At 36.5% G+C, this 288,358-nt stretch overlaps 12 protein-coding genes across 16 annotated transcripts; 8 read left to right on the forward strand and 4 right to left on the reverse strand.

Annotated features, from left to right (window-relative positions):
* Nucleotides 1-18,236: 18,236 nt before the first annotated feature.
* LOC122401125 (protein RUFY3-like) lies at nt 18,237-56,477 on the reverse strand. Of its 2 annotated transcripts, none has more exons than XM_043403074.1 (12): nt 55,409-56,477; nt 51,969-52,147; nt 51,785-51,894; nt 50,050-50,257; nt 49,823-49,986; nt 49,588-49,750; nt 49,389-49,505; nt 49,175-49,315; nt 46,932-47,029; nt 41,952-42,168; nt 37,960-38,205; nt 18,237-18,959 (listed from the first exon to the last, which is right to left on the reverse strand). In XM_043403074.1, exons 1-12 carry the CDS (start codon nt 55,764-55,766, stop codon nt 18,831-18,833), a joined length of 2,130 nt encoding a protein of 709 aa, XP_043259009.1. In that variant the 5' UTR covers nt 55,767-56,477; the 3' UTR covers nt 18,237-18,830. The 2 variants fall into 2 exon arrangements, with proteins under 2 accessions (XP_043259009.1, XP_043259010.1); XM_043403075.1 differs by having other exon boundaries at nt 55,529-56,475.
* A 7,387-nt stretch (nt 56,478-63,864) lies between these two features.
* On the forward strand, nt 63,865-103,087 carry LOC122401154. Its single transcript, XM_043403113.1, has 24 exons — nt 63,865-63,906; nt 68,714-68,913; nt 74,735-74,928; nt 75,253-75,386; nt 75,491-75,727; nt 76,201-76,403; nt 76,480-76,587; nt 76,661-76,829; nt 77,256-77,399; nt 77,512-77,665; nt 77,845-77,954; nt 79,692-79,781; nt 90,192-90,360; nt 90,636-90,795; nt 90,923-91,128; nt 91,516-91,721; nt 91,891-91,948; nt 92,027-92,137; nt 92,475-92,479; nt 96,007-96,118; nt 98,969-99,131; nt 99,455-99,663; nt 102,612-102,863; nt 102,966-103,087. The coding sequence occupies exons 1-24, from the start codon at nt 63,865-63,867 to the stop codon at nt 103,085-103,087; spliced, it is 3,558 nt and encodes a 1,185-aa protein (XP_043259048.1).
* LOC122401195 (trypsin-1-like) lies at nt 81,885-84,221 on the reverse strand. Its single transcript, XM_043403176.1, has 7 exons — nt 84,156-84,221; nt 83,849-84,032; nt 83,547-83,709; nt 83,042-83,250; nt 82,290-82,492; nt 82,080-82,134; nt 81,885-82,000 (listed from the first exon to the last, which is right to left on the reverse strand). Exons 1-7 carry the CDS (start codon nt 84,219-84,221, stop codon nt 81,885-81,887), a joined length of 996 nt encoding a protein of 331 aa, XP_043259111.1.
* A 2,117-nt stretch (nt 103,088-105,204) lies between the features above and the next one.
* Nucleotides 105,205-115,578, forward strand: LOC122401196 (trypsin-1-like). The gene is made up of 6 exons (XM_043403177.1): nt 105,205-105,267; nt 105,709-105,802; nt 106,138-106,300; nt 109,321-109,535; nt 110,806-111,008; nt 115,382-115,578. Exons 1-6 carry the CDS (start codon nt 105,205-105,207, stop codon nt 115,562-115,564), a joined length of 921 nt encoding a protein of 306 aa, XP_043259112.1. The 3' UTR covers nt 115,565-115,578.
* A 1,170-nt stretch (nt 115,579-116,748) lies between these two features.
* Nucleotides 116,749-126,945, forward strand: LOC122401198 (vitamin K-dependent protein C-like). Its single transcript, XM_043403178.1, has 7 exons — nt 116,749-116,835; nt 117,177-117,258; nt 118,258-118,426; nt 120,140-120,345; nt 125,832-126,043; nt 126,304-126,361; nt 126,824-126,945. The coding sequence occupies exons 1-7, from the start codon at nt 116,749-116,751 to the stop codon at nt 126,943-126,945; spliced, it is 936 nt and encodes a 311-aa protein (XP_043259113.1).
* On the reverse strand, nt 126,120-131,263 carry LOC122401194. 4 transcript variants are annotated; one of them, XM_043403173.1, is made up of 6 exons: nt 129,736-131,263; nt 129,619-129,654; nt 129,370-129,527; nt 129,165-129,280; nt 126,527-126,597; nt 126,120-126,371 (listed from the first exon to the last, which is right to left on the reverse strand). In XM_043403173.1, exons 1-5 carry the CDS (start codon nt 130,907-130,909, stop codon nt 126,576-126,578), a joined length of 1,506 nt encoding a protein of 501 aa, XP_043259108.1. In that variant the 5' UTR covers nt 130,910-131,263; the 3' UTR covers nt 126,120-126,371; nt 126,527-126,575. The 4 variants fall into 4 exon arrangements, with proteins under 4 accessions (XP_043259108.1, XP_043259110.1, XP_043259107.1 ...); XM_043403175.1 differs by lacking the exon at nt 129,165-129,280; XM_043403172.1 differs by lacking the exons at nt 126,120-126,371; nt 126,527-126,597 and having other exon boundaries at nt 127,831-129,280; nt 129,736-131,261.
* A 436-nt stretch (nt 131,264-131,699) lies between these two features.
* LOC122401131 (Y+L amino acid transporter 2) lies at nt 131,700-136,941 on the forward strand. Its single transcript, XM_043403083.1, has 12 exons — nt 131,700-131,796; nt 131,868-132,027; nt 132,387-132,560; nt 133,894-134,116; nt 134,209-134,324; nt 134,490-134,615; nt 135,393-135,537; nt 135,611-135,734; nt 135,833-136,033; nt 136,120-136,269; nt 136,331-136,508; nt 136,628-136,941. Exons 3-12 carry the CDS (start codon nt 132,392-132,394, stop codon nt 136,687-136,689), a joined length of 1,494 nt encoding a protein of 497 aa, XP_043259018.1. The 5' UTR covers nt 131,700-131,796; nt 131,868-132,027; nt 132,387-132,391; the 3' UTR covers nt 136,690-136,941.
* Nucleotides 136,942-139,578: 2,637 nt separating this feature from the next.
* LOC122401168 (V-type proton ATPase subunit F) lies at nt 139,579-141,750 on the reverse strand. Its single transcript, XM_043403131.1, has 5 exons — nt 141,604-141,750; nt 141,459-141,540; nt 141,213-141,295; nt 139,931-140,053; nt 139,579-139,740 (listed from the first exon to the last, which is right to left on the reverse strand). Exons 1-5 carry the CDS (start codon nt 141,655-141,657, stop codon nt 139,711-139,713), a joined length of 372 nt encoding a protein of 123 aa, XP_043259066.1. The 5' UTR covers nt 141,658-141,750; the 3' UTR covers nt 139,579-139,710.
* A 14,762-nt stretch (nt 141,751-156,512) lies between these two features.
* LOC122401176 lies at nt 156,513-160,129 on the forward strand. The gene is made up of 7 exons (XM_043403139.1): nt 156,513-156,618; nt 156,871-157,072; nt 157,178-157,396; nt 157,609-157,820; nt 157,893-158,227; nt 158,417-159,727; nt 159,836-160,129. Exons 2-7 carry the CDS (start codon nt 156,938-156,940, stop codon nt 160,030-160,032), a joined length of 2,409 nt encoding a protein of 802 aa, XP_043259074.1. The 5' UTR covers nt 156,513-156,618; nt 156,871-156,937; the 3' UTR covers nt 160,033-160,129.
* A 35,712-nt stretch (nt 160,130-195,841) lies between these two features.
* Nucleotides 195,842-197,293, forward strand: LOC122401155. The gene has a single exon (XM_043403115.1). The coding sequence runs from the start codon at nt 195,842-195,844 to the stop codon at nt 197,291-197,293; it is 1,452 nt and encodes a 483-aa protein (XP_043259050.1).
* Nucleotides 197,294-197,368: 75 nt separating this feature from the next.
* On the forward strand, nt 197,369-199,783 carry LOC122401156. The gene has a single exon (XM_043403116.1). The coding sequence runs from the start codon at nt 197,369-197,371 to the stop codon at nt 199,781-199,783; it is 2,415 nt and encodes an 804-aa protein (XP_043259051.1).
* A 363-nt stretch (nt 199,784-200,146) lies between these two features.
* On the forward strand, nt 200,147-201,115 carry LOC122401157. The gene has a single exon (XM_043403117.1). The coding sequence runs from the start codon at nt 200,147-200,149 to the stop codon at nt 201,113-201,115; it is 969 nt and encodes a 322-aa protein (XP_043259052.1).
* The last annotated feature ends 87,243 nt before the right edge of the window (nt 201,116-288,358 follow it).

Genomic DNA, 288,358 nt, shown 5'->3' on the forward strand with positions numbered 1-288,358 from the left:
TCCATTAAAATGTTTCTGTCGCTTTACAATGTTTGTGCTGCCTTACAATGTTTGGCGGCTGCTAATACTAGTTACTGTAAGATTAAGATTTCCTTCAGTAACTATTTACTACTCGTATGCGATCGTTTGCTGTCCCAGTGTTTTGAAATTATGGCATTTACGAATAGTGAAGCAGTTGATATGTTCATTTTGTTTAGCAAGTGCAATCAAAATGGTATGGAGGCCGCAAGGCTGTATCGAGAAATGTATCCCAATCGACAACAGCCCTCGCGTTCATATTTTTACAAACTGGAGTCCAATTTACTTCAATGCGGGTCATTCCACAAACCAAAACGCGACGTGCCCAAACCAGTTGTTAAAAATGAAGATAGTGTGACAGTAGTGCTGGCAAACGTCGAATTAAATCCACATGCGTCTGTGAGAGATCTGGCTAGAGAATGTGGAATTTCAAAATTCACGGTTCAACGCATTCTAAGAACACAGAACTTTTATCCCTATCTGTTTTCCGTTGGACAAACATTGCGGACTGGAGACGAAATCCGAAGAATGAACTGTTGTCGATATTTCTTACGACGTGTTGGGAATTCCAACACTAATTAGCGGACCCCTTATTTAGTTAATATTAGTTTTAAATTACTTGATTAGTAATTTGGCAAGTACCTTAGGGTACAAAGGAAATTGCCGTACTATTAAGCCGTTAAGCACCGTACTTTGGGACCATACCTACCCCTTGGGACCGCGGACACCCATCCCTGTACCACCCTCAGTGAGTGGGATTTCGAATATCTAAGGACTGGCCCACGAGGGATGGGCAAGGGTTTGATTGAAGATACAAGGTCTCCACCTATTTTGGAATATGTATAAAATCACGGGGCATAGGACTTTACAAGTTAGAATAACACAAGAACTCCATAAGAACATTAAAAATTAAACTGTTAACACATTTACATATTTGTAAATAAATTTAAGTGTTGTAAATAGTATTGAACCTTCTATTTACTAAATAAATCAGCTCCACGAACATAATGGGAGCCTACACGGCGTATTCAGGAAAATAAAAATTTTGTATTTCAAATTCTGTGGACAGACGAGGCGACATTTACAAACAGTGGGATGTTCAATCGACATAATGAACATACATGGTCCGTTGAAAATCCACGCCCCAGGTGGAACACTAAAAATCAAATACGGTACAGTGTAAATGTTTGGTGTGGAATTTTTGACAAATGGATTATCGGTCCACATTTCTTTAACGAAACATTGACTGGTCAAAGGTACTTAAAATTTCTGGAATCCGACCTACCAATTCTCTTCCACGATACACAGATTCCTCTAAGTGTACGGCAAAACATGAGGTACTTTCAACGAGAAATATCCAAAATTACGAAAAGGGGCATCAGGGACCGTTAAGAAACGGATGGAAAGATGCTTGAACTGCAATGGAGAACGCTTGCTGAGAGATCGAAATAATTCAGAGAACTCTTATTTTCGATAACTTCCTAATGAATAAGTTTAGGGCATAAGTATAGTACTTTTATGTAGAGCATAAGAAACTACATCGACTGGTGCAGTAAAAAATGTAGGTTTCCACTTAAAACAAAGGTGCAGTTGCATTTTTTTGATGAACCAATGCACGAAAGTGCATAAAATTAGTTGCATATTACGCATCGTCTGATATCATTTAACTTTGACTTATAACATATTTTTCTATTCCCAACCGTTTAGGAGGTATAGCCTGTTCCAGCTGCGTAGGACACCCTATATTTTCAAGTTATGATATAACGAACAGTTCTAGATAACAATTGTTGGCAGGCGATATGAAAATGTGGATAAAGAATTTCTGGGGCATACGGAGTTAGACAACACTTTAATCGAATAATAGATAACTAATAAAACGGACGTACAGCAATGTATTCATGACGTTCGTTCGATCAAACAGTTAAATTTTAATCTGCGTTATGAAATATTTTACTTTACGATTGGAATTTTTATTTGTATTGCAGAACTGACGTATTGACAATTTATCTCTTATTCGTTATTAAAAATTTTTATTTGTATAAGACATTGTTTTTTTTTTCGTTGATAAATCGAACACTGTTTATCATTTAACATAACTTGGAAAAGTCTTCTATTCCTTACACGTATAACTAGAGTTTTTTACCTTATTTCAACAGTTTCGCAAGTGTTCAGTCTTGGATGACTCGACGACATAATATGCCCCGAAAATCCTAAAAGTCTCCTACGTTTCAGAGATTGTCGTCGCTGTAAAAATGCACGAAACGTGAGGGCAATGGCAAATTACCAACAAAGCACGTCCACTAAAAACAAGCAATGCAACGGTAATTTTATTTTTACGTTTTTACGATTACTAAGAAACATTGCAAATAACATTTTACCTATTTTTACCTTTTCTTTTAGCATACCTTCAAAATTCAAACCACGTAAACTGTTCACGCGTTACGTTTGAAAAATCGAAATTGAACAAACTCTAACGAATCTAGCCCAGAACAATCGAGTCCTAGATATCCCTCTTTGGCCAACTTTCCACTTGGATTTCGTCCAGTCGCCATTTTTCAGTTTTCCAAATATTGGAAGGTATAAAATACCGAAGTTCCACGATTTTACGTCCACCGAATACGAATACGAATACGTAACGAGTTTTTTTACCTTAATTTCTCGCGGAGCCCGCGCATTGTTTCCTACGACGGTCGTTAGTTATCAATTTTGCAACAACGAGAAGTTCCGCGTCGAGCAATTTTTATTCCCCGGGAAACTTTAGTATTCTTTACGCATTAACGAATGCAAATTGCCCCCGTACATGTAAAAGTTTAAACCCGACTTGCGAAATACTTCTGGCGGGGCCATTCGCCCCGAGCTTAATCGGTCGTAAAGACTTCAAGTCATCGAACAGCGCCGAGCGTAAGAAACTGTTTCGTTTACGAGAATGGTATTCGCGAGTGGTCGGAAGTATACTGGCGGACCCGTTCTACGTATCGTCTCGAGCTTCGAAAAATTTCAACGCGTCCGCGAAGCTTTTACGGCGTTGTTTATACCAAACGTGCCGTGTCGTTTTGTTGTTTCGCCTCGCTGGAATCGCGACATTAGCAGCACGAGGCTCTACAGCGTCGTATAAAGGGGCCCCGGTATTAGCCCGGGCTGTGTTTGATTACGTTTATACGTGTATTGTGTTAGAAATTGCTGCGACGCTAGAAAAACATGCGAAATATCCAGTACTCCCGCTCGACGCGGAAAGAAGATAGAGGATCGGGGAAAATCCGCGAAACTGGTCGTTTGTAACCTTTTCTGACAACGCGTACGCGTACATGGCGTGCTTAAATTGTTGATGGAAGCTTTAAAAGTGGGTCCAACAGGCTAACCGTTTCTGAATTGTAAAAAAGTTTCTTTTTTTTTTCCTCGTTGCCGCGAGGACAGATAAAAGGACGGTAAATCATTCCGTATCTAGGATAATTTGAAAGAAAAATCGAGGGCTTAATGCAGTTCCAAGAGAGAAGACTCGTTAAATTATGCATCGAAATGGAGGCAAGACGTATGCCGTTTGGGACGCGTGGAATTACGGTGGAGCCTCGTTTATCCGGATACGACTCGGCCGAGTTGATTATCCGACCGAGGTTTCCTTGGTGAATTTATTTTTAAAACTTATAGTACAGAAAAGAATAAGGTCGTCGAAGTGGCGCGAATAACTGAGACGTAAGTGGTTTATATTCGTGCGGATTGAACAGATTTCTAAGAAGGATTTTTAAGTATTTCTTATTGACTCGTGTCATGGCAGAGCTTCGAATCTCGATTAAAATAACTGCTCTCTTTCGTCACCGATAAAATTGATTTACAGTCTTATATAGATTGTATATTTTTATCTGTTTCTGAATTCTTTCTCTCTGTTCGAGAGTGGGCGATGTTAAATTATGCATCGAAACGAAGGACGCAAGACATATGGCATTTTGAGCACGTGAAATTACAGTAGAACCTGACCCGTGGCTGCACTTGATTATCCGATCGAAATTTTCTCTCTGAATTTATTTCTGATATTAATAACGCCGAGGGAACTGCAGTAATACTGTCTGAGAATTCTGTCATATTTGGACCAACGTGTCCATATCTTATTTTATTCACTCGTCGTGCAACGAATTACTTAATGAATCAGAACAGCAATTATCCGAATGTCAATGTTGAGGTCTGTTACGATAGAATATACGATTCAACTGTCCTAGTTTAGTTTTTCCTAAGCATTAAACGGAAGCACATACATTTTTCTGTCTCATTCGAAACAGAAGTTCATATGCATGAACTCGCACTATTAAATTGTTTAATAATTCTTTTCTGATTTTGAATTTCAGTTTTCAATCAACAAATCAGATTGAAAATCATTCATTGAAACATATTGAATTTTCTCGAAAATCTCGTTTCGATACATTTCTCTGACAGGTGGAGGTACAAAAATGAGTGGATAAAATGTTTTGCTACGTTTTTTCTTAATTTAGTTACGTTTTATAGAATTTTATACAGGGTGTTCAGCCACCCCTGGGAAAAATTTTAATGGGAGATTCTGGAGGCTAAAATAAGACGATAATCAAGGATACTAATTTGTTGATTGAGACATCGTTAGAAAGTTATAGAAATATTTCCGGCCATACAGTATATTTTCGGTAAAGAATTTTTTTGTGTGCATTCACCAAAAATGATTGTTATTGCCCCCCGCAACCGAAAATAATTTTTCCAGAACGTTTTGAAATTTGTTTTTTTCGCTGAAAGGCGCTACCCAATCGATTTTTATTACAAATTCGTTTATGATTCTTATTAATTTTGCATGATGCCCTATAGAAAAGTTATCTAATACTTTTTTGTAGGTACCCATAAGCTCTACTTCAGAAAAAAGTTTCATTGAAATATATTCACTATTGTAGGAGTTATGATTGTTTAAAAATTGGACCATTTTTATGGGGTTTTTCTCATTTTTCGGGGTCAAGGATCAACTTTTCGTATATTTTTGGAATTTTTACATATTCTTCACTAAAATACGCGTCATTTGCATTTTGAAACATTAAGATCGTCCAATCCGTTCAGGAGTTATGATGTTTTAAAGATTTGCATGCGGGCAAACATTTTTCGCCAGAAATTATATTTTCGCTGAGGAATTTTTTTCTCGAAAGTGCGTAGAAATTCGGGAGTATGTCTAATAACCAAAAGAGATTATAATTGACCCCTGCAAATTAAAATAATTTTTTAACATCGATTTGAAGATGTTTTTTCGCTGTAAAGTTTCACACCTACTCGAATTTTTTTCTCGAATGTGGGTAGGATTTCGGGGGTACGTTTATTCACCAAAAATGGTTGTAATTGACCCCCGCAAACGAAAATAATTTTTCCGTGAATGATTTGAAATTTTTTAATTTAATTTTTTAATAATTTTTTAACGAAGCCTCAATCAACAAATTGATATTCTTGATTTTAGTCTTATTTTGGCCTCTAGGATACCCTGTATATTCCATCGAAAAAATACTTGATCCAGGAAAGAAATGAATTTTCTTTTTTTTCTTATTCTCCGCATATAAAAATAGATTTTACATATCTTATTTTATTCACTCGGCTTGCAACGAATTACTTAATGAATCAGAACAGCAATTATCCGAATGTCAATATTCAAGTGTCTGTTATGATAGAATATGCATACGATTCAACTGTCAACATTTGTCTTTCTTATTCGAAACAGAAGTTCATATGCATGAACTCGCACTATTAAATCGTTTAATAATTCTTTTCTGATTTTTAATTTCAGTTTTCAATCAACAAATCAGTTAGAAAATCTTTCATTGAAATATATTGTATTTTCTTAAAAATCTCGTTTCGATACATTTTTCTGAAAGGTGAAGCTACAAAAATCAGTGGGTAAAATGTTTTACTACGTTTTTTCCTTAACTTAGTTACGTTTTATAGAATAATCAAATGTTATATATTCCATCAAAAACATAAATGCACGATCCAGGAAAGAAAAAAATTTTCTTTTTTTTCTTATTCTCCACATATAAAAATAGATTTTACATATCTTATTTTATTCACTCGGCTTGCAACGAATTACTTAATGAATCAGAACAGCAATTATCCGAATGTCAATATTGAAGTGTCTGTTATGATAGAATATGCATACGATTCAACTGTCAACATTTGTCTTTCTTATTCGAAACAGAAGTTCATATGCATGAACTCGCACTATTAAATCGTTTAATAATTCTTTTCTGATTTTTAATTTCAGTTTTCAATCAACAAATCAGTTAGAAAATCTTTCATTGAAATATATTGTATTTTCTTAAAAATCTCGTTTCGATACATTTTTCTGAAAGGTGAAGCTACAAAAATCAGTGGGTAAAATGTTTTACTACGTTTTTTCCTTAACTTAGTTACGTTTTATAGAATAATCAAATGTTATATATTCCATCAAAAACATAAATGCACGATCCAGGAAAGAAAAAAATTTTCTTTTTTTTCTTATTCTCCACATATAAAAATAGATTTTACATATCTTATTTTATTCACTCGGCTTGCAACGAATTACTTAATGAATCAGAACAGCAATTATCCGAATGTCAATGTTGAGGTCTGCTACGATAGAATATGCATACGATTCAACTGTCCTAGTTTAGTTTTTCGCAAGCATTAAACGGAAGCACATAATTAAAAATACACGTTTCATTTACCCTATGGGTAACGAAAGAAAAAGAGTAATGCTGAAATTGGAAGATAAGGTAAATATCATTTAACGTTTTAAAAAAGAGGAAAAGGTCTCTAATTCAGCTATGAAATATGTATAAAGCAGCAAAGTCCACGATTACCGAAACGAAAAATAACGAAAGAGTTTGAAATGATTAAAAATCGAGCGATTGGTCCAGGCAATGCACGTTATACGTTACACGTACGAATTAATTAATTTATAATTATAAAATTCAATTATGAGATCGAAAGAACGAGCTTCACAATTCCTCGTCGTCCGATCCAACGTCCTGTAAACTTTCTGTCTAATACTATTCTTGCGCGTCTCGAATAATGTGCAGCTGTCATGTTGGTACCACACACATTGTATAAAATTCAATAGAGTATCTGATAAAAGTTACGGTAGAATGTCACGGGGATGTGTCGAGTATTTTTGTCCCATAAGTGTACCTTCTTGTCTCTGTTTATCGACGTCTCCTAACAATCGTGGGTTTTCAAAAGACTAATAATACACGTATGAATTTTCAGACACGGAAATATCTCAAGATTAACACTTTGTCTGCCAAGTCACCCATATATGGGTGACAGAACTTTTAACAGTCAAACTAAAACAATTAATTCTCAAATTGAAATGTTAAAGAAAATAAATTTTAATAGACAACTTTTAAGTTGTGTAGTTTACAATTGCCTAAAATCAAAGTTTTGATCTCGTAAACAATTTTAGGATTTTAGACTGGCAGTCAACGTGTTAAACGATCAATACGGCTATAAATCTTGAATTTATATTTTTGAATGCACTGTAACTCGGCATAATCAATACACGATTCGGTTTGAAACCTTTTTAAATAATCTAAATAGATCGATATTCTGTTGTACACGAATATAGAACAGTATAACGAAACTTGGCGCGAAATTAGAAAATATTCGAATCGCTCTCGATCGTAAATACGCTTAACTCCTGTTTCGCGGACGTGCAGGACGAAGGAAAAGGACGCGAATGAATTTTTTATCAGTCTTTGAAAATATCGCCGCTGTCATAAATTCCCTTGATTCGATAAATCCGAATTGCCAGAGTAAATACGGAACAGTGAAACACGAAGCAGCTTGCAAGGTCCATTGTTACGGAAAACAATTATTTGTTTTCATTACTCCATATAGCTTTCTACGGTCCGATACATCGCCGAATTTTCCATTTTTTCTCCTTTTTCTTTTTTTTTTTTTTGTTAACTACTCCACGCTACGCGCACCGCCACTCCGTTTTGTTTCGTTCCGCATGAACTGATCGATCGCAGTTTTCCGAAGGATGTACATGCGAAATGGAAATCTGTCTGCTAAATTTCCCACGAATTCTGTTTTGTTAAAAACATGAATGTCTTTGAACAAAAACAGTGCCACTACCTTGCTTTGCACGGTTGCTAAAAATCCTTTTATTTGTCGAGGAAACGTTCTCGAGCGTGTTTCGGTACCACCGCTTGACTAAAACTTCGTGCGTGCATTTTCGTTGCTATAAAGAGAGGAATTGTACCTCTAATCTCGCCAAACAGTGATCTCTAATATATGTGCAGTGGGTGTAAGAAGTATTGGTACAGTAGTCACTTTCAACAAAAACTTTATTTATAAAATAAATGTCAACAAAAAAATGTCAACAATAAATTTCATTAAAAATAAATTGTTTATTTATATTTTCTATGCAAATATTAGCCAAAGTCTTGAATATGGTCGAAAATACAGTAAAAACTATTCGTACAGTTCTAATTTTATTACAAAGACTGTTACTTTGTATACATAAAGAATATTTTATAGATAAAAAATGTATTATTAGTATTTAGTGAGATTGCCTTTTGATTGTATAATCGCTTAAACCTTCGTAGCATTGAATTTACTAACTTTTTGATGATAGTGTTGGGAATAGTATTCCATTCATTTAATAGTGCATTTTTTAAACTGTACTATTACAGTCTTCAAATATACTGATGATATTTTACATTTCATGGATTACTTTGAAATTATTACACATACACTGTTTTGAAACAGGAATTGTACGAATACTTCTTACGCATATATTTTCGACCACATTCTAGACTTTTGTTAATATTTTCATAGAAAATATAAATAAACAATTCATTTTGAATAAACTTTGTTCTTGAGATTTCTAATAATACGTAAACTTTTTTTTGTAATAAACGAAGTTCTACAAAGTTTTTGTTTAAATTGATTACTGTACAAATACTTTTTACAATTTTATAATTTTTACTAATGTTTTTATAATTTTACAAAAAAGTAGTAACAGTAATTTTGATCAGACTTCTTGTTCGTAACAGGTTCGCTATTCAATGAAAGAAAAATTTACTCAGGCAATAAAGGGTGATCAAAAATTGAGGGAACAACGCGAACGAGTTCGTTCAATTTCTAGTTATTCCAGTTAACGTTAATCTTTAAACGTTTCCCGCGGAAGTGTCGTTCGTAGCACAATTTGAGCTCGCTGCAGTTACTATGCAAGGTCCGCGTGTTGCTAGATGGAATCGTACCTCCAGCGGGATGTTGTTACGTACAATTGCTTTCACTTACAGGTGTACGATTCTGATGGCGTTCTTTTCTCGCGCAATGGAGAAACACTCCAAATACAAGTTTCCTCGAATTGCAACCGGCGTCTGTGTATCTGAACCGCGACCGCACCCTTTTTTCCGCTTCGAGTGTAATTTTAGAAAGAATCGTTTAAGACCCCCAATCAACGATGGCCCTCGAGCAGTCGTCCAACTTGTTCATGCCCGAACGTTTCTGTCGAATTAACGACTCGCTACACCCGACGTATTATTCTTCCTAATCGATTGGTCCCCAGGAATCCATCGTTTCTGAAGTACTTCGTCTATAATTATAGTCGTCCTTTATTGTAGGGATGCAGAATGACGATCGGTCAGGCGCGACGGATTGTTTGCGGTCGCTACTCTTCATACTAACTAATGTACGAAGGATTGTGATATAGAATGTAATTTTTAAGGATGTTTGACACAGTTCTTTAACACTTATTTACACTTTAATTAAAATATTGACTGTACAGATGATGTGGTTGAGTTCTGAGTACTTTTTTTAAATGTTGTCTGTTTGCTTACTGACTAAGTTCTAGAGTTAAGGATGTGATTGGTAGCTGTGACTTTTGGGGAAAGCTAATCTGTATGAATTTTGATTGGTCGGTTGTGTTACGAGGGTGGATCTGAGATGATCTTGAGGCGGGGCTTAGTTATTTAAACATTTTGGGAAATGTTGGTTAGTTAAATTGGCAGGTAATGGTTTATTGCGGTGCTTTGCACGTGATGTGCAGATGTCGAAGTATATGGGGACGGTTCTGGCCTTCAAATTTTGTAATTTCCGAGCCTAAAAATGCTCGGTCGCTGCGACTTTTTTGCAGCTACCTGCGATGGGTCCCAACATTTATTTTGAACATTCGTAGCTACTTCGTGTCTAGAGTTCGCACAATTAGGGAATAATCTACTCTCGAAATAGGTCAGCCGGTTCTATTAAAAATTGAAGGGATTTCCTGAAGCCATACAGCTTCAACATCGAGACCTCGTAGCCCTGAAGACGCAAACTGTAACGTTTGCGAAACGTCGGCAACTTGCTCGAACTTAGACATTCACCCGGAAGCCATGAATACTAACATTAACTTTGGCCGCGAGAGCCTCAAATCTTGGCATATTAGATAGAATTTATTACATTTAAAATATGAGATACAAAATTTTTAATACAGAATGTTCCACATTTTTACGTACGCATTTTCTATTCTTAACCTGGACACATCGATGACTAATACAATCCGTTTCCTAAATTCGTGAGTAAAGGACAATAATAAATATAATACAATTTTAACAATCGACTCATCAAATTCGAACGCAAAAAGCAAAATAAATAAATAAAATTTGCAAATGGAACGATTTGATTGGTCAGTGTTTTTCAGCTACCCCCCATTTCCGGTTCTTACACTATTTACGGGGCACCCTGTATACATATACAGGGTATTCGGCAACCCTTGGAAAAGATTTTAATGAGAGATTCTAGAGGCCAAAATGAGACGAAAATTAAGAATACCAATTTGTTGATTGAGACTTCGTTGAAAAGTTATTAACAAAATTATTAATAAAATTTGTCCATCTACACGAATTTTCTCCTCCAAAATGCGTAGGATTTCGGGGGTATGCCTATTCACCAAAAAAGATTGTAATTGACCCCCGCAACTAAAAATAATTTTTCCAGAATGATTTGAAACTTTTCAATTTCGTCGAAAAATTTAGACAGCTACCTCCTTGTCGATTTCTTTTAACAATTCGTTTTTAATCTCTAATAAATTTGTTTGACGTTGTACGGAAAAGTTGTTTCGAATTTTTTTATAGGTATCCGTGAGCTCTACTTCACCATTAAATTTCAATTAAATCCATTCACTATTGTAGGAGTTATGGACGTTTGAAAAGTGGACACTTTTTTATGTAGTTTTTCTCACTTTTCGGTGTTAAGAAATACCAATTTTTTTAATAATCTTGTAATTTCTACATATTCTTCACCAAAATACGCGTTGTTTGCCTTTTGAAACATTAAAATACTTCAATCCAATTCAGAAGTTATGATGTTTTAAAGATACGCATGAAATTTCAGTGAAACATGTTGATGTATGTATGATTTTCGGTAAAGAAATTTTTTCTCGAAAGTCCGTAAGATTTCGAGTGTATATCTGTTGACCAAAAATTATTGTAATTAACCCCCGCAATTAAAAATAATTTTTTTAGAACAATTTGAAATTTTTTAATTTTCCCGAAAAATTGTGCGGTCAGTATGGAACTTTAAACGTTAATAACTTTTTAATGAATCCTCAATTAACAAATTGGTATCCTTGATTTTTGTTTTATTTTGGCCTCTAAAATTTCCCATTCAAACTGTTCTCAGACGTAGCCGAACACCCTGTATATAGAATCGTTCCATTTGCAAATTTTATGTTTGCTTGTTGCGTTCGAATTTGATGGTAGATTTATGCTCGTTCTGGAAGGAATCGCTGTTATATTGTAATACAAGAACGGGAACTTTAAACATATCGCGTGTCGGTCATGTCAATAGGAGGACATTAGATTCGTGATCTAGGCACAGTGTTCCACGGGTACCAAAACACGCCATGCTGTCGTTAATGCAGCTGTGCGTGGAGCATTGTTTCATTCGCATGATCATACTGTATAACCAGTCGTTTCGACATTTTTCTGTCGGTGCAATTTTTCTGAGCATCCTAGTAATAAACATACGTCTTTATTAAACTCGAACAAAATACGAATCGAAGAATTACTGGACTTGTTATAATCAACATGGATCCTACAATCAATCCTCTCGCCGTAGAATGGATTTTAATAATAAAATTCGAAATCGCAAATATAATTTTAAATAGAAAGATTTGATCATAGAATTTATATTAATTATATGTTTCTTTATGGGGCTAAAATTCGTGGTGCAACCGACGAAGAAGCGATTCTTTGTCTAAAACTGAATCCAAAATGTAGAATAGAAATTTTTCTAGCGAAGCTTCGTTTTCGAAAAAATCAAGCTTGAATATTTGTGGCGCAGACGTAGCGCGCAAATGACGTGTCTGGCCATTACTTGCTATTTCTACTTCAGTCAGAGTTTACAAACATTGACGACGGTCTGGTGTTATCTGTTTCAACTGGTTCAACCAGTTAGAAAATAGTACAATAGACGAAGGACAGATGATAGCGTATCACCATTAAATGCATTCAGAAACAAGTAGAAATAATGAGTAATGAACCGCCGCACGCATACTCCATGAATATATAAAATCAATTTCCTCGGAAACGAAGTCTCGCGTAAAAAAATTTTATTTCAAACTTTTGATTTGTTTTTATATGGAGAATCTTCCCCGTCTGGGTTATATCATGAATTTTGGCTAGAACCTATACATATAGACTAGAAATAAATGCAATAGTGGTACAACTATATGCTGTACTATCAACCTGACGAATTTTATAGCTTTATAAACCATGATGATGTTTTGAAAGCGTTGTTATGTCACAGATTGTCGACTAATTTTATCGATAAAATTTGTCGATAATGATTTCTTTCACACACATGTACCAAATGATCCCTAATACTCATAAATTTTTCAATAATATTAGTATCTTAAGAATAAAATTGCAAGTACAAGTACTAAATATTTTTGTTTTTAAGATTAAGATTTGACCAAATATCGAATGCATTTTTTTAAAGTGAAAAGAAAACTGAATTTTATTTGGAAATTAGGCAAAACCGTTGAAGGGGGAGACTGTGAAAAATGTTCTGGGAAGTTTCGAACGATCCTCGCACGAAAACAACGAGCCTCCGTTCTGGTTGGAGTTTAACAAGATTGTCGCGTGCACATTGGTGCAAGGCACGTGGTTCGGTACGAGTGTGTTCTCGCGGTTGAATTCTCGAGACGCGTCGGGGATCGAAGCCAAAAGCTGCAAGGATCGATTTCAATTTAGCGGCCGTTTAAGCGTGCACGCTCGTGGCTAACGAGCTTTCGAAAGTCGTAGATAGCCGACAAGTTGGCCTACACGGACGGCCGCGGCTCGAAACCACCCTTCGGAACTTACCACAGTCAGCCGGCAAGCACCGCGAGCACACGTGTAACACGACACCGATAACTCCCTTACATACCTATAGAATATAACTACATGCACAGCTATACAGGGTGGTCCATTACGGTCGATCCAGCCGAGAATCTCCGGAAAAAAGCAACATTTTCAGAGCCTCTTCGACGAAACGTCTCCGGGATAGCTTCAACCCTTCGATCGTTGCATCGAACTATGGAAGAGAATTTCGACTGTTCAGCCAAAGAATGTGTTTGTACGACTGGTCATTGGCTTATCTAGTACGAAATCATGAGCTAGAGCGAGCTAAAACGGAACATTGATTCTAAGAGAATCCTCGAAGGTCTTTGCACCTTAATCAAATATGTCATTTGTGGTGACGAGAAAGTTACATTTCAAATTAAATGAAGAAGATTAGATTGTAAAAAAGTGTAATGTTTCTAGATCTACTGCTTCTAAATCTGCCACTTCGAATTCGCTCTTTTGAATTTTATATACGTAGACTGAAATTTCAACCATCAAAACATACTTATAGAAATTTAATTTCATACGAATAATCGACTAACGACCGTGTCAAATAATCTCCCAATGACTAAAAAATGTAGAAATTTTTTAATTATTTCGCTATTGTCGAAGATTTTGTAAACTAATGATTATTTAAATTATGATCGTGGAAATGCATTTTATAAGCGAAAAGATGGATTCCTCTTACATCGTGAACTTCACTCGAAGGCATTCTTTATGACTCCTTGTAGTGCAGAGGTTGCTACTAAGGGGTTGGAAGCAATTTTTAAGGTCGGTTTCACTTTCTGAAGTGGTGTCGCAGATTCTTAAACGCTCTCTAAGCCTTTTCAGGATCAGACCAACGACCTGCAATTTAATATATTTTAAAGTTAAAAAAGACCATATTCACAAAAATATAACATTTTTCATATATTTGACTGCCATTAAAATTTATTTATTAATCGATCGTGCAGTGACCATCTTCGAAGCACTTTTCCTATTAACAAAATATTTTACAGTGGATGTACCCAAGTTCGACTAATCTCATAAGAATAAGTCGTCCTAAGCTTCGATAGATCCAGATTCCCCTCAAAATCAAACAACTTTTTAAGGGTGGAATTTTACTATTTACCTAGTTCGAAAGACTTTCGACTTGACTGACGAAAATAGGACACCCTGTATATATATGTATACATATATACGCCCTTGTTCGTAGATACATCGTAAGATCTCGCGGTGGCAGGCATTGTTAACGTCTAGAAAGGATAAGAGCATCGTGGAAGGTGGTCAGGGACTGTTTTACTGCTTTTCCACCACCGTCGGCGAGTCGATGGAATGGCGTGCGGTTCTCCTTTCACAGATTAGAGGGAGCATGTATGCGGCTGTGAGAAACGAATTTACGTTCGGCAGGTAGATTGCACATTATGGTCGCCGTTCTCTGCGGGCAAGGTTTCCGTGTGCTTGGAACCCCCGTTCTTCCATTACTTTTCTCAAATAATTCGTTCTTTCGCGCTACCGTATGAGATAATAATGATTAAACAGCTCTGCATTCGCTTCGACTCTCAAACACGTACATTAGTCTCTATCCCACACTAACTCAATTATTATTATTACCATTAACCCCAGAATTAAGTCAATAACACTATACCAGGATGTTCTTAACAGGTGTGTCGTTACACATCACGATTCGCGAATGCATCCGATAATCCACGAATTTAGTTCCACTGCTTCGTTACACTATTCGAAGATGATCCTTTGGGTTTTCGGGCTCCACGCCGCGAAACAAGATTTCTAACTTTTTTTCGTTTCATAGCGTTCGTCCATGTAAATAAAATTTGTACTGTGTAATTGTGATTTCGATTTAGACGACTTAAACCAAATAACTAACTGTGTATTCATGTGGGTCAGCTCAAACTCTGTCAAACCGATTTCGATTAAACTATTCTGTTCCATATACAGGATATTCAGCCATGCCTGGAAAAATTTCAATGGGAGATTCTAGAGACCAAAATAAGACAAAAATCAAGAATACCAATTTATTGATAGAGGCTTCGTTAAACAGTTATTAACCTTTAAAGTTCCGCCTATAGAACGCCAATCTGTGAACAACTGCGTACGCGCGATAGTTCTCATCACAGACGATGAATATGAGTAGACATTATATCCAACGTATTTTTTCATTGTTCGAAATTTGGATAATTAAAATCCTTCAATGGTTAAATCAGAGGTTATGATTTTTTAAATATACGCATGAAATCTCAGAGCAACATTTCTAACTTTCAGGGATATGTCTATTCACAAAAAATGATTGTAATTGACCCTCACAACCAAACATAATTTTTTCAGAATGATTTGAACCATTTAAGTTTTGCTAAACAATTTCTGCACCCCCGTCAATTATTCTTAAAAATTCGTTTTTGAGTTTTAATAAATCTGTTTGATGCTGTACGGAAATGTTATCTAATACTTTTTGTAGGTGTCCATGAGTTCTACTTCCAGACTAAATTTCAATGAAATCCATTGACTATTGTAGGAGTTATGGTCATTTCAAAATTGGACCATTTTGATGGGGTTTTTCGAACTTTACGGGTTTAAGGAACAACTTTTCAAATAGTTTTGGAATTTCTACATATACCTCGTCAAAATACGCGTCGATTGCATTTTGAAACACTATAATCCTTCAATCCGTTCAGGAGTTATGACATTTTAAACATACGCATGAAATTTCAGGGCAACATTTCTGACCACACATTATATTTTCGGTAATGAATTTTTTTCTCGAAAGCGCGTAGGATTTTGAGGATACGTGTACCCACCAAAAATTATTGCAATTGACCCCTGCAACCAAAAATAATTTTTTTAGGACGATTTAAAATTTTTTATTTTAGCCGAAAAATTTAGGCACCTACTCAAATTTTGATCTCGAAAGTGAGTAGGACTTCGAGGGTATGTCTATTGACCAAAAATGATTGTAATTGATCCCTGCAACCAAAAATAATTTTTCCAGCATGATTAGAAACTTTTCATTTTCGCCGAAAAATTTAGGCACCTACCCCCTGTCGATTTTCAGTGATTTTGTTTGACGCTGTACAGAAAAGTTGTCTAATACTTTTTTGTAAGTATCCATGAGCTCTACTTCTAGACTAAATTTCAATGAGATACCTTTACTATTGTAGGAGTTATGGTCGTTACAAAATGGGACCATTTTTTATGAGGTTGTTCTCACTTTACGGGGTTAAGCAACAACTTTTCGAACATTCTTTGAATTTCTACATACTCTTCACCAACATACGCGTTGTTTCCATTTTGAAACATTAATATACTTCAATCCGTCCAAGAGTTATGATGTTTTAAACATACACATGAAATTTCAGTAGAATATTTCATATTTGTTCAGACATTATATTTTCGGTAAGGAATTTTTTTCTCACGCGTAGGAATTCAGGGGTATATCCATTCATCAAAAATGATTGTAATTCACCCCCACAAACAAAAATAATTTTTTCAGAATGATTTGAAATTTTTTAATTTAATTTTGTAATAACTTTTTAACGAAGCCTCAATCAAGAAATTTGATATTTTTGATTTTCGTGTTATTTTGGCCTCTAGAAGTTCCCATTAAAATTTTGCCCAGGGGTGACCGAACACGCTGTATAATTATACTTCGTCTTTGTACCTAACAGTATTATACCTATATTTGTTATTTCTTTTCCCCGTTCGATTCTAATTACCTGATAGATTTAGTGTTGTTATTATACATCTTTATTGTGTACATATATTTCGTATATAGGTATACGTATATTTTGAATAAAAATAAACTTAATCTAAAAATACAGTATTAATTACTGACCGTCATCTTGTTGCCCCTTCTGCAGACGTTGCGTGAAAACTGGTCAGGGATCATTCGTTTCACACAACTATATTCCATATAGAAATAATTGCAACGGTACATACCGGATGTTCTACAAGGTAAAAATTTTACCAGAATCTGAAACAAAAATCTACAAGCTTGTTATAGTATATGTTTTGTTATTATACATTTCCTCGAAGTTTTCACGATCGAATGCATTTCTGTAAATGGAATCGGTGAACGTTTACAGCAGAATTCCATCAAGTAATGAATTCTGAGAATAAAAAATACGAAGATGTATTTGGATGTTCGACTTTTACAGCAGAGTTAGGGCACCGTTTACTATTTCGTAATATTCAAGACGATAAAACGTGCACACGATATGTATGTATTAAGATATTCTTCTGCAGCAAAACTGGAGCACTGTTTACTGTTTCTTAATATTCCAGGCGATATAATATACCCTAAATCTCATAGTTTCCGAGATATGTCGGGTGCACGTCCTATCTTAAACTAACCTAACGCATGTAGGTCGTTTAACTCGTCCTCCTTCGAACAGAATAACATCCAAAATATGTTTAACAAAATTAGACCGACAAACATAACGAAAAATACAATAAACAGAATATCCACAGTTTTAAGAAAAATATAATTTACAAGATACTCGTTTTGGAAAATTTCTACAAGGTTGACGATTCTTATCAGTGATATTCCCCCAGATAGAGAAAAATCATATAGGATTAAATGTAACTTTCGCCGACTTATGATAATCTTTTATAATATAAACCCCTCTAAAATCTCTTCGTTCTTATCCCTCGAATTTACAGAATACGGAATTAAAAGAGAGGATAAATAATTAGAGAAAACTAAGATATATAAGACCAGCCTTTTATTCGCATAAAATCTTTTCAACGCTACAGAATCTCTTAAAAATACCATTGTACAGGCACGCGTTTCAAAGAGCTACAGCGCATAAGCGTAACCGCAGTTTCGAGGTTTCGCGACTCCGATCCACATCAATAATAAATACACGTCCGATCCGTGCGTACGCGACTCGGTAAAAATTTCTCGTTAAAAATTGCCGAAGTAAACAAACGGCGAAAATAATCTAAATCTACGAAACTTAACAACGTCGTGTCCCTCGATCGGTTCAGATCATGCTCGCGAAATTCGCGATGGAGGAAAAAACAAATCATAAAGATTGTGCTCGGGAACGGACAAAGTGGATTGCTTTCAACATTGGATCGATCCATCGAATCGCGAAGATTCCTTCTTCGCAAAGGACGCCTTTCACGGATAGAAATCGGGCAAACCGTGTTTTACGCGGAACGTCAAGTAAATCGTACAAAACGTCGCGATGATATTGCGATGAAAGGAATTCGACGCGAAACGATGCAACGTCCGCGTCGATCCCTTTTTGCAGACGACCGCCGTGAGTCGAATTGAAAATGAACGGCGTCGAATAAAGTCCGTCCGAGGGAACGATCGTTCGAGAATACGTCGCGGGCGTCTAGTTGTAAGAAAGAAAACGAGGGACAGTCAGATCTTTTCTTCTGCTTTTCTTCTCGTCATTTCGGCGAACTTTCCATCCAGGACGAACACGTTTCACGCTATCTGGCTGATCGAGGCGCGACCAGGCGTTAGATTCGGCCGAATTCGAGCACGTAACACTCGTCGCAAGCGCGTACGGGCCTCGACGCGTTCGGCAGGAGTATGACGTTGCCGCTGCAATTGCTGCAGAAGATTTTACCGCAATTACGACAATGGTGCTGAAACAGAAACGATCCCTGTTCAGCGTACGAATGAAACGCTGACCATTTTGGTAAACAACGAAGTCGGGTGAATTGTAAATTAATCATTATTATCGCATATCGTAATCAGTGATTAACGATTATCAATAACGGAATAATGCAAGGTGCGGTGACCGTTAGGTTCGATCGATGACCTTCCGAAGCTTTCGAACATGTTAGATATTTCGTTCTTATTCAATTTTCAGATATTTACTAAATTATTGGTTGAGTCATAAGTAATTGCTGGTTCAGGTAGTGGATCATAAACTGTTTTGGGAATTCCAAATGACCTATAGTTCCGTTTTCGCCGTCGTGCTTGCCTTATTTTAGAAGGTTGATCAGTTCAGAAATAGCAGTCAGTAACTCAGAGGAATAATCTATTATAAGTTACTAAACCGTAATGAGACAGTTACAGCAGCCTTGTACAACGAACAATTAAACAGAGTCCAAGAAAAATTGCAAAAGGAACGACCAGCACTTATCAACTGTAAGGGCGTGTGGCGCTGCTCTTCTGCGGGTAGGAACTCTGAGAAGATTCGTAGGAGGATAGAAAAGGAAAGGAGGGGGCGCGTTTCGTCCGGGCCTGCTAGTGGACTCATCAGTAAGGCTTTCTAGCAGATCCTGCCTTAGACTGGGATATTGGGAAGTCGGTCGAGGAGTGTATACATATGGACTATCCAGAGATGACTTGTTGGCTAGGCACCAACAAACTAAACGGGGCACGGGCAAGGAGAGAAGGTCTACGCGCCGCCTTATTTCCACCATAGTGGCCCGCTCTGACGCCACGCTACATAGTAGTAGGGTCTCCATAACCACAAGAGATACACTTTTGTTCTATTCATGGCTAGTATTTTGAGCGTACGGTTGCGCCAATACCTCTCAGTCTTGACCTATCCTACTCTGTTCCTATACGTTTCGTTCGCGTCCTTTGTCACGCGATGGAATTGTAGTTGTGAGCGACTCGGCCAATAATGATAATGCGTGTGAGAGCAGGCGTCGCTATTAAGCTACGGCCAATCGGCGTGCCTAGCCATCAAGTAATCGCTGTATAGTACAGGGTGTCCACGCTAAAGTGTGACAGTCGTGATACTTCAATAACTATTGATGATATGAAAAAATTGTTTACATGTAAATTGCAGGATAAAATAGCATCTCTATTTTGGCGTAAACGAAAATTTTGTTTATGTTATTAATATAAAAGATATGATGGTGAAGTTTCGTTTTTTAAATGGAACTATATATTTTTTTTTGATCATGCAATAGTGCTTTTCAAAACGAATTCATTATGCTGCAATTTATTCACCCGATTTTTATTAGTTTTCAAGATATAACGCTTAGAAGTTTACTGATTTTCAGCGGAGACGTCTCGGCTTGAATGACAAGACATAAAAGCAGTCCTATTGTTGCGTTGTTTGACTCCGCCTGTTGAAACCGATAGCAAGGGTCTAGCTCAGAACGGCAGGCCCGAAAAGTAAGAAACATGGAAAGTATTAACCATCTAAATTATTAACGACTCCATCCTCGATGCGGAAAACTTGGACCGTGATGAACAATACTTTCCATGTTTCTTACTTTTCGGGCCTGCCGTTCCGAGCTAGACCCGTGCTATCGGATTCAACAGGCGGAGTCAAACAGCACAACAATAGGACCGCTTTAATGACTTGTCACTCAAGCCAAGATGGGTCACACTTTAGCGTGGACACCCTGTACAGGGTGTTCGGCCACCTCTGGGAAAAATTTTAATGGGAGATTCTAGAGGCCAAAATAAGACAAAAATCAAGAATACTAATTTGTTGATGGAGGCTTCGTTAAAAAGTTATTAATGATTGAAGTTCCGCCCGTACTGAATTTTTTTCTAGAAAGTGTGTAGAATTTCGGAGGTAGTTTTATTCACCAAAAATTATTGTAATTGACCCTCGCAACCGAAAATAATTTTTCCAGCACAAATTTAACTTGTTTAATTTTTTCGAAAAATTTCACACATCCTCGAATTTTTTTCTCGAAAGTGGGTAGGATTTCGAGGGTATGTCTCATGACCAAAAATGATTGTAATTGACCCCTGCAATCGAAAATAATTTTTCCAAAATGATTTGAAATTTTTTTTCCCCCTGAAAAATTTAGGCACCTATCGATTTTTCTTAAAAATTTGTTTTTGATTTTTAATAAATTTGTTTGACATTCTACAGAAAAGTTGTCTAATACTTTTTTGTAGGTACCCATGGGCTCTGCTTTAGAACAAAATTTCAATAAGATACCTTTACTATTGCAGGAGTTATGGCCGTTTTAAAATTGGAGCAGTTTTAGGGGGCTTTTGTAACTTTACGGTGTTAAGGAACAACTTTTTCAATATTTTTAGAATCTTCACATATTCTTCACTAAAATACGCGTTATTTGCCTTTTGAAACCTTAAAATCCTCCAATCCATTCGGAAGTTATGGTGTTTTAAACATACGGATGAAATTTCAGGGCAACATTTCTAACCTCACATTGTAAGGGGGGAGGGGGGGGGCGGACCGTAGTTCGGGGAATGAAGGAGTGTGGTACCGAAGGAGACGGGGTCTCGTGGTACCAAGGTAGGATGGGTGCGAGGGTGAGGGTTTGTAGTGACTGCAGCGGCTTTTTTTGGAGTCGAGTCCTGAGAAGGACGGATTGTTTATTGTTCAATGCCCAGGCGTACAAGGAGTCGTCGATGTCCGGAGTCGGAGAGCTCCTAAGGTAGACTGACCGTGAGCGAGATGCTAAGGGTAGGTGGCGACGCTCCGCGTAGGTGCCGCATTACCGTACCTCTTAGGACCGCTTCGACGGTGTGGGGAGTCAAGGCCCCTGGCGAGTTTACCCGACGATTACTTTAGAGGGTTCCTACAGCTTGGCACACCCGCGTAGGAGCCGGCACTGTGGAGGTATCTCTGGCGTAGTCGGGAAGTGACTGACTAACATGTTTTGGAGTTTCTCACTGTATGCTTGCAGTACCGTGGGCTTTACACCCTATAACCTGCATTTAGCATGTTAGATTAGTGTAGTTGTGGAATTTGTTGTGTAGAGTTTTATCTACTTAGATTTCATGAATAAAGTTAGAGGGAAAAGTTTCAAAAACCTCTGTGGCAACTGACTAACATGGGCCGAAGGGCCCGCTTTTATACCCGGGCGACCTGCGCTAGCGCGGGCCTGGCCGTTGTTGATTGGCCAGGACCCATCTATTTTTAGCGTTGACCTGGCTTCTTGACGAACGCTTCGCCGACGTTTTTAACGTAACTAAACTAAGGGCGCGGTATAGCGGCTTTTCGGCGAAAGCCGCGTCGTTGTTCTTATTTCTATATTAAATTAATATCTCGTGTTACAACATTATATTTTCGGAAAAGAATTTTTTTCTCGAAAGTGCGTAGGAATCCGCAGGTATGTCTATTCACATAAAAATGATTGTAATTGACCTCTGCAACCAAAAATAATTTTTTCAGAATGATTTAAAATTTTTTAATTTAAATTGATATTCTTGATTTTCGTCTTATTTTGGCCTCTAAAATCTCCCATTAAAATTTTCCTTAGGGGTGGCCGAACACCCTGTATAGCAACCGTGGGGTCGGTCGAGCGCTTGTGAGAGCGCAACCCCTCTGGTGGCAAACGTGGGAGACGACGCCACAGGCGTCACACTTTTGCATGACAACGCTAGACCAAATAGGACAAAAGTCACCCAGGAAACAATTTTGAAACTAGAATAGACCGTGTTACCTCGTCCTCCTTACTCACCGGACCTAGTCCTCACACACTACCATTTATTTCGATCCGTACAAAATTCTTTAAAAATTCAATAGCAACAACCGTGTACAGGAATTCATTCAAACGTTTTTCTCATCAAAACAAGTTGATTTTTTTGTAGTAGAAATTGATGAGCTACCAAATAAATGGGAAAAGGTTGTATTTAATAATGGAGAATACGTTTTAGACTAAGGTGTTCTGTAATTCTTTTAACTCTTTGTGGCACAGGATTTCAAATAATAAAATAGACCCATGTTGCATAGAAATTTTATTGCGTTTTAAATTAAACCAAATTGGTATATTTTTATTAATAATGGTATCACATAATGTAACAATATAGAAAACAAAAAAAGATTGTCGCAATAAACCTTCCGCTTGCAACAATTGATGAACCTGTATTGGTATGTTGAATGTTGCCAACACAAGTGAATACATTTGTAACATTTGTTAAAGATATTACCAACTGCTTTACGTAAATAAGACGAAATATAAACCTATGCACATGCAGCTATTGCAATATTTCGAGATGGGACTAAAAATGTCCCAGCATGCATTACGGTGCATCAAAATGATGGGACACTTTTAATTCCAGCGTGCCTCAAAGAGTTAATAAAAAAATAAAATTAGTGCGAAAAAATGGCAATTACTTATGATTCAACTCAATAATTGATTATTTTGTAGGTAACGTTGGTTTTAACGCGAGCCGTGCAGCGACCAAAGGGTGGAAACGGAGACTTCCGGAAGAATGTACGCGGCGCGGGCGCGAGGAAGTTTTAATTTTTCGGTTGCATGAACGATCCAAGCGAGACCACTGGACAGCGTAGAGGCCTCTTTCAGTCGGCACCACGGAAGTCTTTGGGGCAAACCACGGTTCAACAAGGAGAGGCTGACCGTCCCGCGTACGCTACCAAACGGGCAACATCAAAGCGGAGCGAAGTTATAAGAGGGTGCGAATTCGGACGCAGAGTCAGAGGGAGCCAGAAACTCAGCGGGCAGAAAGTTAGATGGCGGAGAGTCGAGAGAGCAGAGAGAGCCAGGGTGCAGAGAAGTCAGAGAGCGAACGGCAAAATAAACAGGCAGCGTGTCAGGAGACAGGTGCAGTAAACTGCTTTTTCACGGACTACCCGAATTATATTGAAATCCAGATACCTCTATTCGATGAACTTTGGCCTACGTCGGGATTGGGAAACCTACGCGACATTTCCGACCAACATTTATTTTAATTAACAAATAAAGCTTGCGGAATTCAGCGCTTGTTCGGTTCATTGTTCTTCGGGACAATGAATGGAGACATTAGGGTGGATCTTATTTTTGATTATCGAAATTTTTATGTAAGACCCTCTGGATTTGTTCAACTTGATGAAAAAATAATTCCTGGGAAAGTGAAAGTCAATAGGATAATGGGAAAGAGTGCCACGATTGATTTAAAGTTTGGGAATTTCAGTAATTTTACTCCAAATCCAATGTAGCTCTATTTTAATATTTCGGTTGAAGAAATTGTTATATTTAATAAAAGTGTTATTTAATTATAACATTTATCTATAGAGACGACTATAAAGAGCTCATAGAACTAATATGTTGCCTCTATATTGCTTAAAAATATATATTTCTCGAAATGAATTTCTCTTGAGTAATAAGGAAAAACTAGGAATTCAAAATATTTGTATTTTTTTGGTAAATTTATACATTTGAACTTGAATTCGTACCACCGTACCAACAATAGCACCATGATTAGATTTAGAATTTTTAAATAATTTACATCGATACAAACACATAGATGAAGTAATAAATAATGCAATACTTCAAAAATTCTGCAATCAATTATGGTATTTGTCACCAGAGAATATAGCATTATCTTTCTTTGACCCGAATATTTCTGCAAAACTAAAGAAAAAAATGTTTCAAGCTCTTGAAAACGAATATCAGCAAAATTTAAAGAAATTAATTATCCATACAAAAGACGCAGAACATTATACAAATGTTACTATTGATAATTTTATTTCTACCCAAAAGTTTAAATTTTTTTCTCGGTTTCAAATAAATACAGAGTTTTTACGTAAAAACACAGCGTTATGGGAAACAGAGGATAATTATAATGTTCACAATTTGTTCACGGTTTACATGTAATCAAATGTACCGGAACGAGCTGTTTATTTAAACGTTGCGTAAAGTGTTTCATCGAATTTATATCCCGTGTGGGCGAGAAATTGTAAATGGTCTTTGATGATTGTTTCAATAACTAACCGATTCGCATTATTTAAAAACTAATGAAAGAGTATACAGACTGTATTATGAAAGACGAACAAGGAAAACAGGATATCTTACAAATTGTAACAGAATATAAACAGTTTTACTATTATATGTATAAACAAAAAAACATTAAGTCAAAATTTGTATTGAATATGAATATTTTCAAAGTCATTTCTAGTGTCTTGTACCTCTTTCCTCCACATGCAAGCGAATTTTGACTTTATACTCGGTAATCAAAATTTAAGATAACATAAGCGATTGTCAGTGAGGATCAGTCATGGCAACAACTAAATTAAACATAAACAAAATTATTGACAAATTTTATTTTTATGTTTTCTCTGAGATTATATTATTTTCATACGAAATCATACGACATTAAACATTCCACTTATTATTTAAACAAATTCTTTTAAGTTTTGATAAATAACTCTTTTCTGCTGCAATAAATTATAATTATACAGATTTTAGTCTAAATTGCTCGGTATTAATCAAATAACGTGGAAAAATCGGTATTTTCCCATCTTTAATGAAATTTAATTTTGTTACATAAACAAAGTCGTTGTGGCACGCCCTTTTGTTATCCAATTGACTTGATTTTTTGTAGAAATTATTTTTCCCCAAAATGGAACAAATTGAAGGGATTACACGATCAAAATTCAGAAAAACTAAAGTCTACCCTAGGGGACATCTAAAAAACGAAGTTAATTCAATCGTGTTTCTGAAATTCTAAACAAATTCGAAACAAAATTTACTTGAAGTGAAACTATACGCGAAAGAACTCGAGAACAATCTAAAAATGTTTTTAAAACAACCCATTAATGCCATCCCACTTTTGGGAGACTTAAAATTGGTAAAGTTAAACAGCTTCGAAATTGTCCTCACGTGCTTTCTACGCCATTCTATTTAACAATTCCTAGATTGTATAGTGACTTATAACAAGAAATAGATAATGTATGATAATCTACGCCGATCTGCATAATGCCCGAATGTTCAGGAACTATCAAAGTCCATGGGGAAACTAAGTTTGTGCTCGCAGAAGATAATACTCTTTAGTTGTCCGTGAACGCAGTTATTTTATTACATTTTCTAACGAGATAAATTTACCGGTGAATCCATACTGCCTATCATAATTGTTTTAAATCGACTTAGAAACAACAAGAATCGACGAACGGTAGAAAGTCTGAGTCCTTCTTCAAATTTAAAAGCGGATAAGTTAAACGAGCTCACATATGAAATTCTGTCACATCCACCGTACTCCTCAGATTTATAGCTCACTGATTCCTATATTTTTCGCTTCTTGAGCAATTCTCTGTGATAGGAAACGATCTTCGAACAAAGAGTTATAGAAAACACATTTTTAGGATTGCAAATCTGGAACAACTTCTATAGAAATGGGGTTCGATGATTTACAATGCTTTAGCAAAAGTGTTTCGATCCATTTATACGTTCAAATCTTTCAAATTGTGTCGTTAAATAGATGAAACGTATTTTATTCTAAAGAAGGAACGTTTCAAAAATTAATGTGAACGTACGTTTAACGCTAAACCTTACAATAAAACTAATTAATTAGAATGCATAAGCTTGATGAGCGGGGTAAAATTACACGTTGGAAATACAGGTTTTGGGGGGTGGTATAAAATTGAACGTGGAAAAGTTTTATGTTCAGAAAGTTTCCAGAAGTAACAGTTATTTTCTAATTGCGTGTAATTACTAAAGTTGAACATCAAGCACGCGAAGGTAGTTTGGAATCAAATCTAGGCAAATTATTTTAATTAGGTACGTTCCAGTCAACACACTGTGCTCTATTGTTTCCCAAAGAAAATAAACATAGATGGATAGTCTCTCATTACAGCCTCCCTTGATTTTAATAAAAAATAAATACTAAATAATGCGTGTATAAACATTCAAATATATTACTTATGAAATTAATCAAAATTTAAGCTGGTCTGTTTCGATTCCACTTACCTCTTTTATTTATAGTAAGAAAAAGTAAATCGTAATTTATAAATTATAAACTTGGAATACACGTAAGGAGAGAAATTATTACCACCGAGCAGCGTCCTCAGTTTTATCAGGAAATCAAAAACGATCGTTTCATAGTTTGCCAGCTTACGCCATAAAGCTTTCAATCAAAATGATGTATCGCGTCATCGTCGATCTCATTCTCATTTACATTGGGCGATCGCAATATTTTGTTGGCGACACCAACAGCAATGAAGTACGCGGAGAGAAGAAAAAAGCTGAACAACGAGACGTAGATTCCGCCAGGGTGGCCGCGACAAAAGCGGAAAAAGCTCTGCTGCGTAGTTGTCAGTTACGGATTACGGGCGTACGAATGAAAAAAAAGTTCACCAGCTTGCACCTGAAGCTGGCACGCGGACAACAGTCCACGGAAACTTTTCCTTCGCCGTCTGAAATTTCGTTCTAAAAGCACGCTCGATATTTTTGTACCAGAAAGTCGTAAGAATTTGTTAAAAGGATCGATTAAGATCGCGTCCTGTCATAGACGGTTCCCACGGGCGAAACCATTCCGGACCATAACCGAATGGAAATTGAAATTTGCAGAAATCTAGGAAACTCGGATGTTCGGGGAACCCCTTCCTTGAAAATTATAATATAAATTAAGCGAAATTAGTATGATTAAACGCGAACGGTTTGGATGCTTATTTCTTTCAAAGGCACGCCCAAAGTGAAATAAATGAACTTATGGAGCGACTCGAAGCTTCGATTAATTCAACGTTGAAACGCTAATTAAACGCAGTGACGTGGGACGTGCATTTTAAAGCGGCAACCCTTTGAATATTTTAATTAAATATATTTCTTTACTGAATAGGCCATCGCGAAACGAAGTCCCTCGGGGTAAAAGGATGCATCAACTCCAGGTTAAATAGATACTTCGATAATTTACAACGTTTAAAGTTCTTTTCCGGCGGATCTGTCCCTTCTTACTGTCTGACGAGGAATTTTTCGGTATTACGGGAACGACGAACGAAGAAGAAAGACGGAATAAAAGACGTTACTTACTCGTAAGTGGTTGTCAAGTAACTTCGTCTCACCTGGGGACGGAACAAACACCGTGGAAGAGAAACGAACATGATTGAGAACGCGCTGGACAATTCAAACAATAAGAAACACTTAAGGATTTGCAAACCGTGAGGATAAAAGGGTGTAAAGGGAAGAAGAATAAGAACTTTACGGCGCCTATACGTTCCGTTCCGTTCTCTACCCTTCAGCGAGCCTCTCCTCTTGCCACCCACGATTTCTCCATTACCCGGTGGTCTTTATTTTCAAGCCATTACCGACGGTCTATTATAATAATGCGGAATTCGTCGTCTAAAAGGGAAAAGAGAGACGCGGAGGCGGCGGCGGGATCTGGCGCGACCACCACTCTAAATTTTACATCTAAATTGAATCCCCCTAAGTAAGATGGCGTACCTTCGGTCATTGGAGGGTGGTTGCCGGTTATTACCGAAAAGTAAGAGCCCGAATAATATCATCCAGATAACCGATTTCCTCGCGAAGTTAATTATTGAACCGTCCCATCAACATGACTTACGACCGAGTCCTAGTAGATTGGCGACTGCAACTTCGTACCCGGGGCGGCTGCCTTGAGCCCGTACTATCTTCGCGGAAATAGATACCTACTTATAGATACTTTCCAGCGCGAATAAATCAAGCTAACGATCGGATTCGGGAGATACTGTCCTCCGAATGATCGACTATGGACGCTCTCGAAGATTTATCAAGTCTGACAACTTGTGTATTCTATCGGATACTTTATTCGACGAGTCATTAAGTGTAGCCGTGAAAGATTCTAGAGCTTAACGTCCTAAAGTTATTTAAAATCACAGCAAACCGAGTCTTTTAGTCTAGAATGGCTTCTAAAGTTGTCCTTAACAGTTTTTGTAAAGGTTTTGTTAGAGATTCGCTCAAATTTCAACTTCACCAAGAGTGGAATCGTTACTAAAGCATGATAAATTAGAAGACAACTTTCTCTATAGCTCGAACAGGAGCAATTGGTCGTTCGAGGTCACCGAGAAGCTATCCCCACCACCTGGTTAAACTATCCCCACCGCCCTCTATCTTCCAGACAGAAAGGCAAGCTGGCGTGAAAAAGGGAGTCGTGTCTGACGTGATTCACAGTAACATAAGTGGCCTTCAACAGCTATTTAAATTTGATGGGGCTATGGGTTGTTTCGCCTTCGTGCAACGAAAGTTATCTCAGTCATTTTCCGCACGATTGCGTGAACGATTTTCTTTTTTAGAAAATCGTTAACCTAATTAGACGTGTCATATTACCTGTAAGCTATTTCGCTGTCGAGACGGAGACTCGTAAATCGCGGAATAAAGAATCAACATTCTGATACGAATCTCAACGATGTAAGATCTATTAGGATTTTTTATTCTATAAAAGTAACAAAACGAATTGTTGTTGTTAATTGTGTTAGTAATTTTCAAGAAAATTTTCGTGCTAACTTAAAACGATGTAAATCGATTGTCAAGGAATTTGTTATTTTCCAAACGTAATAACGATTGTATGCATGAGCTGAGTACAAACACAGTGGTACATAATTATCGAATATGCGTTTAAAAGCATTTCTCGTAATATCGTTTCCTGTTACAGTGGATATGTAAGACGGTCGACATGTTTCACTTATTAACATCTGTGCGCAAATCGATATTGACCATAATGTAACGTTATGAAGCCATTTCGGCATCGCAAACGATGGTACCTCCTTATTCCAATTTACAATTTATGCGTTCTAGCATCTGGTGGCTGCGATATTTTTGAAACCGATTATTAAACGGAACAACTACGTATCGAAATGTTTTCCATAAACGTCAGAAATGTTCGTGAAAATTTCTATCTAGCATGTCACGAATTACGCGGACAAATCGGAGATAATTTGACGGTTTCGGCATTGACGAAGGTTTAAAAAGAAACAGTAAAATACCAATTATCGATTTGTTATTTTCCATTTAATTAATATTTTTCAGTATAGAGCGGATATTAAAAAGCGCAGCTATTTTCGCGCGGGCTTTCGAAATCGCAAGGACGCAATTACCAGAAAATTAATTACAAACACGATACGTATTTTCGCGTATAAATCGGCCAGATATGAATTGGAATAAAATAGAGAGGATCGCGAGGAGATTAAATTAAGAAATTACGTATTATTGTTGATAAAAATTATCGATAAATTCGCTTACAAAATTACGTCTCTTTAAAATGGAAATAATCTCAAACACACGATTTTTTTAAATCCATTTTCACGAGTGTTTACGACTATAACGTCGTTCGTTTAACAGCGTTGAAACTAAAAATCCCAAAAAACAGCGACGTAATTCATACTTTAAATCCAATTCGCGTATCTGTCGCGTATTTGATTCATCCACCTCCGCACGGAATTTGATCCACCATTGATCAAGAAGAATTTCATTTACTCTGATTTACTCAAACACGAACGAGACAATATTTTCCTTTGCGTATGGAAATAAAAATACTTAAGCGGCTTTACGACGCAACCACAGGCGAAATTAATCTATCTCTTTGGTTCTCTTTTTGTTTAAACATCTGTAAGCTGCTTATCGATTTCGATCTATAGCAATACTTTTTCTTTATTATATTAAATGACAACCAGGATCGAATACCAAGAAGTAGGGTCAGTTGCCCTAATATGGAATACTTTTTATATACACATGTTTCACTTGCATGCAAAATTCTTATAAAAACTTAAAACTGGCGGAACTTTAAACGTTAATAACTTTTTAACAAAGTCTCCATCAACAAATTGGCATTCTTGATTTTCGTCTTATTTTGACTTCTAGAATCCCTCATTAAAATTTTTCCCAGGAGTGGCCGGACACCCTGTATATTTATATTTGAAGAAATAATCGAGCTAAAACAAAGCTGATACACTTACCTCATTATGTATAATATTAGGTCAAAAATTACCTTACAAAAACTCAAAAAATGAATTTAGCGACGTGCCATACAATGGCCTTTGGATGACTTTTAGCTCAGAAATTCACAGTAATTAACGAAATAAGTTTCCTACGCGTTAATAAAACGTAAACGTAACTCATAGTCAATGATACTTTCCAACTGAATGTAAACACTTTTAACTTTGATTTAATCTTTTACGGACGTAGTATTACTAAAATCTCTGTAAAGTCAGTAGTACAGTCCAAGTTATGTAAGAGTATCTATCTAATAATGAATCGTATTTCGAATTCCGAAAAAATTAAAACATTGTCGACGTATGAGTGCAAAAGGAATACTCGTCAGGCAGTGAATTTATGCAGACAGCGATGTCATCCCTGTAGAAAAACAATTTATAACATTCTACGTACTTCAGAAATAGAAAAATTGTGGCATTGTTATGTTATATACAATTTTTATTTTCTTTTTCTCTTTATAGCAATCATCACTGTGGAACCACTAACAAGTTGAATATGTATTTGTTTCGTTTACATCACACAAAGCCCTTGTTTTGGTTTTAAAGTATCAATACTGGTAGACTTGTTCCGGTAATCAAACTATTCCGGATACATCCTACAACACTACCATTATTAAAATAAATAAATATGTACTGCAAATAAAAGATCGAATTAAAGATGTGTGTGTTTACTGTTTACATCCAGGTGGAAAGCATTATTGACGTTACGTTGCGTAAAAAAGTAATCAAAAGTCGAAAAATAAGGACCACCCTACTGTTCAAACTCAGAACGTATCACGATCGTTACTACAACTTTGACGAAAACAAGATAGACAATCTCATCAAGGCCTTGGAGGAAACTAAACCATCGAACAAAATAGACTCTAAAAAAACGACGTTGATCAAGAGGCCTTCAAGAAATCGTTCCCCTCGTCTCGAGACTGCTATTATTCTTGATACGTTGTTCCGTCATCCTCTAGGAGCTCGACAACCGAACACAACCTGGTGCACAACGAACCCGGCCGCAATTCACGGTAACAGCGCCCCTACACACAGGAACAAATTCACCATCTTAACGCTGCCAGCCACGGCAGGTGGCAGCTACTAGAGCGGGAGGGGGTGGGTTATTGTTTTGCATGCCTTTGCATGTGCAAGTACGCAAGCTTGCATTCGCCTCGGTTTTTCCAGGAACCTGCTTCCGAGCCGCGTCTTTCCAGCACTCGCGAACACATCGGCTGGGCCGACCGACAGGGCTTAACCGCCGGCAACGATTTTAGCCACACGTTCACCCATGGGTGGCCTATTCTATATTAAACAGTATGGTAATACTCGTGCGCCGCGAAAAATGAGTAACAAGAATAACCCCTAGACTGGCTTGTTATTATGCAATAACTTACCACCCCGTTCCAACGCCACCGTCCCCCGAGCCATCCCCCCTCGCAATGCATCGTCTCTTCCTCACACCGTCGTGCAACGTTGGTAGAAAAAAAGAAGGGAATGCGGTCTAAATGTGTTTTATGGGCCAACCAACGTCTCTATCACGACAACCGCTGAATATGCATGCCCGACGTGCATGCATCGCACATAATCGTTGCATTCGGCCGGACGAGGGCGCAATAATGTGATTGGAATGCGCCCCAGGGACATTTCAAAGGCTGGATTTACGACGACGGACTATTTTTGGCGAACATCTGGTAGAAATATACGCGCGCGTCGTCGACCAATCTCGCTGACGTGCAATTTAACTTTGACGAACGTCTTTCGAAAACATTTCGAGCTGCTCAGCGGTTCAGAATCATCGAGACTTTGCTTGGTAATTGGTACAACAGATTGAATTTGTGTGTGTGAGTAATCAAGATAAAACCATCTTTCAATCTTTCATAATGTAACCTACGTGCAATTTGGCTCTAACGAACATCTTTCGAAAACATTTGGAGCTGCTCAGCGATTTAGAATCATCGAGACTTTGTTTGGTAATTGATATAACAGATTGGATTTGTGTTTGCCTGGGTCAGATGAACGCATGGAGTAATCAAGATGAAACGTTGGAACATCTTTCAATCTTTCATAATGTAATCTACGTGCAATTCGTCTCTGATGAGACAACTCTGATTGTCTTTCGAAAACATTTAGCGCTGCAGAGTGGTTCAGAATCATCGAGATTCGACGAAACTAGAGAATGTTTTCAGATTTGCTTGGTAATTGGTATAACAGATCGGTAATGTTTGTGTGTCTGTGGGTCAGATGAACGTATGCAGTAATCAAGATAAAACATTGGATCATCTTTCAATCTTTCATAATGTAATCCAAGTAGAATCGTTAATCATCCTGGCTGTTGTAGTGTATCCTCTCAGATGTTAGACGACTGCCATCGAAATCCCCATTTCCCATAAGTTCTAGTGTAACCATCGATCCAGTTCGAGTAAATCGACTTTTAAAGCGCGGATTTGCCAGGAACCTCCACTGACGTGCCCGCTATAAAAAGAATATAACTTCTAACCGTTTTGATATCCTTTATGAGACAAGTGGCATGAAGCCTTCGAACCGTTGGTAATACTTACACTTAAGTTTGGGTCACTTTATAGAAATAAACTTCAGAAAGGAATTAAGATCTTGCAATTTTAATTAAAACGTCAGATGAGAATAGAAACTGTAGAAAATATCGTATTTTTACCTACAATTCTCTGTAGATCTTACCCATCAAACAGTAGTACCACTTAAAATTATTAATGTCGTCTATAAGACACTAGGAAAATGATGGGAACGATGAAGTCGTAAAATACTGATTTGTAGAACTATCCAGTAACAGATTTCACTATACTGAATCCTCCTAACATTAAATGAATTTAACTGTTAAATTTTGTCATTTAATTGACACTAAACATACCACGACCAGTAAAATGACAGTTTTTAAAATTTCATTTAATAAATAGGAAATACATAGCAAAGATGAAAAGACAGAATCTTCAGTTTTCATTATCTTAGAACAGTCTAACAACGAATATTAAGGAATTTTCGATCGAATATTTAGTTTCGACGTGGTGTTAAAAAAAGTATTGATTTTGTCACAGTTTTTTCTAATTTTTCCGTCAAAACTCAACCATTTTATAATAAATAATTATTTTTAAAAATCCGTACGTGCAACTGAAGCTATTGTCTTATAGTTTAAGAAAATTGCATGATTCTTTATTTCACAACTTGCAGTGAAAAATTACAAGTCCGCCCGTTTCTAAGAAATTTTTGGAGGCCTCTCATGCTGGTTCCTATTATGGCTATAATAATTAATATTTTTATACGAAACTTTTACAAGAAATAGTTCAAGAAATGTACTTTCGAAAACATTAAAAATTGATCTGACAAAGTTTCATAGATACGCCCAAAAAATTCTTGAAAATTGCCTTTATTTTCAACCGCCACAGTAGTTTTCCCCCTTAAAAGTACTAAAACTTAAAACGCGTGCAGTTCCAAAACTACTAGTGTTTTCTCCATGACTGATCCACTATTAAAAGTGGCAAAGCCTCCCCTTTAAAATAATTTGTGTTTTATGGCGATCCAACTTTCCGTTTTGGAGATATTGTAATTTATATGAAAGAATCATTTTTTAAATTTCACTATCTCTTTCTCCGTCTTACGCGTCGCACCTCTCTCTCGCGCATGTGAGTCGTGACAATCGTGACCGAGTGACGTAATGTTTACTATTTACTACGAGCACGTGCGGTCAACAACCTTGCCAAGGCCGTAGTGAAAGTTCATTGATTTCGCGACGGAAACAATGAAAAGTAAACTAACGCTTCGAACACTTGTATCTCGTGAATTAACCACGCGATCGACTTGAAACAAAAATCATTATATCTCCGGAACTAATTACACTATTGACTTGAATGAGCACTCGTTTTAAAGAGCATTTCATCCTCTATCCGAAAAATATATCAATTATTATTATTTAAGCTGTCTTTTATGTTTATTTTGCAATTTACTTTTACGATATCTACCCAAAGAAGTTTCAACAATTCCTATTAATGGTGTGCTATAAAACTGGATTATTAATTATTTATTTAATTGAAAATGATTATTCATTTGATCAGTCTTATTAGGAATAGGTATACATGAAGTGTCGGTAGGATTAATGTTAATATAAATTAGTCTACAATATGATTCTAGAGACTGGAACAAGCAAGCATAGAAAAAATTCATACAAGAGAATGTTAAATCCTCCAGGCAGGGCCATCTTTCGAGGACATAATTTCCATACTTCATGAAACGGTGCAGGTGCGATATCCACTTGCACTTGCTTTTTAAACTGAACCATGCATTTTTGTTACATAAATCAATTCTTCTCATCACTCTGCATACAGAAGTGTTGAGGTACGACCATTCCAATCGCAATACTTTACGAGATATTTCGTATTTTATGATAGGATATTACTCCATCCCAGCAGGTGTTCAAACGTTTCACCATGGACGTTCCATTTTATTACTCGCTCACATTTTTTATTATATTTTAAAATTACAGCAATTACATTAATCCAATTAAAAGAAACTTCATTAAGGGGGTCTTCTCCTGTAAACTGCCAAAAAATTCAATTCTTTTTTTGTGCATTTTCTTAAAGAATATAGTTTTAGAAATACATGTGCGAAAGCATATCACTAAACTCCTAAAATTAATGAAGGTATACGTATTGTTTGGTCGAGCTATGCCTGTTTGGGCGGTCTGATCCTTGTGTTTAGATGCGTTTTTTTCAAAACTATCTTTTCTAAATTGGCTACCATGATATCTCAAAATCTACTCAATCGATTTCATACAAATTTGACGTGTACCTTTAATACATGTGTCGCTGAAGCCCATACTAGAATGAAGTCAAAATCATTATTCTTTCTATTTTTTTTTTTTAGCCTGCTAAAGTTAAAAACAAGAAAAAAAACCATATTTCAATTTGAAAATAGTGCCACTTTTATAATTATCAATTTTGTTCTACCCTTTTAGTACCGACTATAGAAAAATATTACAGCACACATTTTAAAATCTGGTTGGAAGAGGTCTTTTTCCCCAATACTAAAACAACGTCTGTATTGCTATTAGACTCCTGGAGTGGACGTTGTGAGCAAGATGTACGTAATGCGAAACCAACGGGTAAAGAAATTATAATTAAGACGATACCAAAGGGTACCACTGAAAAATTATGTTAGACGTTTCTCCGACGATGTATTATTACATGATTACGACGTTAATCTTCATTTAAGGAATAATGTAATTAAATTACAATCACCCTGTATATGTGAAACGCCGATGCAAGATCTTGCATAGTTTTTTTATAAAAAAATACCAAAAAGAACATGAAAAAACGCGTTTTATAGTCTAAGACCCCCTTAACTCAGAATCTGTTAGAATTGTCATTCCACTTTTCCCCGAAGACTTCCCGATAATTTTGAATAATAAATAAATACGTGTATCCCATAACGAGTTCCAGATAAGCCATCGAACGCAACATACTCGTTATCCTGTCGCAAACCAACATTTTTCTTCCGCTCCATTGGCCTCCGAAAGCCTTCAAACGATTACCATGGTCCCTGATTGAACGTTTTCAAATGGTAATCGAATCGATCCCATCCCTGCTTGAAACAACTTTCCTTGCACCGGGGTTGAACAGTGGCAACAAATTGCTCGAAACGAATCAACTCCCGTCGTTTTTTCACGTTTATGAAGGTAAAGGCTCGGCGGTGCCATTAGCGAGCCGGGCGTCAAGAAGCTCCAGTAAATCGTGTCTATCGTGCACGTCCACGAAATTTTGATAAGATCCATGGGCACATAAATTTTCCCGCGGAATATATCCGTATGACGAATGCACGAATACACTCTCCGCAGACCTTCCTTATCGATGCACGCAACTGCGCCTCGAAACGATCTGATCTGGCTGAATACTTTAAGTGCTTATATCGTGCCTCCGCGTGATTCAGCCACGGGAGAAAAAAAGCCGGAAACTTTCGCAACTTTTTCCTGCTCGCGATCGAACCGACGCACGCTCCTCTCGATAGCTCGTTGTTATAAAGACATCATTTTGATTCCCGACGCTTTCGTTGCGTGACCACTTCGACGTGAAAAGTCGAAAAACGCTAATTGCTCGTCGATTGCTTCGCCTACGCGCTTCCGTACATTTTTAACGTACATATTATGACGCGTCACGCAACTGGAACAGGTTCTATTTAAAATTTTATATGCGTTTGGTGCACGAAATGGTCGATACGTTGCACCAGGAAAATGGGTTTTGGTATTGCACGTTTTCCGAAAGAAAACTCGACATAGTAATACTGTGCGTTCGCGAGAAGTTGGCTAGCGAAAGGAACGCGGGTCTAATCGGTTCCCCGCTCCAGTTTAGTATCGTCGCTATTGGTCGAAATGACGAAAGTGGGGATGGGCCAATCCACTAGCCAACTTCTCGCGTACGCACAGTAGCTGCTCGAACCGTTCATGGTTTTGAGTTGAGGGTTTTGCGTAAGGTTGCTGTTATTATCGTCGTTCCTTTACGAAAGTTGTCAACCGTTGGTACTTGGGGTTTGCGTGGTAACGTGTAATCGAACCGGGGATCTTTTCAATTATTCCTGGAGATACGCGAAGGAGGAAACGCGTACAAACGAGAAGCAAACCCTGTTGTAATTGGCCAGCCCTAACAACGATACACCCCGTTATCTGTAATAACAGAACTGTCGTGCATCAAAGTTCTCACCGGCGCACGCGATTTCGATCTGCCGGGGTTAGGTAGACGAGGTCGAAGGAGGCGTGTACCAACGCCGCGATAAAACCTCTCGACGCCGCCGTCAGCATCGTTGAACGCGTACGAGGTTACCCTCTGGCCGACCCGGACGCCCGGACAGGGAAAATCTGGACCGTAGAACCAGTAATTTCCAGGGTGGCAAGGATAATTGAACGATTAAGCGGGCCGCGGCGGACTTTCATCCGAGAGTCTCTGGACAAGGTTGGGTCGAAAGAGGCGACCAGAGCCGAGATGGAAGGCGTGGGGGCAATTAAAAAGTTTGATTACCTTACGACGAGTGATGTTGAACTCACGGTTGCAGCCCTTGCAATGGGTGACCAGGCGATCGTTCGCCCAGGTCGTCGCACCCTCTTGCTTCTGGTGCTGCTGTTGAGCGTTGTCAGCGGCCTCCCGTAATTCGACGGCCGCCAATTTGGCCGTGCTCAATTGTCCCCCAAGTTCCTCCAGAGTTCGTTCCTGCTCTGTACAGATATCCTTCAGCGCGTAGTGCTCCTCCTGCAGCGCCATGTATTTCTGGAACACCGGGGCCAGGCTGGGAATTACATGTACAACGTCTGGAAACTTGCCTGGAAGTACGTTCTTCCGTTTGTACTTCGATACTAGTTGTTATCGGGGACTCTTAAGGCGGAGACAATGCGATTGCGAATCGAGATGCACCGGCAATTAGTGACGAGGATTCGATTTTCCAAGCGGCGGGGCTTTTGGAAGATTGACGGAGTTTTGAGCGAAAGAGAGTGTCTGAAAAGGCTGTCTCCTAATTATCCGTGCCGGAAAATCGATTCGTCGCGACACTGATGAAGATACGTAATCGCTCGCGCATCACACTGAATCCTAGTTAGCGAGAACTTGGAACTCGACTCGCTAATTCTTCGTTTATCATTAATACCTTTACCCTTTTCAAGACCAAATTATTTTGCTCCTAATAAACAAACATGCAAATTTATACTCACCCACGGCATTCATCAATTTTCTCATGTCATTGGAAAATATAACTAAAAACATTCATTCGTAACTCAAGACTCAACTCTCTATCTCATGAATTTTATTTTCACGTTCAAACAGGAAACCGTACCATGGTAATTTGTACGTTTAGAGATTAGCAAGGGAATTGAGTAATAAGTGGTTCGAGCTACGAAGCTGTTACACATCTCTACTGTACTAAATTGGTGTATTTAAAATTACAAATTTTTCTTGCGTCTTTGCATCTTGAAAATAATCAAGCTTTGGTTAGTTATTTTTGAATTACTTAATCTCTTCAAGGATACTGACACACATGTATACATTTGGAATTTTAATTATTTTAAACAATACATCATAATAGTTACTACTACATGAAATTTCTATAAGAACACTACGATTTTCTACAAAATATTCCTTTATTTTATAAATATCTGGTATGAGAAAAATTTTCGCCATCCACCGCATCGTTACTGGGGTACAATAAATATAAATAAACTCTCGTGTTCAACGCTTGGCAAACAAAAATAATAATATACTGATAAAGGCAATAACAAAATTTCTATAAGAACACTATGATTTTTAGTAAGAATTTAAGGAATGCTAGGAAATAAATAAGGTGTAATAGAAACTAGAAAAGCAATATACAGGCTGCTCGGCCATTCCTGGGAAAAATTTTAATGGGAGATTCTAGAGGCCAAAATAAGACGAAAATCAAGCATATTAATTTCTTGATTGAGACGTCCTTAAAAAGTTATTAAAAAATTAAATTAAAAAATTTTAAATCATTCTGAAAAAATTATTTTTGGTTGCGGGACTCAATTACAATCATTTTTGGTGAATACACATACCCCCGAAATCCTACCCACTTTCGATAAAAAAAATTCATGTAGGTGCTGAAATTTTTAGACGAAATTAAAAAATTTCAATTCATTCTAAAAAAATTATATTTAGTTAAGGGGGTCAATTACAAGCATTTTTTGTGAATAGACATATCCCGAAATCCTACGCATTTTCGAGAAAAAAAATTCTTTACCGAAAATCTAATGTGAGGCCAGAAATGCTTCCTTGAAATTTCATGCGAATCATTAAAATGTCATAACTCCTGAACAGACTGAACGATTTTAATGTTTTAAACGGCAAACAACGTACATCCTGATGCAGAATATGTAGAAATTCAAAAAATACCCGAAAAGTTGTTCCTTAACCCCGTAAAGTGAAAAAAACCCTATAAAAATGGCCCAATATTCAAACGGCCATAACTCCTACAATAGTGAACATATTTCAATGAAACTTTTTTCTGCAGTAGAGCCCTTGGGTACCTACAAAAAAGTATTAAACAACTTTTCTGTGCAACGCCAAACAAATTTATTACAAATCAAAAACGAATTTTTAAGAAATATCGACAGGTTCTATCCACTTTTTAGAAAAAAATTCAGTACGGGCGGAACTTTAAACGTCAATAACTTTTTAACGAAACCTCCATCAACAAATTAGTATTCTTGATTTTCGTCTTATTGTGGCATGTAGAATCTCCCATTAAAATTTGTCCCAGGGGTGACTGAACACCCTGTATACATCTGGAGGAAATAGTTTATTTTTATCGTAAACAAGATATTACAGTTTAAGACACGGAAATATGGGGAAATATGTATAAGAATAGTCTTTTAAATTTGTCTCAGAGAATTAAATTGAAAAATTAGTAACTGGTACTACCGCCCTTCTTCTTAATTATATCAAATATTCTGTTTTTCATACTAGTAATTAGTTTCTGTAATGTTGTTTTTTAACTTTTATTGCATTCGTATTTTATTCCACTGTCTAGCTCTTTAATATTGTTTCCCATTTTTATATAATACGCGATCACACGAGTTTATTTACATTTATTGTAGCAACGATGCGGTGGTTGATGAAAGATTTTCTCTTACCAGTACCAGACATTTATAAAATGAAGGAATATTTTGTAGAAAATCATAGTGTTCTTATAGAAATTTCGTGTAGTAGTAACTATTATGATATATTGTTTAAAATAATTTAAATACCAAACGTATACATGTGTGTCAGTATCCTTGAAGAGGTTAAGTAATTCGAAAATAACTAGCCAAAGCTTGATCATTTTCAAGATGGAAAGACGCAAGAGTGAATTGTTTCGTCTTTCTTATTGAAAATATTTGAAATTTTAAATACACCAATTTAGTACAATGGAGATGTCTAACAGCTTCGTAGATCCAACCTCTTATTATTTAATTTCCGTGTTAATTTCTGAACGTACAAATTACCATGGTACGGTTTCCTGTTTGAACGAGAAAATAAAATTCATGCAATAGAGAGTTGAGTCTTTTTACAGGAAAGTGTACAAAATTGAATTCAATAGGAAGCCCCTGTAATTGATTCACTCCTGCTATTTCACTGATCGGCTCAGTTATTACGAACAAACTTTTACTTTACGTGACTAAAATATGAATATCTATCATTCTGAGGAACGGTAGCCATTAGTCGAATAAAATGGTATGAATAGTATTTTAGAAGTGTCCTGTATTTAAAGGGAGAATGATACTTTTGCCTAACTACAGCTCGAAACTACTCGATCGTGCATTTGATAGAATAAAAAATTCTAGAAAAGTCTTCTGAAGTCTCGATTATGTATTTTTCCTTAGTACAATGAATTTACAACGATGAATAGTACAATGAATATAGAACTCCATTCAACTGAAATCATCGATAGACAAACAATTCATATAACTGAATAGTCCATATAATAGTTCACTAATTCTCATCGCTACCTATTGATTTTTCGTTCAAATAACCGGAGTTCACATACAGATAAGTGGATTCAATCGTGGAACAGTTCAGTTAATAGAGCATTGAGTAAAATTTCGTTCCAATAAATGGAGTTGCACTGTACTAGGAAGAAATACATCATTGAAAAATGTGCAAAAATTTATACTAATAATACTACTAATAATCTTTGTCTAAAACACGTGCTTTACTTTTCTCACGATCCTTTCTCTCTTACTACAAGTCTTCCATCTTAAAAAAAGCACTTGTTGCTAAACGACCACTTAAGAATACTTTTCCATAAAACTAATTGAAAAATTTATCTTTGAAAAGTCAAAACTGTAATAAAACCCAATAACTTTTTGTTACCACATTTTGCAAGAATTTTCTTTTGAAAAATTGATGAAAATCACCGGGGAAGTACTCTTAACAACACGACGCAAGAAACGGTTTTCCCACACAAGTATCGAGATTCCCGTGTGCTATGGAAACACCTTGTACGTACATTTAACGGATTAACGTACCTCGGACACCCGCCGCAACTGATCAATCTCCTGGTGTAATTGAGAGATCTTCTCTACGTTGGAAATCGATGCTTCCTGCAAGGAGGTCCTCCATTCACGTTCGACTCGCAATTCTCTCTCAACCCCGATCGTCCTCGCCTCCCTCGCTGCTGCTTCAGCCCCCAAAATCCTCACCCTCTCTTCCGCCCCGGATTTCACGCCGTCCATTTCCTTGCACCTGATTAAGTCAAACCGCTGGCACTTAACCATCAAACAAAGGTCGTTCTCTCACGTTTCGTGAAAAACAGTTGGAGGAACCCGAGCGTTTCGTGAACGTGTCTCTTTTTTAGTGGATGATGTTACAACACTGTCACGTGCTCGATAAATGGCGAAAGAACGAAAATGGTTCCGGGTAAGTGCGCCGATAGTTGACCATTTAAGAGAACATTGCCGTGGGAACCTATATATACAGCAAATCCTCGACTTGTTCGGTTAATTCGTTCAGAGTGCTTTCTATTTAAGAACGGTTATAAATTATTGCAGGGAGAAAGAAAGATCAGAGTTAAGAATAATGTGTACCATATCGAATAAGTTTTCGAAGGCTGATTAAATTGTCCTAATACTACTAGCAGATTCCTGCCAGAGCTCATCTTCTTTGGTCCCTGCAATATAATACTTCTTTCTGAGGATTCACTGTATATCTTTTTCAATTCTTAGGATTAGTCTTAGGATAGTTTCAGTAGCTGACACCAGCCAACATCGAAAATTCTAGCGCAGCTCAACAAGTTTAATAAGATAGCATGTGACGCTTAATATTATTTAGAAGAAGCAAGACCATGGAAGGTTGAAAAGGATCGAACAGTGTCTAGGGCCCTTATTTAACTTGTCGAGCTGCGCTTAACCCTTTTCTGACTCAGTATTTAAACCCATACGCTGTTAGAGGAAGAACGGGGAAGCGAATAAAATTATAAACACCAGTACTTTCCAAATAAAAACGCAAGATATAACTGAAAACAATGTGTCAACTACTGGTACATGATCAACTATCGACACCTTTACCTCACGTATGATCTTCGATTGACAGATGAGACTGAATTAGATTTACTGAATCGATGCTGATTTGCGAGAATAATTAAGCGATGAAGCGATTGAATTACAATTAATGAATGTCGAAAATGAAGATGAATGGAAAAAGTACCTATCGATTGGAAGGTAATGGATACTCTTTTATACACGAATGTAAAACTGCTATTATTATTTTAAATTTGTTATTGAGAAATAATCCACCATTGATGTATTTCAGTTTTTATTAAGATATTGTAGTATACTGTATTCATATAACATATTGGGACACCAAGTTTTGGTTACATTTATTTTTAGTAGCGTTTCTAGATATATTCATGGTTATAAATGTAATCATAAGACTCCAGTCTATTCCAATTCCATGTGAAAATAATGTATTTCAGGCACTGTCTTGCGATCATTTGACGATTTAATTTTAATGACCCAATTTCTTACAGCATTCGAATGCAACTACAATGAAACTTTCGTACAATTTTGCGACACTGTCCTGTCCAGATTATATTCAAACGGTCGGTAAATTATTATAATAACCGACACGATCACTCGTTTAAGCAAAATTCGTTTCACTGCAGTTTTTCTGCTCGAGCTTGCAGAAATATTAAGCTTTATAGTCGAAGGAAGTTACGAAAGCAAAGATCTGCAACTTAGTTCGAAATCCCGTCGAAAGTCTGTCCATGATTATTCATGGCTGAATATCATTATCCGGCCGAAGAAACGACCGGAATGTTTTTTTAATGGCTCTATGCTCTAATCCTTGAGCAAATTCGGCAAGATCTTAGATCCCTTCGCTCGTTTATTTTTCTTTGAATTCATCATCCGATCGTTATTACTGCGAAAACTTAACTTACCTTGTTCGTTATCAGAGACTCGATATTTCGTCAGAAGTAAAAGCAAAACGAAAATAGATATAAGGACTTGAATATCCACTTATATTTAAAGTTATGTATATTAAACATTCCGTAGAAATTAAATTTTAGTAATCGTACGATTAAATTTAGAAGTGTGAGTCATAAACAAACGAAAAGATTTAGATCATACATTTTTCTTAATTCGAAAATGGGTTTAACAAATGAAGAACATACATTCGTCTTACGTCTATACCAAGAATGGAGAACCTACGGCATTTTATTAATTTAATATGTTCATTGTTTATAAATTTTATATTATTACCCTTCTATATATATATATTTTTTCAAATGGAATCATATGTGTTTTTCTATTTTAATTGTTCACTTTATTTCGCGTATAAAAAATATAGAATAAGATACTTGAAAGATGATTAATTTGTCACAGGTTTCAAAATGAAACATAAAAAAATGATCAATTAACATGATGGTCATCAAGTGATTACAAAAATGTGATGATGAAACATTTAAGCATATTTTTAAACAAAACACGAATTTAAATAAATATTTTGTATCATATGGAGAAAGCAAAATCAGCCAAACTAGAGCACAAGAAAATCGATGTTTTCGCTTAAGTTTGATTTATAGTCGTATTCAGAACGGAACTAATAATAATTTGACTAACTTCCTTTAATTGCAACATGGATAATTTCATTTTGCACTCAGATATAAACCAATTTCATTAATGAAAAATTAGGTTCAGAAAGTACTGTTCTATTTGAAAGAATAATAATAACTGGATTAAATTTCTCTCGTGCTGCAAAGCGCACGTTATCTTCCAACCAACAAGTCTCGCCGAGTTATCTTGCGATACCGCATTGAAACTGAAATTTAATAAAAGTTCTCTAATCGAATACTATTTTAACGTAGGGGCAGAATTCGTAAAACTAGCCAGTAGATTTTAAATATTTTAAGTTCATTCTACTATTTAAAAAATATGAAATGAAATGAAATTCAATAAAAGTTCTTTAATCGAATACTATTTTAACGTAGAAGCAGACTTTGTAAAACTAACCAGTAGATTTAAATATTTTAAATTCGTTCTACTATTTAAAAAATATGAAATGAAATGAAATTCAATAAAAGTTCTGTAATGGAATACTATTTTAACGTAGAGGCAGACTTTGTAAAACTAACCAGTAGATTTAAATATTTTAAGTTCATTCTACTATTTAAAAAATATGAAATAGAAGTTCTCTAATCGAATACTACTTTAATGTAGGGTCAGACTTTTTAAAACTAGCCAGTAGATTTAAATATCTTAATTTCGATTTACTATTTAAAAAATATAAATTGAGTTTAATTTTAAAAAGTTTGAGAAACACTGGTTTAATATACGTATTACCCCAATATCTCAAAAACGTAACAAAAGGGAATGTGGGCAGGTGTAAAATAATTGAGGCTGATTTTTCATTCGCCACACAATACACAATACACAATACAGATACGTCTAATGCTAAAAGTTTCTCCACCCTTGGCCCAAACGATGATGATCTGAGGGTAATCAAATGCAAACTATTTTCTGTCATAAATTTATTTTCGCTGTGTTGATACAAGCACATGTAGTGTATCGGTGCATTATAACGACCATTGCTCGATGCTTACACATAATTATATTCGTAAAGACAGTATGGCACGTTTGCTCTGTTAAGTCTCTTGGTGAACATGAACGACCGTACCGTTTCGAAACGCACAAGCGGTACACGTAACGATGAAGAATGATCACAAAACAATTATCTGGCTACAAAATCAAACAGGGGGAAAAAACGAAATACGGTTGAACCGACTGACACAAAATCTGAAGAACGACGTGAATGATAGAAATGATCGCAAGTCAGTTTCTGAAATACTGATCGACAGGAAATCACGAATCACATGTAATTGACGTACAATCGATGAAAAAAAAAAATAGAAAAACAAGTAAAAGAAAAAAATTTACATTTCACTCAAGAGCCCAATCAATTCGACAGCCTTGACATCTTTGTGTCTTAGGTCCGCTAGCATCGTTATATATTTGATCCTAGCGGTTCATTATTTGACGAGGTATAAATCTACCAATTATTGCGCGAAACGTGAATATCTCTATAACATTAATATTTTATACATAGACGTAATATATTATTCGAATAGCCTTTGAGTGAAGGTTTGCCAACATCCCCGTTAACGACAAGTCAATCTGTTATTTTTTTTTTCTCTCTATTGCGTGTCTCGGGCTAAATCTACGCTAAATCCGATCGCGTTTCGCGATGCCTAAGTAAAAAATAAATAACCTTTAGCTACAACCGTCAGGCGTGCATCGTTTCCCTCGATACCACTGCGGAAAAATGCTCGATAGACGGCTATAGAAAATTCCTTATCGTAACGATTATATTTGTACGTAAACGTTTAACGCGAAATATTTTTGGTGCCAACAGGTTTCGTCCGTTTGTGTAGCTACGCTGTTTCCTCGAGGCACGAGAAAAAAAGAAACGATAAAATGCAAAGTAGAAGACTTTGTGAGCTTAAGAGCATTGGCGAAGCAACGATTTTGCAAGACCTTCGATGATCCAAAAGCTACTCTGCTGCTAGATTGTAAAGAAACGTGATGCAATCGTTGGAGAAACCATCCTTCAAACAGTGTAATTTCGTTTGATGTAAAATATAAAATTTAAATATTAGTATCACATAACGAAATTTTTAAATTTTTAATTATTTATGGAAGCAAGAAGGAATGCCCCTTTTCCTCTGCGACAATTTTAATGAAATGAAAGCTCTTTGGGCAACGAAAATTCTTCGTCGCCCACACGATGATTCTAAAGGTAGGACATGAAGGTTTTTATGCGATAACGAAATGTTACAATCGTGGAACGAAGTCATGAAACCCATAGGTATGTTCGAAGAGCGAGATGAAATGTAGATAAGCGAAAGATGTGATGCATAATAAGGTTAGCGAACGCTTTGAATGTAACCTAAGACTGATGGATCAGTCGTGCTTATGAAGTAACTAACACTAATGAAAGACAAATAAACATACTTTTCATCCAATTTTTGGATGGCCTCAGTCATCGATAGCGTCTTAGCCTCCAATTTAGTGATCAGTTCTGTCTTATGCTTAAGTGAGCCTTCACACTCCTGAAATAAATCTTTTTTCAGTAAAAAGCAGAAAAGATTGTTGTGTTTTCCCGACTAAGAATAGCCCTGAAATCGCACAATGTTTATAAATATGATTTACATATACAGTTTACAATTGCACATCAGCCTGCGATAGTATAATAGTGTTAAGTGTAAAATAGCCTTCCAAAAAGATTAGAACGACACGATAAATTGTATCATAATAAAATTAATCGAAAAGGCATGCAACGTGAGTTCCCGATCGCTTGGGTCCTGATTTTCATCGAAACTCAGTTGATAAAGTTTCCGAAAAAATATTGATCACCCGTCTACCTGCATCATTCTACTCTTGCCTTTGTCTCGTGGATGTGTAAAGGGAAACTGCAATACGTATAAACGAATCTATTCACTCTCGTAACATGGCGATATTCAACAATAAATCCTGCGGTAGAGAATGATCGTTGCAAGTATGACAGGACAACTAATATTTCCTTTTAAGTACAGCATTAATCCCACGTACTCGAATCAAGTACCAAAGACACTCTATACAGAATTACGAACGTAATCGAAACTTAATGGAAGAATAAAACACATAGCAATTTAAGTTTACGAACAGCATAGTACAATAAAAACCTCTACCGACATTATTGTCATCAATAGTTCTGTGTATATAATAGCAATTTCATTAACAGCGCAATTATGCAGTAACAGAGCACAGCTAATTATATAGAGTGTCTCGATCAAATCACACCTTGATAGACACTTTATTCAAAGCTTACCGATGCATGAATTATTAGATAATTAACTGCCCGATAGTTCAATTAATTTTCAGTAATTTTCTATGCATTTCAAATATATGAAATTCTGTTTCGTGCGAGTTCTAAGTAATAATTTGATATAATTGTTTAGTGTCAGGTGAAAATATTTCTGAAAAGTCCAACGACGCTTCAAGATTTATTCTGTAATCTATCTGTCGACTCTATCGGTTCTACGAAACCATAACGAAATATTAGTAATAAGAATAAAGTAACGTAATTGTCACGCTAAGTGCAAGTACACGATTACCGGTATTTGCATAGATATGCTTCGAAACGTGATTGGACGTTTCAGAAGCTCATTGGGTATAAAAGAAACTGTAGCATTTCGCACGCTTTCAATTAGTCAAGACATTGAACGAAGTTCCAGGGTGTATAATATAAAACACATTCTCGAAAGGAGAAACCATTTTATAAATCCGACTGTTCCTGCGTTGCTGAAGCTTCCACAGGAATCTCGCCGTTGCATTTACTTTGATCAGAAGCAGGATCAGAGTCTGTTAGTTTCTTGTCGTTAGGGCCTTGTTGTTGCTGACTGTCAGCCTTCTTTCGTCCGTTATCATTGGGAGGATCTTGTTGATTACTGGATTGATTGTTAGGTTGATTATTAGGTTGTCGTTGACCGTTACTCGGTCGTTGGAAACTATTAGTGGGTGGCTGTTTATTAGCAAATTTTTGTTGATTACTGATAGGCTGCTGTTTATTATTAGAAAAAAGCTGCTGATGGTCAGTGTTGTGAACATTGTCTGCTGACGGGCAACCACGCGGCGAAGTCGGGCTAGTTTTATTAAGAATTGATTTAGAGACACTACTCGGCGTAGTTGGGCTACGCATATTGTCCCCGTCCTTCATCAAATGGTTGTACTTCTCCAGGTTATGCAGTATCTTGCCGATTTGATTTGTCTTCGCGTGAAGCCGGCTCACCATTTCGCCTTTCTGCGTTAATTCGTGCTCACACTCCTATAATGGAAACACGTCCAGAAACAAAGAATTTTCTAAACCTAACGGAACCCCTAGTGGCAGATGATATCTCTAAGGTACAGAACATTCTAAGCGGAATAAAGGTTCGCTAAAAAAATCTGTAAAGGTCGATCAAATTAAAACAAAGAAGAAAAGAATTACCGTGAAATCATTTCTTTGGCATGCAGCGATAACAAGATACGAATTAACATTGTGCAATAAGGTATCGTAATCGCAACGAGGATATGCCTCGTAATCGTCGAGCATGATTCCGAATTTTCGTTAATCGTTTTCGAAGAAAACTGCATTTCGATAATTTTTTGGTCGTTCTGGTATTACGAAGCACACCGCGGTACGATTGACGCAAGAAAAAGGAGTGCTTGGTCGTCACCTGTAGTTTTTTGTACATTTCCAAATTAATTAATTTGATCTCATCGAGCTGCCGCCGCAACGATATGATCGTGTCTTGTTTCTCGTGGATATCTTTCTCCAGCAGTTTCATAGCCACTTCCATCTCGGATTTCATACTGATCTGTTCGAAGAAAACCAATTTGTTCAAACCGTCGACTTCGATATTAACCATTCTATTGTAAACGATCCTCCACCTGTAGCTCTAACTCCTTCTCTACGTCCTGACGCATTTTCTTTTCGCTCTCCACTCTACTCCTCAACTCCTCGATCTCCGCTGTTGTTTCAGTGATTTTAATAGGCGGTTTCCCGTTCTGAAACCAAAAAACAATCCCCGTTCAACGAGCCTCCGCGGCCATTGCAAGAGGCAACGAAAATCTGAAACGAAATTCGTACCTCGTTCGTGTCTTTGATCTCGATTCCCAGTTCTTTCTTTAACTGTCTGTTCTCCTCGTGCAGCGACAGTATGTTATTCTTAGCGATCGATAGATCCTCCTTCATGAGCGCGTTCGTCGTTGTCAAGGATTCCACTTTGGCTTGAAGATTTGTCACGGTCGCGCTGAAATCGATGGTAAATAGAGAGGCTGGATCGTCGGATCGTCGACGTTCCGAATAAACAGAGTATTATTACTTTAGATGTCGATTCAATTCCTCGATGTAGTTCTTCTGATCGAGAACAGTGGTCATGTTGTCGTTCTCCACCTCGTCGTCCGGGGATTCACCAGGTATATGATTGCTGTTACGCAAGTACAGCGAAAAGTCGATTACGCCCTGTTGGCAATCGAGGTCTTCTTCCTATCACAATAGTCGCAATCAGTTTCTCCTTATCGATGATCGTCACGTGATCGAGGTACTGACCTTCACGCAAAAGTTGCAGTCGATCACGTTCAGACCCACCAACAAACCCATTATAACAATTGCTTCCTCGCTCATCATTAGAGCGTCGGGCTCGAAATACTCGGACAGTATGTCTTCCTTGTGATCGATCAGAACTTTCAAGTAATCCGCAAGCTTTTTTTGCATCAGTGCCATACGCAACCATGCTCGTGCTCTACCCATGGCGGTCCTGGAAAATGCCAACGCGGTCAATCGTGTGTTCTCCTGATCGAATCTGAAGTAGAATCGGCCAATGAACAATTTAAGAACCAAATTTCAATAATCCCTTCTTACTCGTTTTGGGACTCACTCTATAATACTTGGTGCTAATAGGTGATACTCTTAATTTTAAAGAAGTACACTTATGCATTAGACTATACAGGGTGTTCGGCTACCCCTCGGAAAAATTTTAATGGAAGATTCTAAAGTCCAAAATAACACACAAATCAAGAATACTAATTTTTTGATTGAATAGTTGAAAGTAAGTAAAAATTCGATGGTATGTGTATTATTTTCATTTACCAAAAGCGATTGTAATTGACCCCCGCAACCAAAAATAATTTTTCCAGAGCGATATGAAATTTTTTAATTTTGTCGACAAGTTTGTCCAACTACTCGAAATTTTGTCTCGAAAATGCGTAGGATTTCGGGGGTGTGTCTATTCACCAAAAATAATTGTAATTGACTCCCACAACCGAAAATAATTTTTCCAAAATGATTTGAAACTTTTCAATTTCGCCGAAAAAGTTAGGCACCTACCACCTGTCAATTTTTCTTGAAAATTCGATTTTGATTTTCAGTAATTTTGTTTGACGCTCTACAGAAACGTTATCTAATACTTGTTTGTACGTATCCATAAACTCTACTTCCTCCCAAAGTTTCATTGAAATATATTCATTATTGTAGAAATTATGGCTGTTCGAAGATTGGACTATTTTTATGAGGTTTTTCTCTCTTTACGCGGCCAAGGATCAACTTTTCGAATATTTTTCGAATTTCTACATATTCTTGATTAAAATACGTGTCATTTGTATTTTGAAACTTTAAAATCCTCCAATTCGTTCAGAAGTTATTGTGTTTTAAATATACGCATTTTGAGGGCAACATTTCTAACCTCACATTATATTTTCGGAAAAGAATTTTTTTCTCGAAAGTGCATAGGAACTCGCGAGTATGCCTATTCACCAAAAATGATTGTAATTAATCCCTTCTACTAAAAATAATTTTTTTAGAACGATTTTAAATTTTTTAATTTTGTCGACTTTGTCCATCTACTCAAATTTTTTTCTCGAAAGTGCGTAGAATTTCGGGGATGTGACTATTCACCAAAAATGATTGTAATTGATCCCTTCTACTAAAAATAATTTTTTTAGAACGATTTTAAATTTTTTAATTTTGTCGACTTTGTCCATCTACTCAAATTTTTTTCTCGAAAATGCGTAGGATTTTTGGGATGTATCTATTCACCAAAAATGATTGTAATTGATCTCCATAACCGAAAATAATTTTTCCAGAATGATTTGCAATTTTTTAATTTAATTTTTTAATAACTTTTTAACGAAGCCTCAATCAAGAAATTGATATTCTTGATTTTCGTCTTATTTTGACCTCGAGAGTCTACCATTAGAATTTTTCCCAGAATTGACCGAACACCCTGCATGTTTAAAGCTACTATAATTATTTGACAATGGTTAAAGGCAAAAATAGAATATTATACCTAACGGTAGGTAGGTCACGAATGCTGGACGTAATGTCCTGCGCTTCGGAACAATATTTTTCAACGAGCTGAAGAATATCCCAGAGCTCCTTCTTGGGTCCAAGGAGACCCTGAAATTGAAGGCAGTTAGTGCCATTTTCTCGTACTTAAATCGACGCTCCGACGCTTCGAAGGTACCATTTACCTTCTTTGGTCGCAGACCGTGCCTAAGCACGTGTTCGAGGACGATAAAAAAATGTTGCAACGGCATGTGATCGGAATCCAGCATTCGACCATATTTCAAAGACGTTTCGATCAACTCCTTCACGATCAGCTTTGAAATATTAACGAGATTACTCCTTTCGATGATGACTGGGTCCCGTGCTGCAAAAACAACAGGTTCTTGTTCCAGTTGGATGACCAAAATAATACAATTGATCTCCCTGCGACGTGTTATGACAGTCATGATTCGAGTTCATCTTACTGTAATATCGAGAACAGTCTTCCCGGCAGTATGGGGATGAATTTAGAAATGCGAATGAAGCGCAACATAAAATCGTTAAAAAAGAAAAACTGTGCTGATAGAGTGCAGAGACAACCCGATAGGTAAACGAAAAAATAAAGTAAATCCCAAGTTTCAGAAAAATACATTGATTCGAAGTCCATAATAAGACATAATAGTTCAGAACATCAGATAGTCGAGGTGTTTACGTGGAAATTAGTTTTAGCGTTTCTTGGTGTTACAAACGTTCAATAAAAGAAAATAACTCTAGGCTGCAATAGAGTCCTATTAAATTAGATCACTTTCATTAATACGAGGTCATCCCATAAATAATGCTACTTTTTTCGAGTACGCTGAAGCAATAAAACTGAACGCAATATACACCTTGATATTTGATATACTAGCGCAAATAGGCGCTTTCGATCAATGCGACACCAGACTCTGACGAGCACAAGTCAAAAACTTTATTTACTTTACGAATTTAAAACGGAGCAGCGCAATACGAGTTTAAATAAAAGTGATCATGCAACTTGTAGCGGAGGAAAACATACGGCAGGCGATATCGTTAGCGTAAGCCAGTTCACAGATGGCTTAATTACAAGGAATTGGAGTATTGAAGAGGAGACTCGTGCCAGGAAATTCGCAGAAATGGCTGAAGACATTTCACGAGCTGCTGTTGAGTAAAATCCAATCTTAAGGGCCGTAGAACTTGCCCGAAAGCTGAGCTTACCTCATTCTACGATCCAACATCCCTTTAAAAATGATGGAAGAACGTGTAAACATGAGTTCTGCACGAACTATCAGTTATTAATCATCAACGAGTGAGACGTCACGTAGTATAATTAACACTAGATTTACGGGGCATTGATTAATCAAATTTTTATCGAAACCTGTTATGACGATTTCATTAAAATACGATTTTTCTTTTAATCAGAATATAGATTCGTACCATTACATTAACCCTTAAGTGGATTATTAGGTCATCTGCAAGTTTAAACTAACAATCATTTAAAATATGTCAATGTAATTATTTGAAAATTTATCTAATCCTCCATTAGTTCATTATTTCTTTAAATGCTTTAAAGGAAAGTTGATTTCCATTTCCCAGTTTGGTAAAAATCAACGTTAAGTAAAATAATTCACAATTATTTAATATATGTCAATGTAATCATTTGAAAATTTATGTAATCCTCCATTAATCCATTATTTTTTAAATGCTTTAAAGAAAAGTTAATTTCCACTTACCACATTTGGTAAACATTAACATTAAGTAAATTAATTCAGTTGAAATTGGGAGTCCACTTAAGAGTTAATGAAATTCAACATAAATTGTTGACAAATAATATTTACGAGTCCTGTAACTTTAAATATGGAAACTGAAACCCGGCCTTCCTAAATCCATTGTTAAACACCGACGACAATGGCCAGTCTCACAATGGGAAAAACTACACCGATGAAAAGATTCCTTGTTTGTTTAATCAAACATGAGACGTTTAATGTACGATGTACTATTGTTAGGGAACGATAAATAAGAAATCGTACTGCGAGGAAAACCGCTCGAAGCAACTTCTTTTCATCAGAACAATGAGAGACTAAACGTACCAGGAAATGTTTCAAAAACTGCCCAGGAAAGAGACAAGGATAACGTATATCGAAAGTATGATCGAGACATTTGTTAATTGTACGAAAAGAGAATAAAAGAAACTAGATTACTTATGGGATGCCCTGATATCAATTAACTTTCACAGCCTTGATAAAACTGAAATAGAGAACAACGTTAAATTTTGTAATTTTGATACCTGCAATACAGGCAATGAACAGCTGATGAAAAAGCTAACTCTAAAGTAGACTATTATTTATACAGAGTGTTACGTTTAAGTGCGAATAGTGGAATATCTCATGAGGTATTGAAAGTATCAAAAAAGTGTTCTTACAAAAGTTGTTTTATTTAAAAGGGCAAATTTTTGTATAGGTAGAGTGGTGGGGGAGATTTCAAGATCAAGCTAATTTTTTAAAATGGAACCATATATTTTTTTTGTTCGTAATATGATAGCATTTATTGAGACAAATTCAACGATTTACTACATGATATCATTACGAATCAGATCAACAGAAATTACTATAGTATACAAAAAGCGAGCTCTTTATCTCCATTTAGACCTTCAAGTATATACTTTCGGTTTCGAATAGTCACTTTAAGAACTATATTTGAAAAGTTAAGAAGTCGAAAGAAAGAACGTTTCAATTTATAATATTAGCATTTTTATATTAGTTTTTTAGTGTTTTTAATTACACTTAGCATACTCAACGATGGTGGATTGAAGGATAAGGTACATACAACGTCATTAATTATTTCTTATTACTACAAACTAGTGATAAGTAAAAATTAAAAACTATCATTTATGACATTTGGAATAATTGATAATTTCTCATATTAATTGTATTTTAACCAACAACTCACAATTCGCGTTGATTTGACTGCCTTGTGTCTCAATAATTTATAGCTCTATAGCATGGAATGATATCATGTAGTAGGTCGTTGAATTTGTCTCAACAAATGCTATCATATTATTAGCAAAAAAATATTCTATTTAAAAAAAATTAGCTTGACCTTGAAATTTCTCCCACCAATCCACCTATAAAAAAATTATTTCTACCACATAATTTGCCCCTATTTTTTAATATCAAGGGAAATATGCGTCTACGTGACGCTGCAATGAGAAACACGTTCCAGTGGCAGTCTCGATTGCTTTACGTGCCTCAAATACCTCACTATATTACTCCCACACAGTATACGAATCGTCAATATAATGCATCGTCCCCCGTGTTTGCAGATATTGAAATTACGAGCATGAAGTGCATCGTTAACGATGTCTCCGACCTTAGAACCTTTAAAATTCAACGTCCTCTCGTAGACTCGACTCACGACAGTCTCGCCTAACAAGATTAGAAACGGTAAAAGCCAACGAAACGGAAACTCGATCAGCTTGGCCGCTGCGTTAAAATCGGGAGCAAAGTTAGGCCAAACAGGCCGCGGATAGATCAAGACAGGACAGCGCAAAAAGCTTCCAGCCATAGTCCCGATTGATACGAGTCGATGAAAGTAAAGTGAAGCGATTAGTGCGAGAACGTCGAGTACAGACACAAGCTGGAGACGTGCTGCAATGGCGGTGGAGTTGGCAGAGTTATATCGCGAAGCTCTCGTTGATCGGGAAGTTGTTGCTGACGGTGGTGATGATGGTGATGATGAGGATGATTTATACCATTGAGAGCTAGCGGCGGCGACGGCGACCGCTGCATCGAGTCTTGCAACGAGAACTCGACATCCTGAAGCTCTTTCAGGCACAGCCACTCGCCGTCTACCGATACCCGGAAATTGCACAGATATATCGTATCCTGAGCGCCAGCCATGTCGTCCTCGAGCATGACCCCACCGTGATGCACACCACCGTGGTCACCCGGTGGCCTGAACTTCAGACCGTTTTGGGATTCTTGCCGCATAGAAGACCGTACGTAGTAATGGATCCTTCCGGATGACAACCAAAACTGACGATCTCCTTATCTGGGGTCACCAAAACCTTTGGTACCGCTCAACGTAGAAATAAAGGACGTTGAATTTCCTTGGAAAAATATCCCTTAACTATTGGTTTTTCCTCTTGAATCTTCTTCCTCGGGCAAATCACATCAGCGAACGCTACATCCGTTCTGTTCTTAATGACTCCGATCAACTGATGATACATCCGATAATTTGGTTAGCATATAGCGAATTGTTGGTCCGCCCTTATTTCTTATCAACGATCCAAGTCCTGAATTTATCTTCAAGAGGTTGCTTACGTCGAGGCTAGTTCGTTGCGGATGTTGGCGAATCGCTGATACATTCGAGCACGTAGAAATTGAAATATAGACACTGCGGTAGAAGCGACGAAAAGAAACGTTGGCGTAAGCGAAAAAAATGATCGTTTGCACTCGATTTTAGCTACATCGTAGCCTGTAGTTGCACTGGGCCGATGTTTTTTATTAACGAAGCATCGTAAAACTTTATCCACTGTCGGGCGAACCCACGTAATTCGTGCGCCGTTCGTACACGAAAAATATCACGACGAAAATGGCGAGCTCGCCGGTGAAAAGTAATATTGATTCTCCCGCCGACCTTACCTCCACCTACGATAATCAATATACATGACCCGGGTAGCGACTGGCAAGTGCTGCCACTCGACGGTGACCTGGCAATGTCGGTAACATAGAGCTCGGTCGCAAGACACGTGGATATACAGTGTGTCTCGTTTATTTTGACCGCTTTTATTTCCGTTACTAAGTCGTCAACTTTATAACAGTACTTTGCAACTTTTATTTTTACAGTTTACAGAAAGACGAATTCAATGAATTCATAAAATTTACATAACCTCGAAATTAAAAAAAGAAGAGGTCAATTATAGTTTCGAAACGAACAAATTTCCCTTAATATATTTCCGCACCATTGAAAGTAACGGATAAGGTGATAAAAACAATTAAGCACCCGGTATGTAAACAACATTTACCAGGGCTTTATCCTGTGTTTACATTTACATAATTTCAATCTGCTGCGAATTTTGAATGAGACAGGTCACGTGCAGTTCTGTTTCGATTTGTACGATCGAAAACAGATTTTATTCTCACCGCGAGAATATAAACTAAAAGAAATGTATTTAAATTCGTTTAACTCCATAACATTCGAATTCAAGATAACGTATTATTAATTGCCCTAAAAATAACCTCGCAGGAAGCCTTTAAATATTACATACGCAGTTGATAGACCGTAATCGCGAATCGTTTATCACAGTTACGCAGTGAATCGAATCGCATAGCAATTCAGCGCGACAAAGGTAAACAAACCGTCTACGACGCGTTGCTGAACTCGCGTAATATTGCCATTGATGACGTGGCGTCATAGTAACTTGTAAGTAGGCGTTTCTCGATACAAGGAACGACAGTCGACGTGTGCGCGCAGTTACGTGTCGAGCACGATGAAAGAATCACGCGCGGATAGTGAATTGACGCTTGGAGCGTTTGAAAAGCCCGCTGAAAACAGATCGAAAGCATGCACCTATCGCGCTATGTATGTACTCACGTCTCGGCGACCACCAGGCGTCCAGTTTTCTAGGCCTCGAAACAACCAGATCCGGCCACTTGTCTTCCCGTATGGAGTACGTCGACGGCGATCGCGATACCGTTTTCTCATTTTCCTCGGACACCAAGCTGCCTGTGAACGATTTCTCGGACGGAGATATTGGCAAACCTTCGCTGCTCTCCGCGGCCATGTTTACGTTTTCACTATACGCTCGCGCGCGCACTTGCCGACACTGGACTGGTATTAAGTTCTCGCGTGATCGCACGCACCCCGCGTTATATACGTATAGCAACGAGAGAAATACGCTCTTCCGAGCACAATCTGTAGGTATACGAGAAATATCTGTCGCTAACAGCTCGGAGGTTACTGCGGATGACTGTCCGCGTTTATATGCGATGACTGTCGCTTAATATTCTGCACCTAGCGGCTCCAACGGTTTTTCTCTATGAAATACGAAAATGTTACTAGACAATTGAAACTCGTGTACCGGCATGGAATTTAGTGTTTCTTCGTTTTAGTAAATTTAATCAAATTTACTAATAAATTTTGCTACATAATTTGGTAGTAAAAATCAATACAGAAGAATGTACATCGTTTATATTAATATTTTGCAAGCATATAAAATGTATTTTCATTGGAGTCGAGGTATTGATTGTAATAAATTTTCATAAGATTCTCGTATTTTTACTATTCCTTATTTATAACATTATGTGATTTTTTTTTGTCTAATTTGTCACATAGTTCAAAATTGAAAAGAAAAATATGCGTAGTACGAATTTCATAAGGATGCCACCTATCCGGAAAACATAACCGAAACAATAGAGTGAAGTGAATCCCGGCTGCGTATTCATTTGTTAATTCTGATCAATCGCAGCGAGCACCAAAGAAAACATAAATATTAAAAATAGCTTCGAAATATTGAACCTACGGTAAAGCATGGTCATAGTTATGGTAATAGCAGTATTATGAAGTGAGTCTATATAGCTAATTGGCTCGTTAGCATTTTCAACAGGATAATAATCCCAATCATAAATCACGTTTACTTAGAAAATGGTTATTGCGTAAAGCACCACGTGTCTTGAAAACTCCAGTCGCCGGACCACAATCCCATTAAACATCTTCATAAGTTTTGATGATTGTTTACGCACAGAATACAGAATCGAAATTCGACCTATATATACATTATATACTTCATCCTACTGAAACACTACGCTAAATATGTGACAGACATTCTTCGTAGGTTAAATTCCATCCCTCGAAATCGCATTGCAATTCCATGCGTGTTTCGACTAATAGGATACATTAACAACATTTGCACGTATACAACGGAGATAACAGTATATCTTCTACGACGAGGTATCCATCTTATTTGTGACACATATTATCAGATGTACTTTTGAACTGTTTCGAATATTTCGTATTAACTTTCGTACAAATCCTATACGTTATTTTATTACGAACATTCCTGTTCGGAAGTGCTCTGAATCAAAAAAAAATTAATTTACACACGCGACTCTACTACTAAATTTCTGAAAAACAGCTCTCGTTTCTACGAAAGAAACAGTGTAACACTCGATTCGCAAACGAAGTACATAACAGGAAAAGCAATTCTGAGAAAAGCTTTCCAATCCTAGATTAGTTCAATTAGATCAGATGTTAGGTTTCGGTTGGGTATACTGGATAAAGAAGGGTAAGTAGGTTAGACACGTTAGAGTCAAGTGTGTTAGCTATACTAGATGCACAGTGGACTATGATGAATATGTTAAGTTTAAATTGCATCCCGGTTACGTATTAGGTGAATGGCTTTCATTTGAATTTTGACTAGATTTAATTATTGAAGTAAGCCACTTATAGTGGATGAAAGATAGTCGTTAATTAAGAGGAAAAAATAAGATTCTTTCAAGATTATTAAAATGTCTTTCTTTGGTCTTCATACCACTCGAGTATATGTACTCTGCTTTCACTGACGAAAGAAAAATCATTATTGAAATATAGTACGGTCTATAATCTAACTGTTCGCGACTCCAACACGTCCAGTAATCCTGCACTCGGTGGTTGGTTTCATGTTTCAACTTTTCAATATAGAGTAAGCCAAGCAATTTGCTTCTATCGTAAGAAACAACTCATTTATTAGCTTTGATAAGTTTAAAATACTTTTTCATCGTATTTTTGATAAATTAAAGAGACGATTAGTGTAGAATATTAGAACTTCTTCGTAGCACACATAAAGAAACGAAGTGAAATAACAGCTTAGATACATACAAATGATTTTAATTAATCTAAGATCCTGTTTTATTAACTTCTACACTTAATTCGTGAGTCCTATCAAGTCACCCCAAGGTTTTCCATACCCCACGCACGTATAATTTAATGAAACGATTTACTGCATTCGGTCACACTACCCCATGTGTATTAAATGCTTGGTAATCTAATCTTAATCTCTTCTAATGTAAGCCATAAAGCCGATACCTCACGTCCAAGAGTAACTACTACAAAGGTAAACGTAACGCATAATGATTGGACGTTCGGTTTTTATCGAAACAAACGATAATGTATGCTCTCAACTGCAAATTGTTAGGGACTCCAAAACCTCAAGCAAATGTGCGTTTATTTTTATTATTCTATAAGGAAGCAATTCAAATATCCAACAAGATAAATGATTTCATCGTACGATTCGTTTTACCTGTTTAATTTACTATTCTCCAATCTCTCCTCGCAAGATAATGTTTCAATCACTAGGTTCTGTCTAAATCTGTACATGGTATACCCGATGTACTGCTATTCAAGCCTCCTTTCCCTATGTGTCTGTCTACTATTATAACTCTCTCCCAGTCAATATGCGTTCTATAGATACCTACACCTCCTTCAAACATGCAGCTCGTTGTTTGATTCTTTCCTTTTTCCTCGTATGAATCCTTTCATTCGTATTATGTTAGATTAGAAGTCAGGATTAAATTTATTTAGATTGTGGAATAGTTCATTTGGTCGATGATGTCAATATCGACTTCCTCTACATTGCTTCCGCGAATGTATTCGTTAAATGAAGAGATCAAATTTAGCATATAATTCAATTCCAAAATCGCGAAACAATGAGAGGTGAAAACACCATTGATTTTTCTGACATTGATGGAGACGATGTGTTCATAAAAACGATCACAAATACACTTGCATCTCTTTTTTACGCAGTGGATTCGTACCATGCAAAAAGACCGAGTATAAAAAACGTTCAAAAATAGAAAAATTCAAAAACTGAACCGCTATTGCGTTGGTCAGTGTATTGAAAAAAGGGTGAATCTGAAATATTGGTACAAGATATTTGATTTTGCAATTTTGTTGAAGCAAGTAAAACGCGTTTAAAAAACAAGGATGTACAACTACTTTACAATTGATCTACTTTCGACATTTTGCTTTACAAATGCAACAAATGCAAACAAATCAAAAGCTTTATTATTTTAATTCTCTTGCGAAGAAGGTTAAAATGTACACTGAGCGTCATAACTGTAAAACCATTCTAAAATTTTCAATTTTATATACAGGGTGGTCCACGCAACTTGTGCAGTTCTATAATATCCACAATATGCGTTGCACAAAAACATTTTATAACAAAAGTTGCATGCTTTAAAGGGATACATTATGTAGTATATTTTTTTTTTATAGGTGGAGGCATTTCGGAGATTTGAAGGTCAACTTTGATTTTTTAAATAGAATATTATATTTGTTATATCAAAATATGAAAGAATATTGAATTCTGAGTAACAAAAGAATAGATCTTTATTAGCCCTAAACCTAATAGCTAACGAGTGATTTCATTTTATTTCTTGACAATTTCCTTCACATAATATCAAATTGGAGACTCAATCTTATCGGAGATTTCTGTAGAACAGTGAAACTTATCAAGAAATACAGTGAAATTACTCATTAGTTGTTATTACTCATTATTATTATTACTCATTGTTTGATATTACGCGAAGAAAATTAGCAAGAAATGAAATGAAATGAAATTACTCGTTAGCTATTAGGTTTAGGGCTAATAAAGTAAAATATTTTTTTACTTGGAATTCGATATTCTTTCATATTTTGATATAAAAAATTTTAATGGAACATTCTAGAGGCCAAAATAAGATGAAAATCAAGAATATCAATTTCTTGACTGAGGCTTTATTAAAAAGTTATTACAAAATTGAATTAAAAAATTTCCAATCATTCTGAAAAAATTATTTTCGGTTGCAAGGGTCAAGTACAATCATTTTTAGTGAATAGACATACCCCCGAAATCCTAACCATTTTCGAGAAAAAAATTAACTAAGTGGACAAATTTTTTGACGAAATGAAAAAATTTCAAATCATTATAAAAAGTTATTTTTGGCTACTAGGATCAATTACATAATCATTTTTGGTGAATAGACATACCTCTGGATTTGTAACTATTTTCGAGAAAAAAATTCCTTTCCGAAAATATACTTTCTAGCCAGAAATGTTTGCGCGATAATGTAAATCTTTAGAACATCATAACTCCTGAACGGATTGGACGATTTTAATTTATGAAAATGCAAACGACGCGTATTTTGATGCAAAATATGTAGAAATTCCAAAAATATTCGAAAAGTTGCTGCTTCACTTCGTAAAGTGAGAAAAACCTCACAAGAATGGTTCAATTTTCAAACAGCCATAACTCCTACAATAGTGAATATATTTCAATCAAATTTAGTATGGAAGTAGAGTTCATGGATACCTACAAAAAAGTACTAAACAAAATTTCCGTAGGACGTCAAACAAATTTATTAAAAATGAAAAACGAATTTTTAAGAAAAATCGACAGGGGGTAGTTGCCTAAGTATTTCGGGGAAAAAAATTTTAAATCATTTTGGAAAAATTATTTTCGGTTGCAAGGGTCAATTACAATCATTTTTGGTCATTAGGCATACCCTCGAAATCCTACCCACTTTCGAGAAAAAATTTCGAGGTGTGAAATTTTTCGTCAAAATTAACAAATTTCAAATCGTTCTGGAAAAATTATGGTAATTATTTACTTTAGCGATTCCTCTCTAATTTCGATGACCTTGAAATATGTTGTCAAGGTTACTGTTATGAAGATTTTTTCTTTATACATATAATCGCCGCTTGGCCTTAGTTTCCGAGATTTTCCTTCAAAATAGATCGCTGCTATTACAATGAATTCTGTCTATACGTACGTGACTGTGGCAGCGCGTGTGTAAGCGTTGAATCGCTGATTGTTTATTGTTTCTATAGATACATCGAGGCGACCGGCAGTGGTTGCGTATAACGAATGTACTTAAAAACTCGATTTCAGTAGCTAGCCACCTAGCGGCGGCTGGCATAAAAGAATCTGACCCAAACTATTCTACCTAGTAATTAATATAATCAATAAGGTTCAGGTTAGATTTTCTTATACCGTCACGCATTCATCTTCTATTTCAATTTTCTTTATTGATATTATCCGATATTAGTTTGACACATTGTACATTATTTGTCGTTGGTCGTCATGATTTTAATACAAGAATATTTGCATTTTTTTATATAATGGCAGACATGTTTCCAATTTCTGTTAATAATGACGATAATAACAATAATAATTATAATAATAATAATTAAGAAAAAAGTTTAATATTTTATCTCAAACTCAACCCGAGGCTAATTCAAACATAATACTATTTTTGCGAATACCTCGAAAACGAAGGGCGAGCGGCGATAACATGTATAGAGAAAAAATCTTCATAACAGTGACCTTGACAATATATTTCAATAATAATAACTTTTTAACGAAGCCTCCATCAACAAATTAGTATTCTTGATTTTCGTGTTATTTTGGCCTCTAGAATCTCGCATTAAAATTTTTCCCAGGAGTGCCCAAACATCCTGTATATGTATAATTGTTAACACGTGTATATAATTATATTTGTTAATAAACCTAAAGTATTTGTAAACAGTTATTGGACTTATCTATTTACTAAATAACTCGGCTCCACGAATCTTGTGGGAGCCAACAAAATCTGTTCCTCTGCACGAAGGAGAAAAACGAAATTACTTTCCGAACAACCCAATGTGAGATGGAAGGTTTTTGTAAGAGATCGTGCGATCTCCACATCGCTAGTCGTGTGTCAAAAGTGTGGTGAAGTGCGCGGAGGGCTGCGCGCGCAGTCCGGCGCGTATATTGCAACCACCCTTCTTCCTAGGTCGAGACCACCCCCGCGTCAAAGCTGAAACTCAAACTTCGGCGCGCGGTCAAACCGAGATCAGTCTCTCTCTCTTCACGTCAAAGGGACAAGGAACCGCCGAAATGACGCGCAACGCTGTCGCCTTAATGGCGCGAAACGCCTGACTTCAAAGTCGAAACAGCGCGTCCTCCGCGACGATGCGACACGTTCCGCGACCAGACGACAGCGAGATCGCGGTGAAACCGATTTTCCCGACAACCGATTATTGCCGTCGCATCTATCGGTGAAGGAACGCCGCGAAAAAACACCAGGAACGATGTACGGCATGCTGTTGGAAAGTGTGCAGCACTTCGTGCAGGTTGGTAAATGCACAGTGCGAATTTTCAACCAGCCCTTGTCAACTTCTTCGTTGTTGTGATGTGAATTTTCCAGCCGTCGTCGAACTAATACGAACGAAATTTAGTGACTTTATTTGCTTCGTCGACGATCTTTACCCCATCCGACGATGCTTTTTTTCTTTCGGATAGAATTCTGCAAGAATAAACGTAGAAGAGTATAAAATTATAGAAAATACATTTCTAAAATAGCAATACTTCGGCATAAAAGCGCGAAATTTATTTACGATGACAATACGGGTAGTTCAGTGATCGATTTAATGCAATAATGGAAACTAATTAGAGCGGAAAAACAATTAAAATATTATTGGATCATGTCGGAAGATAGAGAAAAAAAATATTATGAAGAAAATAAAACCACCTAAATTTCGTTTACATTCATTTCTTCTCGTTTCTCGTATATTGTTCTGACCCCTCTGTTTTGTGCCATGATTTCATTTTCATGTGTGTGCGCACGTATTTCTTCACGAGCCATTGTACACGATGAAACACAATTTTTCGTTGCTGAAAGACAGTGGGAAAAGAACAGAAACGAACGAAATGTTAAGCACGTGCAGTGTCTCGATTTTGATCAGTCCAATTCACGTCAATTGAGCTGATGAGAAAAGTTTCTTTAAACGAGAGCTGTACTTTCACTTGCTGAGTTTTATGCACGTGAATACCGAATATGTTAAAATTAATTAATTATTGACTCTCGGTTTTATATTCTTAGAGGTTTAACAACCTTGCCGTTAATAACAATGCATATCGTTAATAATAACGTGTGTTAATTTGAATAATATATAACTCTAACAGAGAGAAAATGTATCGCCTTTTGGCATGAAAAAGTACGCTGATCGGTGATTTGTTCGTATTCGAAATAACGAACGAAAGATTGAAAAGTTGAAATATAGAAGTAATATTCGTTACCAATAAAATAACGCTGTATATTATTAAATTTCTCGGAGCGTTTTCTCCTCAATTAACAGTATATCATTTCTACCGAAATTGTTTACCTGGATCACTAATGCTATTAAAATTGAAAATTGTAAAATCCATGCTGGTTTCGTGTTAAATATAAAATCGATCTAATTGGAATGTCTATCTAAAGTAGAATCTAAATGGAAGAATTAAATAAATTGAAACGAATTTTTCCGAAGCCAGAAATTGATCCACAACGCGATGATTCCCCCAATATTCTGTCTCAGTTTCGCATCGAAGATTCTTGTCTGTTCTTGATCGTCTTGATAAATTCAGCTTATTTAAATATCGATGTTGGAAATAAATGTCCTGAATTCTTCGCGAGTCGGTGAATTCTCTTCGAGCCACCATAAAATTCACAGAAATATCGTTGCTTCTCGATTGATGCAGCGCAGAAGAAATTCACGGTTACCGTTGAATTCGTAGTCGAAACGAGGCGAATCTATGCAGAATGTATCGACGAGTATGTGAACTGTGCGATGTATTGATTTATCGTATCGGCTCCAAATAATCAATCGTTAAAAAAAAGTGTCACGTACTCGTCGGAGGAAATGGTTTGAAGGTACGTAATAAACGAGGTACCTGAATATGTATGGACTTCAGACTTCCTTTCGGTACAGCACCTTAATTGCAAAAGTTTTAAAAATAGCATTGTTCTTCCGGCGTTTAAGGACACCTGTTGATTCGTTTCCTAATACTCTGTTTATGTGTAGTTGTCAATAATTCTATTAATCGCTGCTACGATGCTCTTCGATCAACGTTTCTAGCAACAGATTTTCAAATTTCTCGTAGTCAGGCGATCCTAGCGAACGGAATTTACATAAATTCAAATGTTGAACATATACACACTATTAGCATATGCATAATCAGAATTGGCATTCTTGATCAATTCTGGAATAATTGAACTCTTCACAAGGGATAAAACGTTCGATTAGAAATACGAAGGTCGTTCAATAAGTCCTTAGAAAATCCAAGAGCTGGTGCTCGTAGCATTGAAAACTTTTGTTTTTAGTAACCATCATGACTCACTAGACAGCTGTCAAGTTCTCAGCTATATCCACTACACGATTTCCTTTTTATTGTCCATTGAAGCAAGAAACTTTTGCATATTTCGAAAAATGGAAAAAAGTGAGTTTCGAGCGGTGATTAAACACTTGTGTTTAAAAGACTTAACACCGAAAGAGATCAAAGCTGAGTTGGATGAAGTTCATGGTACATCTGCTCCTGTGTTTGCAACAATTTACAATTGGATAAATGAGTTTAAACGTGGCCGTACATCCACAAATGTATCCCCATTTCGGGACGTTCAGTGGAAGTGACTACTCCCGAAATGATTGACAAAATCCATGATATGGTTTTGAGTGATCGATGAATCAAAGTGCGCGAAATAGTTGAGGCCACAAGCATATTGCAAGGTACAGTATTTTCAATTTTGCACGAAAAATTAGGTATGAAAAAAATCTTGGCGAGATGAGTGCCGCGTTTGGTTTCAGTGGAGAATAAACCCAATCGTGTGATCGACTCTAAGGCTGTTTTGACGCTTTTTCGTCACTATCCTGACGAGTTTCTGTGTCGATAAATAACTGTGGATGAAACGTCGATACGCCACTACACTCCAGAGACAAAGGAACAGACAAAACAGTGGGTTTTTGAAAGCGAACGTGCTCTGAAGAAGGCGAAGACGGTGAAATCATCCGGCAAGGTGATGGCCACAGTTTTTTGGGATACACGCGGAATCATCGACACCGATTACTTGGAAAAAGGAGAAACAATAACTGGAGAATATTATGCGTCGTTGTTGCACCGGTTGAGCGAAGAAATCAAGAAAAAACGTCCTCATTTGAAAAAGAAAAAGATCCTCTTCCATTAAGACAATGCACAGGTGCACACCTGTGCAGTTTCGATGATCAAAATCATGGAATTAAAGTTCGAATTATTACAACATCCACCGTATTCACCGAATTTGGCCCCCAGTGGCTTCTTTTTATTTCTAAATTTTAAAAAATGGCTCGGTGGACAACGGTTCATGTCGAACGAGGAGGTCACCGCCCAAACAGATGCTTATTTTGAGGACCTTTCGAAATCTTACTTTTTAGATGGCTTAAAAAAGTTGGAGAAACGTTTGGAAAAGTGTATAGAGCTAAAAGGAGATTATGTTGAAAAATAAAAAAAATCTACCTAAAATAATTTGTTTTTCTATCTTTTTCTAAGGACTTATTGAACAACCCTCGCAGCATATCTGTCGCAACGCATGCTTCTTTAAACTGCCAAACTGTCGTCCTTATTTCATTTATCTTACGAGAAACATGTGTCCTTCGTTGTCATGAAAAATATCATGTTTTCCTCCACAATAAAAAGACATTTTCACGGGTAGCTACGAAAAGAAGTGTATTTTGTAGTATACAACGTTCAACGTTTCTTTTAAGTGGACTCTAATGAAAGGGTAATTATCGTTAAAAACGTAAGCTTCGGTACAATCTGGACTGAATAATTTAATTTCGTTCCTATTACTTATATTAATAGTGGATACACTATTTTATAGCGCTTACACAGTCAAGTATTGTTTCAGACACGTTGTCGAAAGCCAGCTGAAATTCGATTATTAAATTTGTTGGTTTTGCTTCGAGAAATTTGCGTGTCCATTTGGTATATTGAATCTCGTGAGGTTCCATTAGGGTGGAAACCGTATTCATTTTCGTGATCGTAGTCATTATGGCAGAAGAAACATTGATTATCCTACGGAGGGGCAGAAATTGGATTGATCGTGGGAATCAACTTATCATGAATCTAGGGGAACAAATAGCTTATCGTACACTTACTACGTTGTAAAGTAAGTAATCACGTCGTGAAACTACAGAAAAGAAATAATAGAGTTTTCAAGATTGTCTTATCGTTACCTTAGTACATAAGACGTATATGTATATGTATGTAAGATATGTACTCTGAAATGTGGTACATAATAAAAATACAAAAGTTATTTCCTCTACAACTTTTTTAAGAAGAACTGTGAAAGAAAAAGGGGGAAGAAAGAGAAATGTTCCCAATGGTAGTATAAGACCCAAAGTTTTTTTGTAACCTTTTACTCTCCTGGTGGGAACTCTCCTCTATAAAAAAGCAAGTAATGGTATAAAAATGTATACCTTTTCCCTCTCTTTATTCTACACCCCTTTTAAAAAAGTATTTGTATTATTACGTTATATATTATTCGTGTATTATGAAGAAATGTTTAAATAATAATGAGCATTAACATATTCATGATGCTAGCAGGAGCGTATTTTATCAAAACATCAATAATTGAAATTGCATGAATAATTAAGTTGTACTACATATATCTGAGGTCGGCACACATAAAGATACATTAATTAACATCGACCAGAGTTACGTAATTTATTTTCAGTCGAATAAGCAAACCGAGAATTTCAAACGAAATAATTTTGCTATTAATTGCGTGTCAGATTTCTCTATTAGCATCAAAGTCCGCAAACATTACGTGCGAATAATGTTAAATGTCTGGTGTACAACACCCTGTCTCTTCGTTTTCGTGAAAAAGAAACAATAGGGGTCGGAAAAAAAATATTCCCTCGAGCATAATAGAAATGGTTACGCGTTCTATGCTTTTATATCCTCTTCGCTCTCTGTTTCTAAGCTATTCCATCGAAAATCGATTACTCGTTCAATGGCGAGATCTTCGTGGAGCACAGCACAATGAAAGTGGAACTTTCTATAATTTTCATTAAAACCACAGTTGACTCAAAAAGTCTGACGTATTTATTTTGAATTAATAATTTTAAAATAATTGTCTTGTTGCAGGTAGAGTATGGCGAAGACATGTGGCGTCAGGTTTTGGAAAAGGCCGATTGCAAGCACATGGTTTTCAACACGCGACAAATATACCCTGACGAACTTATGACCAATTTGGCTGCTGCTTTGGCCACGCTCAGTGGAAACTCCGTGGACGATGTGATGCAATTCTTTGGCAAATGTTTCGTTAGATTTTTCAGCAACTTAGGGTAAGTGATAGATATCGAAATCCTCTCGCAAAGCAAATCGTTCGTTGCATGATCGCATGCGTCAGAACATGTGACTGGACTTAATCCATGCCACGAGATTGCATTTAGGATCGCATTAATTAAACCATTTAATTACCGTTACACACCAGAGAACTATGCGATGCACGACAAATTATTTCCAGCAACGATTACTGCGGTTCCATTAACCGATTCCATTAATTAATATTTCAATGCGTACAATTTAATGCTCTGTTGGGACTCTTAGCAATTTTCGAACAATCGATGAGAATATTGCTTTAATTAAGCTTAACGACCCATGTCACTTTTCTTTCTAATTTGCAATGCACGCAACGGGTTATTACAGACGGTTTGTTCGATTGCCTCTGTGGGATCGGGAAGGTAATGACTCCGCCCTGTTCCGTTCCGCACAATTTTATTGTTGCTGTCGTACAACGACGTGACTCGTGGTGCGGGTTACGCTCGACTCTCTGGTACGATCATCGCCACCGTACCAAGAGGCCTTCAAAAACAAAAGACGGTCAGAGACGACGACAACGGCTTTTCGGCTCACGCGGCTCTGGTCGTCTCGTGTGCAACCATCGTCTCGTGTGCAACCATCGTCTCGTGTGCAACCATCGTCTCGTGTGCAACCATACATTGTAGCGGCTTCGAACGGCTAAGGCGTATGTGGCGCCTTGGCCGCCACACTACCCCCCTGCCAGTAATTGGCACAATTACGAAAAATTGACCGACTACATTACCACTACCATTTACTCTATTATATAAAATACGTTATCCTAACTAAGATTTACATTACAGTATTTGAACAGAGTTGAAAAAAAAAGGAATTTACATGGAGTTTAATATATAATACGTAATACCTAAAAATACATGAAAGTACATAAAAGTGATGGATAAAAATAAATGGTATATGATACTTATTATAATAATGCGCAAGCCTTAAGTACTACCGCGTAATTTGAAATCGATCGGGAAAACGTACGCGTCTACCTGAACGCGTAACACGTTGCTGTATAACCGGCGCATTGTCAGGTACGTTTGTTTGTGTGACCGGCTGATTTTCTATGCTCACGGGATCCGGTCTGTTTTCTGCTAGCATATAAGCAGGCTTTAGCCTTTCAATTGATATATTTATTTCCTTACCTCTAATGTTTATTGTAAATGTTTTTTCGCCTCGGCGCACTACGGCGTATGGACCTTCATAAGCGGGTTGTAAAATAGTTTTGGCTGAATCTGTTCGGATGAAAACATGTGTTGAACTGCTAAGATCTTTGAAAACGAATGTACGATTAACGGAATGGCGTGATGCATTAGAGGGACTCAATTTAGAAAAATGGTTGCGTAGTCTATTAGTAAAATCGGAAGCATTTTCTGTGCCTTCCGCTGAATGCGAAGACAAGAACTCTCCCGGTAATCTTAATGGCTCGCCATAAACTAATTCCGCTGAGGTAGCGCCGAGGTCTTCTTTCCAGGCGGAACGAATACCGAGTAGAACCGTCGGAAGTATTTCTGTCCACTTGTCGGATCCGTGGCACCTTATAGCCGACTTGAGCTGTCGGTGAAAACGCTCTACCATCCCATTGGCCGCTGGGTGATACGCCGTTGTGCGAAGACGTGTGGATCCAATTAAATTGTTCAGCGCAAAAAATAATTTGGATTCGAACTGCCTACCCTGATCGGTGGTAATCCGTACGGGAGCACCAAACCGCGCTACCCAACCGTCATAAAAGGTTCGAGCTACGGTTTGGGCCTCCTGATCGACCATGGGGAAGGCTTCCGGCCACCGCGTATATCTGTCTACACAGGTCAGACAATACCTGAAACCTTCGGACACCGGTAAAATTACTATGTCTAAATGAATGTGTTCGAATCGCGCAGAAGGTTTAACAAATGTAGCCAATGGTGCAGTCACATGACGGGAAATTTTTGATCTTTGGCACGGTATACAGCAACGTGTCCACGTGCGAACATCTCTTTTAATCGACGGCCAAACATAACGTTGCGTTATGAGCTTGATCGTCGCGTTAATACCTGGATGTGATAATACATGTAACATATTAAAAACTGCACGTCGGAAAGGAGGGGTGACATAAGGTCTTACATTCTTAGTCGAAATATCGCAAAAAATTTCGGAAGACGTGCCAGGCAACGAGACTTTGCGTAATTGCAGGCTAGATTCGCTATTCAACAACCGCTGCAACTCCTCATCCTGGGCTTGCGATTTTGCCAATTCTTCGAAATTAATCGAGTGGTTAACCGTTTCCACTCTGGACAGTGCATCGGCAACGACGTTGTCTTTACCGGAAATATGTTGAATATCTGTAGAGAATTGCGCAATGTAATCTAGGTATCGGAATTGTCGAGGAGAGCATTTATCTAATTTCTGTTTGAAAGCGAAAGTTATGGGTTTATGGTCTGTAAAAATCGTGAAATGTCTGCCTTCGAGCATATGTTTGAAATGTTTTATTGCTAAATAGATAGAAAGTAGTTCCCGGTCGTAAGCTGAATACTTCTTTTCGGCAGATCCTAATTTCTTAGAAAAGAATGCTAATGGTTGTCGTTCGTTGCCGACGCACTGATGTAAAACAGCTCCTACGGTGTAATCAGAAGCATCGCAGGTAACCGACAATGGAGCGTTGACCGCAGGATGAGAAAGCAGGGTTGCGTTTGCTAAACTATTTTTGGTATTTTCAAAAGCCTGACGCGCTTCCGAAGTCCAGGCTATCGAGGTCTTGCCCTTTAAATTGCCGGCTAGAAGGTCGTTCAAGGGTGCTTGAAAGCGAGCGGCATCTGGGATAAAACGGCGGTAAAAATTAAGCATTCCCAAGTACTGCCTCAAATCCTTCGCGTTTTTCGGAAGGGGAAATGACTTTATGGCTTGTACCTTGCCGGGCAAAGGTTGAGTGCCGCTTTCATTTACCCGATAGCCTAGAAATTTAACTTCTTCCTGTCCGAACGTGCATTTATTCGGATTAACAACAATGCCATAATCTTTTAATCGTTTAAATAATAATTCTAAATGGCGCAGGTGATCGGCTTGGGATTCTGAGGCGACCAAAATGTCGTCTATATACGCGTAACAAAAATCGAAACCGCGTAAAATTTCGTCGATAAAGCGCTGAAATGTTTGCGCGGCATTTCGTAACCCGAACGACATGTACGGGAATTCAAAAAGCCCGAACGGCGTTGTAATGGCCGTTTTTCCGACGTCTTCCGACGCAACCGGAATCTGATTATAAGCTCGGACGAGATCTATTGTGGAAAATACCTTTTTGCCACTCAGTTGTTGCGCAAAATCCTCAATGTGACGCACGGGGTATCGGTCGGGAATTGTCCGTGCGTTTAACGCTCTATAGTCACCGCAAGGCCTCCAAGCTTCTTCGCCCTTCTTCGGAACCATATGAAGGGGTGCTGACCACGCGCTCTTCGAAGGACAAGCGATGCCCATCTTCACCATCGCGTCGAACTCCTTCTGGGCAGCCCTGAGCCGGTCCGGTGCAAGCCGCCGCGGCTTGCTGGAAACGGGTGCTCCAGGGGTTGTCTCGATGTAATGCACCGTTTGGTGCGTAGTCCTCATCGGGGTGCCGCTAGGCCGTGTAAGTTCCGGCATCTGCATCAGGAGCTGGTGGTAAACGGTAGTCCCTGCTACTGTCTTCACCGACGGCGTTTCATCCTCGGCTCGTGTTCCGCGGACCGTTAACGACGTGGTCCGATCGACGAGGCGACGATTGCGGATGTCCACCATAAGATCGAAGTGATCGAGAAAGTCTACCCCGATTATGGGTTTTGTAACATCCGCAACCACGAATCGCCACACGAAATCCCGTCGTAGGCCGAGGTGCAGGTTTAACGACACTGTCCCGTAGGTGTTAATTACACTCCCATTCGCCGCCGCCAGCTGGTACTCCGATCTTTCTCGCAATCCGCCTAGCAGGCGGCGCGGAAAAACGCACAAATCGGCCCCGGTATCCACTAAAAATTCCGTCTTCGAGCTGTTGTCTAAGATGAAGAGGCGGCGTGATGCTGGATTTGTGTCGCTGGCCGCCATCAACGACTCCCCAGGTCGTTTCCCTGATCCGTGGCGTTCCAATTGCACGGTGCAACGCACCTCTGCGCGGCCGGACCGAACCGCCAATGGTACCAGCATTTCCCTTGATGGTCCATTTGTCCTCCCGCGGGCCGCTCTCGCGATCGCGATAGAGATCGTCTGCGGTAGCGCGAGTTTGGATGATTTCGGTGGGTCCACCTGCGACGGGAAGATTGCCCCTGGTCCACCAAGGATTCACGGATGGCAGAAATTTCCTGCCTCAAGGAAAGAGCCAATTGTGACATCTTAATGTTTAACATGGCCTCGATGCTCGGGCCCGGCGGGGGTATTTGGCAGGATGCAGATACGCCCGTAATCGCGGCCTCCGTGACGTGTACCCGCGGTGTCATCGTATCCGCAACAGCGTCTGCCAACTCTGCTACCTTATCCAGCGGGGTGTCCCGCTGCGTGGATAAAATCACCTGCATATTAGCAGGTAGCCGGCCCATCCAAAGCGTCCGCAATACACCGTCCGAAAAAGCCGTACCGGCCAATCCGCGCAGGTGACGAAGAAATTGGGACGGTTTTCTGTCCCCGATTTCCTCGTGTTCCAATAACCGTCGCGTTTTCTGTTCCTGCGAAGCACTAAGCCGGCGAATAAACTCATTTTTGAGCGTCGTGTACGGATCCGTGGCCGGAGGATTCATGATAATGTCTCTTACTTCCGCGGCGTGTCGCGCACTTAACGCGCCGAGAATGTACCCGAATTTCGTGGTCTCCGACGTTACATTGGATACCTCAAAACTTCTCTCTACTACAAAACTCGGGTATCCGTACAGCGACGCGATCAACTGCCAACGGCACACCCGCGGATGTCCCTGCGTTAACGTTAGGGTCAGTCATTTTACCAGTCTTGGTCACAAAAAAAAAATAGTTTCACCGCACACACACACCGCGCTTACTATTTGTCAGACCGTGTCCTTTTCTTATATCCTTAACACTATACACTTATTTCTCTACACTAACTAATATTGTCCGTATACAAAAAATGTCCAAATTTTCTTAAAAAAACTTTACTTGCGCGGCGAGATCACGTCGGGGTCACCAATGTGGGATCGGGAAGGTAATGACTCCGCCCTGTTCCGTTCCGCACAATTTTATTGTTGCTGTCGTACAACGACGTGACTCGTGGTGCGGGTTACGCTCGACTCTCTGGTACGATCATCGCCACCGTACCAAGAGGCCTTCAAAAACAAAAGACGGTCAGAGACGACGACAACGGCTTTTCGGCTCACGCGGCTCTGGTCGTCTCGTGTGCAACCATCGTCTCGTGTGCAACCATCGTCTCGTGTGCAACCATCGTCTCGTGTGCAACCATACATTGTAGCGGCTTCGAACGGCTAAGGCGTATGTGGCGCCTTGGCCGCCACACCTCAATTACTTAGTATAGTTAGTGCGATAAGGACGGGGCGATGCCAGATCTTATCAGTTTTCCGTGTCTCGAGAGAGGTGATTATCTCAGCGTAAAGTGCGGAACATGACCTACGCGAGTCGATTTGAGACACTCGAGCTGAAAAACCAGATAAATCTTTTCCATAATAATAGAAACGAACGCAAAACACACAGTTTTTAAATCAACATTCGAAATAAACGTGTGTCAGACATTTTTAAATCTGTTATAAATTAAATAGACGAATTAATTTTAATATTTTAAAATGGAAATTAAAATTCCTTGGAAACGAAATCCAGCGATAATTACAATTTTTCTAATAGGTACGCCTGCACAGTGAAAGCTACCGGTCGTTACTTCTGCGACTTTTTGCAAAGTGTCGACAATATTCACATGCAAATGAGATTCACGTATCCAAAAATGAAAAGCCCTTCCATGTATACTACCCACATCGACGCGCAGGGTGTAGTGTTAGTGTATCGAAGCACTAGGCAAGGTTTTACGCATTATCTTATGGGTAAGATATCTTTTTCCTCCAGAAAAAAATGAAAATATTTCGATAAAATAAATTCGATAAAATTTTGTCTTATAGTCGGCTGCAAGCTGTTACACATAAAATGAATCTTTTGGTTTGATCTCGAGATGGTATTTGATATCGGATCGATCGAGAACTAATTCATCTTTCCATTTATATTTTCGAAATGAATAAAAGATTTCCTGTTATGTCTTCGTCAAATTATACATTTTCTGTCATTTCATATAAATAATAAATAAAGTATAAATTTCTAAACATACCTGAAAATAATTAATAATATAACATAGATTACCACATTTTCAACAGGTCAGTTATTCCATATAGCTAAAGAGCTTTATGAAACGGATTTGAATATTAGCGTATTAGAATCTTCGACTAATATCCCAGGGACCAGGAGCGTGATGGTTAAATTTAGGATCGATTTTGACAATCGTGAATATGTAAGAAATCGTACGACGCTATTAAACATTTTCTGTATTTACGAAACGCTATAATGATTTTACGTGAATTTAATAATTCACATTGTAATGATCGAAATTGCTAGATCGCGAAGAACAACAGAATGAAAACTCCGCTGGGTCGAGAATTAGCACCAGTGTCCTGCACGTTTCTCTTACGGCTATTTCCATTTGGGGTCGTGATAAATAAAGATATGCGCTTACTGGGAGTTGGTGATAAACTATTGCAAGCGTGGGGTGGCAGCTCGTCCATCCTGAACAAACACGTCACGGAAGTCTTTAAACTACGTAGGCCTAAAGGGATTTCCTTCAGCTGGGGAAACGTAAGAGCACATTTAATATCAGATACTAGAAAAAATTGCTCCATTTGTCACCTTATCTTGACACCGAGTTTACAAAGCAACAGTTCAGTAACGTTCATTCGTATTAACAATTTGTACACGTAACTATTTCTCGTTAGTTTAAAGTAATTTTTATGTTCAGATTCGAAGAGTCGAAACGTAGAATAAAATTGCTTGTTGAGACTTAATATTCCCAAGAACAGCAGTCTAGCTTTTAAGCAACAGTCAAATAACATTCATTCGTATTAACAATTTGTACACGTAAATATTTCACGTTAGTTTAAACTAATTTTTATATTCAGATTCGAAGAGTCGAAACGTAGAATAAAATTGCTTGTTGAGACATTCTCAAGAATAGTAATTTAGCTTTTCATCAATTTTCTCTAATAAATTTTTCTAATAAATCACTCGATCGACGTCTCGAGCAAAGTAACGATTTCCACACGCGTGCACAGGTGATGTATTTGCATTCGGTGATGTTTGAGCTGGAACTAATCAGGGTAAACGATAACAATACAACGTCGAATTCGGATAATAGCGCTGGTACAAGCACAGGATTAGATAGACGAGGAAGCCAAGGAGCCAGATGTATCTTGTTAAAAGGTCAAATGAGGTACATCGACGACATCAAAGCAATAATATTCCTATGTAGTCCCTTGTGAGTATACGAAACAACGATAATATTGCACTCTGTCGAACGATGTAAAAAGATGAAAATAACGGAAATTCGACAGAATCAACAGTTTAGACGAACTTCTTAACATGGGCCTGTATCTGAACGATCTAAATCCTCACGGTTTGAGTCGAGAGTTGGTCCTCGCGGGATGGCAGCATTGCGGAAGGTACATTATTTTTTAGTTTTCCCAGCATAATTAAACTTTCCTCGATATTTTCCCCTGGTATTCTTGCGCTCAGATTGGAGATGATGTTCGAGAGGGCGGAGCAGAGATCGACCGAACTGGAAAATAGCTACGCGCTTTTGGACCGTTGGAAAAATAAGAGCGACGAACTTCTGTATTCTATGATTCCCCAGACAGTTGCTGATCGATTACGAGCCGGTGCGAGCCCTTTGAGTACTTGCGAGGTATCAAACGATGAAGTATTAGCCAATCCTTCACTCTCCGTAACAGAAAGAATTTTTTAATCAAGTTCTGACGCCAGAATTCGGGACAAGGTTACAGTTTTATTTTTAATCGTTTCTGCTCATTTGTCCGACAACTATTCCCAATACACGATAAACATAGTCAATGGTAATATAACTGTAGCCTAATATCAAGCATTAATATTCTAAGAACTTCGAGTAACTAAATTCGAGAAGCTCCAAGCGTATTGAATGCTCAGTGACCCACAACTACCTTTGATACGGTTATAAAGATGGCTCGAAGTTACGAGAATAATCGCTGGAGTGTTAAAATACCTCGTGATAACGGTCGAGAGTTAATATTTTTATTTTTAATGTAAAGTAATGCTCTGAAAGGCACTACAGAATAACGCTTTTTCTTTTTCATAGTCGTTCGAGTCCATCACCGTCTTGTTCTGCGAGCTTTGCGACTTCGATTACTCGACTATCGAGGGAGCAATGGACATCGTCTCGTCGATGAACGCCGTTTTCTCGTGTTTCGATTCCCTGATGGACGAGTTCAACGTGTACAAAGTGAGTCCATTATGACAAATAGGAAGAACAATTTAACGACGCCACGGAGATAAAATCACTCGCCGAATGGAAGGAAAACGTCACAATGTTCTACCTTTGCGTCTTTCAACAGGTAGAAACAGTTGGTCGAGTTTATATGGCAGCCAGCGGAGCACCCGATAGGACTGAAAATCATGCGCAAAACGTCGCAGACGTTTCTTTGCAGCTAATAAAGCACGTTCAATCTCTCAAATTGCCGTCTGGTCTTGATATACAGATTCGTATAGGTAATCTTCGCGCGTTATTTATTCGAAACATCATCCTTTTCTCGAGTATCTCTATGTTCCCGATCACGTCCGCGGTCATTTTCTTCGGACTAGTTTGCTTAGATTCGTAACTGTTCCTAACATTTCCCGGGGAATTCGACGAGAACTCAATTGCATGCAAGCGTGTTCTACTTTCTTAGGAATTCATTCTGGACCAGCTGTGGCAGGTGTTGTTGGCATCAAAGTACCTAGATATTGCTTCTTCGGCGACACGGTGAATACTGCTTCCAGAATGCAGACGACCAGTCTGGTAAGTTCGCTTGTACGACATAAATCTAACAGCAAATATCAAAAGGAACTCGAGTGTGAGAAAATAACAAATGGAACATAACGATATAAAAGTACGATAGTTCTGGCGAAACTAAATTAGAATTGACACTTTTATTGGAAAATCATATGTGTCAGTGATCCTATTCTTTCATCAAAATTCGTCTTTACAGAATCAGTTTCAGTTTCTTTACAGAGTCAGTTTAAAAGTTATTCGCTTCTTTATTACCAATTATCTTCGAATAAATATAAAACAACAAACGTCGTGTATTAGCGTCCAAAAATGTCATTTCACGGGTTATCTTCAAATTTATTTCATAATTGTGGCGCTGGTTCTGCTGTAGTTAGGAACTAGTGAGAATCGTAGGACAGAAAAAAGGAAAGGAGGGGGCGCGTTTCGACCGGACCTGCTAGTGGACTTGCCAGTAAAGCTTTCTAGCAGGCCCTGCCTTAGACGACTGGGATATTGGGAAGTCGTTCGAGAAATGTATACTATATAGGGTGTTCGGCCACCTCTAGCAAAAATTTTAATGAGCGATAGTAGAGGCCAAAATAAGACGAAAATCAAGAATACTAATTTGTTGATGGAAGCTTCGTTAAAAAGTTATTAACAATTAAATTCAAAAATTTCAAATCGTTCTGGAAAAATTATTTTCGGTTGCGGGGGTCAACTACAATCATTTTTGGTGAGTACACATACCTCCGAAATCCTATCTACTTTCGAGAAAAAAAATCGAGTAGGTGCTGAAATTTTTCGGCGAAAAAAATTTTTCAAATCGTTCTAAAAAAATTATTTTCGGTTGCGGGGATCAATTACAATCATTTTTTATCATTACACATACCTCCAAAATTGTACGCACTTTCGAGAAAAAAATTCCTTACTGAAAATCAAATTAGGTGCCTAAATTTTTCAACGGAGAAAAAAAATTGCAAATCGTTGTGGAAAAATTATTTTCGGTTGCGGGGGTCAATTACAATCAGTTTTTGTCATTAAACATACCCACGAAATCCTGCCCACTTTCGAGAAAAAAAATAGAGAAGGTGTGAAATTATTCGAGAAAATTAAAAAATTGCAAATCGTTGTGGAAAAATTATTTTCGATTGTAGGGTTCAATTACAGTCAGTTTTGGTGAATAGACATACCCCCGAAATGTTGCGCATTTTCGAGAAAAAAATTCAGTAAGGGCAGCACTTTAAACGTTAATAACTTTTTAACGAAGCTTCCATCAACAAATTGGTATTCTTGATTTTCGTCTTATTTTGGCCTCTACTATCGCTCATTAAAATTTTTGCTAGAGGTGGCCGAACACCCTGTATAGCAACCGAGGGGTCGGTCGAACGCTTGTGAGAACGCGACCCCTCTGGTGGCGAGCATGAGAGGCGACGCCACATAATTAAAGAGAAAACATTAGACAAATACAAGGACATTATTACATATTTTTGCTACCGAAGTTGACCATAAAACTTAGTGGTCGAAAATGAAACGACATTTTTCAGCGCTAAAATTTCACGAAGTAACAATCCAAATTATTAAATATAATATACATATATTGGTTAGAAATAATAGTTAACAAAGAACTGAGAAAATCTATGCGACCGTCCGAGTTCAACAATATTTTCATTTAACGATTGAAAAAAACTCCCGATCATTGCTTTATCTATCGTGTCCACAAGTGTAAGTAAATTTCGTAAAATCTGTGCTCTATCGATTTTATGACAGCCAGGAAAGGTACACATCTCGTCTGACACTAAAGCACTGTTGGTCGAAGACCACTGTCGCATTGAGTCACGCGGACTAGTTTGGGTCAAGGTTCGTATCACAAAAAGTTCAGCTTAGAGATCCTTGGTATGGAGGCGCGTGATTCTTTATTTTTCGTTCCACGCAGGGAAAGGGCAATATGGAGACGTATTGGCTGTTCGACAAAGCGGAAACGAACATTGAGATTACGGTGGAAGAAGCCACTCCGCCCGAAGAACTTCTAATCACTGACGTTTAACGCGTAACAGAACGTTGCGAGGATTTAGATTTAAGTAACCATTAAATAACTCTATGTTTCAACGATCGAGTATGTTCATAGGCTTTCGAGATTAGGTACAAGATCGTTCTCTTTGACAAGCGTTCTCAGACGCGCATATTAGTTACATTTATAGATAAGTTTCACGATGTCACATGTTTTATGGCGAGACGATATTGTAGACATATCACATTTGAAAAACGACTGTGTGTGTTTATCTGAATGTTGATACACGACAAACGTATGTAAAGGCGTGATTCCACTGAGGCAACATGTAACATGCGGCAATGACGCATGCGACGAAACACAATTTTATTAAGGCAACATTTATGCAACATGAAATCGACGTTACGTAAACACTTGACATGTGTATTTGCTACACATTCATTTGTTTCCTTTTCGAAATAAAGAAATGCGGGATTATTTGATATTGTTTTGTCGAATCGACAAGATTGAACATGTCGAGCAATGTCGTCAGTTAATGACAAGTAGCATGCTACAGGTCGCATAATGTTACCGAACGACATGTGGCATGTTACAAGTCGCATAGTGTTGCCTCAGTGGAATCATACCTTAAGTCTTCGTTTATTGATAACGTAACCGAAAATAGTGTTTTTTTTTGCTGATAAATACACTGATGTCTCGACCACTTGATGTGTGGTCCTCTTCAAAATAAAAACAATAATAACTGGGACAATGAGATCGAGCCCAATGAAAGACATATTACACGAAACTGAAGTACTATCATACAACTACAAATTAGAAGAAAATATAATCGCCCGAGTAATTTTACTCTGAAGAGGATCACACATCGAATGTTTAAAACATCAGTAATAAGACACGTTTTTGTGAACAGATAAAGCAGACACGTTTGTTATGGGCTACTAAAAATTTTCTGTTAATATCAAGAGCATAAAAATGTTTCAGTTTAAGATAGATCGCAACAGAGGACCACCTACTTATCCATCAAAACCCCTGTTTTCCCCTTATTCCTATTTGTAAACTCAAAAATACCGACACTGAGTATTGCAAATAACACCCTGTAGCTTGTCTCCGATAATGCTTCCTTTCTATTTTTATATTCCCTCCTCCTTCCATCGATGTATCGATCTCGTGTATGTTTCTCCTTTCGTAATAAGTAAAATATTGTCATTGTTGTCATTATTATTATCGTGCCACGAGTTTACAACCACGCGAACAGCGTCGTTTATCGTATTAAAGTAATTTCATTCGGAGTATTAAAATTGAGTATCATTGGAAGCTTGTGACCACGTAAGATATCGCGAATATCTCGTCTAGGTCGAAACGAAACGTCGAATCGTACTCGTCGTAAAGTATTCGTAAGAAAAAAAAAAAAAACGCCGAAAGGAACACGAACATTTCACTCGACGAATCAGAGCCTCTCCGCGTGTGACATAGTAGGTACGTGAGTTTTCACCGAAATTCCATGTCGAAATGAACAGAGAAAGTCTCGTGACTTTCTTTCTTGTACGTTCGGTGTTACGAGTCGAACGAGGCTAGGTACGTGCCTTAACTTTCAATTGTGTCGTCGCGAGTGTAACGTTCGTGTCGGCGTGTGTTAGAAAACCCTAAAAGTCGAGTGGAAAAGAGCCACTTTGAAATTCTGGAACGCCACCAGAGCTGCCGTAAAATTCATACTTCAGACGTAGCAAATAAATAAATAACGATAAGTTGTTAAATTAAATATGCAACTCGCGTCGTGCTTCGCTGCGTTCGTTAGAAAAGCATAAATATTACCAGCTAGCGTTAGAAATATTCGTGGCTATGTTTGGCCCATCATCTTCTAAAAATTGTATTTGTTCGTACGAGGTAATCTGTAATGGTCGACGAGTATTGTGTTCCGCGAAAGTGTATTCGTCGTTCGAATTTGAATTGAATCAACAGTAACAGGCGCCCTCGGCGTTGCGCGTTATCCACGACAGATAACGATTCACCCTGGTGTAAACACCAGGGTAACCAGGTTTCGCGCATCCTTCGCCCCAGGACACGACACCTGCAAACGGAAACGTGACATTATGGCTGCGTAACGTAGTAGGATCGTCGAAGACAAAGCGTTAGAGTACATGACATACCGACTATGTTGTACGTGTCCTCGTTGGCCACGTGCAGAGGACCACCACTGTCTCCCTAATCGAGAAGAAATAATTGTACTTTTATTAGAAACGAGTTAATGTACAAAATAGTGTACGTATGTATGTGGTATATGAACTATACAATGTTGTAATAGATTCGGATGGAAAAATATATCGATAACGGCGATAAGAAGATTAGTCGTTGATTACCTGACACGAATCCTTGCTTCCCTCTTTGTAACCAGCACAAAGCATGTTGTCCGTGATCCTTCGCGATGGATACTTACTGGCTCGACACTCGGTATTCGTTAATATCGGCACCATTACTTCCTGCAGAGTTTCGGATATGGGTCCAGACTCCTCGAGTGCCCCCCATCCGGTCACCGTACCCTGCAGGCCAGCGAATGTCTTTGCTGGAGGAAGCAATTTTATTTAGAAAATTTGGTATACAGGGTCTTCAGCCAACCCTAGGAAAAATTTTAATGAAAGATTCTAGAGGCCAAAATAAGACGAAAATCAAGAATATCAATTTCTTGCTTCAGAATTCCTTATTAAAAAATTAAATTAAAAAGTTTCAAATCGTTCCAAAAAAATTATTTTTGGTTAATGGGGTCAATTACAATCATTTTTGGTAAATACACATAACTCCGAATTCCTATGTACTTTCGAGAAAACAATTCTTTATCGAAAATATATTGTGTGGCCAGAATGTTTCCCCGAAATTTCATGCGTATGTTTGAAAAATCAAAACTTCTGGTCTGATTAATGGATTTTAATGATTCAAAATGCAAACAATGTTCAGCTATTCGCAAATTGCCGTTCTACAGGCGGAACTTTAAATGTTAATAACTTTTTATCGAAGCCTCAATCAACAAATTGGTATTCTTGATTTTCATCTTATTCTAGCCTCTAGAATCTCCCATTAAAATTGTATGTCTGCAATTTATTTAGTGCGTCGTTACCTCGTTCTGGAAGGCAAACAGGCCTCATTTTTCCCTGAAATCGTATGGGCTGATTCAGTCTGACCAGCGCTATGTCGTTATTATAGTTGTACGTCGAGTAACCACTGTGTTTCATCACTTTCTCAACTTTAAACGTTTGCGTCTCGGTTTCCGATGTGGAGTTGCGATCGTGCTCCAATATTCGAATCGACATGAAATTCGTATCAAATCTGCTCCAAAGGTTTATAGTTATTTATGTAATAATATATCGATATTGTAAATAATAATATTATTGCTACTATTTAAATTACTAGAAATAGAATTAGGATTTAGCGATCGCAATTTAGAAAAAGTTATTTCACTATTATCTAGAATTTACTCCAAATCCCCAATAACAATAATATTAACCGTTATATTCGGTACAGTGGATTTAAAATATTATGTCATTACGCAAAATTGGAGCCAAAAGAAAAATAAAAAATGAACATGGTCTCTTAGAATATATTAAAACAGAAGAATAGATCACCTGTCGACGCAGTGGGCTGCAGTTAATACGTAACGAGAGTTTATAACAGTTCCACCACAGTAAAATCGTCCTCTAAACATCATTAATGCCATCCATGGATATTGATTAACTTGTGTCTCAGTCCCACCCACTATACGCTTCTCGGTGTTCGTTAAACCACATTCTGTATCATACCATGATATGTAATTTAGTTTGTGAGATTAATTGCACATATTAAGAATATACTTTTCAAAGACACTGTTTACTATTCCAAATATTCATTTTTACACCTTTCAATTTAATTATATGATATTCTAACTTACTACAAGGTAAACATTCTTCCTTCTCTGGTTTGGGTATTTCAGTCGTGGATGTCGTTACGGTTATGGGCGCACCGACAGTTACAAAACCATACAGCCATTCCCAAAAATTTTTGTCGTTCGAAATCGTCGAATTAGTTTGTGTACTATTCAAGATGCCTCGTTCGTCGACACCGAGAGATTCCGGCTACAATAAACATTTATTCGTTATCTATTATTCGAATAAAATCGACAAGCTCGAAAAACAAAAACATCGAAGAAGCGTGTTACTCGGAGGAACGTCGTTTTGTTGCCCGAAACAGTTACTTACTTCCTCGCAATTAACGGCACACATCGTGATCACGATGACCACGCAAAGTACGGAGCGTACGCACATTATCACTGGACACTATTTTTTTCCCTCGACACGCGAAAGGAATACTGCTAATCGAACACCCGAGCACGGAATAAAGGAGCAGCGGTTCCAATCGGAGACAATACAACTTCCTACCAAGACGGCGTACACTTTCACATAAGACTTCGATTCGCCGTCACATCTATATTTATACGAAATAGTGGACAGGCGAGTAGTCCAGGTGAAAATTTAGGCTAACCGTATGTAAATTTCCGACAGCCAAACATCACCGGTGGACACAACATCTTGTACATGTACCCGCGATACCGGTTCACTGAGGATGTAAACGTTCTTCCCGAGGTAATTCCCCTTGCGATCGTATCGTGTTCCTTTTTGGTCAGCGAAATTCTGCATCGCGGCTGAGAAACAACAAATACTGGAGCGGAATTTGTTAATAATATTCTAGCAAACTTGTAATCCTTTACTATCGTCTGAGGGACACGTGAAAATTATATACGAATTCTCTTTACAGTGGCTCACAGTGAAAATCGTCCACCACATTCGCTTTCTTAATTTTGGCCAAAATATGAATTACATGAACATGAGATTTCTGTAATTAACGTAATAATGTTTCATCTTTAGTGTTACTTGTTTCCATATAAAAAGTAACCCAAATATACATAAAGCAAAATGAATATATGTAATGACATCTATGAAATTTAACTGATACTAAATATCGTCCATCTATAATATTCAGGGATTCTGCTAACATGTGTGTGTTTAACTGTTTTTCACATTTTTTTGCTTAGTTAGCATTAGGTGAACATAGTTTTATCACACTATTTCATTAATTTATCGATTTGGAAAAATGGAATCTCAAAGAAAACAAACAACAATGGAGATACGAAAATTAGTAATTTTCCATTATAATGAAGGTAAATCTCAACGTGAAGTTATAAATAGAAGTCATACTACAGTAAAATAGATTCCTAAAAGATACAAAAGTGAAAACTGCATATCAAACAAATTAAAAAAAAATAAGAAGATCTTAAACGATCATGATAAGCGATATGTGTTGCGACATATTAAGAAAAATCCCAGGAAAAGTGCCCCAGAAATAGCTGCAAATGTTGAAATACATTTAAATAAAAAAGAGCCACTGTACGTATTTAAATCATTATTAAATTCGTTCTGAAAGTATTTATTTTGGTGTCGTTGATAATTTGAAAAAAGAATTCCTCTTAAGGTAGCTTGGAGGTAAGAGGATGACAGAGATTCCCGTCGACTCGTTGGCAGAGTTTTCATGTAAGTCGACTTATCAAAGTTCCAGTTAATACTGAGAGACTGAGATAAGATGATGTAGGACAGACGAGTGGATCTCACCTGTAGCCCATGACAGTGGGTCAAGGTATATGGGTCATAGCACCCTCATGCGGGTGGGACATTGCTTTATTGTCTCGATGTATGACTAACGTTATCAGGAGCCTTGCCTTATTTACACTTATCGCCAGGGTCAGATTGTCATCGTAAGTTTAGGCCTTTTTTTCACGGACAAGACACGTTCGAAGCAGTTCGACGCAATGCCAGAACATCTAATATTTTTATTCGTAAGCTGTATGATGAAATTATCAAATCAACCTAATTTACTTCTTTCTTTAAACAGAAATTCACACTCTTTTCTTTTAGCACTCTTACATAATTAACGAAACTAATGTTTAATAAGATTTAATACCATTTAATACGAGCCTTCGATCAAAAACTAATTAAAATGAACAATTTATATCTACGCATGTATCTCTTATAATCTTCAGTAAATTTCCACAATTTTTTATAATGATAATACAAGCGTTTTAGTTATAAGCAGAATTTGTTAACAGAATTTGATTTTATTCGTGGATAAACGGTATCGCCAATTAACATAAAACATTGAAAAACGAGGCAGCCAATAAAAGGAACAAAGACGCGCATAAATTAACCAATACTTTCGCGCGCATCAGCAGACCTCTTTCTCTTCCTCGCATTTTACTGCACTATCGAACGAACCATCACCTTCGTCGGTGTTTAGCTATGCAAATATTTGTTCTCTAAATCATACACGTCGCATTTTCGCTGAACAAAGCACCGTAACACATGCATTTCGTTACATCAACGCATTGCAGGAGGGACGCAGCTTCTTATCAAAGCAATGAATTCCATCGCCGAGATGACAGAACCTCATTACGTATAAGCGAAACGTGACCTAAAATACCATTTTCTTTTGCGATTCAAAACATTAAGCACCAACGATACGACAATAACCCGTGAACAAATCGCAGCGAAATTTAAAAGGAACTATAAATTGAATTTTCTCTATTTTAATGAAGATACATATAGTTTTTAGAAGAATTATTTTTGTACACGCATATATTGTTATAATAAGCTACTAAATGATGTATGACTATCACTCCAAACAAAGTTACCAAATAGGAGCCAATCACCTTCGCCAGGCTATCAACTTGATCAACTGCAAATTTATCCGACACAGTAGCCTAAATTTACATAAGATAACGAGAACCATCCGATCGGCTTATTACATCTCGTTCGCGCGTAACTCTGAATAAAACACGATGTATAATTAGCTGAACGCGAAGTCTCGATTACAAAACCCCGCGGTAGGGCGTGTAAAAGGCAATAGAAAGATCGTTTCACGTCAAATGTTTGCCCGAGACTTACGAATCCGAAGACACGCCATTATTACATTGACCCGATTCCAATCGCAATAGTAATCCACGTAATATTGTCATAGTGCCACGAACTTCTCGGAATCGGCTCTAGTAAAACATTTACTGCCTAAGCTACTGACTGAACTGTTTCATGGATCCAAGAGGACCTTCGTTGGAGTTTACAGTACTCCGTCAAACGAATGATCCCGAGCATGCATAATTCATTTAATAAAGGAAGGGAATATTTCAGAATCGAAGGGTTCCTCGAGTTTCTGAAATTAAATTTAAAGCAATTCGATTTACCTCGATTTGGTGAAAAGTAAAAGGACGATTTATATCAATTTTGATATACATTCGACCGGTTAAAAAATTTATTTAACAGATTCTTCGGTTCTCAAGGGGAAGCAAGCCACTGTTCTTTTTCTGTACATTTCCCCGCGTTTTACAATTTGTCGCGCATAAAAATTAAAGGAGCGTGAACAGGAAATCTCGTATCTGTCTTCAATGTCATATCTTTCAGCATGTACTGGAACGAGTAAAAATCAGAAGAAATAAGGTCTGATGAATACAATGGTTGTGGTAAAACGTTCCAACCAGGCTGCTATAGTTTTTGACGTTGAAAAGCAGATCATTTTCTAAATATTTCGTATTGACAACTACCAAAGCAGTCAAAACGACCCATTCATAATTTCTAATAAGATTTACCTGACTGAATCCATGAAAAACAATTTTCTATAAGAGAATGAATAAATTCTTTGGTACAAATAAATACACTATAATTGTCGGTAGTTCTAATGTTAATCATCTGGCAGTACAGTTATTCGAATAGAATTTTGTGGAAACTCTGGCTCCCAATAACTTCAAAAAAATCGCCTGTTTCTAACATCGTTCTGCGTGACGGATGAAGCTAGAAGAGTGGTCGACTGTCAGCGAGCAAAAGCCCCAACTAGCATGATTCAGGCGCGCTTGCTATCTCCGCGAACATTTCTATCGTCCCCCGGTAGACAATGGGCAGAAGACGATCGCGAGAAGCGTTTGGGCTGACGAAAGTGACATTGATCCAATCTGCTGGATCTCTGAAAGGAAGGAAGGACGCGAACGGAAGGATTCGACGTGGGGAAGGGAGAAGATGGAGGTGGCCTGGGTTGACATTGGACGTTTCTTGGTGGTTGATGCTCGCGCACAAACGTGTCCCGGTGTTCGTACACGTTTACGATCGGCATTTTGCAATTGTGTCCGCGGCGGGCGTCTGTACAGGTGAGACAATGCCTCGTGCACGGACACGCAGGTTGATTTAAAGGCTGTCACATGCAGCATCTGCCAATGCAAACGCACCACTCAAGGTTGACGTTCCCCACCGTCAGCGGGCATGCCTCCCTCGATAGTTATAATTTACTATAAAACGGCAAAACGATCGCGATACTTTTAGACTTTTCACGCCCGGCACAGCCACGTGCACTGGCACCGAAATCCTGACTGCTCGCCTGTCGGCCATCAGCCAACCAAGATACCGCTGCAACACGGACCGATACGTTCAACTGAGCGACAATGCAATGCATACTCGCCCTCTTCCTGTGGACGTGCTGCTGCGCCTACGCGTTACCAAGAGTGGTGAGTTAATGTCTTTTATACAAATTAATTGGGGGACAAATTCATCCGATATTAGATTTTTTGGATATCAGTCTAGGAACACCAAAGTAACTATGTATACAGGGTGTTCGGCCACCTCTAGCAAAAATTTTAATGAGCGATAGTAGAGGCCAAAATAAGACGAAAATCAAGAATACTAATTTGTTGATGGAAGCTTCGTTAAAAAGTTATTAACAATTAAATTCAAAAATTTCAAATCGTTCTGGAAAAATTATTTTCGGTTGCGGGGGTCAACTACAATCATTTTTGGTGAGTACACATACCTCCGAAATCCTATCTACATTCGAGAAAAAAAATCGAGTAGGTGCTGAAATTTTTCGGCGAAAAAAAATTTTTCAAATCGTTCTAAAAAAATTATTTTCGGTTGCGGGGATCAATTACAATCATTTTTTATCATTACACATACCTCCAAAATCGTACGCACTTTCGAGAAAAAAATTCCTTACTGAAAATCCAATTAGGTGCCTAAATTTTTCAACGGAGAAAAAAAATTGCAAATCGTTGTGGAAAAATTATTTTCGGTTGCGAGGGTCAATTACAATCAGTTTTTGTCATTAGACATACCCACGAAATTCTGCCCACTTTCGAGAAAAAAAATAGAGAAGGTGTGAAATTATTCGAGAAAATTAAAAAATTGCAAATCGTTGTGGAAAAATTATTTTCGGTTGTAGGGTTCAATTACAGTCATTTTTGGTGAATAGACATACCCCCGAAATCTTGCGCATTTTCGAGAAAAAAATTCAGTAAGGGCGGCACTTTAAACGTTAATAACTTTTTAACGAAGCTTCCATCAACAAATTGGTATTCTTGATTTTTGTCTTATTTTGGCCTCTACTATCGCTCATTAAAATTTTTGCTAGAGGTGGCCGAACACCCTGTATAGCTATAGCGATGAGTATAAATATAGTTGATCTGTACTGTAAGACTTTCAACATAGAAGAGGGTTAATTCCTTCATTTTTTTTATTATTTTAAATAATCAGGTACCACTGATATAGCTTTAAATTAGAGTTATTTTCTGAAAGTTATTATTACTATCATACAGGGTGTCCGCATTTTTCCGTACACACTTCAGTACCGTGTTCTACAAGTAAAAATAAAACTAAAGTGTTATATAACAAAAAATTCATAAATGCTTTGTTAAGAAGTTATAACAAAAATATGAAATTTAATGTTTTTTTTATTTACTAAACAAACAAACTTACTAAAATTTTGTTTAAGGAGAGCAACTGCTAGTTGAGGCACGAAAAAATATTTTTAACGTAGAATTATGTGAATCATAAACATTTTTAAACATTTTTTTATCAGAGTTTAGTTTCTATCATTTATCGTTGGTGCTGAAGTATTCTTTCTTCAATGATAACTTTTTGTTGTCATAAAATTTTGAACTATTGTTTAAGTTTATATTTAATAAGTTGCAAAAAAACTCACGATATCGAATGCTTATTTTAATATCATGAACCTCAACTAAGTTTCACAGTTCATATTTTTGTTATAATTTTATAACAAAGCATTTATGGATTTTTTGTCATATAATATTTTAGTCTTATTTTTGCTTGTAGAACACACTGCTGAAGTGTGTACGGAAAAATGCGGAATACCCTGTATATCTAATTTGGAAAAGTTTTGCCACATTACAAGTATTTTCATTCTTCTTTCAGATAACACGAAACGACCTAAAGTATCTGCCTACGTCAAACGCTCAGGTGCACTACAACATTACAAATGGCGAGACCGACGACCTGAGGCCGATAGAAGAAATGTCTTATATTGATTTCAATTCAGCTACTTCGATTCCCTCAAAGAGGCCGAACGTCTGCGACGACTGTGGTAAGACGACCGTAATAAAAGCAATCAGCCGCGCGAACGTAGCCTAACAGATGTACTCTAATTCTATCGTAGCTAACAGTTTTAATTATACCAACTTCAAACTCGCTCGTATATTTCTCGTTCCTTTCATTCAACGCCACAGTTTCACTTCCATTTCCACCATAAATTGTTTGTTTCTCCAGGTTCTGTAAAATTATATATTTCCTGCGAAACGTGAAAGGTGCGTAATTAAATTTGACAAAAACACGAGTCCAATTTGTTCGCGTTTGTTACAGTTTGCGGGGTGGGCAGGAAAATAAGAATCGTTGGTGGGAACGTGACCAGCGTTTATGAATACCCCTGGATGGTTAGCATGAGTAAACAAGGTAGATTTTATTGTGCCGGAAGCTTAATCACACGGAGGCACGTACTCACGGCGGCTCACTGCGTGGAAAAGTGAGTATTAACACCCACACGAGAAATATTCCGAGCCAACGAAAGCGAATTTATGAACTTTATACAGGAAGTCGACAAAAATCAGAGTTTAAGAAACGTTCGATACTGCAAGGTTGACGTGTTTCAGGTTTGACAAGAGAAACATCAAGCTTGTCTTGGCCGATAACAACCGTCCGAAACTGGGCAAGCAAGCTATAGTTCGTCGTATTAAATCAGTCATTATTCACGAGAACTTTCACTCGTACACCTACAACAATGACATCGCTATCATCGAAATGGATCGACCCGTGGATGTGAACGGTATCGTGAGAACCGCGTGTTTGCCAGAAGACAGTAAGCACTCTGTTCTAAATTATGGAATCTATCAAACGATAAATGATAAAACAATTTAAATAACAGTCCACTCGATTCTAATCAATAGATCACAATTTCGAAGAATAAAAATTGACAGAAGTGCTCTCGTAATTTTAATTCGAAAATCAATACTTCCGATGGCCCTTTGTTTGCATCGAGTACACTTCCGTCATAAAACGATAAATAATATCCAAAAGTGAACAAGTTCACAGTGTAAAAATTTTTACATTTTTATCTGTTTTACTGTTTCTCGAGCGTATCGATCGAAATTCGTTGTACATTAAATTGCTTAAAGGTGGAACTATTGTTCTTTGCCAAATCTTTCGAAGCTGGAAATTGGTTACTTGACAGATATATTGTTTGTAGAAGCTATCGACTATACGGGAGCTACGGCCACGGTGGTTGGTTGGGGTCAAACTGGCGAGACGGAGCCAGTAAGCAACGAATTACGAAAAGTCAACCTTCCAATTTTGTCCCAGGAGGAGTGTGACGAAGCAGGATATCATAAGAACCGTATCACAGAGAACATGTTCTGCGCTGGTTTTCTGGACGGCAAACTCGACGCTTGTTTCGTGAGTAGTCGATAGAACTTCTTGATTCTATGAAACAAGAATTCTCTAAGGGCCATAGGTGAAAGGTGTACAAATATGGAAAGTAAATTTTTAGTCGAGCCACGAAAAATATATCAGGATCAAACCTTCGTCATCCTGAACAGGACATTTATTTTATTCTTTTCTTCAGGGAGACAGCGGCGGGCCTCTTCATGTGAAAGGAACGTTTGGCCACCTCGAGGTAGTAGGTAAAGCTGAAACAAACATTTATTATTGAGAATGAAACAATTTATAAAAACGAGTACATACCTTATTTATTCGTGCAGGGATCATTTCGTGGGGACGTGGTTGCGCTGAACCCAACTATCCAGGAATTTATACAAAACTGACTAATTATCTAGGATGGCTAAAAGATCATCTCGATGACGAATGCGTGTGTCCGACGCCCAAACACTGATCTCTACTTGTTAGAAACTAAATGCTTCGGTCAGCCTGACACAAATTCGTCGTTTATGAAAATTACCACGCACCTCTCGAACACCGAATCAAGTACCTTTAATCGTATAAGATATTTTTACGAACCAGTACGATCAGTATTAAAGATAAAGTACACGCGACAGTTTCCTCCATCGCAAGTTCACCAACATTTTCACGTTCGTTAATCGATAATAGCATTAAGGATATATTATACTTGTAAATAACTACAGGTCGTTTATTGTTGAGTTATCGTTACGAATCATTAATTTATTTTAATTATTAATTCATTGCACATAGTTAAGGTAATCTAGTCTTGTGTACACACGGAGAATTCCAATTTCCTCCGAGACCGCACTTCTTGTATAAAGCAATTGTTGAATAAAGAATACGTTTACCAATAATATTGTATTCTAGCATTTTTAATGGAATTTATATTATTATTTTTATTATTCATGATAGGGAATAATCTTCCTATAAGTTGGCAACGATGTGTATGTATGTATGGAGGCACGTATGGTAAAAGAGTAGATGTGGTAGAGGAGCTGAAAGAGGCGTAAAACGTAGAAGTAACGTAGAAGTGAAAGTGGTAAAAGAGTATTAAAAGGACCCAACCAAGGAGAATATTACTTGAAATTGTTCATTTGTTAACCACGTTTATTGAATTTAATAAAGTATTACTTATGTTAAAAATAATACTGGGATCTGAAATTTATTAGAACCATGTGCTAACGCAACAATTCAGAAAGTAGAAGAACAATCGAGGGCGTCCGAAATATACATAACTGTAGTACTTGGGTGTTACCAAAGATGAAAATTTCTATCTAAACAGAATAAGTTTGAAGAATTATTTAACGGTGAAAGTGATGTGCTATATTTTTGGCAAATATATTTTTTACACCTTGGTAAAAACTCGATCAAAGAGGTTGAAACAGTTGAGTTTGCTCCAAAATTAATCTTAGAACCCAGACATAGAATAAGATCAAGCACTTTAAGGCACGTCGACCTTATTTTTGCTCGGAAAATTTCGAAAAAAAGCCGGTCGCCAGTAAGCCGATAAAAAGTAACGGTCACTGAAAAGACGAGTTGGACAAAAAGTGGACATCACGAAAAGATGCTAGATAAACGACAGTCCTCGATCGAGATGAACGGGCAATAACGGAAACCGGGTCAGTAGTCAGAAACGTTTTGCTTTCAATGGTGAATGTGGGTTAGTGAAACCTCTGGACTGTTACCAACGACTCCTAATTCTTCCCGAATTAAAGTAGCGATAGCAGTACTTATAATTTGTATCAAATAAACAGAACTGTTATAGCGTATTCTCTGTAAAATATTAATGACTACTCCAACAAAAAGGAAATACTGCTTGGAAAACTGTCTAAAACTAATTACTGTCGTTAAATTTCGTAAAAATTAATCTCATCGATTAATCGTGATCTTAACAATAGTTTATCACAAGTATATTCTTATCGTTCTTCATGGAAAACACGTCGACGGTTCTGCTTCGTGCAACGCCGAAGGAAATTAAATTTACAAAACGCGAGTTGAAACGTTAAACATAGATGTCATAACATAATAATTATCCAGCCTAAGAATATCGTAATAGTAATTTGTCAGAGAAAGATCTTTCTTACGCGTGAAAGTTAAAGCGGCTTTTCGATTTCTTTGACCCGTTTCTTCGATCAATGAGTAGGAGCAATGGAATTGGGCTCAGAGCCGAGAAGTTTACAGTGGAGACGTTACGTTATGTCTTTTATGATTCTATTTCTTTCGTTAAACGTTCCATTATGTCACGAAACACTGACGAACAAATTTTTGTTTACCGATTCGCCTAGATTTCATTTGTAGTTCTATCGTTATAAATTAATTTTTTTGTCGATTCTACAGGAATATATTTTAATTACCAATTGTAGTCGATATTGTTTAGAACGCAAACTTTAAGAAGTTACGAACAATCGATCCTGACGAAATTCTCACAAACTGTCAGGCAAAAGAAAAGCTAATAATAATTTGTGAGAAGACCTCCTGTCGCGTGTCATGGAGAACACATGACGGTCAGGCCACGCACGAAATAACCGCGTAACTCTGACGCTGTTTCGTACGACGAAGAACTTTTTTAATAACATTTTTTCACGATGGAACATATTTTTGCTGCTTGCCGCTCCGTGAACCGCGCAATTTCATTCGTTCAAGACGAATACGTCCAGATTGTCGTCCATCTGGCCAGCCAGTAAAAGAGAAATTTTTCGAAACGGCCCGGAAACTTTTTTATTTCACAAACTGTGGCAAATAAAGTCGAAAAGATACGAGATACCTCGTCGTGGGAGGACTAGTTGGCTCTTGGACGCTTCGAAAGGGTCCTGTAAAAGTGTTTATTTCAAAGATACGACTCGAAGTTTTTATAATTTTGTTCAATTGTGATCGACGATTATAGGGGCACGATGATACGGCTGATCGATTCCAAAAAAGATATTCCCGAGATGACCAGTGATAGCGGTGTGGCACGAATCCACCACCACGTCCATCTTGCCAATTTCGAATCGAGAGGATCACGTGCGATCAGAGGCGCGTACTGAATGGGAAGAGCAACAGGACATAGAGAAAGAACTTTCTTCGCGAGCGTAGAACGCCTTGCTCGGTCTTGGTCGGTCAGTCCTGAGTCTTCGTAGAAGCACGGTGAAAGCGTCTGCATCACCTGGCCGATCTCCTGCAGCTTCTGGACGCGAAGTACAGGAGCAGAAAAGTGAAGAAGATCCACGAGGAACGGTGGAACGGTGCGCGAACACGCGATAGAATGCGCGATCATGAAGAACCGCGCGAAACCATCGAGTGCTTAGGAAGTTTTATCGATGAAAGACGGGAAACTTCGTCGTGAACGTCAACGACCGACCAGAACATGACAGCGCGAAGGATACTTCGAAAAATTTGGATCTCGACCACGATCCTGTTACTCTTCACCGACGTTAACAGTTTGGATATCAGATTCCTCAGGGACGATTCGGTGGGATCGACGAATTACACCGTGAGTAGTGATTTCTACATTTCGATTGCTTTTATTCGTACTTAGAACAGTGGTCTAAATAATATATGAAAGCATCCACTTAAACCACTTTCATTATCACTGATATACTTTCTCTGTGTATTTTCGAAGTAGATCGGAAGCTTTCTATATTTCCTGCTGACTAACTGCAAAATCTTGCTGAAAAATTTTCAGAATGATTTGATTGCAATCACAAATAGTGAAGCTTTAAATATGGTAGGGATTGAGTGATCTAAGAAAGAATTCTAAAAAATTTAATTTATCATAATGACATTGCAAAAAAATATTTAAAGGTATCGACTTAGATCACTTTCGTTACCAGTAGCATAACTTTCCCTGTGTACCGTGGAAGCAGATCGGAAGCTTTCTATATTACTTACTGACGCAACTTGGTAATCTTACTTTCAAAATTTAGAGCGACGGTGAATCGCAATATCAATATCAGTCAATCGAAAGTAATAAAAAGATAAATACTAGTAACGTTTTGAACCATTTAACGAAACAACGAAGAGATCGGTCGCGCGAAACGTAAATGAAATTAGAAGTGCTTTCCATTGCGTTTTCTTTATTACGCCACTGTTTACAGCGTTAGGAAGTGTAGTTCAGCGAATCAATTTTATACGCGTAATACACAAGATTCCTAGTTCGTCGATGCAAATGCGAATTTAACGAGCAAGGCCTTGACCTATAATTCGGATCGTGGTAACTGTCTCCGGACGTTCTGCTGGCTTATTTGGAATGGAAAGTGAACGTACCGTATAAGTGTGACATGCTGCGATGTGTTTCTTCCAGAGAACGAATTCGACACAGAATCGAAGAGGGAAGTTTTTATTCGACGAATTGTTCGGTCTTGACATAACTGTCAGCGGAGACGACGATGAAGCGTTGCGGAATTGCACGTGCGGTAAGGCTAAAACAAATGGCTTTTCATTATTTCAAATAGGATTTGTGACATTTTCAAAGTAGGGGAGACCGAAGCTAGAAGTTCCGATTTTGAAAAAATTTAAAAAATGACTAGGAAATAATGCAATTACTTTTTTCACTCCTGACTAATTTATTTTAAGATTTTCAGCTCAAATTTAATATATTCCAATAAGTTTTTCATAGAAATTCGTTGTTTCGTGATTAGTCGAAGCGGAACTTCTTACCCCATCGTGGAGCAAGTTGTTATCGCTCTGGGGTAAGTTGTTACTAAGAAGTAAGTGTTACTTTCTAATGAAACATTTCATTCTCTGATGAAGTAAAACACAATTTTATTAGTAAGGTTTGTTTATTAACTGCGGGTTAACACAAATATATATGTCGGAGAAACATCATCATTGGAAATTATTTGTATGCTATTTCTTTCGGGTCCTCTCGGGCCACCAATCCCTTGTCTCGTAATTCGTTTCATATTATTTAAAATTTTCAACTAATTCACGATTAACTATTAACTCAAAGAAACTTTATTAAAAAGAAAGAATAGTCAACGAAAACTAATGAGTCCTTTGTAGGAATTATTTCACTTTTATACCACACGTCTTTATCACCCGGAAACCCTTTTTATTCTGTTCTTTTCTTTTCGTATATTTCTTTTTTCAAACGTTCTGATATTCAGACAACCAACTCGATTACTTTCAAAGGCCACATCCAAACGTCAACGCCAATCAGTCGCACGTTTGAGTTTTCGATGACATTCTTCATCATAATTTTATTTATTTATATAGCATGAAGTGACATGAATTAAATTTTCTAGTGGTTTACGACATATATTTTTTAAAGAAAAACATATGTTATCTTTGATATAACCATTAATGTAATAAAATAAAAACAATTTTCTAAAATTATTATCTAAAACATAACTTGTTAAACAAACCTATTTCTTATAACCTACTATGGCTTCTTCTTTGACTTGTAACTTTTTAATAAATCCGGAGAGAGTCATATGATAAATGCTAAAATCTCTAACGATGGTTTTACATTTTGTCCTTCCTGCAGCACGGATTTAGCTGCCTTACACATGATTTCGATGGAGATATATGTATTCTACTAAATGTTATTACAACATGTTTTTAAATGTTATTTGATTTATAACGACTAAACAATAAACGATATTGCCATTAAATAATTGAATGCGACAAAAAAATAATGACTACGAAATATTTACTTACTTAATACGTGACTGCCTCTTGTTTAAAATAACACAATTCGCTGTCACTGACACTTGTAAAATGTTTGACGGCGTGGCGGGATCAGCTTATGTTTTCAAAATAATTGAAAACACAACACTATCTTTTTCATCTTAAAAATATAACCGTCGGAAAAACTTACCCCCGGAACTTCTAGCCCCGGTCTCCCCTACATGGATCGCGTGAATACGCGTCATAACTATAAAATCACTCGTATTTATATATGTTGCTATTAATATAATAAAAATCAAAGTGTACCATATTTGAAATTGTGTTAAAAAACGATATTCTGTCAAAGAAGGATAAATTGTATCCACTAGAAAAAGGAAGAATTACAGAAAGCTGGTTTATTCTTATTTTATACCTATAAAACCGGAATAACGGTGTATTCCTATTAAACAAATTATAGAAATATTGCGTTGAGAATACAATTGAATTAAGTTATAACAATAATTTAGTAACGCGTAGGACCTCCTTTATTTTCAAAAATTTCAATTAGTCAATTCTTCATACTTATTAGATTTTGTCATGTTTTCGATAAAAAATTAAGGTCATTGTTATATTTTTAAATGGAATTAAAATATAATGAAAAATAAAATAAAAATTTATACATAACCAAACTGAAAACATGCATGTTAAAGAGGTGCATGTAATTAGTAATTAAATTAAATATTCGAACTGCATTCCACCTTCTGCAACGCAAAGTTCTACTCTTTGTAATCAAATCTTACGTGTAGCTTCAATTAGAGACTTTCTTTGTACATTTCTATACTTTTTTTTATAAATTTTCCTTTTATTTTGTGTGTTAAGTTCTGAAGTTGAATAAATGAGCATTCGTAATGTTTACGTTCATTTGTTTACGTCTAAATACGAACCCCTGGTGTTATGTATCGCAGAATAATTTCAAATATTGTAGCAATCGATTCATGACAATTTTTCTTTCAATGTTATTTGAAGGTCATAGTATAGCAGGTTGTTAAATTCGTCTCGACATCACCTACAATACTATGAAGTTACAAGTACCTAATTCCATTTAAAAATATAACAGTGAACTTAATTTTGTATCAAAAATCGATTTATTTTTAAATTTAAGCAACTGCAATTTCTTATAGGAAACATATTTTTATCAAACCATCGAAAGGGGCTGAAAAATCGTGGAAACTAATTTTTAGGGTGGTTTTATAATTATGACACGCAGGGTATGCAAATCACAGTACTTTTCTTTCGATCTTCGTAACAAATTTCATTTAAACGCCTGAAGAACAAGAATATCGTCTAAAGAAATTCCCTCGAGGGTTTCGTTTAAAAAGATTGTTGATACAGGTTGCCAGTGCGTTCGACTCACAATGGAGCGAAAGTGTAATTGAAAAATAACTTTCTTCCGTGTAACTTAGCTAACTTGTTACATCACGCAATACAATTCGCATTTGACAGTGTAATAACACCAGTCCACGCGTGTGATTACGTGCTACATAGCTGCGGATGTAGCAGTCCCTCGTAGAAAGCGCTTCTGAATGCTTATGACTCATCTAGCGACCAATAATGAGACTGTAATAGGCAGTAACGAGTGAGGAATTGCCTTCCAGAGTGCGGCGTGTCCAATCAAGAGGATCGAATCGTCGGTGGAAGACCCACAACCCCCTACAAATATCCCTGGGTAGCGCGACTCGTGTACGATGGCCGCTTTCATTGCGGAGCCAGTCTTGTTAACAATGATTACGTTCTTACTGCGGCTCACTGTGTACGTAGGTAAGTTTCTGATTTTCTACATTCACGTGCACGAAGACGTCGCTGTTGGGACTCCGGAAACGTCTCGCGTCGTTGCTCTTCGTTGACAATGACCCTTTTCGTTATAACAATTTCCATTACACGAAGCGATTCTAGAAACTGAGACGACCTCGAGCCGCGTAGCTCTTTTCTAAGCGAAGGTACAACAAATTCATAGAGAAAACAGTTGAATCTCTCGTGACATAATTTTTTTTGTCCAATTACATTTATGAAACGGTAAACTTTCTTTAAGACAAAGTACTTTTGAAAAATGACTGGTGGTGAAGTTAAACGTCATTTTGCAGATTGAAACGTTCGAAGATCCGCGTAGTACTCGGAGACTACGATCAGCAAGTAACTACCGACGGACAAGCAATAATGAGAGCAGTTAGTGCAATAATTCGTCACAGGAACTTCGACATGAACTCCTACAATCACGACGTCGCTCTGCTGAAGCTCCGGAAGTCGGTGAAATTTTCTAAAAATGTTAGACCTGTGTGTTTGCCACGAACAGGTAAGAAATAGTTATTAAATATTTATGTGTCTATGTTCGGGTTAGCACACTTTATCTAATCTTATTTACCACATAAACCCACTCACTATCCTCGACCCTCTAGCACCAAGAGACTATATTTGGAACATAAAACTTGAATTGGGGTCTTCTAATGATTCCTGAAATGCTAGGCTAGTTATATATAAATACACAAAATTTTTAAACAGTTTTGCTCTCTTCACTCTTTATAGATATATTACTATGTATTTATTGTCAATCTTCGGATAGAAGGAATGTCGTGACCGAGCATTTTGTTCTCCTTTACCATCACAAATTGGGAATTAATTTGTTTACCTTCTTAACGAAAAGTCCACTGACCTATGTATACGACTGACGTGGCAATCAACGTGTTGATACCCTAATTGGCTTAGCAGCTTAACCTCCCCCGGTGCCAGATACCGTAGAATTCCATTTGTTTGAACAGATCTACAGGATTATTCCTTCTGCTATTGTTTATTGATTCCTATACCAAATAGGAGCCCAGGCACGTGATCGGTAAATCAGGTATCGTGACGACATTAGTTCCGACAAATGGAGTTCTATTGTACTTTCACTGCACCCCTGTTCGAACGCTCGAGGGTCGCAGCCTGCAGGCAACACTAAGAAAAAGTCCCCTTTATACACTTCCCCATTTGGGAATTCGTCTTCTCGGGTGTACGCTTTTACTGCCGGCTACTAAAAGCAGGTAAACCAAAGTTCAGTCTCTGTTACTCTGTCTCATATCCTCTATCTTTGTTGAAGAATTTGGAACCTCGCTCTTTAAAGCAACAAATAAGACCATACAACAACTCAAAAAGCCCATAGATGACTAAAAACAAAAGCAGAAACAGAGGTTTATCCCTCAATGGCCCTAATCTGCCCATTCGTTCTTCCCACTTTTTCTATCATCTCCTTCTTTCTCGTCTCTCCAATCACTCTCTGCCACTCCAGTCAACACCTCAGGCTCCTTCATCTACCCTAACCCCTATCTTTCTTTTACACCTTTCATTCCTCACGTACCTTCCATATATTCTGTACTTAATTTTGTCCTCTTCTACCCCTCCCATCTAATCTCATTACCCAACCTGAACACTTCAGACTATATCTCTCCATATTATTTCTATTCTTCTGCTACAGCTTTGCTTTCAAATGTCTTGTAATTCCCCTACGCCTTTATCTCCACTTCCATCCCCAAATCTCAGCCTCACACAATGTGACGCTTTCATTCTGCTTTATATGTCATCTGCTTTTCCCTGTCTCCTCACCCTTTTCCTCGCATGCTCATTAGGGTGCACCTTAGTTATACTTGGTAAAAATTTTTTACGCAATTATTTTTTTCTGACGCCCTCTAGAATTGTGTCACTGTATGAACAAATGGTGTGTACAAAATTTGGTGCAAAATGAACAACGGGAAGTGGTACCTCATGAAATTTTAAAATTTGTAAGTCTTCTAATTTGTTTTTTCTTTTTCAATTTACAGTCTCTATACTATTTTGCATATCGTTGAATTCGTCTTTTTACGTTCTATTAAAATATCGAAAAAAAATTATGACTTTGAAATTTCAAAAAATGACCCTGTAAAAACTTTTTTTAAGAAAAGATCCTGTGAATATGATTCAAACATAGTTCGGCAACTAAAAGTTGTCAATGTGCTGAACGTGAAATTAAACTTATGGAAGAATACCATCAATTATTATAAAACAATAAGAAAGAAAAACAATATATATTACAAATAATTTCAGAACACAGAAAACAATTTCCTAATGTGACAAAACATACTTTAATGAAAGATATGTAACTCATACTCAGTAGAATTTATTAAAAAGATATTTTAACACAATAAGAATAATATCATTTTTAACTCACCTAGATATTGCTTTATTGCTTTAGAATTGCTTTTTTATATTATACATTCTACTATAGAGGGTGTTCGGCCACCATTGGGAAAAATTTTAATGGGACATTCTAGAAGCTAAAATAAGACGAAAATCAAGAATATCAATTTATTGATTGAGACTTTGTTAAAAAATTATTAAAAAATTAAAGTAAAAAATTTCAAATCGTTCTAAAAAAATTATTTTTAGTTGCAGGTGTCAATAATAATCATTTTTGGTGAATGGGCATACCCCCGAAATCCTATCCACTTTCGAGGAAAAAATTCTTTACCGAAAATATACTGTGTGGCCGGAACTGTTTCTATAACTTTTTAACGAAGCCTCAATCAACAAATTACCTTAAATTTCATGTTATTTTGGCCCCAAGAATCTCCCACTAAAATTTTTCTCAGAGATAGCCAAACACCCTGTATATAAACAGTTTAAATACAAATATCTAAATTCTATATATATCACCCCTATTTGTGAATATATAACAAAATTCTTCGAACAGAAGTTGTACTATTTGATGAAACAAATGTAATCTCGAAGATAAAATTTCTTTTTCAAGATCAATTTTTGAAATTTCAAAGTCATCATTTTTTTTTTAATGCAATGATGTTTTTTCGATATTTTAATAGAACGTAAAAAGACGAATCCAACGATATATAAAACAGTATAGAGACTGTGAATTGTAAAGGAAAAAAACAAATTAGAAGGATAACAAATTTTAAAATTCGATGTGGTACCACTTTCCGTTGTTCAATTTGTACCAAATTTTGCACACACCATTTATTCATACAGTGGCACAATTCTAGGGGACGTCCTAAAAAACATTCGATGGTCGAAAAATAAGGTCCACCCTAATGTACATACATACCAGGACTCTGTGGAGAAGATTGTAGTCGGTTAGAATAGATCTCATTTATTTCTCTTCTTAAAATATTGAAGTGCCAATGGAATATGCCAACAAATAGGAAGAATCGCAAGAAATAGTTTTTCGTTTCTAGTAAGCACTCACCAAATTCCTTAACAGATTTGCAATAATATTTACAGGCACGGATCCAGCTGGGAAAGAAGGAACCGTGGTAGGTTGGGGTCGGACGACAGAGGGAGGAATGCTAGCGGGGATAGTTCATGAAGTACAAGTACCGATATTAAGTTTAATGCAATGTCGTAAGATGAAATATCGGGCCAATCGAATTACGGATAACATGCTTTGCGCTGGTCGCGGTAACGAAGATTCTTGTCAAGGCGACAGCGGTGGTCCGTTGCTCGTACACGAAGGCGACAGACTAGAAATCGTTGGTAATTATTTATCAGTAATTTCATTAATTTTTACAGTACTTTCATGATACAACATGACCTATAATGACTTTCTTCTAATTTTTATTCGTTCCTTCGATGCAGGAATTGTTTCCTGGGGCGTTGGATGCGGGAGACCAGGATATCCTGGAGTGTATACCAGGGTAACGAAGTATCTGAAATGGATCAATACAAATATGAAGGATGGATGCTTATGTGGAAACTAAAAATTAATTAATAATCCAGAGTCGGAAGATTTACTTGTTTTTATATTTGTATATAGAGATAAACAAGAAATAGGTACTTAAGAAGCCTAAGTAACTAGAAGCGTTAAATAATTTAATATTGCTTAAATACGACCGTGTAAAAAGTCTGTAAATTAACCAGAACTGATAGAGCTAATGAATCACAAAATTCATTAAAACTTATTTGTAATTGTTTATTATATTACTATAATTAATAGATTGTTGTACATTTTGCCAAGTGATTAATTTTATAGGATTATACATACTGTATATAGTTTTATAGTCTGTTAGCTTATAAGAACTATTAAGAACTTAAGTTCCTTGTAGTAGAAAAGTCATTGATGCTCTTACAAAGCCACTGCATACATATAAATAAATCAAAAAGTTCGCGTAAACGTGAATTTTTTCGCGTTCTGATTCTTCGACGAACGCAAATTACTAAGAACTTTTTGTTTTATATGTTTCGTAAAAAAAAAATTAGAATATATAGAACACATTGTACAGTTCCGCGTACACGCGACACGCCTTTGTTGCGTGAATGGCGGCCAAACGTTACCGGAATAATTAGCGGTAACGGTTTCCTGTCAAACCGAGATTAAGTTAATGAAGCGAATATTCTGCTGAAAGCGGGACGATAGAATACGCATCGATGCATCGCGTACGTTTGAAATTAATGCTCAATAATGACTGTCTGTTCCACGAAATACATTTCACTGACTATATAAAGTTAATGCTAAAATTATTTACAAACTTCGTTGGTAAATACTACTTATAACATCAATCGTATTGGTTTTAAATACACATAGTCCCTGTAAAAATATTCAAAACGCTTAATAAAATGCTCACTTTACAGTCTCGTGTTCGCCACGCGTTGAAATCACCTTTCAGTGAACTGGAAACAGATTATTTTTCAAAGATATATCTATAAAACACTACAGAGTTTAACATACTCGCTAATAAACGTAATATGCGCGCAAAATTATTAACAAAATATTTTCGTAACACCATCCAATATTAATACGTCTTGTTCGACGAGGAATTTTCCTGTATCGCAGAATTAAGACAAAATGTCAGCTTTTTTCCAGCTATCGTAAATACTTTGTAATTTAGCCGAAAGTGGAAAAACCAGACTTTAATGGGTATATCGGTCGAATCGTCTCTTTCTACCTCACACTGATGGAGGATCATTAGCGTGAAACGCTCGCGGTTCAACGGTACCTGATGACGCACCAGTCTTGTACATAACAAGATACAGATGGGTGGCCATAAACGTCCTCTCCCATGAAATCTGCATAATGCATACCGAAGACTGATTTTTGGGCGCGTCGAAGTAGGTTGGCCGACACGAATGCATCCAAAATATTTAACTTCTCGAATACTTTTAAATAAATTACTGACTGAAATCCGAAATATAATTATCTCCAAATAACCACGTCATTCTTTGCCCCATTTTCCGACAAACTAAAGCATAAACCATTTGAAAATCTAATATAAAAACTGATAAGTAATATGGGTCGCTGATAGAACAAAACTGGTTCGATATTAAATTTTAACACCATTTTGCGCGTGATTATCAAACTTAAAAGAGAACGAAAACGTAATTCTGAACGTGAGTGTAACGAACATTTGAAAATGCTGTTCCTCCTCGTCTCTCCAATGTAAGATAGTGACTTGGCCACTTATTTATTGGGACCGTTTATCCATACAAAAACACTTAAACCCCTACCAAGGAGCAATAAAAACGAAACCGCCGCGATGGATGCAAATCGTACAACCGCTACCATGACCCTGATGACGGTCAATAACAGTCACCCGTAATTCGACCCTGAACGTGAACGTGAACTGGTCAGGTACTGTCCAGTCGCCGACCAGTCGGCTCTGCCGTCTTTCTCTTCTGGAATAGCAATTACCTCTTCGACCTGAGTCGCCCTCAGTCGCCGTGGGACACTGGCGATAGTAAGTCCCGGCCAGGGACATGTCTGTAACTCGTTCCTGACAGTGCCCGCGCGGCAAATCCTTCATCGATATAATCCTTCCTTTGGGACGCGACGCGCCAAACTTCACACCGATTAAGCGGGAATCTAGTTCAATTGCGGAAAATGAGGTTCTCGTGGTGCCTTGGATTATCAGTTGCTATATTGCTGGCATCAGACCCTTGTCAAGTAAGATTATAGATTATTCTAATAACGATACACACCGTAGGTCGCTAATTAATCGATAGAATAGAATTCACCGTTGTCTTCTTTTCTTAATCATCTAACTACCGATATGGTCTGTACATACTTATAGTTTGTAATTTACCTATACACAATAATTTACTGCAATTTGGATTTTTGTTATCTTTGAAAATGATAGTTTCGGTGCATAGTGTGCGCAGCAATTGTTTTGTACGGTGTGCAAGCCCAAAGTAAAAATGGATATCATCTGTTGATCGATGTGAATTTTTTTTTAATGATTTGTAGTAGAAAATAATATAAATAATAAATTAGATTGAGGTGATTTTAAACAAGCACAGTGAAACGCTATTTAAATTAGTTTAAACGGAATGAACTGTGTATTACGCGAAATGTTTGAACTTGAGTTATCATATTGCAAACTCCCAGGCAGGAAAGTTCGGTGAAAAGGTGAAAAACTTTTTTGGGATCTTTGGTAACAAACCACCGTCCACTGTAGAAGCGCCTGGACCATGTTATTGCAGTAAGTACAATTATAGTTTTGTCAACAACAGTTTCAAAGTAACGTACTATTAGAGGTCTTCAATCAGGGCAATGCCATTGGCCTTTTGCTTATTTTTATGGAAATTACTATTGTGTTTTCAATTTTACACATATTTTCTTCGGTAAAACTAGTGTTGATATGGCTGAGAAATAATTAAAAAATGCTTTTAAAATATTCAACACGCCTACTTTAACAATATCAGAATCACTAGCTTCTCAATGAAATAATTTTATTTAACGATTGTTAATAGTACTTAATAGTATTCCCATCAGAAAAGCTTAGCTGTTAATACAATCGGTCGTTCAAATAATTAGGCTGCGGTCTGCGAAACGAGGAGAGTCGGATAGTTGGCGGCCAAACGACTTACGTAAACGAGTTCCCATGGATGGCGAGGCTTTCGTACCTGAATAAATTTTACTGCGGTGGTACCTTGATAAACGATCGATATGTCCTCACCGCGGCTCATTGCGTCAAAGGGTAAGCATCATCTCGCAAAACCTAACTATTCATTTTTAGAATATTTTGACAACCCTTTCTCCCCTTCGCTGAAGTTCTAAATTTCATTGCGAATGAACGTACAAAGATAAATAGCCTATTCTGTTCCCAGATATATTCGAAACAAATAGTTTAATTAGAATCAGTGCAGTAGATTAGTCCAGAAAGAACGAAATTATACAGGGTGTCCCATTTAAGTTGAGATTGTAAAAAGACTGGAAGACATGTGATTTCAAAAAAACAGACACATGTCCTTTAGTATTTCTAGTGATCTTGTCTTTTTTTATCATAAATCCATATTTTTCCATATTCTATGTAAAAAAATGCACAATTATTGTTTGAAATACTTTTTTGTAAGTTCAATATTTCTTAAGATATTTAGCTGATTTTTAATGTCCATGTTAAGGATCATTTGGTTTTTCTATTAAAATGACAACGTTACTTTCTTCTGGAAGGTTTTGTATTTCATTGAAAAACACCATAATAAAAGCTCGAAATTTTTATCCTCAACTTCTAGACACTTATTAATTCGTTTAATAAAAGTCTCATGAACAGATAATAAAGTTCTTCTCGTACAGCGAAGGATACGAATTAATAGCTTCTTCAATGTTTTGTCCTGATTCGCCATAAAGAAGAATCATTTCAATATTTTCTGCAATTGTTAAATATTCCATTGCACTCGCTACGTAAACTGAACTGACGATACAGTATCTCTAGACTTTGACTAAAAATTCAGTCACAAAGTTGTCCTGTTTTGATAGCACATTGTCAGATACGTTTGTAAACACAATCATATTAGCTATATTTATCTCTATTACACATGACAGAAAGAAATATCAAAACACTTTGAATCTTAATACTTGAAGATGTAAGCGTACCAAATATGGTATCAGAATAAATTTAAAAAAATGTTTTACTACGTATCTTAGAAAATATTGAACCAACAAAAAATTGTGCATTTTTTTACGTATAATGTGATTCCAAAATGAAAAAAAAGACAAAATGATCTTGAAATAACCTTTAAAACGTCCACGCATTAATAAAATAAAAGTGCCATTTGATTCCTCACTCGAAACACTAAAGGATATGTATAAGTTTGTTTTTTTTAAATCACATGTCTTCAAGATTTTTTTTAATCTCAACTTAAATGGGACACAATTAAGTTACAATTTTATTTACAGTAGGTGTAAAAAGTATTCGTACAGTGACTAATTACGACTAAAATGCTGAATAATAATGTTTAATAAACAATATTTTTTAAACAAACATGTTATATGTATATTTCCAAATCTATAGAACAAGAATATTAAATAAACAAAAGAAATATTTATATTATTTATATAAATATGATTCAAATTTGTTGTGTAAACACAAGGTAACTAGTTTCAAATATCGCTTAATTATGCTAGTCGATTTAGAAACGCTATCTGTAATTGTAGCACAGACATACAGAACAGTATTAACATTACTGTAGTAACATGGGTCGAAAAAGTAAGGAAACTACCGTAGAAGAACGAAAGATAATTATTAATTTGCATAACTAAAGCAAAAATTTATCCGAAATATCGCGTATTGTAAAAAGGCCAAGATCTACCATAGAAGGAATTGACAGATACAGATTACGAAAAACATTGCAAAATCGTGTGAGAAGTGGACGGTCGCGAAAAATTATTGAACATAGTGGTCGTAGTATTATTCGATTCATTAAAAACAATTCGAAAATGAATGCAGCAAATCATAAATCACAATCACTGTATCTTCTTTAAACAGTACTGTATGCCATTTCTTGCAAAGTCAAGAACAGCTTGAAGAAATGAAGAAGAAGTGAAAGAAAAGTGAAGAAGAAGAGTGAATGAAAGGAATAGGAAGTAGAGATTGCAGTCAGCATAAAGTTATGTAAAAACACTGATAACTTTTAGAAGAGGGTCATGTTCATAGATGAGAGTAAATTTAATATTTTTCATTTTTGTGGAAAAAAAATGAAGAGTATAAACCCCAGAATTTAAAGTCGACAATAAAACATGGTGGTGGTTCCATATGTGTTTGGGGCTGCATGAGTGCCGCAGGTGTAGGTGAATTGCATTTTATTGACTGAATAATGGATCACAAAATCTATATTAATATTTTTAAAAATCATGTTCATTCAAGTACTGGAAAAATGGGTATAAAAAATAATTTTGTGTTCGTGCAAGATAATAATCCTAAGTATACTGTTTACAATACAAGAATGTAGATTGCATATAATACGCCAGCACATTTAAAAAACTCCCACAATCACCAGATATTAATCCAATTGAGCATTTGTGGTATTATCTGGAACGAGCAATTCGAAAACATACAATTTCATTTAAAACAGACTTAAAAAATGGTTTAATCAACGTATGGAATAATATTACTAATAAAATTACACCTGAGGGGAACATTAAATACATACTACTACTACTACTACTAATAAAATTACATCTAATTTAGTTAATTCAATACCTAGAAGGCTAGTCGTAATAATAAAATCAAAGGGAAACCCTACTAAATATTATAAATATTAATTTTTCAATTATTTGTTGTTTTTATTACAAATGTTTAAATCACTTGTACACTTGATAATGGCAACAGAACTGTACGAATACTTATTACGCGTTCATTTCTGTCAATTTGTTCATTTTTCTTGATATTTATATAAACAATATAAATATTTCTTTTGTTTATTTGATATTGTTATTCTACAGACTTTGAAGAATACATGTAACATGTTTGTTTAAAAAATATTATTTAATAAAAGTTATTATTCAGCATTTTAGTCGTAATTAATCACTGTACGAATACTTTTTACACCCACTGTATATAGATTTTGCAACTGCAATAAGAAACATTCTGAAATGTTATGCACCACAAAGAAGCCACGAAAGAGAACAACACAACTAGTAAACCATCACCTTCCAAACCTCCATTTAAATTGCTAATCATGATCCTGTTCTCGAGGCGAGCATGGTCAGCTTTTCTAGTCCCGTTTTCAGGTTCATGTGGTTCATGATCAAGGTCACCTTCGGCGAACATGACAGGTGCCTCGAAAGGGGATTTGAAACTAGATACGTGGTCAGAGTACTGATGGGCGACTTCAGCTTCCTCAATTTCGACAACGACATTGCCCTGCTGCGACTCAACGAAAGGGTGCCCCTAAGCGACACGATTAGACCCATATGCCTGCCGTCCGTACGAGGTGAAATATCTTTTTCTCCCTTCAGCAATAAATAACTCATGCGAACAATAATACTGCGTAACGTCGTGAAGAAATATTCATCCTTTTTACGAATATTATATCGCCGCGGTGACCAAACTTTGATAGCGGCCATATATCGCTTATCAGAGACACTCGTAAACTTCGTTCTTTATTGGAAGGGCAGGATAGCCCCTCGTAACGTACTATTCGCGATGTTAAAAGCTTGCCAAATATAGAAAAATCGTTCTATTTCTAATGAAACGCGTAAAAGTTAACACGTTGAAATGTAAATTAATTTTTTTACTAAATTTGTACTGCAGTAAGAGTCTAAAAGAACCACAGTTCGTCCACCATCGTTACATTGCATTATGCCAGATACTTACAATGGAGGCACAGAGTTACTTGAACAGTATATTTCGTATACCAATCAAACATTTATTTTACGATCCAGAAATGAAAAATAGAACGAGAATGTTTTACGTGTTGTAAGTGGAATCGTGACCCAAGCGCTAAAATTCCACTGGAATCCCGTTTTTAATATTCCTCGAATCCTTTTATTGTCTTGCAGTTATGATCTCGCGTGACCTTGAAATTATGGCTTTAAAAAATGAACGATCGCGGATAAAATGTTCTCCAATCGTAACTCGTTGTATTCCCCTATCCGATGTCATGATAAATTGCAAGCGTTTAGAATTTCATTACAAATTCTGGATACTTGTTTAAACAATTACAATTTCTATGTCACGAAACTATACGTATTTGCATACTGGATGCTCCGACATCCAGGCGATATCGCGGCTATTCTGATTCGAAGCAAGAATTGTTCGTAATAACAATACCCAATGGAGCGATCGTATCAACAATTGCTGCAGCGATTCATCATGCATCATTGCACAACTCAGTCGATCGTCGCATTATTCATTGCCCGATTGATTGCACGACCGCGCGCTTGCATAAATTAGTCAACATACGGGTACCTTTCTCGACTGCAACCGCGCGATAATGACAGATTTTTTTCGCAAAATCGAGGACTTCCACGTGCACACGACGACTGCACCAGCAATTGTTATCAAATTGCATAATCCGTGTCACCTGTTACCGATATCTTCTCTATGAAAACCGTAAGTGGATCAGACGCGAAGCGTTGCTCGGGCTTTATCGGCTCGCGATGCTCGTTCGCGTTCCAACGCGATATTCCGCTCTTTTGTATTCCTTTTGTCTGTTTCTCGAGTATTCTCTGGGTTGCATACGGGCCACGTTAATGATTCAGATAACCAGTACGTCGGGACGAAGGCGATAGCATCCGGCTGGGGCACCTTGCACGAGGATGGAAAGCCTTCGTGCCTCCTGCAGGAAGTCGAGGTACCAGTTATGAGCCTTCAGGATTGCCGCAATACCAACTACAGCCCTCGCATGATCTCCGATAACATGATGTGCGCTGGATACGCCGATGGCAAGAAGGACTCTTGTCAGGTAACGTATCAACGTTCTACCGTAGGGTGGACCTTAATTATACTCGATCAAAAATTTTTTTCATGATTTCTTCGGGACACCCGATGGTCTGAAAGAGTCGGAAACGTGGCAAAAATTCAAGATTCCATCGAATCTTTCTAAAACTTGGTAATTCAGGGTTCTTGAGGTTGCTGATAACGAATCTGAAATCAAAAATTTCAAATTCAAAATGATGATATCAGTACGCGGTATACAGGGTGTTCGGTCACCCTTGGGAAAAATTTCAATGGGAGATTCTAGAGGCCAAAATAAGGCGAAAATCAAGGATACTAATTTATTGATTGAGGCTTCGTTAAAAAGTTATAGAAACATTTCAGGCCGCACAGTATATTTTCGGTAAAGAATTTTTTTCTCGAAAATGCGTAGGATTTCGGGGATGTGTCTATTCACCAAAACTGATTGCAATTAACTCCCTCAAACGAAAATAATTTTCCCAGAACGATTTGACATTTTTTAATTTTATCGAAATTGTCCACCTACCCGAATTTTTTTCACAAAGGTGCGAAGGATTTCGGAGGTATGTGTATTTACTAAAAATGATTGTAATTGACCCCCACAACCAAACATAATTTTTTTAGAACGATTTGAAATTTTTCTTTTCGCTGAAAAATTTAAACTACCCCTTTGTCGAATGTTCTTAAAAATTCGTTTTTCATCTTTAATCAATTTGTTTGACGTCCTATCAAAATTTAGTTTAGTACTTTTTTGTAGGTATCCATGAGCTCTACTTCCATACTATATTTCAATGCAATCCATTCACTATTGTAGCAGTTATGGCTGTTTGAAAATTTTACCATTTTTATATGGTTTTTCTCATTTTACGGGGTTAAGGAATAACTTTTCAGAATTTCTTAGAATTTCTACATATTTTACACCTAAATACGCGTTGTTTGCATTTTGAAACTTTAAAATCCTTGAATCCGTTCAGAAGTTATGATATTTTAAACATTTGCATGAAATTTCGAGGAAGCATTTCTGGTCAGAAATTATATTTTCAGTAATGAAGTTTTTTCTCGAAAATGCGTAGAATTTCAAGGGTATGTTTATTCACCAAAAATAATTGTAATTGACCCCTGCAACCGAAAATAATTTTACCGTGAATGATTTGAAATTTGTTAGTTTAATTTTTTAATAACTTTTTGACAAAGTCTCAATCAACAAATTGATATTCTTGATTTTCATCTTATTTTTATCTGTAGAATCTCTCATTAAAATTTTTCCCAGGGCTGGCCAAATATCCTGTATGTATAATAAAAAGGAAGATAATTTTGCAGTTTTGAACAGGATTCATATTTCGATCTCCTAGTTTAAGATCATCTTCAAATTTTAATAATATTTGTATTTATATTCTAGAAATGAACTTAAACTAGAAAATCAGAACGTGAATAAAGGCTTCTTTAAGACTGCACTCTTTCTTTTTATAATTTGTATTACTGGTAGCTAAATTATTATAAACAGAAATTATCATAAAAATACAAGTTGATGTATTTTTGTATGAAATTTTAAAATCTTGTTTGATTAATTAATTCCGTATGCATTAATCATTTGATATAGGTCATACAGTAAATTTTGAAAATTCCTTTGAAAACACTATTACGGAGCCCGGTAAAATTGCAGTTGCCTTCTATTCTGGAATATTTTCGTATTCTGGATGGAATTATTTAAATTTTATGATAGAAGAATTAAAAGACCCTTATATGTATGTGGCCAAATTAATGTAAAATTATTATAGACTTAGTTTATATTAATAAACTAGGTTATTAATTATATTAATTTACTAGTTATAAATTATTATTTATTATACTAATAAACTAAGTCTCTACAACAGATTTCGATTAAGTGTATCTGTAATAACGTGTTTATCAGTAGCTAAGATACAAAATACGAAAAAATGTAGCTGCAAATTATAAATTGTTACCTATAATTCATCTGAATCTAATTCCACGTTGTTCAAATACTCAAATATCGGTAAATTGTTTCCATTTTCTTCATCATTTTCATTCTAGCACTGTTAACTGTTGATGAACTGGATGATGATGGTTGCGATTGCGATTGATAGAATGATAGGGAACGTAACAAAGATAACACTTCCAGTGGAAGTTTGGCTTTTTTCGTTTCTGTTGTTCCATTCTGTTTTTAAGAGATGTATTTGAGATAAATAGATCTGAAGTATCCAAGATCCTATGAAATACATTTTGCAAATAGTTCTCTCTATTATTTTTACGTGTATAAAATTCTCTATCTTGTCTATAAAATGTATGCCTTGATTCTGCTGCGTCTTCTCTCAAGTATCCAAGCGGCAAAACACACTCTTCGAGAATTTGTTTCCCATGTATCAAAATTTTATGAATAGTGGGAGGTATGAGATACCATGGATATTTTTATTTAAATAAATATGTTGTTTCGAAAGACAACTTTTCAAATGTTTTCAAATCGATGGGAAACAGACTGCAACACGCAAGCAATACAAGACGCGACGCGACGTGAAAATACGTAGGACATGTATTTATTAAAAACCTCACAGATTTCAAAACTGCAGCAAACTGCACTTGAAATTTAGATACTCTTGTTAACAATGGTCTAAGCTTTCATATAAATGAAGTCGAACGTCTAACACTTTTCAACATTTTTTTATAAGCTTCTCCAAAATTTAAATTGTTAAAAACTTTGTATTCTTTGTTTATGGTTTAAAACATGCTTATGACACATATAAATAATTGAAATATGCTTACTTACCTGTACAGAAATATAATACAAATTCTATACATATTTTGATATTCTATTAGGTGTACAAATGAATAATCCAAATTATTTTAAACAGTTATAAAACCAAGTTTAAAGTCAATAGATTTTAGCGAAAGATAGTTTAACGAAAAGCCCAACATAACCTTCAAAAGTATTCAATTCAGTAGAGTCGAAAATGGCAACAGATGAGGTGCATATCCGACACTGCATTCTTTACGAATTCCAACAAGGGAAAAATGCTGCAAGAGCATGCAAATAGATTTGTTCCTTTCTCGGGGAAGGTATTGTATCATATGATGCGTGCGCATTTTGGTTTAAGCGGTTTAAAAGCGGTGATTTGAGTCCAATCGACAAACAACGCCCTGGAGGCCCTCGGAAGTGCGACAACAATGATTTGGAACAACTGCTCGCTGAGAATGCGGCACAAACACAAAAAGAACTTGCAGAACAGTTAGGAGTAACCCAGCAAACGATTTCCAAACGCCTATGTGAGATGGGAAAGATTCAGAAAGAAGGAAAATGGGTTCCGCATGAACTCACTGCAACCAACAAAAATCAACGAGTGGCAGCGTGTCTGTCTCTTCCCACTAAGCAGCGTCGAAAGTCTTTCCTGTGGAAAATCGTTACGGGCGATGAGAAATGGATACTCTATGACAATCCGAAACGCAGAAAGTCATGGGTAAATTCCGGCGAAGCATCAACATCGGTTGCAAAACCCAATCGCTTCGGAAAAAAGGTTCTTCTCTCCATTTAGTGGGATATCAAGGGCGTGGTTTGTTATGAGTTGTTGGAACCGAGTGAAACAGTAACTGCGAACTACTGCCAACGTCAATTAATCTGCTTGAGTCAAGCATTGAAACGAAAACGTCCATATACTGGCAAAGGAGAACATCCAGTGAAATTGTTGCATGACAACGCCAGGCCACATATTGCTTCCCATACAAAAGACACCATAATGAGTCTTGGCTGGGACGTCTTGCAGCACCCAGCGTATTCACCAGACATTGCTCCAACTGATTATCACCTGTTCCGGTCGATGTAACACGCCTTATCCGATATGCACTTCCAATCGGTGGATGAGATCCGAAATGGTTTGACGACTTTATCGGATTCAAAAACGTAAAATTTTTCCGAGATGGAATTCATCAGGTGTCTGAAAGATGGCTTAAAGTTATAGAAAGTAACGGCGAATACTTTGATTGAACAACTCAATTTACTTTTTTTTTAAATAAACATTGAATGTGGCTGAAAAAATTGGATTATTCATTTGTACACCTAATATAATAAGTAATTAAAACAATTAGTTTCACTTAAAATCTAATAATGTTACCTCTATAGTGCTATATTTAATCACAAAATCATCTAAACTAAACATCTAAAATAAACCACAAAAACTTATGTCAATCAGATATGTACTTTTCTTTTATTGTTCCTCCAAAGTATTGCTAATTATTAGACTTGTTAAACTGTCCTGCCCCCTTAACATGCTTGTATTCTACGTACAATTGAATCGTTTTCGAATATTTCATAGTTTTGAGATAGAAATGAGGATATAGCTGATAGAAACAGTCTCCATATTTCTCTTTCAGGGGGACAGCGGAGGACCACTGATAGCTGAACGCGAAGACAAGAAATACGAGCTTATAGGCGTAGTGTCCTGGGGTAACGGATGTGCTCGACCAGGATATCCTGGTGTTTATACGAGAGTCACACGGTATATAGATTGGATCGTCTACCATTCGCGCGAGGGATGTTTCTGCGAAGAGGACTGAAACCGGTTGCTACGCGTGACGAGGGTTGAAAACACTGAAATGTCTGTACAATACTACTCGTTAATACCGAACGATATTTTTTTTCAAAGACGAATATAGTTTGATATTTTATAGCGCTATTACTAACGATGGACGGTTTCGATTCGCTTCGAGCACAAATCGGCATTAAAAGTTCCTGCAAACTTTAAAAACACTCGAATAATTTGGATTTGGAGGTCCTGGAAATTTGAAAAATCTTGAAAATGTAATAGAAGTCGTGATTGAAATATTTATATTATTTGTGAGGCCATTGATGGATTCTATTGTTTCGAGGAAATTCGAAATTTCCAAGCCCTCTATATTCTTCAGCCTGATCAGTCTTTCAAAATCTTGTTGACGTTTATATTTAATTCGAAGTGATTTAAACCCTTGTGTTATTAAAAATTGAATGCTCATTGCAAGCTATTACAAATTGTGTATACGTTTAAAATACTCAAGTTTCTTTTTTTTTAAACAATAACATTCATGCAACAAAAATAAAACTTATGTTACGTGCCAAACTATGTAATTTGCTCAATACATAAATATGATTTTGTAATACATCCCCGGAATACCTACAGATATATTCAATAAAATCTTTTGTAATATAAATCATGTCACGAGTACTTCTAACTCTCATTTTATCTTAATAAAGGTGCCTAACAATGAATATTACTATACGTTAAACATTTCGAAAGGTACTTAACTAAAAAAAAAACAAATTTCATATTATGTTGGCTTTAAATCATGTCATGAGTACTTCTAACTCTCATTTTATCTTAATAAAGATGCCTAACAATGAATATTATTATACGTTAAACATTTGGAAAGGAATTTAAAAAAAAAATTAATTTTCTGTTATGTTGGCTTTAATTCGAAAATTAAGTTCTATGAAGAGGAAACGAAACGCTATTAAAGACCTTTGGCTGTTGAACCTCGAAAATACCTGTTCATGGCTCAATACAGGAATCTATTCAATATGTTTTACTATCGAAAGTACGTAAATTATAGAGAATTTTAGTCGTTTGGAAATTCCTTCTGCCTTATGGTATTAACAGCCCAAGAAAAAGCCTTGAAGCCTCCGGGATGCGGGCAACGATAGTCCCGCTATACGAACCAGTTGTTTTACCGAGACCAGTACCGTTTCGACAGTCGACAGAAAAGCCATGAAGCTGCAGGATTTCGTCAAGTTCCTCGTTTGCGTTTTCGTGCTGTCCGCGAAACAGATTCGCTGCGAGGATCTCAACTCCCCTGTAAGCGTTCCTATTTTCAAATTTTACTAAATTTCATCACTGCCTACAAAATTCAGTTGGTGACTGAAACCGAAATTAGAATCGTGCTATTTGTATTAGAATAATACCAACCTTATTCTCTGTATTTGATATTCAAGATCAGGAAAAATATAAATACACCAACACAGATACTGCTTGGATTTTTTTCAAACTACATTTTCTTAGGTCTTTTTGTATTGGTCCATCTAGTCTCTATATTCGATATTCGAGATCAGGAAAAATAATTAATACTCCAACACCGATAGTGCTTAGATTTTTTTCAAACTACAATTTCTTAGGACTTTTTGTATTGGTTTATCTAGAACACTGGGGAGGATGTAGTAAGAAGGACGCGTGGCATTTTAGACAGCTTATTCGGCAGGTTCAAAAGTTGCGGAAATTGCAGTAAGTAAAAATTAGTAACAATTTTGCTTGCTTTTATTTAATTGTATAGGATAACAGAATGTTGTCTACCGAAAGTAACCGAAACGTAAATACTCTAAGAATTCAATAAACACATAGCTATGCACGATTCGATTAATTTTCTATAGTGATAAGTAGACTGTGAATTTTTATACAAATTCATATTTTTATTAATAGAATTAATGCAATAGGAACTTTGTAAAGGGTTGTCTCAATCTCTAAATATAAAAATTCGTATCTTACTTTAAGTAGTTCTTATATTTTTGCATATTAAGTGCATTCTGTAATTTTTTGAGAATTAAAATTTCCCATAATGACATGAATCCGCAATCTATTGATAAGGGTCAATAACTCTGTTATTCACATCCTGTGAATTCACGCTGGACACTAGCTTGCAAACCATCGAAGTAAATTTCGAGACAAAAATTTCTTAGTAACTTATCTTAAATTTTTAAAAATTCATTTAACCTTATAAAATTGTATCCTCGATTACATTTGACCTTTATAATTGCACTTTATAATACCATCACACAAAAAAATTTGTCTTTCAATATCGTCAGGAATACTTGGAGCACTCTACATATATATTAAAAGTCTCTACATTAAGAGTTGATATATTTAAATTATAAGCTAAGTAATTATTGTAATTTAGAATATAAAAAGTTAATTACTTGCAACGTTGCTCGTAACGAGGTAACATGACTCGTACATTAGATTGTGGGAGGCGTTGTTTATAAAAAAAATATTCATTTATTCGTACCAAGTACAATATTAAATCTCTACTTAACCTAAATGGACAAAGAAAAAGAGTTAACCATTATCACAGTGGAATTTTAATAAGTTCATAAATGCATAAACATTCGCAGTCTCATGATAAGCGATCAAAATCTTTAAAATGTTGAGATGGAACATGATCCCAAAAATATTGAAAAACACTACGATACTTTCTTTATTTCGTTTTGTTCCTAAATCGTTTCATAGTGTGCGGGCGGCCTAATCGGTCTGGTGAAGGACGACTCCTAGGTGGAGAATATACGCAAGCACACGAATTCCCATGGCTGGCGAACATCCATGTAAAATCACAGTTACTCCTCAGTGGAGTTCTGATAAACGATCGCTACGTCTTAACCGCAGCTAGCCAACTGGTTAGGTTGGTACAATATCGTTGTCAAAAGAAACAAATAAACGTTCCTCTTTGGTATAAAAAAAAAGTTGACTTTCAACCCTTTCGACACGACACACAGTATTCGAAAATGGCGATTTAGACGCGAAAAAGTCCAATTTTTAACCATCTCCAATCATTTTGCTTTAGATGTCATTAAGTTTCTAAATCCTTGAGGATCTTCGCTTGAAACATTACTTATCCTTAGAAATTGCTTAAATATGATTTCTTCTTGTTTTTGCAGTTCATATTTCTCCTTCTACGAAATAATGATATTACAATAATTTCATTTTGTTCTGCACAAATGTTGCACAAGAAGTACACGCTTTATTTTAGAATAAAATCAATTGATCACAAATTTATTATAATTTTAAATATAGGTAATCAAAAAGAACCAATTTTAGTATGAAGTTATCGTAAGTTTTTGGAATAGAGGTTATCAGATTGGTAGGTATTGGTCAAAATTCCACTACAGACTTGTAGTTTATGTTCATTTCTTTGGTTTCTCTGAAAATCAGCTGCTACTGTTTGCTATTTTTTTAATAACATAACTTTAAAGTTAGCGAATCTCATTCTTGTTGTTCCTATCTTCTATTATTTTCTTCATTATTTAAAAACAATATATAATTAAAAATGTTATGCGGCAGTGAAACTTTTATAATAAAATACATTTCTTTATTTTTTCTTTAATTAAATAATTTCATTTTCATTTAACATAAAATAATATAAAAATTATTAAGCAAAATTAATGTTAGCAGTATTAATAATCGTCCATAAACTTGTTTTCAAGGATTTATGCACTTTTAAGGTGGAATATAATTTTTCGCAAATAAATTGCCGTTTTCGAACACTGTGCCACGCACAATGCATTGACCTATTAACAAAATTGAAAAATTGAAAAATCAATAGAAATAGAATTTGTAAATGTGTTTTAGAACCCATGATAACCAACAGGTTATTTGTCATTGGTCATTGATGAAAGATAATTGCTTTTTTATTATACAAGTGATAATTTATTGTTTGTAATGGAATCTGCTGCAAGAAGTACGTATTTCGATTATGTTTTATTCGATTAGTCATTCTTTTGATTGTTTTTTCCTGTTTCTCTTTTCATTTTTGATACGCCAAATATAATAAGAAGAATTTGATTAACTTTGATTAAATTTTACTAAAATACTCCTCAAACCTCCTCACTAATTTTTACGTTATTAAGTTATGCGAAAGATCCTACAAAAATTAGCTGTCACGACCTGCCAAAAAATGTGCTATAATTGACGTCACTATGCGTTCGCTATGATTTTCCAGGAATTTTCATTAAAGTTGTAGAAGTACATTTCTAAAAAAATTTCATCAGAAATTATGTGATGATAAATTGCAATAGTAAAATTTAGAAAAATACAGTTTATTCAATAAAAAGTCAGCTCAACTAATGAAGTTGTATTTTTTTCATCAATTAATGCATCTTTTTATTCTCTTTAAAAAACTATTAGTGATCTTAAATCGAAAATCAAGTAACTTAGAAGTTATGAATTTTGTATAAAAATATACTCAACGCACTATGCGACGCAACTTTCAATCTCAAGCGTAATACGATGTACGAAAGTAGTTATTCAAAGGTTGGTGGTTTCTATAGGACTTACGTCATAGGGAAAATAAGAGTCGAAATATCCTAATAATTTAAATGCATTTTTTTTTTTACAGCGTAACAGCACCGGAGATAAAAGTGACCCTTGGAGAACACGATCGATGCAATTTAGATGTATCATCGGCAAGAGTTAGCGTAGAATCTCTAAGTCTGTATCCAGAATACAATCCAGACTCACACGCTCACGACTTGGCACTGATAAAATTGAGCCAATCGATTAAATTCGAAAGGAGGATGTCGCCTATCTGCTTACCCAATCCAGGTTAGTGACAAAACGCAAGTAATACGAGATTCTTTAACTGTTCACTTCCGGTACAAAACTACACACGAGGAAATTATGAATAATCATAAGAATACCTTACGTAAAGTTGTGAACAAAATTAAGTGGACAGGTAGAGAAAATAGGTATGAATTAAAAATAAAAGTACTATAACTAATATGCACAAGTTGTATATACAGGGTATTCGGCCACCCCTGAGAAAAATTTTAATGGGAGATTCTAGGGACAAAAATAAGACGAAAATCAAGAATATCAATTTGTTGGTTGAGGCTTTGTTAAAAAGTTATTAACGTTTAAAGTTCCGCCTGTAGAAGGGCAATCAGCGTGCATGCGATTGTGGTTCTCACTCAGCATGAGAAACTCTACTTAGTGACGTATCGACAGCCTCACAGTTTTGTGAGTGAGAACCACTAGCAGCTGTGCACGGATTGCCGTTCTACAGACGGAACTTTAAACGTTAATAACTTTTTAACAAAGCCACAATCAACAAATTGGTATTCTTGATTTTCGTCTTATTTTGACCTCTAGAATCTCCCATTAAAATTTTTCCCATGGGTAACCAAACATCCTGTATAATATATCTTTGTGATACGTAGATTATTTAGCGAATAATAAAGCAATATATCTTTAAAGTATACTTAACGAAAACATTGGTTGATTGTCGAGGGACAGAAATAAGTGGACACTCGTTCAAAATGTTATTACAACACGAAAAAAGTAAACAAGCGTGAAGTATCCTTTTCACTCTCACGCAGTAGTCTCAAATGAACTATTTGGTTGATGTGTAAACTTTGCATAAAGCAGATTATTTGTAAGGAAACAGCAAAATGTCAGTAAGAAAAGAATTTTCAAATGGAATTCGTAATTTGATTATAGCGAACTGTCGAAATAAATTAAGTTACTGTTTAGTAGCAAAAAAGTACAGTTTTTCTAAAAGTGCGGTCGAAAAAGTTTATACAAAATATTTAAGAGGCCGCGGACGTAAACGTTGTGGCACTGCGAAAGATGATCGTCAAATTACTCGTAAATGTCGACAAAATCCAAGAATTTCAGCGCGAAATATTGTTGAAATGTTAAAATTAAGTGCGTCATTGAAAATAGTACAACGAAGGTTGCATGAAACGGGGTTAAGGTTCTATAAATCCAAACGTAAGCCGCACATTAATACTAAACCTTCCGCCACCGATCAAATGACCGTTTTAAACATTTCATTTAGAATTTCTAACATGCACTATTATTTTAGCGCCATTTAACTTCACGACTTTTCTTATAGTATACGTACAATGAATTTTACAATATTCACTTCTATTCTTATTGTTTGTTTTCTGATAAAAATATGTAGTCTGTCTTGCCTACCACGACCGGTCATCTGACCGGTTGAATGATTTATATTTTTTTGTAAAAAACTGGACAAAATTTGGTACCAAATTCTGGTTAGCTTTATTATAAATAGAAAATATATGTATAGCAAAGACGAAAGGAGAAAATCTACAGTTTCCACTATCTTAGAACAGTCTAACAACGCGTATTAAAAATAATTAAACTTTAAACGCGTGCAGTTTCGAAACTACTCATGTTTTCTGCATAACTGAGGCATCGTTGGAAGCAGTAAACCTTCCCCTTTAAAATGGTTTCCGGTTTTTGTCGATCCGACTTTCCGTTTCCGAGATATCGTAATTTATGTAAAAGGTCATTTTTAAAATTCCGCTGTCTCTCGCTTCCCGTCTTAGAAAAGGCTATTAACGCGTATTAAAAATACTAAAAATTTAGATGCGTGCAGTTGTGAAACTACTAGTGTTTTATTTATAAATGAGGCATCATTAGCAGTGGTAAACCCACCTCTTTGAAACAGCTATTGGTTTTTGTCGATCTGACTTTCCGTTTCGGGGATATCGTAATTTATGTAAATGGTAATTTTTTTATCTCTGTTTTCGTCTTAGGCGTCGGACCTCTTTGTCGCACGTGCGTGACCCAGTTTCGGCGTAGTATTTCCAAGAATTTACTGCGCACTGTTTACTATTGTCACGCGCGCGAGGTCAATGACCTCGCGAGCGCAACAACGAAACGTAAACAAACCCTATCTCCGAAACTAGTCATCGCATCAACTTGAAATTAAAATCGCTATATCTCCGGTACTAATAAAGCTATTGACTTGTTCGAACGCTCATTTTAGAGGGCATTTCATCCTCTATCCAATGACTATACCAGCTACTATATTTTTTGCTGTCTTTTATGTTTATTTTCATATTTACTTTGACGCTACATACCCAAAGAAGTTTCAGCAATTCCTACTGATCGTACGACTAGTGTACGATAAAACTGCACCATAAATTGTTTATTTAATTGAAAATGAATTTAAATACAGGATGTTTGCATAATTACTAGCCAGCACTTTGTCTTAAATAGTTGTTTTCTCTACAATTAACTACGGTATCGACTTGGAACAAAATTCGTTTTCAAAAGCGTTTTATCTTCTATCCGATGAAAATTAAAAAATTTTTTAACATAAAAGAGAAGGATATCTTACGAATAAACATCAAAATGCTACTTTCTATACATATAATGAAAAAAATTAGAAGTACGTTGCCTCGTAAAAGAGAAAAAGAAAGACTGGTCATTTGACCGGTCATGGTAGGAATAGGTATGCATGAAGTGCCGGTAGGTTTAGTGTTGGAAATCCCAACACTTATTAGCGGACCCCTTATTTAGTTAATATTAGTTTTAAATTACTTGATTAGCAATTTGGCAAGTACCTTAGGGTACAAAACAAATTGTCGTACTATTGAGCCGTTAAGCACCGTACTTTGGGACCATACCTGCCCCTTGAAACCGCGGACACCCACCCCTGTACCACCCTCGGTGGGTGGGATTTTGAATATCTGAGGACTGGCCCACGAGGGATGGGCAGCGGTTTGATTGGATACACAAGGTTTCCACCTATTTTGGAATATGTATAAAATCGCGGGGCATAGGACTTTACAAGTTAGAATAACACAAGAACTCCATAAGAACACCTGTAAGAACATTGAAAATTAAACTGTTAACACATGTACATATTTGTAAATAAATTCAAGTGTTGTAAATAGTATTGAACCCTCTATTTACTAAATAAAACGGCTCCACGAACATAGTGGGAGCCTACATTTAGTGTTAGCAACATCAACACGAGGAAACGCCTAGCTTTTGTTAAAAAATATATAAATATACCAACATCATTCTAGAGAAAAATAATATTGGCGCAATGAAAACAAATTTAAACTGCAACAATTAAAAAAGAAGCATCATGCATGGAGGGAAAGAAACAAAGCATACAAAAAACTGTTTTGTATTATTAAATTTGGTGGAAGGTCATTAATGTTTTGGGGGTATTTTCGTGGATTGGAGTTGGCAATTTGGTAGAGATTGGCGGAATAATGAATGCAAACAAGTATATTGAAATAATAAACGAAAATTTAGAAGAGGCAGTTACGAAAATGGGACTCGAAGAAAAATTTATTTTGCAATAAGAAACAAAGCATACAAAAAGCTGTTTTGTATCATTACTGTTAAATTTGGTGGAAGGTCATTAATGTTGTGGGGATATTTTCGTAGATTTGAGTTGGCAATTTGGTAGAGATTGGCGAAATAATGAATGCAAACAAGTATATGTATTGAAATAATAAACGAAAATTTAGAAGAGGCAGTTACGAAAATGGGACTTGTTGGGATAGGTTGTTGTAGGAAAACACTTTTTGTGGGGTGACAAGACTTTCTTTATTTTTCCGTTGTTTTCGGTTAGAGCGCGCAAAACCAAGTGTCGTTATTCTTCGCTCGTCTCCATGTCGACCCCTCGGTCGCACTGGCAAAATTGTTAAACAACCCTGATTGGTTAACCCCACGCGTTGGGCCTTTCCAATCAGGGCCGTTTATTTTTCCCAAATCACCGCCTATTTCTTACGCCCACGGCGTGCTTGTTTTCGAAACGGCGTGGTGATTGAGGGGGACGACGTTGCGCCCTCACTGCAAGATTTCCTTCGGACCACCCGCGCTGGGCCCACTTGGCGAAACTCCGATGGCTACGCGTCGAGTGTCCTCTGGAAATCCCTAATTTACAACGGTCTCTATTTGCTGTTGAGGGGCTTAGGAAAAGAATTTACTAAACGCATTCGATACGCGAGTCTGGAAAATATCTTCCTCAAAAACAGCTTCGACGAACGAGAGTCGTAAATTACGTGGGCCGTTTGCACGAGAGAAAAACTTTCCCATGTGCGCACGACCGGTCGCTACAGACTCGAAGAAAAATTTATTTTGCAATAAGACAACGACCCGAGACACACTGCTAAAAGAAAAACAAAATAATTTTTGAGAATCCCAATATTAAATTATTGGAATAGCCGGCACAAAGTCCAGGTTTGAATCTAATCGAAAACCTATGGAGCATACTGAATTCAAATATGTGATTCGAAAAACGGCAGAACAGGAACAATTGCTTTAAATATTTACGATTGGCATTTGAAAATATTGATAAAAATTACATTGAAAATCTGCTAAATAATATCCCACGATGTTTAAAAGCAATTATTGCAGCAACAGGTGGTCATACTACATATTGATTTTATACTTTTGTATATTTTATTACCCGTCTACTAATTTTTGTCCTTCGGCAATTCACCAACATTTTCGTTAAATATACCTTATTTCAACACAAGTGTAAATATTAATTTCAGTTATACGTTAAATAATCTATGTATCATAAAAGTGTATCATATGTAAAAAAGTGAATAATAGTTATACTACTCTGGCAAAATTTAATTTATACTTATCTCCGTTATCTGGTATCAACCTTAGCTAGAGATAAAAATCACTACCAAACGCGCTTTAAACTGGCGGTCCCGATTTACAATTAATTACTTGACAGCGAGAATTACTGTTGTTACTAATATTCTACACTTTCCCCACATGATGACAAATAAAGTACGTTCATCAAATTACCACATTCCACCATTTACGGTGTACATTATACAGAGTGTTCGGCCACCCCTGAGAAAAATTTTAATTGCAGATTCTGGAGACCAAAATAAGACGAAAATCAAGAATACCAATTGGTTGATCGAGGCTTCGTTAAAAAGTTATTAACGTTTAAAGTTCCGCCTGCAAAACGGCAGTCTGCGAACAGCTGCGTACGCGTGATAGTGATTCTCATTCACAAAACTGTAAGACTGTCGATACGTCAGTAAGTAGAGTTTCTCATACTGAATGAGAACCACTATCACGCGCACAGGCGTTCTACAGGCGGAACTTTAAACGTTAATAACGTTTTAACAAAGCCTCAATCAACAAATTGGTATTCTTGATTTTCGTCTTATTTTAGCTCCTAGAATCTCCCATTAAAATTTTTCCCACGGGTGGCCGAACACCCTGTAATATAAAGAATAGCTTGTCTAGAAGATCTTCTACTGAAAATTTATTATCAAAACTTAAATTTCGAGGTTCGACTTACCTTGGACAAGTAGGAACCTTGGCTGGATGGACAATAAGTAAAACAGAGGACAGCAACAACAATCAAACCTGTCGACCGCGAAAATTAGGCCTTCCAATTTTGGGTTACAATGAATGTATAAGGTCCGGATTAAATCCCACGAATTTTCACAATGACTCCGGCTGCGCTGGTGTTTTGGGCGGGAGTTCCATCGTATGCGAGGTATATTATTTCATTATTTCTATAATATGAATTATAGACAACTCATTAGAAATATAATTATTTTTCTATTTCCCTTAGAGTAAGATTTTACAAACACAAAGCTTCGAAATTCTATAAACCCTTTCAAAGATTTTAGTACTACGTTTAAATTATAGTTTTTTGTTTAACCCAACAGATTAGGAATTCCTCCAGGTAATTGTTTAGCGTGAATTATCCTGTATATTTCCAAATTTACGTTGATAATGCTTCGTGTTTTTCAGAACGACGTAGGTTCTTCGGTGCAATATCGTTCGTATGCAGGAGTTTATGATCTCGTTGGTACGTATATCTACAAAATAATTATAAAAAAATTAAATAGTTGCAAAAATGTATTATTCGATAGCTCGGTTTCGTATGAATATGCAGCCTGAGCATATTTCTAAAAGATCTCTCACAGTGTATTGTAATTTAATTCATTTTTATGCTCTTATTTACGATACGTACCATGTAATTGTTGTGTGACCCTTTTGAAATCATAATCATAAACGAGTGATCACATTACGTGTTTCCCGACTCTATAATTCATTAAAGAATAAAGTTAATCGTTAAGTAATACATTTTTCAATTATATTAATTTATTTTTAATCTACACAATAAAATTATTCTCTCGAATCTATGATTGAATCAAATAATCGTATTCAATCGATCTGTATGATATACTGATAACATCAATTATTCTCATAAATAATATTCGAGGCAGACGAGGCTGTTATTCACAAAGCAATTTGCATTTTATAATAGGAATAATTTCGGATATAAACGAATGCGGCACCGTCCCTGCAGTTTCGATTTTCACGAGAGTGGGTCCTCATTTGAACTGGCTGTTACAACAAACCAAAGATGCGTGCTACTGTACTAAATAGTGTAAACGTTTTCTTTTAATCGAATACACGAATGTGTAATTTATCCAATTGGAATACATGAGTTCATACATGAGTACATCATTAATATCAGTTTAAATAATATAATACTTGAATTTATTTCGAAACAAACAATCAACAATTTGAACATCATTTGCAAATAAAAAATGATCTCATAAAATGTTTTTTTTCGTATAAAAATAATCATTTACATCTATGAAACACTTATTCATTGTTCTTTTGCATAAACTGGCCTAATCAGTTAAGTTTATTATCAATCACTTTTAAATGCCTGGTAAAAGCTGATATTTATATATTATTAGTACCGAACATTTTGAATTCTTAAATCGTTAATTATATTCCATTAAATGTAATTCAGTAAAAGAAGAATGAATGAACAAGTTTTGGACAATTTAATGAATTCACTTGTCGTACATGAAAATTATATTACGAATAAAAATGACGCGTGATCGTTTTATTGTATGAAATTTATTAAATATTTATTACCAGAAGGTACAATATTTTTATGGCATAACCGCGTAGAAGTGAACGACATTTCATCTGTTAAATTTTATTTGGTAGTTTCTCACGTACGTACAATAAGTAATTTAAACCAAAATTTTTGATATTAAGTAATTAATATGTACAAGTACCAATATTCTTTGTGCACTGAAATTACTTAAATCTAGTATACGTAAAAAGGTATATTGTTTAATTATTTTCAACATTAACATCGATGTATTCAAGCGAAGTAATAAATAACAAATGTTATGTAAAATTAGAATTTTACTATCAAATGCAACATTTCTGTGTACACTATGTCAAAAATAAAAATTCTAACTACTACATATATGCTAATACTGTAACTTGACTTAAGGAACTGCCTGTGACAATGAATGATGTAATTGTTGCATTGCTCATTTTATACTGCTATATTCTTTTATAGAAAAATTAGAAAATGGAAATAACACGAAAGTGTGTTCTATATTTATTCTGTGAAAAACTACATACGGCATGAATAACGCTTTATTTATCAATATTTATTTATCATGGATCTTCCTATAATAATTTAATTCAGATTTGAAGTAATAAATGTCACTGAACACAAATAAGAATTCCAAAATGTGAGGAAAATTTTAGAATGCAATACATACATATAAAATATAAAAGTGTTAATAAAATAGATCCTAATTTTAAACCAACAAAAATTAAATAATTATAAAAAAATATTTCTGACTTTTTAATTCAGAAATATGAACAAGTACAAACTTATATATGTACAACTGTTTATGAAAAATAGCGATTGATTAAGTACACATTAATTTTGCCCATATAATAAAATGATAAATAAAACGTATATTAGTCTGTTTCTCGACTACAATTAAATTTTAACACGTTCATTACGGTACCTTTTTTCTTAACTTTCACATTTCTCGACATAGATCAGGTACAGCTCGTTCTAAATTTTCATAACTACCGGTATGAGAGATCCTATTATCATGCAACGAAGATTCAATAAAGTATGATACGCATGGAACAGTCTGCAATACGGGGCATACAAACATGTTCCGTACCGCAACGAACGTATTAATACTGTAGCAAACAAACCTGTCTTCAGCACAAACAAAAGAATATAAATTATTTTATACCATCCTTAATAAGAACATGCTGTATTGTATATTGACGAATAATGAACTAAAATGAAAAATTGCTATTGTTAATATCAAAAATTCGTTTTGAAATGATAAGATCACTAGGGTGTCCGGGTTGCTCAAAATTCTGGTTCGTGCTTTTACGAAATCAGTGAATCGGGGCAGAACCCGATACATCTCAGGCCGAATTGGACCAAATCGCCCCAAAATAGTTTGGCTGCTCGAGATTTATCGAACTCTGTCTAGATCCATCACACTTTTGACAGTTCGAACACGAGTTTCAAGCTATCCGCACACCTCCTCCACTAAACACAAATTAAGAAATAGTGAAACATTTTACTATTTTAAACTAATATCAAGTATTATATTATTTGCTGATGATCAATTCTAATACGGTAACGATTAATGGAACACTAACAAACGATCAGCTTGTTAAAAATAAAATCATATTATACTGGAAATATACTTGAATACAAAATGTTACACGTGGAGTGCTATTATACCGTTGTTTTAAAGTATCTGATACATTACATGCATTAATATATGACAGGGGTAAAATTTGTATTACACTGTGATGTAACCGCTTCTTCTAGTGTATAATCTAGTTTACGATAATTAACTGTGCTTGGACGCCGTCTATCACGGCTATTTCGTGATCTTCGTCCTTCTAATACAATAGCTAATATCTGAAATATGAGGTTATTATCAATACTTCTAAATAATCTTACCTCTACCAAACCATACAGATAAGACAATGTATAAAATATTTGCTCACCTTTTGTTTATTATGATAGCCAATATATGCAGCTATGGAAATCAGAGTAATCACGGTAAAGTAAGTAAAAATGTGGGATTCTTCGTCAGGCCTTATAATACGATGCGATATTGTATCTCTTTGTTCAAAAGGTTCAGCTACATGTTGATTTTGATCACCTATTGCAATGAAATATGTTACACCAAAAGATACAAAATGATCAATTGTAAAAGTAAATGTTTTAATCCAAAATAGTACACAATCACTTACCTGGTTCATTAGACTGATCAAGGCTATCGGTTCCTTCTGTTAACAAAGTATTTTAACTTAAATGCATTGTACACTATACGTAAAACTAAAGAAACCAAAACATTTATGAACCATTACCAAAAGGCAATTTACCATTATTCACAGGATTCCACTCGTATTCTTCCTGTATCTTTCCTGGTGGTTTGTCATCATCGTTAACATCTTTTGTGCTTTCTTCATGTTCATTATTACTTGTACCAAGATTCTTTGGTGCTTCAAAATCCTCAGGAGTATTAACTGTTTGCATGTCTGACACCTTTTCCTTGTGATTCAATTCAGGGGGAATGGATTTACCTTTGGTCTTCTGATCCTTGATATCCATACTGTCAATCTTTGATATCAAAGAAGTATTTTTAACATTTAATGTTGATGTTGACTTTAATTTCAATAATGGCAATGATGCTGCCACCTCTTGTGGTTTAGATGTTAAATTTCCAGATTTATTTTGTGAGTTTACCGTATCTGGCGAATTTAACACATTTTGTAAGTTATCATTATGATTATCATTATGATTATCATTATTTGAAGGAACAGTTTTAACCATTTCGCTATTATTGTTAATCCTGGTTGTTTTTGCTATATCTGAGTTAAATGTCGAAACCTTGATTGATTTCTGTTTTTTTGCTTCGCTGTGTGCATCTTTTAATACATCATCGTGCGGAGGCATTTTTTTAACAGTGTTTAATTTTTTTGCATTATCATTAATGCTTTTACTCCAAGCTACGATTGCACAGAGTGGATTAAAATGTCCTTCTGTATCAAAGCAAATAGGGAAACATACATAAGGTTTATTGAATTCTAAAAGTTTAGATAACAATGGCTTTAATTTCTCATATGAAATAGTTAAGCCGCCAAGATTATTACAAAATTTAGTTTTATCAGTATCGTCTGGTCCAGGAATAAATTTCTGAAGAACGGAATCAAACGTACTCGAATTATACGATAATATTTCTATCTGATTAAAATGACAAACTTTGTACCATGTGTCATAAAATGTAAGACACAACAAAGTATTTGTAGATATAATATTTGGTGCCACATTTTCTTCAGGATATTTTACATCGAAGCAGCTTTTTAAAATACTGCTCTCATTAAAAAATAGTGGCATTTTGGGTAGTTCTGAATCAGTTCTCATAACATCTATAATACTTTGCCGCACTGATTCACTTGACCCTCTGGACACTTTCGCGAAATAAAGAAGAAAAGCGAAAGTGGCGAGCCTGGAGAATGAATGCGCTGTATACTTTTCCATTATTTTTCTATTTACGAAACAAACGTCCTCTTCAAAGCAACGATAAGGTGTCAAGATAATATTTTTATCGATTTTTAAACATTATGCTTTGTTTTATAAACCACCAATTACCATTCTTTTCTCAAACAATATCAATCTACACCACTTTTAATTATTTGCAGTGTTCTTACTTTAAACGTGAAAATACCAATCTTTTTATACGGTTTGCGATCGTAACTGACATAACCTTTTACGCCTAACAGATCCACTGACAGAACTTTACACACGCGCCATCTTCCTTGTTCGCAGAATACTCTTTACGTCAACAATTTATCGTCAATTGTTACATAAAAATTATAGTTTTACAAACTAAATTCAAACGATTAAAATTATTTTACAAAGAACAATGCTATAAAAGAGGATGATCAAAACATCACTTATTTCTAAAGTAATCGCATATATCTATTTATGTCTTATTTTTGGTGGAAACCAAATATACAATAATACAATAGACTTACTATCCAATAGAAGAATGTGTCACTATAAATAATGAATATGCTGTCACAGTCTATGGTATGATGTACTTTAAATTTAAATTACGTCAGACATTTGATTTTCATTGAAATATATAACATTTATTGAAAAATATGTCGTTGATATTAATACGTGACTAATAATATTAAATAAAAACTGATTTTTTTATATGATTACCCCTCGTAAATTAAAAACTTTAAACCTCTTGTTACACGACAATGCAAACCAACCCTTAAATCGGTCTTAAACTTAAAGCACGTGTTTTTCATATGTATAACCTAGATCTGTTTTATATTTTAGTAGAAGTATTTAAACTAGGATTTTGCGGTATAAGAAAGATATCAATCATTTATTTCATTATTTTTATAATTCAGGTATTACAGTAAATTATAATTAAGTTTATTTCGCGTTTTCGAAAATAATACTAAGGCACTTTCATTTTTAGATGATCTACATTCGAGAAAGAATGCAAAGAATCAACGTACATAGATAATACTTGCACGTTTGAATTTTGTACAACAGGTAGATTTGTACTTTTATTAATTTCTTGTACCAAAAACACTCAGTATTACAGTTTATCTACGAAAAATTTGTCTGTTATAAAGGTATGTAAATTTTCTTTATAAAACTCAAAATAACAAGTATGAATGAGAGAATAATGTTTTATAACAACAATTAATTAATAATACAAATAATGGTTCTCTTACTTCATATTTATTTTATGTTATTAATTCCAAAATTACTAGTTCAAACAACAATTTAAAAATTATACTTTTAAATATTTTGTCTAAAGATTAAAGGGACTATTCAAAATATTAAAAACTTTTACTATCCATATGTTAAATATAATTGAAGAATTCAAATTATTTCTTGTAGATTATTAGAAAATTAATATATTAATTATCTATGTCATTCTTATATTGTTTATTATAATTAATATGATATTTGTGTTCATTTCATTTAGACAAAATGATATCTCAATTATTTGATGAATCTCCTAAAGAAATGCAGTTAATAAATTCGGATAACGAGTCACAGAACCAAAAACAAATTGGTAATGATGGAAAAGTACAAATGAAAAAACAACTTGGTCTTTTGGAAGGTGTTGCAATTATTTTAGGAATCATATGTGGTTCAGGTAAACACCATTTTACAATTTTAGTACTTATTAAAAACACGTACAATTTACATATTCTACATAAGGTATTTATTATACCTAGAATTATTTTTACATTTAAGGGGGGAAATCACCATGCCGGCTGAAAATAAAAACAATTTTCAAGATTTTTTTGGAGATAACTCAAACTTTTTCTAATAAATATTTAATGTTTTCGAAAATACATTTCTTGAACTACTTTATGTAAAAATTTCGTACAAAAATATTAATTATTATAGATATAATAGCAGCAGGTGTGAGAAACCTCCAAAAATTTAGTGGAAACAGGTGGACGTGTAATTTTTCATTGCAAGTTGTGAAACAAGAAATCATGCAATTTTCTTAAACTATAAGACTGTAGCTTTAGTTGCACATGCGGATTTTTAAAAATAATTATTTATTATAAAATGGTGAAACTTTAAAGGAAAAATCTCAAAAAACTGTGACAAAATCAATATTTCTTTTAACATCACGTCGAAACGTATTCAATCGAAAACTCCGTACGTGCAACTGAAGAGAATAGTATTAGGAACCACCATACAAAATTTTAAGTAAATCGAATGAAAATTGATTGAGTTATTGGGCCGCCCAGTTTGAATAATTTAGTTTTGAGGAAAACACGTCCAAAGTTTTGAACCAAATTATCTATGAAATAACGTTGGAGTTTTTAAACTTTCTAAAGGGCATCGACTGCAGAACTCTAAAATGTATCCTCTGTAGAAAGATCATTGTCATCTCCTTTTTCCTTCAAGCGAACGTTCTGTGTCGCTTTTTTGTGTTTTTGCTGAGCAGCGAAAAGGCAAAGTCCAATTTTAATATCAAGGACCTTTATTATTTGTAATAATCTTGAATAGCCATCGTTAAATTGAATTACGGCTAAATAAGTTGCCAATTGGACCTCTTTAGTCGTGTACCGGTACATTTCATTCACACCACTTATCGCTCTAGACTAAATATGAAACCTTTATCAGAGCAGAAATAATAAAAGAGTTTCAAATGAATAAATTAATAAATGAATTCAAGTGTTACGCATATTACATTTTCTACATCTACCAAATCTTCTATAATTTTGTCATTTTTGCGAATTTTACATTAATATTTTAGGTAGGCATTCTTAAAACTCCAAGTATTGAAAAGAGATAAAAAAAAATTTTTGATTTTTCAATCCGTCACAGTAATTTCCCCCCTAAGTAAATATTAACGAAATAGTTTTTCATATGTAATTGATTTTTATAATAAACATATTACAGTTAATATTATACTTCACCAAAAGAATATACATATATTACTAAAACCAATTATTATGCTTGTTTAGGTATTTTCATTTCTCCAAAAGGTGTAATTCAGGAAGTAGGCAGTGTTGGGGTATCTTTAATTGTTTGGGTTTTATGTGGTCTACTTTCTATGATTGGGGCATTATGCTATGCGGAATTGGGAACTTGTATACCTCGTAGTGGTGGAGATTATGCTTATATTTATGAAGCTTTTGGAGCATTACCTGCTTTTTTGTACTTATGGGCTGCTAATTTAATCTTTGTGTAAGTTACTTTTTTTAAGTGAAGGGATTAAAACAGTAAATGCTGTTTAGACCGGGAAATAATCATAATTTTACTATGCTTTTTATTTACAGACCAACTACAAATGCTATTATGGGATTAACATTTGCTGAATATGTTTTACAACCATTCTTTCCAAATTGTACTATCCCAGACAATGGTATACGATTAATAGCAGCAGTCACTATTTGTAAGATATTTTTTTTAGATGTAAACTTTATAAACTCTGCCCACATTTAATATTCTTCTGTTAGAAACACACCTTAGTCTTAATACTGTTTATCAATAGTTGCTCACATGGTTTAGACCTGGTCTGATTAGTTTTCTACAATACATAGTCTTAATTTTTTAATAGGTTTACTTACATTTGCAAACTGTTACGATGTCAAAGAAACATCGAAAATGCAAAATGTATTTATGTTTGCTAAAGTTGGTGCATTAGTAATTATAATTGTTGCTGGAATGGTTTGGTTATTACTGGGTAAGTATAATTTTTATATTAATAGAGATACTTATACAAGGTGTTCGGCCACCCCTGGGAAAAATTTTAATGGGAGATTCTAGAGCCTGAAATAAGACGAAAATCAAGGATATTAATTTGTTGATTGAGGCTTCGTTAAAAAGTTATAGAAACATTTCCGGCCACACAGTATATTTTTGGTAAAGAATTTTTTTCTCGAAAGTACATAGGATTTCGAGGATACGTTTATTGACCAAAAAATGATTGTAATTGACCCCTGCAATTAAAAATAATTTTTCCAGAAGGGTTTGAAATTTTGTAATTTCGTCCAAAAATTTGTCCACCTTCCTGAATTTTTTTATCGAAACTGTATAGAATTTCGAGGGTACGTCTGTTAACCAAAAATGCTTGCAATTGACCCCGCAAACGAAAATAATTTTTTCAGAACGATTTGAAATTTTTTCCAGGGCTGGCCAAATACCCTGTATGTATAATAAAGAGGAAGATAGTTTTGCAGTTTTAAACAGGCTTCATATTTCGATTTCCTAGATTAAGATCATCTTCAGATTTTAATAATATTTATATTTATATTCTACAAAATGAACTTAAACTAGAAAATCAGAATGTAAATAAAGGCTTCTTTAAGATTGCACTCTTTCTTTTTATAATTTGTATTACTGGTAGCTAAATTATTATAAACAGAAATTATCATAAAAATACAAGTTGATGTATCTTTGTATGAAATTTTAAAATCTTGTTTGATTAATTAATTCCGTATGCATTAATCATTTGATATAGGTCATACAGAAAATTTTGAGAATTCCTTTGAAAACACTATTACGGAGCCCGGTAAAATTGCAGTTGCCTTCTATTCTGGAATATTTTCATATTCTGGATGGAATTATTTAAATTTTATGACAGAAGAATTAAAAGACCCTTATATGTATGTGGCCAAATTAATGTAAAATTATTATCTTTATATTTTTGAATACTAAAAAAATGTTTTAATGTTATAGAAATTTGCCGCGAGCTATCTACATATCTCTGCCATTAGTTACTTTCATCTATGTATTAGCAAATGTAGCTTACTTATCGGTTTTAACTCCAACTGCTATGATTGCTTCTCGTGCCATAGCTGTGGTTAGTACTATTTCCTTTATCTGTTATATTAAAAGTCGTTAGAAGAAACATGTACATATAATTATATTTAAAAAAGTAACGTTACAAATTTTTGTTAGAATTTTGGTGCCGAAGTTCTTGGTATCATGGCATGGATAATACCTGTAATGGTAGCTATATCCGCATTTGGGGGATTGAGCGTTCATATCATGACATCATCTCGAATGTGTTTTGTTGGTGCTAGAAATGGTCATTTTCCTTCAATGTTAAGTCATATTAATATTACAAGATTTACGCCTACACCTGCCTTAGTTTTTCTTGTATGTATACAAAGAGAACAAATTTTATTGTACGGTATAAATTTCTAAAACAACGTTAATATAGACGTTTTTCCTATTGTTTATAGTGTATTTTATCTCTAATTATGCTGTGTACAAGTGATATTCTTGTATTGATCACGTATTGCAGCATAGTTGAGTCATTTTTCATTATGCTATCAGTAGCTGGCGTTCTATGGCTTCGTTATAAACGACCAAACATGAATCGACCAATCAAGGTAATTTAATAAATTTCACTATAAGCTGAAAATTTTATATTTTAATTAACATATTTTGCAGATGCCCTTATGGATTCCCATCACATTTGTCGCTATATGTGCATTTTTAGTGTTTGTTCCTTGCTATGAAAGACCATATGAAGTTGGTATAGGAGCCCTGATAACTTTATCTGGTATTCCAGCTTATTTTGTTGGCATCAAATGGAAAAATAAACCCATGTGGTTTCAACAAATTAATTGTATGTAATGATTCGCTTTTGTTTTGTAGTCTTCCATGCCCATTGTAATTTAATGATTAATTTTAATTATTATTTTTTTTTTTTGTACTTTAATAATTTTATGACTTTTCTGTTTTTAGTTGAGATCACTTACGCCGTACAAAAATTATTTATGTCTGTCACTGAAGAACGTGATTTTTAAATCCAAGTATTATAATGAAGCTAAAAACAATTCGAATTGAAAAAAAATTTGTGATGTTTTATTGCTTTAATGCTAATCATGTATGTGACCCATGTGTTACTGATAAGTACCACAGACTGCATTCTTTATAAACAAAGGTTGTACATGTAAAACAAGTAAGTAAGGTTGCTCTCTGTGTTACATAAATTAGTTATCATCATCTATTATAATTTATTTTGAAAAACTATAACCGTGTTTTATTCGGTTGTATGTAGTGTGATTTGGTATTACTTCTAATAATTGTGTTCCTCTTTATGTGAGTATTTATGAGTGAAAATTTATTCTTATAAGAATTAATATATTTTCTATTCTATATATTTTACTTTACCAAGAAAACATTACAAAATATACATAAATATAAATTACGAAAAAAAGGAAGATACGTTTTCAAAATTTCTTAGACAGTATTAATCCTCAGGCATCAAACTCTGGTCATAGATAATAAATATGTATATTTTCATCTTACCGATTAATATACACTCTTCAAAAACGTATTTTGGAAAATTAATTACTAAAATATTACAAACTACATACAGTGGATCAAACAAGTATTGGCACACTCAAATTTTTATAAATATCTTTGTTTGTTGAAATATTTTATTAACACCATGTATATCATTTTATATCTTTTAACGTACACTACTTGTATACCGAAGCACATTACTCAATATCAATAACAACGGAAATTATAAAGAAATAGCGAAAAATTTATCGTCAAGAAAGTACTGGCACAGACATGTCTGCAATTGTAGCTCTATAGTTTCTTCCTTTAGGACACTTCTTACACGATTTCAAGGACGCAAATGTAAACAAATATGTATATAACATTGGACTCTCTGTTCGATAGAGGTATTTAGTTTCAGTATTCGTCTCATACAGGAAGAATGGTTGAAAAAACAAAAGAGCTGTCGATTGCAGTACGAAGCGAAATTATCTTTCTCCGTAAACGGGGCAAAAGTTATCGCAAAATCGGAGATTTCTTAAAAATTAGTTTCTCTACGGTTAGAAATGTTGTTAAAATGTATGAGGAGTTTGCCACAACAGAAAACAGACCGCGATTAGGCCGACCGAAAGTTTTAACAGTGAGGGAGCGACGCGACATTGTTAAAGAAGTCAGAAGAAACCCATTTGTGAGTGCTCTCAGTTTATCTGTTTATGTCGCAACACAGTGGGGAAAGACAGTTAGTTCACAAACAATCCGAAAGGTTTTCCATTCGGCTCACATTTACGGTAGAACCGCGAGAAAGAAGCCGTTCATAAACGATGTCAATAAACAGACGGCTTGGATTTGCAGAAGTGCATATAAACAAGGATACTGAATTTTGGAAAAATATAATATTTTCTGATGAAAGTAAGTTCAACATATTCGGATCTGATGGGAAGAAATATGTGTGGAGGAGACCCAACAGTGAACTGGAGTCGCGAAATATTCAACCAATGGTTAAACACGGTGGCGGACATGTAATGGTTTGGGGTTGCATGTCATACAATGGGGTGGGAAATTTGGCTTTTATCGAAGGAAATATGAATGCTTTAAAGTATACCGACATATTGCGAGATAATTTATTACCAAGTGCTGCAAAATTCGGCATCGAAAGAACATTTGTATTCCAACAGGATAATGATCCGAAGCATACGGCAAGAAAAACGAGGTGTACAAAAACTCCTGTACAATGTGCCAAAACAATTTCAAACACTTCCTCAATCGCCAGATGTAAATCCTATTGAAAATTTATGGCACATTTTAGATTTAAAAATTCGTAAAAGAAAAATTTCAAATAAGAATGATTTAAAAAAGGCGTATTAGAAGAATGGGCAAATATTCCACCTACAACTACCCGAAAACTTGTGGAATCGATGCCAACTCGATTGGAAGGTATTATTAAAGCGAAAGGAATGCATACAAAATATTAAAAATCTATTTAGTTTGTATTAATGTTAAAGACTAAGCATTTACTTTTTGTTTTCTACGCGTGCCAATACTTTTTGGACTATGCAATTTTCGTTATTTCTTTATAATTTCCGTTGTTATTAATATTGAGTAATATGCTTTAGTATGGAAGTAGTGTATGTTAAAAGACATAAAATGATATACATGATGTTAATAAAATACTGTCACAAATAAAGATATTTACAAAAATTTGGATGTGCCAATACTTGTTTGATCCACTGTATGTATATTCTGAGTTATTTTGACTTGTCTTTGGTCTTAGTGGAGATTCAAAACTTTGAGAATTAAACAAGGCTACTGATAACAAAATTATATAATGAAGAATTAGTTCTTCGTTATTTGTACTATATTGTTAATGTTATATATTTAAAAGAATAATATATAATAATATTAATCATAATTTCTGTGATGCGAATAATATATATTACATTTGCGTAATGTTACATACATATTAGTAAAAAATAAATTTCTAATTATTGTAAATAAAATGTTTCGACTTCTGAATACGCAAGTATAAACAAATATACACGTGACTGTTAATATCATTTTTAATCCTAATTTTTGTTTAAAATTCTGATAAAATAATAATTTTTAACATAGGTTAAATACTTTTACTTCATTTATGTCATTTATTAATTTCCCACATACTTTATATTTTCAGCTATATTTTTAAATGCAATTGTTTGTATTGTTCTGTAACAAGAAGTTACTTCCTCTTATAATATTTATAATATATTTATATTTATTCACGCTATTAAATTTTGTATATGTAACAGTACCATACAGTATGTTTATTTAAAATTATTTTAAGCGATACCACCTGTTTATATAGGGCAAGATTTATACACACATTTTACAAGAAAGAAGTAAGCTATTGAAAAGTAAAATAAATAATGGAATGTTGTACATATTTCTATTCTTTACAAGTGTACTATATCAACATAGTAACATCAAATACAAAGATTAATAGGTGCCATACAAATCATATATATTTATAATTTTCATATGGCTCAACATTTTATGTACATGGATTAGTGCATATCTTCTGGATTAAACATTCCCTGTAAAGTAAAATTAGAAAGACTATTTAATTGAACTATTGAAAAAGTTTTGATTGCAAACAATTTAACATTCCAAAATACTTTTGTTACTATTAACTACCAACTGCTTCGTATAAAAGTAATATTTCCAATGGGCTTTTAATGTGATATAGAAATATTAATTACTTATGAATAGATAATGTAACATTACCTTGGCGCGTCTTAAAATGGAATCTTTAGTGGCATCGTACGGGTGATCTTTACTGGGAATTTCTAAGACTGATGGTATAGGTTGTGTATGACTATCAATTACATGACGAATCATTTCCGCCACCTTAAACAAGAACACAGATTGTGATCTTAGATAGGTATTAATTTTTAATTGAACTATGTGATCATAAATAACAAAACAGACTAAGGAAAAATATCATAATTATACAGAGTGTTTGGCTACCACTGGGAAAAATTTTAATGGGAGATTCTAGAGGCCAAAATAAAACAAAAATCAAGAATATCAATTTCTTGGCTGAGGCTTCATTAAAAAGTTACTAAAAAATTTCAAATCATTCTGAAAAAATTATTTTTAGTTGCTGGGCTCAATTACAATCATTTCTGATGAATACACATACCTCTGAAATTCTACCTACTTTCGAGAAAAAAATTCGAGTAAGTACTGAAATTTTTAGACGAAATTAAAAAATTTTAAATCATACTAAAAAAATTATATTTAGTTACAGGGGTAAATTACAAGCATTTCTGGTGAATACACATACCCCAAAATCCTACGCACTTTCGAGAAAAAAATTCTTTACCGAAAATCTAATGTGAGTTCTTTAATGAAAATCTAACAAACAACGCGTATTTTAGTAGAGAATATGTAGAAATTCTAACAATATTGAAAAAGTTGTTCCTTGACACCGTAAAGTGAGAAAAACCCCCTAAAACTGGTCCAATTTTCAAACGACCATAACTCCTACAATAGTAAAGGTATCTCATTGAAATTTTTTTCTGAAGCAGAGCCCATGGGTGCCTACAAAATAGTATTAGACAACTTTTCTGTAGAGTGTCAAACAAATTTATTAAGAATAAAAAACAAATTTTTTAAGAAAAATCGACAAGGGATGGGTAGGTGCCTAAATTTTTTGGCAGAAAACAAAATTTCAAATCGTTCTGGAAAAATCATTTTCGATTGCGGGGATGAATTATAATAATTTTTGATGATTAGACCTACCCCCGAATTCCTACCCACTTTCTAGAAAAAAATTCAGTACGGGTGGAACTTTTAATGTTAATAACTTTTTAACGAAGCCTTCATCAACTAATTAGTAATCTTAATTTTCATTTTATTTTGGCCTCTAGAATCTCCTATTAAAATTTTTCTCAGGGGTGACAGAACACCCTGTATATTCCAATTTTTATGGAACAGATGAAAAAGAATCCTCAATTGTACATTTCTTAAACTTAACTGCTTGTAACATAGAGATAATACTTACATTTTGGTTGATAAGGATAATATCGATATCATCTCGTTTAATGAATCGTTTAAATGTATCTTCTATGTCACTTACTGCTATATCTAGAAATAATACATAATATGAATTCATCCCATTAATCATTAGAAACTCATTTAAATTCATTGAAGATTGTAGCACACGTCAGTTTTACATTAAGGGATGGCACACAAAGACATTGGGATTAAATAAATTTTTATATAAAACAAAATACGTGACATTTCGTACTTTTATCTACGACCAAGAAATTGGGTTGACGATGCTTATTAATCTCGCCAACTCCGCCCAAGAGGAATCCAACACAAGTATCCTAAAATGAAACTCATAAATAACTGTTAAATGTAAGATTAAATTTGCTATATAGTTTATTTACCTCATCTCCGATCACAGCAAGGAGTTTACCTTTTCCTGCAGAATGAAGAGCCATTACAATGAAAAGAATAAGGATAATTGAAAAGATTTAGCAAAACACTTTTATTGAATGCAACGACGATACTTCACGGTACATCAGCTGACAAGTCACACCTACACATATAGCTACTAAGTTACTTCACATCACGTGCCAAACTTGTCCAAATGAGAAAAGTAGGGGAACGGATGATGATCAAGTTTAGAATCAACAAATCCTGAAATGGCTTACATCTTGAATCGCCTATGTACTGCTAAATACGTCGTTTAATAATATTCATTGAGAACCGATGTTACGAAAAAATATTTTACATAAATAGTAGATAGTCATAGTCAATTTTAAAACATGCAATCTATATTACAATCCTTATTACATATATTAAAAAAACCTTTTATTTATTGAGCTACATTTCTACGTAAATGGTTATTTTTAGCTACTTTGTCAACTAGTTATACAGTAATAAAAAATTTATATTATCGAGTCAAAATTCATAATAAAAAGGTGCACTAAGAATAGTGCTACCCAGAGATGCCAGAAAAGCACCGCCGGGTGCACACGCACACATGCCAGATACGCGTACGTGAGCTCGTGGAGTTTCGGAAAGACGATAAAGGCAAACTGACGCATGCCCTCTTTCTCGATTCTCCGAAGCTGCCCGAAGTAATTTCGGATCGCCTCGTGGGAGTCGAGAGAGAAAGGCTCACATTTGCCTTCTCGCTCTAAACAACTGAAATCCGACCTCCCGTCAACGGCATACGATTTGGATTCTCGAGCCGAGATTCTCGACTGACCAGGCATTTTTACTTTCCGACCTATGTAGGCGCACATAAGCAAAGTACCCATAATGAAAAAAAAATTTTGTAAAATTTATTTTACGGAAATACACGTTTTAAGACCTCCTGATCATATTTTAATTATTGAAAAAAAAGAAATTTTTTTTTATTCCCATGTATGAGCACACATATGTATATTATTAATACTGTCGGGGTACGTTTTAACAAAATACTAAAATATTTTATTGATACAATCGACTGCCGAAGCGAGGAGAAAACAGGAAGAAGAAGAACGAGCCCGCTCGCTCGCGGATTATTTATACACCTCGCGCACACGCTCTCTCTTTCTTTCCTTCTCTCACGCGCGCGCACGCATTTCTTTTCTAATTGCGCGAATATTCAAATCGTTGCTACAATTCGGCCATCCTGCTCGTTCGACGTCCTCGTCGACAGTCTTCTCCTCTCGCTTCGTTACATCAGACGCATACATGATCAACACTTTTTTCGAGTAAGGTATTACATTTCATCTACATGTTCTACGACTATCTGTTTTTCGGGTGCTCTTCTCGAACGTGTCTGCGCGCGATTCGCGTATTCTCCCGCTCGCGCTATGAATTTTAGTCGGTCTACCGCCACCACTCCCTGATAATTTCTGGCGCTCTGTTTTTCGCCCTCAATGTCTCGCACAACATAGCGGTCGTTTCCGAGTACCCTTTCGATTTCGTACGGTCCTCGATATTTGGGTGACAATTTGCGACTTTCACCTGATGCTGGCGTTTCGCTTCTTATAAGGACTAGATCGTTTACTTGGTATTCCCTCGCTTTGGCCCGTTTTTTGTTAAATTGTCTGCTAAGCGCGTTTTCGTTTTTCTTTAATAATTCGCTAACATCTTCGCTCGTCTCTGTTACTCCAAATTGCGCGTTAATCTCCCGAATCTCTTGGGTGAGCTCGCTTTCGTGCCATCCCGGGGCTTTATTGGTAAAAACAATTTCATACGGTGTTTTTCGCGTAACTTTATGCCTACTGCTATTGATGCCCCATTGCACATCGTACAATTTTTTATCCCAGTCTTCGCCATTGATTTCGTGCGTCATCGCAGTTAGGCTATTTAGTATAACGCTGTTCGTCCGCTCGACTTGCCCGTTCGCACGCGGTGTGCCTGTAGCTACCTTTATGTGTTGGATCCCGTGATCCTGGCAAAATTTTTCAAACTCCCTCGCGGTAAACGCTGTCCCTCGATCACTGACGATACGTTTGGGCCTACCGTAGTGTGACATAAAATCTCGGATGAACGCCAAGGTAGATCTCGTCCCTACATCTTTTGTTGCCCTTAACACTACATACTTGCTGTATCCGCATATAATCACAGCTACATATTTATTGTCACATTCCGTCGTCGGTAACGGCCCTAAATGGTCGATATGGATAGTTTGAAACGGAGCACTACCTTTGTCTAACGGGTGCAAAAATCCGGGCTTTTTCCCTGTGGGGACCTTAGAATATAAACATGTTACGCATCGATTCACGTATTTGGTAACAAAATCACGCATCTTCGGGAAATAATATTCTTCCTTGGCCTTTTCTAAAGTCTTATCGATGCCTAAATGTGCCACTGAATGGTGCGCTTCGGATATTATTTCATAACGTAGGTCGCTCGGTACATATAATCGCCATCGGCCTTTGGTAATTTTATAAACGCGCGCATTGTACATTGTGAATTTTTCGTGAGCTTGCGCTTCCCCTGCTTCTAATCTATCGCGCAGACTTAATATTTCCGGATCTGCTCTCTGCATCGCCGCTACCCAATCTGTGCCAATTTTTATTCCTAGAACGGGAAGTCCCGTGACTTCCATATCTTCGCTCTCTTCGACCGGATTCCTACTTAGCGTGTCTGCTAGTTCATTCCGTTTCGCGGTGTGATATTCGATCTCATAATCAAACTCGGACAATTTTACAAACCATCTTCCCACTCGCGGGTTTAAATCCCTTTTGGTACCTAGCATTTTAAGGCTATTGCAATCTGTTTTTATTACAAAGTGGATTCCTATCAGATATACGCGAAATCTTTCCAGCGCACAAACGATGGCTAAGGCTTCTAGTTCAAACGAATGGTATTTTGCCTCTTCAGGCGTTGTTTTACGACTGTAATAGCACACGGGTTGCCAAATTTTTCCATTTTGTCTTTGTAAAAGTACTGCACCTAGTCCTAAAGCACACGCGTCTGTATGAACTTCTGTATCTGCGGTATGGTTATATATGACAAGCAAGGGTTTTGACATTAACAAATTTTTAATCGTTTCGAACGCGTTATTTTGCTTTGCATCCCAATGAAATTTCGTTTCCTTTCTTAATAAGTCGGTTAAAGGTTTTACTATAAGCGCAAAGTTTTTGACAAATCGTCGGAAGTAGCTTGCTAACCCCACGAAACTTCTCACGTCGCGGATCGTCTTTGGCATTGGGAATGATTTAACACTCTGCACCTTTCGTTCGCTTGGTCGTATACCTAAAACTGATACTTCAAACCCCAAATATTCTACTCTTAATTTAAGGAAATGACATTTTTTTAGGTTTATGGTTAATCCCGCGTCTCTAAAAACTTCGAAAATTTGTACTAGACGATTCAAGCCCTCCTCTACAGTCATACTCGGTATAATGACGTCATCTAAGTAAGCCATAGCTATATCATAACGCAGAGAACCTAGGATAGTATTTATCAACCGCTGAAATACCGCGGGCGCGTTACATAGGCCGAAGGGCATCCTTTTAAATTGGTAATGTCCGTCTGGTGTTATAAAAGCTGTTTTTTCTCGCGACCCTGGTTCTACCGGCACTTGATAATAACCGCTAAAAAGATCTATACTCGTATAATATTTTTGCCCGTGTAGTCTATCCAACTGATCATCCACGCGCGGCAATGGATACTTATCTTTAACGGTCGCCTTATTAATTGCACGATAATCAACGCACATCCGCATTTCGCCGTTCTTTTTTCGTACTAATAAAACCGGACTGGCAAAGGGGGAATTACTATTTTCTATGACATCCGCCGTCTGTAAATCATTAATCATGTCTTTCAATTGTTGTCTTTCGTGATAGGACATACGATGCGGTCTATAAACTACAGGTTTGTCCGTCGCAAGTTCTATTCGCATTGTCGCCCTATCTGTTCTACCTAGCTGTTTCATCGTATTCGCAACAAGGTCACGGTTCTTATTGAGCACACGCAGTAGATCGTCCTTCTCTTCTCCCTCTAAGTCTGTGTCAACTCGATCCTCGGTAATCGGCTCGTCGTTGATCTCTCGCTCAAGAGCTCGCTCCTCGCAGACTTCCCCACGGGTGATGATGTCGCCTGGCTGGATCGTTACTCGCTGACCGGTCACATTTAGGACAGGTAGAACGGTCTGTCCTTTCTCGTCCGTGGCGACGACGCATCTAGGTATTATGGGGCCTACCTCCCGTAGGCCACCCTCGATACACATCTGCTCGTTTGGTACATGACCTGCTACAACAATATGACCCAGATAATTATTTGGAATTACATACTGTTTGTCGGCTCGGAATGTGGTTTTTTCATTGAACTGTGTTACGTCATCCCCTGGTTTGTCAAAAGTGGTCATCACTCTCAACTCGCCGCTGCGGCTCACGATGACAACCTCGGGATGCTCGGTGTAAGGATGTCCTACCAACAGTGGCACGGCTTGACTTCCTTTTGGCACCACGTGAATTTCAGTTCGTACCGCAACACCTTCGATGCTGATGGTTGCCGTTAATACGCCCACCGGTTGGACTCTGCCTTCACCGTACCCTATAAAACTGTTTAAAAATGTCTCATGGTAAGTTAAACCAAGTTCGTTAGCCACGTCTTGCCGCAATGTCACCACACTACTCCCCAAATCGAGATAACACTTGACCAGATGGCCGTTCAGCAAAGCGTCCTTGAAATATTTTTGATGCGTGTCGATAGTAACGTGCAGAACTTGGACAGTCTCGCCTCGTGCTGCCGTGGTTGTCGTCGCTGCTGTGGATCGTGTTGACATTCTTTGTTGATCTCGAGAGATACTCGCCTGGCATGACCGTGACATGTGCCCGCTCTGGCCACATTTGAAACACGTTGGCAACGGTCTCGGCCTCGGACAGGCACGCGCTGTATGCCCTGTTTGTTTACAGGCGAAACAAGTTAACTGCGTGCTGGAATGTGGCGATCTGTTTACATGTCGTCTTTCAAGGACCGTTGGTATCTCCTTGAAACTCAAATTTGACTGCCGTAAATCGGCCAGGAGTTCGCTCGGTCGGCTATAACGACTTAACGGGCCCAAAAAATCCCTAATTCGCGGGCTGTTCAAACCGTCGACGATCCATTCGATCGCCTCACGATCGCCCATTCCAGCTCGAGTACATTTAGCAAGCTTCTCATAAAAATATTCGATCATATCTTGGTTAGGCCTCTTCTTATAATTTTGAGCTTCCATTCTTACACTCACCATACTCTGGTCCGACGGGAAGTTTCCTCGCAAGAGCTCCTTCCATTGTGGCCACGAGCGTTGAATGCTTGGCAGGCTATCTCTCCATTTCCGGGCTACACCTGTTAATTGGGCAAGGGCATGATGTCGAATCGCTATTTCATCCCATTTATAAAGGTCGCCGTATTCCTCGATCTTTTCCATCCATTCCTCGATGGTGAGATCGTTTTTCACCGGATCGAACGTCGGCAGTACACTCGTCACATCGCGAAAATGCCTCTCCTCTTCGTCTCGTCCCTCGTTGGCCATCATTTCGAGAAAATGGTATACGTATACGCTCACTCAGCCGTATATGTCCTTTTTCCTTCAAAATTCCGCACAACACAGTATTTCGCGCTCCAACGCCTGTCTGTGCTCCAACTTAGACACCGAAAACTTGTCCACTGCACTTCGCGCTCCGAATTCCCGAACGTTCCAATAATGACTGCCCGATAAAATTTCGCCACGTGCTCGCGAATAATTCAAACTACGTGATTTAGTCAATTCGATTTAAATCAGTTCACGACTCTCACTCGCAATTTCGATTTACGTGGACCAATCCCACTTCTGATAATTGTCGGGGTACGTTTTAACAAAATACTAAAATATTTTATTGATACAATCGACTGCCGAAGCGAGGAGAAAACAGGAAGAAGAAGAACGAGCCCGCTCGCTCGCGGATTATTTATACACCTCGCGCACACGCTCTCTCTTTCTTTCCTTCTCTCACGCGCGCGCACGCATTTCTTTTCTAATTGCGCGAATATTCAAATCGTTGCTACAATACGATTTTTGAAAATCAAAATACTTTAAGATTGAAAATTAATAAATTAAAATGAGATTCCACTCTTTACCAGTATTGTGCACGCTGTGGTATTTTTCAATAAGAAGAGTTCTTACTTTTATAACATAAACAAAACAGTAGAATTAATAATTGCAGAAATTAATTAATAATGATTTTCCTCGATTGTTTTGGGATAACCGTATCAATTTGTTATGACGAACTAAATAGAACTAACTAGAAACAAAGGAAAAGTGATCCCGTTTGCCAGTTCAATACAAAGTATGGGTTGTATTTTAAATTTTAAAAGGACATAGTTGAATATTTTTAAAGGTACAAAACATAGCGTTTCATTGTAGAACAGTAACATAAGTTAGCAGGTAATGTCATAAAACTGTTTTTCCCAGCTACAGTGAAAACTCGATAAATGTCCTCAAGAGCTGTTCCATAAATGATACATTTTTATCCCCACCACTAGGGGGATCCCCCTTGAACCAGTGAGGCGAAGTGTAACCGGAGACGTAGCGGCTTTCTTTAAAAATCTTTATTGCCTTCGTCATCTTAGTTTAAATGTCCCTGTCAGTGTGACCACACTACTGTACAAGAAGAATGTTTTTTATTTTTTACTTTTTTTTAATAAAAATTTTACTATCATGTGGGGAAGATTTTTCTAATTAAAATGAGACTAAACACGATATAAATCGGCCAATATTTGTTACCATAATATTGAATTAAATATTGTGTACTCGTATCTTCGCAAGGTCAGTGGATTGGTACATTTATTGTAAGAAATCAGGATAAATGAGTGTGGGCGTTTTCAAAATAAAACTTGGTTCTTTATTTGCTCCGTGCAATGCGATGGTCGCTACAAGAATGAATGACTTTCTTCTAGCCTGAGGCGGGTGCCTTCGTCAGTGTGACCGTTTGTTTTTTTTACGACACCCCTGCTCTCAAGGAAAAGTTCCTAGAGTCGTGCGTTGACGAAACGCATGTGGCCCGTCTTAGCCACTCGCTTCCTCCGATTTCCTAACATTCGGCCAGACTGACTCAGGTCTGTCCTCAGACTTTACATTAACTTTCGTCGTTGAAGAAACTTTAAATTGTCGGCGTAACGCAATACCGTTGTACCGCTTACGACCGACTATGGACACCGTCGTATCCCTTATCGGTTCGGAGCGCACTTTGCACTCTTTACCCAACACCACCCTACCTGAGGCACACGTCGTGCCCGTCTGGTTCGATGTTAACGTTACGAAAGGTACCGTTGTACCTTGGATTCTTAAGACACCGCGTGTCGTGACGCACGTTGCGTCCTTTGCCGTAAGTCGAAGAAACCCCTCTGGTTTCCCGTCCCTGACAAATGATGGTCATTGTCCCCGCGTCAGAGCCGTTGCTCCGATCCGGTGGTGGTCGGACTTTACCTGGTCGTCGGGTAATTGTTCCTTCTCCACCTCGTTCCCTCGCGTTCGAGGCCGTGCAAGCCTTATGGCTTGGTCTTTTCTTTTCCTTTCTGTAACATAATTCAATAAATGTGAGATATCGTTCAATTTCGTAGTTGGGATTCCATTCTACTCAACGATACTTCAACAAAAAGGATACAACAAGCTTTTGCGGGTCATCACACGTTGTGATCGTCCCCCTGGATCGTAATCCATGGCTTGATTTTGTCGGCTGCAACGACTGTTCGTAGTCGCTTCACCCCTTCTCGTAGGTCTTCGACCTCATAACTATCGTTAGGTAATACGGTACGAATTCGGAATGGTCCTCTATACTTCGGCAGTAGTAGCTTCCTACTGCTTCCGGTTGATGGGTCACTGGTAACCTGTACCAACACCAGCTCGTCCACGGTATACCTGCGAGCCTCCTTTCTCGTCCGGTCATACCGCTCCTTTTGTGCCTTTTGCTCTTCGGATATGTGTTCACTAATATCCCTTCTTAAGGCGGTCAAATCTAGCCGGTCCATCTCTTCTTGTACGGCGCTCAATATTACGCCTTCCGCTACCGTTCTTGTATCACAACCGATCAATGCCTTCATCGGTGTGGTATCAATACTTTTGTTGTGCATAGTGTTTATGGCACTCTGCACCTTCTTGACCAGTGTGTCCCAGTCCTGGGGGTCTTGGCCTGCCGCACTTGTTGCGAGAGCGTCAACAATCGTCTTGTTATATCGCTCGCATTGTCCGTTTGCTCTTGGCGTTGCCACTGCATTTAATATGTGCTTGATGCCGTATGCCTTGCACAAGGTGGCGAATCTGCGCGATGTGAAACTCGTTCCGCGATCGCTAATTATTCTCGTCGGCACACCGAATAAATACATGAGGTTCAGTAAAACCTTTTCGGTGTGACGCGTCTTCGTATCTTTTACTGGCTCCACGATGGTGAATTTCGTAAAGGCATCTACCATTACCAGTAAGTATTTGTTGCCCCTTCGGCTCGTCTCGAATGGTCCCACATGATCAATATGCAACGTGTGAAACGGAATCGGTGTTTTTTCTATCGGGTTCAACTTACATTGTTTCTTACCCGCAGTGTGCTTATAATACGCACAGCTCAAACACGCCTTCACGTATTTGTCAACGAAGCGCCGCATACCTGCGAACCAGTAATTCCGTTGAATCCGTTCTAGGGTCTTTCCCGCACTCAGGTGTCCAGCGTCATCATGGCACAGTCTGCATACCTGTAGCCTCGCGTTCTTCGGGACAACCCAAGCTATTTTATCGTCTGGCAGGCGACGGTATAGCTTATCCTTTTTCAACACGTATTCCGTGAAATAGTGTTTCGTTTCCGCCGATTTGTCCTTGTCGGCGAGGACCGTCCTAATGCATGCCAATTGTTCATCTTGAATTTGTGCAGCCGTAATCCAATCGGCCTCCGTGATGTCGACGTACGCAATCTCGAGGGTGGTCGGCTGAGGATTTCGACTGAGTGCGTCCACGTGTGCCATTCTTGACCCCGGCCGATACAGAATTTCGAAAGTAAATTCCTGAACCTCTAGCCACCATCGACCTATGCGTGGCAATAAATCTCTCTTCGAGAAAGTCGTCCGTAGCGCGTTGCAGTCCGTTACGACCTTGAATTCTATCCCAAGAAGATAAACCCTGAAATGGCGTAACGCGAAAACAACTGCCATCGTTTCTAACTCGTACGAATGGTAGCAACGCTGATCCGCTGTCGTTTGTTTACTGAAATATGCAATTACTGCCATATTTCCGTCTTCCTGGCGTTGCAGAATCATCGCTCCAACACCTAATGAACTAGCGTCCGTGTGTAGTTCAGTTGGTCTCGTCGGATCAAAGATGCGTAGTACCAGTCGCGTAATTAATCTTTCCTTTACTTGTTGGAAAGCTTCTTCTTGAGCCTCTTTCCATTGCCACGGTACGTCTTTCCGTGTTAAACGCGTCAATGGCTCCACAAGCGTTGCGAAATTCTTGATGAATTTTCGGAAATAGCTGGCCAGTCCTAGAAACTGACGTACCTGCTTTATATTTCCGGGCTGTGGCATTTCTTTTACGGCGCCTATTTTCCGTTGACCTGGCCTCACTCCTTCTTTACTTATTTCCCGTCCCAAGTAGTCAATGGTTTCCTTGAAAAAAGAACATTTCTCTAACTTGAGCGTTAGGCCATGTGTTCGAAACGCTGCCAAAACTTCCCGAAGCTTGTCGATACCCTCTTCAATGGTCTTCGACGGAATTATCACGTCGTCCAGGTAAGGAAATGCCGTCGTTCCTTTCAAAGAGCCAAGGACTTTGTTGATCAATCGTTGGAAAACTGCTGGCGCGTTCGTTAACCCAAAGGGCATTCTTAAAAACTCGTAGTGGCCCTCCGGCGTAATAAACGCTGTCTTTGCTATTGAATTTTCAGTGACTGGAACTTGATAATAGCCCGATCGATCTGGTCGTCGATAAGTGGTAAAGGGTACCTGTCCTTTATAGTTATTGCGTTTAATCTACGGTAGTCCACGCACATTCTCGTCTCCTCCGTTTTCTTTTTCACTAACGTAATCGGGCTTGCGTACGGTGATTCCGATTCCCTGATTATCCCGTTATCTAGCAGTTCTGTAATTATTTCGCGAACGATTTTCTTTTCCGGTTCTGCGAGACGGTACGGATGATACGCAATCGGCTCGTCCGTGAGACATTTGATCTCTATCGACGTCGTATTCGTCTTCCCGAGATCCTTCATTGACGACGATACGCAATCGCGGAATTCTTCGATTAACGCGACGCATAATTTTCGTCCTTTCCGTCCGATGTTACCCAAATTTAAATTAGGACTCGTCTCAATTACAAAAACATCCATCGCTGAAATTATGTGGGGTTTCTTGCAATTTCTTAAATCGTTGAATGTCAAATGCTTTCCTCGTTTCGACATTATGACATGATCTTGTTGAAGAAAGTCTCTTCCAAGTATTACCTCATGCGCGGTATACTCGTCGGGAATAACAAATGAATCTACATTCGCAACTACATTTTGGACCTTCACCGTAATTGGAGCAATTTGGTCAATTACTACCGATTGTCCGGCAAATCCTCTAAATACTGTCTCTTGCGTAGACTTTGATTTTATCAAGAACTTCTTGATTACGGACGAATGAACTACAGTACATGCACTTCCCGTATCCACCAAACTTTCTACTTTATGCCCATTGATACGAACATAAATTTGATAAATATTAGGGGTACGTTCGATATTTTGTACAATAGTTACCTCTTTCTGTGGACACTCCTCCTTTTTATGGCCCAACCGTTTGCAAAGGCTGCACTCCACCCTTGGCTTCCTGCAGTCCTTTGCCACGTAGTCCATTTTCCCGCAATTAAAGCAGGTAAATGCTTTCACTTTCACCGGAACGTTTTCCGATGTCTTCTGCAACGTTTGCTTGTTAAGTGTCCGCTCCTGCTTTGCTTTTCTATCTTCGTTGCCCGGCATATTGCCCATTGCGCGCATAGCCGCATACAGCTCTTCGGGATCAGCGTGCTTTGCTGATCGTATGGTGCGGGCTATCGTCTCGTCCGGTATCCCGTAAATCACCATATCAACGATTTTTTCGTCGTTTAGCGCAATGTCCAGGCGTCGAATTAGATTTGTCTTCTGGAAGCAGTAGTCTCCCAGCGACTGCCCCGGTTTTGCCTCATATAGATCGGCTTCACGTAGTAGTTTGGAGAAGGGCATGACTCTCCGAAACTGTGCCACCAAATGCACTTTAATTGCAGCCCAGGTGGTAACCACTTGCATACGCGTATCGTACCAAACGCGAGCGTGTCCTCGCAGCCTGCTTGCGATCAGTCGCATCACGCTCCGGTCGTCCCATTCGAAACGATGCGCCAAGTCGTCGACGTATCTCACCCAATTTTCGATTGACAAGTCTTCCTTTGAAGGATCGTAAATCGGTATCAGATTCTCGTCACCGGGACGCGCGTGTGTCGGCGACTTCCTGCTCGACGCAGTACTCCTGGTTACCAGGCTTTCCTCTGATCGGTCCTGGCGAGTTGCGTCGGGTACTCTTCGCGGATCCGTTGTTCGCGGGCTGCGCGACCTCGTTTCGTGCCTTCGCGAACTTCGCGATCGTCGACGGCTGCCTCGCGACGTTTTCCGTCCCGTGCTTCGCGACCGTGCACGTGATTCCCGCCGTCGGGACACGTATGACGGCGCGCGCGATTTTGACCGGCACAAAAACTCCGTCATCAGGCTCTTTAGCCTTTCGAGACACGTCTCCAGCGAATCCTTCACGGTGCCGTCGGCTCCGTCGCGCTCACGGCTGTGTGATGCACCATCCATTGTTATCGAAGTACTTACACTACACTTATACGTTAAACTTATTCACTAATTGCACAATTTAGTGTCTGCTCCACTTGTATTGTCTGTACACTGCACTACCCAATGTACACGAGTGTCGCAAATTATGCAATAAACACCGAAAATCTACGATAATCACGGTAGATCGCGATAAATCTACAGATCACGGCGAATCACGGTAAATCCCGCTTCTGATTTGTAAGAAATCAGGATAAATGAGTGTGGGCGTTTTCAAAATAAAACTTGGTTCTTTATTTGCTCCGTGCAATGCGATGGTCGCTACAAGAATGAATGACTTTCTTCTAGCCTGAGGCGGGTGCCTTCGTCAGTGTGACCGTTTGTTTTTTTTACGACACCCCTGCTCTCAAGGAACTTTTCCTTGAGAGGGGTCGTGCGTTGACGAAACGCATGTGGCCCGTCTTAGCCACTCGCTTCCTCCGATTTCCTAACATTATCGAACAGTGGTAGCTAACGAAACCCCCTATTTCATAAGTGTTGCAGTTTTTGATCACTTACGAAACGGTGGAACCGTTCCGTTTTAAAATAGCTACCTCCCGTTCGATAAATGTAGCCAGCACCTCGATGCGTCGTTCTTTGATATTTCCGAACATAGAAAAGGACAGCACAAGAAGGATAAATAAAGAGAGAAAGACTCGCAAGTACAATATTTAATTCAATATTATGCTACCAAATATTGACCGATTTATATCGTGTTTAGCCTCATTTTAATCAGAGAAATCTCCCCAACATGATAGTGAAATTTTTATTAACAAAAAGTAAAAAATAAAAAACTTTCTTTTGTGCAGTAGTGTGGTCACACTGACGCGGATATTTAAACTGGGGCGATAAATCCGAGTTTCAGTCAATCTTTCTTCTTTAGCTACTGACTCTTTCTACGTTCGAAGCGTCGGCAAACTACAATCAAATTCGAAAGACGATTCTCCTATTCCGTAAGTGTTGCTGACCGGACCCGGAGTAGCGACATTTATCGAGTTTTCACTGTATATCCCTTTTTACCTGAAGTATAAGGTAAAAAGTACGAGCTACAAGATACGACTATCCGAAAATCGTTCACATTTTATCAATGTTAATGAAGCGGCCTTTCCATCAGAGTTAAATACAAAATTTTGTTATTTCTGTGAAAACAGAACTTTCATTAGATGTAGGTGGTGCTTGAAATTGTTATGTTTTCACTGTTTTTACGAAAAGTACCATCCAGATTCATGTACTTCGTACATTGAAAATAACATATGTTAAATGTAATTGGTTAAATTCAACTTTAAAAAAAAAATATTCGTAGGTCAGACAAAAATATAATGTCACATTTAGTGTACGATTAAAATATGATTGAAAAAATAAAAAAAAAGGATTTGTTTTGGCAGGGTTTGAACCTGCAGAGCAGAAGAAGCTCGGAACTTGCAAGCAAATACCTTGTCATTCACGCTACGCTGGTTGTTGAATGTATTTCTATTTCTGAAGATAAGTATCTGTAATAACTTTAATAATATCTCAAAGTAAAACCTACCCCAAAATCGGGTACCATTCCAACTTTTCCTTGTTAGAACCGAGTTTTCAATTTGTCTTAGCGAAAATCGTAATCACATTTTGCACATTATTCTAAAACATTTGTGGTATTCGTTTTCAATGCGATTTAAGTAAGCATGTAATGTATAAGATTTCATTTAATTTTTTCTTTTCTAGAGAAGATAGAGAAAAAGTTTATATAATTTTTTTTATATGTAAGGCGTCGGGAAAAGGCAAGGCCCTCCCACCCCTACCGATGGGGGAAAAGGCTGACGACAAAGGCGAGGGTCTAGGCCCAGGACGGGCTCATTTGTTTTTCCGACGCTGGAAGAACGGGAATAAAGCATGTATACGAATACCCTGCGTATTTCTTAATTCCTAATTCCATTCTACGCGTCTGTCTAACATATATAAAATTTAATTCGTCCTAAGATTTATATGAAACATTTAAAAGATTTTTTATACATTATGCCTATACATATATCGGAACAACTATGAAACAAGAGGTATAATCGTTATTATCCATGGACTAATTATAGTCAAAGTCTAACCGGACTTTGAAATGAGAACATAAAACTTAAATGTAAAGTTTCATTTAAATTCATTCAGCTATTTATATTCAATCGTATTAATAATATACATATGTGTGCTCATACATGGGAATAAAAAAAAATTTCTTTTTTTTCAATAATTAAAATATGATCAGGAGGTCTTAAAACGTGTATTTCCGTAAAATAAATTTTACAAAATTTTTTTTCATTATGGGTACTTTGCTTATGTGCGCCTACATAGGTCGGAAAGTAAAAATGCCTGGGCAGTCGAGAATCTCGGCTCGAGAATCCAAATCGTATGCCGTTGACGGGAGGTCGGATTTCAGTTGTTTAGAGCGAGAAGGCAAATGTGAGCCTTTCTCTCTCGACTCCCACGAGGCGATCCGAAATTACTTCGGGCGGCTTCGGAGAATCGAGAAAGAGGGCATGCGTCAGTTTGCCTTTGTCGACTTTCCGAAACTCCACGAGCTCACGTACGCGTATCTGGCATGTGTGCGTGTGCACCCGGCGGTGCTTTTCTGGCATCTCTGGGAATGAACGTGATTGAATCAATTCAAAAGTAGCAGTTCACACCATCTCTATTGAAGGATTGTAGCTCTATCGAGAACAAGAAGGAAAGACTTACATTCGTTTTCCTTCTCGAATCCCCGAAGCTATTCGAAACATAAAAGCTTACGTACACGTGGCTATGCATTAGTATGTGTAAGTGGAGGGGCAGATTTTTTGCGCATCGGTCTGCCGTTTGGTAACACTGCGTGCAATGTTTAAAGTCTAGGGTTATGTTTCTACATGTGTATAGAACATAAGTCCTACGTATATCTAATATTAATTATGTATGGCGTAAATTGGAAGACTGAAGCTTGTGTTAAATCCGATAGTTTCATGCACTGTTCTATATTTTGATATGTAAAACACAGAATGCAGTGATCGTTAAAGAAATCTCATAGAGCTCGATATACATATGTCTATACATATGTATATATATGTATTTTACGATTGCCATTATTAATTACTTTATTTGGGTTATGATGTTATGAAACTTAAAAGTTGTTAAAAGGTTGTGTATATTTCTTCCCAAATACAGTTATAAGTATGAGTATTCGTAATTCGTATTGATTTCCATTAAATATAAAGAGTATGCGTTTAATTAGCTTTTAATGTTAGTAAAATTTTTAACTTGCAAATCATAACTTACGATTAACCTAACCCTAGCGATATTTTAGCACTGCAGTTTTGTATATTAAGTGACCTCGATAATGTTTAATCATTAACTTATTTTCGAATATATTTTTTTAATTCTGTCTTTTAGAGCCTTCGTTTTATTAATATATTTGAGAAAGTGTGATATTGGTGAATAGAAAATACAGTACAAAAATATGTCATTTATGAATGATATTGATAGTTACAAAAAAATGATTTCCAAAGAAATTATACAAACACCATGTACAATTGAAGAGAGTTCAACAGAATTCATGGATATACCTAAATATGAACACATAGAAGAAACATTGGTAACATAATGAATATTTTAATATACAGATTTAAAAAATTGAAAGCAATATTCTTTGTACAAATTATGTGTTTAAAATATTATTAATAAGAAATAATTTATATAGGTTGTTGGCGAAGAAATAATTGTAGCAGAAAACATGGACATAAATCAACAAATTTCTGAAGAAGCGATTTGTGAACCGAAAGAAACCTCTGAATATTTTGAAGAAAGCATAGATGCAACAATGCCTGTTGAATATATAGAAGATTCTGTATCACTATCTAGAAATAATGTAACTAAAGAAAAATGGCTTCAAAATCATACTGATAAACATAATCTATTGGTAAATATAAAAATATAATTTAATTTCATCATTTAAAATTTCATAAAAGAACTTATAATGTATAAAAATTGTTTGTTGCACTGAGACAGTACAATAATATATTAGACAGAGCTGATATATTACATTTTACTGCTGTTATCAAATATAGAAAATATACCATCTTATGTGACATTACATATAATATAATTTTATATGTCTGTGTAATTTGATAGTTATCGGAGCCAGAGGAAAGTGAATCTGAGATTGGTTTCAATAAAGTAGTAAGTGACGATCAATATGGAGATGAAGAAACTATAGCTACTTTTGTAACTGCCGCTGGTCAACAATTAGCATTGTACGCAGTTGAAGATTCAGATGAAATATTTGCTGTAGCAATGTACGATGAATTTGGTGAACCCCCAACAAATTTTCAGTTTCTTATGAAGTATGTACATCACAAGTTTTCTTTATGCGTATAATTAATAGATACTCAATAATGAAATTGTTGTATTTACAGAGCAGATGTTGAAAGATTAATAGGCGAAGGTGCTGTTAGAACTGTGAAGAAACCAACACAAATAAAAAAGCAGCTACTGACTACACAACCACCAATATTTTTTCCTAAAAGCGAACCACTGAGCGATATACAAATGCATAATGAAAGTGGAATTTTGTCAACCGAAACTCAAAGAATACTAAAAAAAGAAAATGAATGGGATGAAAATGCAACTTTAATAGAAGATCCGGATTTGAATTTAGATATAAAACAAGTTCCTGACATTCTATATGCAGCTGATAATAAACAGACAGATGTAACATACTTAATGATGGACGATTGTTCTGTAAACATTGGTATGTATTTAGAAAAAAACAGTAACATTATACATTCTATATTATAGTAAATATATTTTTTTACGAAATTTTATTTTGCATATAATTGCAGAAAAATTAATAAAAGATATTTGTTTACCTTAATACTAGTAAATTTATGTTTATGTAATATAACATGAGTAACTAGTAAAAACATTTTTAATTTAACAGATAATTCCGAAGATTGTCAAGAAGACGATGAAAGCGATAATGAGATTATAGAACAATCAACAGTACAGTATATTCTATTTGAGGGTGATCAATCCGATTCTGAACTAACATTTGATGAAATTCAGGCGACTCTTCAAAATTTAAAAATGGCCGAATCGAAATCGATGAAAAAACAACTAAATAAAAAAGTTACCAGAGACCACAATAATTTTACAAATATCAAAGAAACCGAGTATGAAAATTCATTGCATCAAAATTCTAATTGCAATTTGTCTAATCATATTTCCAACACTTTAATGGAGAGAAAGTTAAATTTCATAAACAGCCAGCAAGAATTATTAGAAACGCTAGAAGACTCGACTATGGACGTAATATCGAATACTACAAACTTAGATCTATCGAATGGTTCTGTTGAATGTGCATCCCCCGAAACAACGCAAATACAATGTAAAACTAAAAGATCTCGGAAGCAGCAGTTAATTTTCGTTAATCGTGACGATTCGGAAATAATCATACAACCAGCATCTCTTTTAAGCGAGGAAGATAATAATGTTAGGAAAAGGGGCAAACGAAAAAGGAGAGTTGTAGGCCATTCTGGGTACCGCCAGAGACACAACGAATCAAAGAGATTGAAACGGATCAAACACAAAGAAGTTGAAATTATTGAAATTGATATAGACGAGGAAGAAAGTATGCTGCAATCGAAAAGAGATGTTGTCGAGATAACTATAGATGATAATAAAGATAAATATTCTAGTGATAAAGAGAATGAAATTATCATGGTAGGAGATTCTGATGATGAATCACAACAGACAAATTCAAAAACAATGTTACTGCAATGTCAACACTGTTCAAGGAATTTCAGGCAACAAAGAGCTTTAGAAACTCATTTACGAGTCTGTTCAAAATCACCGTCGAATACGATTCAGTTTAACGAACAAAAAGTAAAACATGGAAATAGAACAAATGAAGATCCAATTAAGAAACAGTATGCTTGTAAAATATGTCAGAAGAAATTCGATGTAGTAGTCGCGTTAGCTCGTCATGTACGTTCGGAACATTCTCAACGGAAGAAGCGTAGATTTAGTAATTCGTCGATTGAACGACCATCTATAGAAATTGAAAAGAAGAAGGAGTCTGTAGAGCTAAAAAAGCAGCTGACTATGATTAAAAAAATTAAAAGAAAAAGAAATCAACAACTAAATTGTACCTGGGATGTAAAAAAACTAAGTTGTTCTGATTGTGGTAGATGGTTTCCAAGTGCTGCCTTATTAAGAGCACATTGTCTGCAGCATGGAACGAAAAAATCTGGTAAATTATTTAAATAACTGTCCTTTTCCATAATTATCCGGCGAACCTGTATAATTTATTATAATAATTATATATTTCATTACAATACATTACATATTGTTTTTACAGAAAAAATACGTAGATGTCATGTCTGTCAGAAATTAATAAAATCTAGACTACTCTTTGGACAACACTTAAAAAAGCATGGAAATATACACAAGAATACGAAGTGTATAGCAAACATTCAGAAGAAATTACATACTACAAGATCAGTGACAAGTAAAATTACAACATTGAGAAAACGAGGTCGACCACGAAAACTTTGATCACCTTAAATATTGAGAAATGGTACTTTTTTAAATTGGTGATTTGTGACAAAAATTGTTACTGTATTATTTCCTCTAATGTGAAATATGTATAATATTCGTACTTCCAATAAACATTGGAAATATTTATATGTTTGTTAAAAAAGAAATATCTTTTATTTTAAAACATATTTGATGCTTAGTTAAATGTATATACTATTTAGGTATATTATATATTGTTTAATTTTAAAATGTCATGTACACTCATAGTTTAATTATTATCAAAGGCTGACTTCTCTCAATTACTTTTGTTTGATCATGTAATATTTGCAAAATAAAAGTGCAGAAATTTAATTGGTAAAATTTTTGAACACATATAGAGGCTTATAGTGTTACATCAACAAAGCGTTTATAGTAAATTAGGTAAGTTAGCCTGTATTTATAAGTTTAAATAATGTACATTGATTCTACTCTCATACATTAATAATATAATGAATTACTGTAAATAAAACAATCGTATTAAAAATACATGTACATTTACTATCAGATACAAATTTTTTCATGTACACAAACACTTTTCTAGTCACTTAATTTCTAGGAACGAAATAAATGTAACGTCGAAAAGAGTTGCAAATATTCGCTTCTTGATTTAATAAACTAATAAATTTTTACATTATAGAAATAAGTGTTAAAAATTAGTTTAACATCCTTTTACTTGAATTAAGAAATTTTAATATTTTATCTAATTTCTATTAAAAATAAATAACGAATAAATACCACACGAAGTAAAAACATTTAAATATTTTTTTGAATAAATTACGATTTTGAACAAAAATAAAAATAATTTTAAATTGAACATACACAAATGTAATAACAGTTTAAACTTTGGAAAATCGTGTATAATAAAAGGAACATTTTTTAATATAAATCTACATCAAATTATTTTGAATTATTTTATTTAAATTGAATGAAATTAAACATTTTTAATTTTGAATAATACGTTAAGTTATGGTAATTTTTATGTCTATCAATTACCTTTCAAATGATGTCTAAATATGGGTTATTTGTTAATAATATTATTGGATATTACAGTGATAATGCATATGCCATGATGGGAAAAAATAATTCTTTTATAACGCGTCTTCTTGCAGAAATTGAAGGTGTAATTTTAGAATGTATATGCCACTTCTTTCGTTTGGTGATGTATCTGAAGTTCCCCCAGAAAATTAAAATCACTGATGCATTTAATTTTTCCTTATTTTTTCTTTACTTAATGACATTTAATCATTAAGGAAAGTTAATAAGCAGAAGATTAATTCTTTTAGAAATAGGTGGATAACATTAGGAAATTGTATATTACAGATCTAAAGTCTGATCTGTCCTTTATGATAAAAATCCAATTGCAGAAATAATATTTAATGACATAAACAGTCCTTTCACTAAGGCTTATTTACAATTGCTTAATGTTGTGTTGGTGTTATTCAACTCTGCTAATATGTTGTTTCAGTTAAAAATCGTTTAATTTCCACCCTTACAATAGAATCTGAAAGAGTTTTTAAATTATTAGGTTTAAATTTGTTAAAACCTGACATTTAAATGACGACATGATTTTTAATTGTAACTCCAATATGCTACCCTTAGATAAAATTAAAATAGGCACATCTGCGGAGAGAACATTATATGCAATAATAAATTCTAGTGTAAAAAATATTTTAGATAATATGAAAAGATTCAGAGTAAGATGCCTTTGGTTTTATCAAGTAGCATTTGATAAATTATTAAAAAGGCTATCATTGTAAAATGGTCTTATTTGAAGTTTAACTTTCTTAGAACCTTCTCGTGTTTCAGAAACAAATATTTCTTTTAATGGGTAAATTTAACACAAATTCTTAAAAAATTTAGTTTTAAAATTGATACAGAAAATACTAGATATGAGTAGAACATTTTGCTCACTTACTTTAATGAAGAAGAAAAAGAAGCTTATTTAAATTTTTATATTTTTGAATTTTTAAAGAAAATTAAAGAATGCCATAATTTTAATGAGGAATTACATCTTGAAAATATTGGCAGATTGGGAAAGATTTGTTTAACCTTGCCCCATTCCAATGCTTCTGTTGAACACATTTTTTTACTGGTAATTGAAATCAACGTTACAATTATTTAATAATACAAGTATCTAACTTATCAGCTGTAAAGGGAGAGGAAAATGATGAAGATGAATAACAAACTGAGTAAATTATATTCTTATATTCTAATTATTTATTTATTCATTTATTGTATTGTATAAAAATAAAGATTTTAAGAGTCATAGTATTTTTTTACTTAAACTAAAGATATTGAGTAATAATATATAAGAACAAAAACCTATATTTTGGATAATTAAATTAAAGAAACAATGTCATATTTCTAAAATTGATCGTTCACGTGATAATAATCGAGTCTTTTACCCTACTAATTCTTTAAAACATAATATTCTCATATAAAAAATTTGAAATATTATTACAGTCCGTGGTATTTATAATGAATGGTAATTTTTTTATGTGAAACAGGGTTTTTTTACTTGAAAAGGATATTTGTTTCCTACAGTCTGACAACACTGATTATTTCACTAAACGTCCTATTCTTGTCAGAAGACATCGCTAACCTAGGACACAAGTTAACGGAATTAACGGACAGGAATAGGACTGTTTCTAGACAAGTTTGAGTCTTTGGCGTTAATAGTGAAGCATTTATAAGTGATTTAAATTACTGAATATTCTATTGTTGTATTAATAAATAAATTAAGATTAGTTTTCGATCGTAAATAATTTGAGCACCATCTAGTGTGTAAAAAGTGAATTATATCTCGACAAACTTGGGCGATTTATGGTAGATGCCGTCTTGATATATATAAATATACAGTGATTTATATAGCTAGTGCCCATTTAAATGTCTGCGATCGGGATAACGGATAACGGGCATTGATGAGGATAGCACGGACATTTAAGTGAGCAAAAATGCGGTTATTTACGTGGACACTATTGTAGTTATTATAATAATAATAAGCTTTAGACAGTGTTTATTAATTAAGTAGACGTACATATAGTCTCAAGTTAATGTGTATTATGATTGACACGATGTGAAACCGTGTATTTGCTCGAAGAAACGTATAAACTAGTAATACGTGTTGCAGTGTCAAAGAGGGAGGTTAGCGGGGTCTTCTGACAGGAATAGGACTGTTTCTAGACAAGTTTGGGCCTTTGGCGTTAATAGTGAAGCATTTATGAGTGATCTAAATTACCGAGTACTCTATTGTTATATTAATAAATAACTTAAAACTAGTTAATTCCTTTTTCACTAGCACTGGCCTGCCACAAACTTCCGCGTGTATGCAGCTGTTCGCAGATTACTATTCTACAGGCGGAACTTTAAACGTTAATAACGTTTCTAACGAAGCCTCAATCAACAAATTGCTATTCTTGATTTTCGTCTTATTTTTGTTCCTAGAATCTTCCGTTAAAATTTTTCCCAGGGGTGGCCGAATACCCTTTATATTTAAATATTCAATAAAGAGTTATTTGGTTAATCCAGATATAATGGATTCTAATATAAACTGTGTTTGATTAGAATGTCTCTGTAAATCACAATAAGATAGTTAACTCTAGAGTAAATTCTATTAGAGAAATTGTTCAAAATGCTGTTATGTTTTATTGTACAGAGTATACATACATATTTCATAAATTTTCAAAGTTGTTTTTCTTGATAATGGAAGGTTAAATAAAGTAATTTTATTCCATATTTTTGACTTGTTTTTGCATAGTTGTTCTATGATTAATGAAACATTTGGGCATTATAGGATATTGGAATGTATTAAAACTATTATATGAATTAATAAGTAAATTTCATTTAATAAACATTTTATTGCAGAAAAAGGTTTACGATTCCTATGCGATGATGGATAATAGTAAAAGAATTCTTTTATATTAACAGATACCAGTATTTTCTAAACTATATTTTGTGTGATATGATCAAGTGTATTCTGAAAAATTGTAATTAGTAATTTAAGAAATAAGATTAAATTTATGAACTTTGCACATATTGTTTTTAATTTAATTATTTTCAAAACTAAAATGTATCTAAGGGAAATGGTGGTATATGTAATTTAAATTCATTTGTGGTATGTCACATTAAAATTACACTAGATTATACAGGGTTAAAAAATACAGTTAGTCAAGAAAGTATAGATACAGCAGTAGGTGCTCTACTTTGAATGCTAATAACTTTTTTTACAGAACATTAATTTAACAATGGAATATAATATAATGTAGGAAATTGACACAGTTTTTAAATGATATATTATTTCATTAAAATCGAAGCATCTTAATACAAATTATGTAACAAAATTCTCAGCGAGTATAGAAATCATTGGAAAAAAAGCATTCATATAGCTGCCCACTGCTGTTTTCGTCATGTCCTCTACTGAATTCAAGTTTCTCCCAATAGCTATTTAATTTAACAGTGATTCAATCAGTCAAATTGATCATTTTTCTTCGATAACTTTGTGAGATTTTTTTATAGTCCGCAGATGAGTGCCAATTCATTTTTGGATGTGGCCTATGCATTTTTTTTTGCTCACTATTATATCTACATAGAGATTTAAATTCAAAATTATTTAAACGTTTTTGTATCACCATCACCGATCTAATTAACGTGTTTCACGCCATGTAATTTTTGATTTAAGAGAGTGGAACATTCCTAGCAAACGGCCCGTTCAACGATCGGAGTGAGTTATACGTCATTCGATTCGTCTAATTCAGTACATTATTGATATGCATTTCATTATCTGCGGAAATTCATTACTTTTTTATAAAACTTGTAAAGTTACAGTAAAAAAGTAAGGTTAAGTACATTTTTTGGCAGGTGCACAGGTAGAAACAAGTGACTATCGTTGCTATGTTTATATTACAAATTATAAATTATTGATCTAATTTGATAATGCTACATTGTCAAATGGGGATTTGTAGAACGTGTATGCATAAAAATCATTCTTTTACGCATAGACTTTGCATGAGTCGGTCAGGTATACAGTATATGCCGCAACAATTAACCCTCCCCCCCATATAACCCAGACCTACTCAGACAGTACTTATACGTAGACAGTACATGCAGCAACAGTAAGTAATGTTTCCACACCCCTCTGACAGTATTTATGGGTAGACGATATAATAAATTACTATTGTATGCAGTGCGTTGGTTTAACTTTTTTTTATTGTTAAATTTCATTATCATCTAAGTCTGGTATATTTTGATTTGATATATAATCTGGTATATTTTAATAACTGATTAAATAAATCATTCTTTCCTTACTTGGAAAATTTATAAAATATGTAATAGTTTAAGTACCCAATGAAATTATCATTTTTGCTGAAAATAGAAAATATTTATGGTATTACTACTAACCGACAATATTCACGCAAAAGGTGTTTACTATGCTTCCACGTAGTTTCTATTGTATTTGTATAAGCGCCTGTTTCTGGGTGTTTAAAATGTAAACTATGGTTTATAGTGAGATGTGTATACCCTATGTTTATGCCCTATGACATTTTTTTATCAGCTGCACAGTTTCCGAATATATTTATATTTTGGTGAAGTTGCAGAATAACTGCCCCCCCCCCTCCCCCGCCGAAATGATGGTCGGGGAACGTAAAGGCTCCGTTCAGAACTGCTTATACGAGACTCATGAAATGTCTATGTATTAAAACTCAATTAGCAGTGAATATTATTGACGTATTAGGTTAGGTTTGGTTATATATTTATACATATAACCAAACAGCTTTCGTGAAATAATAATGTTGTTTAAATAATTTGTTATTATTTCACAAAAGCGGTTGCCGGATACACGCATACAGTGAGTCACAGCCAAAATCGTACACCACATATGAAAATATGTTTCATTCGAAAAAATATATCTGTATTTATTGTGCAATAATGACAAAAGAAATGAATACTGCTTAACATAAAAAAATTAAGTTACTGTAATACGATACAGAAAACATTTCAGCATTGATTTTACTAGGTTTTATGTAAAGTCGGGTTCAATTTTTCTCCATTCTTCTTGCAATGCCTTTTTTAAATCATTTTTATTAGAAATCGTATGTTTTCTAATCCTTACTTTTAATTTATGCGAAATATTCTCAATTACGTTTAGGTCGGGTGATTGGGGAGGTGTATTGATAACTTTCGAGCAGTTATATACAGGGTGTTCGGCCACCTCTAGCAAAAATTTTAATGAGCGATAGTAGAGGCCAAAATAAGACGAAAATCAAGAATACTAATTTGTTGATGGAGGCTTCGTTGCAAAGTTATTAACATTTAAAGTTCCGCCTGTAGAATGACAATCCGGTAAACAGCTGCGTTCGCGCGGACGGTTGCGGCAGGCGAGTGCTAGTGGTTCTCACGCAGCATGAAAAGTTCTGCTTACCGACATTATCGACAGCCTTAGATTTTTCTCCACTTATGGGAATGCGAACACCTTACGTTGAATAAGATTCAACCTGTCTTATGAAAATCCAGAAGGGCATATCAAAACTCGCCCGACGAGATTTTCACAGAGAAAGGGTGAATGCCAGTTCCAATACACAATGTTGTGAACAAAAATCACCCACATGCGATTATACACGCCCCACGATTGTCCACAGTGTCCACAAGTATCCACAAATAATCCTTTCAGGCACTAACCACTATGCAATTAAATAAACACGTACCGCGATTATGTTATTCGTGAATGTCTACGTGTACGTGTATCACGATTCTTCCGAGTTACTTACGAATAAAACTGTTATTAATTTTTCAAATACACTTCAATTTAAAAATGTAAAAAGGAATCGCAGGATAAATGAAATTTTCGCATCGATTTACGTTCACGGCGAAGAATGTAACAATACTAGCAGCTGACTGTGCCATCGATCGACGAGGTTCAGAGAAACATATGCCGAACAGGCCCCGATTCTACGTCACTCTCGCCTCGCTTATCTCTCTCACACACAGCGGAGACAAAGGGCAGCATCGGCACGTGTTCGGCCAGCTAGTCAGTCGTAAAACAGAATCAGTCAAGCTAGTTCATGCGACACATTTTAGACATATTTGATTCAGTTATGTATTAAGTAGCAAGTAAGAAATACAGTGATATAAACAATCAGCGAATACTTATTAAATTCCTGTTTACATTTTTAAATTGAAGTGTATTTGAAAAATTAATAACAGTTTTATTCGTAAGTAACTCGGAAGAATCGTGATACACGTACACGTAGACATTCACGAATAACATAATCGCGGTACGTGTTTATTTAATTGCATAGTGGTTAGTGCCTGAAAGGATTATTTGTGGATACTTGTGGACACTGTGGACAATCGTGGGGCGTGTATAATCGCATGTGGGTGATTTTTGTTCACAACATTGTGTATTGGAACTGGCATTCACCCTTTCTCTGTGAAAATCTCGTCGGGCGAGTTTTGATATGCCCTTCTGGATTTTCATAAGACAGGTTGAATCTTATTCAACGTAAGGTGTTCGCATTCCCATAAGTGGACAAAAATCTAAGGCTGTCGATAATGTCGGTAAGCAGAACTTTTCATGCTGCGTGAGAACCACTAGCACTCGCCTGCCGCAACCGTCCGCGCGAACGCAGCTGTTTACCGGATTGTCATTCTACAGGCGGAACTTTAAATGGTAATAACTTTGCAACGAAGCCTCCATCAACAAATTAGTATTCTTGATTTTCGTCTTATTTTGGCCTCTACTATCGCTCATTAAAATTTTTGCTAAAGGTAGCCGAACACCCTGTATATAATTGCCACATTTTGGCAATATGAGACTTATGTTTTGGGTCATTATCACTATAAAATTTAAAACAATTCAAAATTCCTAATTTTTTAGCACTACTTTTTAAATTCTTTTTTAAAATATTCAAATTATCAAATTTGTCCATGTTCCCTTCAATAAATTACAAATTTCCTATTCCAGTAGCTGATATACACCCCCAAACCATCACTGATCCACCTCTATGTTTAATAGTAGGATTCATATTTTTTATTTTAAATTCTTCATTAGGTTTACGCCATACAATAACTTTGCCATCTGAATGAAAAAGATTAAATTTACTTTCGTCGGCAAAAATAACTTTTTTCCAAAAATTAAAAGCCTTAGTTAGATACTGTCTCGCAAACTTCAGTCTCCTTTTCTTATTTTTATCGCTGACAAATGGTTTATTTCTTGCTGTACGCCCATGAAAATCATTCTTTCTTAGTACTCTTCTTACAATTTTTGTATTAACGGATATTTGCAAATATTTTTCCAACTCGTTCGACAATTTAGGTGCACTCAGCTTTGGATTTTTTTTGATTTTTCTAACTATCCATCGCTTATGGTACGCATTAAATTTTTTGTTCAGTGCTGTTCTTAATTTATTTGTAATTCTATTTTCTTCTCTATAGCGTTTAATAATGTATTGAGTTGTACTAATACTTCTACCAATAATTTTTGCAATTCCTCGATAGCTTTTCCCGTTTTGAAAGTTCTTTGCGACAATTTTTCGCACTTCTAGTGTCGTCTGCTTCATTTTTACTATTATTACGATTTATTTCCTTGCTTCGATGCAATACCACGTTTATTAGCAAGCTAAAACCTTTCTTTCTTTTCGGGGATTCCTGGAAGGGACTACCAGATAGATGTTTTCTGCACCGTATTATAGTAACTGTATTTTTTTTATGTTAAGCAATATTCATTTCTTTTGTCATTATTACACAATAAATACAGATATCTTTACAATATATGTCTGCCTTATTTTTTTTCCAAATCATCCTCAAACTTCTTTTTTCAAATGAAACATATTTTCATATGTGGTGTGCCATTTTGGCTGTGACTCACTGTATGTATACCAAAGAGGATTCAAGACACAAATCAAAATGTTAATAGATTTCCTATGTATACAAATATATTAAGCTTGCATGGACCAGAGATCTAAATTCTTTATTTGTCCATGCAAGACAAGAATTTGCACCAATATGATTATTGGGAATTAATTAATTTGTAGACGTATAAGTAATCAAAAAATAGTTTTTTCGTCAAGGATAAAATGAAATTCATACAACACTGTTCTTTTCGTATGTGCATCGAAGAGATCTTTTACTCAAAATTAATTTGTTTCCGTGCATTTCCTTAAATTTTTCGGTGTTGAACGTGTTTGAAAATTGTTAGATTGAAATTAGAACGATTGTCAAAGTTACAAGAATTGTAAGGTAACATAAAAGTTAAAGATTTAATATAATACAAAACGTAATGCAATTTATTTTTTAGTAATATTATTTGTATTTAGTAAAGGACGTTGTACGATCAAGTTAACTAGATTTTAAAAACGTAACCTTGTTTAAGTATACACAATTGTTTGCGTGGGTGAAACCATCGCGTGACACGGTGTCCAACTTTATGTCGTTTTTCATGTAACTACTTCTTCTTCGCTAACGTCCTTAAAAACTCCGACAGCGATGAACCAATCTTCACAAAATGTGGCACATGTATCGTATATGAGTATTTTAATGGTCATGGCCGTAGCCAGTATACCTGCAATCACTCTATTTTTATTCAAACATATGAGTTACATCCTACGTCAAGTTTGATCATTTCAACAATGTTTATTGACTTTTCTTTTTACGGTCCCAATCATATTGTTACACTAAACGCTAAGCCTCTTTTTGTATTGAACCAATAGAATCGACAAAATTAAAGCCGCCAAGTTAACAGCTTACTATATTTAACTTAATCGTTGAACGACCTTGAACCAAACATTTTCAATAAATTAATGGTTGACTACAAATACTATCCACGAACAACTTCGAACTGTAACGTTCGTTTCTGTCATAATAAATAAGGTTTTTTGTATAATATGAGAAGAATTGATCACCGGGAAAATTCGATCTCGGTCGACGTTTCAACGTCTTGGGGAAGACCAGCTTCGACGTGCCAAGAATAACCGACGACGATCGAAGCGAACAGCGGGGTTACGCTGGAGAGTATTTATAGAGATCCAGTAGAGTAACCCAGTATCTGATCAGACAACGTATCGCGAAATGTCAAAGTAAAAAGCGCGCGAAAAGACTAGAGGAAACACGAAACTTGAAACACGTCCGAAGGAGCGTAAAGGAATTAAACGATCGAGTAAAAATTAAGAGAAACGAGAGAAATGAAAATAGCGTCTTCCAGTTTGCGTTTTCACTCATCGCTGCATAAGAATTACGCTTGTACCTTCGATTTGATTATCTTTCGTTATCTCCCGTACCATTCCGTGGCATGATATGATCGTTTCCTTTATAAATCGTTGTATAACAATCAAATATGTCACAATACGGGATCGTTTATTTAAACGTAAACTATAATGTCTCTCGAATCTGTGGCGTCACCTCCCATGTTCGCCACTAGAGGGGTCACGCACTCACAAGTGCTCGACCGACCTCTCGGTTGCTATATGTATATAATTCCCGACCAACCTCCCATAAATGCCAGGATGGCCGAGCGGTCTAAGCATGGACATAGGAATATAGGGACGGAGCAATGGTCGAGGGGGGTGAAGCAGCTCCGGGGAGCTGCAAACTATGGTCACGTGGTACTCTGGTGCCGCATTGGCGATTGGTTGTGATAGCGCAAGCGCAATCTTATTTTCATCGAGTAAGAGTGAGTGAGAAACAGTGTAAAAGGCAGTGAAAGAGTAGACTGGTATTACTGTGAGCAGTAGCGTCAGTGAATTATACAGTTTTTTTTCTAAAAAAGACAGGTGTTTAATAAGCTTATCTTGTTTAATGGCCAATAATTGTACATATAATATATAATAAAATTGAAAGAAGGAATTGTTATGAAAATGATTGATAATACACCCTAATCTCTTTATGCAATAGAAAAATAGATATTAACAGTTGTATAATTTATTAAAGGATAAATTACCAATATTTAGGGAATTAGATTAACATTTTATAATAAAAATTTTAATATTGCATTATAAGACTATGACCAATATTTAACTCTACGATGGCAAGTTATATGTTGCAAAATTCGTTAAATCATATTCTTAAGTCGAAAAAAGTGAAAGATAACCTTGTAGTTATATCTATCTATTCCTAAATAGTCATGTTTTATTTATTGACAGATCTCATCAAATAATAATGCAAACCGTACTGAATTCATTGCGTAGTTGCAAATTTAAATATCAAACGAAAGTAATAAAGATTTTTCATATCTATAGATTCAAACTTTTAACCATTTAATTCTGACATCTCAATCACCATTAACATTTCAGTATGTTGATTTATAAATAAAACATTTTGTGTCTCTGGTTTACTAAAAATATTCTATCGTACATTTATAATTGTAAAGAAACTAAAGCTTTCATTTTTAAATTTCGCGCATTTAGGCTAGCACCAATCACCAATGCGGCACCAGAGAGTACCACGTGACCGTGATTTCCCCCCGCAAAGCTGCTTCACTCCCCTCGCCGACAGTCGCAACTATTGCTCCGTCCCTATATTCCTATGTCCATGGGTCTAAGGCGCCAGACTCAAGGTTTACTGTTCCGTCGGAAGGAACACAATACGCGAATATTTCGTTGTCAGTTTATGATAGGTCCGCGACGTAAAGCTATTTTTGAGAAAAGACATTTTATTCCATTGCCGGCAATAATTATTTAACTTTTCGTATAATCAACTTAGAATTTCACGTTCATTTCGTTCTCAATAGCTCAGCCGGTCATAAACTCGGTCTTCCGAAGGGTACGTTTGAAAACGGGACTTCGACCTTCGAGCGGAAAAACCCAGAGGAAAGCCGCGACATTGTCGGATTTCGAAACATTCGCGTACAACCAGGTATCGCCCCACTCTCTCCTAGAAGAAGGCGCGCCAAGGGCGCATAGAGGGTGGTGGCAATGCCTAAGGGGGCACGTTGATTGGGTTTTTTGATTTCTAAAAATCACCAATCATAGTGTTTCCCCATACTTCCAACGCCGCGAGGAAGTTCGAACAACGCCGACTAATCACTTTCCATCAGCGATTCGAGGCACTTACATCTCCACTGCTATTCTAGACACGCGGTTCACTTCGAGTACCTTTTACATTCGTTTAACGTTTCGACTTTTCCCCTTCGAGTCAAGCATTCGGACCGAAGGCCTAACGTACGGCTAGTCAGCATTAACGTTCATGCTGTGTAACAACTTAGAAACATTGTTTCCAGGTTACTTCCTTGAAACAACGCGTCGCGACTAACCGTTTACCAAGATCGAAGGTATCTTCGAGACTTACCATCTCGAAGACGGCCACCACCGTGCGGGATATCACGACGCGATCGCGAGATACGAAACCAACCTCGTATCGGAACATTTACCTTGCCCGTTTGTCGTGTTTCTGGGGCTTCTGGTCCTCTCTGAGGGCGTGGGTTCGAATCCCACTTATGACAAATTCTTTAATACAAACTCCCAGATTAATCATCAACTAACCATCCTGTTGCGTCGCAACGTATTACAGCTTGAAGACCATAACAGTTTAGATCCAGAGCAAGGGAAAACCCTGTAGCCGATACAAGGCTACTACAGAACAATAGCGACATTTGGTCGCCAGAAACCTTTCCAAATTTTGAAAATAGTTTACAACCTAGGCACCGTCATCCTTTGCAACGAACTCGACTTTCCTTTTCCAAGACCACCCCTTCGTCCCGATCGTCTTCCACTTTCCTCCCACTTTCTTGTCTAAAATAACCATCCCACGACTTCTCCAACATCCAATTACAAAACTGTATCCTCCCACGTCTTACCATCCCTCAAAATTTCCTACACAAACAAGAACTTCTTCGACCTGTAACATTAAGAAAAAAGAGTCATCCCGTTTAGTTCGTTCCAAACATCGAATACCGAAACTTTCGAAAAACGCTCCTCACAAATTACCGACTAGCTGTATCTTATAGTTTCAACGTGATTCGGTTACAGTGTGTAATCGAACAGTGTATCTGTGATACACTGATCGAACGATCACCAACGACGTTCAACACATCCACAGCACCACACTCAACGCATGATGCATATAAACGAGGTTTTTGAAACTTTTCCCTCGAGCTCTAACCTAAGGAAAACCACAATAACACATCTACATAAACATTACAAACACTAACAATCACTCTAAATGCAGGTTATGGGGCTCCAGCCAAGGGTACTGCTGAAGGATCAGAAGAACGAGATAAAAAAAAAAAAAAAAAAAAAAAACAGACCAACCTCCCAATATCCCAGTTGTTTAAGGCAGGGCCTGTTAGGAAGCCTTATTGATGAGTCCATTAGCAGGCCCGGACGAAACGCGCCCCCTCCTTTCCTTTACTGTCCACCTACGATTTCCTGAGTTCCTACTCGCAGCAGAGCCAGTGCCACAAATTGTTATATCCTTTCCCATTTCAAACGATTTGTAGGTAAGTAAAAAACAATATATAATTTTAGCTAATAATCTATTTTTATATTTATAGTTCGCGTAAAAAAGTACACTCCACATCTTCAAATTAAATTTATGTTTAATTTAATTTATTCGAACAGTTTGTACCAGTTCCGTTAATATTCCAAAGAATATAAAAACTACAAATGTTCTTGGTAAAACATAAAAATTGTAACAACAATAACAAAAATCTTGAGATTATTCCCGACACGACGTATACAGGGTGTTCGGCCACCCCTGGAAAAAATTTTAATGGGAGATTCTAGAGGACAAAATAAGACGAAAATCAAGGATACTAATTTGTTGATTGAGGCTTCGTTAAATGTTATAGAAACATTTTCGGCCACACAGTATATTTTCGGTAAAGAATTTTTTTCTCGAAAGTACGTAGGATTTCGAGGGTATGTGTATTCACCAAAAATGATTCTGATTAACCCCCGCAACCAAATATAATTTTTCGCAACCAAAGAGAAATTGATATTCTTGATTTTCGTCTTATTTTGGCCTCTAGAATCTTTCATCAAAATTTTTTCCATTTTCGCTTAATAAATTTTTAGTTGTAAAACATAATTATGGTCCTAAATGAACTTCTTTATTTCTTTTATTTATTTATTTACTTACAGTTAACAGGGAAACCCCTTGATACCAGTAGATAAAAAAAGTTAAGAATTAAAATAAGAATACAAAAGGTCATATAGATATTTATATTAAATGTTTTGGATAACGCTAAACGCAGATTTATGCAAGGAAAGTAGCAGTGGGAAATGGTATATACGTAACGTTAAATTTTCTTTAACTAACTGCACTAAAAACTTACTGCGAACTGTATTAAAAATATATCCCGAGCAAGTTACTAAATACAGAGGAACACGAAGACGAACATCTTTTATGGTAATTAAAAATCATAAGTAGGTTTCATAAAATAACCAGGATGTGTTTCTTTTGTATATTAAAAATACAAATTAACAAAGTTAGTGGCGAACTAATTAGTAACAGAATAGAAACCTTATAAATATTTTACGGGGCAGAAAACGCTATTACTAAACGAAATATTTAAAACTGCTACGAACTAAAAAGAGTTTTACTTGTATTAATTTGTAGCATGTGTTTCTAAAACTTGACCTAGTAGCATTCAAGTGAAAGCGTATAAAACATCACTGTATATAAAATACTGAAACGAGATTTGAATAGAGAATTTTCCAAGGAACATGTAAACAAAATGGGTAGACTTAAATAAACAAGGACAATTGTATAAATGTTTTCACGACGCATTATAAATATTATGCTTAACTTCTTAACTCCGTAATTACTCTTAAAGGGGAAATATCGATAGACGATATCGTTAGTAAGTTTCTTCTAAAAATAATCATACTGCGCATTTTCGTCTCGTCGACCTTTCCCTTTAAACTCTTTCTCTTTTTCCCGCTTCCCAACATGATTCATCGTTTTTCTTAATATTTATTACATTATAAAAAACAAAAACGAAAAGTGATGATAGTTTTTACAGAATATGGTTAATTATTTGTTCTTCTCAAGGGTTCCAAACACGCTCTAAATATAAAATGCACTTTTAGGCTTGCAAGTATTCCGATTGAAAAGCAATGAAGACATTATCATACCATCTTTAATGTTTACGAACCCGTATGTAAATAGGAATAATAATCAATAGACGAATTCATTAGCTATGTTTTACTTAATTGTACACATACCTGATAAATATTCAAAATTGATTTTCTCAGAAATAAATCTTTGTACAAATACATTCTTTTTTTGACAATTTTACGTTGCATATATTTTGTCTATTAATGTGGTATCCTTGATGAAACTAAGGAGGTTATGTATTTTGTTAAGGTTGAAGTTATCTTTAAGAGGGGATTCTCGTGTCACAGCGTTAAAATTTAAAGTTTCTTTCTTTATTTTTTTCGTAAAGAATTCAAAAGTTCTATTTCACTAGACTTTTAGAGACACGATGGGAAACTCTTAAACTATACGAAAATATTTTTTTAGTGCATTTTTATTATCTTTCATTTTAACTAGTAGTTAAAGTCTTTTAAACCTATTCGACGATGTTAACGATAGTTGTTGTACAGAGTAGCATATGCTTTAAAGATCAGAATGCAACAAATGAAAAATTTTCTTAAAGCTGGTTCCACTAAATATCCATATGGAAAATTTAAAAAACTATTGCATTTTGAAGAAAAAATTTTTTGATTACAAAAACATAGATTAAATCATTAATTCTGAGAGGGATTCCTCGTTTTTACCATTCACGTACGACCGCGCATCATTTTTTATGAGGAGCGTTTGCATTTGCATCTTCCACGAGTGATAATTCTCTCTTTAGAGAACTTCAATTCTTATGTACACAAGCGAAGACATTTTCGATCGACAACTACGAATTAGCACAATAGCTGGGCACACGTGCACACACTTAACCTCAAAACGCGTTCGTACTTTTTGTTTTTATCGATTGTTTACGTTAAATCTCTTTCACAGATACCAGGGCCCATAACCTAGGAACAATAAGTGGATCACGGGGCGGAGAATTAACCAATACAACGTAAGTGCAAAGAATATAATGCACTTTATTAGACAATGATGCGTACAACAAAATATCGGAAAGAAAAACCACGTATGTATTACTTGAACGAACGATCTGAGCAAGACTGTAGGTTGGCTTGCAAAAGATATCACGTGACTGACTAGTTTCTTAAGTAGCGTAGAGAGGTCTCCACTGTGAGGATTTTATATCGATAACATCACAATAATACTACCGCATACGAGGTATACGAATAGACCTTTCACTCAATGAATTTTTTCGGCCCATTTTTCTGGGGCTCTAGAGTCCCATTACCATTTTCGTGTCATTCGCAACGTTACCAACAGATATAGAAATAAACACAAGTGGAAGTGAGACAGAAAATGAAATTACGGTTCAGAATTGAGCATCAATCGATTAATTTCATTGGAGTAACCAATCGATTAAGATTACTTAAAGATTTCTAGATTATTAAAATACGTAAGGATGTACCTCACTGATAAGTATACCGCAAATTCTCTATTTTTTATTTTAAATTGTGATACATCATTTATTTAAAAAATAACTCGGCAAAAACGTATTTGTGACTCGAAATTGGTGTTATCAGACTGCAAACCGGGGCGAAGAACGTATGTGAAACTATAAGAAGAACGCAGCCATTAGCTCATATTATTTGCTATGTAATTAATAATTATATTAATTACATAATAAATAATAATTTCCAGGTCTCACCGCGTGGAGGTTGCTGCACAAGGAGACCCGCCCCAACCCTTCCTTTGGCGAGGAATTCAAATACCTATCTAAGAGAGAAACTATCGAAAAGTTAGAAATGAGCTACAAAGGTCGAGTTCTTAAAAGAACTGCCCAATCAAGGGATGAAAAACCTAACAAAATGTCAATACATGTGAGATGATACACATGTTTTCTAGAAACGAAATTGGAATGTGCAACTGCACGTATGAATCCTGATTATTAAAGTACCAATATGTACTTTATTATTAATTGTTCCTTTTTAAATGGATGCTTGTATTATGACAGTGCCTAATAAGACACTGATGATCCAACCAGAAATGTGCAACTGCACATATGGACCTTGCATATTAGAATACCAATATGTACCTTAATATTAATCATTCCCACTTAAATGTACGCACACGTTTCGGTAGTATTTAATAAAATGCTGGAGTACGCTTCTATCTATATATATTTGTACTTATATTCTAACGCAATCTGTGAAAACGAAGAAATACGAGGAAATATTTTCTTCTTGGTGTCTTCATCAATCCCACGATGTTTTTCTAAAACATACACTCATATACAATAAATATAACCGATATAAAACGAAGATATGACGAGATATTTTCTTCTTGGTGTCTTCGACAATCCCATGATGTCCTGAAACAAAAACTCATATCCAATAAATATAACTTATATAAAAAAAAGAAATATGAGGAAATATTTTCTTTTTGGTGTCTTTGTTAATCCCACGATGTTCCCTGCAACAAAAGCTCTTATCCAATAAATATAACTTATATAAAACACAAAAATATGAAAAGATACTTTCTTCTTGGTGTCTTGGTTAATCCCACGATGTTTCCCTGAACCATAAACTCAGACAATAAATAGAATTGTATGAAATATTTCTCTAAGAACGGTCAAGATGGAATCCGTGTACCATTTCCAATTCCATTCTTCAATGATTATATATCTTGTAACAAGAACTTGTTCAAAGAATTAATAGCTGAAATGAAAGTGGCATAATGGACACAAAAAAAATAATTATGTACAGTCAAGATAGATTCATGGTAATCAATCATAGTAAAAGTGATATTATTGTTAAGGATTCTAAAGGAACCTTAACATCACGAGGTTTATGATACGGACGTGACTTCTCCGCTATTTTTGAGGATTAGGCCTTCAAGACATTTTTACTTGCTAAATTACGTTACGGCCATTAAGGAAACTCCAAACTCCACACGGGACATGGAATCCTTGGAGCTTCTTTGCCTCAATAGCGATTGACGTATCGTAAACCCGCGCTGGCACACAGCTGCGGACCACCGGGGTCTCGCGGTCATTGGGTATTCCCAATGTTAATAATAATGCAGCGTTCTCGCTCACTCCTGCACGGTCTACCTGGACACTGGACAGCAGGGTGGGCGGGAATGTTGCAAAATGCAGGAAACGCCCTGCCAAGGTGACAACTTTGAGGATTGGCTTGACCAATCCTCCCACCGGTTCGCGCTGCGCGTTTTCGTCACCTTGGCAGGGGAAACCGAGCTTAGGTTAAGGGTAGTTTTACTTCTTAGCATTAGATTCGTTTGATCGAGCCTTACACACTCGAGTCGACTCTCCGCAAGCAAAACCAGTCTTGTGTAATTAAAAAGAGCAACGGGCTCTTCCTTGAAGCAACGGGCTTCAAGGTTACCGGTAATTTCTCAAACACCAGTTTGGGTGGTCCTTCGAGAACGGAAAGGGAACACAGTACGGAGCTGTGTAATACGCACGGTCCGCGCACTACAGAGCACGAGGGCATAGTAGCTTCGCGGCCGAAACAATTATGAAATTAATATTTGAACTAAATCTTCCACGAGTAAAAATTGATATTAAAAAGTTTAAAAACATAAATATTACGTGAATGAAAAGTTAAATTCGTCTCAGTGTTAAGATAAATACAAAATAGATTGAAAATTTTATTCATTTGTTACCGTAGATTTTATTTTTCCTTTCTTTTATGAAATTACAAATTTTTCAAGACGTATACATTGCAATAATTATATTTTACTGTATTGAAAACTAAATTAGGTTTAGTTAGGAAAAATTTCGATTCCACGCGGAAATTAACTCTCAATATGAAATATCGAATTGCAATTTGCATACCCATTTGATGCAAGCAATCTATTTTCCATCAATTAAAACAATGATCGCGAACAAATTTTGATTTATGCAAAGAATACTGAATATTTATAAAAAAATTCACTATTTATAAATAATAATTGGGTTGCAAAGGTTATTATATCCCGTAAAAATTACCAACTCTAATAATGAATAATTAGTGATATAGATATATATATATATATTGGAATCATGAATTCAATCTAAAATAAAATTAATCATAATATAGCAGTTTTAATGCATCACATATCTGTGATAAAAATATATTCACATAAATTATAGATTTTAACACGTTATGAAGAATAAAACAATTGGTGTATTTACAACAGTACTTTCGAGCAGTATTTCCTTTGGCAAATATATAAAGAAAAGATATATTTCACATAGAATAAATTGTCCACTTAGAAATTCAAACAACAACCCGTGGGTGGACCATTATTTCTTTTGCAATACTAATTTATAAAATAAAAAAGTATACACGAGTGGTGCTTGTTATTCGTAAAATGAACCACAATTTTAATACTAATGTTGAGCCATTCGAGGCTTTGCAGAATCCCAGCTTGCTTCTTGATGATCCTGGTGCAGTGGCCAGCGTTTTGACCAGCTTTTGGGCATTGGATCGCAACTCTAATTAATCAAAATACGACAAGATCGCAACGCTAGTTTATAATATAAAAATTCCAAACGCGATTTATAACAATAAAAGCAACCGCGATTGGTGATTATCTACAACATTACCCTGAAAAGTAAACGCGAAAAATAGTAATTCGCAACGCTAAGAGTAAACCGATCAGTTCATTCGCAACGCTATTCTTAAATAACAATAAAAGCAATCGCGTATGGAATTCGCAACGCTAATCTGAAAAGGAAACGCGAAAAATAGGAATTCACAACTCTACAAGCTTAACGTGATTATTGTATATTCGCAACTCTATCTTTAATGGAAATATATTTATGTTTCGCAACGCTAATTCAAATCGCGTTTTGCCCAAAAATGCTGGATCGTGGTGCTGGCATATGCAATAAATAAACTAACTACTTCAAGCTACTTCAAACTACAATAGAGTGGCACATATGAGGATGAAGTTAGACGTTTTAAATATCGCAACACTACGGGGCAACAACGCGATAAATCAACAATCCCAACGCTAATTAATAATAGAAAAATTCCAAACGCGACTTGTAACATTAAAAGCAACCGCGAATGGTAATTATTCGCAATACTATCCTGAAAAGCAAACGTGAAAAATAATAATAATTAATAATTCGCAGCGCTATTTTTAAAGCAAACATCCAGTTCCTAGGTTTGCATAAAAACAATTGCGAATCATGGTTAGTCGCAACACTAACACATCAACGCGATAAATATTTGTTCGCAACTCTACGAGCAAACGCGAACATTGTATATTATTCGCAACTCTAACTTTAATCAGGGCCTATTGGTACATGTACATACACATGTACTGGCCGCAAAATAAACTAACTACCTCTATTACTACAGTTAGGGTAGAATTTTGGCATTGAAAATATCGCAAACTCTAAAGAACAAATCGCACGATTAATAAACATCGCAATGTTAATTTATAGTATGAAAATTGCAAACGCGGTTGATGTCCATTATATGTATAAAAGACTAAAAAAGCAACGCGAATCGTGATTATTCGCAACACTACCCTGAAAAGGAAACGCGAAAAATGATAATTCGCAACTTTACGAGTAATCGCGTTTATCAATAATTCGCAACGCTACTTTTAAAGCAAACTCCCGGTACCTAAGTTTGCATGAAAACAATCACGAATGGTAATTATTCGCAATACTACCCTGAAAAGGAAACGCGAAAAATAGTAATTCGCAACGTTAAGAGCAAACCGATCAGTTCATTCGCAACACTATTTTTAAATAATAGTAAAAGCAATCGCATATGGAATTCGCAACGCTAATCTGAAAAGGAAACGCGAAAAATAGGAATTCGCAACTCTAAAAGCAAACGCGAATATTGGATATTCGCAACTCTATGTATATCATAAGCGCGAGTTGCCCTGATGGCTGGCATGTATGGTGTCAGCCATCAGAATACAGGGGAGGGATGGCTGGCATATATGGTGCAATCATGTACCAGGTACATGCATACGTGAGCCAGCCAGAAAAATAAACTAACTACAACTACAGACGAGTTAAGTGACAAAGTAGTAACAGGAATGACTTTCCATCCTCATCCGAGGATGAAGATGAAAAGCCATTTGTTGTAGCCCACTCTTGAGACAGTTTGTCTGGGTCTTTTCAGCTCATTGAGAGCCTTTTCTTTCTTCGGCGGTCCTGCCGAAGCCTGAAACTTACTTAAGACTGGGCTCGAGATTTCATGCAATACGTAGTCTATAACGAATTGTTGAAAGGGCAAAGTGGTCATCTCGAGCGGGACGAACGTTTCGAAAGGGACCTAATCACAACCACGAGCACGAGAGAGCGACTTTAAGAGTCGCGCGATTCGAGGAGTCGAAAATAAAGCCGAAACAAACAGCATACACCGTTTGAATCAGCAAGATTTCTACCCTCGAAATCGTAACTACAGGAACAGAACTGCCATGCGAAAACGCGCCTACTCGAGTAACTAATGTGGCAGCCTTGCCCTGACCCTACCTACTTAGATTTAGCAGACATACCAGAAAGGAAGTTACCTACTTACCTAACCCTATATTTAAAAAAAATGCAAAACTCAGTCTCTCAAACAAACACTCCACGGTACTCATTGTCAATGTCCAGGCGCGACCTAAACTAGAGAGGACTCCACGGGGTTCCTTCGACACCCGGATATAATTGACTTCAATCACACTCTAATTGTGGGCATACAAGTTTGGGGAGCGGACTGACAAAGGCTAGTGTCCATTGCGTACTTCAATTATTTATGTAAAACATTTTAATATATCTAATATAGTCTTTATTAAAATATACTCTATATGTATAAGATTGAAAAGCTAATTCATTATGCATTTTACAATATTATTGACGTGTATGCAATATGAGCAATTGCCAAGTAAATAATAATTATAAGTTTAATATTATTATTATGATTGTTATGAATCTAATGTTAAAAACTTTTGTATCTAAATTGTAATAAACTTTTGAAACGATGCAATTCCACAACCTAACCACAAACACACACATGTGGACATCGTGCACGATACACTAGCATTGTTTGCCGTACAGATAAATTGTTATTATAAATGTTACAAATTAAGTGATCGTGCCCTGTTGCCTTCGTTCATGCAAATAACACTTGGGCATGTGCATAAACTTAGGCAACGAACACGGAAAAGTATCCTGAATATCCTGACTAGAAAAACTGGTTATTAATAATTAACTGAACGGTATCTATTCTCAGTTAAAATGACTCGACTTGTTATATGTAATATATCAACAATAAAATACGTTGATATTGAAAAATATTATTAATCAAGAAAAATTTGTGACTGAAATTTAATTGTTTAGAATGGCAGACTTTAATAAAGATTTCATGATAAAATAATTTACTTTGCAAATTGAAAAAAATTTATTAAATTATTATTCAAAATATTTAACTAACCTTGGTCGATTCTGTCGTCAAAGTAAATTTTTTAAAAGATGAAATTAATATGCATGTTCCTTTGACTTGAAAATCGACCAGTCACGAAACACCTTCTTGCACGTGAAATATTAATTAATAAAACGAATATTTAATAATTATATTAATGATGTAAGATATTTTACTCAATCATGTGATTAATATAATGTTTTCACATTATATTCATTCATATTCTACTCAATTATATAATTCATATAAAGTTAATAAAAATATTTCATATATTTTATCAAAATTGTGTAATATTTATTGATAACATTAAAAAACGTGAGTGCAAGAAAACCCTAGCCTGCACTAAAAAAATATAACTCACGGGTATTTTTCATACCCGCGGTCACTAAACTCGTCAAAAATACTAATGGTAAGTATACAACTGGTCACCTGTGTTGATTCGGATCTTTCATCCTACAACATGGTTGGGGACCAGAGGAACATAAATGCAAACGACTCACTCAAGTGTAGAATGTAAATGCTCGGATGACGATGTTGACCACTTGAAGTCATCAGCGAAGTCAGCATGGTCCTGCTGGTTTTCAGGATGAGACAGTAAGAAGAATGCAAGAAAACAATTAGAATCTGTTGTTAAAATTATAGAGATTTTTAATTAAAAATTTCAAAGTATAAATTTATACTTACGTTGTTCGCTCGTGGTCCATCGCCCGAGAGCCCTCTGGATACTTCTGCTGGTTTTCAGGATCACGTTCAGAAACTGTAAGAAAACTGTAAGAAAACAATTACAATCTATTATTAAAACTACAGAGATTTTTAATTAAAAATTTGAAAGTTTAAATTTATACTTACATAGTTCGTTTGTGGAGCACCGTCCAATACTCCTCTTCAGTGATGCACTGACTCTAACCACGGTAATGAAGAGTTTTAATTACAAATTAAAAAAATAATCAAGTTTATTAGATATTAAATTAGATTACCGCGACCGAGGATTCATATTGGCGAACAAATGATTCTATTCTCGCGGTTCATAAAACAAGAAGAGCCACGATGCTCTGGAAGTAATTTAATATTGCGTAAGAAACACTGCTTTTATTCTCGCGTTTGTCTAACACCGTAAACGATAACGTACTTTGCCGTTGTGTTGGGGTCACTTTGCCCCGAAAAACAATTTGTTGCTACGCACAATCACTGAATCTACCGGCTGCATTGCGCGCGGCCAACAAATTTCGTGGAAAGAAAAGCTGAAAAGAAAGGGACAGGAGACAAGAAATACAACAAGCTCACGTGTGCTTTTCGTATCAGTTTTCTTTTTTTCTCTTCTTATTCAATGTTTGTCACAAAAATACTGCTTTACTTAGAACTGTTATACACACAGTTTGTTACGTCTGACCGTAAAAGGTCAATGCCACCAAGGCGAAATATTCTCGAGCAATGCGAGATTTCAACGATAAAATAGCCACAAAAATAATTACGTACAAGTAAATTGATTCAATTTATAAATATTATGTCACCAATTTTCATAGTTAGAGTTGTAAGCCTGATTATGTTTACTTTATCTAATGTTATAATATCCCGTAATTTTTACAAATATTCCGAAATTTCCAAAAATTAAAGTTCGTTGGTTATTTATGCTTCAATGGCATACTACAATTACCCAGCTTCCACGTTTTCTTAAACTTGCATCGAAATATGAATGCAAATCCCAATTACGACAATTCATATAGACAGAAATATAAACAATCAATTAAATGACAGTCGGAAATATTAAATCGCTATCAGAATACAGTTAAATATAACACTATTTCAACGTATCGTTAATGTCTACCGACGTCATTTCTATATACTTCGATATATATGCAAGTAGATAAAAAAGTTTGTTAACGATTTCCATATTTTATCTTAACAATGGCCGATGACAAAATTATGCACAATGCTTACAATAAAAAATTCAATAAATGAATAAAAATATACATATGAATATCAATATGTATGTAAACTTTTGCTATAATAATTTAAATGTTACCAGTATTTCCTTTTTCTCGAGTTATTTGCCATTTATTATGGTGTTGTTTATGTGCCAATAAAATGATCCATGGCGTCGAATTCCAATCAGAGACTGCAACAGAAATAAAATACAAATGTACTAAAGTACACGAATGATTATTATAATTAAGTAATGATTAAATCGAAATCGTATTGCAAGAGATCGTAATTAAAACGCAAGTAGTAATAATGGAAAGATCAACAGGTTAGAATTACGCACTTCGGTCACAAAACGCCGATACGTCTTGACACGTCTTGCTATGTTTATGTTCAAAGTGGGATGGTGGCTCGTCGCTGTCCCCGGTAATGCTCACGAATTAGGTGGCGGGGCGGGGGAAGGCCCGATGTTTCGCGAAGCTTAAATTTTTTATTACAAAACTATATTATAACAAAAAATACAATTTATTAAATAATGCCAAAATAAACAATAACAGAAACAAAAGAATAATAGACGATGGCTCACACTTCGGTCTCGTCTCCTCTTTTCGTCTACCGTTTTACTTCGGTGGAGGCTTTCTGTAATATAAGTTTACAGCAAATATGAATATTTTGCGGACAAGTCAACATTTATGCGCTTGTCAGTTGCTTACTTCGCGTTCCAGCGACAGTCTCGTGTGCTTGGAGAAGAGAGCTAACTGTCAATTTAGCGCAATAGCAAGTGGACTGTATTATTTTGCTCTTTAGTCGGTGATATTCGATTTCTACGATATCACCGACGAATGCTACCGGGTAGACGAGGTTTTTCCTCCGATCTACCGGGTTCGCTTAGCAATGCCACGGACGGGAAACCAAATGGAGGTTGTAAGGCTCCAAGAGGCTATATCCCGCGAACACGCTCACCGTGCAGGTGGCATCTGGACGCCATCGACGCAAGAGGACTTCTTGTCCTGGTACGGGTACCTCGATGGAGGCTTCTCAGGAACGGCCTGTGGTCTGCCCACGCAGCTACCTCGATAGCGGTTCCTATCAATAAGGAACGCTCGGCGGCCTGCCGTGGCTACCTCGACAGCGGTTACCTATTAAACGAGGAGCTATCTTGCGGCTTGCCGGATTAGGACGAAGTTCTCTGCAACACCAACCACCCTACGGTCATAACCCAGTGTGGTCAACTCACAGCTGGTAGTGAGCGTAGAGGTGGAAAGAAGGCTCTTCGAACCCTTTGCTCCACCGTACGCTTGTGCTCAACCTTTGCCACCTCATGATGGGATCACTGAAGCGAGTTCTCCGAAGCCCGATGCACGGAAAGCACCACGAGGTGATACCAGTACCTGGGTATCTACCTACCGGTTGCTTCTACGCCGAATAGCTTCAACGGTCGTCGAAACCTCCACTCCACCGGTCGGTGCACTCTACATATGTAGCCCACCAGACGGGTGACTCGAGTGGGTTCTTCGATCCCTTCGAACGGCGAACCACCACTAGGCGATACCAGTATGTCGGTATCTACCTTCCAGTGGCTCAAACCGTATTAAATTGGAAGGGATTCAAAGTGATTAACACCGAATCCCTAACGTCGCAGTCGCGACAACGAACTGCAACGTTCAATCACAATCCTGCGTCTACGATCGTTTCACATGCGGCGTGCACTGCGATCGCTACAACGGCGGACAGACTGTCCTTTTGTGGGAAAACTATGACGAGATTTTCCATTAAATAAATGTCTGCAAACTAGATTCCATTACGAGGAGAGAGATCGGCTCATACTCCTCGGAGTTCGTATGTAAATGGAGCAAGATCGTCACAAGACCTGCTCTCGATCGCCGATGGCTCACCGTATGAACCGTGACGATCTGCAAGCATCGACAGCTGCGGTTGGGCTCCGTCGCGCAGGCGCAGAACCGGGTAGCGACGCATCGTGCTGCTGGGCCCGGGCAGTTACGCGCCGCATAGCCACGACGTGGTGCTGCTGCGCTTCGGCTGTCGATGTCTTTTCGATTGAACACTTTTCTCTCTCTCTCTTTCTCTCAGCGCTAACAACACAATTCCTGGAATTTGTTCTAAGAACCGAGAATTCCTGCGAACTTAGCTAGTAGGACCATGTATATAAATGGCCGCGGTATACTAATCTGAACGACGAAAAAATTTGATGCCAGCCCAACCTTCTAGAATTACGCGAATTCTCTATAGATACGGGAATCGCGGGTGAGTTTCTCTGTCTCAGACTCACGCGATATTTAAACATGTACAAATTAAATATAACTTACACTTTTGTTGATTTATAGTAGCAGATGACAAGATTCTCGAATTTGTTAACATTATTCACTTCAATGATTACATGCAAATTATTTACAATTTTAACTAGTCAAAGAATCGCGAATAATTCGTACTTCTCAACTCATATGCATTTACACACAACTAGTCTGTTGGCCTATCACACTAATTCAATGAGTTTCTTAATTGACCGCCATACATGAGAAAAGGATGCTAAAATCACCTCTCAATTTTTAGATCGGTATGACAGTAAATTTGGGCTACGAAAGTTCATGAGGTGTAAGGTCTACTCGTATACCTTGTCTGTGATACTACGAAACAAAGGTTTGCTTTTTAAGATTTTAATAGAACATAAAAAATGAGTCCACGATTTATCAATTTTGTTCGTCCAAACAAATCTCTGCAGACATATAAACGTTTTAAAATAATTTTTTCCTTTACAAGTGTATTCAAATGGACAAAAATTTTGAAAAATTAATTGTCCAACGACTGGCAGCAGCTTTAAATGAAGTGTGATTAAATATGCGTAATATAGTTACAAAACAAGTAAAATTTCATTATAGAAAGATTTACAATCTTTTAAACAATTATAATATCCCATTCTAGATTATTATAATGTTCGTAATAAAAGGATTACTAACCATTTAAATAAATAAATAAAATGAATTTTACTCGCGTCTCAGGAAAGTCCTTTTGTACGGCGTTAAAACCAGGAGTTAGCATATCTTTCGAAATGAATGATCGACCCAAGTTTGAATACACAATGGATGACACCGAATCGATTCCGAGTTCTCCAAATTTTCAAGATCGAAATATAAGGGTAGTAGCTGAAACAAGTACCGTATATATGTATACGACAAGTTCGTTTTGCGGATCTCCGACGATGACCATCGCGAGACTCGGGGTCGTAAAGGTTCCGCGACGTCAACTATTAGGCGCATTTGCATTCGAATTATTTCAGCCAAATGGGCGGTGATCGATGGATCCTGCAGCCCCCTGCTATCCTGCCGGTAGCCGAGCTGCATTCGAACGACTCGCTTCTGCCTCATTCACATGCTAACGACGAGCCTTCCATCGATCGATGCAGGCCAATCACGGGACGGGGCGCCACTACATATGTATTATATACGCGGGGCTATGATGAGCTTGTCGATAAACATTAATCAAGATAATTTAAACGAACTTCCTACTGTAAGGTAATAGGTAATTCAGGACGACCCTGGTCGGTAAACCAGGAACAGTTGTAGATAACTAGAGTCGTTGATGAATCGAACGAGTGGGAGAGTGAGAATTTTACTGTGCATATCATAAATGAATAAAAGACGATAGTCGATCGTTCATACTTTATTCTTCGTTGTCTTTATTCCATACAATTTTAAGTGTCCACATACTACGGACGTCGAAGGATACGTATCGATCCTCGGCTACCTGGCGAACCGATGGAGTTAACCATGACCAGATTCTCGAGAACCACGAGAATTTGTAAAATTTATAAATGTTATTTTTAAATACACGTGCCTTTCAGTTATCAACTGCAACACGATAAAAATTTAGGGGTTATTCGGAATAAGGGTCTATCTGTCAAGATCGTATTTTGAGATATTCAAAATAAAAATTTTTGTTCCTTTTTTAGAGCTACGGTATTGATGAAAGCTTATTATAATCTTATATAATTTTATATAAGATTATATAAAATTACATCTAAAAGAACGTTTACTTTGCTTTTAGTGGAAAATAACAGGGCTTTAAAAAAATAACTATGGGATCCCTTTTTCGAAATATCTGGTATTCCCATGACTTTAAACATTGAAACTAATTATATACACGCAATATCTTATTAAAACTACATTTGGATAAATGTAAAAACATAAAGACTAATAATGAAAAAGAAGAATAATGGAAACAATTGTTTTCTGTATTAAAATTTAATTTTTAATCATTCTTTTTAATTTTGCAATTTCATTTTTGACCAGAAACAAGAATGAGCTTTAAGTATCATTCTTATTTGCACTTTTTTACGTTACTACAGAAGCAGGTTGCAACGAAAATTCTTTAAACAACATTTCTTCTGTCTTTTTTTATAAGATAAATATCCATTACATACCCGATTTTTTTAATTGTGTAAAAAAGCATTAGTTTTGTAGATTACCATTTGATGTGATTGAAGTTTAAATTCGAAATTGTTGTTTTGAAATATACTCTACTTTAACATATTCTTTAACACTTTTTCTAGATTTCATCTTTTTCAGCTTTTTGTTGTACATTCCAAAGTTGCAGTCACATTGATTACTCGAATGGGAAACATATGTGCAATCTTTATATTTAAGTTTATCTCGTGTCAGAATACTTTAACAAGACGAATGCGAAAAATGGAAATAAATAATAGAATTTTATCGACATACACAATGATATGTTATAAAAACAAGAGTAATGCATTATTAATTCTGAACGCGAATATAAATGAATTATTACAGTTAATATTGGTAATGTAGAGACATGTATAATACGATTTGTGAATGATAGAAATGCGATAATTGGAAGACGGACATGTCTCGAGAAAGGTCTGTGTTTCGAATAACTTCTCAATTATGAAAAGAGAATTTATTATAAAAATAGAAGATATTAAAAATAGAGTAACTCCTCCACTTACAAGGCTACATAAAAATATCGTAGGGTCTAGTGAACCCCAATCTACGTTCTCGTGTCTCTCGTGACATCCGTGAAAGGGACATTTAAATTCCTATCCCCTGCAGAAAGATATTTATAATGTCAACATTATAGTCGATGCCATGTCAGCCTCAATATGTTTAAGAAATTAATTTAGTGACTTCGTAAAATCCGTGTGGTATCTGTTAAAATCCAGTGTGGTTTATGTATAAACTTCATTTATTACTTTCACATTATTTCTTTTTAATTTTAGTCTTTTCATCTCTTAGTTATGCCTGTATAGTTATGTAGAATATTTTGTAATAATGTTGTTCCACATTTTCTTTTTATTTCACAGTGTGTGAAGTATATATTGTAAACAATAACATCAATAAGAATATCAAGCACTAGCAACGCGTCTACATAATTATTTGGCGAGACACGTGCATTCATTAAAATTGTAGCATCAAATTAGCTTTAAGTCTGTTAAAATTAATTCAAGGTAATGACATACCAACAAAATTTATACAATAAAAAATTTTACTATGAGATCATCCATTCTTATCGAACGAATCGAATTTTGGATTAGTAAATTCTGCAACACGTCGCTCAATTATTTACGTTTCAAAATATTGATACCGTTGTACAAAAACTGTTAGACATTCCATCAAATTTATCGGTTGCGAAATGGCGAGAAAAAAATTGTTTTCAATTAAACAGAAAGATTAATACTGAAACGCAAGAAAAACAGAGCAATATAGATAGTAAATGGGCTCATAATTCAGTGGTTGCACCATGAAAGCGGGAAAGTTTTGTATTTTTTATAAAACTACAATTTTTCTGGATATGAACAGATTAAATATTCAGCGTACCCGGTGTGGTAGACTATCTAGTTGAAAAATATACTCCTCAAGAATTTAGACTCATTTGTGCGTCCTGTTTCTACTACTAAAAAAAGGACGTACCACTCCAGTTGAATGAGACTTTTTACTGGAAAAAGTTCTTAGTTCAAATTTTATTGCATACTTTTGACATAAATGCACTAAAAAATAATATATGCTATCGAAACACTCCAATCTGGTAATACTAGTGACAATAAATAAAAAAGGTGACAAAATTGATATTTTTTTCATAAAATTAAGTATATGTATAAACATTAAGACTTATCTATATAAAGTGAACGTATACTTTCCATCGTAGGTATAAAGTTATATGCAATAAAATATAAACAAAAAGATAATTTAGTCTATTAAAATAATACGTATGCATTAATATATGCATGTCTATTATTACACTAGATTTAGTTGTATCGAAATATAACTTTCGTTATTTTCCCAAAATCTTCAAAATATACTTTCTGAGGGGATAACGGTGAATAAATAATTATCCAAGTCTATACTCAATCAAATATAAATAGTTATTTTTAAGTTTTGTACTATTTTTAATTCGGTTTTGTAGGGTTCATCGTTTCCCCAAGTTGTGAGATCTTTTTGTAAAAAATCTGTTAACAAATCTTGTAATGTTTTGTGTTTTAAAATTTGTCATTTTGGTATTTATATAATTTTGTACACCTTTAATAACAATTCTTTTTGAAACATTTTCAATTTGGTCATTTATTAAATTATTAATAATGCGCTCTCTGTATCTGGTGATAGAGAATTATTAAAAGTATGGTAGAGCGGCACTTTTTTGTGTTAGAAAAATTACAGATGTCCTAGAAAGTGTGCTCCTCAGAATTAATGATTTAATCTATGTTTTTGTAATCAAACAACTTTTGGTGCCACTGCAGGATTTCTAGTATTAAATCACGCTTCGATATATAAATTAGATAAGAACATATAAATATCTTTAATTCCTATCAATTGTATTGCGGTTAACATTATACAAATTTTTCCTGGCATAAAAATATTTGTAATATTCAGGGTGTTCGGCCTCCTCTGGGAAAAATTTGAATGGGAGATTCTAGAGGCCAAAATAAGACGAAAATCAAGAATACCAATTTGTTGATTGAGGCTTCGTTAAAAAGTTAAAAACGTTTAAATTTCCATACCGACCGGAAAATTTTTTGGCGAAAAAAAAAACTTCAAATCGTTCTGGAAAAATTATTTTCAGTTACGGGGGTCAATTACAACTATTTTTGGTCAATAGACATACCCCCAAAATTCTACGCACTTTCGAGGAAAAAATTCGTGCAGGTGGACAAATTTGATTAATAATTTTGTTAATAACTTTTCAACGAAGCCTCAATCAACAAATTGGTATTCTCGATTTTCGTCTTATTTTGGCCTCTAGAATCTCTCATTAAAATTTTCCCCAGGGGTGGCCGAACACCCTGTAAAAACTACAAGAAGAATCATTATCCAGGGGCTGACTATGCTAAAAATTGGATCAGATATTGAAATGAAAACATAAAACTTAATGTAAAGTTTTATGTACAAATTGTTAGTTTCTTTTTTTAGTACTTTATAAGATCCAATTGTTGATATCGAAAACTTTATACCATTTAAATTGCTTACGATGTTTATGATAAATCAATTTCGCCTACGTTTCTAATTTATTATTATTTTTCGTTATTGCTACATTCCTACTTTCATAGAACGTTCAATAATGATAGTCTATATATTTATTACTGTATACTTCGAGATATCTCTAAGTAAAAACTACTGGAGAGTGACGAAAGCTTAGAGTGATTATAGCTCATTTAATTGGTCTCAATATAAATATCCGAAACGAGAAGAATAATTGCTGATCTTCAAATGTTAATTTTCAGCTTCTATTTTTTCGTTTGCGTAGTCAAAAATTTTAATTGAGCTGTGTTGATTTTAAAAGTGGCCCACACTCCATTTCGCATTCATCAGCAAATTGCATCCAACATAGTTGTACTCAAACTTTCAACAGTAATACAGTAGAGCTGTTGCGTCGCAGACCCTCGAGCGTCCCGTCGCGACGCAATAAAATACGTAGGGTAGGCCCAAGTGTTAGGGCCCAACCACTTGCTCGTCTGTTCATTAGGCAGTTTTCGTCGCCTGGGCAAGTGGTACCCTCAAGGCCAGACGTCGGCTAGGTGGTTGGAGGCACCGCTCGACCACCCATATTTCCCACATGTTTTCACTTACCCTGGTGTCTTCTTAACCGACTTTTCTTTTCCAAAACAACCCTATGCATACCTCCACTCCTTTTCCTAGGTCCCAGCCTACATTTTTCCCAACTAGTTAATCCTGATAAACCACTCCCAATTTTCTATTCCGACTCCGGCGTCTCCACCCACAAAAATTAGGTATATAAGGTAGCCCGCGAGCTACGACCGAGAGCACTCTAAAAAATCCGAAAGAGATTACTTCTAAATTCCGAAGATCAGTAAGATCCAAACAACCATTGTCAAAGTTCCCCGCCGTGGACTTCAATCGCACTTCACGCAATAAATAATTTAAAAAACCAACCAGCTTATACTTCTTCGTCGTGAGCCAACCATACCACTGTTGTCGCGACGTACACGACAATAGCCTTCTTTGCTCGAAACTCCGTTACCGAAATGCTCTACCATTGGAACACGCTGGTATTCGAAGATCCTATTATTCAAACATAATACGCCCTTGCAGAATATTCCTCCTAGTGTTGAAACATTCTTCTATAACGATTGAAACTATTTCTGAACGTCACAATTTAGCATGTAAATTACAGTCAATGCGTTTATACCTAATAATATTATTAAAGCAGAATCATATTAGGCAAATTGCAGAAACAAGACACTAAATAATTTATAAATTGAAAAGTACTATAATATTAGCAAGAATGTGTAAAATGGAGAAAGTTATAGATATTGACTTTAAAAATAGCTTTATCACGAATCTTAGTAACATGGTATTAAAGGGACTAGGCAATAGAATTCTACTGAAATATAGTTTTTTTTAGAAATTAATTCCATTAAAACAAATTTAAGCCCACACCATTTCTTTTACACAATGTTTGTTTATATTTTGAAGAGAAAGAAATTGTTCTTTTAATTTTATGTGTGTGTGTTAAAAATGGAACTACACATCGTTGATTAATGTGTCATTTTTAAGAAATCTTATTGGTTTTATAGTCAAAAATAAATATATTAAAAACGACTATTTTAGAAACCCGCAACTAAAGAACCGTGAAATTCCATTTATCATTGAAAAAAGAAGATGTTTTATTTATTTCAATTATCATTGCAAAATGAAAAGTACTTCTTAAAAATAACCCCTTAATTAACCGTGTGCACCGTCATTTTTAACAATATATACAATTATAAAAGCATTTTCTTATTTCTTAAGCTACAAGTAAACGTTGTTTAAAAAGTAAAGTTTGGACTTCCTCTTATTTCGCTGAAATTAATTCACAATGGAGGTTTTATTTGGAAAAAACATGACGGTCCAGTTCCCTTAAAAGGGGGGATTACGTATATAGTCTTAGATAGAAAACAAAATTTAATTTTTCATAATTATAAATTTAAATTTAAATTTAATTATGCAAAAAAAAACACTTCTATATTAAATAAGCTAAAAAAATTATTGTATTATATTGTTTTTTCAATTTATTCATTGATGTTTAATAGTATTTTATCTGAATTATATAGTGATTGATTTAAAGAAGCGAGTATTTATTATCCATAATATTATTTAGAAAAAAAAATTAATTTTAAAGGTGAGATGTTAAATTCAATAAATCTGGATAAAAGTCACGAATCTCCATGAGGCTTTAAAAACATGGTGGGACAAATTTTTAACTATCTAATTGCTATGTTTGTAGGGTCAGATTTACAATTATCCCTGCATGTACATTCTTTTCTAATACGCGACACGGCGAATCTTACAAGGATAAATTTACGCCCCGACAGGAGGTATTAATAATAAATTGGAGCAATAACGAACTTTATTTATAATGAACTTCCTATAATAATAAATTTAATTTTTAATCGCTGTCAATCTTATATTCTTAAAAACAGAGAATATTTTTAAATGAAGTAGGGAAAATGAAAAATTATTTTCGTTGCGAGGGCCAATTACAATCATTTTTAGTTAATATACATACCCCAGAAATCCTACGCAGTTTCGAGAAAAAAATTCGAGTAGGTGCTGAAATTTTTCGGCGAAAAAAAAATTTCAAATCTTTATGGAAAAATTATTTTTCGTTGCGGGAGTCAATTACAAGCATTTTTGGTGAATAAACATACCCTCGAAATCCTATGTACTTTCGTGGAAAAATTCATTACCAACATGCCTGACCATCGTTTTGACGTTCTACTGTAATTTCATGCGTATGTTTAAAAAATCATACCTCCCGATGTGTTCCGTCCGAAGGAACACAATACGCGAATATTTCGTTGTCAGTTTATGATAGGTCCGCGACGTAAAGCTATTTTTGAGAAAAGACATTTTATTCCATTGCCGGCAATAATTATTTAACTTTTCGTATAATCAACTTAGAATTTCACGTTCATTTCGTTCTCAATAGCTCAGCCGGTCATAAACTCGGTCTACCGAAGGGTACGTTTGAAAAAGGGGCTTCGACCTTCGAGCGGAAAAACCCAGAGGAAAGCCGCGACATTGTCGGATTTCGAAACATTCGCGTACAACCAGGTATCGCCCCACTCTCTCCTAGAAGAAGGCGCGCCAAGGGCGCATAGAGGGTGGTGGCAATGCCTAAGGGGGCACGTTGATTGGGTTTTTTGATTTCCAAAAATCACCAATCATAGTGTTTCCCCATACTTCCAACGCCGCGAGGAAGTTCGAACAACGCCGACTAATCACTTTCCATCAGCGATTCGAGGCACTTACATCTCCACTGCTATTCTAGACACACGGTTCACTTCGAGTACCTTTTTCATTCGTTTAACGTTTCGACTTTTCCCCTTCGAGTCAAGCATTCGGACCGAAGGCTTAACGTACGGCTAGTCAGCATTAACGTTCATGCTGTGTAACAACTTAGAAACATTGTTTCCAGGTTAATTCCTTGAAACAACGCGTCGCGACTAACCGTTTACCAAGATCGAAGGTATCTTCGAGACTTACCATCTCGAAGACGGGCACCATCGTGCGGGATATTACGACGCGATCGCGAGATACGAAACCAACCTCGTATCGGAACATGGTCCTTCGAGCCGGATTCCAGTGACGTGTGGACAATAGACTCTTCTGACGAAACACTAAGTGACACAGACATTCCAAGTGTAACAGTGATTGTGCTGAAGAAGGGAGAGCAACGGAGCACAACACTCGCGGAATCCAGTCAACGGCAATTCTACGGATAAAAGCAGCAGCCATCACCAACTGGAATCATCCATCAAGGACAACAGACGGTCCAGGTTCAACCAGCCATTGCGAGATCCAGTTAAAGGTAAGCTCGTACTTTAGATTTGCCAATCATCCACCTATAAAATATTTCCTTGAACCTCGTTAAATTCGTATCGCATCGAAATGGAATCTCGAAGTGAGAACGCGTCCAGCAGTGCGTCCGCACATATTCGTGATCTGAAAATCAAGCGACGGACCTTTAAGAGCCAGATCACACAGTTCGGAAACTGGATAGAAACATACGCGGATTCCCCCAAGGAGCGCGTGAAATTGCGGGATCGTGTCGGAAGGTTACGCAGTCAGTTTGAAACCTTCAACCGCATCCAAGACGAACTAAGCTCGGTAGGAGATTTTGAAGAAGAGGAAGAAGAACGGCAGACAACCACAGACCACTTCGACGACGTCATAGCCACCGCGGTCGTTTTGCTTGAAAGGTTAGAGGCACGCGCTACACAGGTTTCACCCGCGAGCAGCAATTCGCCAACCCCTTCTTCTTCCGCGTACGCGCTATCGGTGAATTTACCAAAAATCGACCTACCGAAATTCGACGGTCGTATCGAAACGTGGATAACGTTCAAGGACGCGTTTCATACATTAATTCATACGCAACCGGGGTTGAGTAACATTCAAAAGTTACATTATTTACGACTCTCATTGTCCGGAAAGGCTGAAACCGCGATCGGAGCTTTCAGCATCACCGAAGACAACTACGAAGCCGCGTGGAAACATCTGATAGAAATTTACGATAATAAACGCGCGCTCGTGTTATGTCACGCCACGCTCCTACGCGACACCCCCGCGATGCCAGACGATTCATCAGAGTCGATACGCGATCTCGCGAATCACATGCAACTGCACATCCGCTCGTTGCAAGCACTCGGTCGATCTCCAAACGATATCGCGAACGATCTAATGGCGAGTATTCTGATCGCGAAGATGGGGACCGAAACGAGAAGATCGTGGGAGCGCACCACATCGGACACGGAGGTATCAAAAATTGACGACCTCTTCAAGTTCCTTCACAACGCGTCGCACCAGTCGAAGGAGTACGGAACGGATAACAAACGCTCGACCACATACAGCGACGCTGTGAACAGACCGCGAGCGACCCCGACGCGCAATCCAACCGGTTATCCGCGAACGCAGCCACCAATGCCAAAACGTCAAGTTTATTTGACAAACACTGCGCGAAACACTCCGACGCCGCCATTATCTTCGTATTCGCAACGACGGTCGACGCCGCCGTCATCTCCTCGTTCGCAACGACGTTCAACCCCTTCATCGTCTCCTCGCGTTCAACGCCGATCAACGCCGCCGCTGGGGCCGAAACGAACGGGATACGCCGACGCAAAATGCCCCGTGTGCGAGGGATCACACGCTGTATACCAGTGTCCGCGGTTCTTAGATGCAACGGTACCGCGTCGCGTTGAAGCCGCTCGCATGGCACATTTGTGTCTCAATTGCTTGCAACCGGACCACCACACGGAAGATTGCAAGGCCGGAAGATGCCGTGTGTGTAACCAGCGGCATAACACGAAGCTGCACCAGGATCAGCATCCGGAAACCGAATCCTGACTACGATCGACCGTCAGAAAGCCCGATCTTTCGAGGGCCGCCAACTTCGCGATCGACGAAACGACCACCGAACTAATGGCTACCGCGATCATACAAGTATTAGATCGCGATCGAAAACCGATCGAATGTCGGACCCTGATAGACACGTGTTCGACCGCGAATTTCATTACCGACGACCTGGCAACGAGATTACGGCTTCCAGCGAAAGAAAATACAACGACGATTGAAGCGTCGAACCAGTTGAACACAATCGCGAATAAACTGGTCTCAACCACAATCAAATCGCGACACTCTAATTATCAGCGGGAATTAACGTTCTTTACGATTCCACGCATCGCCGGACCAATCCCGGACGAGCAGATCGATCGTTCTCGAATTACGATACCGGCGAACATCAAGCTCGCAGACCCACAATTCCACCAACCGGCACAGGTGGATATGTTAATCGGCACGGGTCCTACGTTGTCCTCGCTCAGCATCGGCCAACATCGACTCTCTCCTCGCAATGGACCTGATCTGGTCCTCCAAAAAACACAATTTGGATGGATCATCGGGGGGAACGTATCAACAACTGCCACGCGTAATAAACAGCGAACACTTCTTACCACCCCAACCTTTGACCTTCAAAGGTTTTGGGAGTTGGAAGAGGTTCCCGAAACACGACACCTTTCCTTCGAGGAGCGACAATGCGAGCAGCATTTCGAGCAGCAACTCGGCGAATCTCGATCGCGCGCCTTGAACCGCCTTTTTCCCCTCGAACGCAGATTCCAGCGAGATCCAGAATTAAAACGTGAATATTCAGACGTCATAAAAGAATATCTGGACCTAGGTCACATGAGTGAAGTAGAACCTCGCGGCACGGAGGGTTTCTACTTGCCCCACCACGCAGTCATAAAACCGACCAGCACGACGACCAAGATTCGTGTCGTTTTCGACGGATCCGCAAGGTCCAGCACCGGATTATCATTAAACGACACGCTTTTAACTGGACCGACGATTCAAGACGACATCTTCGCACTCCTAGTCAGGTTTCGATCGCACACACATGTCTTGACCGGAGACATCGAGAAAATGTATCGTCAATTTCTCATAAGACCCGAAGATCGTCGGTACCAGCGAATATTGTGGCGAGACAACGACGACAAGATAAAAACCTACGAACTTAACACCGTCACGTTCGGATTATCTCCCGCACCGTTCCTCGCCATCAGGAGCATTCAACAGTTAGCGGACGACGAAAGAGTTGAGGCTCCAGTCGCGGCAACCGTTCTGCAGCACGACCTATACGTAGACGATTTGTTGACCGGAGCGGACACTTACACAGAAGCAATAAATCTACGGAAACAAACAATCAGGCTTCTTAAATTAGGTGGATTGCACATTCGGCAGTGGGCTTCAAACGAACCACGACTTCTAACAGGACTTCCGGAAGCCCAAATACACACCAAATATTTCGGAGACGCAACGGTTAAGACTCTCGGCGTCTCGTGGCACGCGCGCGACGACCACATCACCTACTCGGTGGATCCGAATATCGAGACAAGAGTAACGAAGCGAACAATCTTGTCCACCATCGCGAAGATATTCGATCCTTTAGGTCTGCTGGTACCTGTTATTACGACTGCGAAGCAACTGATGCAGCAACTATGGCAACTGCAATTGGCCTGGGACGAATCCTTACCAGCCAGCATCCACACCGAATGGACCACCTACGTCAAGGAGTTGCCACTGCTAAATCGGACATCATTCGAGCGACATGTCTGTCAACGCGCTATGCACGCCGTAGAATTGCACGGATTCTGCGACGCAAGCGAGCGAGCATATGGAGCATGCCTATACGTCCGGTCAATCGACGAACTCGGTCATATTAAAACGAAGTTGTTATGCGCAAAGTCTCGCGTCGCCCCCTTGAAGGTCGTCAGCCTCGCAAGATTAGAGCTGTGCGGAGCCGTACTCCTCGCGTCGTTGGTTTCGACCATTCATGAAATCAACGCATTCAATTTCGATTCCGTGAGGTTATGGACCGATTCGACAGTGGTCCTGAGCTGGCTGAGGAAAGAGCCATGCACGCTAAAAACGTTCGTAGCAAATCGAGTGTCCGAAATCCAACAGAAAACGGACATCGCAGTGTGGCATCATGTCCAATCAGGAGACAATCCAGCGGATCTGATATCACGAGGACAGTCATCTGCAGAATTTTTAAACGATTCTCTCTGGCGTCACGGACCAGCATGGCTCGCCAACAACGTCGCGGATTGGCCCAAGTCACGATTCATCATCACATCAGAGGTTCCGGAAACCCGTTCGCGCGCATGTTTCGCGACCACAATCGTTCGCAGCGAAGAAATCTTGAATCGGTATTCAAACATCGCCAAATTGCGAAGAATCGTCACATATTGTCTCCGATTCAAGAAAGGTTCTCGTCGAGAAGGAACACTATCTGCCGAAGAAATCCACTACGCCAACGAACAGATTTTGAGGATCGTTTAAGCCTCCTCCTTCGATCAAGAAATCCGCGATCTCAAAACCGGCAGGTCATTACATACGAAGAGCCGTCTTCTGCCATTGCACCCTTTTCTGGACGACAAGGGACTACTTCGCGTCGGCGGTCGGCTACAAAACGCAACCGTGCCATTCGACCAGAAGCATCCGATCCTGCTTCCAAAAAACAATTATATTACCGATTTGATATTGCGTCAAGCCCACGTGGAGGGACACCACTCAGGTATCAACACTACGCTGGCGAACGTACGACAACAATACTGGCCCATTGACGGCAAAAACAGGGTCAAACGAATAATTCGTCAATGTGTCAGGTGCCTCCGCATAAACCCTCCGGTTGTGCATTATCTGATGGGCGCCTTACCTGCGCCACGCGTCTCCGAATGTCGACCATTCTACAATTGCGGCGTCGATTATTGCGGACCGTTCCACATCAAAGAAAAACGATTTCGAAACCGCAATCGCCTTAAAATTTATGTGGCCGTTTTTATATGCTTCGCGACAAAGGCCGTTCATCTCGAGGTCGTTGGTGATATGACCACCGAAGCCTTCATCGCGGCTTTAAAACGTTTCGTCGCGCGAAGAGGAATCTGCCGGAACATATATTCGGACAATGGCACCAACTTCGTAGGCGCCAGCAACGAGATGGCCGAAGTACATCAAACGCTAGAGAAAGACGAAAGGGTGCAACGCTTCCTCGCGGACAAGGAAGTTTCGTGGCATTTCATACCGGCTCTTTCCCCTAATTTCGGTGGACTGTGGGAAGCCGCAGTCAAATCTTTTAAACACCACGTAAAACGGGTGGTCGGAGACGAACTATTCACATTCGAACAGTTCAACACATTCGCGATCGAAGTCGAGGCAATTTTAAACTCCCGTCCATTAACTCCTCTGTCATCTGATCCCAACGATCCCTCCGCGTTAACTCCTGCTCATTTCTTGATTGGCACTTCTTTAACGAGCATACCCGAGACCGATTTCAGCAATCTTCCCAGCAATCGGTTGTCAAATTGGCAACACATTCAGAAGGTCAAGCAGGACTTCTGGACCAGATGGCACAAGGAGTATATCCACCAGCTGAACGTGCGAACAAGGTGGATCAAGGGTTCGCACGAGATCAAGGAAGGATCCCTGATCATCTTAAAAGATGATCATTTTCCACCGCTACAATGGCATCTCGGACGAGTCGAGAAGGTGCATCCAGGAGCGGACAACATCATCCGAGCAGTCACCGTCCGGACCAACCAGTGCACCTACCGACGCAACGTGAAGCAGCTGGCGCTGCTCCCAATTCCAAACGAGGAACCTCCCCAACGATAACCAGGCCTCTTACCAACAGACCCAATCGAATCTTGAGCGATACGTTCGCTCAACGGGGGGAGCATGTTCCGTCCGAAGGAACACAATACGCGAATATTTCGTTGTCAGTTTATGATAGGTCCGCGACGTAAAGCTATTTTTGAGAAAAGACATTTTATTCCATTGCCGACAATAATCATTTAACTTTTCGTATAATCAACTTAGAATTTCACGTTCATTTCGTTCTCAATAGCTCAGCCGGTCATAAACTCGGTCTTCCGAAGGGTACGTCGAAAACGGGACTTCGACCTTCGAGCGGAAAAACCCAGAGGAAAGCCGCGACATTGTCGGATTTCGAAACATTCGCGTACAACCAGGTATCGCCCCACTCTCTCCTAGAAGAAGGCGCGCCAAGGGCGCATAGAGGGTGGTGGCAATGCCTAAGGGGGCACGTTGATTGGGTTTTTTGATTTCCAAAAATCACCAATCATAGTGTTTCCCCATACTTCCAACGCCGCGAGGAAGTTCGAACAACGCCGACTAATCACTTTCCATCAGCGATTCGAGGCACTTACATCTCCACTGCTATTCTAGACACACGGTTCACTTCGAGTACCTTTTTCATTCGTTTAACGTTTCGACTTTTCCCCTTCGAGTCAAGCATTCGGACCGAAGGCTTAACGTACGGCTAGTCAGCATTAACGTTCATGCTGTGTAACAACTTAGAAACATTGTTTCCAGGTTAATTCCTTGAAACAACGCGTCGCGACTAACCGTTTACCAAGATCGAAGGTATCTTCGAGACTTACCATCTCGAAGACGGGCACCACCGTGCGGGATATCACGACGCGATCGCGAGATACGAAACCAACCTCGTATCGGAACACGATGAGATTGGAGGATTTTAATGTTTCAAAATGCAACCAACGCGTATTTTGGCGGAGAATATGTAGAAATTCCAAGAATGTTAGCTTGTAGCTTAAAACCTTAGTGTTTTCATATTCCTATTCTATTTCATAATCCTACCTTTTTCTGTATTAGTTCCATCTAGAGTGCTACATTTGTCATCCACGGATAGTAAACACAGCTTGAATAAACATACTAAATATAAATATCGATGATCTACTTCTACATTATACAGGGTGTCTCAGCATCGGTGGTACAACCGAAAAGGGGATGATTCTGCATGAAAAAGCATCATTGGATGCTTTGTTGTCGTGAAAATCAACTTTGAATATTCACAGAGTACACATGCGATTGAATACGATTTGCCTGATGCGTCTGATCATTATCGTTGTTTCTACTTGTACCGAGAACCAAGCCGATTTTCTCGACAATAAAGCTTCAAATGAAAAATTTTATTCTTTATTTTCGATTTGTTATTTCATGTAGAATTACCCTCTCCTCGGTTGTACCATTGATGCTGGAACACCCTGTGTATATCCATAGGATTTAAGGAGATAGTTTGGCTGTTAAAACTTGGAATATCCTGTTTAAAGGAAAGATGAATTTCTATTTTGTATGTTTATTGAAATGGATTCAAAATCTGAGTTTGAAAATGTTTTAATAAAGCTTGCTTATTATTACTAGAAAGTGTATGAGCAAGATAATTTTTAGTAAATGGTTCAAACATACAACTGTATTACGTGTAACGTTTCTATTCTCCTTGTAGATCCTTTTGAGACAGATATAAGATCATTTGTAAATTGTATTGGAGAATCATTAGAAGTGCATATAAAAATGTTTAACTTACAAATTGTCTCGTTGAACATGCAGCGATATAAATAATACAAAGTTATTTTTAAATATCTCTTATACTTGTACTGCTAATTAAAAGATATAAAACATTTTAAACTTATAATCCATATGTACAAAATTTGCAGATTTTATAATATAATAGTCCTTTTTAAGTACTGAAATTTTTCTAATTAAATTAGAATAACAAAATATATATCATATTGTAAAAAAGTAATTTTGTAAGATCTAATATAATTAGTAATGAAATAGAAACATGACCTCTACGTTAGATCTTGCACAAAAGATAGCATAACATCAAACAGAGAAGAATTATTATAGAGAATATGCCTAAACGTATATATTTTAAAACATTATACATATATACATTGAAAAATCAAATTCAACAAAAGGGTTATGTCGCGTGTAACCATGAAAAATTCAGACATGGAAAATAATAACGTAAAAAAGCCTAACGTCGATTCTTTTCACTTGTTATTTAAGGTTATCAATAATGTCAGGTTCTTTTTGAATTCGCGTACAAAAAGGTACCTAATACAATCTGAAAGTGTATTACTTATATGTATATGATCTTATAAACCTCTGAAAATGATCGACAAAAGAATTCAAAATGTTACATTTAATAAAAATGTTATTCTTAAACAATTCGCTGGAACGTTTTGACTATTCTCAACAAGGGTCAGCTTCCAATTACGAATCTTGCAAATCATGATCATCATAAAGCAAGTCGTCGATTTAACCATGTATTAGATTGTGTTTATTTCAAATTTAGCTCAAAATAGCATGAATTAAAATTAAACCAGCTCGGTTGACGTAAGTCTTAACAATCACAATGGAATGACATTCGATCGAAAAGCCTAACAGTGGACATATGATTGAATGGCAGGGACGTTTCGCAGCAAATTCAGGCGATCTGTCTATTGACCTGACACGATCATTCAGGGGCATTACGCCGGTTTATCGATACCCCAGTCGTTCAGAACGAATCGTTTCTCGTCTTATCTACATCTAGATAGAGGTCGTGTCGTAAAATCCACGTATCTCTCCCGATAGGACCATAAACAAAAGGAGGTTCGGTGGCGCGGTTGGATCGTTCGTCTCGGATGGAACGCGACCTTTCGCTCGAGAGGGACGAGAAAGTTACCTCGCGGAGAACGTCAACACGGTTTCTGTCAATGCAGGCGAAACCTATGCAAAATTTCTCGTTCGAGTATATTTCTGGCAGCTGCTGGCGAACGGGAGGACTCGGTTACGTGTGTAACCCGAGCCTCTCTTTCGTCGTGTCTGTTGATCGGGCGTCGTTCGAGCCGCCTCCTCTGGCAGTCGACGCGTGCGCGGAACGTTTGTTTATATCGTCCAGCGAGAGAAACAGGCTGCTGGGCCGCGAGAACGCGCGCGCGCGAGATAGAGATAGAGAGAGAGAGAACGAAACGGGGGAATAACAGAGAGCGACGAAGCGGAAAAGAGACTCTGTCTGTGGAGAAGAACGCGAAGAACGAGGCAGAGGGAGTAAAAAGGATCGAGATAGCTGAAACGGTGACGGAGAAAGAGGTACGCGGATGATGGCGAGCAACAAAGACGAAACTAGGAGCGGAGAAGGGATGACAATTCTATGCGGGAAATAGTAGACCAGGGAGAGAGAGTGTGACGAAGAAATCCCTGGTGGGGAATGGAATGGATGCTAAATATAGACAGGGTTGCCAGGTTGCAGAAACAGCCGCCGCCCCTTTGAGTGCTGGGTCGGTTTGGTTCAGCCCGGAGGGGCCACGTAGAGAATCGTGGGTCGCGGAGGATCGAGGAGGGTGCAGAAAGGCAGCAAGGTCGCGTCATTGATCGAGGGTGGAAGGGGTGGCTCTATGACGCTCCTAGTGACGTCATAGCTCGCTACAATTCCCTCGAACTACCCGCAGGCGCCCTCTCTTTCACCACCTCCGCGAGGCCCGTTTGTTGCCTCGCCCTGATACACCTTATTCCCACCGCCCGTCCCTCTTCATCTACTCCCCCGCCCTGCCCCCTTCGTCCGATTTTCGCTCAGCTTCGCTTTGACTCGCGCTTTTTTTGGCACGCTTTACTTAGCGCTATGGCGCGGTTCGACGCGTTGCTCTCTTTTCTCCGCCGCCCTTACTAGATTCTCCTCCCCTTTACCCACGATCGGACGGAAGGGTGAGAATAATTTCGACCGAATATGGAGCATCTCGGACGACGAGACTTCTGAGGGTGCCGCGGGAATGACACCGTGCCGGCTGCCCCGAAATCGATTAATCTCCATTACAAACTGTTCCAACTGATATCCACGTTCCCACCGTCGATTCTAATTACCCGTCGTTACCTTCGTCCCGCAGACCTATTTAGGTCAAAACATAATTTACGTTTTTTTCACCGCTGCTAAGAGAATCAGAGCCCTGACCGTCGACCGGTGAATACCAACCAATTTAACGGTAACGTTCAAACTTTGATCGATAAAGGAATATCGCCGACCGTTTAATACCAATTTTAATGAACATTTGCACAAATGTTGGCCAAAATTAAGTCCTACGTCGTGTTTTGGTTGACGCTAGTTCTCGATTTAAAGGGGAAGAGACATCTCTAGTATCAGGGTCACTCACTTTATTCGTGTCTGTATCTTTAAGAACACAAGATATTGACAAACTTTGCAAATAGAAGTTGTTCCGTGTCTAAAAATTAGTAAATTAACAGAAAAAATGTTTCAATCAAAATTATCCTAAACTAAACTTTTGAAAAAGAAGAATTCTTGTTAACTTTCTTTCTAGCAATTTACTGGCATCTACGATTAGTACGATATTTAGTTAAAGCATTTTCAATATCTTTTATAATTTGGAAGATATACGCGTGAACGAAATGTACCTCTCTTATAAGAGATAGTTCCTTCTTTAACCTTCTATGAGCGTGAATCTTACTTTATCTTTTGAAGCAGAAATTATTTCATGATTATTTTTCTTGTACTAAAGTGGAAAAGTAATAGTAATGGAATACTACAATTCTGAAGATGAGGCAATGAACATTTATGGACAGTTTCATCACTAATGGAGTTTGAATGTTTGCAACGCTCGCTTGTTAGTTTATACTGCATTCATTTTTAATGCATGGATTATAAGTATATCAAACTTTCTGAAAGACATGGAAATGGATATGAAAACATGTTATATTTCCAACTGATACGTTGTTACATCTTAGAAAAGTTCGTCAAGATTATAGAAAAAATAATTAAAAATATACTTTGCCCCGATTATTAATATTATTCATTCATTAGTATAAAGTTTTGTAAAAATTATGTTTTAAGTCTTCCACAACTTTGTCATATTTTACACAAAATAATTTTATAATTGTGAAGTCGAGGTGTCTCAAAGATTTAAAAACCACCTTTATTTTTTCTAATCAGAAAAGTATTACTGTATTTCGGTTGAGTAATGATTAATCTAAAAGATATTGTAATTCTAGTTTTTCATTATTGTATATACTTTAACATAACTTTTAGTCTTTATAATTTCTTCTGTAGGTCTTCAAAACTATCTTCAAAACTTTTTTTAACGGAGGGAAATCTTTATGGGCACCCCATGACTCCTGTAATAGGGGAGGAGCCCTGGAGTAGTGTTGGACTTTTATTGGTTAAAACCTCGCGTTAACCATCCTCAGGTGCGTCGGCGGGGGACTGAAAACTCTTGTAAAATAATTATTATTCAATTCGAGTATCATAATATCTGTGTCAAGAAAATTGAAAATGGCATTGATTGGAGTATAAATATACATATATATATACTTCCATTTAAAAAAATTATTGTGGCCCTGACATTTTTGAAATGCCAATACTTATGGAGAAAACATGTACTATTTGATACATTACTTGAAACTGCATAATTTTTCTACATCAACATTTCATCTATATTTCACTTGTTTCAATACCATATTCTGGTCCAGTTTCCTTTGTTATGAAGTACGAAGAAACAAATCTAACCTCAAATCAGGCGATTTTAAAGTACACAATTGTTTACAACATATTTAAAAATGTTTAATACGATTATTACTTTAATTCTGTCGCTTTTTTCAAACATTTATCGTACTAATTTGATACGCCATCATTTATACCGAGCCAAAATACAAATATTTTCTTTTTTTTAAAATCATCTTATTTAAGATTGTATTAACTACAAGGTTATTAACGACCATGTTAGTGTTTACAATTTAGTTACTTATATTTTGTCTAGTAGCTTATACTTTTTTAATACATTAGCTCATTTATGGAATTCATTTGAGTTTTTAAGTACTATTTGTTTACTAGAGGGGTGAAGGGGATGAGGCAGGAGTAAACAGAGGTAAGAAACGAATGGACAGGGAATGTGAGAACGGAAAAATGGTTCCTATAGGGGTAAACTTATGTTGAAAGGTTAGTAAGTATAGGTATTATAATACATATACAGGGTGTTCGGCCACCTCTAGCAAAAATTTTAATGAGCGATAGTAGAGGCCAAAATAAGACGAAAATCAAGAATACTAATTTGTTGATGGAGGCTTCGTTGCAAAGTTATTAACATTTAAAGTTCCGCCTGTAGAATGACAATCCGCTAAACAGCTGCGTTCGCGCGGACGGTTGCGGCAGGCGAGTGCTAGTGGTTCTCACGCAGCATGAAAAATTCTGCTTACCGACATTATCGACAGCCTTAGATTTTTGTCCACTTATGGGAATGCGAACACCTTACGTTGAATAAGATTCAACCTGTCTTATGAAAATCCAGAAGGGCATATCAAAACTCGCCCGACGAGATTTTCACAGAGAAAGGGTGAATGCCAGTTCCAATACACAATGTTGTGAACAAAAATCACCCACATGCGATTATACACGCCCCACGATTGTCCACAGTGTCCACAAGTATCCACAAATAATCCTTTCAGGCACTAACCACTATGCAATTAAATAAACACGTACCGCGATTATGTTATTCGTGAATGTCTACGTGTACGTGTATCACGATTCTTCCGAGTTACTTACGAATAAAACTGTTATTAATTTTTCAAATACACTTCAATTTAAAAATGTAAACAGGAATTTAATAAGTATTCGCTGATTGTTTATATCACTGTATTTCTTACATGCTACTTAATACATAACTGAAATGTGTCGCGTGAACTAGCTTGACTGATACTGTTTTACGACTGACTAGCTGGCCGAACACGTGCCGATGCTGCCCTTTGTCTCCGCTGTGTGTGAGAGAGATAAGCGAGGCGAGTGACGTAGAATCGGGGCCTGTTCGGCATATGTTTCTCTGAACCTCGTCGATCGATGGCACAGTCAGCTGCTAGTATTGTTACATTCTTCGCCGTGAACGTAAATCGATGCGAAAATTTCATTTATCCTGCGATTCCTTTTTACATTTTTAAATTGAAGTGTATTTGAAAAATTAATAACAGTTTTATTCGTAAGTAACTCGGAAGAATCGTGATACACGTACACGTAGACATTCACGAATAACATAATCGCGGTACGTGTTTATTTAATTGCATAGTGGTTAGTGCCTGAAAGGATTATTTGTGGATACTTGTGGACACTGTGGACAATCGTGGGGCGTGTATAATCGCATGTGGGTGATTTTTGTTCACAACATTGTGTATTGGAACTGGCATTCACCCTTTCTCTGTGAAAATCTCGTCGGACGAGTTTTGATATGCCCTTCTGGATTTTCATAAGACAGGTTGAATCTTATTCAACGTAAGGTGTTCGCATTCCCATAAGTGGAGAAAAATCTAAGGCTGTCGATAATGTCGGTAAGCAGAATTTTTCATGCTGCGTGAGAACCACTAGCACTCGCCTGCCGCAACCGTCCGCGCGAACCAGCTGTTTAGCGGATTGTCATTCTACAGGCGGAACTTTAAATGTTAATAACTTTGCAACGAAGCCGCCATCAACAAATTAGTATTCTTGATTTTCGTTTTATTTTGGCCTCTACTATCGCTCATTAAAATTTTTGCTAGAGGTGGCCGAACACCCTGTATATAACAAAATATAAATATAAAGTGTTAATGTTGTGTAAGGAGATAAAGTTGAATAAGGAGAGTACGAGTTTAGCGATAGGTAAAATAAAAAATGTAAAGTAGGTAATGTGAATGATGAGAATCAACGTAGACAGGACCAAGCGATGTGAAAGAAAAGCGTTAGCTAGTCTAGACATCGTTAAATTAAATGAACATGAACATGAACATATCTGTCTATTATTCGTATGCTTCAATTCTCTGCGATCCTGTTCTATTATATGTTCAACGGTAAGTAGTTTGTTACAAGAATTACATATTGGTAATTTCTATTTTGTTATTAGAAAGCACTGTGTGTTTGCTAGAAATTAATTGAAACTTTATTAAAGAATATTAGGAAATAAAGAAATATAAATTAAACTTTAAAATGAAGATATGGTGATACTTTTTCTTATTACTTGAAACTGCTTCTTTACAACATCTCTGTAATTGTAGTGAATACTTATAGCGTTTAAAATTCGTCGTAAAGGACCATATTTTAACTGTGTGAATACGTGCCTTTTTTTAATTCAATTATAGATGAATTGAGTTTTGATAAATAATCATTCATATTGAACTACACTTGCAATAGAATCGTATATTTTTATTTGTATTATATTAAAACTTTAATCTACAAATGTCCATATCCATATAAACATACAAAGTTATTTCATCGAGATACAGTTATGATTTTTATCGCAAACCGTAATTAAATCATTGTTTAACAATATATATATTGTATATACCATATATAAATTAGGTTGGGGCTTCAATAGTTATTATGAATTATTATAAATATTATATTTAATTTACGCACTGAGACAAAATAATAAAAACTGACCAAATATAAAAGAAATTTTCAGATTTATATGAAAGATATTATTTAAAGGTTTCATGGGCTGTTCATTATAAATTTAATATAAAAGTTAAAAAATTCAAAATGATTGACGATATATGACCGATTTGTATAGTAAGAGACGATTATATGGTAGAATGATAATGAATATTTTCATGCGAATTGGTATACGAGTTTTTAGAGCCGTTGATGAGCAAATTAGTATGAAATTCCAGCATTCAAAGTGGCGGATCATATATGGTCGAACTGTAGTGCATTATTGTAAAGAAGTCGTTATTTTTTGTTGGTTCCTAGTATTCACTACCTTTAATTATTTAAATGTTTAATGAATTTTATATTCAATGTGTACGTAATATAAACTCGCTCAGAATGTTTCGAAGTTCTTTATTTTTTGCACGCTCTGTGATTCACCGCTTTTCATGACTTTATTTTATTAAAATGTTTTCCATTCCCATGTACACATATACAAGATTGTGTTTATACTGCCCCATTACTGTGGAACAAATATGTAATTCAAATTTTGAAATCAATTCAAATACCACTTATAAATTCGCCATGTTGAATTTTTGAACATTTATATCAGTTTTGTAATCAGCAGTCCCAAAATCTCTTATATACCAATTTTCATGTACTAGGTCATCCCATAAATTCGAGTTGTTCGATATTATCAAATTAAAAAAGATAAAATTTGTAACAAAGTAGAAAAAAACAAAATTTTGTCAATTTAGTAGTTTTCTGAAATCTTGAATATCATTTAAACAAATTTTTAAACGATTCATATACATTTGAAAAATATGGGGTTGTATCGAAGCTCGAAGTATGGAATCCAAACACGAGCTTCCGGAATATCTTCTTGATCGCGTGACTACATGAATATTTTTATTCGTATACGATAAAACCGAACCTTTCCTAAACCATTTAATAACTGGATTTTATACAAAAATTTTCAGGCTTCTTTTTGAGTAAACAATTTGAAAATGTTAACGTACTGAAGGAAAGCGTTGAAAAACATTTTTAAAAAGAAAATTGTGAAACAAGAAGACAAGTTGGCCATATTAGTTATATTGAATTTTTGAATTCTGCTATCTAAAAGTCGTAATGTTCCAATTTTCATGGAAACTTGAAAACTCCTAATTTTTGCGAGCTTTTCATGATTTTATTCCACTGTGGAAGCGTTTGGTGTAAACTAGCTCTCTATCGGAGCGATTCGCACTCCGCTAGACGGAAAGAAAAAGAGAAAATAGTAAAGAATATACGAGCAATCCCGAACAGACCACTGTTTCTCTCCGAAAGAAAAATTCTCTTCGGTATTATCAGCGCGGAGGGGAAATGGCAATAAAAACCCATGCCGGAGAAGCGGTAAAACGCAGAGACGCGAAGAGTCGCTGACGAATTCTCGACAAAGGGTGAAGGGGGGCGGAATAAAAAGTACCGGGAGCGTGTTAGCCGTGATCCGACAAGCCGTGCGTGTTCTCTGCTGCTTTTCGGTCGGCAGTTTGGATCCCAGCAGACCCGCGCCAGCTCTCCCGTTCGTAGGCATGACGGGTATAAATTATGCCGCTGGCCTATTTACATGGCTGCCATCCTGGCCAACTCGACCCGGTCGCTCTTCATGGCAGAGATCCCTACTTACATACGTACGTACGTACGACCTCCGCATTCGGCTCATTCGATCCTGAAAGGGTCGCAGAGGGATGAAAACGTGCGTGAATAAATGTATTCCATTATACAAGCTGTGCAAAATAATTTTTTGCCAGAAATAACAGTCGTTTTAGTAATCATTGACTTTACCCCTATCAAGTCTGTGACTTTAGATCACGGTTTAAGTTGTATCACTAGACTGCGGATGTTTATGCCAATAAAATATTTCAAAATATGTAAGTAACGTATATCAATATGCAAAATATATGCAAAATATATTCAAAATATGTTCAAATAATTTTATTATTTAAACATAATAATAATTAATTATAATTTAAATTACAATATGTTACGAGTATTTTTTCAATATTGTCAAGAGATAGTTGATGACGTTTATCGCTTAAAGACAATTTATAAGCTGAGAACGAATGCTCAACATTACAAGATGTTCTTTAACAATCTGACCTCATAAAATTCGTTTCCGTAGTACCTATGTGCCAAGAATATTTACTATTGTATTTGTAGCATCTATGAACTATTACCATTAATGATTCACTATAGGTAAACACATATGTTGTCATGTCTGCCATGACTATTGTATACAAACGTTGAATTAGTAGACTGAAATAGATATTCGAAAGCCCATATAAGCAATAATTTTATGAAAACGAATGCAATAAAGATATGTGACATATGCAGTATTTTTCAACATATGTTTTTGTAAAAAATACGCAAAATATATGCTATATGCAAAATATGCAAAATAAAAATTTTTTTTTAAGGACCTCTAGTAATAAACAAACTTCTATTTAAGTTTCACTCTTTTATCTATTTCCTAGAATCATATGCATTTGCATAAATATCCGCAGTCTATTCATCACAGTATCAGGTTTGAGTAATTACTGTCTTGTTAAGTTATTGTAACGATAAAATTAGAGGTTGAAAAGGTTACAAAAATAACTGTTTTAACGAGATATTCTTGTCTAGAATGTGGCATTTTCAGCTTTTTCGGGACTTTTTTATAAAGAAACTATAAAACTTTTTATATGTCGGTTGTGGCACACATATTTACTGACATTTAAAGAATACAAATTATTTTTGTAAAAAGTCTGGTCAAAGAAAGTGTTGTAAAGAAAAAGTGTTTTACCAGTGTTCATGATTCCGACCGTTTCTTTAATTTGAAACAAAGGAACAAAATGGCATCTTGTTTTGTATGAATATGACTATGGTGTAAACCACCAGAAATTAAAAACCTTGATAATTAAAAAAATTATGGCACTTTGAAGTTTAAATACTGTTTTTTGTTTTGTTTTTATGAGTTTATAACATGTTTAAAGAGTATGAAAGAACAAATATTTTTTTAAAACCCGCGGTTTGCGCGATAGCGGCATGTCTACTGAAGGTTCTGTGGAAATTTGAAATCAATCGGTTAATATATTAATATTATTAATAAAATTTGAGTACAATGTAAAACGACAAGAAGGTACAATAAATTTGAATTCCGAAAATAATCTTTCTGCTCTCACATGCGATATATTTATGATCGATTTATAATTGTTTTGAAATAGATATGGTTGAAAATATCGATTCTACATCAGAGTTGTTCAGAGTAAAAGTTCTTCATATTTGTTTCTAGAACTAAAACCAATACTATAACTGTTTTCAATCTTTAGATAAGATACATTTTGCATATTGTATCAGTTGATATCTCTACGTAATTTGATTATCATCGATGGAAAAGTAGAAGATGAACATTAGTTTATTACTTTATTAGTTTATTATTACTGTTGAAGTGTAAGTAACTCAGAGTTATATCAGCATGCATGTATCATACGCGTGGTTGAGGAATAGGGAAGTGGTTTCGAGAACAAAACAAACATGCAACTTGCAGATTGTAACGTAAACAATGTACGATCGTAAACTGATTTTGTATTATGGCGCGTAATTATTTCATGAGAAATATAATGAATTGCTTGTAACAGAATTGTACAGATTTGTAAAATGGCACAAACGATAATTCAAAGTACGATATTTTTTAATACAAACGTATTATTATTTCATTGCTTACAATTTTTTCTATGTTATCGTTATTTACAATTTTAGAATAACAATTAGAACATGTTTGTTAGACAAGTATTGTAATTTTGAAAGGACCCAATTAAAATAATGAGGATAATCAGTACGAATTGGAACAATTAAATAGTGAATTAGAATTTGAGAAACATGTATAAAATTCGAAAGAACAATATGATTGTGATAACGAAAATGAATTGACAACATCAAATGATAAAAATTAAAAATAGAAATTCAGAACCTGTAATAAGTAAGCAGGACATAATTAATTATACTGAAGTCTGGGATCCATTATTTGGAAATTCAATTTTTCTTGCTCGCATGTCGAAAAATAGTTTAACTATATTACTTCGTTACTAAAGATTTGACAGTGCTACTGAATGTAAAAAGGAAGTATAATAAGTGAATTATTTGACTTCAAACTGTTGTCAAATATTTAATTTTCAATATCTTTGCATGATTCTAGTTCCGACAATCTATACTGGGTAATATAATTTCTGATTTTTTATTTTAAATAAACAGAACAATTGGAATTGTGGAAACCATGTACACACTTCTCTTTTTAAGTATTTCACTGGATTCATTGTAACTCCAAATTTTAATATTTTTGAAAAGAATATTAACAAACATAAAATCAAAAGTGTGAATTCAAACTGAATGAAAAAAATACCCTTTATTCATGGAAATATTGATTTTTACTAACATGTATTTTAGCCTAAAATTAAACGTTTAAAAAATTGTTAGAAAGTAAAAATAAAACTTTAAAATTGAAAAGTATATGACATTGAACAGTCTGATACAAGAAATGAGTTTTCAAACATGTTTTGTTTTGTTAAAGCATTTATACTTTTTTTCTATTTTCAATAGGAACAAAGTTACTATATGGCAGATAGCTTTTTTACATTTATAGATTGGAAGTTTCATTTTTCGATCCTTTTCATAGGTGCATATTTGGTAACGCTTTTGTTTGGTATCCTTGCTCACCAGGTATGATTGTTTCGCGTCACTGTTACAAACTTTATTTACAGCTCGATTTCAATACTAGCGGAAGAATTTGATTCGCAATACTATCAGATAAATGTAGTTTGGTTATGTAAAAACACTATCTATATCCTTTTAGTAGGTTGTCAACTAAATTTCAGCATTATTTTGAATATCTGATAAAAAATAAAAACAAATAAATATAGAAAGATTTTCTTCAATGTATTGGTTATGAAGTTGAATCAATTTTTCCTAATGTTCTTCGAGGAAATAAATTTGAGGATATTTTCAGGATCGAGGATCTTCCAAAAGAATAATTAAAAGTACTACAGATTTTATAACTTAAAAATTTATATTGTTCATCTCTGTAGGTTTTGCTTGACAAATTCGTGCCATGGCATATTCAACTTTTACATTGTCTATAGTATATGGTTTAAAATTTTTTATTTCTTTTTTAATTTCACTAACTTCTTTTATAGTTTCTTTAATTTCTTTGACAAATTTACATCGAATGGTTCGATAAAGTCAGGGCGATGATGGGCGTGGGTTTTCTCAAATTATGTCTTTAACCGATTTGGTTTGTAATATTAAAGGTACAAAGCTTGAAATTAAAACAGAATCATCACTAATATTAAAATTTGTAATTGCTTATAAGCAATAGCTCAATATTCTTTGATAATGTTTTTACATTCCTCATTATTCGGGAAACTGTATGGTCTTTGAACACTTTTACTTCAACAGATATTTCTGTTATTTTTATTGGATAATACATACACTTTTGGAGAATAATAACTTCTTTTTCCTGTAAGTAATTTAAAACATGAAGGCCATCAGTAATTATTGCATTTTATGAATTTAATTCGCATAGTAATATACTGGAATTTCGAAAGGTCTGCCATGATGAAAATGTTCAAAGCTTCCTCTGCACTAAATTGTTTCTTCCTCGATAAGAAATCCTCTTTAAGAAGAGCTTGAATCATTTTACTATATTCATTCAATTCGAAATATTTAAGAAGCTGTATTTGTCGACGCATGCTTATGCAAGTTCATCTTCGTTGCGTTTAGTAACTCATTTAGTGAGAAATCTGTAACAGAGATCGGGCTCTTCTCATTTTTTCTTCTTAACTTCTTCCTTTTATAAATGGTTACATATATAGAAGTTTACTTTATAAAGAAGCGAACAATAAAATATTTAAACGCACATGAACACTTACAGGGATAAAATAACATTCTAACATGAAATATAAATCATCTTGCAAAATATTGTGACTTCGATGGTCGTGCCTTAACACTTTTATATTCAAAATGGCAGGAAGAATTGATTTATGTGAAAGAGAATGTATAATTCATTATACAAAGCAAATGTATATAAGATGGTATAAAATTTGTATTTTTTTTTAGAATTTCTTAAAATCATCCTATATAAAGACGAAAAGTAATAGTATATATTAGCATATTTGTAATTAAATAATCAACATAAATAAAAATTGCAATAACTCAAAACTAAAAAAGGGCGTATCAACTTGCTTTAGTTTTTCCTACTTAGCCTGCAGAAAATATTACTTTATTCTCTGTGGTTCGCCAGAGTTAAAGGTTGTGGGCCATCAATCTTCGCCCTGGCTCTACACAGTTAAACACCGAAGTTCATAAAGTATGTATATAATGAACGATCCGGTTCATTCGTGGCAGATAATTCTTAATGAAAACACCGCAAGGAAAAGTGAGTACCTCTCGTTTCGGTGCAATAGTCGTCGTGTTTCCCCGACCGAAATCTGTTTCACGATGAAACAAGACCACGTGGGAATACGGGTAGAGAAGGGCGAAGAAAAGTAACGTGGGAGTCTCGTTTTCAAGAGAGAATTACTCGCCCCTCGGCTCGAGCGGCTTTCTCTCGGGTTAATTAGGATCAAGATGTTTCCAGGTGCACGTTGAAAAAATAATCGACACTCGGGAGGAATGATTACTCGGCGGGAGCTCGGATACAATGCCGCTTCCGTGCATATTTCGTCTTGAAGGAAAGAGGGGGCGAAAGACAGAAAGAAAAAGTAATGAAAGGGAAACACCTAAAACGGCGCGGAAATAACGAGGAATACTTCTGTACTTTTGACTAACCGTAGCTTCGAAACGCTTTGCAAACCCTGAAAGACGAATTCGCACGGGTGCGTTTAGGTATGGCAATTTTTTCAAAATGCTTACTATACATTCCGAATATCAATACCAGTTAGAGAGTAACTAGCGTTGTTTCGATAAAAACACTACCTACATCCTTTTAGTAGGTTGTCCTCTAAATTTCAGCATTATTTTGAATATCTGATAACATATTCATAAAAAAAGAAATGAAAACAAATAAACATAGAAAGATTTTCTTCAATGTATTGGTTATGAAATTGAATCAATTTTTCCTAACGTTCTTTGAGGAAAGCATGGAGCGAGGATATTCTAAAAGAATAGTTAAAAGTATTACAAATTTTATAATTTATTAAATTTATATTGTTCATCTCTGTAGGTTTTGCTTGATAAATTAGTGCCACGGCATATTTACCTTTTACATTGTCTATAGTATATCGTTTTAAATTTTCTATTTCTTTTTTTTTTAATTTCAGTAACTTCTTCTTCTATAGTTTCTTCAACTAGCGTCGTTTCGTGTATCTCTCTTTCCTCATAGGCGATGATATTTACTGTATAGTTTGTATCCGGGGACATTATTCATAGCTGATTTTCAAAATCACTGTCGAGACGATTAGAGATTGAGGCGTCTTACGATGCAAGGGTGGCGTACAAGAAAATGTTTAATGTATTGAAATATGGATAAATTCAACACTTTATTTTATTAATACAATGATCATTGATGTTTAACAACTGTAGAAATATATTCCAGACTCTCTGGTTGTATTGCTGTTAATTTATATTTATTTATATTTGCAATAGTACTCGGGGTCAAGATGCATATTTACAAATATACATTAGAGTGTATGACTTTTGACATGATTCTGTATAAGCGGCTGGATGGATTTCAAGAAAATTTATTGTTTTAGTTTTACATTCTCATTATAAGATCTGATTAGATTTTTAATAAAATCTTTAAAGATTTATAGCAGCTAGTAACTACAATGAACATGGTAATTGAGACTTTTTTGTTATTACAGCTAATATTATATAATTTAATATAAAATCGTTCTAATGATTACTTCTTAGTCTTTTTGGTTTTTCTGATATATAAAAATGAACTGTGTAAATTGTTGCAAGCAGTTTCCCAGGAAACCATACAAGAATTCAGAAAAATTTTGTTTAATATTGTAAAAATCGATGGACACTCTTACATGATATATGAGATTTATCGTTATATCAGTTTTTTCAGTGTTGAATAATGATTCGAATAACAAACAACGTTTAGTTAATAAATTTGCTCACATTTTAAATAATTGACAAAGTTTTTATGAAATGAACATTTTGAAAATGTTTTGTGGCCTAGGTGACTAAATCTATCACTACTGTATTTCATTCTATGAAGCCACTTCAAAGAACCAAGGGATGACTATTGCTCTAACAACAACAAAAAGACATAAAACAAGAATCCATATCATTGGTGCATTAACTTGAGAAATGATACTGTCAGATATTCGACAGAACTTTATCACAAGAATTTATTATATTTATTATATATAACATATTCACAAATATACGAACACCATTTAACTATTTAATAAAATGATTTTTAATTTGGAATGTACTAAAATTCGAAGATACCTTTGTAACTAAAACACGTGATGAACGTTCGATACCTATGTTTACAAACAATTAGATTATTAGGTCGCAATAGTGCATTCAAGGAATGAGGAAATAAGTATATCGTATGTTAAAAACTAGTTTTTGAATTGCAGTGCTGAGTAAATTTCGGTAGACACTTTAAAAATTTTAACTTAAACGACAATATAATAAACATAGGGTTTGTTCATGTAGAAGTTGAAATCATGAAGTGTATCATTGCACTTGAGAGAATTTTTCTTTATTTCACAAAGAAAGGTCCTTAAAAGAGAATCTACCTGAAAGAAACGTGATTGCAGAAATAATGCATAATTGCATAATTAATAAGTTTGCAAATGCTATTTAAATGGATTATTAAACAGAATTAACAGAGCTTCGAAAAAAATCGATCGAATTAGCGACAATATTGGCATAATTACAATTCGATATAGGTTCAATAGGTTTATGAAAAACACTTTTAAGCGAAACGAACTCTACAACTGATGATCCTTCATTCGTTCATTGTTGTGGACCTAAGCAGACGAGAACATCGAAGAACCTCTCGACTGCTCATTGTCTTCAAGACGCTGAGATTCTTGGACGGCTGAAGACCAAATGTGTACGCTCGTTGTAATCACGGCACCACTTTTTTTCTGTTGCAATCAGGAAGTCATCTAAGAATCTCAGACGATACAAGGAATGAAAAGTTAAGGTTTTTCAAAAGCACGACATATCTCCATAAAACTACATATCGATTATTGTTCTGCTCTTTGGGACAGAAGCGGACTCAAAGCGAAATGGCTGCCCATCAGGCAGTTATGGTTAGCAAATTGTTTAATTTTTGAAGGGCCCAGAAAATCGTTACATAGGTTTCTCCAAGCGAGAAAAATATTTGCCAGCTAAAAATGTGCTTTTTTTTACAAACATATCTTCGCTCTAAATTAATCCGTATGTCGATTTATTTTATCAAATTATACATTGTTCAGCGCGCACAGTTAATTTATAATTCGTTAATGTTTCAAATTATATTCGATGTGCGCTTCAAGCGGTTTTTTAATAGCGTTTGAATATTTGGGGTTTGGTGCAATGATAAGATACAGTTAACTATATCAAATTTAATTTTACTAATCTATTATTGTTAACACAGTGCGGTTACACTTGACTTTTGCCTTGATTGATACGACACTTGAATTTTTATTCGAAAGTTTTAGATTGTAACCTTCAGTCTAACTTTTGGTTTATTCTGCTCTTCTCCGTCAGAAATGCTACCCTTAAATATAAAACGATCTTGGGTTCCGACGGGGGCGAGGCACGCGGATTGGTTATTGTTGATATTGGAATTTTGTACGGAAGGCGGTCGTTTTCCCTGATTGGAAGAGTGTTTTTGGGGAAAAATTAGCAAAGTGACCGCCTCTAAGCCATCGGTCACCCTCAGGTACCGAGGGCACAATCGAGTGACATCCGGGAAATTCCGCGTGCCTCGACCGTAGCAGGTAATAATTTTATGAAGCGCCTTGACCTTACTAAGGCATGCAAGACGAAATAAAACTAAAAAATGTTTAAGCCTAAAATAAAGAACCATATTATTGATTATAAAACGTCGTAGAGCGCAACCGATGGTCGATGGCTTCATAAACTTATTGTTGCTACGGGTCAGTTCAGGGTTTCTTTAGACCTTTGTTCGGGCGTACGTGGGTAGAACTGTAATTATTTTGTTACCGTGTAACATACATCACGATATAAATCTTAATATTCCTAAATTTCTAATTAAAAATTCATCCTTTTCCAATTGGTTCTCTTCATAACTCATTAGAATTACCAAATTAAAATATGTGCCCACTTGTCTTTCAAAAACTCTCATTCTTATAATGATTATTTAAGCTTCTTTACCCCCAGAGCTGAATGTAAAATTTGATCTGATGAATAATTTTGGACATAACATAATCATTAATAAGAATACCAAACCTTTCTTTTTGTAAATTCTTAATGTAACTGTCGTAAGCTCACTAACGACATGTATTTTAACGTTGTTAGAGCTGTGGATGTCCTAAAATCAAATTTATACAGGGTGATCGGCCACACCTGGGAAAAATTTTAATGGGGGAATCTAGAGGCCAAATTAAGACGAAAATCAAGAATACCAATTTGTTGATGGAGGCTTCGTTAAAAAGTTATTAGTGTTTAAAGTTCCGCCCGTACTGAATTTTTTTCTCCAAAATGCGCAAGATTTCGGGGGTATGTCTGTTCACCAAAAATTATTGTAATTGACCCCCGCAACCGAAAATAATTTTTCCAGAACGATTTGAAATTTTTGAATTTAATTCTTAATAACTTTTTAATGAAGCCTCCATCAACAAATTGGTATTCTTGATTTTCGTCTTATTTTGGCCTCTAGAATCCCTTATTAAAATTTTTCCCAAGGGTAGCCGAACACCCTGTATAAGAATATAAAGAATGATGAAATATTTGAAGGTCGATTTCTATCCCTTAAAGTAAATTTGGGCAGCAAATAAAAATTGCATGAAATACATCTGTATTTGCTCTACACATCCCCAAAATTTCAAAATCTTTTAAAGTTTCGAGTTAGGGATCATTCCTTACAAGACAGAAATGAAAATTTTGTATTGTTTTCTTTCTTTTCATTTGCTCACAAGAAATCACTTTTCATCCGCTTGTAAATGTTATTCTCCTGCACCCTGTACAAGTGTCAGCTATGAGGGATCATATTTATAAGGAATTCGAAAGTGTTACTATTGTGTATATTGTTTACATACCACTTTGATCTGTTCTGATCAGTTTTGAGCATATTGGCTTGCACGACGTCATTAACCCTACGATAAAGTTTCAGATCGTCGGTATAAAGTAATTGTTTCGTATTAGCTTGATTAACGACAAGGGCATTTATAAAAATTATACAAATTACTAGCCTCGAATGTCACCCTTTAAGGACATCAAATACAGGTCTAAGTTTTTGAAGCAGATTGTCTCTAACTCTTATAAAGTGAAACATATTAAAAATATAGTCTTTTAGACAAGCTGAAACATTTCCACGAAAGCCAGAAGTAAATCACTTAATTTTAAAAACTTTATGAGGTTAAAAGCGTTTCTGAAGCCAGGAAATATTACATCACTTCCCTGGCAATCATCAAAGAAAGCTGAAGCGCACCTACTAAATTCTATTAACCCTAGAGTACTCTGGTGAGGTCTGACAGACTCGAGTCGACAAATATTGTTATGCACAGCATCTGTAAAAGCATAGGTCCTGATGCACGAGTTTCTGTATACTCTTCAAGTCACTTTCTGTACACGTTGTGATGGAAAAAGGAAGTACAAAGTACTTATTATCGAAATACTATTCGTATTTATTGATTCGTCTGTATTTGAAACGTCAAACACATATTGTCGTCTGATAGTTGGTACTTTAATTGTCATTCAGAAAAAAAATTGTATCCATCGATTATATAGTTTTTTCGAGCATTTTTCTCATATTTTATTGTATTTTCGCAAAGAAAAGAATACATCGTAAGATCATACAAAGCTATTTGCTGTGTATGGTGACGAAGACTTAAAAATGGGACAATGTCAAAATTAATTTGTTAAATTTCATTGTGGTCATTTTTCATTCAAAATAAAGAACGTCCAGGCTGTTGAGAAGTGCTTGAAACAACTTGGCTACATAAACTTGATGTATGGGTTTTTCGTGAGTTTAAAGAAATCTACTTAACGTAATGTATTAACATCTGCGATTTGCTTATGAAATATAAACAACATGATCTATTTTTAAAAAGATTTATAGCTGGCGATAAAAAATGGGTTGTTTACAACAATGTCAATTAAAAACATATCGTTAAGCGAACATGATGATCTAGCCCAAACAATAACTAAAGCTGATTTACATGTAAAGATGATTATCATATCAAATCGTAAAGGTATTGTGTTCCATCATGCAATGCAAAGCCACACGCATGATGGTCACTTGGTAAAAATGATTGAAATTTAGTTGAAATGTGTTGTCACATACATTATATATGAAGTTCTGTCTTGCATTATCAGATTATTATTTGTCGTGTCCTTTGCAAAATTTCTTGAATGGTAAACATTTTAATAATGATATAAAAACCAAAACAAATACAAAAAAAGAACACGTATCACTTTTATTTACCTACGTTACAGTTGTGGACAAGCAGACCACATTAGAATAATTGTATTACAATTTTTTGCTAAAGTACAGTGAAAAATCATATTTCAAATCAAATGATTACTAATAAAGGTATTAATTTGTTCATTGGAATTTTGTCAAAAAATCTTAGAAAACGTGTTGAATATAGAAACAAATATAGGACATTAAGCTATAGTTCTAGCCAATAGGGAATAATTTAGTATTCAGAAATTGATTAAAGAATATCCATTCAAGGTGAAGCATAGATAATTAAAAAGAAGGGTACCATCGTCACCAGTTTTGTTATTTTATATATAGAAAACTTGTAGCATTAAAAATATCAACTGTACTAATAGTGAGATCAGGTACAATTATTGGGCTCAGAATATCATTGCTCAAATTATTATTCGTATGAAATATGGTGAATAAACAAACTTGAAATGATTCGCGAAAAGATTTGCTATTAATTCGGAAACTTTGGAGGATGAGATGATCGCGGAGAGCGAGTGTGGAGGAAATGAAAACGTGACAGGGAGAACGCGAAAGAAGGGTTAAAAACCGAGAGGAATACACATCCGCGTATTCCATTTTTCCGTGTCTTTCCTTTCTTCGAGCTACACCCTGGCTCCCGCTGCCGGAGACAGACAAAGGTCCTTCCGGTACTCGCGACCGGGTATTCTCCGGGTCCAATTAGAAACGAAGTGTCAAATGGAAAATTCAAGAGAATAAGTACTTCACCGAGGGAGCTGGATTTTATTCATAGCTGCACGAGGGTCGAAAATGTATTCGAAAAAAGGATTGCAACGACGATTACTGTCGTAACGCGATCGTTGTCCAACTACAAACTCGATTATCATTAGCGAGGGGCTAAAAACATCGAAAGACGACAGGTATAATGCCTCTACAGACAGAGAGACGATCGACTCTCGACTAAAAGCAAAATGATTCGCGAAACTGGGTTACGAGACACGTAGATCGTATTTCCTGGCGTGTTCCATTGTGACCACGTGCGCAAGAAGAAAAAAAAACGAACAAAAAATGAGCTGTAACTTCAATCTTCCGCCTTCCTAACGATACTTCTTATTCGCCTGCGCCCAATCTCCTCGTTAAATATAGTCGGCGATCGTTGGAAACGGAGCAACCATTTTTCTAGCGGAACAATAGATGTGACAGGGGTGATTGATCGGCGCAAAGCAGTTGCCTTAGAATTTATACGGGCAACAAGAATTCTAAACTTGAACCGATTTGCGGATAATGTACAAAGTGAAGTATCTAACAAGGAAAGTATCAGATGCGATCCTTACCAATTGTAATGAATTGACAAAGTATATACAGGTTCATAGGCGTAGATGGTCAGACAATTCTGAAAAAAATATTTACAAAAGTTTAAGAAAACCGAGTAGTCAGAATATATTGAATCAGTCAAACAATAGTTTCAAAATTTTTAGTGAAAATCTGTTGTCATTTTCGACAGTTATAAGACTAATAAGATTTTAATATAATTTTTTAAGAGAACGATCGAGTTGCGGTATATGGTTTCTTCGAGATTTTTGTTTCTTATAATTATTACAATAGGATGCAATCATAAACAAATTTGACCTTGAAAAAATCGGTCAAGGACAATTTTTTGGGCAGGATTTTAGTTTTTATCGATTCAGAGATGTGCAATAACATTGTGGTGGTTATGATATATAATTTTGGGACAACCTGCACATATGTATCTCAAGTTGTACAAACACATTCACTTCTACTTTGACAATGTTTAGTTTATAATAATTGAAAAAGTAAATGTATAAAGTTGTAACGCTTGAATTATTAAAGAAAATATTAATGTCCAATTCGAAATCTACTCCAGGTGTACCAGAAAAACTGTTAAACTTAATTTTTTCGAAAGAAAACTTCATATGAATAAATTTTGAGGTAGTTTTCTCTTTATAAACACAAAGCAGTTTTATTTCTCCCTTAGAAAAGGACGTTTTCTGTTTATAAGACCGTCACTTTAAAAGTATGTAACTGTATTTTTTGAAGCTTTTAAACTATTCTGGATACACTCATGTAACTTAAGAATCTTTCATTTTTTTTTTTTAGAGCATCCTACTCCTCTCCGTCAGCTGCCTTTAGTTTTTCGAATAATCAAAATTTTGTATTGAAATCTTATGTTTAGTAAGGAGAACAATTCATAAATATACTTGTAAAACATGTTAATGATCTACTGTGTAATTTAAACAAACGAAATTACTAAATATAATTTGTGTTTTCAACCAACGTGGTAAAATCTCTTCCACCATTTAACACAATGACTGCCAGATCAAAACTGTACACGTCTTTACGGGATCAAAACTTTGATTCTAGACAATTGTAAACTACATAACTTAAAATTTGTCTTACCATTTATTTTCGTAACATTACTAAAATTCATGAATCCTATTCAAATTTAAATTTTAATATTTCATCCTGAGAATGAATTGTTCTAGTTCCATTGTAAAAAATCCTGTCACTCATATATGGATGACGTGGCAGCGTAAGTGTTAAACTAAAGACATTGATATTTATGTAATAGTAAAATTTCTATGGGTATTACTCGTGATAACTCGCGACTCGAAAGTGTTAGAACCTTTAAGCTGTCCGACTCGTGTACCAAGATGGTGAAAATTTCGACCGTAAAGGGGTTAACGAGTAAAATGAAGTTTGCGATGCGGGTTAGCGTGTATAGATTAGCGGACGCGCGATCGATGGAAACCGTGGTCTTAAACGATTCTCTGAAATATGTAAATTGATAAACCGCTTCCTTTAAATTGCCGAATCGTATTTCCGGCGGATCGTTAAGATCAGTTCCCGAGGACGGAGATATGGCTGGCTCGATCACTGCCACTTGGCTCAATGAATTAATTACAGTTAATTGGCAATTACCACCTCGCGCCGCCTCGCGACCCTGATAGGTTGGCGCAGTGACGCTGCGGAGGAAAATATATTTTCTTCGTAATGCGATCCTGCGCCTCGGTGTTCCCCGTTTTCTGGCCACGAATTGATTTAATAACGCCAAACACCGCCGTTCTCGCGCGTTGACGAACTATTACCTCGACAACGGATAAACCGGCCTAGCTCGGCCAAGTTGTTCCTACGTGGGTTTTATTTATAATCACTTTCATCGATGGAATCGCTTAATATAAACTCTGCACGAGGTGCTCGTGACCTAACGATGATATTCTCTTCATCCTTTGTAATAGGAAAATGTTCCATACAGGGTTAAATGCATAATTTAATTACCCTAGTCCACCTATACGCAACTTCAATTTTGTCACTGGCCGAATCAAGCCATAGTTAACCTTCCAACGGGCGTCTGTGTAAATTTGACGAAAAAGACGATTATTTAAAATTTTTTTTCTTTTTTTTTAGAACAGTCAGTTCTTACTTTATTTTAACACAAAATAAACCAGATTATTTGAATGGATTCATCGAAAATCGTTATTGCAAAGTCTAATATTGAAACGAATATCGTAAGAAAAATAGTTTTCTCAATTTTAAATTTAGGTAACAACTTCATTATTAATTATTATGGTAGTTTCCTTGAATATTTGATGCAGATGAAAATAACCTTAATGGGAACGTTCAAGAATAATAGAAAAGAAATTCCACCAGGTCGTGTGTGAAAATAGGTAGTTTGTCTAGTAAATAAATGGCAGATATGAACTTTGAGTATGGACTTATTATTATAAATAATATCTTGACAAACAAAGAGGGTGAAAGAGTCAATGGTAGGACGTCTCCAGGCTTATGTATGTTTAGATGCAAGGAGGTCATTTTGAACATCTATTGTAAAGGCAAATAGGTACAATGTGTTCAAGAAGAAACTCGCTATAACTTAAAAATAGGGTCAAATGGGACACAATATTTATATGAACTATTGTTATTGTTTTCTTGTATAGAATTCATTTCTGAAGTGGGTGTTATATGCCACGGGACATCTTGTGTAATGAAACAAATTAATTAATTAAACCTGTTTATTGATAACGACAGTAAAAAAAGTATACCAGTTAAACGAAATATTATTTTCGTGAACTGTTTGACTGAAAAAATAGTCAGTACATATATATTGTACTATAAAAAACAGTTTGCACAATAAAATGTTTAATTTAATGACTTGCACTCGAGGCAATATATTGAAATAGAAAATATTAAGTGATCATTTTTTTATTGAGTTAGACCAATTAACTTTTTACATATAGAGTCAATTTTTTTCTTTTTCTAAATATTATATTATAATATTTGAGGGAAAATACAATAAATTATAATAATCTCTAAATAATTTCTCAATCGTAGTAATTATTTTTTCCCAAGCGAATACGTAAACGAAGAGAAAAAAAATATATTTTCGTTACGATTGTATTTATTGCGCAAGATATTACAAATTTGTATTTGTCACATTAAATAATACAAAATGCGAAAGATATTATAATATTAAAAAACCTCAACAACTGGGTGAAAATGTTTTAGTCTTTAAATATAGTGGATGTTGCTATGACTGATTCAATAAACTTAATCGTACTTTTTAAAACAAGCATGTCGAAAGTGAAATATAAAAAAAATACAACATAACTTTCATACGAATTTATACTCAATTTTAGAATTGTATTTTCTTAAAAGATTTTATCGACAGACAGATTCAATCCATTAAAAAAAAAATACTTTCATAGTAATGCTGCTCAACATCAAAAACATTTATAGTTATTTGTAAAATTAACTTTATTCAAACATTGTCTAGTAATTCACAGCATTCTAAAAACACAGCAATAGAACATCGATTAAAATACATACGAAACACGCTTTAAAATAGAATATGGATAACTACGTGAAACTACATCAGTTATAAATGTTTATTCGCCAAAAAATATATATTGGGCAATAAACAATTCAGTTATTTCCTTTTACAGTTATTTATGAGTGTTTCACAGCGGATTATATTTTGTGCTCACACTTAATAATAATGACTTATTTCCATTCAGGTCACAAATTATCCATTTCCTCTTGAAAAGGATGGGTTGGTTTCGAGGTTGGTTTCAATAAATTTGTTAGTATCATATATATTTTAAAAAACCGTTTTACTATGTAAAAATAACAGTCGTAATTTCGTAATCTAATACGACATAGAACCACAAATTTTCAATACTGCAAATATATACGTACACAAAATATTGCCTAACATTCAAATTAAAGTGACATAGTATATTTAGTTGCATTATTATTCATCTCCTTTTCCAGTAAGTAAATTATGAAGCAAGGAAGTGACTGTTTAACTAAATTATTTATTGAATCCGACGTTCCTTTCCAACTTTTGAGCCTTTTTCAGAAAATATAAACCTACAAAAAATATATGTATATACAGAAGCTATGGAAATAAACTGAAACACAGAAGATAACTGATTTTCTATTACAATATTTGCTTCATTCATGTTTTATTATTCTAACTGTTATTAATTATTAATCTTGCTTTATTAGTCGAGCTATACGGGGTGTTCGGCCACCCGTGGGAAAAATTTTAATGGGGGATTCTAGGAGCCAAAATAAGACGAAAATCAAGAATACCAATTTGTTGATGGAGGCTTCGTTAAAAAGTTATTAACGTTTAAAGTTCCGCTCATATTGAATTTTTTTCCCGAAAATACGCAAGATTTCGGGGGTATGTCTATTCACCAAAAATGATTGTAATTGACCCCCGCAACCGAAAATAATTTTTCCAGAACGATTTGAAATTTTTGAATTTAATTGTTAATAACTTTTTAATGAAGCCTCCATCTACAAATTGGTATTCTTGATTTTCGTCTTATTTTGGCCTCTAGAATCCCCCATTAAAATTTTCCCCAGATGTAGCTGAACACCCTGTATAGTAAAAGATATTATGTTTTAAAACCTATTAAAGGACCATTACTACCATATCACATATCGGTGAATACTTAACAGATCTGTATTATATTATTGGTGTTTCCAAAGTTGATTCCAAAATTGAAATACCCATCAATGATGTTATGATCTGAAATAGTAAATCTTTATCTTTCAAATCTCAATTTCTTCTACGATTTCTTACTCCTAGAATGTTTGTTTTAAACAAAATTTGGGGTCCTAAGATATGAATAATAGACAATAATAGTATTTAATATTTTTAAAATATTTTAGTTATTGCACCTTAAACCTTATAATTACACCTTAAAAAAGATCAGAGAATTTAAATTAGGTTCTATTGTATCAGAAAAAACCGAATAGCTCGTTCACATTTTTCCACTCTATATAGGATAACATACATCATTAGGTGAGCTCTTCCGACATTAAATTATCGCAAAATCGCGGTGCACTCACGAAAGGAATTCAACGCTCGAAAAATCCATTTGCGTCTGGTGTCATAACATCAACGATAACATGCTTTTCATCTGCCAAAAAGGATTTCGTTCTAGAGGTATCAAAAACCGAGCGTGGGACCCGTCGAGGAACATCAGCGACGAGACGCATTCAAAGGTCGATATAGTTTGCCGCGTCATTAAGCCACAGCCTAATTTACTTTCCCCAGCATTCGTTTCATTTCCCTTTTCTTCTTTGGCGCGCCGCTGTGGCCGCGGGAAACGAGCGCGAATCTAAATTAAATCCTCCGATGAAAAGCGCGGTGTACATAGGTAAAGATCCCGACACTCGAGGACACGTGAATGAAGAGGACCAGCGTGAACGTTTTCGCATTCATCAGGGGCGAGCTCCTGTGTTGTGCGTCGTTACGCCGCACAGCGTGCAAAAATGGCGAAAACGCGGACAAAATATGAAATCGCTCTTTGATTTCTACGAAAATTAGTACATTGAGGCTTTTATGATCGCTGATTACGAATCTAATCCCAAATTGCACAAGAATTAGATGGTATTTTATTTTTATTTTTTTAAGTATATATCAAAAAAGGATATGTAACATGACACAATACAGTTTTTCAAATAGTTACTAACAAAATTATGGTGATACAACACAATATAACGAAACGTAATGAAAGTTCAACACTGAAATTTCTGTAAAATAAGATGTACTATGTAAGGATCTATCGTGACTATGCAAGGATCTAGACTAAAAAAGCCAATTAGAACCCATATTTCTTATCTAACAATTTAAAAAACAGTCATCTTCACTGCTTACACAGACGTCATTTATACAGGGTGTTCGGCCACCTCTAGCAAAAATTTTAATGAGCGATAGTAGAGGCCAAAATAAGACGAAAATCAAGAATACTAATTTGTTGATGGAGGCTTCGTTGGAAAGTTATTAACATTTAAAGTTCCGCCTGTAGAATGACAATCCGCTAAACAGCTGGTTCGCGCGGACGGTTGCGGCAGGCGAGTGCTAGTGGTTCTCACGCAGCATGAAAAATTCTGCTTACCGACATTATCGACAGCCTTAGATTTTTGTCCACTTATGGGAATGCGAACACCTTACGTTGAATAAGATTCAACCTGTCTTATGAAAATCCAGAAGGGCATATCAAAACTCGTCCGACGAGATTTTCACAGAGAAAGGGTGAATGCCAGTTCCAATACACAATGTTGTGAACAAAAATCACCCACATGTGATTATACACGCCCCACGATTGTCCACAGTGTTCACAAGTAAACCACAAATAATCCTTTCAGGCACTAACCACTATGCAATTAAATAAACACGTACCGCGATTATGTTATTCGTGAATGTCTACGTGTACGTGTATCACGATTCTTCCGAGTTACTTACGAATAAAACTGTTATTAATTTTTCAAATACACTTCAATTTAAAAATGTAAAAAGGAATCGCAGGATAAATGAAATTTTCGCATCGATTTACGTTCACGGCGAAGAATGTAACAATACTAGCAGCTGACTGTGCCATCGATCGACGAGGTTCAGAGAAACATATGCCGAACAGGCCCCGATTCTACGTCACTCGCCTCGCTTATCTCTCTCACACACAGCGGAGACAAAGGGCAGCATCGGCACGTGTTCGGCCAGCTAGTCAGTCGTAAAACAGTATCAGTCAAGCTAGTTCACGCGACACATTTCAGTTATGTATTAAGTAGCATGTAAGAAATACAGTGATATAAACAATCAGCGAATACTTATTAAATTCCTGTTTACATTTTAAATTGAAGTGTATTTGAAAAATTAATAACAGTTTTATTCGTAAGTAACTCGGAAGAATCGTGATACACGTACACGTAGACATTCACGAATAACATAATCGCGGTACGTGTTTATTTAATTGCATAGTGGTTAGTGCCTGAAAGGATTATTTGTGGATACTTGTGGACACTGTGGACAATCGTGGGGCGTGTATAATCGCATGTGGGTGATTTTTGTTCACAACATTGTGTATTGGAACTGGCATTCACCCTTTCTCTGTGAAAATCTCGTCGGGCGAGTTTTGATATGCCCTTCTGGATTTTCATAAGACAGGTTGAATCTTATTCAACGTAAGGTGTTCGCATTCCCATAAGTGGACAATAATCTAAGGCTGTCGATAATGTCGGTAAGCAGAATTTTTCATGCTGCGTGAGAACCACTAGCACTCGCCTGCCGCAACCGTCCGCGCGAACCAGCTGTTTAGCGGATTGTCATTCTACAGGCGGAACTTAAAAAGTTAATAACTTTGCAACGAAGCCTCCATCAACAAATTAGTATTCTTGATTTTCGTCTTATTTTGGCCTCTACTATCGCTCATTAAAATTTTTGCTAGAGGTGGCCGAACACCCTGTATATTGTATATTGTATATATGTTACCGTGAATGACCGAAATTGGAGAATGTCAACTTTCACCGGTGAATGTCAACAGATACCAAATACGTCGGTGAAAGATCGAATATTTCATTACATTGTTGTACATTCGGACCCTCTCCGGTGTGTGTCGACAATCACAGATATGCTCTGGTGGAGGTCCAAAGCAGAAGAGTCAAAAAACAAGCGACTGACTCTCTCCTGCCAAATCCTTTGTTCTGCTCGGAGTCAATCAGCTTTGTCAGTCTTATGCAAGCTTTGATAACGCGAGCAACGTTTTCTTAATTTTTTTTCCGATACCCTAATTTATACTAAATGGATACTGCAGTAAATCGTGATCTTTTTCTAACCCAGACCTAACCCAGACCTAACCCAGACCTAACCCAGACTTAATTCAGACTTATTCCAGACCTTTTATCGTGGTGAAATCCTCATGGACCCCCCAGCTCCCTGGGGGGGGGGAGCCGGGGTAGTGCCGGACTCCTACCGACTAAAACACCACGGTGACCGCCTGCGCCCAAAATCTAGGGGAAGTCACGGGAACCAAGCTAGCGATACAACCGCGACTCCCCCCCTTAGGCGCAGCGCCCTGTTACGGGCTCTTCCCGGGGGAGGGGGATTTTACACAGTCCTCCTCCCCCATGGGGAAGGGCAAACAAAAAGATTGCCCCACCCCAGCGACGCCACGCGATCACTCACGACGTCGCCCCACTCGTGCCGCTGCTACAAACCGCGACCAGGGACCCCCACCCGATCGCGGCCACGGCAGCGAGGTCGGCTACCACAGCCGTCCCCGCGCACACGGGACCCCTGCCACGGGCCCCTGGCCCCACAATGGACGGGGAGCGAGGGAGAGCAGAAATGCCCCCCGCCCGCACCACAAGCTCCATTGGCGACCCCATCGCGCTCCCCCTGCCATAGGGAACGGCGGGGGGTGGGGCTTAACGTCGACGACGTCGCCCGCCCCCCACCCCCTCGCGCGCCCTTTCCGCATCCTCCTTGGCGGCCATGACCTCTTCACAAAACAAGGCCATGGCCGCCCACGCCTCCTCGCTGCCGACCATCGCACGAATGACGGCCGGCAGCGAGAGGTCCGCTCCAATCACACCGACGAGGACACCGCGCTGCGCAGCCCACGCTGGACAAAACTCCAACGTGTGCTGCGCGGTGTCCTCCCTTCCCTCGCAATGACGGCACGCAGCCGTCGCCTCCCGCCCTATTCGACGCAGGTACCGACCGAAAGCACCCGTGCCTGTCAGCACCTGCGTCAGGCGGTAGGTGGGCGTACCCCAGCTACGGTCCACCCAGGCATAGAACACTGGGCGGACCGCCGCAGCAACGCGATCGTCCCGCTGGTCTGGCTTGGATAACCAGACCAGCCACCGACTATAGACGCGTCGCCGCGCCTGGCTTCGGGCCATGGCGCCTTCCTCGCCGTACAGGTCCACGCCCCGCTGGCGAAGGGCGCAGAGGCTTTGATACACCTCTGCGTCCATTTTCGCCAGCAGGTGAAACGGCGCGGAACCCGCCAGCAAGGTGGCGGCTGTGTAGGAGATCGTGCGGTATCCTCGCACGACCCTGATGGCGACCAACCTCTGCAACCGGCGGAGCACGACGTGCCCCGCCGATTCGCCATCAAGCCGCCGGCCCATATTGGCGCGCCATAAAGCGCCATGGACCGGACGACTCCCAAATACAGCCGCCGTGCCGCCATGTTGGGCCCCCCGAGATTAGGCATTATGCGGCCTAACGCGGCCGCTGCCCTCTCGATACGGGGGCCCAACCCTTCCAAGTGATGCCCGAAACGCCAGTAGCTGTCCAGGGTGAGGCCGAGATACTTCATCCGGCGCCCCACCCCGACTTGGGCTCCGCCCACCCATAGAGACGCCTGGCGCGGCACCCCGCGACCACTGACGTTGCACAGCCAGATAGCCTCGGTCTTTTGGGGTGCCACGCGTAATCCCAGGCGCTCTACTTCGGCGACGACTCGTGCCGTCCCCTCCTCCGCGAGGGCCACGGCCCCCCTCTACGTATCCCCGCCGGCTATCACAAGGGTGTCGTCAGCGTAACATACCAACGACACGCCGACGGGGAGGTCAGCCCGCAGCACCGCGTCGTAGGCCAAGTTCCACAGGAGCGGCCCGAGGACCGACCCCTGTGGAACGCCGCGGTGCACCGCTCTCTCCTCCATCCCGTTCCGACCCGTGTACTGGACTATCCTGCCCCGCAGATAGTCCCCAATCAGTCGGCATAGATAGGCAGGCACCCGATGATACCGCAGTGCCCGACCTATCGCCCCCCAGGAGACCGTATTAAAGGCGTTAGCTATGTCCAAAGACACAGCCAACGCCACGCCCCCTCGGGAGATTGCCGATTCCGCCAGGGTCCGCACAGCCGATATGGCGTCGACCGTGGAGCGGCCCCGGCGGAAGCCGAACTGTCTGTCGGCCAGATCCGGACCGACACGAGACAGGTGCCCCTCGATACGCATCGCTATGACGCGCTCGAGTAGCTTTCCAGCCTCGTCCACAGACAAATTCGGTCGGAACGCAGATGGAGAATCCGCGGGCTTCCCAGGTTTGTGGAGGAGAACCAACCTCGCCACCTTCCACACCGGAGGAAACTGGCCGGTCCGCAGGCACGCGTCAAAGACGCGCACCAGACCGGCCCCCAGAGCCCCCACCGCTACGGCCCAGGCCCTTCCAGGCACGCCGTCCGGTCCTGGCGCCGTCTTCTTGGCTGCCATTCTCCGGACGGCCCTGGCCAGCTCCTCCTCGGATACCCCCAGCTCATCGGACCACCAATGCAGGCGATCCGGCTGTGGCTCGGGAGGATACACGAACTCCTCCCCCCCGACGGGGAAGAGGACACCGATCACCTCCCGGAGCAACTGAGGGTCAATGCTCTCCGTAGTTGGGGGCGCCCATGATCGCAGCTTCCCTGCGACCATGTGATACGGACGCCCCCACGGATTCGCATCCAAGGATCCGAGGAGTTCCGTCCAAGCCCGGGCCTTTGCGGCTGCGATGGCCCGGCGGAGGGTTCTGCGAGCCAGGGAAAATTCCCAGCGCAGACCCACCACCACAGCCTCCGTCGCACCGCGCCGCCTTCTAGCACGGGTGTACCGGCGCCGAGCGAGTACGCACCGAGCGCGTAAAACCTCGATCTCGCCCGACCACCAGTACACCGATCCCCGACGGCTCGGGGCGGTGGCCCGGGGCATGACCGCATCACACAGCGACGTCATGACCTCGCGGAACCAACGCGCCCCGGCAGCCGGGTTGCCAAGGGTCCGGCGTGGCATCTCCTGCCACACCACAACGGAGGCTGCCATCCCGAGGGCGTCCGGGTCCAGCCATTTGACGGACCAGCGTGGCGCCGGGTGTGCTTCCCTGCGGGGCCCATTCACCCCGGAGGGTGCGGTCACGCTAAACGTAACATAGAGGTGGTCACTTAACGTGGCCACCTCCTCCGCAACCCTCCAGTCGGACACACGACGCGCAATTGCGGGGCTCGCCAACGAGATGTCAACGATCGACTCGCCCCCCGCGTGCACACACGTGCTCACGGCCCCTTCATTCAAAACTACAAGGCCGTGACCCGCCGCCCATTCTAGCATCGCGTCGCCCTTCACGGTCGTCCTGGAGCAACCCCACGCTGCAGCGTGGGCATTGAAATCACCCAAGACGAGTACCCCACGCGCGACGTGCGGGGAGATGCATCTCCCCACCTCGTCGAGGTACGCCTCAAAATCAATGAGGCCCATAGCAGGCGACGCGTAACACCCGGCAACCACCAGCTCCCCCCACTTCACCGCCACAAACCCGCGGCCTCTCCCGACGACCGAGCACGGCTGCACCCCATGCCCGTACTCCCAGGTGATCGCCGAGACCCCATCGAGATCCCCCACCCAACATGGGTGCTTGGGAACCCGATACGGCTCAGCGATCACCGCCATCCCAATGTTCCACTGCCGTAGGGTTTGGAGCATAAGATCCTGCGCCCCCCGGCAGTGGTTCAAATTGACCTGGAGGAGACGCTGAGACATTAACAAGTCTCACTTGCGGCCTCCCCCAGGACAACCCCCCCAATACAAAGGGGCGCCTCAACGCACCCCGACTCCGGGTCCCCACCACCGTACGCAGCCATCACCCCCGTGATAAGGGGCCCCGGCTCGCACGACGACTGGGCTACCTCCACTGCCGGGGGGTCTGCAGCACCCCCAACCGAAAGCTCGCCCTTCGACTTCCTGGAGGTGGAGGGCACCGAGTCGCAAGGCGCCCCCTCCACCTCCATCACCACCTCAAGCGGAGGAGGTGCGAGTGCACCCCCCAACACCTTTACTCCCATCGCGACAGAGGCCAAGGACTGCTGGGAAACAGCCGCGCCCCGAACCTCCGCCGCGACGGGCACCACAGAAGGGGGGATACCCGCCCCCTTCGCTGTCTTCCCTTTCCGTTTGGGGGGACGGCAAGCCACCCCACCCATACGGTGATCAGCCGGCCGCCCAAAGCCCACACAAAGGGGGCATTTGGGGGCGGCCGTGCACTCTCTGGCAGAGTGGCCGGCTCCTCCGCAGCGGTAGCAGAGACCGCTGCGATCAATGGTGCTAGTACACCGCTGCCGGACATGTCCAAATTCTAGGCAGCGGTGACACTGCAGCGGCCTCGCCGGAAGCACAGCCACCCGAGCCTCAAGGAAGCCGACCACCACACGGCCGGCCTTCGCAAGTTTGGCCGCGGCGCGAAGGGGACAGCGGGCCCATGCAGTAAACATGCCCGAACTGTCCCGTCGGAGATCGCCAACGGCAACCTCCGTGGCGCCGCAGCCACCGGCAGCGGCAAGGGCCTCCCTGACCGCGTCCTGGGTGGCAGCCTCAGATAGACCGAACACCCTTATCTCGGCCTGCTTCTGAGGGCAAGCCACCCGAACACCCTCCACCTGGAGGGCCCCCTCGAGACGCGCCCTAAGGGCGGTCGCCTTCTCCTTACCCTTCTCTCCAGGGATCGCTAATAGGAGCGCCCCAGTGACCGCCCTCGTGGGCCGCATCCCGGTGATCCCGAGATCCTTACAGATCTCGGGCATCACCCAAATCGCCTTCTCGCCCAGCCGCGGCGGTCACCGAGACTGCTGCGTTTTTTGGCAGCCTCGGCAGTTTGACAGCCGCGAGCTGGGCACCGCCCTTCTTTCTATTGCCAGCCGCGGCACCGACGGCTGGCCGACTTCCCACGGATGCTTTCCCTCCGTTGGGTGGGGGTGCAGCATGAGCCACACTCTTCCCACCACCCTTCTTCCGTGCCCGCTTTACCACCTCCGCCCAGGTGTTCTGACCCTCGTTGACGAGGGCAGGAGCAGAGCCTAGCGCGTCATCCTTGGCAGGCCGTGCGGACCCGCCAACATCCGCCTTGGGAGGTGGCAAAGCTGGACCCAGCGCAGCCCCGGCTGCCCCCTTAGCCTTCGAGGCAGGTGGTTTAACCACTCCCGCCCCTCCAGCCGCTGGCGTGGCACCCTGGGCCTTGCCCACTCCTTTCACCGCCGGGATTAACTTAGGCGGCACCGCAGGCGCAGCCACGGGGGCAGACATGCCCCCGGGCGTCGCCATCGCGGCCCCCCTCGCCCTCCCCTTCGGCGCACCCGGCACCCTCGCCACCACCGACCGAGACACTTCTACGGATGGATAGAACACCGGGCCCTTCCCCAGCGGCGGACGAGAAACAACCCGCCACACCGCCTCTAGACGGGCCTCAACCCAGTCTTCAACGGCAGAGATGTGCCCCGCAATGTCGGAAACCCTTTTCACCACCTCGGTCATCATGACCATTAAAGGGCCTCCGGCCGCAAGGCACTCCCCCCCTGCCGGGCTGGGCTGCACCGCCGACGACGGCCCAGGAACCTCCCCTTCCGCATGCCGCAATCCACGGCGTTCATCCCCATATCTCAGGCGGTCAACTTCTCGCCTGAGGTGCTCCAACTCTCTGTCCTTGGCCTTTAAATCCGCGGACATGGTGGTGGCAGCCGCGTCTGCCACCTCCAACCTCTTCTCCAGGGCCTTGGCCCTCTCCTCCCACTCGCCCAGCCGGATCACGACCTCCCGGGCCGGTCTGTCCGGGTTTTCGACACGGCCAGCCCTGCCGTGTAACTCCTCAGCGCTGACCATGGCGACCCGGGCAGCCAAGCGCAGCCCCCGGACGTCCGTCGTCTTCAGGTGGCTCGCGGTATCCGCCACCTTGACGACGGCCTCCAGCTGCCCCCTGAGCCGGTCCAAAAGCTCATCAAGTCCCCCTGCTTCGGCAGGCTCTTCATACCAGGACCCAACTTCTTTGGGTCCACAAAAATTCCCCTCGGCCTATCCAGCCGGGAACCCTTCCTCTTCCTCTTGCCATCGTCACTGTCCTCACTCATGCCGACACCCTCCACCTCGGCAGTGCGCAGATTTGGCAACGCCCATTCGCCGACATCTCGAGAGACCGTCTCCCCGACACCAGTCGCTGCCTCCTTTTTTCCTGCTGAAGCAGCGTCGCCCACCAAAGACCGTAGGCCCTCGGAAACAAGCCTCTTACGAGGTGGCGACTCCCTATCCTTCTTAGTCCTCACAGAGGCCTTACGCCGCTTCAGCGAAATCACTGGAGCGGCGCTGACCCTGACAAGGTCCACTTCCCCCCCCAGGTGGGTCCCCAGCGGGGGATTAACCACCTCCACGCTCCTGACCGCAGGCATAACCCTACCAGGAGATGGTCCAACCAATTTCTTATCTTTTAAACCTTTCTCGTCTGCCGTAGAAACATTTGCCTTTCCGTTATCCGTAGTACCAGTCCTATTTTTACACGTTTTAAACTCCATATTAAACCCACGAGTGTGGTCGAAACGGAGGTCACCCCAGGCAGAGCCGCCTTACCTGGGGAAGCCTAAATACTCCGGGGGTTCGGCAGGTACCCCAGTGTTGGTCGCTCGGGATTGGGCTCTCTCCCCCAACCATGCATCCCATCGCCGCGCACCATAGCTTAGGATTCGAGGGTAAGTTATAGAGTTACCATCCTCGCGGCCCAGGCGGTTAAGCCAAGGCCCCCGGCCCGACCTGCCGTCACGTACCATTCACAAAACCAAAAGAGGAATTGTGAATGGGTCGTTGCGACGACCAACAGGGGGTTACGGTGTATGTGTGACTCAGGTACCCCGGGTTCGTTAGGCCCGTACTGCAGCTGAATGGCTGACAGCCCCTGGGGGAAGACTTATTCCAGACCTAACCCAGACCTAACCCAGACCTAACCCAAACCTAACCCAGACCTAACCCAAACCTAACCCAGACCTAACTCAGATCTAATCCAGACCTAACCCAGACCTAACTCAAATCTAATCCAGACCTAACCCAGACCTAACCGAAATCTAATCCAGACCTAACCCAGACCTGACCCAGACCCTAGATTTGGGTTAGGTCTGGGTTAGGTCTGGATTAGATTTCGGTTAGGTCTGGGTTAGGTCTGGATTAGATCTGGGTTAGGTCTGGGTTATGTCTGGTTAGGTCTGGATTAGATCTGAGTTAGGTCTGGGTTAGGTCTGGATTAGATCTGAGTTAGGTCTGGGTTAGGTCTGGGTTAGATCCTTTCAGAAAGAGAGGCGAAAAAGTTACGTCACCCTTGTGACGTTTTATAGCGACTGAATTACGGAGAAGAAAATATAAATCTCCAACATGTTCAACACTCACCATTAGTGCATGGTGAATGTCAACATTTACCGGTGTAAGTCAGAAATAAGGGTGTTTAGCAAATATTTCGGACATACACTAAGCGACTATGTGAATGTTGACATTCACCGGTGAAAGTCGACATTCTCCAGATTTCGGTGTTTCACTGTAACATATACACTTCATAATATTGCAATAGTATTTGTTGGAAACCATAACTATATACGTATACGTACATTGCTTTATTGATCAGATTGAAAATATTCTTAATAGCCCACATTCAGAGAAAATATTTGAGGTATAATTACTATGATTGAATTCATTGCATTTATGTGAAATACTCGTCCTTTTCGACTAATTTTCGTTATAGATTTGCGAGTAAGACAGACAGACCGAGAAAAGAAAACAAATATAATGTCTCCTTTACTTATTTATGAGTGTTTCCAAATGGCCTCGTTCCTTTACAACGTTCTATAGAATAAAAACATATATGAAACATGGAAGAGTTTGAAAATATATCTGCATTAGTGAAATGTCAGCGTGAGTCAGAAATGACTCCGGCACAGGCTGCGAAGATGATTCAACAATTTTTTACTTAGTTTTTCTCGTTAATTTGTACGATTCCTTATACCTTGAACTATTAACTAATGATACTGCAACTCATATAAACAATATCCGTTACTTTGAAAAATGCCATTTTGCTTCATTTTGTCCGCGTTTCGTACATTTTTGCACACTGTGCGTCGGTGTCACGAGTGCACGTATGTGTGTGTGTTAAGTGTAACGTCGCGATTCAAAAACGGCGAGGAGGCATGAATAAGCAGTATTATACTTACGAAGGTAATACCTCGACCGTGTGTTAACGCCTCGTCGGAAAAGTCATCGCGAGCACCTCCGGTGACGACGTACCGGACACCGTCACACTTTCCTGTAACTAGGCGTCACGACGCGTGTGCTTATCCATGTTCATGTACACCGACGTTTATTTCATCCTATTTCCGTTTGCTCGAGATTGTATCGTGCGACGACGATTGCATTTCCCCCTTGATCGTTGGGAAATTTTCGCGAGATCGCGTTCTTTCAATGGTTCCGCATACGCTCGAGTGGCCTCTCAAGCAGAAATACCCTGAAACGATGACAAAAGTTTTAACGTTTTCAGGTTATTCGGCTTATCTGGCCGTTCGCTTTCGAAAATTATGAGATACACAATCGGTGTACAAGGAAAACGTCGGTAATTGATGAAAAATACTTCTTAAGGACTGCAAACATTTAGACGCAGCTTTTGATTAAATTTTACGCGCAAATAAAATTATTGAAATTATTTGACACGTATCTTTTTTGGCGGCAGATATTCATTTTCGAATGGCGTCGTCACTGGTAAAATTTGGGGCCTGGGAAATATTAACCCTTATACTGGCTCACGAAATTGATCATACGATAACAGTCTTCCAAGTTTTTTCGGAATATGACTTTATTGAAACTGTTGAAACCCGAATAAAATTATATTATTCGTTTGTTTATATTGTGACACGCTTGCTAGATGATGGAATGGTAAGTGAGATAGTAGGAAGTAAGAAACGGAAAGTAGAGGGAGGAGCGTTTTTAACACATTAACGACTGAGCATTTTTGTTAAAACTTTCCTATAGGACGGGTGATTAACTACTGTGATGTATTCAACTGTCAAAAAAATACTAATAAATATATGTTACAATGCGTAGAATAAATATAAAAATGCACCACTATCATAAATAATACCGTTATAGAAAAAATTACTAGAAAAACACACATTTGTTGTAAAATGAGAACATTCGTTTCCCATCATCAATGTATGCATAGGAACGGAAGGGCCAGCGAGCACTTGCGAGAGAGCGGTCCCTCTGATGGCGAGTATGGGAGGTGTCGCGACAACATAAATATTTATTCGATTTCGGTCAATTCGATCGGAGCCGTTCCTGTGTAGCAATTATTTAAATAATGCGAAAGGGTTAAAATAATATAATAATTAAATTTTATATAAGTAAATTTCATTAAAAGTAAATTCATAATAGAAAATTCTCTTTAAATTAAATACTTACAACCATCTGTATAAAGTGTAGCAGCAAGCGTGGTAAAACCTAAAAGAAGGTGATTTCTGGTACAAAAGTAAGTTAAAAGTATAGAATAGAATTTTTTCATACGTGGTTTCGTTTTCGTGAAAATGGATTTAAAAAATTCATGAAGTACGCGTGTACTGTAGTCTTAATCGACTAATGTATTTGTTCTGCATTTATTTCTACTTGCTTTAATGTTTGTAAATATTGACAAGCACAGTCTTATCTGTTTTTGTTGATTTTTAGACTTTTATGCTATGAGTTTATGTTAAGTTACTGCAAATGATGAGACATAGTAACCAGGAATATATTAATGTGTTCTGGTGTACGTATGTATGTAATTATCTGTCTACTGCTGTAACTATTAAACGGCAATTCATTCTCCAAAGTAGAGACCATCTTAAGAATTTTTTAACATAATAAAAAATGAATAATTTATAAGAAATCTGTTTGTATTATTTCCATCCCAACACCTTGTATCCCGATAAATTAACACAAATTCATAGTTTCGAAGCTTTGTGATCAATGGAAAACATTAACATAACTCGTACATCAATAAAAAACAGATAATACCATACTATGGTTAATATTTATAAACACTAACAAATGTAGAACTAACAATAAGTAAAGAACAGAGACATTGGTAATTATTTACTTTAGCGATTCTTCACCAATTTCGATGACCTTCAAATATGTTGCCAAGGTCACTGTTGTGAAGATTTTTTCTTTATACATGGTACCACCGCTCGCCCTTTGTTTTCGAGATATTTGCAAAAATAATTTTATGTCTGAATTAGCCTCTGGTTGAGTTGGGGATAAAAAATTAAACTTTATTCTTTACTATTATCATTATTATCGTTATTATTAACAGAAATTGGAAAAATGTCTGCCATTATATAAAAAATAACTTCATTTTGAGGACTTGTAATAAGGTACTCAATAATCACTAATGTCAAGGTAATAATCAAAATGCGACTGTAAATACTGAACAGATTCGTGAAATACCGTATCTGTAACTGCTTACAAACATAGTGCCATGTAAAATTTCGATCATAATATTTAGAAATAGAAAATGAATGCATGGCCGACCTTACGGCAGCCGGTATAAGAAAATCTAACCCAGACCTACTCTATTATATTAGTTACTAGATAGAATAGTTAGGTTTAAGTAAGGTTTGGGTTAGACTTTTTTCTACTCAAATCGAGTTTTTAAGCATATCCGTTATACGCATCCATTGCCGGTCGCCTCGATGTATCTATAGAAACAATAAATAATCGGCGATTCAACGCTTACACACGCGCTGCCACAGTCACGTACGTATAGACAGAATTAATTGTAGCAAGTAAGGCTGAGCGGCGGTTATATGTATAGAGAAAAAATCTTCATAACAGTGACCTAGACAACATATTTCAAAGTCATCGAAATTGGTGAGGAATCGTTAAAGTAAATAATTACCGAGACGTTAGCCGATTCGTATTCAAGATATATTAATGTATACATTAAAATGTAACAGTCTGTGTAAAATTAATATATTGATTTATAAGGTCTGACATTCACATAACAAATTTGACACACTTTAAAAAAGTTGAAAAGGATTGTTCTAATGCACGCGTATATCATGAAATTTTAATATAAATTTTTTCAAAAACTAAGTCTCGTAGTAAACAAAATTTGTTGTATATTATTGATTTACTTTTACATGTGGAATCACCTTCATTGCGGTTATAATATAAGTGCTGTTGTACTTTGTATACGTACAAAAACGGAAATAAAATATAAATAAATAAAAAGTTTTCTTAAGTATTATGAAGATAAATAAAGGTACATTTATATTCTAGGGATTTCTAGTGTGAAGTAGTATGATAATGAATCGATTATTATTATGGTTATACTGTGTATCGGACGTTCTTGTGACTAATTCTTTTCTCCTACAATACATTACTTTAACTTCATTTATTTTCTTTTTTCCTGTTTTTATATTTCGCTTTCTTTTGTACAAATAATTACACTCCATTACCATATTTTATACATATAGTCCTGAAAGGACCAGAAGCCAAATAAATTGTAATATTTCAATATATCAACTAATGGTCGGTCTTTTTTATTTTGTATGAACATTAAGAATAAAGTTACTAATATTTATGTCATTTGTTTCATGTTGAAATAGAGAAAAGAGATATTTGTTCAACACGCAAAGGTATACAGCAAGTGAATTTGCACAAATTGTTCAACTTTATTTTGAGAATCGATATTCTGCCCTTCAAACGCAGCGGGAGTATCGGAGAATAAATAAAGTTCGAGATGCACACTCTGCACCCGCAATAAGAAATATGGGCCAGAGATTTCAGCAATCAGGGTCAACTGGAGAATCAAGAGGTATAGGTAAGGTAAAAACATCGGATGATGCTGAAAATCGAGAAACATTCATAAGAAAACGCTTAAGACACTTGGAAATCGAACAACGATTTCTGCAACAAATCTTGACATAGGATCTTAATTTATTTCCGTATAAAATCTAAACAATTCAAAAGCTAAATGAACAAGATTATTCAGCCGCAAGATTATTCATTTTCGCAAAATTCTCAACGTGTTTCCAAATGCGGACTTCAAATCACGTTATCGAGATTCAAACGCTTTAGATTTTTATTTTTTGGAGCTATCTTGAAGGAAATATTTATGCAAATAAACCAAAAAAGTATAAACTAGTTAAAGATACGATATTTGTTATGATATCGCAAGATACTCTTCAAACAGTCATGCAAAATGTTTTCAAAAGAGCTTCTTTGTAAACAAGATAATGGCAATCAGATATAACTTTTTAAAATTAATGTAAAAGAATTTTATAAATAAACCATTGTTTCCACACTAATTAAACGTGCTATCAATTATAATTAAAGAAATTAAGAGAAAAATAAATCGGAATGTATCTTTTGCACTATCCTGTATAACTGTCCAAGATGTGATTCTACATACAAGAGTAATTCGAAAATAAAGAATGTTCTTGCATAATACTTCAATTTTGGAGTTCAAGAAAGTTGATTCTAAAGATCCATCGGGAACGCGTGCAACTGAATATTGTTTGGACATTAAGCCAAGAAGAAATACTGAGTGATATAGTCAGACGCACCAAGTAAATAGTATTCAATCCCACACCTATCCATCTTTTCAAATTCAACTATCTTGAACGCGAAGCATTGATCCAAAACATGCTACTGTATATTTTCAATTTATTTTTGCATGTAGAATTACCACTTGTCCGGTTGTATCGTTCGCCTTGGAATACCGTGTGTAACATGATACTTTATTCAGGCTAAGCGTTACCTTAAATTGGAATCATAAATTATCTAGAGAGATTTTAGTAACTAGGACAAGTTGTAATTTTTTCTAAAGCAACGATATATGAAATTCATTCAGGAAAAATTGAAAAATCCCGACGTTTTGATGACATAATCTTTTTGATATACATACAGGTTGTTCGACCACAAAATAAGACGAAAATCAAGAATTCTAATTTGTTGATCGAGGCTTCGTTAAAAAGTTATTAACATTTAAAGTTACGCCTATGAAACGACAATCTGCAAACAGCTGCGTACATGCTGAACTTTAAATGTTAATAACTTTTTAACGAAGCCGCTATCAACAAATTGGTATTCTTGATTTTCGTTTTATTTTGGTCTCTAGAATCTCGCATTTAAATTTTTCCCAGGGATAGCCGGACACCCTGTATACATTTTTTTTGAAAATCGATTTTTCTTATCATTCGGCATATAAAAATGTTAAAGTATAACTGTTGAAATAATGATCCAATGTCGTCTCCCGATTGTTGTTTTATTTATTTAACATAGGACATTTCTCACATTAATAATACCACCGAACATAGACCACTGGCTTACAGAATAGAACTGCCGTACGGCGTTCTCCCGTAACAAAAACCCATCGTCGATTTCAACCGTCCATTGTTTATCGATTATTTCGCGCGTCGTTCGCGCGGCATCTCACACGATGACGATACACACACAAGCTAAATTTACTCTCATTTCATCACGCCTCCTTAAATTTAGCTTTCCTACAGTCTACAATTTTCGACTTAAATTTCTTATATTTTAACACAACTTTAGACTCTTTCTAAATTTTTCGAATTTAATTCGTCCTAACGACTTCGTAAAGATATCTGCTGGATTTTCTTCTGACTCTATTTTAATTACATCAATTACTCCTTTCACGTAATTCTCGTTAACAAAATGATAGTGCGTTTCTATATACTTAGAGTTTTTCGTTAAGTTTCCATATCTACTTATACTTATTGCACCAGCATTATCCTCATAAATTCGGATCGGATCTTTAAATTCAATTCTAAATTCTCTCAATAAATCTCTAATTAATTTGATCTCACTCACACATACAGACAACGCTACATATTCTGCTTCTGTTGACGACTTCGTTACAATATCTTGTTTTTTTGATTTCCAGAATATAGTATTACCATACATTCTTATAACATATCCTGTCGTAGATTTTCTATCAGTAATATCTCCTGCCCAATCGGCATCCACACAACACTCTAATATATCAGAATTTACATTTCGTTCAAATTTTAATTTTAAGTTTTTAGTGTAATATAGATATTTCAATTCTTAATGTATACTTATAATGACTTTGGTCATAGCAATTCTGGAATCTACTTAGGTAATTCACACAATAGCAAATATCCGGTCTAGTACTCGAACTTATATATAACAATGCCCCAATTAAGTTTCTATATTTAATATCATTTGACACTGATAAAGCAGGTTCACATTTCAGATTTTGTTCCATTGGAGTAGCATACAACTTAGCTTCCTCGATTTCATATTTTCTCGCCAATGACTCTATATACTTTTCTTGGTCTAATGTCATAGAATTTTTCCCGCACTCATAGTTAATATTTATTCCTAAATAAGTTCTTATCTGGCCCATATCTTTCATTCGGAATTTTACAGCTAACTTCTTCTTAATAAATTCTATTAATTTTTTATTTCTACCACAAATTAATAAATCATCTACGAAAATGATCAAATAAATTTTCTCGTTATTATTTTCCATGTAATATAAACAGTAGTCAATTTCACTACGTTTAAATCCCAATCCTGTCAAATACTCATCTAAACATTCGTACCACGCTCGTGGACTTTCGCGCAGGCCGTACAAAGACTTAATAAGTTTACATACTCTTCCCGTATTATCATCGTACCCTTGAGGTTGTTTTACATATACTTCGGATTTAATTTTTCCATTTAGGAATGCTGCTTCTACATCCATTTGATCTATCCGTAAACCGTTCTGTACGCAATAAGTTAATAATATTTTCAACGTTTGTGTTCTCGCAACAGGTGAATAAATGTCCTCAAGTATTTCCTTTTGTTGAAACCCTCTTACTACAATTGTAGCTTTGAATTTATCCTCAGACTTCTTTGTGTAGACCCATTTTAAATCTAATACTTTTTCCTCTTTTGGTTTTCCAACTAATTTCCACGTATCGTTCTTATTTAAACATTCAATTTCTCTATTCATCGCATCTCGCCATTTCTCACTATCACTACTATTTATCACCTCATTATAGTTTTCCGGATTATCTACGCTTACGTAATTTACATAAATACAATTCGTTATCGGATTTCCATACCTGTTTACAAGACCTTTCTTCCTCTCTGACCTTCTAGGTAATGTTACATTTTTATCGCTAGCACTTGGTACATTATTCACATGCTCGTTACTTTCATTCATTTCCTTTTCATCCGAATCGTTATCTTCATTTTCCTCAACATCGTTTTTGCATTCCTGATTAATCTCATTTTCACTTAACTCATTTCCATTAATTTCCTCGTTATCTCTAAATCCAACTAAATTTACATCTTCTTCAACAATATCAACATGTTTAGCTATAATTACTTTATTATTCATTAAGACTCTATAACCTACTTCTTCGTATCCGACCAATACCCCTAACTCTGCTTTTCTATCCCACTTACTTTCCCTTTTAACTTCCGGGACTCTTACAAAAACTCTACTCCCATATAATTTCAAGTTACTAATATCGGGTCTTTCTCCCATCATAATTTCATACGGAGTCTTTTTCTCAATTGTATTTGCCAACGTTCTATTCTTTAAATAAACAGCTGTTTTAATTACCTCCGGCCAAAATCTACCATTTATTCTCGCATCAGATAATAAACATCGCGCGGTATCCATTACCGACCTATTGTATCGTTCCGCCGTTCCGTTCAATTCGTGAACATACGGAGGACACGGCTCAATAAAAATTCCCTTTTCTTTAGCAAAATTATACATATCTTTATTTAAAAATTCTCTTCCGTTATCGCATCTTAATCGCTTAATTCTATTTCCAATTAAATTTTCTAATTGATTTACATACGTGACAAAACAATCATAAACTTCACTTTTTTCTTTAATTGGGTATACTTTTGCAGCTTTACTATAATCATCTATTAAAATTAAGAAATATTTCTCCCCCCTAAATCCAATTATCCTATGGGGTCCATTTACATCTGCATGAATAATTTCCCCTATATTCATTGCTCTCTGTCTATTATTTTCAAACCTCGTATTAGTCATTTTACTTTGTACACACGTACCACACTTCAAATACTCGCTCTCTAAATTACTCGGTAGTCCTTCGACTAACTTATTCCGACTCAAGATGTCCAAATACTTAAAATTTAGATGTCCTAACATCCTATGATATTTTTCCTTCAACGTCATACCATTCTTTACATTTTCGGTCACATAGTTTTGTTTACTTTCAAAAACAGTATTTATCTTGTACAAATTATTCACCTTATTCGCGACTGCTATCAAATTATTCTCTCTCGTGTAAATCTTTGAGGTATTTCCTATTGAAACAATTTTGGCCTTATCTGCGATTTTTCCAAAACTCATTAAATTTCTATCCATTTCTTTTACAAAAAAAACGTTTTTTAATTCTATTTCCGTTTCATTATAATTTGTCACAAACTTAGCTATAATATCTCCTACACTAGTTGCTTTTACTGTACGACCATCTCCAACTTTCACACTTATCGGATTACTTAATTTACTAACCTTTACAAAATATTTATCTTCATTTATAATATGATCCGAACATCCGCTATCTAAGACCCATTCTAATTTATTTTCGCAATTAATCACCTCGACATTGCAGCCTACTCTATTTTCTACCTCAGTTGCGAAGGTCGTCATCCTTCCTTGGTCTGCGCTCTGACGATCTTGCCGTTGTTGACCGCCTCGTCCCCGTTGTCCTGCGCCTCGACCTTTGATGTTGCCGCTGCCTCTGCCCTGGCTGTAGCCGTCTCGCTGCTGTTGGTGGTAATGGCGTGCGCCTCCTCGCGCTTGCTGCTGTCCACCTCCCCTCGAGTATCTCCAGTAATTTCCAGCGCTGCCCTGACTCATGCACTCGTACTGAAAATGCCCTGGTTTTCCGCATTTATAACACGTTCTGTCCTTTTTCATCTCACTTTTGAATACATTTGAATTCACACCTTTATTTCTTGAATTTTGATTTTCCTCTTTTTCTCTGTCTTCGCATAGTTTAATTTTATTAATTACGTAATCCACAGTTCTATCTCCTTCGGGTAATACATCGACTAAATCTCCAATATGACTTAATGAACTTGGCAGCGTTCTCAACATGTAGTTTAATTTTTCTTTTTCAGTCACTGTAGCGCCTGCATTTTTTAGTTCAATTATTAATTTTTCAAACTCACTGTAAAATTCACTTGTTTCTGTATATGTAATCTCTTAATCTAATTTTATCTAATTTATTTCTCACACATATCTGTAGTGAGGTTGATTCACGCAGATATAGTTTATCTAATTTCTCAATTATTCCATAACTTGTTGTTTCATCATTTATAAATTCCATTTGTCTATTTGACAAGGCACTATATATATATAGTTCATCGCTTTCAAATCTGTATCATTCCATGCGGCTTCATTATCCATTCCGGATCTCTCTCGTTCAATAACTTTCTCACACTTCTTCATCCTCAAAAATATTGTAATTCTCTTCTTCCACGTGCTGTAGTCTTTTCCATCGAAAATTGGTAGCGTCATCTTGAACTCGTCCGCCATATTGACTTCTCTCTTTTGTTCGTTTTCTTCAGAAGCTTTATTCACTTTATTCAACGTTATAATTTTCTTTACGATATCCACAAATCGTTTTCCACTTTCTTCCTGTTTCACTGAGTTTTTGATCACTTCACCTGACCTCTCTTTACCTTTTATATCACTTTTCGAACCGCTGCCACGTGTTCCCATACCCTCACTTACTCAATGAACCACGGACCTGCTACCATGTTGAAATAATGATCCAATGTCGTCTCCCGATTGTTGTTTTATTTATTTAACATAGGACATTTCTCACATTAATAATACCACCGAACATAGACCACTGGCTTACAGAATAGAACTGCCGTACGGCGTGCTCCCGTAACAAAAACCCATCGTCGATTTCAACCGTCCATTGTTTATCGATTATTTCGCGCGGCATCTCACACGATAACGATACACACACAAGCTAAATTTACTCTCATTTCATCAATCACCATTAAAGATATGCTTGTGTTCAATTTTCATGTTGAAATTGTATTCATCATACTCTAATACGTTTTTCCATCCGTAACATTTTAAATGGTCAACGATATCGAACTTTCTTGGAATTCACATTTCCTTTTTTATTGGATGACGTCTTGCTAAAGTACTTCCAACAAGATGGGACACCAGCTCATAACGCCCATAGTACGACCCGATACATAATGGAAACGTATCAAGAAAAGTGGTTTAGCACAAGTTCCACACTTGGTTGCCCCGTTCACCTGATTTAAACCCACTTAATTTTTCTTTTGCAAAATGTATTAGCAGTTTTTTTCCCATTTGATTTTAATTATGTCTCACTTTATTATTAATTTTGTTTATATGGAATTTTGTAGGTCTTTAAAATGATGGTTTTCGTATGTGCCTGAAGTTTAATCTGTGATACTTTTTTTAATGTGAGAAGAACCTATATTAGAATAACTTTACTGTCGTTGTGAGTTAAGTCTGCGTGGGTTTCTAGTATTCAGAGCATAGTGTTGTTTGTGGACAATTTTTCGCCAATAACTAATAGAGCTCTTTTGGAATTGGATAGTAGTGCTTTATTTTAGAGGCATTCTTCCTCAACTATGTTTAGTAAGTATTTGATTTCTATATTTCTTAAGTATTGCACTTTGTCTTAATTCTATTTCATGGGGAATGATAAGAAAAATCGATTAATGTAAATAAAATGCATATGTTAATTATTAAAAAACAAGTTGTACCTAACACAAAAGTTGTCGTTAAAAAATGATTCCTACATACTTTTACAAATTTAAAAAAAAACCTGAAAGTATATGGTTTATACATTCATTTATGTCAATTGATGACACGAAAATTAAAATTAAAAATAGAATAATTGTGTTGTAAAATTAAAAATAAATGCATTGAAAAATGTAAAAAGACGAATAATAGTGTTTAAAATAAGTTGAAATGGGCAAGACTCAGCGAATTGCTTTTTTTCAACCTCACTGTAAAATAATGCCTGGTAACTGGCTTAATTCATAAAACTTATTTTGAAGCTGTGTAGATTCAACTTCAATTTTACTTTAAAAATATCGAAAAGAAAACAATAATTTTCACAAAAATTAGCAAATCGAAAGAACATTTATTTAGTAAACATATTATTTTCACTAAATGATATTTCATTCTTGTTAAGAATCATAAAACCGTTTTACCAACATCAAGATATCAAAATTCGATATAAAATCTTCGATCTATGTTATGAGATTATTTAATAAAGTCTTGCGTATTTTGTTTAAGTAAATTGTTTTAAGAAAAAATATGCGCACATATAAAACGTAATAGTCTCCTACATAATGATTATCTTCTTGTAACTAAATTCATTTTCAATACCAATTTCGTTAAAAACAATCAGTTTATTTTAAAAAAATTATTGAGTGTCAATTTTAATCAATCTTAATCGTCAATGATTTTGTCTTTTTAGAAGTCAGTTTAACTTCAAAATAAATGCTATTATAAATTTTGTTAGTGTAACAGCCTGAGTGTTCAAACTCACTTTCACGACTTGCTTTCACGCTTTGTGAGTTGTGGGTTATTGATAAATAGGTAAAAACTTTTAAAATTATTTAATCTTTTAAAAATTGAAGAAAGCTGTTGGTCAACGAATATTGAAATTTCAAGTATTTTATTGTTTTCCATAATAAAAAAAACTATTACATAAATGCGTGTTCCTAAACAGATAGTATTTGAGTGATAAATATACGCACAACAGAAAAAGTAAATCAATTATAAAGATCAAACGGACCATAAAATCTCACGAATCGAGCTTTGCATTTAACATGCAAGATTTGAATGATTCATGGAAGTACACTAACACAATTACATCAATATAATTTGCAAGTGTTAGTGAATCCATAATAATCATTAATTAATACACCTGCAAAATTTGCACACAACGAAATTCGTAACGTAATAATAACCGCTGAATGACCATCGCGCTTCAGCGTCGATCAAACATCGGTCAACATAAAATTCGTTATTCCCACATCGAATATCAAATAGGAGGATGTCTACTTTCACGGCGAGCGATGTAACGCAGTTAATTAATATACCCAAGCGAAGTAGACACGTGCAAATGAATGTGTTCGCAATTGGTATAGTGGCAATTAACGGAATTATGCTCGCAGCGTCTGTTACTGCATTAACGAAGTCGATTAATCGTAATATCTGCAGAGTGGCTCGCTCGAAAGCCATCTTATCCGCTGTCAGGAGCTCGCGAGAACGCCAAATTATCGTGGCCACGGTAATTAACCGTAGGGTCTCGATCAAGCCTTCAGTATTAATTAATTGCCGGAGCTCGGGCTCCGTTTCGATGAGTTGAACCGCCGATTGTATATTCGCGGCGGTACCCGTGAATTATTCGCGGTCGGTTCGTAGTAATCCTGACCAAATTCATTTCACGGTGCGGACAAACGTGTGAACAATTTCGAAGGTAATACGCGAAGCTTTTAAGCCGCTTGTAACGCCAAAATCGTCGAGATTTCGGCACCGAAAGTATCAAAGCAACGATTCACCGTTAAAGCGTTGGTTAATTATACGGACGCAAGGCGGAATGGATGGCTCGATTTGGCCGATGAAATCGTCAAGAGATTACACCACAGATGAGGTACGCAAATAGACGTTACATCCAATGTATTTTTTTGGGCCATTTTTCCATTACCATTTTCGAATAACTCGCAACGTTACCAAAAGGCTATAAAAATGGACACAGATGGAAATGAAATTACAGGAATTCTTTTGTTTTTTAACGGAATGAAAGTTGTACACCACCTGCAATATTTACAAAAATCCGAACGAGGAAACTCGACTACAGATACTGTTCTGTTCGTTCAAACAGATTCCATCTTCCATCAGAGTTCAAATCTTCCTTCCAAGATTCCCTGGAAAATCTAACTCGGTAGTTGGGGCAGAAATTTACCAATCACGAAGTTTAGGACATTTTCCTAATTTGTGCAACATCTATGAGCTTGATACTTAAGTCCAGTTTGCAAACTTCGCTGACATTGCATAAGATTTCCTTAGTTTCAAGGAAACTAACCCATAAATTAGTCTCTTTACTCGGTATGCGTGGAATTACGGTGCGTCAATTCAATTCTATAGCAATTGACTAAATGAGGTCGGTAAGGCTGGACTATTTCGACAGATTGTTTGTTGGTACCTTCTAGCTTTACTTAAGTCCTTTAACGACATAAAAAACTAGAAACGTGTTATAAAGATGGCATAAAATGGCATTGTTAATGTTTTTCCAAAGTTCATGAAGCTGAGATTTGTAGCAAATTCAATATTTGCAGAAAAAAATAACAAATTAGAAACAATGACAATAATATTTATTGCCCATAGCTGACAGTGCAATGATATGTACTTATATGTATAACTTCGACTGTATCCACAAATTAAATAGTTCATAAGTGCTCGGAATTCAACTGCTATTGTATGTCATTCAGTAAGAACTCATAAGAAACTTATTTTAGTAATGACTGAGTATCCATTAACCTTAGATCGTAAATATAATATAATACCTTTATGCGTAGAATTTGATGCCTTATTGAAATGTTCGCAGAAATATTAAGCATTTCATTTAAAAAATTAAAGGTGATATTCGTGTCGCAGTAAAGAAGAAAAATAATAAAATATGTTTTCTTGAAAATCATGCAACTTTTATTTAAAACATTTTTTCATATAACAGTACTTTACGAGTTATTTGGCGTCGTCACGATTCGTGACTCACCCTGTATGATTTAACCCAAATTTCACGGGTTTTGTAACTTGACTTCTGCTTTGTAGATAATGTCGTATTCGTTTTATGCGATTTATTTATAATTTACTACAATTAATAAATTCATAGTCTTTTCTATACTGCACTTACATATTTCAAAAGTACATATATGTTTTCCGAGTAAATAAATATGCATAATTTTGTTAATATCTCACAGTGTACGCGATTAAAAATCATTTCTATTTATCGTAGAAGGGGAGAGAATTCAAGTAATTTACCACGAGGTCGTAAGTCAATAGTTACTGAAGGCGCCATTTTAAAAAATATGGTTGAAAAGGATTTGTGTCTCACTGTTTGAAATTGATATTTACCTTTCGACTGTTTTTTATTGACATTAGTCAACAGGCGTAGGTGCCTCAACTTTATTGAAGCATTTTATTTTATTATTTACATATGATAGAAAACAAATGGTTAGAAAATTAGTGAAATTGAAGTGCGAATTCTCTCTTATTCTCCTTATTTTCCAAATTTTTCTTCCATAGACTATTTTTTCAAACATTGAAATACCTTTTTAAGTGGAAGAGCGATTCAAGAAGAATTATACATAAAAACTATGTTTAACACTAAATCTACCGCGACCGGTCAAATGTCCGTTTTTAAATTTTGTTTAGAATTTTTAACACACAATATTATTTTAGCGCCATTTAACTTCACGAATTTTCTTATAGTATACGAACAATGAATTTTACAATATTCACTTCTATTCTTATTGTTTATTTTCTGAGATAAATATGTAGTCTGTTTTGCCTACCACGACCAGTCATCCGACCGGTTGAATGATTTATACTTTTTTGTAAAACACTGAACAAAATTTGGTACCAAATTCTGGTTAGCTTCCGATGTAAATAGGAAATATATGTATAGCAAAGACGAAACGAGTGAATCTACAGTTTCCACTGTCTTAGAACAGTCTAACAACGCATATTAAAAATAGTTAAACTTTAGACGCATGAAGTTTCGAAACTACTCACGTTTTCTGCATAACTGAGCCATCGTTGGAAGCGGTAAACCTTCCCCTTTAAAATGGTTGTTGGTTTTTGTCGATCCGACATTTCGTTTTCGAGATATCGTAATTTACGTAAAAGGTAATTTTTTAAATTTCGCTGTGTCCCGCCTCCTGTCTTAGAAAAGGCTATTAACGCGTATTAAAAATACTAAAAGTTTAGACGCGTGCAGTTCCGAAACTATTAATGTTTTATTAATTATTGAGGCATTGTCGGAAGCGGCAAAGCCTCCCCTTTAAAGTGGTTTTTGGTGTTTGTCGATCCGACTTTCCGTTTTCGAGATATCGTAATTTATGTAAATGGTAAATTTTTTAATTCGACTATCTCTGTCTTCGTCTAACGAAGTCGGATCTCTTTGTCGCACGTGCGTGGTGTTGACCTACTCCGCGTATTTCCAAGAATTTACTACGCACTGTTTACTATTGTCACGCGCGCGAGGTCAATGACCTCGCGAGCGCAACAACGAAACTTAAACAAACCCTATCTCTGAAACTAGCCATCACATCGACTTGAAATTAAAATCGCTATATCTCCGGAACTAATAAAGCTATCGACTTGTTCGAACGCTCATTTTAGAGGGCATTTCATCCTCTATCCAATGACTATACCAGCTACTATATTTTTTGCTGTCTTTTATGTTTATTTTCATATTTACTTTGACGCTACATACCCAAAGAAGTTTCAGCAATTCCTACTGATCGTACGACTAGTGTACGATAAAACTGCACCATAAATTGTTTATTTAATTGAAAATGAATTTAAATACAGGATGTTGGCGTAATTACTAGCCAGCATTTTCTCTTAAATAGTTGTTTTCTCTACAATTAACTACGGTATCGACTTGGAGCAAAATTTGTTTTTAAGGGCGTTTTATTTTCTATCCGATGAAAATTAAAAAATTTTATAATATAAAAGAGAAGGATATCTTACGAATAAACATCAAAACACAACTTTCTATACATATAATGCAAAAATTAGATATACGTTGCCTCGTAAAAGAGAAAAAGAAAGACTTGTCATTTACCGGTTATGGTAGGAATAGGTATACACGAAGTGCCGGTAGGTTTAGTGTTAATGAATTTATTGGTCCACGTACTAAAAGAGTAACGTATAGCTATAAGAGAAGTGTATTGAAGTCGATGGAGATTATTTCGATTAGTAAAATATATAATAAGTTTGTAAAATAAGAGTTAAAAAACGGTCATTTCATTTACAATAACCTAACAGATATGAAATCTTGCTGTTTGTTCTGATGCCCATTTGGCTAAAAATGTAATAAATATAGCTGTTTAATATGTAAATTTGTACTAACCTTAACTTAAACATATCCCAGATCTCCAGAATACGATATCCAGTATTCAAAATATTTGTTGTATATAATATACATATTTCAAAGACTAATGCCGACTAGTAGGCATACATACAAATAGGAAAATATTACACACGATGGCATATTTAAAGGTCATTAAAATCGGTGCTGAGGTCCTAATTCCGAATAATAATCGAATTCAGGTATCTCAGATTGTATTAATTGCCGAATTTCTCTTGTTAAATTAAAAAGAAAAACCTCGCGAATAAATAATCATAGGAGTCCTTTTGTGTCCGTTTTGCGTGCGCAAACGCTATGTGAAATTGTGTAATAGAATGGCATCGTTCCAATTCAATGCGTTGAATTATGCGCCGTTGGAGTGCGGTCGCCACCAGGTCCTTACGGTGTTACAAAATTTAATAATTACGAGTATCATCGTGACATACGGTTCCTCGGTGGATTCTTAAGTGGGTATTCCAGTCTTGTTACGGAAAAACTAGGACATCTTTGAAATTTTACAAAATTAAAAATATGTAAGATATTGATTTTGAAACTTTGTACAATCCTTAGTGTCTCTTATTTTATGTTTTGACACATACCTACACACATATTTCTTTGTTTGATAAGTTTTCACTATCTAATAATAATTTCTTTCATTTTCATTTAGGTTACCCTATATTGATGCAGTAGTGGACAAAAGTATATGACACTTCATATAAATCTATATTTTCTATATTTAAAAGAAGAAAAAAACAAAGAACAAAAAAAGACAAACTACATACCATCTACAGAATGAATATTATAAGGTATTAAGAGTGGGTAGCTGGCGTGTATTAGGATTCAAATTTTAGACACATTCAACTTTACTACATGTCTATGTGTATGTATTATTTAAAATTGTAACAATTATTTAAAAACGGTGCATGAAGGAACATAAAATTTTAAATCATAAGACGATTAATCTCGATGCAAGTTCCATGCATTCGTGGTTAATATTGTATACAATATATATGATGTGTAAAATATATAACATATTTCTTTTGTATGTACAAAATATATAAATATATAAGTATTCGAAGTGTTTTATATTTTTGTCCAACACTGTAGTTCTGAGAAATAAAATCTGAAAAATAATAAATCTCTTGCTACGACTACGTTCAATGTTGTTTCTTTTAAAAATGCATTCCTTGAAACACTTATTATTGGATAAACATTGCGTTTATGATTAATATTTCCATTTGCTATATTATCGATTCCTGCGCCAATTAATGAGTGATAATTCCAGTGGTTCCACGAACAGATGCGAAGTCGATTTATCAGGAATCTGGGTCTTCGGTGATTTCGAGGATATCCTGAATTGATTACGGATAGTCGTTAAGCCAGAATGCGAAAGGATATCGCTTTTACCGTTGTCTCGGAGACTTTAGGAATTATCATTTGTGCTCATTACTGAAAGCAGACGACTTAGAGGCGGAATGGATCGGAAAACGTGAATCAGTAAAGTCCTTTTCCATTCGGTAACCTGCAATCGCGTGCAGAGTTGACAACTCTTCGTGCTGCATAACCCCAAAGAGGATACATGACGGCTGTTAACAAAGTTTTAATTAATTTCACGTTGGATCATTCTTTTCTTTCCGACATAGCGACAGTGTATGTATTATACGACGACGGGTCAAGGCTTATGAAACTTTCTTTATTTTTGTCCGAGACTAGAAAGATTAAACTTTTCTTCAAGACGTCAGGCTAGAAATATTTCAAGCACGCTCACGTCAATTGTTTCGAGTTTCAGGTAATTCAAACTTTATCGCTAACTAACATTGAATAACTGCCGGCTAAAGAGGATAAGAAAAGAAACGGAGATGTTAAATATTTAAATTCTTTATAAATGGAATTTAATGGAATCGATCAGTGTTTTATCTTTATTTTTTTATATCGTAACGTTGAAGATAATTCTTTTCCTTGGTGTACAATCAAATAATGATTTGCTAAAAACTTATCTATAGAGGCTCTTTAGGTTCTTAATGTTTCGCTTATTAATAGTATGGTTTTCTTTAGAAAATAAACAAAATGTTAAACTTTAAAGGTAATGTTGTAGAACTTCGATTATTACACGAGGTCTTCGTTCATCCCATAGTGTCGATAAGAGGGGGGGATAGTTGTTAATAAACAAATTGAAGACACTAGGATAGGTTGTGTAGGACTATGCATACTCATTTAATTGATTACCTCGATTAATACAAGAATTTCCAGCTCAGATAATAATTCGATACATTTAATCGGTATTCCACGGAGAAAAATTGTTTTTTTTAAGTTAAAGATCAATGTAATTCAAAAAAACTGTTTCTTTTCTATAAATTGTAAATCAAAAATATTATGTTATTACTGTTAGTTTTACTGTACTATCATTTACCATTTCTTGTTAAACTCTATGACGAAAGATGTATTTTTGATCAATTGAAAGCAAAGTAAAATTGATATAAAAAAACATATAGTTCATAACATTACATACATTTACAACAAAGTATAAAACAATAATTTTGTGTTGTATTCAATTACAAATCCCTAATGCTTCTAAATTGAACACATGAAACATACAATATTGATACTTGCAATTATACAGCAACAAAATTCATTTCTTTGCACAACTTCATTTGGAACGCATTTCAATAATATATAAATAATTTTTGTCGTTTTATTCCGTTTTTGTGTATTATAGTTTTATAGTTCAACTATCCACGTTGTTATCATAAACTTTATCAAAATTTGTAATTCTTTATATATGTTATATTAATTTTATTTGTATTTAATAGAGTATACATATATTTGAAAAGAAAAACATTATTAGATCATTTAATTAGGACTTGCAGTGCGTCGACGCGTAACGTTTTGATTTTCAATAACAAAAAAAGTTACTGAATCTTGTTTATATTTGTTTTATTACGATAACTATATACTTGTAATCAGTTTGAAACTAAAAATTGTTCGCGAAGCAAAGGATAACATAGCGTGCAATACAATCTTTGACATCTGACTGTTCTTATTTCTGAAGACATGCTCTTTAAATGCGGATGGATTCTTTGATGTTCATAAATGGGCCGAGTTTAAACAATTAGTCACGCAACTATTTGAACTACACCACAGTGAAATGTCGTCGAGAAATTTACAGATATATGTGTATAATTCTTCACGAAAATATTAGAACAAGCTTTATTATCACAATAGATTACATTATTTGAATTCATATAAAATTATATCAAATTAAATCTAAAATTACACACATTAGAAATCCGTGTAAATGGATGCTAACAAAAGTATTCAAACATATTACATGAATATTAAAGAAGCCGCTATGTTTTCTTAAACAGCCTTTACATCATATAAAGTGTTCCCAAATTAAGAAATCAAAGTAGTACAGAAATAATTATAATAAATATGTAGATGAATTGAATTAAATAAATATCAACAGAAAAAACCTGCCCAGTTTACGAGATAATAATTAAACGAAACGTCAGAATTTTGTAGTCGAAAAGTATTTAGTGATGATTGTAAATTTAATATTTTTAGGCCAAAAGAGCATTGCAGTATATAAAAAACACTAGAAAAACTTTTTTACACTGTTTACATTACACTATGTGAATATAGAACTAGCGTTTAAACACAGCGGAAATTAATCCATGCTGTACGAAAGCAAAAGAGGTGGTAATTTGCATACCATAAATGAGATAATGAATCAACATGTATATTTAAATATTTCAAAGAAAATTGAAACGAAAGTGCACTTTAGCTTCATGTTGAAATTATCTGCGTATTCCAATATGATGACGATCCTAAATACAAGGCAAAATTAATTAAAAATTAGTTACTTTGCATTATGCAAAATATTTAAAAATTTCGTCTCAACCTTCCAACATATATTTAATTGAATATTCAAGAGAATATGTATTATAAAACGGACTCTGCAAAATATTCAATTTACAAGTTCTTTTAAATAAATATTTATAATACAAGAAAAATGCCAAGGAGAATCCATTACGTGATCTATTAATTATGTGGTGCCATCTGTCGAAGGGTCCACCGAAAGTAACGCATGGCGACAGATATGCAGTAGTCCCATCGTGCATCATCGTTTGTTAAACGTTCATTTGTCGGTTCCTTTGTATATCAAATATATTGATAATTACATCTATCATTAAACGTGCGCGTATTCTTCATTTCGTACCCTGTACTTATCCACTCCTACTCGCTAATAGATTATGGGCCCAGGGCGAATTTCAAGTGTAGAAATCGTGAAAAACGCGTCGTGCAATTTGTGAGGTTAGATGTACTTAGTGACGAACGTGTCGAGCCCAATCAAGATGGAGCCTTTCAACAAGGAAAATTACGATACGCGGAGAATGTACATGGAAACGCTGCTAATAAAATACGATGTGTATATAAACGGTAAGACTGTTAAACTAATTCTTATCCTCGGTGACGCGAATTTAGCAGTGTCGGTCAAGCGATGGACAGTGAACGGTAGCAAAGCAAAAGCCGAATTAATTTTAGTAATTAGTGCATCGGAATTGAAACAGCTCAAAAGGCTGCGAACCATGACGTGAAGTTAGGTTGAAGTTTGAGTGTATGTATGAATCGAAGGGCCCGACGAGAATGGCAACGTAACCGAAGTACCTCGTATAACAACGTACGCAAGATGGCGGAGATATACACGTGAACATTTTCGAAGTTTTTTGGACGCGGTGGATAAACTCTCTGAAATGGAAGTGGAGATTATACTAACATGCTTTCGATAATGCTTCTATATAGCCTCCCGTCAAGTTTTCAAAACTTTAGGCGTGCAATCGAGTCGCGAGATGTATTGCCTGCGCCGGACGTTTTACGCGTAAAAGCAATCGAGGAGAGCGATGCTCGCAAGAATGATTTGTGCATGGAAACACCCAACGCATTAACTGTAAGTTGAAATATGGGAAAGCGTTAGAACGCAAAGAAAGCAAAGGAAGACGAAAGTACATCGAATGTTAAAGTTGATAACAAAGGGTATAGCCGAATAAGGGGGTCAAATGTGCCCCCAAACCGAATGGAACGAGCCACGGATCATTCGATAGCAAAAAAAAAATAACCCCTGTGTGCAAATTTTTAACTTCAAATCTCGACCGTGGGGGTAGTAATGGGGTGAAAACGAAAATCATGTTTTTGAATTATTTCTCTTGACCTATTGAGTAAAAAAATGTAAAAAAATTCAGAGACATTTCGGGTACCGGGGCACATACTTTGGGAGATTTTCAGATTTTTTGATTGAAGAACCAGGTAGTGAAAAATAAAAAACAGCAAAAAATGCCGAAAAATGTCGATTACGTATTGAAGGAGGCCCGGAACTACTTTTATACTTTTACAGTAAACAGGTATTACTATTACTATTACTCTCAATTTTTTTCAGATTTTTCATTTTGGTGCGCCGCAGTGAAAAAAAATAAAAACCGAGTTTTTCCTCATTTTCTGCGTATTAGAGTAACTTACACGTTGAATTTTTATGCGTCCTTCAATATATAAGTCTTTTGTAGACTGTTTAATGTTTCTACACTAAGCAGAATTACATAACAATTGAAACAAATAAAATAAAGCCAACCGTTGAGCGCCATATATCCTAGAAAATCAACGATATTTTCAACGGCGTCGATGGCGCAGTTGTTAGAGTGTCCGACTGGTGAACCGCTGCAAGTTTTTTTACCATAGGTTCGAGTCTCTCTTCTGGACTTAGTATTTTTTTTTCTTCATTATTTTTTTTTTCAAATTCTAACTATATAACAATGCTTTATATTTATTTATAAATGTTCTGATAGCATTTTACAAATATTTTAACCTGAAATATGTATAAATATAGTCTTGGAGTGTTTTTTGCGTTTTTATTTTTTTTGTCAACCACGATTATTGTTTAACATCTCTTACACTGAAATTAATGTGAAATGTTAGTTTTCAAATCTCTTACCTTTGACTATTGTGAATGGATCGGAGCAGAAGATTGTATATTGGCTTACTATTACTTCTTCTCGCCCTTCGATCAAGCAGATCTTTCCTTCTCGTTCTCTTTCTTTGATAAATATGAATGTTTGCTGCGGCTTTAGTATCTAACGTAGACATGTAAGGGTTATTATCCTTTCCTTACTGCTGGTTTTAAAGATAATGGAAACACTTGTAGGACCAACCTCTACGGACCATGCCAAGTAATTATGTATAAATCCCATCGCATACAGTAGCTTGAACTGAGTAATTAAAAAATACATTGTGAAACCCGAATGCGACAATCACCCATTGACCTGAACGGTCTGAGCCCTCACCCAACGAACCTTTATTTCCTTCGTAACGCAGGTAGGACAATTAATCATTTTTCCCCGTGGTTTCCATCGAGCAATGATACTTCATTCAAAAATAAGCATGAAACGATCAAACTGGTACTTAAAAATGGGTTTATTAGAAAAAAGTATCATTGGCAGAGAGTGGGTTAATAGATTTGGCGTGGAATGGCCCTTACATGTCTACGTTAGATACGGAAGCCGTAGCAAACATTCATATTTATCAAAGAAAGAGAAAAAGAAGGAAAGATCTGCTTGATCGAAGGGCGAGAAGAAGTAATAGTAAGCCAATATACAATCTTCTGCGCCGATCCATTCACAATAGTCAAAGGTAAGAGATTTGAAAACTAACATTTCACATTAATTTCAGTGTAAGAGATGTTAAACAATAATCGTGGTTGACAAAAAAAATAAAAACGCAAAAAACACTCCAAAACTATATTTATACATATTTCAGGTTAAAATATTTGTAAAATGCTTTCAGAACATTTATAAATAACTATAAAGCATTGTTATATAGTTAGAATTTGAAAAAAAAAATAATGAAGGAAAAAAAATCCTAAGTCCAGAAGAGAGACTCGAACCTATGGTAAAAAAACTTGCAGCGGTTCACCAGTCGGACACTCTAACAACTGCGCCATCGACGCCGTTGAGAATATCGTTGATTTTCTAGGATATATGGCGCTCAACGGTTGGCTTTATTTTATTTGTTTTAATTGTTATGTAATTCTGCTTAGTGTAGAAACATTAAACAGTCTACAAAAGACTTATATATTGAAGGACGCATAAAAATTCAACGTGTAAGTTACTCTAATACGTAGAAAATGAGGAAAAATTCGGTTTTTATTTTTTTTCACTGCGGCGCACCAAAATGAAAAATCTGAAAAAAATTGAGAGTAATAGTAATAGTAATACCTGTTTACTGTAAAAGTATAAAAGTAGTTCCGGGCCTCCTTCAATACGTAATCGGCATTTTTCGGCATTTTTTGCTGTTTTTTATTTTTCACTACCTGGTTCTTCAGTCAAAAAATCTGAAAATCTCCCAAAGTATGTGCTCCGGTACCCGAAATGTCTCTGAATTTTTTTACATTTTTTTACTCAATAGGTCAAGAGAAATAATTCAAAAACATGATTTTCGTTTTCACCCCATTACTACCCCCACGGTCGAGATTTGAAGTTAAAAATTTGCACACAGGGGTTATTTTTTTTTTGCTATCGAATGACCCATGGCTCGTTCCATTCGGTTTGGGGGCACATTTGACCCCCTTATTCGGCTATACCCTTTCCGTAAGCGCCAGCTTACGATCTGCTCGAAAAATTAACTTTAATTAATTTTATATGTATTATATATTTATTCGACCACGTGTTAATTATTCGAGCACGAGTTAATTTTAAATATAATTTATTACTTTCAAATATAAATAAATAAACATATATATATATTATAAATATATTTGAATGAGAGATTTTAGAGACCTTTTAGAAATTTCGAGGGTATGTCTATTCACCAAAAATGATTGTAATTAACCTCCTTAGCTAAGAATAATTTTTTTAAAACGATTTGAAATTTTTGTTTCGCCGAAAAATTGAGGCACCACCCCCCCCTGTCGATTTTCCTTAAAAGTTCGTTTCTCATTTTTAGTAATTTTGTTTTACGCCCTACAAGAAAGGTGCCTAACACTTTTGTGTAGGTGCCTATGAGCTCTACTTCAGAAAAAAATTTCATTGAAATATATTCACTATTGTAGGAGTTATGGCTGTTTGAAAATTGGAGCATTTTGCGGGGCCAATGAACAATTTTTCGAATATTTTTAGAATTTCTACATATTCTACACCAAAATAAGCGTTATTTGTCTTTTTAAACATTAAAATCGGCCAATTCGTTCAGGAGTTATAATGTTTCAAAGATTCACATGAAATTTTGGGGGCGCATTTCTAGCCTCATATTAGATTTTCCATTGCCATTCTTTTAATTATCAATTTTTTTCCTGTCCTTATAATACCGGTTATAGAAAAATGTATCCTAATTAAGAATCTTTTTCATTTTTTTGACTTCGACAAACAGAACGGCTGAAATCATGGAAACCATTACAACACTTTTTCGGTACGCGATTGCGTACAAGGGTCGCTGCTACCACTAATTTTGACTATTTCTTGTTGTAAAAATTTATGAATTTTACCGAAGGGCCAATAAATATATATTCGAAACATCGATGCAAGAATTTGCATAGTTTCTTTATAAAAAAAATACCAAAGAAGACGTAAAAAAACGCGTGTTACAGTAGAGGACCCCGTTAATCCTAAGTACAGAAAACGCCAGTTGTTGGAGCCCATGGATATTCCCTGGGACAGGATTTCGAAATCTTGGAAGTTAGTAATACGCGAGTCTGCGTACACATCGAACGAAACCCTAAACTTTCGATTGACTCTTCGAAGTCGCCTGCAGCTATGGGACCGAAGTAAAGCGCTGTTGCACGGCTTTCGGGGTGGTTTAAGGGAGAAAGGGAAGAGCGGGAGAGATGAAAACGCGGAGGAGGCTTAAATCAATTCGGTGCATTCACGCTGGAATACCCAGTAGGTATATTATATACCTATTATCGGGAAAGGCAATCCACCGAATATCGTGAGCTTCCCGAACGGGAAGCAGTAAGCTCGATTTCCCTAATCGAGTAGCGGTTATTTAACTGCATCCCTTTCCGTGTCTCGTCTTGCATCTGATGCACTTGATTCCTTTTATTTAAATATTTTCTTTTCCACTCATTCGTTCCATAAAGGAATGTGATTGAAACTTATTGTTAGATTTAGCTCAACCAATGTCTGGTCAACGTTCGTTGTGCTCTTTCCACCATTTTGTTCAAAGAAAGACTCATTGCCTCATTATTTTACTGGCCCAATATTGGTAAACCTAGATATAAATTTTAACCACATTCCCTTTTAAATATATTGGTGAATACATTTAATGATTCGTGGACATTTATTTTCATTCTAGAGTTGCTTGCAATATACTTGAATTATTCAGACATACATGACTTAATTTTAATTTTAAGAAATTTCTATTATTTTTAAAACTGCATAATATGATGTACCAAAGACTTGCTAAAAACCAAAGTCTTCTGAACACAAGATATTTCTGCTCGATATTTGTTTTAACCAAAATTCATCACACAAGTCCAATGGACATGCGTTGTTCTGCTTAATGTTCATAAATTATTACTATTTTGTTTATTATTATTTACGTTAATATAGAGTTTTATAAAAAATGAAAATAATATAAACAAATTTCATTAAAAGAAAATGTAGAAACAGTGCTAATAAGAAGAATTAATGTTTAGAATTTTCAATGAAAATATCTCAAAAGTTGAAACATACGGTGTTTTTCCTTCCAATGACAAATATACAGGGTGTTCCAGCATTGATGACACAACCGTGGAGGAGAGATTCTACATGAAAAAAACAAATAAAAAATAAACAATAAAGTTTTCTCATTTGAAGCTGTGTTGTTGAGGTAATTGAATTTACATATTTATCAAATATAGGTACGTTCCAATATGATTTTGCTAGTATGTCTGACCATTAATCGCTTTTTCTACTTGTGCTGAAGTCAAAGTCGTACTCTATTGCACGTATACTCAATGACTCTTTAATACTTTCACTAAAAGGCAAATTTTGAGGATTTTCCGTATGGTCCAAGCAATTTTTGGTTTTTAATTATTTATGAAATTAATTTTTTTAGTTGTATATATTATTCTTTATTCTTTTAATTTCATTTAATTATATTTAAAATATGGATAACTGACATATATCTTAAGAACGGGCGATTCTAGATGAAAAAACCTGTCAAAAATAAAGAATAAAGGTTTTTTCATTTGAAGCTTTGTTTGCAAATTTATTGGACACGGGTGCGATTGAAGCCTAATGTACCGATATCCAAGCCGTACTTCATCGAATTTTTAAAGTTCATTTTCTCGAAAACAAAGGTTCAAATGAAGAAATTTTATTCTTTATTTTTCTATATATCATCCCTTCCTCTATACATTAATTAATTAATACAATATGTATTGTACTGCATAGCGAAATTAGATAGTAGAAAGTAGTTGTCCGAGTACATATTGTCCGGTACTATATTACGCGAGATTCGAATTGGAAAGAACGTAGATTCACGCTTCGATTCCCATAAAAATTGTTGTGGAGCCACGAACGGACCGTACCAGTCGCGAGATCAGAAACGAACTGACAGAGAGCAAGGGGGCCCGTGCGGAACGGACTGCTCCCGTCGAAAAATCCTGATGCGAGTCGTCGGGAAGGATACAAGGAAGTACGCCGGTCGGCGCAGCGTTGCACAAGCTGAATAATAAATACCGGGAACGGGCACTGTGACCCCGAGAGTGGTCACAGATGTGCTAGGCTTAGGATGCACTTTACTGCAGTGCAGTGCTGGCGCGTTGTGCCGTCATGTACGCCGCGTTCCTATATAATGCAGCGTATGTGCCGTAAACCGGCTCTTAAGTATCCTCCGTGGCGTTACCTTTCCCCGTGACGAGGCCATTTTTCGATTCGAGTCTCGTCGTACGTCTTTTCGTCTTGTCTGGAGTCGGCGTTTCACCGATCTCTCTCTCTTTCTCTCTCTGTCTCTCATTTTTTCTTTCTCGTAGTCGCGCCACAGATACTCTGCTCCGAAAGCAGCCCGCATGCACATAGATTTGCATTAGTTGCGATCCTGCAGGCCTTGTAGTCGTATGCTTCGACCCTGGATGCACAGCTTGGGCTGAAACCTCCGCGTTGACGATTCAATTACGAGTTTCGTGGAAACGACGCTCTGAGAACGGGCATTCGTTTATCGCCGTTTGTGCGATTTCGCCCGATGAGACGAGACACGCGTGCATCGTGTTTCAGAAGATTGTCTTGGTACGAGGACCGTTTCCTGGCACGCTTACGACGCTTCCTGTATCGCTTATTCAAACGGGGAGCGAGGTAAAAGAGATGGTGAAGGTGGTGGATGCAAACGAATATTCTGAGGAGGCTGGTGGTTCAATGACAATTCCAACTAGCTATCCTCAATTATAAAGTTTATTTAAGCGTGTAGCCACACGTAGGTTATTATTAAATCTGATATTACGCAGTCTAACCGACTGTGAACAGTGACTGTGTTTTACTGACTGTGATGTTAACGACGTTTTTACCAGACCGGGTATCTTTAACAGACTTAGCCTCACTGACCATGGGTAATAGACTGAGCGCCTCGACTTCGACTCCCCCGAATAAATACTTGTCTTTACCCTAATAGCAAAGGGAGAGGAAAAAGACAGGACAGAAAGACGGAAAAACAAAATTGGAAAATATCTAGTTGAGGGAAAGTTTAGTTTAAGCGGAAGAGAGTAATAAAAGGCTCGCCGGGCCCGGCTCGGGATGGTCCAAGACCCAGGCGAAACCTTGAAAGAAAACAGACGCTTCGTACGACCCTGGTCGCCAAGTGTTTCACAGAACGACCAAGTTCGCACGAGATCCTGAGAAAATGGAAAAATTATCCTTACATTCCATTCCATTCCATTCACACCATGGCAAGGGCGTAGTGGCGATACAATGGCCGCTACAATTCTAAACTTATAAAGGGGCTTTATGACATGTTACGAACCGATTTTATCGATGCTCCTAAACAGATGAGAACCTGAGGAATATTTGGCTCCTAGTAGGTCGTTTGCTCAGATACACGATGGTTTACGAGATATTAACTACCCGATACTCTCTCCTGACTCTCTTACGTCACATCTACGTGGAGCATCACCTTACCGCTATACACCGATTCTGATCAATTTTACACATAGATTATACTCTATAATACGATGAGATATTACATTAAACCACATAAATTTGTGTTTCGAAAAGAATTTCTCTTTCCTATGTTATGGCTTATTTCAGAAGACGTTCTTCAGCAGCGTTGTAGTTAATATTTTTAAGAATTTCAAAATTACATGAGTATACTTTTCATTAGCCGCGACTAAACTATAAGACAGGTAAGTAACGCTTTTTGTAAAAAAACTACGACATACTTTAGTTTACGGTTTTGTAAGAAGTGTATATGTGTTTGGATCGTGGGAGCGTTATTGTTAGCATCGATGAGTGAAGTATTTGGGTTTAGGCCGAAATGCGTTCGGGGGTCTGCTCCTTGAACGTGCATAGTAAAAGGGGTCCTCCGTATCGATGACCTCATTTGTTTATAATATGTAGATAGGAATCGAGAGGGTTCGACTTCAACAGCAGAAAGACACTCTGCATCGAACTTATGGTTTTTACGCTCACGTTTTTATGTTCTTTTATGTTAAATAGCTATAGTAATATTAACTAATATAGTGTATATAGTTACATTTAAAGTGTCCGAAGCATTCAATCTGACCACACGCCTGTGACCATCTATGACATCCTTACAGTTTATTAATAATTTGTATTGTTCGTTTTCATGTCGAATATTTCTTTTGCCTGCCACTACGCTTTCGTTAGTCACTGTTTGTTTGTGAATAAACATACAATTTAAGTTACACTATCTCGAACATGCGTTGTTACAAATTTAAACGTGTTGCATGTTTTAATACATACATAACTCAACGTTCCAATATGTAATTTAAACACGTTGCACGTTGTAATGAATTTAAACGAATTTGCGTTGCAAATGTCGCCTACTCGTAACGATTGTAAGTTGACTGTGTCCGCTCGAATACTTCACACGGCGACTTACCTTTGTGTGAATTGTTAAATTTAAACCTATGCTATGTGTGTATGTATACAAGGATGGAAAGTGTTCTGCTCGGTATTGTTGAAATCTCTCGTTGGCTTGGGTCAGCACTCCCTCCATTCTAAACTACTGTGGCGAAGGATTGTGAAGGTGCCAGGTTTTCGAGCACTTGTTGTCGTAGACCTGGCAACCTAGGGGGTTTCCCACAGTGCAAGGTCTTGGTGTCACGTATGAAACCAGTTTTAAATAACGTTAGGGGATACTCGGGGTCACTGAAGCACGTGCTCTGGCGGATCTCAGACTCGTTGTTCTGGTGGCGAAGTCGACCATACAGGGTGGCACGGTCGTTGCACTAACTGTATGACTTAATTGTGCTTTGTCACTTGGAAAGGTTCACACATTTGTGACTAAATTCTCTTCTTAACCCATTCAGCCTCCAGATATTTCGCGTTTCGTCTGAACGAACCTGACTCAACGTTTCTTTTAGGCAAACGAGCATTTCTCACTGCATTTTACAAATTAAAGCTGTCTGAGTACTTCAAATTTAAACCAGGATAAAACTCATTTTTTTTAAACCATGTCAGACACTTGATTATACAAATTTAATTGTTGAAATGTTTGAACAACTAGATTGCATTCAAGTGCCATCGTTTAACATCAATTTTGAAATAGTAAGTGCGTTGATTATTATTATTATAAATGATATACATTATCCATATATTTGTATTACGTATTAAGGTTTTTATTCTTGTTTTTTATGTAACAACTTTATTCTAAAGTCCCCTTATTCTAAACTCAACGAAATTTAAACTTTTAAATCATTTTTTAACTTTTAGTAACTTGCCAGCTAGCAAACTATTCAAATATCAAACAACCGCAAATTATTTAAGTGAATAAATATTTTTTTTTAATTTCTAGAATTATCGTGATTATTCTTGGCTTTCTCTAAGCTTATCCAAATTTTATCCAAGCGAACTTCACTATTAAAATATAATATTATAATTAAGAAAGAATATATAATCAAGTTTTCTTGGATAATCAAGATTGAATAAACAATCAAATACTTGAGATTTGCTTTAAACAATCCAAGCTAAGCTTGACTTGACTTGTAGTTTCAAGTACTTCGACATTTCTACTGCTTCTGTTTGTCTTTGCTTTATAAGATAAAGGTGTTTACAAAATATAATAGTTGATGAAGGCTTCTAAACAAACGTGCCACGAATACTTTTTACACTGTCTATATTCTTGTCAGTATTGAAATTTCGAATTCCTTTTTTCATTTTGTCGTCATTAACTTTATATTTCTCAGATACGTACTCAATCACGAGCACTCGTTCAAATGTAAAATAAAGATTAAAATTTTTTGAACCGAGTTTCATTCGATTCAGAACACAAAATACTTTCCTTATCAGATTCGGCCTTTTATTATTTCATTTCAACGGGACATACTAGATAAGCTATTGAACCGTGGACTGTTCGCAGACAATTTATAATTCTATAGGATATTCGCGTTAAATTTAGTCAGCATTTTTTTTTGTAAATGGTGAGTGTATGAGAAAAATAAAAATGGGAAAAGTTTTAATTTTTTTTATGATTTATAAGATGAATAATACCAATTTTTATACAGGGTGTTAGGCTACATATGGGAAAAATTTAAATGGGAGATTCTAGAGGCCAAAATAAGACAAAAATCAAGAATATCAATTTGTTGATTGAGGCGTCGTTAGAAAGTTATTAAAGTTTAAAGTTCCGACCGTAGTAAAATTTTTTTCTCGAAAATGAGCAAGGTTTCGTCTATTCACCAAAAATGATTGTAATTGACCCCCGCAACCGAAAATAATTTTTCCAGAACATTTGATATTTTTTTTCGTCGAAAAATTTAGGCACATTTTTGTATTTTTTTCTCGAAACTGAGTAGGATTTCGGGGGTATGTCAATTCACCAAAAATGATTGTAATTGACCTTTGCAACCGAAAATAATTTCTTCAGAATGATTAAAAATTTTTTTTTCGCTGAAAAATTGAGGCACTTACCACCCCATATCGATTTTTCTTAAAAAAACGTTTTTCATTTTTAATAAATTTGGTGTGCGCTGTACAGAAAAGTTGTCTAATAACTTTTTGTAGGTACCCATGAGCACTACGTTAGAAAACAATTTCATTGAAATATATTCACTATTGTAGGAGTTATGGCCGTTAGAATATTGGACCACTTTTATGGGGGTTTTCTCACTTTGCGGGGTCAAGGAACAACTTTTCGAATATTTTTAGAATGTCTACACATTTTAAACCAAAATACGCGTTGTGTGCCGTTTGAAACATTAAAATCCCCCAATCCGATTAGAAGTTATGACATTTTAAAGATTCGCATTTTCGAGGGCACATTTCTGGCCTCACATTAGATTTTCGGTTAGGAATTTTTTTTTCGAAAATGCGTAGGATTTTGTGAGTATGTGCAATGACGAAAAATGATTGTAATCGACCTCTACAACTAAAAATAATTTTTTTAGAAAGATTTGAAAAATTTTTTTTCGCCGAAAAATTTCAATACCTACCCAAATTTTTTTCTCGAAAGTGGGTAGGATTTCACGGGTATGTGTATTCACCAAAAATGATTATAATTGACCTTTGCAACCAAAAATAATTTTTTCAGAATGATTTGGAATTTTTTAATTTCATTTTTTAATAACTTTTTAACGAAGCCTCAGTCAAGAAATTGATATTCTTGATTTTCGTTTTATTTTGACCTCTAGAATCTCTCATTAAAATTTTTCTCAGGGGTGGCCCAACACTCTATATCATTGCTACATTTCCTGTTAACACGTTTATCTTTATATACATATATGTTAATAAATTAATGTGCTAATAAATAGGTGTTATCATATTTCCTATTTGCTAAATAAGTCGACTCCACGAAGTTTGTGGGAGCCAACAGAAGCAAAGGAAGGATTAAACGCGCACGAAGATTTTAACTAACAATTAAACAAATCCTTGGAAAGTAAATCTCTCGGTGGCGCTGTCTCGTTCTCAGTGAACGCGACGGTTTTCTTTTTGCCAGCGATGAAAAGTCTACCGACCAGACGACGAAACGGGGCGAAAGAAAAAGGCACGGACAGAGCCGTCGAGTGAGTGGCGTGTACAACACCATGAAGGAGGTGTGCCAAAGCGAAATGGGTGGCGTGGTTCACCAAGACAGGGGTCGAGGAACGAGGGACGCCAATGAAATAACGTAACTGAGTACTTACGTACATGCGGCGGATAGGAGTCAAATGGAAAATAAGAGTCACGCGATGCTACGCCGCAGTGCACCACGCAGCGGTTAGGAGCGTACGTACTTAATAGATACGTGCACGCGCGCGCCGTAATCCGGTGGCATTTTCACAGAAGTTAACTTTGCGACAGGTAACGAGCTTCAGCCAGTGGCGACCATTTTGCACTTCCCTACGGAAACGCTTGGAAATCTTTGCCACTTTGATGGATGTGTCTGCGACTATCTCGTGGCACTTCAATTTGACGAAATGTACAGGGTAAAGGACCATTCGCAAATTACGTGACGCTTTTAGAAAAAGGGAATGGAATCAAGGAAATGTAACAATTTGTGATATATGGAGGAAAGGGGAGGAATGGATCAAGTATGACGTAACTTTATCGAAGGAAGAGAATTTATAGAATTGTAGTATAAATGAGATCACTTGGGCTGCGGATGTTTATGCAAATGCGTATTTTTAGAGAAAATGGATTAATTAATGGAACTTGAACAGAAATAAATTTTTCGACTATAGAATTCCAAAAATATGTTTCTTATTTTGTACATTATGCATAAAGTGCAAAATAAGAAGCATATTTTTGAAATTCTATAGTCGAAAAATATATTTCTGTTCAAGTTCCATTACTCTGTAATGTATGTTTTACATATTTTGACTATAGAATTCCAAAAATATGATATTATCAACTATGGCAGCATGTTTCTCATGTTGAGGGACAGAGAACGTCAGTTTGGAAGTTGGCGCGTTCTGTCTTTCACATATGATGGTGAGACTATAGATGAAACATAAGCAAAGTTAAACTGCATGGTGAAAGACAACTTTCCAATGACCTTGACAGGTTAATTTATTCAGCTCCAAATGCGCACGAACATTGTACAGAACTGGAATAAATAGTTTTCCTGTATGTACTCAAACTTTCGCAACAATTGTTCGTGTGAATCACCCTGTACAGACACAGGAAAGTAGAACGAATATTTTAATCTCACATTGCCTAAAAGTAGTGGTTCATTGTAATCCTACATATTCAATGAAAAATTGTCTTTTTTATTCATTACTATTTACGTGGTTTTGCTATTATATCCACATATTATACAAGGTGTTCGGCCACCCATGGGAAAAATTGTAATGGGAGATTCTCGAGGCCAAAATAAGACGAAAATCAAGGATACTAATTTGTTGATTGAGGCTTTGTTAAAAAGTTGTAGAAACATTTCCGGCCACACAGTATATTTTTGGTAAAGAATTTTTTTCTCGTAAGTACGTAGAATTTCTGGGGTACGTGTATTCACCAAAAATGATTGTAATTGCCCCTTGCAATCAAAAATAATTTTTCCAGAGCGATTTGAAATTGTTTAATTTAATTTTTCAATAACTTTTTAACGAAGTCTTAATCAAGAAAGATATTCTTGATTTTCGACTTATTTTGGCCTTTAGAATCTCCCATTAAAATTTTTTTCCAGTGGTGGTCAAACACCTGGTATAGTTTCTTTAGTCGATGCACCCACAAAAATATTATTCTGCTTTTTGATAACGTTGTTTGATATCTGTTCCCAGTTCGACCGAGTAAAACTTGGCCTAAATAGAGATCTGCTACGTCGATTTTCTGAATTCTCCTTTTCTTCGTGCAATCTAATCTTAGCTAGTAATTTTATATAGTCGTATGTACATTCCACGCTCCACTTCGTAGTCTACATAATGTAATTGATTATGAACGTGATCGATAGTGTTTGTCATTTGAATTTTGAAGAGGTCACGAATTTTTTGAACAATCTCTTACTTTTAAGGACGAAATAAAGCAAAACACGTACGTTAGCTCGATACTGGGCAATAAAGATAAATAAAATAAATTGAGCGTACTACTATTATTAAAGCAGTCGGTTTTTTTGTGGACATGAAATATTGCTTGACCCTCTTTCTCTTCGCCGCTATGAATTGCACATTTTTATCGTAGTATCGGAGTAAATCATATGATTCCTTGCATATTAAATTACGAAACATGTCAAACGAATGAAACGATCACGAAATATTGCGATTTTAATAGATTACAAAATGCATTTCATTTACATAGTAACTCGAGTCCTTCGGTAACAAAGTGGTACAATCATACATAATGTAACACCACTCGCCGTAGCCACGGACAAAGAAATAATTACATTTGAATATTAAAATTGTTAGGTATAAAGTTTGCAGTTTAAACTCAATGACATTGAATTTAACGGTAGTAGGTCGTTTACTATACGTTTTAAAAATTTTCAACTTTATGGTCCATTATACTATCTATGACTATTCTCTGAAGTGGAAATATAGAGTAATCTACATTTATCCTTTGTTGCATAATGTTTTCATGTAAATATGCTGTGGTAAGATTAGTTACTCGTGACTTTTTAGGGTCTCTGATTACAATTCTAAAATTGGAAATACCAAATTCAAAATGGCGGATCCAATATAGCGGACGGAATATTAAAGGTCAACAAGAATCGCTTGAAACTTCCTACTTGTAGGTTTTTAGGGTCACTGATTACGAATATTAAATACAAAATGACTGTTACAATATGATGGATGTGTTCTTTAAAAATGTGTGTAAAACTTGACACATATTATTAAAACTTGATCTCTAAATATTTCTTGTGGAGTAGAATATAAATAAAAAATATATTATGCTTCTTAGAGAATTTTAATAAAATTTGTAACATATTAAACAATTTTCGAATGAAAACAGTTTCAAGATTTTAGTTAAATGAAAAAAATGTTGCAATGTTTCTTAAAATTATCGACGATTCCTAACAATTCCCTAATAGTATGTTCTAACAAAATGCGTGAAAAAAATTTTTAGAAGCACATTTAGTGGTTATATTCACCATATTGATTTTCATAATTTTGATTCAAAATTCGTATAGAGCGTCTGAAAAAAATAATTATATTCAAATCTGAAAATCCCTAAATACTGATTTTCGTTGATAAGTTATTATCCAATATCTTGAGTAAATAAATTTATTGACTAAAACGACAGTTTTTCAGCATATTTTTATTAGTAACAAATTAGTTATTTAAAACATAGTTCCAAGAGTAATTTTGTTTCTTGTTAAATATGTTATAAGAATATGTGAAATGCTTATTTTATTAAAAAGATAACTTCGAAAGGGTAGGTATTATGTAATTAAATGTTAACAAGAAAAAATATAGAAATTACATAATATGGAAGTACTGAATGAAAAATAATGTTTGCATAGATGAGTCAAAGTATAAAATGAAAATGAAAATTACTTACAGTGCGAAGAAATATATAATGAAGTGTTATATGCGCAATCAATATATAAAAATATATTGATGTGCGTAATTTACATACGCTATAGTTAATAATTATTATTGTACCTCAACTAGTGCAGAGACAAAATATAGTATATGTACTATATGAAACGACACAAACATATTTCTTTCGTTTCCTTTATAGATTATTTTCTTTAATGTAGATTATTCAATAATATAATAGTTTTTAAGACGACTGCAATTGTTGGTTGAAGTCATGTAACTCGAATAACAAATGGTTGTTATTATATCCAATGTCATAAAATTTGAATATCTCCATTGGAATGTGGATTATATTTTCGAGTAAACATCTACCCTGGCATTATGACTGTCGCTAACGAAATATATGATACAACATCAGTCTTTAACGTATATTACGTATGGTTTGTCATATTTCATACACAAATAGATAATACAGTCTTAACAAACGTAGTTTATTTAACACATGAACAAGTTTCGACTCGAAGTTTAAGGTCCTCTTTAGTGTGGTTTGAAGTAAAAATATATTTTAACATAAAATTAAGAAATATAAAATTTATAACTAAAATGGGGAACTATAATAGCATTTGCTTTTTAAATGTTTGATTAATCAGAAATGGAAGCATAATAATAGCATTGTTCAAAATTGATTTCGAAAATCAACGGTGTTAGGAAGGTATGTCAATTTCCACTCATACCATAGTTTCTCCCAAAATAAGCATTATTTATAATTTTTCAGGCAATAGAATTTACATATGGTTAAACCTTTCGAACCCTCGATTTTAAATGCAGTATTTGTTTAGAATTAAATAACTGATAATATTTTTTAATGTTATCCGGTACAAATTGTGAATGTATGACGTAGAATATATTGGAAAAGATCATTGCATAATTTCATAGCGAATATATTTTATACGTTATAAAATTGCTGATTTTAAGGTTTCATTTATACACATTCGCGCACGCCCGCAGAGAGAGAGAGAGAGAGAGAGAGATTACTTCCAGGTCCTACATTGCTACAGATTGACTTAAACAAGCTTGACAACTATCTTTCCATGTTTCACAACGTCTTTATACTATCATAAAAAGAAATTTCAATCGTTTTTCTACATTTTATTTCCAATTGTATTGGGAGGTTACTTACCGATTTTGGACTATTTTCTATTGTGAAACATTAAAACAATCTGAATACATATTGTAAAATTATCTTGTTTTCACGTGTAAAAATAAATTAGATGTCGATAAAGTCAAATACAAGGGTTCGGTCACCCCTGGGAAAAATTTTAATGGGGAATTCTAGAAACCAAAATAAAACGAAAATCAAGAATACCAATTTGTTGATGGAGGTGTGGCGCTGCTTCGCTGCGGGTAGAGGATCTCGTGAGAATTCGTAGGAAGGCAGAAAAGGAAAGGAGGGGGCGCGTTTCGTCCGGGCCTGCCAGTGGACTCATCAGTAAGGCTTTCTAGCAGGCCCTGCCTTAGACGACTGGGATATTGGGAAGTCGTTCGAGGAGTGTATATGTATACAGGATGTTCGGCCACCTCTAGCAAAAATTTTAAAGAGCGATAGTAGAGGCCAAAATAAGACGAAAATCAAGAATACTAATTTGTTGATGGAGGCTTCGTTGCAAAGTTATTAACATTTAAAGTTCCGCCTGTAGAATGACAATCCGCTAAACAGCTGGTTCGCGCGGACGGTTGCGGCAGGCGAGTGCTAGTGGTTCTCACGCAGCATGAAAAATTATGCTTACCGACATTATCGACAGCCTTAGATTTTTCTCCACTTATGGGAATGCGAACACCTTACGTTGAATAAGATTCAACCTGTCTTATGAAAATCCAGAAGGGCATATCAAAACTCGTCCGACGAGATTTTCACAGAGAAAGGGTGAATGCCAGTTCCAATACACAATGTTGTGAACAAAAATCACCCACATGCGATTATACACGCCCCACGATTGTCCACAGTGTCCACAAGTATCCACAAATAATCCTTTCAGGCACTAACCACTATGCAATTAAATAAACACGTACCGCGATTATGTTATTCGTGAATGTCTACGTGTACGTGTATCACGATTCTTCCGAGTTACTTACGAATAAAACTGTTATTAATTTTTCAAATACACTTCAATTTAAAAATGTAAACAGGAATTTAATAAGTATTCGCTGATTGTTTATATCACTGTATTTCTTACATGCTACTTAATACATAACTGAAATGTGTCGCGTGAACTAGCTTGACTGATACTGTTTTACGACTGACTAGCTGGCCGAACACGTGCCGATGCTGCCCTTTGTATCCGCTGTGTGTGAGAGAGATAAGCGAGGCGAGTGACGTAGAATCGGGGCCTGTTCGGCATATGTTTCTCTGAACCTCGTCGATCGATGGCACAGTCAGCTGCTAGTATTGTTACATTCTTCGCCGTGAACGTAAATCGATGCGAAAATTTCATTTATCCTGCGATTCCTTTTTACATTTTTAAATTGAAGTGTATTTGAAAAATTAATAACAGTTTTATTCGTAAGTAACTCGGAAGAATCGTGATACACGTACACGTAGACATTCACGAATAACATAATCGCGGTACGTGTTTATTTAATTGCATAGTGGTTAGTGCCTGAAAGGATTATTTGTGGTTACTTGTGGACACTGTGGACAATCGTGGGGCGTGTATAATCAACATTGTGTATTGGAACTGGCATTCACCCTTTCTCTGTGAAAATCTCGTCGGACGAGTTTTGATATGCCCTTCTGGATTTTCATAAGACAGGTTGAATCTTATTCAACGTAAGGTGTTCGCATTCCCATAAGTGGACAAAAATCTAAGGCTGTCGATAATGTCGGTAAGCAGAATTTTTCATGCTGCGTGAGAACCACTAGCACTCGCCTGCCGCAACCGTCCGCGCGAACCAGCTGTTTAGCGGATTGTCATTCTACAGGCGGAACTTTAAATGTTAATAACTTTGCAACGAAGCCTCCATCAACAAATTAGTATTCTTGATTTTCGTCTTATTTTGGCCTCTACTATCGCTCATTAAAATTTTTGCTAGAGGTGGCCGAACACCCTGTATAGCAACGGAGGGGTCGGTCGAGCGCTTGTGAGAGCGCGACCCCTCTGGTGGCGAGCATGGGAGGCGACGCCACAGAGGCTTCGTTAAAAAGTTATTAACAATTAAATTCAAAAATTTCAAATCATTCTGGAAAAATTATTTTCGGTTTTGGGGATCAATTCCAATCATTTTTGGTGAACACTCACACCTCCGAAATCCTATCCACTTTCGAGAAAAAAAATCGAGTAAAGGCTGAAATTTTTCGGCGAAAAAAAAATTTTTTAAACATTCTAAAAAAATTATTTTTGGTTGCGGGGGTCAATTACAATTATTTTTCGTCATTACAGATACCCGCGAAATCCTACGCACTTTCGAGAAAAAAATTTCTTACCGAAAATCTAATTAGGTGTCTAAATTTTTCGACGAAAAAAAAAATTTCGAATTGTTCTGGAAAAATTATTTTCGGTTGCGGGGGTCAATTACAACCATTTTTGGTGAATAGACATACATAAAAATTTAGTACGGGCGGAACTTTATACGTTAATAACTTTTTAATGAAGCCTCCATTAATAAATTGGTATTCTTGATTTTCGTCTTATTTTGGCCTCTAGAATCCTGCATTAAAAATTTTCCCAAGGGTGGCCGAACACCCTGTATATTAATTGTGAGTTAGTTTACGTTAGTCAAGTTAAATACATATTAATTTCAAGAATTACGAAACACATCTATAAAAAGTATGTAATTATTAAATAGCTAATAGCATTACTCTGTCGTGTATTGATGCTAATGCAACGACCGTATATCATATCAAATTTAAATACACGTTTAATCTTTTGAAATTAAGAATTATCTTTTATAAAAACAAATATTTCAAGAGACGTATAAAAAATTTAACGTATTAAGCTGTCGGAAATGAAGAATCGCAATACAAAAAAAAATTAAAATCGTTAAATTAATAACGTAATTCTCAAATTACTAATGGTTGAGGAAATAGAAACTCTTTGATTGTTGAGAGATTAAAATAAAAAAAATAGGAAAGAAAATTTGTCTATTTTACTCTGTTAAACAATATAGAGTTTTTACTTCCTTGTTCATTGCTAATTTCAAAATTCCTAAATGTTTCTATTATTCTTGAAAACTATAAAATGTTTATTGTTTGATAACACTTCATTTCATTATTCGATCACAATACTTAGATCTGAATATAGTATGCAGTAATATATTTGAGATTGTATGGAGATCTTGAAACGAAACATAAGAACATGTAGCGGTGGGAAAATTTTCACTAAAACGATAGAAGTATCATTTACAAAAATTCAAAATCATCCTTGAAGAATTTATGTTTAGAGAGCAGAGAGTAAATAGTGAAATCTATACACAGAAGCTCGTAAAAGTTTATTACAGTGTACATAGTTCTCAAATGAGATGGCAATTTGGAGAAAAAAGTAGTAGATTCCTGCTTCGTGACAATTCGTCAGTTTGTTCTGTACTGGTTGTGAAGTCATCTCTCATTAAACACGACGTTGTTAAGATCAATCACTCACCCTGCTCACCTGACTTGGCAGCAGCTGACGTTTTTTCCTCTTTCCTAAAGTGAAAATTGTTCTCAAACGGAAACGATTTCAGGACATGGAAGATATTCAGAAAAATAAAACCGTCGATTTGAAAGCAATTTCTCCTGATGTCTTTGTTGACTGTTTCCAAAAGCTTTAGACACGATGCCATAAGTGTATTGAAGTGAGTGAAAATTGCTCTAAATAAAAGTCAACATTCCATTGTATTCTGTAAATTGTTTTTCGTTTCTTTGTACCAATTCAGGAATTAAATTGCGGCTTCACGTATGGCATGATCCAATCACTTTTCTTCCAAGGCAATAACAAAAATATTGACCGATATGAGAAGCTTGATAAGCAACATACGCCAATTTCGATAAAATGTAACACAATTGTTTATTGGATAACGTAAGCATATTGCCATATTCATTTAGTAATATTTCTGTATTTTAAGAGGAAAACAACCTTTTTTATGTGTGTCACTTCTTTTATTTTTGTGTTATACCGATTTTGAAGGTCTATTTATGCGTAAAATAAAATTTGTGTAAAAATTTTGTACTTACATATTTAGAACTATCGATTATAATAAAACTTATTATCGAAATAAAAACAGAAATAAGACGATATCAAGTTCAATTATTGTGTGACAAAAGTATTCGGACACCTTCGATTTAATACGCAAATCTTCTCATTTCCAAGTTTGTTATAATTTTGTATGTGAAACTTTAACACAAAGTTCTCTTTAGTCGTTAGACAGAATCGTGTTAGGAGGCATGCTTACTTACGTACACATGGTAATACGCACCAAATGTGCATTTCTATAATAGCTAAAACGTGATCTGGATTTCTAACCGTGCCAAGGTGATTATAATAATCTCGATTACTATACCTTGATTTTTGTCTTGTTTTAATTTGAAAAATAATCCTCTAAAACATTTGCAACCAATAAATGAACACCATTTATATTGTTTTCAAAAATTGTAGATCTCAGTGTATTTAAAAACTGTTTTCTTGAAAAACAAAGACGAGAATTCGTTAGAAAATTTCGAAAATTCTTGTAACGAGTTCCTAAGTGTACTCACTAATTAAGAATGACAGTCGTTTATTATGATTCGTATCATAAATTTGTGTTTTACTTACAGAATAATATCCGTGATGTTTTCTTTGCCCATATACATACAGAGTGTTCGGCCACTCCTGGGAAAAATTTGAATGGGAAATTCTAGAGGCCAAAATAAGATGAAAATCAAGAATATCATATTCTCAATTGAGGCTTCGTTAAACAGTTATTAAAAAATTAAGTTAAAAAATTCCAAATCTTTCTAAAAAAATTATTTTTGGTTGTAGGGGTCAATTATAATTATTTTTAGTCAATAGACATACCTCCGAAATTCTACCCATTTTCGAGAAAAAAATTCCTTACCGAAAATATAATCTGAGGCCTGAAATGGTTCCCCGAAATTTCATGTGAATCTTTAAAACATCATAACTCCTGAACGGATTGGACGATTTTAATGTTTCAAAAGGCAGACAATGCGTATTTAGTTGAAGAATATGTAGAAATTCCAAGATTATTCGAAAATTTGATCCTTGACCCCGTAAAATGAAAAAAACCTCATAAAAATGGTCAAATTTTCAAACGACCATAACTCCGACAATAGTGAATATATTTGAATGAAACTTTTACTGAAGTAGAGCTCATAGGCACTTACACAAAAGTATTAGACAACTTTCCTGTAGGGCGCCAAACAAAATGACTAAAATGAGAAGCGTATTTTTAAGAAAATCGACAGGGATGCCTAAATTGTACGACGAAAAAAAAAATTTCAAATCGTTCTGGAAAAATTATTTTCGTCTGCGGAGGTCAATTGCAATTATTTTTGGTGAATAGACATACCCTCGAAATTCTGCGCATTTTCGAGAAAAAAATTCAGTACGGGCGGAACTTTAAACGTTAATAACTTTTTAACGAAGCCTCCATCAACAAATTTGTATTCTTGATTTTTGTCTTATTTTGGTCTCTAGAATCTTCCATTAAAATTTTCCCAAAGGTGGCCGAACACCCTGTATATTGTTTTTGAAAATTGTGTATCTCAATGTATTTAAAAATTGTTTTCTCGAGAAACAAAGAGGAGAATTCGTTAGATAATTTCGAAAATTCTTGTAACCAGTTCCTAAGTGTACTCACTAATTACGAATGACAGTCGTTTATTATGATTCGTATCATAATTTTGTGTTTTACTTATAGAATAATACTCGTGATGTTCTCTTTGTTCATATATCTGTACGTCCCACATATATGATTAAATCCCATTGAAAGTATAAAATGTAACGTGTCACGGCGAAGGAGAATTTCACTGTGGAGTTTAGAGTTTCTCTCCTCTTTAGAATACGCGACCGTTGTTCACGTCCGTACATGGCCGCAAGGTAATCCGATGGCATTTTCGCGAAAGCTAACTTTGCGACAGGTAAGGAGCTTAAAGTGCTCGGTATGGCTGTGTGTAATATCGCTAGCGTGTACGGGACACGAGCAACACGAACATTGACGAGTTTCGTGTTTCGAGATATCACGCGATAACCATCGTTGAATTACTGGCGCGGCTAAAAGTAGATTCTAACCGTTACGAGCGAGCCGAGAAGAAAACCGCGGGAGGGAAAGATCTATCAAAATTAATAGCGCCGCGTCAATCGTTCGAAAACTCTTAGTTCTTGCGTTGTTTGCATTCAATTAGTATTTGTGTTGCGTCTATTTACCTTTGAATGCCAATAATATCTGAAATTATTTTTAAAAATCTGAGATTTGTGGATCGATTATATTTTGATGCTTGAATAGTACAGTGGTTTAAATATTTGGGGAGTGTTAGACGACCTATTATTCGAATATTTGAGTATGAAATAATTGCACTGAAATCATTCTTAGATAAACATGTACACGAGACTTTGCCGTTCGAACAAGTGGAATAGGGCAAATCCGTAGTTGGACAGGGGATATGAGTTTGTACATGACAAGACTAGTTTCGTGTTTCGCCACTGCACTGACTAGAAAGTGGAATAAGTAATGCCTGGCCACGCAAGGGAATATGTATGGTCATGGTCAGACAAGTAGTGTGAGTCTAGATTAAATCGCACCAATGGTATGAGCTCGCGTCTGACCAGCCAAGTGCGACAAGTGCTGTCTGGTTTTAATTTTAGGTGTATAACTGAAGTAGGTAGTGGAATTCCATGTATGAAAAATAAAATAGAAACTTCGTGAATTGATCTCAGTCGTCCTTCCTTAATAGGTAATTATTTGAATAAAATAATAATTTCTTTGATTATAAGAACGAAACATAATATACTTATTGTCGTTCCGGCTATATATAACTCTTTTTAACCAAATCACGTTAAAATAATGATATGACTGTTCGAATATCGAAAATTGAGTTAAAAGATATAATGAATATAATGCAGTCGAACCTTGATAACTTGAATTTTAAGAGAAGATCCAAAACCCCTCGAGTTATAGAAGTTTTCGACTACGATAGATTCAATATACGAATATTTGTCTTACAGAAATTTTGTACTATAATTAATAACTTTCCGACTTAATGATTTAAAGAAAGAAAATTTCAATTTTTAAAGGCGAAATATTTATTTTATACACACAAAATATAATCGTAACAAAATTCTATTACAGACAAAAGGGAGCTCTTACTGATTATTATTAAACAAATTGACAACTAAAGCAGAAAAAATACTGTTTTCAATATTACTACATTGTTTTATCAAATTTCGTGAAATATTTACTGCTTTTCTGATCTTGTTAGCTGATTCCATTACGAAAGGTTTTTCGTTGTCTATATCTTCAATCATGTCTTCGTGTATTTGAGTAATAATTTTAATAATTTCTGAATCGGTTATTAATTCCGTAACAAGAACATCATCATCATTATGTTTTAAATATTATAATGTGATGAAATTTGACTCTAATGTAACTCACTTGTTTTCCAACATTTTCTTCTTACATAGAAAACCCACAAATTTTATAACAATTGATTACTGTTAATCCCGTTCATTTTACGACTTATTTGTTAGTCTCATACCTTGCAATATTGTAATGATGTATCTTTCCATTCTTGTATATTCGATACAATGCTTCCTAGGACTTCTTTCAATGTGCAATAAAACTTCGAAATTGTTTGCCATTTCTTTAAAAAACTGCATTTTAATTGATTCAAACGACGAAAGATTACCGTGAGATGTACAATTGTCTATAAATAAAATAATTTTTTATTTAGGTTGTTTTATATTTTACATTTTAATATAAAATAAAGCAAAGTTTTAAAACCACCTATGTGCAAAACGTTTTATTAACATATATTTTTTAAATACTACACGAATCTTATGAGAGACTTGTGCAGCTTCAGAGCGAAGTTTAAATTCGTAGAACAAGCAATCTCGAATTACACCAAACTGAAGATCTATTTTCAAAGCGAATAAATACACAGATAATAAGTAATTAACAAGGTAGTGTACACTAATCTCTGGCTGTAATGAATTTTTTCTCGAAAATGCGCAGGATTTCGGGGGTATGTGTTGTTAAAATAGGTGCGAGTTGTGCGGAAGGTTTATACAAAACCTTCTCACTCTCACCCTTTAACGATGAATCCGAATTACAAGGGAGTGGGAATATGGGGGAAAGTGAATGGTACACGTATAAATTTCTTTCACCTAGTCAATTTTGCCTAGGCCGTTTATTTAAAATTGAAACTTCAAAAAGAAAACAAAATTAAATAAAACAAAATAAAGAAATTTAATCGAAAAATTTAATTTAAAATTGCCAGGAAAACCCGTGCCCGTTGTCGAGCTCGTAAAAAACCTGGCCGCGACCTGTGGTCACTACGGCTCTCGTCTCGGTCTTCTGTAACAAAAAAGACCGAAATCCGGCTGTAAATACTTGACAATGCTCGTCGCGTTGTCGGACTCGCTTCAATCTACACACTCCTTACTTTGTTTATGGTAAATAGGAGCGGGATTCTTACACAGCGATAAGCAGCTGTATTAGTGGACTGTATGATTGAATGTTTCTCGTGTGATCGAGAAACGTTCGATTGCAGTATAGGAAGGCGAGATTCTAATCTCGATTTTTCCTGGACTGCAGAGTTTGATTATTGCAGGAGTGGACAACGGGCGGAGGTTGTAAGGCTCCGAATGTTGTCTGCTCCGCGGCTCTTCACCGTCCCCTGGTCCGTACGGGACCGGTGTGATGCAGTCCCTTAACTGCGCTAGAAGCGTCTGTTGGTTAAGGTTCTTACACCACGGTGCCCTTTGAGCGTCGTTCTATGCCTAGTGCCCGTACACACTGGCGATCCACAAACCACGCTCGAGCAGGTCGAAGTCTGCTGGGAGTCCACTCAGGAAATACGCTAAAAGGCCCCTATGTGGGTGTGATCCCAAGCACTGACTCGACCTTGGAGGACGACAATTCCGCCCAGGGTTACGCTCCAAGAAGGCCCCTATAGGTGGGTTTTAGCATCGTGCAATAATCAATGGAGGATTGAGAAACTCTCTCGGTACCTCCTGCACGACCGTTTACTAATACGGTACGTGTTTATTTTGTACTTGCGTTTCGGAAACCACGTTCGTGCAGGTCGAAACCAGCTGGGAGCTCAACCAGGGTATATGCCAATAAGGCCCCTATGGGGGTGTTATCCCAATCTCAGATTCGACCCTGGAACGGCGATCCCACCCAGGGTATTTCGCTACAAAGGCGCCCTATAGGTGGGTTTTTATCACCGTGCAACTGTGGTTTTTAGTACACGTCCGCTGATTACAGCGATACGTGTTTCCTACGCAACGGTGGCGATAATCAAACACTATTCGAGTGTTAATTAGATTATATTCAGCCACCGATTGCTTTTTGTAAAATTACTCAGGTTTAGAGACAATTTTCCGTGTCCAGGTGGTTCGTTCGCCGCAGAGATCGAGCTAGACGCACGAAACCGTGAGGTACGAAATTCGACTTGGCTAAATTCTTTCGAATCCGCAGCAGTTTTGCTATCGTTCCGTGTCGGTTCAGTGGTGCAACGATACAATTAGACGAATCTAACTGATCGTATATAGCGATCACGGTGTTAGACAGAGTCGGCTTTGGAGGTCCGAACTCGTCGAGAACCAGAAAGCGAGTGATCGAAGAGACAGACATTCTTAACCGCGGCCACGAGAGGGAAAATCGTCGTCTCGCGGCGATGCCTAGTTTTCGTTGTCTATCTCTTATTATCGTTGTATCCTCTCTTTATTTCGGCGTAGTAACACCTGTTCTCTTGGAACCGTTACTGGGCCGATCGCGTGACTCTTATCGAAGGTAAATTTGGAGTTTTTCTACACGGTATTGCTCCCGAAACATATTACGCCGCAGAGAAGGCTCTGGAACGTCGCATAAACTGAGGATAACACCGTATAAGAAATGTCCCCTTTTTTTCTATCGATCACGCAAGAATTTAACCGACGTTTCTGATTAACGAATTAACGCGTTATTTAAACATGTGTAATGACCAAAAATGTTTCTAATTAACTCCCGCAACCGAAAATAATTTTTCCAGAACGATTTGAAATTTTTGAATTTAATTGTTAATAACTTTTTAACGAAGCCTCCATTAACAAATTGGTATTCTTGATTTTCGTCGTATTGTGGACTCTAGAATCCCCCAATAAAATTTTTCCCGGAGCTGGCCGAACACCCTGTATGTTTGGAATTCCGAACCTTGGTTTATAGCATCACCTAGTGCACGCTCTTTTCGTCATGTTTCCGACTGTTTAATTGTATGAGAATTTAAGACCCTTAGAAATTGCTTTATTTGCATGGAATTTTGTTCACCTCACGTCCATGCCCACTTTCAACGTTTTATTGTGTTGCTCGTCAATAGAAATTGGCGTATAGTAAACCCCCTGTGCGACACGCACCTTTTAATTAGGTTTTGTCCTGTTATACCTTTGGTCCAAATACCTGCACCCTCGACATCGCGGTCGACCACCCCCGTACGCAACCAAAGTGGGTGTGAATTCTACTTCAGAGAGGACTGCCACCAATTTACCAATCGAATCATAATAGGCTCTTATACAGAGTGCTCATGCTCTCACTAGTCAGCGATTTTTTCGAAAACTATTGTGATTAGAAAAAAATGGGAAAGGAAAGAGTTTTATAATGTTTTATGGTCAATAGGGCAATGAATATCGATTTTGCAAATTTATATTATTGTTCGAGAGATGAAGGTGATCTTCAATTTTTTAAATGAAATGCCATATATTTTGTTATGTCATTTGAAAGCGTTTGTCAAGACGAGTTCATTCCAGTGTCCGTTACACGAGATATTTATTTCCAACTTGATGGAGCACCACCACTTAATTGCAGAATTGTCAAAAGTTATCTAAATAATTAGTTTGGAAATAAATGGATAGGCACATACGAACCTTTAAAAAGACACGGAAATCTTCGGATCTAAGACTTTTGGATTTTTTTATGAGAAAATCTTAGAAATATTGATTATGATACACTTCCTTCAGATATAAATGATTTAAGAAGTAAAATACAATAATAGCGACAGCAACTTAAAACACAATTTGTAGAAGTGAAATGTGTATTCGTGCATAAACATCTTTTGTAGTCTTATTAATAAAGAGTTCTTTTGAACACAATGTTATGAAATATTAAAAATCTTTCTTTTATTCCCGATCTTCCATGATCTCGGAATTCATCATATAGTACTCGTCTTGACAAACGCTTTCAGATGATATGAAACTATATATGATATACCATTTAAAGAATTGAAGCTCGCCTTCATTTCTCGAAAAATAATGTAAATATGTAAAATTGATATACTCTGTCCTATTGGCCAGAGAAACTCTTTTCTCTTTCATTTTTTTCTAATTAGAATAGTTTTCAAAAAATTCACTGGCTAGTAATAGCACGAGCAGTATATTTAAGAATCTCCTGAGCAGGACGAATAAGATTTTGTAAGAAACCACTGAGTCACAAGAACTCTTTAATTGATCGTTGAACTACACTAACTTTAAGGTAATGAGGACATTGAACATTTTCTCTTTAAGTTATATTCTAGAATTTTGTTAAATAAATTATATTGTGTATACAAATAATATTAATATATACAAACATTTTTGTCACCTGATAATAAAGTGTACAATTAATTGTAGGCTGACAGACAAATCCGTGACTAGTCAAGTGGTACGAGTGCGTGCTGAGTCAGACAAGTGGTACGAGTATGTGGTGAGTCAGTCAAGTTGTATACGACGACAAATAAGGAACACTAGTTTAGTATGCTAGAACGATTTTCTTTATTTTTACATATATTATAAAGCACAAGAAACAAAATTTATGTATTTTTTACATCTGTTCAAAAACGTTTTAAAGGGATGAAACTCACAGAAGAATGCATAGTAAGAACGCACAGAAACACGCGACCGTTTAAGTGAACCTAATTTAAAAATGTGTAATGAGTGTAGTTTCAATGAGTAATGAAAAATGATACT

The sequence above is a fragment of the Colletes gigas genome, unplaced genomic scaffold (genome assembly GCF_013123115.1).
Source record: "Colletes gigas isolate AHSC1104 unplaced genomic scaffold, ASM1312311v1 Colletes_gigas_Sc00022, whole genome shotgun sequence".
NCBI lineage: Eukaryota > Metazoa > Arthropoda > Insecta > Hymenoptera > Colletidae > Colletes > Colletes gigas.

Coding starts and splice junctions, on each gene's coding strand:
- LOC122401194 (XM_043403172.1), bottom strand. CDS start 130,909: ATGGAAAAGTATACAGCGCATTCATTCTCCAGGCTCGCCACTTTCGCT. Junction 129,655..129,735: donor TAATGGTAAATTGCCTTTTG/GTAATGGTTCAT, acceptor CTTTGTTAACAG/AAGGAACCGATAGCCTTGAT. Junction 129,528..129,618: donor TGATCAGTCTAATGAACCAG/GTAAGTGATTGT, acceptor TCATTGCAATAG/GTGATCAAAATCAACATGTA.
- LOC122401154 (XM_043403113.1), top strand. CDS start 63,865: ATGTACGGCATGCTGTTGGAAAGTGTGCAGCACTTCGTGCAG. Junction 63,907..68,713: donor GTGTGCAGCACTTCGTGCAG/GTTGGTAAATGC, acceptor GTCTTGTTGCAG/GTAGAGTATGGCGAAGACAT. Junction 75,728..76,200: donor TTTCCTTCAGCTGGGGAAAC/GTAAGAGCACAT, acceptor ACGCGTGCACAG/GTGATGTATTTGCATTCGGT.
- LOC122401156 (XM_043403116.1), top strand. CDS start 197,369: ATGGCTACCGCGATCATACAAGTATTAGATCGCGATCGAAAACCGATC.
- LOC122401195 (XM_043403176.1), bottom strand. CDS start 84,221: ATGTGCGTACGCTCCGTACTTTGCGTGGTCATCGTGATCACGATGTGT. Junction 83,710..83,848: donor GGAAGAATGTTTACCTTGTA/GTAAGTTAGAAT, acceptor GGTATGATACAG/AATGTGGTTTAACGAACACC. Junction 83,251..83,546: donor GCAGCCCACTGCGTCGACAG/GTGATCTATTCT, acceptor CCTTTGGAGCAG/ATTTGATACGAATTTCATGT.
- LOC122401155 (XM_043403115.1), top strand. CDS start 195,842: ATGGAATCTCGAAGTGAGAACGCGTCCAGCAGTGCGTCCGCACATATT.
- LOC122401176 (XM_043403139.1), top strand. CDS start 156,938: ATGTCATTTATGAATGATATTGATAGTTACAAAAAAATGATTTCCAAA. Junction 157,397..157,608: donor CTGATAAACATAATCTATTG/GTAAATATAAAA, acceptor GTAATTTGATAG/TTATCGGAGCCAGAGGAAAG. Junction 157,821..157,892: donor AATTTTCAGTTTCTTATGAA/GTATGTACATCA, acceptor TTGTATTTACAG/AGCAGATGTTGAAAGATTAA.
- LOC122401198 (XM_043403178.1), top strand. CDS start 116,749: ATGAAGCTGCAGGATTTCGTCAAGTTCCTCGTTTGCGTTTTCGTGCTG. Junction 117,259..118,257: donor CAAAAGTTGCGGAAATTGCA/GTAAGTAAAAAT, acceptor ATCGTTTCATAG/TGTGCGGGCGGCCTAATCGG. Junction 126,044..126,303: donor GGAGTTCCATCGTATGCGAG/GTATATTATTTC, acceptor CGTGTTTTTCAG/AACGACGTAGGTTCTTCGGT.
- LOC122401168 (XM_043403131.1), bottom strand. CDS start 141,657: ATGGCTCTTCATTCTGCAGGAAAAGGTAAACTCCTTGCTGTGATCGGA. Junction 141,541..141,603: donor TTGCTGTGATCGGAGATGAG/GTAAATAAACTA, acceptor GTTTCATTTTAG/GATACTTGTGTTGGATTCCT. Junction 140,054..141,212: donor TTATCCTTATCAACCAAAAT/GTAAGTATTATC, acceptor TTCTTGTTTAAG/GTGGCGGAAATGATTCGTCA.
- LOC122401125 (XM_043403074.1), bottom strand. CDS start 55,766: ATGCGGCAAGAATCCCAAAACGGTCTGAAGTTCAGGCCACCGGGTGAC. Junction 52,148..55,408: donor GCAGCACGTCTCCAGCTTGT/GTCTGTACTCGA, acceptor TTGTTTTTGCAG/CACGGGACCCAGTCATCATC. Junction 49,316..49,388: donor AGAAGGAGTTAGAGCTACAG/GTGGAGGATCGT, acceptor TTCTTCGAACAG/ATCAGTATGAAATCCGAGAT.
- LOC122401157 (XM_043403117.1), top strand. CDS start 200,147: ATGGGCGCCTTACCTGCGCCACGCGTCTCCGAATGTCGACCATTCTAC.
- LOC122401196 (XM_043403177.1), top strand. CDS start 105,205: ATGAGGTTCTCGTGGTGCCTTGGATTATCAGTTGCTATATTGCTGGCA. Junction 105,803..106,137: donor GCCTGGACCATGTTATTGCA/GTAAGTACAATT, acceptor TCAAATAATTAG/GCTGCGGTCTGCGAAACGAG. Junction 106,301..109,320: donor GCGGCTCATTGCGTCAAAGG/GTAAGCATCATC, acceptor CAGCTTTTCTAG/TCCCGTTTTCAGGTTCATGT.
- LOC122401131 (XM_043403083.1), top strand. CDS start 132,392: ATGATATCTCAATTATTTGATGAATCTCCTAAAGAAATGCAGTTAATA. Junction 134,616..135,392: donor AATGGTTTGGTTATTACTGG/GTAAGTATAATT, acceptor CATTTGATATAG/GTCATACAGAAAATTTTGAG. Junction 135,538..135,610: donor GAATTAAAAGACCCTTATAT/GTATGTGGCCAA, acceptor TTAATGTTATAG/AAATTTGCCGCGAGCTATCT.